General features: G+C 46.4%; 1 protein-coding gene across 2 annotated transcripts; it reads left to right on the top strand.

Annotated features, from left to right (window-relative positions):
• The first annotated feature begins 56,909 nt into the window (after positions 1–56,909).
• On the top strand, positions 56,910–287,480 carry RETREG2 (reticulophagy regulator family member 2). 2 transcript variants are annotated; one of them, XM_085650099.1, is made up of 9 exons: positions 56,910–57,242; positions 100,976–101,082; positions 103,416–103,446; positions 163,731–163,872; positions 166,367–166,451; positions 170,865–171,002; positions 227,269–227,363; positions 228,727–228,862; positions 284,410–287,480. In XM_085650099.1, exons 1-9 carry the CDS (start codon positions 57,055–57,057, stop codon positions 285,150–285,152), a joined length of 1,665 nt encoding a protein of 554 aa, XP_085506225.1. In that variant the 5' UTR covers positions 56,910–57,054; the 3' UTR covers positions 285,153–287,480. The 2 variants fall into 2 exon arrangements, with proteins under 2 accessions (XP_085506225.1, XP_085506226.1); XM_085650100.1 differs by lacking the exon at positions 56,910–57,242 and adding an exon at positions 64,135–64,326.
• Positions 287,481–288,358: the final 878 nt, after the last annotated feature.

Genomic DNA, 288,358 nt, shown 5'->3' with positions numbered 1-288,358 from the left:
GCAGTTATCCCATTTGTGGATGTCATCCCCACTCTGGTAGGGAGGGACAATCTTGTTCAGGTTCCTATGGTCATGAGTATGTTCTTTACCTCTAGGGACACTGTTGCTGCCACCATGGGGCTCTAGCCCCAACTTTTTAGAAGTTTTCTGAGGCTCCAGGGATTCCCTATCTAAGGCCAATTGCTCTCTCTTGATTCTGAGCTTAGCTCTCTCAAACTCAAGCAGTTGGCACTTCTTCTCAAAGGAGGACTTCCTTTTATGAGAAAAGGTCCTATGAGAAACAGAGCTCCCTACAAAAGTACTAGAATGATCAGACTCCTGAGAAGAAGATCTTGGTCTTCTTGGAAAAGTGTTAACCCTTCCAGGTGGGGCATAGAGAGGGCCACTGAGGCCTTCTCCCTCCCCTTCAGGAAGAATCGGATTGTCCAGGTTATAATCATCTTGATCCTCCTGGTCAGTATCAGAGTCTAGGTCCTGGATGTTTTCACTTCCTGGCCTTTCCTCTTCTGCTGCCCCACCCAACCTGCCTGCCTCATCAGTCCCTGGGGTCTTTCTGAGGTCATCTAAAAGCAGAGCCTCTATGAGGCGTTGAGTTCTAGGGTTTTTTCCTGTCTTCAATTTCCTAGCAGGACACATACTCCTCAATTCTTGGAATCGGATATGGTCATACTTAGTTGCCAGAGGTCCAGTGGCTTCTGCTCTTGAAGACATACTAGTGTTGTGTGGTGTTGCACCTATCTAACCTAGTGGGAACTACTAAACTCTCTTGAGTTGGAGAAAGGATGTGCTAGACCCTTGACTTACCCAACTCTAAGTTCAGTAGTACTTACTTTATTCTAGTCTTGATTATATGTACCTATAGTGGTTTTCAGTTAGTCAATCAATGAGATTATCTGGTAAAGAAAGAGCAAGCTTGAATCCCAACCGCTGCACACCAATGTGAGAAGTTGGCCTTTTATATGCTGTCCACTAGTTATAGTGGGCACCTTGCACCAGTCCAAACGACCCTTATTGATGATTAGGTTAAAGAAGACAACCTTTATTGAAAGCTATCCTAGTGGTAGCTATGGAGAGCAGACTTCAGGCTAAGTCTCGAAGGAATGTAAAGCAGCTGGGTTTACCAGATTATAACCTCTTGAATGACAAAATGAAAGGAGAACCACACAAGGAATATATAAAATATATGGGGCAGATTTATGACGACTGGCGCATCCCTGCATATCAGCAGGGATGCGCCAGTTATTATGCGCCACAGCTGCGCCACCATGGATGCGCCGCATTTATAATGCGGCGCACCATGGGGCAAAAACGGCACAGATGCGTGACGCATCTGTGCCGAAAAGTGGCGCATTGCTGGAGTTGCGTCGCAAGCGCGACGCAGCTCCAGCAATGATCTGGGGGGCCCTATCTTTACAATGCTGCGTCAATCCTTACGCCTGCTTCAAGCAGGCGCAGGGTTTTGACGCAGCATGGGCCTAAAAGTTACTGAGTGAAATCTTGTAGATTTCACTCAGCCACTTTTAGGAGGCGTTCCTGCGTCGGAACGCCCCCACCTGCCCTGGAACGCCTACATGTGGCGCAGGGCTTTACAACGTGACGCATCTCCCAGATGCGTCACGTTGTAAATACCCCGCACCATGGCGCAGGATTTGCGCCGCTGCTGCGTCACAAAAGTGACGCAACGGCGGCGCAAAAGTGGCGCAAGTGCAACATAAATCTGCCCCTATGTATTTAATACTAAACACTCTCTACTAACCTCTTTATGAGATTAGAGAACAAGGTACACAATATTAAAGCACTAAAAAGAAGGTAAATAGCACAATACACAGTGGGCCCCAGGGGGAGACCAAACCATATATTAAGAAAGTGGTATAACAACCACAACTTGACTAGACACAGTGCCTAGAGCAGGTAGAATTGCTGGGACCCCAAGGAACCACCCAAGGTAGTGACACAGGGGACCCGCGGGGGACACGGGCAGTGTGAGAACACAGCCCCGAGCTTTGTACAATCCTATGAGAAAGTCGCGGTTGGAATTTTAAAGCTTAAGGACACTTAGGAGAGGACTTGGAGTAAACACTTTCAAACTTAAAAGGTTCTAAGGCCTGCACCCACATGAGCACTGGAGTACTCGCGCTACCTCACCCAGGGAAGCAGGGTGCATAGGTGTCAAATGGTGTCGTCATTTTCAATGGCGTGATGCTGCAAAGTGCTGCTGCCTTGAAGAGGAAAAGTGTCCGGTGTGATCCAAGCCTGGATCGGAGCTCAGAAGAACCTAAAAGCAGAGGGGACAGAGTCTGGGTCACTTGCCAGTGACCAGGGGCTCGGTAGACGAATGCCCACCGATGTCAGGTGCTTCAGGTGAGATGAGGTGAAGCTTGACTCTGCAGCCACAGGGACCAGGAGATGATGATGATGACCAGAATCCGCAGGCGAGCTGTCCCACAAAGGATGTCGAGTGCTGGGGGATCAGTGTCAGGATTGGAGACCAACAAGCCTTGGCAACTGCAACCCATGTGGTCAGAGAAAAGATGCTTTGGTGTGGACCAGCAAGGTCTCCCCAAGCAATGGAGAGTCAGGACACATCTGGAGCAACCAGGAAAATACACTGAAAGTTAAGGTGGCCTTTCAGGGACCCACAGGTCGACGGACCATGGATCGCAAAGGGACCTCGAGAGGACTCACTAAATACCAGCCCACGGAACACTTGTGGAGTGTAGGCCAGTAATCTACAGTGGAATCATTGCTCGGGGTCTGGACTACAAGTAGCTCAAAGCACAGCCTCTGGGATCGCCACAAAGCGTATGCTGCTGCAAATGTGCACTGTGTCCAGGGGTTCGGTTGCACGGTCCCCACGAGGGCTGCGGGTCTCAGGTTTGCTGAGAGCACTGGTCGGCCTCGGGGAAGCTTAGGAACCCACCTCCTGTATTGAAAAATCTTCGGAGTCCTTCAGGAGCTGCGTAGCTACAAACCGGTCAGACGCGTCTTTGGTGCCTACCATGCAGGGGAGTAACTCGTTTACTCCAAGGGAGATTCTTCGGCCATCCAACAAAGTGTAGATAGTTGAAGTACTTGGTTTCTGCAGCAGAGTTTCGTCCAGGTAAATCCAAAGTCCTGTAGCCAGGGGTTCCTACTTTATACCCAAGGAAGGGGTGGGACAAACTCTGGGGACCCACTTATGGGAGGGCCAGGACAGTGGGGTGGCTACACCCATGTCCCTTGTCCACTTTCACGCCAGAGCAGGAGCTGATAGCCCCCTGCAACCGGTTTGAGCTGGACTATGCACAGGGACACCAAATGTGCCCCCTGTGCAGACATCAAAGCACTCTCAGAGTGCACCCACCCAGCCCCAATACACTAAAGCCTGTCTGGGAGGTGGTCACACCTCCCTGTAACAGGAAACCTATTGTCCAGCCGTCCCCTGCCAGAGTTTCGGCCAGCAGCAGGAGGGCAGACTCGTGTTTGTAGCTGGCAGCGTCCATTTTGTGATGCCAGGGTCTGTGAAACTGGTACAGGGTGTACTGGTGTTGTCATATTTCTCCCTCTAGTATGGTGGAATACTACCTCCCACACCAGTTACTGGTGTGGCGGTATGATTCCAAGGTGTTTGACACCAAACACGACATGTTTCCATGCAGCCGTTTTAAAGTTAGCATTTACCGCGTGGTTATAATGCACTTAAGACTATATGGTTGGCTGCATCACAAACAACCCCGGAATATAGGTTGTGAAAGCTGCACAGGGGCTCTGCTCAAGCATGGGCACCCTCTCACATAAAACCCAGCACCCTGCCTTCAGGATTGATAATGCCTGCCATAGGGCTGACTGATAGGTTTATATGTGCAGTGATATGGAGAGATATAGTGAACCTATATCTAAGTAAGGGGTGTATACACCACCTTACACAGGCTGCTTTAGCAGACCTGCTGTGTCATTTTGAATGGTCTCCCAGGGGTAGCATAATACAGGCTGCAGTCCCTGAGAGGCCTCTGGGGTACCTATGCCCTGGGTATATAACATACCATATACTAGGGACTTATAAGGGTACCCCAGAATCCAATCTGATGTGTACCTAAAGTACATGAACAACCAATTTAGGGAGAAAGCAGATAGACGGGGGTCCTGATTAGCAGGACCCCAGTCAAACTAAGTCGAAAACCAGCAAAACACCAGGCAAAAACTGTGGGTAACCATGCAGTCAGATTCCACCTTCCTACACCGTCGCTGAAGAGAGAACTGCAGGAGAGGAATATGTTGTTGCAGGAGTCAGCTGGGATCAGGTACGTGCCTGCCGGAGGAGAGAATGCCAGACGGGAGCCAGCTGGAGCCAGGAGACTACTTGCCAGGAGTCAAACGAAGCCAAGCACTGGGTCTCTGTACTGCGCAGCTTAAATAGTCATGGGGCCCAAGTAATTACACATGCAGAAGTTCAACAGTTAGCATGTTGGTGTAATCATCTAATGGCATTCTTGCATGATGTGGCCCAGGGGGCAACGCCAACCGATGGCAAGCCCCCGAGACCGGTGCGGGCAGGTTTGGACCGGTGCTGGGCAGCGCCAATGGTGGCGCTGCAGTTTTGAATTTTCGCGGGCATGATGCCCACGGTAGGTGGTTGGCCTGTGGGGGGGGAGCACCTGGGCGGTCACAGGAGCAGCCAGGTGAGGATAACGGAGGAGTGCATCTTCACACAGTTACCCGTTTTTTTCCTCGCCTGGCTGCCCCCTACGACCTCGTTGCTGGGCCCGCACCCTGGACCTTGCTGCTGCTGCCGGGGAACGCAGCGCTGAGGCTGCCTTTTTCCCCCCACCCTGCCATCCCCTTAGACAGTCTCTTTTTGTGGGGCGGGGAAGGAGTCATGTTTGGTCACAAAACAGGTGGACAACCTTGGCATCAGTAATTGAAGTGCAGGCAAATTCTGAATTAGGAAGCCTTTGGCTTAAAACCGGGGCTGGGGTTGCCGTGGAGGTGTAGGGAAAGGGTGGGACACCCGCTACAGCGATTGTCCCTAGCCTCTCACGGTACTCCATTACATGGCCCCGGAGAATGTCTTGGGATGGCGTCTGCGCCAGGGGACCACAGTATAGCCCGGTTGCCCAGGTCCATCCCAATGGGTGCCAGGGGGGATCCTTTCTTGGGTTGGCTCTGGCATGGTATGTTGGGGGTCCAGTTTTCATGACTGGCCCGCGTTCCCTCTATTTTGAGGGGGCAGGTGAGTTTGCCTTGTGATATGCAACTTGCGGTATGGGGACCACGGTCCCGAATCATTTGGAATAGTCAATGCCATGGTGCCTGGGGGTGGCCAGCCATGACTCCTTTTTGAGGATCTGTTGCTAGAAGATTACATTTATTAGTTCCTCTAATCAAAGGATTCTTGATGTAAATGTCATGTGAAAGTTTGGATAATTGAATAATTCTGTTGATATAAAATGTCGTGTTTATGTTGATTGTAGTAAATACGGCCTGAGAATAGTATATTCTCTAACGCAGTGATGGTGTCTGTGTGTCTCTGCCTCCCTTAAAGGAATCCCCATTGAGGAGGGACGATTTGGGTAGGTCTTGTGCCGGTCCCCCACCTGTGCACGTTTGACGGTTTGCACAAGGGCACGTAGTAGCGTTGTTTGACTCGTGGAAGACAGGTGGCACTCATGCTGTGCTTGAGAGATTTCATGCTAATCAGTAAGGAAACTGAGCAGGTTTCTATTAATAGTGCCTACCACCTCCATCAGGGATATGACAATCGTCCAATGAAATAAATATTGATTTTGCCACAAGAAGAAACAGCCAATAGATGCATCAAGACTACACTAGCTGTTCTTATGCAACTGCCTGCAATCACAGGGGATATACCCCCAAATCTCAGAGGTGCAGAATCTGATGCGGTCATCATATGGGAAATCCTCATAGAAACACTTCTGGAAGTACATGCAAAAGCTAACAAACTCCACTTTGCTAACAAATTGTAGAAGGAGGACACCTGTGCAATACTCAAGCCTAGATTCCAGGAGCACAAAATCAAAATAAATAAAGCTCTTCGCATTCTGCAGAAAAGACCAGGCGACTTGACCGCCCTTGCAGCTCTAAGACAACATAAAAAAAATAAAAAAAATTACAATGTTCAATAAAAAGAAAACAGGAAGGTGAACTCTGGGCTAATCTACACATCGACCTGAAACACAATAATAGAGCTAGATTTTGGGCAACTGTGGACGAACTTTTCAAACCAGGCCACAGAGGCATTGACTCTCACATCACTGAAGCTACATGGGCACAATTCCTAAAAACACACTTCAACCACGAAGCAACAGAGAGCCCCAGATCATGGATTCTTGGGAAACCTCAATGGCAGCACAAGCCAAAGGGCAGCCCAAGGTGGATGTAGAGAGCTTCAAAAATCAAAGGGCAAAAAGAAGGCGCCCCGGATCCTGGCTGTCTACCTCCGGTCGTGTTCAACACAATCCAGTCTTATGGGCAGAACTTTTAGCACCGGTGTCCATGCGGATCACAAGCACAAGTAACCTGCCTGCATCATGGAAAGGCTCGATCAAATCTCCAATTTTTAAGGGTGGAGACAGGTCCCTCCAGCAAATTATCGCCTAATAACTCTGATCAACCAAATACTTGGCTGGAACCGTGCTTCATGGGTTGACAGCATGGACCTCTAGCGATGCTTTTATGCCATACAGTCAGACCGGGGTTTTGGAATCTTCCAGCGCGGTCACAAGCCTCCTGCAATCTCTCTACTAATGGATGCTCCCCGGTGCTCTTCCTCAGTTACATCGACTTTAAGGCAGCCTTTGACTGCGTGGACCGGATGAGGCGGAAGCCAGCAAACTGGATGTTACCACAAACCTGCTGAATATGCTGATAACGCTGCACAGCGACACATGGGTGCAAGTCAAGACAGGCGCAGAAACACACCTCTCCCAAAAAATCGCAACCACACGCGGTCTAAAGAAAGGATGCGTCTTGGCACCGACCTTTTTTAACCTCTTCTTAGCTGACCTGATCGAACAACTACAAACCTGTAACTCCGGCGCTCCAAAATTACTATATTAATAGTGAAAACAAGCTTTCTTTATGCCGACGACGTGGTGCCGGTCAGTTGCTCTCAGGTGAGGCTTTAACAGCCTCTAGACAACACGAAGGCCAACTCGTGTGCCAACGGCCCGATGATCAATCTTGGCAAAACAAACACCATGGGTTACAATAACAAGAAAACTCAAATACAGGCGAGTTTGGGGGTGACACTCGGCTGGAAAGCACGGAGGAGTACAAATAACTCAGGGTTACCATGAACAAGGAAGGCACCTTCACTGCCCAGAAGGAGGCGATGCAAAGGAAAGGTCTGGCTCTGGCTACAGCACTCGAAAACCTGAAGAAAAAACGTACTGGCCCCTCCCTGAAGCCCCTGCTTGAAATTGAAAGAGCGAAACTTCTGCCAAAAATCTTATACGGAAGTGAATCACACTCTAGACACCACAATCACCCGTGCTCATAGAATATTTTTTTCTCTGCCAAGTTACACCTCACCTGCACAGATAAGATTAGCATTTGGTTTGATAAAACAGTCGCCAGCCAGGCGCAGAGCATGCAGAATATGTTGGAATAAGATTCGGAAAGCTGAACCAAACACCTTGACACACATGCTATGGAGAGACCTACAGCGCCGCAACACGTCACTGGCAAGAGTCTACTTACAAGAATCCCTCGCCCATATAGGCCTCACACAACTCTGGGATACACCTACTAGTCTTCAGGCCTTTAAGCGTCTGGCTATGAAGTCGCTTAAAATTAATCTGTCATCGCTATTAAAAAGAGCACATAATAAAGCCATTGCTCTCCAAAAATATTTTGCACCTTGCTACCCAGCCTTCATCAAACTGCAGTTCTTGAGATCTCGGCTGTGGCTACTACCAGTAAAAGATCACCAAGCACCCTGGCTGCGATGAATCTCCCCGATGCCTGCTACCGCTGTGGGACTGGGAAGAAATAGCTGCTATATTTAGTTTGCTCCTGCAATCTAGACATGAAGAAAGGAGTCAGCTGTTAATGGGTTTTAATCAAAGGGTAATATATTTCAGAAGGCAGGTGGTTCTGCCCTGATTTGACCCAGGGGACCCCCAGCTGAATTGCTGTTTTGTTAAATTTTTGCTGCAGTTTGAGCAAAGACTGCGTAAGAATGTGATCTCTCCTGCCCAGCAGACCAAATCCGCTACTTAAGGAAAATGGACTCATTATCCTTTCAGGAACACTACCACCTTCTAACAGGCGATACTGTGGCAGATTGTGGTCACTATACCTGTGAACCCCACTCTTTTAACAAATTAATACTTTTAAATATTAATTTTAAGACTCCATTTTAACCTGTTCATTTTTATGCGAGACATCAACTATATCTTGTCAAACTTTTATTGCAATATAACTTAGCAATTATGTAATAAACTTAAATTCAATAGTGCCCACTGCTGCCACCAGGGATACGCCCATTGCGCAATATGAGACTGCACAATGATTTTCTGGCACTAATATGATAAGTGCGCACTGGTGACTTTATACAACAATATACCACCAGTGCTAGTTTAAGGGGTATGCAGCTGTGCGGTGGCATGCAAAGAGTGACAAGGTGTGACACTCATCACAACTTTACAAACATTTAACAAAGTTTGTTATAAGAACAATAACAACATTTGGTTGTGTTAGCCTTCAGGATCTTGTTTTTTCCCCTGTTGAGGCCAAGTTCTGCTGACGTAGCTGGTACATTGTCAGTCTTCTCTTGCATCTGCAGATGAGTTTGGGGGAGTAAGGGCAGGTCGTTTGCAAAGTCCAGGTCAATAAGCTTTTTCCTCTAGATCACCTCTCTTCTCCTTGCTTTGGAAGGCTTCATGATGCAGTCTTTGGCCAGCAGGAAGCCTCCGGTCCTCACTTGGAAGGCTTATGTGAGTTGTACTCCATGAACTATCTTGCAGGTCATCCCCTCGTAAGAGTTCCTGATGATTCTTACGAGCTTATCTGGCACACCATGGTGTTGGAGGAGTTTCCAAAGGGTGTCTCTGTCCATGATGTTGAATGCCTTCTCATAGTCGATGTAGTAGACATAGAGGGAGGAGTTCCATGCCATCGACTGCTCAAAGACAATGTACAGTGTTTTAATCTGGTCTGTGCAGGATCAATCTTGGAGGAAGCCAGCTTGCTAGTCTCGCAACTGAGCGTTGACTTGTTCCTTAAGTCCGTTCAGGATGACTCTGTTGGGCACTTTGCCTGGGGTTGATAGAAGAGTTATCCCTCCACAGTTTGCTCAGTTACTCAGGCCACCTTTCTTGGGGATCTTGTTGAGATATCCCTCCTTCCAGTCTTATGGCATCTTTTCTTCTCTGCAGATCCTTCCAAACATGGGGTAGAGCATGCCTACTGATGTTTCAATGTCTGCCTTCAGTGCCTCTGCAGGAATGTTCAGGGCTGGTTCAGTGGTTCTTCAAAGTGGTACACCCATCTTCGTTGTTGGCCTTCGTTACCCCTGCTGTAAAAGCCGTGGCACAAACATGCTCAGCCTCATCACCAAATTCTCACTAGAATTTTCATGTTCAAGTTGAGAAGGGAGATGGGTCTATAATTAGCACAGTACAGAGCATCCCTTCTAGGTTTCAGAAACACCGAGATAAAAGCTCTCTTAAATTCTGGTCTTAATTTCTTTACCTGCATCTTATGTCGAGAGAACTTCTCAGGAAGAGGTGCCCTCAGTGTAATCTCTGCTTTATAAAACTAACGAGAAGCTGTCTTCCCTCAGCGCCTTTCCTGAGGACATTGTTTTGACGGCCTCTGGAGCTTCTATATCAGATCTTTTGATGAAGCTCTCACCGTAGGTCTTGCGGGAGTTTCAGTAAGAGCCACAAGGCCACAAAGAAGTGTTTTACAGAGGTATCAGCAGGTGCTTTGGAGGTTCACCAATCTGCAGAATTACAAGTAAAGTTCACTCCACGGGATGAGTTAACAGTCTTGTTTCCATATTGTGAAGATGCTGGGCTGGTCAATGTGCCTGTGTCTCTTTGTCGCACGGCCTACAATCCGCCTGTTTTCTGTCTGTGTTCATACAACGCATCCTTAATGTGGGTCAGCGCTGTTTCCGCCACAGTTGAGTCCAAAAGTTTGGTTCATATTTCTTGTTTAGCAAGATTCTCAGGTGGCTTCTGTGTGATGCGGCCTATGTCGGCTTTGTAAGGCACTTACTTTCTGATTCAAGAGTGGTTTTCGGTTCCCTGTCTCTTTTCTGTATTTCAGATGAATCTTTCATCAAGTGACCCTAATACCTGCCTTTCCATTTGCACACAGTGATTGTGGGGAAGCAGTGTTATGACAGAAGTCACTAGGTTAAAAAAAGATGTTTATTTCCAGGTAACATCTTAAGGCCCACACACAGGTGGATGCAGGTCGCGCCGTGGCAAGGACGAAGGGAATAAGCAAGAATGCCTCTAACATTCCAAAACGTCATATAAATACGAGTACAACATTCCAATAATACATCACAATGTAGGTACAACCAATAAAGGGAGGAATAGGCCAAACATAAGATAAACGACGTATAACTATAAACAAGCATAGAAAATGTAGTATAATACCTGTACAACAAGTAGTATAGAGAGAATCATAGCGTTGGCCACCGCAATGTCGTATTTAGATGGTCTAGGGATGTTTGCAGCCGTGTGCCTCCAGGGAGCGCGGCCACCCTGTGCAATCCTCACAGCAATGAGGGCCCACATGTGTTGGGATACATTTGCCTATAAATCCCCTGTACATTTGGCAAGTTCTCACATTATAAGTCTGCAAAAATCAGGCGCACAGTGCACAAGCAGGAAGCTGACCCTTACTCCATGGCTTGGCTCCGCCCCTTGGCCATAAATCATCCAGGAACACACGTTCCTCAAAGCTGTTTGCAACATGATAGTGCCAGTAAACAGACATAGAAAGTATACATGTTGTGTGTGATGTGGCAACTCCTAAAGTGTACAATCTACCTCTACTTAGGTAGACACACTTGCCGTGACACACTCCTGAGGCGGAAAGCCGGGAGACTGGTTGTTTTTTAAAATTGCTGCTGTTAATTTGATTGTTTTAAAAAATTCACTCACCCTCACTCTGCACGCTCGAAAAGCGGATTCAGCGCTCCCTGTATTTAGTTGTGGGACGCTTTCCAGCGCCTCATTCAGCCCGCAGGCCACGCCCCCTGCAGAGGCCACGCCCACCGATCGTCACTACAAGGGGACGCTGATCACAAGCGCTCCCATTTGCCGTGACACACTCCTGAGGCGGAAAGCCGGGAGACTGGTTGTTTTTTAAAATTGCTGCTGTTAATTTGATTGTTTTAAAAAATTCACTCACCCTCACTCTGCACGCTCGAAAAGCGGATTCAGCGCTCCCTGTATTTAGTTGTGGGACGCTTTCCAGCGCCTCATTCAGCCCGCAGGCCACGCCCCCTGCAGAGGCCACGCCCACCGATCGTCAGTCCAATCCTCTATAAATCATGTGTTTTCCCCGGAAGCGCAGCGGACGAGCGCAGCGGGCGCGACGAATGCGCGCCAAAGGTAAGCCAAAGGTAAGCCCGTCTGCGCCCGTCCGCGACCAACCGGGACTAGGGGCATCTCGTAATATCCAAACACTCCAGTATTCCAGGGCTGATTTATTGGAGTGTAATAAAAATAGTGATCATTTACTGCTACCGAAGGACACACTTTTCCAGCTCTGTAAGCATGGTATATTGAGACAAGGCTGTCACCTTTCCACTCGTGCAGCACGTTTGGCTCTTCCCAGCTCACCCTTCAATTCGCTCGTTATCCTCTACCTCAACACTCGATCCCTTGTCAAGCATCAGATGGACATCTTTCTACTACTTGACACAGAGAAACCTGACATCCTTTTGCTGGCAGAAACGTGGCTATCTCCCACCTCAGCACCCGATATTATAGCAGCTCTACCACCTGACTACTATATTATCCAGGCAGACCGCGCTAGCGGGAAAGGAGGAGGTGGAGTTGCGGCGATCATTCTCTCTAATCTGGATGTCACTACGCTTACTTGTCTGACACTAGTCAACACAGATAATCTTGTATTAAAAATTGCCACTCCTCACATGACTTTAGCATGTGTTCTTTTGTACAGACCGCCCATCTCAATGGCACGGTTTCCCTTGGCCTTTAGTGAGCAAGTTGCTAATTTAGCTCTGGATCACGCCAGGGTCTTGTTAGTCGGTGATTTCAATTACTGGTACAAAGACCCATCAGAGGGCTCTCAATCGGCGGAACTGACCGACCTCCTGTCTAACCTCAATTTTAAGCAACTGGTGCTTTCCCCCACTCACGATAAAGGACACATACTGGATCAGGTGTGGTCTAATACCACTTGCGTGACCTCTCCGCTAACGTTGCCTTGCCTATGGTCAGATCATTTTATCCTTAAATTTAAAATCTGTGTCACTCACACCAGGACCACTGTGCCAATTGCTGGCAGATTAGCCAGGAATTGGAATGCTATGGATAAGACTGCTTTTTTACAATCACTAGCTAATGATGTCACCTCCCTGGACAATGACATAAACCTGTCAGTTTCCTCCTTAACTGACTGGCTACAAGCGGCCAGCAATCTCCATGCCCCGTACAAAAGAATCAAACTTGCACGGCGCACGGATGCTAATAGATGGTTTTCCGCAGACCTGAAAAGTAGGAAACTGGCTTTAGGTCAGCTTGAGCGCTTGTGGCGCCGTGATTACGACACTGAGGGAAAAATTAAATATACTAGGGCGAGGAAGGAATATATGAATGCTATCTCTGCAGCTACGGTGGAGTATTTCTCTTTCCGCATTCTTGATTCCTCAAACAAATCTAAAGACATTTTCTCTGTCTTTAATGAACTGACCAACCTGGAGAACGTTCGTCCTAAAGTAATTCCCACCCAGTGTCTGTGCGACTCACTGAATTGTTATTTTAGTGACAAAATCACAGACATAAAAACGAGTATTCCCCAATCTAAGACTTTAATAACAACTGGCATGGCAATAAAGACTGGCTCTGCCACCCTTAGTAATTTTCAACCCATAACCCATGACCAGCTTTTGGAACTAATGATGAGAGTCAAATCGGGCTCCCCACTGGATATCTGTCCCCCGCGTATCCTGAAAGAATGCTTCTCCACCTATCCAACCCCTGTCCTTGCCCTTTTAAATGATTCCATCTTGTCGGGCATAGTCCCGTCCGCTTTCAAAGAAGCCACGGTCATACCACTATTAAAAAAACCCGGGGCGGATCCTGGTTGTAAGGCAAATTACAGGCCCATCTCCCTATTACCTTACCTGGCAAAAATCCTGGAAGCACACGTGGCGAAAACTCTTTCTAATTTTTTGGAGGAGTCCTCCTGCTTTGACCCTCATCAGGCTGGATTCCGGCCTGCACACTCTACGGAGGCAGTGGTCACTGCAGTTTTGGACACACTTCGAGACTGCGCAGACAGACACTCTCCCCAGGCCCTGGTGCTTTTGGACTTGTCGGCCGCCTTTGACACGGTCGACCATAACATTTTGGTCGAGCGTGTCAGACAGGCCGGCATACAGGGCGTGGCGGCCTGCTGGGTGAGGTCTTTTCTGGAGGATCGCTCCCAAGCCGTGCGTCTGGGGGACTTGACTGGTGTTAAACAGTCCATCTCATGTGGAGTGCCACAGGGTTCTTCCCTGTCACCCCATCTCTTTAACATATACATACTCCCCCTCATACAAACCTTGAGGGACAAACAGGTGAGGGTCTTTAATTATGCAGACGACCTGCAACTACTCTTTACCATTGACAACTCTGAAGAATCCGTAAGTCATTTCCAGTCAACCATGAGGTTTATTAAATCCTGGATGGATCAAAATCAATTGAAACTAAATCCAGGTAAAACCGAATTGGTATTGACTGGGGACAGTGCTAAGTACTGGGGCCCTCACTATTGGCCTTTAGACCTGGGTCAAGCTCCGCAACCCTCACCATCGGCCAAAACGCTTGGAGTCATTGTGGACAGCGACCTTTCACTAAAAGCACAAGTAGGACAAGTGGTCTCCAAGTGCTTTTATCAACTAAAAAAAATTAGGAAGGTCAGGCGATTTTTAACGCCAGAAGCTATTACCCAGGTTGTGATCGCCACTGTTCTGTCCCATCTGGATTACGCGAATGCCATCTACTTGGGTCTCCCAAACTATTTACTCAAGCGTCTCCAGATGGTGCAGAACCATGCTGCTAGGCTGATCCTGAAGCAGCCTAGGTGGCAGGCGGCTACTCCTCTTCTTATTAAGCTGCACTGGCTCCCGGTCATGCAACGCTGTTTCTTCAAAGCAGGCTGTATGATCTTTAAGTCACTACATGGTAAAAGCCCTAAATTTATTAATCAACTAATCTCCAGATATGTTCCCTCTCGTAATCTTCGCTCACTCCACTTAGGCCTTCTTCAAACCCCTCCCTTTAAACTCAAACGCTCTGGTGGACGTAGATTTGCCACACTGGCCTCCTGCCTATGGAACACCTTTCCCCTGGAAATCCGGTTCTGCCAAAATCTCTTACTCTTCCGGAAAACGCTGAAGACATGGCTCTTTAGACAAGCTTTTTAATCCTTTTCTTCCGCCTTTGATTGTGTTACTGTCAAGTTAGCGCCAAGAAACTAATCAGTGTTAACGTGCTTAACAAATGATTTAATAACATAACATAACTTAGGTCCTGACTGCAACAGACCTGCATGTGTGACAGTGATTCGCACCAGGCAACTTCCATCCAGTACCAAGTTTTACTCCTTGGAATGAGGGATTGTGTAAAAATAGCACAGCACTCACCTGCTGTGGAGCGGGAAACACCCAGTAGTTCTTGTTAACTTCTCTATTTGAGGCTGCTTTCCCTGCCACAAACCAGGAGGGAAATCACGGGCCAGACGCAATTTGTGCTCTACTTGTAACACAAGAGTGTGCACGGTCTGCTTTAGGGCTGTGCGACCGGTGCAGCCGCACAGGGCGCTGACCTTTGGAGGGGGTGCTGTGACCTCAAGGGGGAGCACTCTGTTTAGCAATATCTTATGATTGGAGAGATGAGGGGCACTATTGCAGGTGGTAGTGAGAGAATTGGAGGAGGTGGTAACCTTAATTTCTCCAAGTCCAAGTTTTTCGCACCACAGTAATCACCCGTGAGCAATAGCTCATTATCCAGAACCTTACAAGCAAAATCAATATTCTAGTGTTTCCAGTGCTTAATTTGGGGAAAAAAAATAAGTGCCAGAGGAGCCCACTGCTGCTTACACCACACAGTGCCCCTGCCATGCTGCGAATGATAATAACAACACAACTACTAACCATCACACTCCTACAAGTGTGACAATTCAGACTATTCCAGGCCCCAAAGCCATAAGAATGGCTTGTGCAACAGGTAAAATTCATTTGTAATGTAGATTCAATTAATAATTAACTGTTGCTGTGGTCATCTCTAAATTAGCCAGACACCGCCACCTAGTGGCAGAATATCACAAATAAGAGCCGGTGCCGGGCACTGGAAACTACTGGCTCAAAAAAAGCACTGACTGTTTTCAATCCCTCCTCTAAGATAGCCAACTTCCTCTTCCCCATACACATACAAAAGGAAGGATCACCCCCAATTCATCCTGTCACTTCCAACGCCTCAAAAAACATGAAGTCAAACATCAAGGGAAGGGAGGGATGGGAAGCTTGACTGTGGTGAGGAAAACTTGGACTCAGAGTAATGAAGATTACTGGTAAGTAACTGGGGCATTACCCCCTCGCCAGTCTTCCTAACCACAGTAATTACCCGTGAGCAGCTGATACCAAAGTCAGAAGCGACTTCATGTAAATTATACCAACAACACTGCACTCACAAAAACATTTATCTGCAAAAAATATAACCTTTATTAGCTAGAACTTGCATTCAAAACAGAGGACGCAATGTGACTGAAGAGTTACCTACAAACACTAGTCCATAGTGATACATGAAAGTGTGGGGTGACGACCATGTGGCCACACTACAAATGTCCTCAATGGACTTCCCCTTAAAGGATGCCCACCTGGTCGACATGCTCCTTGTAGATCTACCCTGGACCGGATGATGTAAGGCATAACCTTGAACTGCGTACGTCACGATAATAGTGTTTATGCCTCTACTCCATGTAGAATTCAATGGCTCTAAGCCACTTCGAACTGGCCGAAAGTCACGAAAAGGTGGTCCACTCTTCTGAAATCCTCCGTCCTCTCCAGATAGAGGAACAGAGCTCTCCACACAAAGTGCTGAGGCACAAATGATAAATATTCACTGAAACCCGATTTCCACACATTATCATTTGTGTGTAACATAGTTTTATCAGTAGAGCTGTATGTTTGTGCAAATGTAGTGGTCATTTCAATGAAAAGTGTGCAGTCTGTAAATGACAGTGCACTACCTCATGATGCTTTAGTTACATTAAAAATCACCACTTCATGTCCATTAAAGCGAGGTGGGTCGTGAAAGTTTGTCATTCTAAAAAGTGGGTCGTGGTTCTGAAAAGCTTTGGACGCGGCGGTCTAGTTAATAAGAGGAGCTGGAGCCAGGAGTTTGGGGTTCCTACAGGATCCACAGAAAACCTTGTAGACGTTAAAATAGTAACTGAGCACTGAAGAGGCGCTTGAAGGGTTTCTCCTCTGTCTTCACTTGATGCTTGCCCAAAGACACTGTCAAATGTCAGGCAGCTTCTGACAAACTGCTGGTAATTATTTTCACACAGGGATGTGCATTCAGGGTTCCTTCCTCTAGCTTCAAAGTAGAGTCATTTTATATACTGAACCAAGTGACACTCTTACTGAGCTAGAGAAGTGTGTGAAAAGAGACTACAATAATATTGGAAAGACTTTCTAACAAACAAATGTATACAAAGGTTTCCCCTTAATCCTGAAATGTGAAGAAACAAAGAATTTAACAGGTTCAAAGCAAACCAAGACACAATCATTTTACTTCACATAAAGTTAAAAGTGTTCTATTCTGTTCTCTTCTGTTCTCTTCTGTTCCACTTGATTTGTAAAGCGTGCGGCTACCCAAAAGCTTCCCGCTGCTGAGATCCAGCCGTCAGTGATCCAACAATGATTCCAAGTGCTAAATTCGGAGGTCAACTAATCCACCAACAGCCATTCTCTCAGTAATTTTCTGAAAGTAAGTTCTTGCTTCATTTGGCGCAGCCTGATCGGCAAGGGGTTCCATAACTTAGGAGCCAAGTAAGAAAAGGAGCGCCCTCCACATCCCACTCTGCAGATACCTGGAACTGCCATGGGTCGCACGTTCACTGACCTGAGGGCCCTACAGGGGGTATAGGGCTGCACTAAGGATTGTAATAACGGAGGGCCTTTATTGTGATAGGCCCTATGAGCAATACAAAGGGCTTTAAACTGCACCCGTTGTTCATGGAACCAGTGGAGCTTAGCCTGCGCGCTCTGTGCTGATTGATGTCTAGGAATATTAAAAAAGAGGCAAGTTGGCACATTTTGTACGAACTGTAGCCTCTTGATTACACAGCGCGGGGAGCTAAACGTCAGGGAATCCCCATAGCGCGGGTGAAACATCGCCAGTGCCTGTATGATAAGATTCCTGGAGGGGAGAGGGAGATGGTCTGATACTTTCCTGACCATTGTGAGTAAGCCATAGCAACTGGATGAGAGTTTCCATAGTGAGTGTTTTGTCCAGCCAGACACCCAAGTTGTTTACGGGGGTTTTGGGACAGGCAACCAGCGGCTGATTGTTGAGCTTGTTGCCCAACATCATGATCTCGGTTTTATCTCCGTTGAGTTTAAGGCAACAACTGGCCGCCCAATTGGGCGCTTCCTTTCGGCAGGGTGCAAGCTGCGGTGATTTTAAACAGTGTTCTGTAGAGATGGAGAATACTATTTGGGTGTCGTCTGCATACGAGACTATTAACAACACAAATGCTTGTATGATCTCAGCATGGTGACACGTATAGAGATTGAAAAGGGTAGGCCTCAGTGCAGAGCCATGAGGTACTCTACCTTTCAAGACAAATATAAGAAAATAGCTTGTTTTATCTAGCGCTTGAAAGGTCCTACCCTCAAAAAATGACGTAAGCCATTTTAATGCACCGTCTCTTACACCAACATTTGCGATTCTCTGACTAAGAACTACATGGTCTACAGCACGGCTACTCCTAGTACGGCCCGTGGGCCGCCAGCGGCCCTGAAAGCCTTCCTTGGCGGCCCGCGGACCTTGCAGACATCCTACCTGTGTATTAAAAAAACATTTTTTAATAGTGTTACAAACACTGCCGGTTGCAGCAGCCCGGACTCTGAGACTCTGCTCTGTGGGGGCCGGGGGATTCCAGTGATTGTGAAAGTGGAGATGCAGGGGCGCTAAGAGGTGAAATACAACAAAGCTTTATTAACATGTAAATGGTCTTTTAAAGACCTGTGAAGTACTCAGGTGCGGCTGTGTGTGCGCGCTGGAAAGCTGTCTCAGCCCGGGCTGAGGGCTGACACACAAGGGGTGAGATGACAGAGGGTGACAAAGGGAGGGAGGGAGACAGAGGGAGAGAGGCAGAGAGGGAGGCAAAGAGGGAGGGAGGCAGAGAGGGAGGGAGACAGAGGGAGGGAGGGAGACAGAGGGAGGGAGAGACAGGGAGAGGGAGGGAGACGGAGGGTGACGGAGGGAGGGAGACAGAGGGAGGGAGAGGAAGGGAGACAGAGAGGGTGGCAGAGAGAGGGAGACAGAGGGAGACAGAGAGAGGGAGACAGAGGGCGACAGAGAGAGGGAGACAGAGGGAGACAGACAGAGGGAGAGGGCGACAGAGGGAGACAGACAGAGGGAGGAGGGTGACAGAGGGAGGAGGGTGACAGAGGGAGGAGGGTGACAGAGGGGGAGAGACAGAGGGACGGAGACAGACGGAGACAGAGGAAGGGAGACAGAGAGGGAGACTGAGAGAGAGAGGGAGACAGAGGGAGGAGGGCGGCAGGGAGGGCGACGGAGGGAGACAGACGGATGGAGGGAGACGGAGGGAGGGAGACTGAGGGAGAGAGACAGAGGGGGAGAGACAGAGGGGGAGGGAGGGAGACAGAGGGAGGGAGAGACAGGGAGAAGGATGGAGACAGAGGGCGGGAGGGAGACAGATGGTGACAGAGGGAGGGAGGGAGACAGAGGGCGGGAGAGGTAGGGAGACAGAGAGGGAGGGAGGGAGGCAGAGAGGGAGGGAGACAGAGGGAGTGAGGGAGACAGAGGGAAGGAGGGAGACAGCGGGAGGGAGAGATACAGAGGGAGGGAGATGGAGGGAGGGAGACAGAGGGAGACAGAGGGAGGGAGAGACAGGGAGAGAGAGGGAGACAGAGGGTGACAGAGGGAGGGAGGGAGAGGAAGGGAGACAGAGAGGGAGGCTGAGAGAGGGAGACAGAGGGCGACAGAGAGGGAGACAGAGGGAGACAGACAGAGGGAGGAGGGCGACAGAGGGAGACAGACAGAGGGAGGAGGGCAACAGAGGGAGGAGGGCGACAGAGGGAGAGAGACAGAGGGGGAGAGACAGAGGGAGAGGGAGGGAGACAGAGGGAGGGAGGGAGAGGTCATGGAGACAGAGGGTGACAGAAGGCGGGAGGGAGACAGAGGGTGACAGAGGGAGGGAGGGAGACAGAGGGTGACAGAGGGAGGGAGGGAGACAGAGGGCGGGAGAGGTAGGGAGACAGAGAGGGAGGGAGGGAGGCAGAGAGGGAGGGAGACAGAGGGAGTGAGGCAGACAGAGGGAAGGAGGGAGACAGAGGGAGGGAGAGATACAGAGGGAGGGAGAGACAGGGAGAGGGAGGGAGACAGAGGGTGACAGAGGGAGGGAGGGAGACAGGGAGGGAGAGGAAGGGAAACAGAGGGAGGCAGAGAGAGGGAGACAGAGGGAGACAGAGAGAGGGAGACAGAGGGCGACAGAGAGGGAGACAGAGGGAGACAGACAGAGGGAGGAGGGCGACAGAGGGAGACAGACAGAGGGAGGAGGGCAACAGAGGGAGGAGGGCGACAGAGGAGGGAGGGAGACGGAGGGAGGGAGACGGAGGGAGGCAGAGGAACGGAGACAGAGGGAGACAGAGAGAGAGAGGGAGACAGAGGGAGACAGAGGGAGGAGGGAGACAGACGGAGGGAGGGAGACGGAGGGAGGGAGACGGAGGGAGAGAGAGAGAGGGAGGGAGGGAGGGAGAGAGAGGGGGGGAGAGAGAGAGTTGTGTGTATGCCGGGTCTGGTGGCTCAGTGGACGAAGGCGTCTGCTGCAGGGACCTGTGGTCAACCTCATGGTCACAATTTTTTTTGCATTAGCCCCGCCCCTCCCCCTCTGAACCTGCCCCCACCAGTGCGGCCCTCGGCCACAAACCACACTGTAAATTTGGTCCCCGAGAGAAAGTTTGTGAGTACCCATGGTCTACGGTATCAAATGCAGCACTAGATCTATAAGTATAACTGCTGCAGGGCCTCCCTGGTCCAGGAGCGTCTTCAGTTCTTCTACTAAAACCAGTAGTGCCACTTCGGTACTGTGCTGTGGCCTGAAACCAGTTTTAGTGGGAGGGAGGATTTTGTTGGATTCTAGGAACAACAATAGGTGTTGGTTCACATGCTTTTCCAAAAGCTTACCCACTCCTGGAAGTAGTCTGTAGTTCCCAAGAAGTAGTCTGTAGTTCCCAAGACATAGCAGGTCCAGGCTGGGCCTTTTCAGCAAAGGCTTCACTACTGCATGTTTATACGAAGAGGGAACCTACCTGGTTGTTAGTGACAGATTAAGTAGTTCCTGCAGAACTGGAAAAATATATTCTGCCCCTTGTTCTAGAATGCGAAGGGGAGGCCGGGTCGAGGGGTGAATCTGACTTGACCATGCTAAGTAGTGCTGAAAGATGATTTACAGTAAAGCAGAAAAGGCTGGCAGGCATACTCCAGAGCTCCCAGAATCATCCCTACTAGAGATGAGTTCTGGTTCAGTAGTTCTATTGATAGCTAGATCATTACAGCATAATACCGTGGGTTCAGATAGAGAGCTGTCTGGTCTGGGCACGATTCGAAAACTTTCTCGGAGCGGGTTGGAAACCTTTTCTATCTTGGAAGCAAAATAGGAGGCTTGAGTGGTACTAATCTCTGTGTAATTATGCTTAATTGCCTTACAATACTCCTGCTTACTTTTTCCCCAGTCTTTTCATTCATTATTTTTCCTGTTATAACTACACCCTATTCCTATTGTCATTACAATTCACCATCAGGACTATGACTTAGGTATAGATCTGATATCAGGGGACTCCTTCCCATATGGAAGAAAATATATTTTGGTGGTGAAAGAAGACGTACTACTGAAAGAAAATCTGAGAATGGTTTCTTTAGGCATTTAAACTCACCAGCAAGTTTCTAAACCTAATAGAGAATACCAACCATGTATTAATTATTGGGTGTTCAGTGCTATAATCATTGAAAATCACAATGTGATTAAGAATAGGAGATGTGCCAGGATTGCAGGCCGTAACTTTCGCTGATTTGGGGCGAATGGTCTTGGGACTCCCGGGGGGGGGGTTCTGGTGGTGGGGGGCGATTTTAACTCTGTCGTATCTGGCGGGGCGGATCGTCACCCTCCCAGGGATCTCCCGGGGGCACAGGCCTGGCTGAGTGAGTTTATAGATACCCTCGGACTGATAGACTGCTGGAGACTAATGCACCCGGGGCAGGCGCAATACACTTTCCAATCAGGGGCTCATGGGAGTTTGTCGAGACTTGATTATGTCCTTATGCCGGCAGCCCAAGCTGTGATGATTAGGGAAGTAAGACATCTGGCCCGGGGTATTTCCGATCACTCCCCACTACTGTTGCACATTGAGGTCACCCCCGGGGCTGAGGGGAGGGTGGCACCGATTAACCCCTGGTACCTGCGTAATCCTAAAATCCGGGCGGACCTGGTCAAGTCTATTGAGCGCTATTTCACTGAAAACGTGGGGTCAGTGTCCTCTGCTGTCTCGTTATGGGAAGCCTTCAAAACAGTGCTCCGTGGGCAGGCTCTTTCTCTAATTTCCCACTCCAAGAAAAGCAAGACTGAAGAGGTGGTTCGCCTTGAAAACGACATAGCCAAGTTGGAGGGGGACCTGGAGCTGGGTGTTACGAATGATAAGTTGCATGTTCTCAGTCTTAAGCAGCTTGACTATTGAGCGTTGGTTACTGACGCTGCCAAAGTGATGAGTAGAGAGCAACAAGGGCGCTTATACGATGTGGGGGACAAGGCTGGAAAATTGATTGCATGGTTGGACAAGAAGGAGAGAGCGAGTCGAGTGGTGCCGGTTATTGAGAGAGCGGATGGCGTGCGTGTGACTGACCCTGTGGAACTTGTTGAATGTTTCGCGACTTATTTCCACGACGTATATTCTCCAGTCTCGAATGGCCTTGAGGATGACTCTCATCTGTTGCTTAGAGATATAGTGTTGCCGTCTTTGTCAGAGGCGGATAGGGTACTGATGGATGCGACGTTGTCGCCTGATGAGATTGCTTTGGCTATTCGCTCGGTCGCTTCTGGCAAGGCCATGGGTCCCAATGGCCTTCCCATTGAACCGTATAAACTGCGCCCGGACAAGATGGCGGCTCATCTCTGCGACATGTTTCTTGAGGCACGTGACGTGGGCTCCCTCCCCTATGATCAGCGTCTCGCTACCATAGTTGTGATTCACAAAGAGGGGAAGCCGCGGGATCGGTGTATTTCTTACAGGCCCATCTCATTATTAAATGCTGAGCCTAAAATTCTTGCTAAGGTTTTAGCTAATCGTCTGGTTAGGGTCGTTGGCGACTTGATCCATCCGGACCAGTCCGGTTTCATACCTCACCGTAATACGGCTCTGAACCTGAGGTGTCTTCATGGAGTGCTCGCCAGAGCGGAGTACATACGTGAACCGGCCGTTTTGGCGTCCTTGGATGCCACTATGGCGTTCGATACCCTATAATGGCCGTATCTTTGGGCGGCGCTTGCGAAGTTTGGTTTTGGCCCCGGGTTTATCGGTTGGGTGAAGTTGCTGTATAAGGAACCGTTGGCTCAGGTAGTTGTGAATGGCAGAGTGTCGGCACCCTTCGGGTTGGGAAGAGGCACGCGGCAGGGTTGTCCGCTGTCGCCCCTCCTCTTTGCACTTGCCTTGGAACCTCTGGCCGCCTGGTTACGATGGGAGCCCTCATTGCGCGGCATTAGGTGGACGCCTGAATTTGAGGACCGCATCTCTCTTTATGCGGACGACATTCTCCTGTACCTCACATCTCCCCGGCAGTCTTTGAAAGTACTGGTCGAAGTTCTGAACTCATTTGGTCGCAACTCCGGCTTGGTCATTAACTGGGCCAAGTCATGCGTCTATGTTCTCTCTGGGGATGCTCCTCTCCTTCCGCGTGGCTGCCCTATCCAGATTTCGCAGTCAGGGTTTAAATATTTGGGAGTGTTCATAACTTTGGACCCTGTGGCCCGTTATGAGCGGAACCTACTCCCCCCACTCCAACGACTGAGGGCCGACGTCTTGAGGTGGCGACGGCTTCCGCTTTCGCCGCTCGGACGCGCGGCGTTGTTTAAAATGATGTCGCTGCCACGATTCCTGTATGCACTGCAAAATACACTCGACGTCATACCGGCCCGCTATTTCCATGAGGTTGAGAGCTTGCAGAGGCGGTTGTTTTGGGACGGGCGATCCCGAATCGCTCTCACAAAATTGACACTCCCTTGGTATGATGGAGGTATTGCACTCCCCGATATCAAGCGATATTATTGGGCGTCCCAATTGGCGGCGGTGAACCACGGGATGTACGGGCCGGCCCTGAACCCGGCGTTCGAGATGGATAAAATGCTATTGCCTGGGGGGGATTATAATAGAGCACTCTATTCGAAGTCTCCTGGTGTGCAGTTGACAGGCCCAACAAAGATAGCGGTACGTGTGTGGCATGCTGCTAATGCTGCGATGGGTTGGAAGGACCGCCTGACTCGAGCGACTCCACTGTATGCTTCGGAAAGGCTGGGCTGTTTGTGGAAAACTAAAGGGTTTGAGAAATGGGATATGATTGGCATATGTAAGGTGAGTGACCTCTGGGTGAAAGGGGAGTTTAAAACGTTTGAAATGCTGAAAGCGGAATATAAGCTAAACGATAGGGAGTATTTCCGGTATGCTCAGGTCCGTCATGCGTTGCGCTCGGTTTTCCCTGATGCTACTGCTATCCCGGAAAATTCCCCGCTGGAGGATAGGGTGCTCGATGGCTATGTGCCTGACAGCACAATCTCCTTGATCTATAAAAAGCTTATCAACGATCGGGCGGATCTGTTGACCCGCTTGAGGGAGATCTGGGTGGCTGACGGTTTGGAATTAGATGATGAGGACTGGGTTTCGGCAATAGCCTCCCCGCGGGAGGTGGCAATTCCGGCCCGCCTTCGGTTCGTACAACTAAAGATACTCCATAGAGTGTATGTCACTGGTCCCCGCCTGATGCGCATGGGTTTCTCCGTGGATGGGATGTGTAAGCGTGGCTGTGGTTCGCTGGGTACTTTCCTTCACGTTATATGGGAATGCCCTGAGGTGGCGCTCTTTTGGCGTCGGGTGCATGCGGTAATGGAAGAGGTCACTCACGTTGCTCTGCTTCCAGAAGCTAGGAGATGCTTGCTGAACGTGTGGGAGCCAAACGATTATAATGTGGCACAGACGCGGTGGGCGACTTTGGGGAATATGGTGGCTAAACGTAATATTGCCCAGTTATGGGGTTCCCAGAGGCCGCCCACGGTCTCGGTGTGGAAGGAGAATATGGATTGGTGCATGTTTAGAGAAAAGACGGTGTATGTAGCGAGAGGCAAGCCGAGGAAATGGACTGGGGTGTGGGGTCCGTGGAACGCTTATCGCGGAGACATCTGTGCCCCTCCTCTGGCTGTTGTATTGGATGCCTCTTTGTCCCCCTAGCCGAGCATTCCTCGTCTGTTAGGTTACGAGTGAGTTACAGTTTGATTTTTCCTCTGTTCCCGTGCCCCCCTCCCTTCTTTGCCGCTGATCATTGATTCCCTACCCCGGGGAGCGCGTCCTGACATTTACAATGCCTATTGCCTTGCTTGTGTGTATTGTTTTTTAGTTTTAACTTGAAAACTGAAACCGTATTTAATATTGTCACTCAACTATTGCTTCTGCCTTCACTGGGGGCATGATGGACTGACGGGCTCCTCGGATTGACCAATCTGTATAACGGTGAATGATACGTCTCATGCAAATTAGCGGCCGGCCCAAGGGTTGTAGGCCCATGTCTGTAACTCCTTGAAGTCAAATAAAGGTTTCTTTAAAAAAAAAAAAAAAAAAAAAATAGGAGATGTGAACAGATGGGAAATGAGTATCACTATACGTATGGTCGCTTCCATCTAGGGATGCCCTTCGGCCTTTGTAATGCTCGGCCCCTTTCCAACAATGTGTTAGCAGGTTCTTCAATGATTTATTGGGTATATACTGTTATATGGATATAAGGTGATCTATTTAGATGATATATTTATGTATTCTGACACCTTAGAGCAGCATCATGCTCGTGTTCACAACTTCTTGCCTGACTGAACATGCACTCATTGTACACTAAAGATGAATAATGTCTGTTTGCAGTCTCCAGCATCACCTTATTGGTTTCAAAATCTCTGAGCAAGGAATCAGGACTCTGCCAACGTGAAGGCAGTTTTAGAATGGACAATTCTTTGAAAGAAGTACACGGGATCATTGTGTTTTCTCATTTTTGTCACCAGTTCATACAAAATATTTCCACCCCCATCCAACCCTTTATTCACTTGACAAAGAAAGGAAATTATTTTACTTGGGGGGAGGAAGAATAAAAATACTTTCTAACACTAAAAACAGCATCTGTATCAGCACCGTTAATGAGCCATCAGGATGAACTTCTACTTTTTGAAGTGAAAACTGAGGCATCCTCATTTGTAAAAGGAGCAATGTTATTGTAACAATATTCCAAGAGTCAGTGATCCAGCAGTGTACCAACAACAGATACTCCACTACCATATACTCACCTGGGCCCATAAACACACACAATTGAGTAAACCGCTGGAGTCAAAGTTTATATAGATTTATTGTTAGAACTGGGGGTCTCTAGTTGGCAATGGTGTACACCTTTATCCAACTAGGGACCCTTGCTTCTAGTCAGGGAAAGGGGGGTACACTCCTGAATAACCCCTGCTCACCCCCTTGGTAGCTTGGCACGAGCAGACAGGCTTATCTCAGAGGCAGTGTGTAAAGCATTTGTGAACACATACAGTAATACAATGAAAATACTACAAATGGACACCACACCAGTTTAGAAAAATAAGTAATCTTTACTAGATTTAACACAAGACCAAACGACAAAAATCCACAATACTGTAATAAAAATATGATTTTAAATTGGTAGAAATACCTTAGTTCAATGTAGATGGTAAAAGCGACACTTTACTCTCAAAGTACCTTGGATGCGTCACGCAAAACAAACAAAGGGGCGCAGGGAAGGTGATGCGTCGGTTCCTTGCTTCGGGAGAGGTGATGCGTCGGTTCCTCACTGTAGCGCAGGGGAGGTGATGCGTCGGTTCCTTACCGGAGAGGAGGTGATGCGTCGGTTTCTTACTGTGATCCGGTGCGAGGCAACAAGATGGCGCCTTTATGTGATGCGACGAACCGGAGCAATGCGACAAAATGGCATCTTTGATGCGATGCAACAACGTGGATGCGATGCAGCCACGCCCGATGGCCGTACGACAAAATCGATGATCATTGGAGCCGCAACAGGCCCCGCGATACGCTTCTCCGGTGATGTGACGCCGACCTCTGCGGCAGCGACACACTTCTCCAGTGATGCAACACGCTTCGTCGGCGATGCAACATCGAACAGCTGCGGCGGCGTCACGCTTCTTCAGCGATGTGACGGCAGCTGCTGCAGCGGCGACACGCTTCTCCTCGCTGCTTCCCGCTTCCAGCTCCCAGCGACAAACAGTCTCTAGAGGTCCTAAACAGCTGCAGGCATCTTTCTGTAGGTTAGAATTCCCAGCAAGGAAATTCAGGGGGAGCTGGTGGGGAAGTCTTTGTGTCCCGGAGACTTCAGACAGGAGGCAAGCTCAGTTTAAGCCCATGGAGATCTTCCTCAAGATGACAAAGCAAACAGCAAAGTCCTTTTCTCCTTTCCTTGGCAACAAGTAACCACTGCAGGCCAACCCCAGACAGCAAACAGCACAGGGGCAGTAATCCTCCTTCAGCTTCTCCGGTTTCTTCTCCTTGGCAAAGGTTCCTCTTGATTTTCCAGAAGTGATCTAAAGTTCTGGGGTCTGGATCCCCCTTGTTATACACACAATCCTTCCTCTCTGAAGGCAGAGAGTGTCTGTACCTAGTCCAAACCAGTTCTCGGTGCATTCTGCCAGTGCACAACTTCTTCCTTTGTCAATGTGGGCCAGGGTCGTCAGACGCACTTGTAAATAAAGGGACATATGAGGTTTAGGAGAAAGAGGGGAAGGGAAAACAATCTAATATGCAATAACTCCTCTCAGACCTATATTTCTTTTACCTCAGATTCAATCTACGCATGGGTTGACCATTGCTAATAATACATAGATACTTCTCACTTTAATACATTAGTACATAGACTTTTTATTTTTTTGTAAAAGTATTCATTTTATTTTGTTTGTTCATTTCAAAGAATCATGCTTTTGTAACCGTTGTACATCAGATTACATTATTTTCTAATACAAGACAAATCATTTCCTATTTGAATACTCGTGCATTTTTTTGAAAAAAAAGAAGATTATTATATAAAATCAAACCCTACTCAGCCAAGGCTCAATCAACACTCACAAAACACACTCGTGACTCAATTACACTTTTATTCATACATAACACTTATACTTTATGGGTATAGGGAGTATCAGAGTAAAAAGACATCTCCGACAGTTGGAAATGATGGCAATAACCTAAATAGGTCTGGGCGCACGTGGTCTACGCGCGTTTCGGTGGGGTAGCATGTAATTGGACCACCATCATCAGGACCTCGCCCAACTAGGGTATAGTGTCATCGGACTTGTACAGAGTAGGGATACTGTTAGAAATCAGATATGATATGCGTTATCAAGGTTTCAACTGGAACAAATTGGCACGCTGTGTCAAAAGTGACAAGGTCAGATGCGAATTGTAATCGGTACACCAGGCTTGATTTCACTAATCTGGTACTATTTCAAGGAGGACGGAAGTTTGATCTGCATCAGTGCATTAATGATTAGGATATATAATGAGTCTTCCGGTATTTAGTACGGTACGGTGCCCCTGGTTCAAGATGGACGGGCGATAAATAGTAAAATCTCTTAGATGCTCACAAGTCAGGGCCTCCACTAATCAGGGCCAAGTTGTCTCTCGTGGATCGGGAAAAACGTCTCTCACAGCGTCTTGAAGTGTCATCAGACGCACCACAGGGCCTATTCAGGCCCTGGTGCTACTCCTCCCACTACTCCCAATGCAGATAGGTCTATTCAGCCTAGTGCTGACTCACCGTCTCCTGGAGCCACCCTAGCCCCTGTCACTCACAAACCAGACATGCAATACACAACCTAACAGAGGCAGGCTGGATGGTTAGGTCAGAAACGACCTACTTTCTAAAAGTGGTCTTTTCAAACACAGAATGTTAAAACCAACTTCACTAAAAGATTTATTTTATCATTCTGAGTTCAGGCATACTAAATTCGTTTTTCTACCATGTTCCCTGGGTCAGTTAGGATTATAAGATGTTATAATCAAACTGCCCATTCTGGCCTATGGGGACAGGTAGCCTTGCAATAGTGAAAAACAAAATTGGCTGTAATTCACTATCAGGACATGCCACACACATCAGGGCATGTCCTACCTTTCACATACAATGCACCATGCCCATAGGGGTACCTTGGGCCTACCTTAGGGGTGACTAACATGTAGAAAAGGGAAGGTTTAAGGACTGGCAAGTCGACATGGCAGTCCCAGACTCCACACAGGCTCTGCAATGGCAGGCCTGAGACACATTTTACAAGCTGCTTCTGTGGGTGGCACACCCAGTGCTGCAAGCCCACCAGCAGCATTTGATTTACAGGCCCTGGCCACACATGGTGCACTGTACTAGGGTCCTTACAAGTAAATCAAATAAGCCAATCATGGAGTCACTAATTCATTACAACAATTTACAATAGAGAGCATATCCACTTTAGCACTGATCAGCAGTGGTAAAGTGCTCAGTCATAAAACCACCAACAACAGGTCAGAAAAAATACAGGAGGAAGGCAAAAGGTTCAGGGATGACCCTGCAAAAAGGGCCAAGTCCAACATTTATTTTCTATAATTTCCACAATAATCAGGATTAGGTATTTGGTACCTCTGTTCATCTCAAACTAACCCTTTCACTGATCAAGTAGTTCTTTCCTGTGGTCGATGGACCATTAGTTGAACTAGTTGATGGTGATAATTAACATAATTCTAACTTTCTATACCTTAAAGTAAATAACCACAGACTCAGAAAAGTTTTAAATCTTTATCTAAATGAAATGCATGTGAACCACTTCAAAAATACAGCACAGTCACCATCATTCATAGGAGAGAAAATTCAATTGATTAATCATCAAACACATACTATGGACTCATACAATGATCAATGCTCAGAAAGGGAGAGGACAGAGAGAATAGAACATCTGCAAATAACATGAAATTATAGTTACCAAGAATGGTGTGAAGACCAATCCCCTGGCCAAAGGGCTGGTAAGGGTCCCCCGGAATAGGTCAGGAGACAAAGACTTCAGGACAGGATTCAGGACAGGATAATTGACCTCTCTAGAATACCGACGGTTGTGCCGCACCCCTCTCTGACACTCTCTTCCTCTTCGATATTCTTCTGCGATCTTCTGATCTAACCCAATTAAATTAGGATGGATGGTTCTGCATTCGGCTCGTCATTTGCATCTCACAGCATCTCTCCCAGCATCAGCATCTCCCGCTCCAAGCTCACAGCATCTGGACTAACTAACTAACTAAGGCTATCTCAATTATACCTTTCGTTCTTCATGTTTCACCCACTAAAGTTTTAATATCGTAAAAATACGAGATCTAATTGGTCAGGCAAGGGGGGAAGATCATCACACCATGCTTACATGTCACTTTATTCAGTTAAACCATTGTTCACAAACCCATCCCCTTAATGTTTATTCATAATTTTAGTTCACACACACATTCACGTTTTATTTGCAACATTTTTATTAACAGTCTGAATTTGAGTCCACAGACTGAATGTGAGTCCACATCGTTGACCTTTTCACCATCCGCTCCTAGGGTATAACACTTTGCGACCTTGGCTAGCGTTCAACATCCAAGTCATCGTTCCGGGTTAACTTTCAGTGGCCATGGGCAGTCTTCCCTTTTACTCAGCTTACTTTAGTTATGCAAGAGAGGCCCAAATGTGCACTAGTGATAACGTCAGAAAGACAAATCTTAATTTCACAAAAAATGGTTTCACTGTATACCACCCATCTCTACGCCATTCCCCTTTATTTATTAATACTTTCCCCGCATTAGCATTAGTAAAATAGTTCGTTTTTGTTTCAGCTAAGCAGATGTCATGCACGTGAGACTTCAAACCTCCATGTTAGTGTCTTCTGCTCAGGTGCAAGAATATCCCTCCAAGCGATAGCTCGTTATACTGCGTAGATGCAGTTGACACATGCGCGGTAAAGATTCCCCGTTTAAAGCGGTTTTAGTCCTTTGTTCATGTTATCCATGTTAGTAAACACATAAGCAAGCTTCACTAACCCGCGTATTCATATGGTGCGCATTAGTTTAACACAAAGCAATTTTAATAACTCGTTATTGAGTTAAAGGAGCAGATTGCTTCCGAGCAAGTCTCTTTTCTACGGGTCCTTGCTCCATCATCAGGACTTGCATCTTGAAGAGTGTTATATCCGAACTCTCTCAGAAACTAAAAGGTACTATACAATCTATGTAAGGGGATTACATGCGACTAAAGAAACCTTCTCTCACTGGAGACATTCTCTGAGGGGCCCATCATGAGATCAAAGCGTAGACTGACCATACAAACTTATTGTATCTTACTTCGAATAAATGTTCCAAAGCCTTTCATGCTCATAAGACTCTATCTGTTTCCAGATTCAACTATGTATTCATTTACAGGCAAGCGGATCCTCTGTCTCAACAAACGGATGAATCTGAAATGGCCACCACCTCGCCTTTTGTCTTTGCTTTATCAACCAAAGGTTCTCCTAGGTTCTTTGAAATATCAAAGAGAATGAAACAAGACACTGAGACTCAGAAATGGACCCAGAGGAACCCAACAAAAGGTTGCTACTGAGAGGATTGTTTTATTGAGTAGAAACGTTTTCCCACCCTGCAAGCCTACTCAACAAACCATCATGAAATGCTCATTCACAACAGAACACTGTCCAGCGCGAGTTTATTACCCTTGTTCCTTGGAATAATGGGTGCCCCGTATTTTTGATCATGAAATGCTATCATGATTCTCCCACAGCTGGCCACCCGGCACAGAGTTGATCAGCCAATATGTTTTTGTGGCCTTGTCTCAAACCATCAATAAAAGAATATGTTCAGAAGTGCACAGTATGCACTTAAACAAAAGCCATTGCACACGCCTCCAACAGGATAACCTCAGCCTCCATCGACTCCGACTCTGCTTTGGAACATAAATTACAAGGATTTTATTGTGGAGGTACCCTATCTAGTGGGTATACACCCGCAATTGTGGACTTCTGCACTAACATGGGACACTGCATCCCACTTAACCCCCCTCTCCTCTATAGCATAACTGCCCGGTATGTTTATAGTATGCATCTTTCATCTACGTGGGCTTTTAGAAACCCGATTCCTGTCTCTCTGCAATGGGAATAACTTTTGAGAAGATTGGGTACCACATACTTTAAATCTATCGGCTATCAACCGCAAACTGATCGACTGGATCAATCCATAGAGAAGTACCTGAAATGTTTTTGATGGACCATCAGAAAGAATGCCTGGCAACGGTGGATTGCATTTGTAGAGTTTGCATGGATACCTTTCTACACTTGTTCCTAGGTACATTTCCTTTCTTCGTCTCTTAGGGATTCCATCTGGAGACGTGGCCCCTCAAGGTAACTACCTGCACAATTCTCTCAGACATTCCCTCTACAACAAATTAATATCACCCAAAGGGCTGAACATTAACATCTCCTGCAACACCTCCTGCAATCCAAACCTTTGGCACATCACCACCGAGTCAAGCACCTCCCTACAGAAGGGGGGGCAGGCTGTGGGGATCCACTAAACACCGAACAATTCCTGGGTCACACCCCAAGTTTCCTGGGTCGTATCCCCTCATTTTCAAGAGCCTTTGTCCATATGATTGAGGTGGGCACTTTAGCACTTTCACTGACCTAAAACCTGGTTCAGACAGTTGTCCCAGGGGGAGGGAAGAGTTACGGTTAGGATCCAAGCTCAATTCGGACACAGGTGATCAAGGTTAGAGCTAGCCAGGGCTGGAGATTGTGGAGGACACACAGTGGAAAACTGAAGGGACTGTGAACACTAGACTGCTTACTGACCGATACACTTATAGACTCACTTCCTGGATATTGATACACTTCCAGGGAATAAGAAGCAGATCCATTATTTAAGGTCATTCTGACTTGGACTCCTTGTCTGGCTATGAGTTTTTGTGGCTCTCATTTTCAGACCAGTTCACACGTTCGTCACATTGTTTTTCAATTCAGTTTCCTCGTTTTAGGCTTTTCCTCCATTAACTGTCACCTATTCTGTATTCTACTGTGCTCAGTACCCTTAGTTATCCTTTGCCTTCTTATCTTCTCAGCACCTGAATGGTCTGGTTTATTGTTGCCTCCTGGGGTTCTTGTCTGAGATCCTGATCTGCTGGTGCGGTCATAGCAACAATCGGTCTGTACTTTGTATATTTACCTGTGGTCTCATGCTTACCCTACAGCCAGTTCACTGGCATACCATTCCTCCACTCCCGGGGTTGCTTTATGCCATCCCCAGGCTGATGAATCCATCCCAAAAGTGGGATTCAGTGCAGTGTTTCCTTCTTACTCCATTTCCCTGTTTTCTCCCAGTTCCTAATGCAGGTGTGATTTTCACAGTTCTCTCCCACGTAAGTGTCTTGAGACAGTAGGGGCATTCTGTGGTTCTGTTTACTTGAAATCTGACAGAGCCTGTGCATAGACACAGACATAATATTATAAAAACCTTTAATAGAACCAGAGTCCTCTTTGTTAGAAAAAAGACTACAGCAATTTCACCAATAAGCATTGATCGGATAAATCAACTTTTCAAAACCAAGTAAATAAAGCACTACCTTTGTTATGCAGATCTTCATGGGATGAAATAAATAATAAAATCAACACTAGTTCATTGTCGTTCATAGAATTCCAATTTTCCATCTCGTTCGCTAGAAACCTTTCAATTCTATGTCAGGACTGAAGACGAGGATTATGCATGCTCAAAACGTATTAATCAAAGTCACCAATCAATGGATTTATTTATTTATTTATAAAGTTTTATATAGCGCGAACTTGACCAAAGAAGGTATCAGAGCGCTTTACATTTAGGATCGTTGCGTTACAAGTTACATCAGATACAAGAGCATAGTAAGGTGCAGTACACATAAACAATGTTTCAATAATTCGCAGGAGGGAGGGGTGGAAGGAGTAATAGCGGGGAGACGAGGAGGAACAATGCCCAATGTTTGGCTGGGTAGGTGACAGTCAAGGGGTAAAACAGGGCCAATCTCCTCATTAGCTGTCAAGCAGCTCCACCGGTCATCAGCCATGTTGCTCAGGTCTCAGTGTTCAGGAAAACCAGTTTTTAGTTTATTTGATTTGAGAAGGTTATATAGCGCTAACTATACCCGGAGGTATCAGAGCGCAAAACCAGGGGAACGTTGCATTAGAAGGTACATCAAAAGGATTATAAAGTGCTGGCTAGACCCGTAGGTATCAGAGCGCTATAACAGAGGAACATTGCAATACAAATGACATCAGTTACAATAGCGTAGTAAGGCACAGTAAACAAACAACGAGATTGAGAGAATTTATAGGAAAGGAGGAGAGGAAGGAGCCATAGCAGGGAGACGAGGAAGAACTGTGTCCAATGTCAGACTGGGTAGGTGACGGTCGAGGGGAAAAACAGGGCCAATCTCCTCATTAGTTGTCTAGCAACTCCATTGGTCATCAGCAAAGTTGCTCAGGTCTCAACGTTCGGGAAAAACAGTTTAGAACGGATACATAGGCTATGAGGATAGAGGTAAAAGAAGAAGGTGGGGGGGAGGGCGTAGAAACAAGCCAGAGAGGGAACTGGGGCTAACCATATAGGCCGATGCAAAATGAAGGAAAACCAGCTTTCCTGCAGTTGTGTTCATTCTTCCCTCGGATGTCGGCGGGTGGGTTTGACTTAGTCTACCACTTGCAGCGGGCCTCTCACATTTCCTGATCATTTGCACACCCCTTTGGCCCCCCGGGGCACTTCTGTGAATCACAGCACCGCCAACAGCCCCCCAGGCCTTGGAAGGCGTGGAGAAGCTCAGGGACCGGCCATTCAATTCCTGCAATAGAGCAAGAGGGGGAGCCATGGACCGAAAGAATTGTAGAGATCCTCTTGACATCAGGCATAGTCCTGGAGGGGTTGAGAAAGCAAAAGTCATCAAGCAAGGAGGTAGAAGTCATCATTGTCAGCCATGTTGGGGTCAGGCAGCCTGGGACCCCTTTCCTGACCGAGAGCGTACCGAATACAATAGAGCTTAGTGGGGAGGGAAAGGTCAGACTCTCATTGGATCCAAACAGGGCCACAAGATCTCCCCCGGAGACCCTAGGCGCTCCAGTCATAGCGTAAACCTAGAAAGCGAGCAGGGACACATCGCCCATTAAGGTGGGCAGTGCAGTGGGAGCCGCCATCCTGACTCGTGCAGGGGGGGGGAGGGAGATGGGGGGGCCTGCTCACCTCAATCTTCAGCAGTAGGAGCCACTCCGGGCAAAATATTCGGCGCGTCCACTGCGGCCGAGAGATGATGATCACACGCAGTGGATCCGCCCCGCCTCACTCTCGAAGCGGGTCCACTCCTTCCCAGGCGGCATCTTGAAGCCAAAATGCCGGGCAAGACCGCAGCCGATATCCTGGCGTTGCAGCGTCCGGTTGGAACGGCGGCAACAGCGGCAGACGCTCCAGAACATCCGATGTCGGGAGATGGTCCAAAAAGTTGTCAAAGTGGGGATCAAGTGCCTCGCTTAGCTGTCAAAAGCGGGGCTTCAATGGAGCAGAAGCTCCGAGCAGACATGTTGGATCCTGGCTCCTCCTCCTTTTTGATGGATGGTGAAGAGAGTGCCTTTAAGGGCTCATGAAGCGAGGCCAGGAGTATGCAGACACCAGCCGGCCTTTGTTTTAAAAGATACTTAATTTTGATTGGTTTTATACATGCACACCAGCACACATGAAGGCAGTGCAAGTTCAGTAAAGATACATAAGTGATGCACAAAACATTAGACAGCTGCGATGGACACAGGTTCTGTAAGCAGTAATCCCCCCGCCTCGATTCCTAATACAATGGAGATCAACACTAATGGGTGCCCCATATCTTTTGAATTCCTCCAGTCAGCCCTGTAGGTTATAAATGGATTCTTCAGTGACGGCGATTAGTCCACGTCTCTAAGTCATTCAGTTATCACACGGCCATTGATAGCTCTCCAGTGCCAGGATATGTCACTCTTTGCGACAGGTAGCCTACGATAATAAGGTATTACCGCCCCCCCCCCCCCCCTCACCAGCTTCCAACCCAGTCAACATGAATCCCCAAAATAACGCTTTAGGCTTCGTTTTATGTGGATGCCAAACTCTCTCCCCAACGGGTGATGTATTCTATTCCAGTATATTTGAATCAAGGGGCATTTCCATATCATGTGCCGCTCCCGCCGCTCTTACTTCTGTAATCATATCCTCACACACCATGATGAACCTCATCACACACACCATGGGTGAGTCAGGAAAGGCCAGGTACGTGATCGAGTCGGTGTGGTATTTTATTCTTCTGCCAACCACAAACGTTACTCCCTCCAATGCAACCATTCTGCCAGCTATCTCCAGCAACTGAAAATGGAAACCCGCTTGCAAGAAATCAAGCACAGCAAGATGTCCAATTTCACTTAAAGCTCTTCCTGGGCTGAAGTACATCACCCTTCGGGGCCAAAAAGAGCCTCAATGCCAAATGACATCTCAGAGATGTCTAAGGCATGGTTCTGGAGGCTTTGACAATCTCGCCCCCCTCAAAGATGCTCTCTCACAGGGACCTCATTGAAGGGAAGTGTCCGTTGAAGTATCCTCCGGAAATGTCTTCATTACCTTGTAGGCTCAGCTTGCCTTCACCAGTTCCGACAACAAATGAGAATATGAACACGCCATCCAGGTCCCGTGCCAGGCACCAACATGCCCATCATCCCCAAGCAGGTCAGTATCTCTTGATAGTGACCACTGTCCATGCACATCAGGCGAGACAGGAAGCAAGGACTGCACGTTTCTGGCCCGCCCAGACTCCCATGTGATCCTCTATGTCATCCATCACTAGAGGATGAGGCTTCCCACTACTCACAATAAAGTAGACCCAGAAAAAGGCTCTCAGGAAGACCCACAATAGTCCCAGCAGGACAGGGACACCCACCTGCGACCTTCAAATTGGAGTCATCAGAACTTTGTCGGACACTTGACTTGCCACTTGAGAATAGGCACTAGCAATCATCGCAATGGATGGAAAGGCGTAATTCCAGCCAGTGCTTCATTGGTAAAACAAAATAAGTGCCAGGGCCCTCGTCAGGAGGCCACTGCAGTTTGCAGAAGCCATTGCCCCTGCCAATGGTAGTACCAACACAATTACTAATCATCACACTCCTACAAGTGTGACAATTCAGACTATTCCAGGCCCCCAAAGCTATAAGAATGGCTCGGGAAGTCAGCCAACAGTCATTTTAAATGTATATTGAATTAAGAAACAACGGTCGTTTTGCTCCTCTTTAACCCCTACCCTGCGGGCGTAATTCCGCCGCGGTGCGGGGGATGGGGAGAGGGGGCCGCGGCGCTGCTGTGCTCGTGCTGAGTGGCGCTGTGCTCATGACAAGCTGAGCTCGTCACGACCCTACCCACTGATTAATTCTCCCGCACAGGCGGGGAATTAATCGCGCGTGAGCGGGCCGCGGCAGTTATGACGAGTTCAGCTCGTCATGAGCACAGCTCCACTTTGACTCATGACGAGCTGAACTCGTCATGAGCACTCAACGGGTTAAATTCAACAGACAGTGTCAGAGTGTGGCAGATTGTTACAAGGCCGGTGTTGAAAAGTTAGGGCCGGGCATCGGGGACCACCAACTCAAATTAAGCACTGATTCCAGCCCATGTTAAGTCATGTGTGAAAGCATCCACTGTCTTGGCCCTCAGTTCTGGGTACCAGCTAAAGTACTCCAGCAGTGGATGATTCAACATGGAAGCAAAGAGGTCCATCGCACAAGATACGCACCACTTAATTCGAGCCTTGAACACCTTGCTATCCACTTCCAAACCCTGTAGTACTGTTGGAAACTGCTAGTGCATTCAGGCATGTGGGAAGTACTCGGCCATCCCTGGGATTTGGTGCTACAAACAAAAGTGCTATATATTCTTTGTCAGGTCATGGGTTGACCACCATGCCATACAGATGCTTCCTTCGGCATCTCCCAGGTCAAATACCCTAAAGTAATTGGCCAACCTACTAAGCATCATGTAATGGTGGGCACGCCAACAAATGAACAGGGAGAGCTGAGCCAGAGCCGAGTCAAGGGTCTGGTTCGGATATTAGAGCCCGTACACAAGCCAAGTCCTGAAAATAAGAGTTATGTATTTCATGCAAAAAACTATGTAAAATATGTTAAAGTGACTTCAAAGTTGAAAAAAAGCATTTCTTTAACAAGTGGAAGCTTTAACATTAATAGGGCACAACATGGTACTGCACTGAAAAGTACTTATTAAAAAGAATAGTTTTGTACAACTAGTAGTCTGAACTCACATATTCGAAAGTGCTGTTGTACGCGATAATTGGTATCTATTTGTCTTTCTCATTAAAGCTTTGTTTTTACCTCTTAGTGCATTTTCTGCAGATTCTTAAAATACAGCGCAAACTTGACCCGAAAGCAATGGAGCACTTTATAGGAGAACCAATTATATTACACAAGGTCAAACTCATTGTTTATAGGCACTGTGGAGATTAAGTAATTTGTCCAGAATCATAGGATCAAACCCAGTTTCCGAATGCCTCATTCGGCAGCTCTGGGCGTTACGCCACATCCTTGGTAAATGGAGGGAGGCAGACAGAAGTCACTTTAAAGCTTGGCTCATTATGGGCTCGATGTTCCAACAGGACCTCAAGCTGAGCTAGAGCTGGGCTTGAGGCTCTATTCTGGGTCGAGCTTTCAGTGGCTCACCCACCTCTAGCAACATGTATATTCACTGCTAGAATCAACACTAAACTGAGATCTTGTATACAAAAACGCCGAAATACCCTCTGATGCTATCTCTGAGACTGACTATGTTGGGCTGCTGTGACCTACAGTGCTGAGGAGCAACAAAGCGAGCAATTGGTAGTAGGTAAAATATTCTTTATTCGCACCTCTAGTCGGTATGGTTAAAAAATGGGGAAAAGAACGAGACTCGAGGGAATAATGTTCCTGAGTTTGTAAGGGTCTACATGTTTCAAGCCCGACCCAAAGGATTTTCATCAGGACCAAGAATATCTACTCCCTGATACCACTACTGTTAAACCATACAGCTGTAATCAATTCGAAGGCTAAGGAAAGTAAAATACACACATACAGCACCGTATTGGTGTTATGCCTGGATGATCTGTAAATACATAATGTGAAAGTTAGTCTGCCCGAAGTCCCTGACTGTATCACGATATATTTTATATGATACCTTTTGTATGGATATTCTAAGCTATGTTGTGCCTACTCCTCAAGAATTTGCACCTCTGTGTATAACTTGTGATAAAGCAATAGACGTACACAGAGGTGGGCACTCCTAGGTTATGATACAAGGGAGTAGCCTTTGAATCGTAAGAACGGCATTGCCGCTTTTAACATAAACGATACATAAACTTGAGCATTGATTACTTTACCATGCTGCGCAACAACATCACACTTTATCTACTCTTCCGCAGTGTGTGACTAAAGGTGTCCCTTCCCCCGGAGGACTCATGATGCCAGATTTAGGCATTATACATGTGTAGGAAAGTACTCCTTTTCACATGGTTGCCCCCTACTTTTTGCCTGATGTTTGAGGCTTCTTGACTAAGTGTGCCCTGGGTTCCTGCTAATCAGGTACCCAGGGCCTGTGTTCTTTCCCTAAAACTGTACCTTTTCTCCCACATGGGCTCTCCTCTGGCCTACATATATGTAAAATGTAAATGTTTCCAGGAGCACCAAGGGCCTTGTAGCCAGAGAAAGTCCCTGAGGGCTGAAGAATATATTTTGCCACCCTCAGAGACTCCTCCCCTGACCCATACACTCTGCCAGTGCAGTGTGTGTGCCAGGGGGAGACCCTAAAACTACAAGTCGACATGGCACACTGTGTGCCATACCCACCAAAACATTGCCAGTGGCATAGGTCAGTTATCCCTCTAGCAGGCCTTACAGCCCTAAGGCAGGCTGCACTATACCACAGGTGAGGGTAGAGTGGCATGAGCCCTGGGCCCTTACAGTACCTGTGCCATTCACAGGTATTGTAAGTGCAGTAAAGCCATTTTAGACCATGAGCTGGGAGTTTGGCACCCCGAACTCCACAGCTCCATGATGGCTTTACTGAAGTCTGAGAAGTTTGGTATCACACTTCTCAGCCCATTGTTGGATTTAACATGAAATGCACTCAGAGGGCATCTTAGAAATGCCCCTGAAAAACAACCTAACTCTAGTGTCCTGGCTGAGTGGCTGTTCGCCAGCTGCTACCCCCAGACATGTTTCTGGACCCCTGGGTTGGGAGCCACCCGCTCTTGGGGTCCTGAAACAAAGCACATCCTGGGCAGAGGTGCCAAGCTTTCTCCCACATGATGGGCAGGGTCCACGAAGGGAAAGCTTCAAAGGCCACCTCTATTTGCTGACCCTGCCATTTGCTGCTCCCAGCAACTGGCCCCCACCAGTTGTAACCCCTACTTTGGGAGGGAGAATCGGCAGGAAAACCAAGATAGGAGGAGAGCTGTACCCACCTTTTCAAACTCCATCCCTCAGGTGAAGGAGGCGAGGAGAAGCACATCTCTCAGTCCCCGCCATCTTGAAGAAGGGGGGACCCAGCCAACCAGAGAGAGGCTTATGCCCCCTTCCCACTGGAGGTTGGCATAATAGGGGGTGTACCCACCCCAAGGAAGGGACCCATTGGTCCCGACCTGTACCAACCTGAAATTTAGTATTCAGGGGTGACCCCAAAGCTTACTCCTCAGACAAGCAAGAAGGACTGAAGAGCGGTGCTGAAGGAAGAAGAGGAAGATATCAACTGCCTTCAATCAATCAATCAATCAATCAGGGGATTGTAAGTGTACTACTCACCCGTGAGGGTCTCAAGGCGCTAGAGGGTGGAGGGGGTCAGCAGTTCTGTATCAGTCGAAGAGCCAGGTCTTCAGAGTCTTCCTGAAGGTGTTCAGGGTGGGGCCATGTCTGATGTCGATGGGGAGCTCGTTCCAGGTCTTGGCCGCGATGTAGGAGAAGGATCTTTCCCCTGTTCTGGCTCTGCGGATGCACGGGGTTTCGGCGAGGAGGAGGTTGGTGGAACAGGCGTTTCGTTTGGGTACGCGGAGGGTGATTCTGTCATTGAGGTATTGGGGTCCGGTGTTGTGTAGGCATTTGTAGGCGTAGGTGAGTATCATGAAGGTGACTCTTTTCTTGACGGGGAGCCAGTGGAGTTTGTGCAGGTGTTGGCCGATGTGTTCATGTCAGGGGATACCAAGTGTAGGAGAGTCGGAGCTGCTTCACATGGGTTCCCCCACTTTTTGCTGGTGTTTCATTGTTTTTCGAGCTTAGTCTGGCTGTGGCCCTGCTGATCAGGACCCCGGCCTAGCAGCTTCCTCTCTAAAATGGTTTCCATGTACATTAGGTACATATCTAATTGGATTCTGGAGTGCCTTATAAGCCCCTAGTATATGGTATACTATGTACCCAGGGCATAGGTACCTCAGATGTCTACCAGGGGCTGAAGCATGAATTATGCAACCCCTGGGAAGCACTCCAAAATGGCACCACAGGTCTGCTACTGCAGCCTGGGTAAGGGTGTGCTTGCACCCCTTACAGTGGTATAGGCTGCCTATATCGCTACAATTGCACACACATATAAAACCTATAAGTCACTCCTATGGCAGGCCTTACCAATACTGAAGGCAGAGTGCTTGGTTTTTATGTGAGAGGGTGCCCCTGCATGAGCCCCTCTGCAGCGTTCGGAGTACCTCCTCTGATGCTGTTTGTGGTGCACCCTGACCATATACTCTTAAGTGCATAATAACCTCGCGGTAAATGCTAACTTTGGGATGGCTGCACAGAAACATGTTGTGTTTGGTGTCAAACGCTTTGGAATACTACCCCCCCACCCCCGCCAGTTCGGGAGGGAGAGACATGTTCACACTGGTCTAACCCGGTAGGACTTTCTAAAGCCCTGGCATCACAAAGTGGATGCCTCTGCCACAGACACGGGTCTGGCCTCCTGCTGCTGATCGAAACTCCAGCAGGGGAGGCCTGGACAATAGGTTTCCTGTCGCTGGGCGGTGTAACCACCTCCCCAGACAGGCAGATGTGTATTGGGGCTGGGCGGGAGCACTCTCTAGTGCTTTGAAGTCCTGCACTGGGGGCACACTTGGTGTCCCTGTGCATAGTCCAGTTCAAACCGGTTGCAGGGGCTACCTGCCCCTGCTCTGGCATGAAACTGGACAAAGGAAATGGGTGTAACTACCCCTCATTCCAAACCCTCCCATAAGTGGGTCCCTAGAGTATGTCCAACCCGCAAACTTTGTATAAGTATGGGAACCTAGTCCTTGCGACTTTAGATTACCCTGGACGAAACTCTGCAATATATATCCTGGACCTTCGACTTTCTATCTCGACTAGAAGACGGAAGAAATCTCACTTGTGGTCAAGGAGTGACTCCCCTGCTTGTCAGGCACCAAAGAAGCAACTGTCCGGTCTGCAATTCCGAAGCTCCCGTTGGATACTGAAGTCTCTGCATCACCAGAGGTGGCTTTCCTGACTTCCACGAGGCTACCCTGAGTCCACAGCAAAGCTGGGGCCCGTGGCTATCGTGGATGACGAGGAACCATAACCCCTGGGTACCGCGTACTATTGCTGGTACATCGACTTCATGTTTATCCTTGAAGTTCTGCTTTAGGCTCCAAGTAGCCCCAGCCTTGAGCACTGTCTGCACAGAAGATGTCCGGCCTCCACTCCACGAGTGACCCGTGGGCAGGGTTCCAGTGCAACCGCTCGAGGCTCCTTCGCGATCGCTAGCCCATTGGCTAGTGGGTTCCCACGAAGGCAACTCCTCTTCTGCTTGGGCTTCCCTGGTTGCTCCAAACGTGCCCTGACTTACCTTCACTGGGTGAGTCCCTCAGACCTTGGTGGTCTGCACCGACGTCCTTCTTCTCTTTCCACGAGACTTGCCGTTGCCAAGGCTTGTTGGGTCCAATCTGGTCGCCGATACCGCAGCACTCGACAGACTTTGTGGGACAGTTAGAATCCGGCTCGTGGACTTCATCGATGCCTCCTGGACCTCGTGGCTGATGAGCCAAGACACCTGTCAACTCACCTGAAGCACCCGACATCTGTGGGCATTGGTACATCCTGCCCTCGGTCACTGGCAAGTGACCCAGACTCTGTCCCCTCTGCTTTCAGGTACCTTCCATCCTAGATCCAGGCTTGGATCTCATCAGACACTTCTCCTCTTCACGGCAGCAGCAGTTCTTTGCCAGCTTCCATTGTAATCGACGACGTGACCCGACACCAAAAGACACCTATGCACCCGGCTTCCCTGGGTGAGGTAACAAGAGTACTCCGGTGCTCCCCTGGGTGCTAGCCCTAGAACTTCTTAAGTCCAAAAGGGTTTGATCCTGACTCGATTCTAAGTGTCCCTAATCTTTAAATTTCCAACCACAACATTGCCCATAGAAGTTAACAGGAGCCCGCAGTTGTGTTTTCACACTGCACCCAGCCCCCGTGGGTCCCCTGTGTCACTACCTTGGGTGGTTCCTTGGGGTCCCAGCGATTCTACAGGCTCTAGGCCTTGTGTCTAGTTCAGTCGTGGTTCTTATACCACTTTATTGGTATATGGTTTGGTATGCCCCTAGGGCCCAAACGTGTATTTGTGCTATTACTGTTGATTGCTAACTTGTAAACTAAGTACTGCGAACTCCAGTCTCATAAAAAAACTAGAGGGGTGTGTTTTATCTTAAATACATATATTTTAAATATATACCTGGTGTGGTTGTCCTTTCATTTGGTCATTTAAGAGATTATAGACTGGTAAAACAAGCTGCTTTACATTCCTTCAAGACTTAGCCTGAAGGCTGCTCTCCATAGCTACCACTAGGATAGCTTTCAATAAAGGTTGTCTTTAACCAATTCACCATAAGGGGTTGTTTGGGCTGATACAAGGTGCCCACTAGAACTAGTGGACAGCATATATCAGGCCACCTTCTCACACCAAGGACGAGTCTGGCGGCGGTGTTCTGTATCGTCTGGAGCTTGCGGAGTAGAGACTTGTTGATGCCCGCGTAGAGGGCGTTTCAGTAGTCCAGCCTGATGGTGATAAGTGTGTGGGTGTTTTCCTTGCCTCAGGGGAGATCCATTTGAAAGTCTTGCGGAGGATGCGGAGGGTGTTGAAACAAATGGAGGTGACGGCGTTGACCTGTCGATTGATGGAGAGGGAGGAGTCAAGTACGATGCCGAGGTTGTTGACATGGTCCGTGGGGGTCAGGGGTGCCGAGGGCGGTAGACCACCAGGTGTTGTCCCATGCGGAAGGGGTGCTTCCGAGGACTTTTGTTTTCTGAGTTGAGTTTTAGGCAGCTGTTGCTCAACCAGGCTGCGACGTTCTGCATTCCTTCCTGGAAGTTAAGTCTGGTGGTGGTGGGCTCCTTGCTGAGGGAGAGGATGATCTGGGTGTCGTCGGCATAGGAGACTATGCTGTGGCCGTGCTGTCGGACGATGGCGGTGATGGAGCAAGGACTCGTAGGAAAGAGACTTGCTTGGACGCAATCTGCTCCTTTAACTTACTAGCAAGTTATTAAAATAGTTTTGTGTTAAACTAATGTGCACCACATGAACACGCGGGTTAGTGAAGCTTGCTTACGTGTTTACTAAAGTTAACAGCACGAACGAAGGACTAAAACTGCTTTAAATGGGGAATCTTTACTTCGCATGCGTCAACTGCACCTACGCAGTATGAAGAGTTAACGCTTGGAGGGAAATTCTTGCGCATGAGCAGAAGGCACTAACATGGCAGCTTAAAAGCTCGCGTGCATGGCATCTGCTTAGCTTAAGCGAAAACAAGCTATTTTACTAATGCTAATGCGGGAAAAGTATTAATAAATAAAGGGGAATAGAGTAGAGATGGGTGGTATACAGTGAAACCATTTATTTTTTAAAGTAACATTTGTCTTTCTGACTTTATCATTGGTGCGCCTTTGGGCCTCTCGTGTATAACAGAAGTAAGCTGAGCCAAGTGATATCTGCGCATGTCAACTGAAAATGAACTCAGAATGATGACTCAGAGGTTGAACAAAAGTCAAGGACGCAAAGTGTACCAGCCTGAGAACGGATGGTGAAAAGTTCAGCGGAGTGGACTTGCATATCAAAGTTTTAACAAATGTTGCAAATGAAATGTGAATGCGGGTGGGAAAATAAAGTTTTGAATAAAAATTAAGGGGATGGGTTTGTGAAAAATGGTTTAACTGAATAAAGTGACATGTAAGCATGGTGTGATGATCATCCCCCCTTGCCTGACCAATTCGATTTCGTATTTTTACGATATTGAAACTTTAGTGGTGGAACATGCAGAACGAAAGGTATAATTAAGGTAACTTTAGTTAGTTAGTTAGCACAAGAGCACGAGAGATGATGTGAGAAAGGATGCTGTTGGTGTATCGGGTGATGCTGATGCTGGGAAAGATGCTGATGAAGAATCGAATGCAGGGCCTGAAGCAGAACTTTCTATCCTAATTTAATTGGGTTAGATGAGAAGAGTGCGGAAGAATCTCGAGGAGGAAGAGAGTGTCAGAGAGGGGTGCAGCCCAACCGTCGGTATTCTAGAGAGGTCATCTATCCTGTCCTGAATCCTGTCCTGAAGTCTTTGTCGCCTGAACTATCCCGGGGGACCCTTACCAGCCCTTTGGCCAGGGGGTTGGTCTTCACACCATTCTTGGTAATTATATTTTATGATATTTGCAGATGTTCTTTTCTCTCTGTCCTCTCCTTTTCAGCGCATAAGTCATTGCACTGAGTCCGAAGTATCTGTTTTGATAATTGAATTTTCTCTCCTACGAATGAGGGTGTCTGTATTGTGTTTTTGAAGTGGTTCACATGCATTTAATTTAGATAAAGACTTAAAACTTTTCGCGAGTCTGTGGTTATTTACTTCGAAATATAGAAAGGTTAGAATTTATGTTCATTATCACCATCAATTACTTCAACTAATGGTCCATCGACCAGAGGAAAGAAACTTTTGATCTGTGAGGAGTTAGTGAAGGTATTTTAGACTAATCCTAAGCATTGTGAAGAAACTTTAAAAAACAGCCCAGCAGTTTACTTGGCATTGTGTGTGTTTATGGGCCCAGGTGAGTATATGGTAGTAGAGTATCTGTTGTTGGTACGCCGCTGGATCAGCAGCGAGGGGCGTCATGTAGATGTTGAAAAGGGTTGGGATGAGTGATGATCCCTGTGGGACTCTGCAGTTGGTTTCCATGGGTTTGTAAAGGAAGGGTGGCAGTCTGATCCTTTGGCTCCTGCGGGTGAGGAACGATCTGATCCAGTCGAGAGCGATGCCTTGTATGCCAGCGTCGTGTACTCTGGCTGTGAGTGTGCGGTGTGAGAGGGTGTAGAAAGCTGCTGATAGGTCGAGTAGAATCAGGGCCGTGGTGTTGCTCTGTTCGAGGAGGGCACAGATGTTGTCGGTGGCAGCAAGTAGGGCGGCCTCAGTGCTGTGGTTGCTTCGGAATCCGGATTGGGAGGGGTCGAGGATGGCGTTGTCTTCGATCAACCATGTCAGTTCTACGTTGACTATCTTCTCAGCGACTTTGGCTACACAAGAGAGAAGCGAGATGGGCCGGTAGTTCTTGAGGTCAGTTGGGTCTGTTGAGGGTTTTTTGAGTCGGGGCCTGAATTCTGCACGTTTCCAGACGTCGGGGAAGGAGCCGGTCTTGAAGGTTGATGGTGCATTGCAACATGGGTGTGGTGGTGGTGGCGGTTCTGTGGTATATGTGGGGTGGGCAGCGGCCTGTAGGGGCCCCGGAGTGGATGCCTTTCATGGTCGCCGCGGTGTCCTCTGTCATGATCGGTGTCCAGGTGGAGATGGCGAGAATTCTATTACGGAAGAATGCCCTTTTGCTGGTTCTGATGCGTTGATGGTATTCCGTCATAGCGTCTTTGAAGGTGGTATAATTACCAGGGGTCTTGCAGTTTCTCCAGTTCTTCTCTAGGCGTCTGGTTTCTTGGAGGTCGGTGGTGAACCAGGCGGCTTTCCTGGGGCGGTGCTTGTCGTGGTTACGCTGCTGGGCAAGTTTGTCTGCACTGTTGGTGATCCAAGTGTGGAATTCCATGTCCGTGAGGTTAGCATTGGTGGCCACGGAGGGGGTGTTGCCCTTGAGGGTGGAGGTGAGTTGTTCCTCGGCCTTGGCCCCAGCCCTACCGGCCTGTCCTGAGCTCGACCTGCTTCAGCGGAATCCCGGCGTGTCCAGCCGCCAGCCGCCAGCAGCCCTCCAGAACCCATAGGAACTGCCCCGTCTTCCCTGCAAAGACTATGTCTTACGTGAGCAACCGACTTGCTCAAGAACCAGACTCTCCGGCCGAATCCATGATTCTACACCACTCTTCACCGACACCCATGGCCCGAGTTAGAGTGGCCCAACACCATGAGGAGGTCCCCCCAGTGAGCCTGACCTGGAATCTGGTGATCCCTGACCTACCTCAAGCCACCTCACGATGCCTGCAGCCTCTATCTGGAGGGTTCCCCTGACGCGACCGGAGCTGGTAAAGAAATACAACACCTAAAGACATCCCTGCTCCCGATGCCCCATGGCCTTGGGTGGCCCAACCGACGGTGTTCAGGCATCCCTTCTGCATCCCAACTCACCTCTCCAACTGGAGGTCGCGTCCAGAAGCCTCCCTACCCGAGCTTGCAGTCTTTGTTCTGACAGGAGATCTCCCAATGAAAACATCAGGGCACCCAACGCCAAATCAGCACTCTGCACCCGGCCGCCCCTATGCTGCTATAGATGCACCCTGTGGGCTAACTCTGATCACCCTGTGCCATGATCTTAACCCTAGGAGCTTTGCTCCTTCTACCCTGTGGCTTGCCCGAGAGCAGCCACCAACCAATATCCCCCTAACCCTATAGGCTAACATTGGACCTCTGCACTCTGCATCCAGCTGGCCTATTGCCGCTGAGGGTGCCCTTTGAGTGCATCCTTGACCCTGGGGGAACCCTTGTTCCAACCCCAGAAGCTCAACTCAAAAAAACGATTGCTTACCTGCAAACCGATAACCACAATTTCTTCCATAGGATTGCATTGACTGTTTTTCATCTGAAAAAGTTCAAACTGTTGAGTTTGGTTTGTACGAAAACCCAAGCAACTGTATTCTAATGCAAAAATGTTTTACTTACCCTTGTATAGGAAATGTCCCAGTATGATATCTAGGCATACCACACTAAGTAGAAAAAGTAATCTCAAAAGTACTCTAAAAGATAACCTAAAAATTAATCACAAAGAAATTGCAAATATCAACTGTTTTTGAATATTTTACAAACCTGTAATAAAGTCAATTTCATCCAGCTTGCATATTTTGATCAACCTGTTTTGAAAAGTACAATTTTACTTCAACATGCATGTGGTGTATTCATGTATTATATTTTGATTGTATGTCCTGGATATTTATTGTTAATTTCAGTCTCTTTTGCTCGATAACAACGTTTGGCGTGCTCAGTAGTGTTTGTGTGTCACAAGGTTTTGGTTTCTCTAGAAGTGCCCACCTCTGTGAACGTCTATTACTTTATCATGAGTTATACACAGAGGTGCAAATTCTTGAGGAGTAGAAACAAAGTGCCTTAGAATAGCCATACAAAAGTATGCACATAAAATATATCATGATACAGCCATTGATTCCTGGCAGACTAGCTTTCACATTATGTATTAACAGATCATCCAGGCATAACACCAATACGGTGCTGTATGTATGAATTTTACATTCCTTACTCTTCCGATTGATTACAGCTGTATGGTTTAACGGGAGTGGTATTAGTGAGCAGATATACTTGGTCCTGATGAAAAGCCTTGGGGTAGGGCTTGAAACATGTAGACCCTTACAAACTCAGGAACATTATTCCCTCGAGTCTTGTTCTTTTACCTGCCTTTTAACCATACCGACTAGAGGTGCGAGTAAAGAATATTTTACCTACTAGGTAGGTATTTTAAAATTCTCCTAACCCCCCCCCCACTTCTATTGTTTACATCGAATATTCTAATATTCATCTATTATATTACACCTATAAGTGCTGCCACGCATCTAATAAATCACAGCACGCCCCGTTCAGCAGCGGAACGGGAAGGACCCAATGATGTAGCATGCCACCAAGGGGAAACCCTGGTGTGTGAGGGTTATCTAAAGCCAACATATTGTTTTCTAAATAGATGTGGAGGTCTAGTCCATGATAGATGGAAGGGCTCTTTCTGATAATAAATTAAACATCAGAAAACCACAGGTGTTAGAATGAGATCGTGGTATATCATTTGTCTAGTTTTCTTTCTGAAGTTTCCACACTATTCATTACTGTGCATGGTATAAAATTGCAAAATGTCTTTTATGTGTCATGCATTGAAATAATCCGTACACATGGAAAATCTGAAAAATAATATTAAATTTAGACTTTTCTACATATAAAGACAAAAAGAATACTTCAGATAGCAGAAACGTCTCTTCAAAATCTAGACCAATTTAATTGTTCAACCTCAGTGTTGCCAGATTTTGAGACCCATCTGAAGCCCAAAGCGGTCCAAGTAAAAGCCCAAATTCAGCCCAACACAGAGCAGTATCAGACCAAAAACCAGCCCAAAAATGCCTCTCTCAAGCTATGCACAAATAGCGTTCAGAAAACACTTTAAGGATAAGCATAAAGTCTAATCAGTATACAAATAGTTGAAGGAGGTTCCATGGACCCCCAATGGACTTCTTCAATCATGCACAACTTCTATTAAAAACACTAATTTTGAAAAATAGTCCTCACTGTGCCATCTAATTGGCACTTCAGTAACCACAAATCCACACTCAGCCTTGCATTAATGAATCTGCAAGAGCAGATTATAATCAATCTCAATAAAATCTAAGAACTGGAACATTAAAGCTATTTCAGCAATGTGGCTCCAAAAATGAAACACAGAATTGATCTTGCAGAAGTAACACCACAGAATGCATAAATGCGCATGACCCGATTCAGGCGAGGCAGCCTGATTTTTTAAAGCTAAAATGGGGTTTCTTTTGGCTGTCTTCCACCAGAAATTGCCTTTCGATCATTTTTTTTTTAAATCTCCCACTTTACTCTTTAAAATGTTGGCATGTATCACAATGATATAGGTTTATGAAACTAACCTTGTGTTAAAGTGATTCCAGTAGGACTTGTCTTGCAAGGTGTCCATTATATTGATTTGCCTAAAGATATTTGTAGAAAAAGCCTCTTTTACAAGGCTTTTATGACAGTATGAGACAAAAATAAAAATAAACATTGTGACAGACTATTAACAATTGTGACGGGGTAAAAACTTTAAAAAGGCTAGAAGGAGAAAAGTCCTGTTTGACAGGTGTGAGGGTCACCACAGTAAGATGACAGGTTCACACTCATCAGTTAAAATGTCACAAAGAAGCCTGAAAAGAGACAGTCACTTAATTTGACCAATTCCCTTCTTTGCTACCAACTCCAAAGTGCTTCACCGTGACAACACAATCGGGCACTGAAAGTAATACAGTGCCAGTGTTGTTGGCTTCGTGTTGCAGCAACAATTAGACTACAGCTTCCAGTATTGGCATGAAGCAAATGTGTTTGCTTGGGGTCTCAAATACCCTATTTCTCAGACCTTTCGGTAACATCCTCCCCTCGACATATGAACACTCTCTCAAATCTGCTTACTCCACCTCAATCGATTCCACTTCATCATTCGGGCTGTCCCGCTATCATACCACTGCTGACCTGGGCAAGCTCATGAGCCTTTGCAGATGATTTATACCCATGACCCACATTGGACTTTACATGAGGCGGGCACTGTAAGAATGCCCAATGCACGTCTGTATGAGTAATTACACCAAGGATGTAAATACAACGTACAAATTGTTTTTTAATTCAATTTCTGTTTAGGGCTACTAATCCTAATGTAGGGTGTCAAATTACTTTACTACAGACAAACATTTTATACATAGACAATTAATTGTACAAGTGTGCTAATCAATGTACATTAGGTTTCAACATAAAGTAATCAGTGTTACAAGGTGTAGAAGTCACATTTCATCCATACTGTTAGGCATTATGGGCCAGATGTACAACCCTAGTTTGCGACTGTTTGCGCATGCAAAATGGCCCAGAGCCATCTACAATTCCTAAATTGCGAGTCACCATTTATTTGTGACTCGGTATTTAGGAATTGCAAGTAGCAATTAGGAAAGGGCATCCCTTCCTAATTGCATCCGCAAATCAATGTACGAATGTTTTGTGACCGCAATTGCGGTCACAAAACACTCGCAGATTACCACCCTCTTCAAGAGGGTGGTAATGCAGTCGCAATTTGGAAGGGGTCCCCAGGAGACCCCTTCCACTTTGTGACTGTCTCTAAAAAAACCTTTTAAGGGCAGGCAGTGATCCCAGGGACCACTACCTGCCCTTAAAAGATGAAACGTTTCATTAAAAAAAAAAAAAAATGCATCTAGTGAACCCAGGAGAAGAGAGCCGAAGCGGCATCATAAGTTAGGTACAACAGCTAACAAACATGTAATGCTACGAAGTACAGACCTGTGTGTGGAGAGGACGGATGTCTGACACTACAGAAAAGCTTGGCAGTAAGGGAAATAAGTGCAACTTAAATTCATCCTGTCATCGTGTTCAGCTAAAGTGCTGTTTGATTCACTCTATTACTGAAACACAAAGAACTACAAAGACAACACACTCACATTACAAGGGTGGCAGTGAAGTTCAGCAATGGAGGGAAAAAGTGCACTCCTTCAGGACGCATGAGTGCCAGAAGGATGGGTGTGCTCAAAGAGCTCCCAACACAGCCATTGGCTGACTAACAAGGGACACTTTCGGCAAAGACCGTTTGAGTTGCTAACACTAAGCATCCTGGGGTTTGTAGTTTCCCTGCATAATTCATAGTGGATATTGACTAAAATAGACCTGGCTGAAATGTGGCATTACATTGGGTCGATTGACCGCTATATTGAAGAAAGTGAGTGCTGCAGACCCAGAGAGGGAGGGTTCTGTACCACAACTGGTGGAGGGAATACTAGAGGAAGCCAGCCTGGTGTGTTGCTGCATCCTGAGAAAAGGGAAGTGCGCCGTAGACTGATAAAAGAGTGGGTGCACTGTAGAAGCACGGAGAAACATGGGGGCAGTGGGTTCAGGCTGCAGGTGCCTTAAAGGAGGTACTGCTACAAAAACATGGAGGGAGTAGAGAACACTTTTGGTGGGAACGCCCCTGCAGGGTTCTATTGGGACAAGAGAGAGTTCTTCTGCTGGAGCCGAAAGGCAGGGAGATCTGCAGTACGACGAGTGAATGTTACATGAACCTGAATTAAAGCAGAAGCCTAGAGGGATGTTGGGCTTCGGGAGCTTGGGAGAGGGTGCTGCTGAGATAAGGAGGATGGGCGAGACACTGCTGCATCGGCTGTTCAAATGGAGCGTTGTCATCAGGTCTGTCATGATGGCACCGAATCAGGCTGCACTGTACTCAGTTACTGCAGGAGAGAGTTCTAAAGTGTTCTGATTTCATGTGAGTACCAAGACCAGTCCAGGCTTTCTCTTTTTACTTTGGTGCAGGTAGTGTTTTTTAATTTTATTATAAAAGCGCATTGCTGCCAAGGTTTCAGATAGCTATGTGTGACATTTTCATAATTTTTGAGTAATTATGAGTGACATTTCAATGACCATGAGTGACACTTTCTCACGAGCGAAATAAATCAATAAAGAAGAGGGAAACATAAAAATATCAGAATTTAACCCACTTGAACAAGTAGAAAAAGATGATGTTAAAGCTGCTGCAAAGCACCAGATATTGAAGGTCACTAATCTAGTGCCCTTGCAATCTGGTCGTACTCTGGGCTGGACGCCCCCGTGCTGGAGAGATCGATGTTTTATTCGGCGCACGGCGATGCCTACGGCGCTATATAATCAGGCAAATTGCATGTAGCGCTAGCACTGCACACTCACCCACATTTTAGTAATGTGCATTAACGCACTGCTCAAGCAGAGACACGCTGCTTTACTGCAGGGATCCTCGAGAACAGGGTACGGACGCCGCTCTGGATGAAGCCAACTTTATAGCCAATGTAATAGCGGTCAAGTGGAACTAGATACCGCTGGGCAGGCACGGGATGTGAGAAAGCCAGTCCGTGCTAAAATAAGTAAAGATAAAAGCGTGCAGCGGGTAAACAGCAAGTGATTTAAAAGGCTTTTAAATGCTGTACCTTTTGTTTGTTCCGGAGGCGCTTAGTGGGAAAGTTAACCAGTGGCATGACGGCAATTAGTAAAACTAAATTCCCCGGTGGCAATGTGTGTATTTCTAAATTCGGTGTTCCAGGCACGGGACGTAGGGAGGAGATAGTTTGTTCTGAAGTGCGCAAAAGGCAGAGGGCGAGTCACTGAAACCCATAGGAAAACGTTGACTGCCCATCCACGGCAAGGATTGTTGCGTGAAGGCAACTTGGAGGGTAATTGTTATAACAACGTCTTGCAGCGATTGACACTTCAAACTTCTAGAAACCCTTTCCCCCCTGTCCCACCGTGTAAACCCCGACGGTCCCCCCAATAGTACACACTTACTGCGGCCCCGGCAATGAGTGTAAAGATGACAACGCGGGTCTTCTCAGTCAAGCCTGACTACACGGCCGCGGCAGTGAGCCGCACGGGGTCACCATGTAAAAGGGTCACGGCCCCACTGGCACACGTCATGCCCCCCCCCCCCCCGTGTTTAATTGGCAGAGTCAGTGAGTGTAGGCTGGAAAACAGCCTGACGCGCAGCACTACGCGCGGCCCGGGAATTCATTAATCAATGCAGCCAGGCTAGCAGGCGGCTGAGGCTGCAAATGTAACATTGTACAACTGCCGCTAGCACTCTCAGGGCCTCACTCAGCCAAAGCTGAGGAGCACAAGAACTTAACTGTTTATAAGCCACACTGCCAGAGCTGCTGGCGGCAAGTCTGGAGCAGCAGAGCCAGCGCGCTAGCACCAGCGCAGTTAGGAGCCAGTTTCAGTGGCATTAAAAATGCGTGACACAGCATTTCAGTGCGGTGATGCGGAACATCACACTGAAATGCGTTAGTGTCACACGTGATGCGTGATCCTTGGCAGGACTCCAGGTACGAGAGTGCAAAGGAAAGTTCTTTGCTTGAAGAGATTCTCACAGATGGAGACAGTAAAGAACAGTTTTGGAGCAATCAGCCATCACCATGTCAGTATTTAATCATGGGCATGTTACTGGTACTGCTTGGAGTAATTGAATATGGAGGACACTATGTTGCACTGCTTTGGCATTTTACCTGGTTCAAGTTAATAATACAACTTTCAGTGAAGCGCACTCCAGGTGTCACACATAAGACATACAATGTCACACATAGGCATTCTGCAAACATGTACATTTCACACATAAGGAGGATGAAAACATGGCAGCCCTGGTACCAGTGGGTAGGAAAATTGGCAAAATTGTCAAAAGCCGCCAGTAATTTTTCCCTTGCTAAAAACAGGGGCGTAGCTCGGTCAATAAGACAGGAGGTGTTTGAGCTTCATATTTTCCAACAATAAAATGTTAAAATGCATTATATGGCCCGGTTCTAGCGGGTGGGCCGGGTGGGCCGGGTGGGCCAGGCCCACCCAAACAGGAGCCTGGCCCACCCAAACAGAAGCCTTGGCCCTCGCAGTGAGGGCTTGAAGGCAGGCGCGCAAAGCACACGTCGTGAGTGTCAGCCCGGGCCGAGACAGCTTCCGGCACGCACACACACAGACAGTTTTAGAGATTATCGCAGCCGCACCTGAGTACTTCACAGGTCTTTAAAAGACCATTTACATGTTAACGAGGCTTTGTTTACTTTTTCACCCCTTCATCTCCACATGGCAAAGGCCACAATGTTCTGCTGCGTGGATATTTCTTTTTCTATGCAGCGCAGGAGAAAATAAGTTTGTTTATTCCTATTCACCTTTCCTGACCCCTGCAGCTTCTTATCACATCAGGCTGTGACACACAGTTTGACTAATGGAGTAGGTAAGAGAATGTGTTACTATGTGTATTTCTTTTTACAATATGCACAGGCCCAGCAGGACACATACTTCCTGAGTGCTTCATTTAAATAGTTTTTATCATCATCATGGCCGATGCAGGACAACAATAAGAGAATAAAAGATGCCCAGATAACGCTGGTGATTAATGATCCTGCTGGAGAGCAATCATTTGTCTGCTGGTAGTTTTTAAATGCAGATGAACTGCATTTTATGTGGAAGCTCAGTGGGTTACTGCCTTTGTCACAGAGATCCTTGTGCTACTTGCAGTTCAGAAGTTACAATCTTAGCAGTGACCAATGAACTGTCATCAAAGAGCTGCATACAAACATGAATGGTATAGTTAGAACTTCGCTTTCTTTTTTTGTGATATAGTTAGAACTTCCCCAGTCTTTCATTATTCTAATGTTGCTAAAATGAGTATGTTTAGGCAGATATACATTTTTATCAGTAAAACTGACCCCCATGGAATACTCTTTGAATCCTAAGGTTGTGATTCCCCAGGCCAAAACCTTTTAAAATATCCTGCCCACCAGTATAGATGACGCGATACATACACCTGGTAATCCTCATTGGTTTATGTGACATTCCCTGTAGACTGATTTGCATACTTGTATGATTCATTGTCTCTGTATAATGTGTGCATGGTGTAAAGTACTGACACACACTACACTGATATGAGTAGCGCTATGCAGCAAATGAAATGCATATGAGAGAGGGGCTACGTAAAGATGAGGGGCACTGTTGGAGGGTGTCAGTGAGGGAATCCGAGGAAAAGGTCATGGGGTGCTAGGGAGAGATGAGGGGCACTGCTGGAGGGTGGCAGTGAGGGAGTCTGAGGAGGAGGTCATGAGGGGGATTGGCTAAAGAGAGATGAGGGGCACCAGTGGAGGGTGGTAGTGAGGGAATCTGAGGAGGAGGTAAATAGGGGGGGCCATGGAGGAATGAGGGCACTGTTGGAAGGTGGTAGTAAAGGTTATTTACAGAGAAAGAGGTTATTGGTGCGGCGCCAAAAAAGACTTTCGCATCAGCGCTAAACCCGGCCCTGTCATGGCCTTTCTGTTTATGTTTATTTAATTAGCAGTCGGGTCATAAGGGCTACTGTGGAACATACTTTAAAGTGCGTGCTAATTATATTTACTGCTATATTCAATGTTTTAAGTTTAAAGGTGATTTTACTAATGTTTTTACCGTGAAAAATTAAAGTGAAGCCCGATGGTGCCTGATATGGGGCTGGGGCCCAAGGTCACATGTGAGATAAGGTGAACTGGAGAGGAGTAGTGGATAATCAAGCCTGTAAGGGAGTGCGTTGCAGAGTCCGGGGTCAGGTGGAGGTTGTAATGAAGAGGGATTCTCCCTGAAGACTCACACAGAGCGAGCCTGAGTAGTGTCACTTGCCGGATACTCCCACCTCAGAAACCTCCTCTTCCCATCAAAGGAACATTACATGGAAAAAACACTTTTTGAGAGTGATAATATTTAGAAAGAGATTTGGAAAAGAGTGCGTTTTACTGGGCCTTGTAAGACTAAGAAGAGATAAAGGAGGGCCCTGAAGCAGGCCTGCCTAGACATATATGCGACCAATCGAGCCCGCAGTGGCCCACCCAAATGCACCCGTGGCCCACCCAAATAAACATTCCTGTAGCCGGGCCTGATTATACTACAAACAGGGTGCATGAGAGAGACCTAAGGGGCAGTGAAAAGGGAGAGGAATGCAGATTAGTAGGGGTACAAAGTGAGAGATCACAATATTTTGTAACAATAATCAACATTTAAGGACTTTCAAAACTGAGATGGCATTTTAGCCCCGCCAGTAGCTCCGCGCAACTCCACCCCTGTCTACAGCTTAATTTAGTGAGTGCCTATTTATTTATTCCCATGTAAAGCACTGATGAGAACTTTTGTACGCTGCTTGAGTGGAATAAAAGGATTCGAATCCCCGCCCCCAGTCCCCACACAGAATTGAAAGTTTCCTTCATGATAGCCTGACAAACGTTTCACTGTCTGTATGTATTATTGTCTCCCTGTTGGTGTTATTGCTGCTGGACTCTGTCCTTCCTCTGTTTTCACAGCTCTCCCTCGTCACGTGCTCCCAGCGCGCTCCCCTGTCATTCTCGGTTGGCATCAGCTGATCACTTCCGCCCAGTGACGTGACAAACGGGATTGAACTGCGGGGGATTACGATCAAAACAACGAGCGCTCCCGGGTCAAACCATCCCCGCGCAGCAGGGGGTTCCGGCGCGTACCATCTGCGGTTCGTTCAGCGCTCAGCATGGCAGATCCTGGCGGTGGGCTGTCGCCCGCGCCCCCCTCGGAGCGGGAGATCCGACAGCTGGCGGCGGAGCTGCGAGCGGCCCTGCGAGGCTGGGAAGGGCCCCTGGAGGCGGCGCAGAGGCTGTTGGTGTGGGAACGGCCGGTGCAGAGTGCGGGGAGCGCGGCGGCCCTCACCGGGGGGCTCTGGTGAGAGGGGTGGGTGAGATGGGGTGTTCTATGGCATTGCTGCCCCCCCCCGGGAAGGGGAGATCCTGTGTGGCACTGCAGCCGGTGCTCGCTTTTTAAAACCCAGCCGCAGGTGCAGTCTGGGACCTGTAGTTCAGACAGCTGACAGGTGAGGTCCTGCTGGTGGAGTGCCAGCACTGGCAGAAGGGGTGGACGTGACCGCTGTGCCCCGGGAGGGAGGGTGGGCTGCTGGTGGCTAAGTCTGTGTGTGCTTCCTGTGGAGGGAAGGGGAGGGGTGGTATTCATGGGGATGCATAGGGTAGCACTTTGGTAGGACCTGCTGTTATTAAATGCTAGTACCGAGCAGGCGTCTGTTTGTGGGACAGGTGAGGTGGTATTCACATGGATGCGTGGGTGTTGGGAGAAAGAGACGAGTTAGGAAACTGGGATATATTTAGAAAAGGGGTAGATGTGTGGGTGGTTGCACTGACTAGTCGAAGTGTTAAAGTGGGGGGGGGTTATCATTTTGGAGGTAAGGGCGGATCCAGGCACGGCCTAGAAAAATGCGACTTAGCTGTTAGATGCATTAGCTCACTGAGCTTTCTCTTTGGTTTCCGAATCTTTGGCCTACAGGCTACACACAGACCATCGCATTAGATGTATTTACCCAGTGAATTGTTGATTAAGATTGCTATCTGTGACCTGAAGGCTAAAAACGGATCACTGCATTTAGTCTGTTAGCCTAAGCCCACTGAGCTATCTTGAATGTAACCTTGTAGGTAAGCACATTGATTACACGTGGCATATCTCAGCGAATATCCTACACATACAATTCTGTTCCTTTCAAACTTGCGGCTTGCCCTCCTATTGCTTCAGAATCACCCTTATCAGAAACACCCTTGGCATTCTCCTTTCTGCTCGTGTTTGCTCTTCCACAGCTCCGCGCTCGCCCTTCCCATCTCTTCTTCTGGTCTCCACTACGCCTGCTAAAACTTTACACCCATGCACATGTATATTAAGCCCTACAGTGCCTTATCAACCCTCTTATGGTTTAGAAATCATCTAGCAAATGCTCTTTTCTTCGGTATATTTGCCTACCATTTCATCGCCCACCAACCATGCTCTCCTTTTCTGGATCTATTCAATATTCTTTTAATTTCACTTTCAAGCACCTGGATACCCTCTCGGGTGATTAGTGCCCTAAACGATTCAATTTAACATAACTGTGCCCTAGTTGTTAAGCTAAGACCGTGTGGCTCCAATTCCTTTCCTCTCTCAGGTGATTCAGGACCTGGTGCTCAAAACATTGGTTCTTTACCTCAATTCTCCTCTTAATTGATCCCACATAATCTAATTTCTTCCAGCCTGACTCTGTTGTACCAAGAATGGCTTCCAACAAGTTTCCAGTTTTCTCACCCTTGGCCACGATTCCTGGCTACTGTTCTACCCTCGTTTTCCATGACTTTTCAGCAGCACATGATCTCTCCACCTTGACAGACACTCTCTCTGGATATCTCTAACTCCCTGCTGAACAGCTTCTACTTATACCTTTTGTAATTGTTCATTTTCTGTAACTTGGGGCTCTTCAGGATCCTCCCTGCCCACATGCCAATCAGTAGTTATCCCTCATGCGCCTTTTCTCGTTTTTGTCATTTTCTCTCTTTCAAATCGTGCAGTAGCATCATTTTTTCCTGTGCCTTCTCCTTGAATCTTTATCCTCACAACACGAGTATTTATCATACCCATCCTTTGCCCAACCCAACCTCGGAATAGAATCTGACTACCTTGCAGCCAATCATCAGTGGAAGGTCGCCACCCACCCCTGCTCAGATTCTTTTGAATTAAAATATTTACTCCCCGCCACTCTTCTCTGAGTCATCTGCCAAAATTGATCCTCTGCCCTAAATACTACCCGTCGCTCCTCTAGGAACAATTACATGTTCGCGTGCTTTACAGATACACATACCTATCACCCGCTCGGGTATCCTGGTGCAGTTCACACTGGTCTTCACAGCAGTGCATGGAATATCTCCTACTCCCCCCGCCCCCCACACTTGCTTTCAGGTGCAGTGATGTCCTGGAATTTCAGTTTTAACCACCCATTTCCCCATCCAGGTAGAGGGCATCTGAACCATTTGCAGCTCATTCCCAGTTCATGAGATTTCAGGAGGTTTAAAAATAAATCTGAACTGGTGCAGTGTATTGTTATTGTTATTGTTATTTGGATATTTATAAAGCGCAACATTCGCTCCGGAAGGAGCATCTTGGCGCTGAGCATGCGTATAGGGGATAAGCGGTGAAAAGATCTAGATGGCTGCTAGCACATAGGTATCTGATTGCTGATAGACCCAGGTCTTCAGTTGTTTCCTAAAGAGGCATTCGGACTCAATCAGTCTAAGATTTACAGGTAAATTATTCCAAGCTCTTGCTGCTAGGACTGTGAACGTTTTTCCGCCCCTAGTTTTGTATTTTGCTTGTATCACACAAGCAAAAAGAACGTTACTGGATACAAAAATAAATCAACTGGTGTGGGGTTCTGAATTTGTCCCCCATATGGAGATGTTTAGTTTGGGGAACTCACAGTTTTGAAGATTGTCAGTGATTTATAATGCACTTTATGGAGACATGGCTGAAGAAAGCGTCCTTATTCCTTAAGGTCGCACCGCATCTGAGAAGTAACTGAGGAAGTGATTACACATTGTATACGGGTCTACTCTCCGTTCTGTAGTTTAAATGAACACTGCCAAGTTTTTGCTTACCTTCAATGAAAGCACATAATGAGGTGAAAAAATAATATTTGAGACTTTGAATTCAGTTTGTTGGAAAGTCCTAGTAGCTGTGTAGCACAAAATAACTGAGTGCCTCAGCAGCCCTGTCTCTTAGTATGTGTATATCTGTAATGTCTTTAGAGTCATTCGTACTGTCAGGGTTGTCTCATTCCTCTTCGGTCCTGTGTCTTTGTGTTCTGCCATGAATCCATGTTAATCATGTTGTATGGTATTTAGTGTAGATGGTGAGGTGGTCTTTGGAGAATTTGTGTGATTGTGGTTCCAGGCGTATTGTAATTGAAATGCATACGTAAGTGGATCCCTTTAATGGGGTAAGCTCCATTTTGGGGGGCTGATGTGTGTGCACATGCTCAAACGGTGAGAAATTTGGGGTGAGTGATGCTCTGGCAGCTGCTCGCTAGAGTATATGTGATAGTTTGGACCAGGGGAATTTAGCTGTGGATGTGATGGATGCATGGGATATGTTTGGGGCAAATGTTGTGATGCTGGAGAATCCAGCTGGTACTGGTGGCTAGGTGTGATGATGCTAGTACATGTGTATGGATATTGGGTAATTGTGGCTGTCCTGGAGTGTATCTCACTAACGGTGTAATGTAGAAAACAGTCAATGATGGACATGTTTGCCCTCGGTCGTATGATTTGTTTGAAGCAATATCATTGTTTTGTAATTTTTGTTAACCCCTTGTGTAACATAACTTCAATGTTTTTTGTTTTTTTTGGAGCCATAATGTGTTGTCTGGATCTAGTTTTTCAAGGAAAATCTACTCATTTCTTTATTTAATTTGTATTATGGGGCCTAGACCAAAGTGGTTGGGGCTTATTGTTTGACAAATGGAAGTTCTCCAATCCCACACCCATTTGAGCTTTATTGGAAGGGTGGAATGCATGTCTGAGTCCGTCCTATTGTATTTGCATTTTTATAGCACTTACTACCCCTGATGAGGCATTGTAGCTTTTTCGTCGAGTAGCACGCTACTCCGGAACTGAAAAATGATTAGTGGTGAATTAGTATAGGGTAATATGAAACTAATTTGAGCTGTGGACATGAGTCTATTAGTTGGATTGTAAAGGATAGTGGAGGGATGGAAGAGGGAAGGGTCTAGAAAGTGCTAGGCGATCACAACAGTAGGAGGATTTTTGGGATGAGTAAAGGAGACATGGAGGGGAAAGTCTCGAAGTGGATTAGGGAGAAAGAAAAGATATCGGATGAGTCTAGGAGAGATATGAGGCAAGGGTTTAGAGAGGCTTGTTTGGGAGATCTGAATAGTAAACGAGGTTCGAGATGATGCAAGGAGGGGTAGAAGAGTGAAGAGTCTAGAAAGGATTATCATAGTAGTAGGGATTAGTGAGCGTGGAGGTAGAGGATATATTGAGAGAGGTATAGGGTGAGTTAGGGCAGTGCATTTGAGATGCTAGGCACTTGCGTGCTATTTCATATAATAAGTTGCAGAGGTATTTAATTTTAATTATGTGGGAAAATCACTTGTGAACCTGTATGTAGCAGGTACCTTTGTCTTTCTCAGGCCATTGTGGTTGGGTAAATACTACATTTTAGTAGTGTATGTCTTTGGGCAGTAAACACTCCCTCAAATTGCATCCCACCCTCACATATTTGTTTACGAAATGGAAAGTATTTACTTGTCCGCGTGCAGGGGAGGTGCTTGGCCAGCAATGTTCCCAGCTGCTTGTTTATTTACCAACTGCAGATATTAATAGTTGAGATTGCTTGTGGGAATTCCTGCCTTAACTCTCGGTTTAGATAACTCTTTACCCCAGGTGAGAGACCAATGAATATGAGCAGGACTAAAAGCTGATCTTCTACAGAACTGCTGCTCAATTAAAAAAAAAAAAAATGTGACCACGGACCAAGAAGGTCACACCTGTCAAGTTTGCTTGCTTCCCTTTGTATGGTGGCACCACTATACCCTTAGACTCCGACTTCACTACACCAGTGTTACTCTTCTTTTCAAGTTGTCGGCTGTTTGGATGTATGCTTCCTTGCCACCCTCTATTTTAGAAGAATCCAAATGAAATTAAACATTTTAATTTTGCTCTGTCCCCTGCCAGGGTAATGCTCCGAGTAGTGGAGTTGCAAGTTGCCTTGCTTCGAAGAAAGAAGAAGCTTCTGCGGTGCCTCTTGGTTTACCTCAGGAGATCAGTATGTTCATGAATGCAGAGAGTTTTGTGTCCCCATTCTCGCAGCACACTTGGGCTAAGGAGGTTGACAAATAATTTTTATTTTGGAAATTATGCATTTTGGCCCCTTTTGCAATCTCATAGAGCAGCCTTCACCCAAATGTCACAAAAACTCCCCAAGTCCTGACTTCCAAACTGATTCTGATCAGGAAGAGGCACTGAATCAGCCCTAATCTATCTCCATCTGAGACAACCTTAAAATGCAATTTGCCAAATGGGGTTGCTGCCTGATTTATCTTGGGCCTTTCAGCTGCCTTTGACACAGTGGATCTTGACAATAATCCTCAGACTCGAGGAAGTGGGCATAGAGGGTACTGCCTCGCTTGGATCTCATCTTACCTATACATTAAAACCAATATGATGCATACTCCTCCTCCTTTGACATCCAGACTTCACAGCATAAAAGCAGGAGCCCCTCAAGGCACTCTCCACTCACTTCTCCTTTTTAACATCTATATGAAATCATTACCAAAGCCCGTCAATGTGCTTGACTTCACCTACTTAAATTACTCGGATGACATGCAGATATTTCTTAAATTGGAAAGCCCTAATGACGCTGGAAACTTCGAAATCTTTTGTTGCCTCCATGCCGTTGACTATTGAATGCCATGAAGCCACCGCAAATTAAACTCCTTAAAAATTGAGTCTCTCACCTGTGGCGACTGTAAAACGTATGGCCCTCTCTGTGCCTGCCCTGATGAAGACCACCAACAGAAAATATCCACAGGGGTAAGAAACCTTAGAATTGCCATGCACCCCCAAGTTGTCGATGATGTCCAAGTGGATAAGATATAGAGGGCAAGCTTTCTCGCCATGAAAAGGCTGTGACCCATTCTTACGGCAATATTTTGTGTCCTATCAAAACTATATTAAGGTAATGGTCTATATCGCGGCTTACCTTATTCAACCATGAGCAAATTTAATAGGATTCAGAACTTTACTGCCAGACTACTACTACTACATGTAACAACAGAAGTCCATATCTCCCCTGCTTTAAGAGCCCTCCACTACTACCAGTTGCCAGAAGATCCTTCTCCAAGCTCCTTTATATCACCCAATAGGCAATATATGGTAACGGAGCACTTTATGATCAGACAGAAAGTCACAAAATGCTTCAAGCAACGAAATCTACACTCTAGACTGGCACCCTAACTCAACATAGAAGGAAAACACATGAGTGGAACATTTTCTCTGTGCAGTCAACTAAGCTATGGAATTCCCTACTTCCCCACCTAAAGTACGATCCCATGAGAACCGTCTCCGCTCCAGAAGACTAGTCAAGAGCTGGCTCTTCACTACATGATTGCAATACTCGCAACACAACAGAGTACACAGATAGTAAGAACAAGACATCAAAACAATGAATTGTATATTAAAAAAAAAAGAAATACCTGAGCTTTATTTATAACAATAAATGTGTATTTATATCTTACACACACATTGTATGAGTGTATAGAGAATGTAACTGGTATGCGCATATGGGTCTGTACTGTATTTGACAATAAATGTATGTTTTTATTTATTTGACAATGTGTATATTTATATACATATATGTACACGAGTCTCTAAATATGAGTGTCTATGCTTTGTATGATAATACATATGTCAGATTATGTAAATATGATTATAGGGTGGACACTTGCACCTATGTGTACAAGTACCTACCCTCACCAGCTTATCATCATGTTCCATTTAATGGGTATCCTCCTTACTCTTTAAGATGACTCGTCCCTACAATGCCCAAATGCGAAACCTGAGATCCATCTATGGCTTAACCTTGATCATGAAGAGACAGGAAACGGCGGTTGACAGTCCTCTCACTTGCAAACCAGCAACCTACTTCGTGACAAGTTACCGACTGTCACAGGGAGACAGCCCCACCCTAATAAACATCAGGAAGTAACTACTCTTTATCTGAGACCAAGGCCAAACCTACACGCTCTACATTTGGATACCCGTTGCATAGAGGAACCTGTACTGGGCTCTTTTATTTCTGAAACTACCCCTGCTGCATGTGAAGTTCTGCAAGGATCTGCCCGCTCTCTGGCCCACTGACCTACAACCTAGATGCCTACCACATTCTCATCTGTGAATGACATCCAAATCATCTCCAGCAAAAGGTATTTAACTGCCTGTGAAAATATACCATTGGTTGCAAGTAATCTGTTCATCACGGTCATGTTTTGCAGAATCAGAAGGTTGAGCGAAGCAATCCATGGGTTCAGTGCACAATCTCATGTATCTGGCCTAACTCACTAGGCCTCTCTGATTCTAGTCCAGAAACAATAGAACCTAATACATTGTTTGACTGTGACCTCTTATAATTTCTTAGATTAAGTAAATCATCACAAACCAATTAATTCACCTACACCATTTGTGGAGTGCTCTACGTAGATCCACCTCAGTAACAAATTCCCCTAATTCTGACTTTTTTTAGCATCCGGGTATGACCGCACACACAGACTCGTAACAAGAATCATGCTCTGCTCCAAAGAGTGCGGGTCTACGACTACCAACTCATCTTTGAACTGAGAAGCTGTAATCACATCACTGCCTCTTGGAATAACTCTGTACTGGCTACCAATCCAAAGAAGTTTGCACTTTGAGATACTGTGCTCTGCTCATAAGGCAGTCCCTAGCCCTACTCTGGGATATCTCACTAAGACTCCCAGCCTTCGATAACCCAAACATAAACTTTATATGTAGAAAGTGATCAGAGGAAACATGCCTATAAAGGATATATTCACTTCAAGCAATTCATCTCTTTTTTCCACAGGGTGAAATACTGCACCCAACGTTTTTTTTTGTGTGTTTTTTTTGTTTGTTATCGATTTTATCTATTGTATATTATTTGTGGGTGTAATTCTATCTATTCCTGGTGTCCACTAAATATAATAAATCATAGATTCACTATGCCATCATATTTCAAATGGAATTTTTCATTGTACATAATACAAATATTATAACTGCTAGTCACATGCATAATACAAACATTGATGCAGTCTATATTTGTTTTAAAGTGTTGGTTAAGGATTAACCAGCAAGAAACCACTTCCTCCTCCCAGAGATGAGCTAGGCCTGCAAACAATCAGAACATCTCCGTACGGACCCAGTCCTCTGACATTCCTCGATTGGTAGCTCTATCCCAGATATTGCCACAGATTCCCGTCATGTTTTATGAGTCCGAGATGCCTTTCTCATGCATGTTAGATAATCACAAGACTTCTTACATTTTTGCCAGAACAATAGAGTGCTGAAACCTTTTGCGACCTTACGTGGTCACAGAAGGTACACACCATAGACCTGGTCACCTGAAAACTGGTTAGAAACTTGTCTTCTCCACAGGTTTTGTTGTTGTTGCGCTCTTGTCGAATATATGGGAAGGATATCTCCCATCTCAGTCTGGACCTACAAAACTGCCAGATGCCCACATAGATGATGGTTATGGTCATCCTTGACTCTATTTCCATCGGCTCATTGCACCTTCCAAAATCCATACGTATCGCTCTTCTACAAAATGACCACCTGCAGTGCTTCACGAAACAAAAAATAAATAACTGCAAGGAAATACCTTTTTATAGTTTGTGATCTTTACATGTATGGTTCTTATGTGTCTGTGCCATGTTTACTTTGTTTACCCTTCCCGTAATGACTCAGTAGGGAGCTCCTGGATTCCAACAATCCTGTGGGAATCCATAGCAGTTGAAATGTTAAGAACCACTGTCTTAGTGTACAAGGCTCTTATGTAAGTTTGCATTCTGCAATTACCTACACATGCGATAAGTGATCTACGTTGTACTTCAACACTACTGAAATATAGTGTTTAGACTTGCTGTGGCCCTGAAATGCTCCTATTTTAGTTTATTGTTTTAATTACCAACAGGTAAAGATCTGGATTAAGTTTAGTTTCTCTTTACTTTCACGTCTTTATTTTAATTGGTGTCTATTTTCCTGTACCTGAAAAGCTCACAGTCCACGAGGGCGGGTGTTGCTGGGTGCCAGTCTGTTCTCTTGGTTTGCTCTCGTAGTATCCTCCCCTTTTGTTTTCTTCTCCCCTTCCAGTGACCTGCACGTCAGGAGTAAGCCCTGCCGCTTATCATCTAAAGTCTTATTTACATGGGCTCGCTGTGTGGTTGATGCGTCAAATTGAAGTACATCTGTGCCTGTCTGTCCATCAACCAGACACGGGACTTTGCCCTTTCTGCAGTAAGTAAAAAAAAAAAAACTCAATTTCTTATCAGATTTCCTCCTTGCCCAAAGATTCTCAAACCCCCTTCGCCAGGGATATCCCTCGCGCGCCTCTGCATGATCGTCAGATCATTGATCTCTTACTGTATGTACTCAGTAATTCTCAAGATCATTTTAGACCTTCTTTTCCAGCGAGTAGCTCGTAAGCTACTGGTAGCATTTCGGCTACCTGTAAGTAGCTCTCCTGAGTGCAGCCTCGCCTACTAAATTAAACGCTTTTATCGGTTCAATTAACATCCGTATACCAAAACTGAAAAGCATGTATTAGAGATGGATGTGTGTATTTTCAGAACATTTTTCACAAGCTGTTGTTTGAAGAAAAATGGCTGAATTTGCAAAATGTAATTTAATCTGAGGTCCGTGATCACTCATGTGGCGTCGGGTAAACTTATTACTCTTATTATTATTGTCCTGGTACCAGGGACATTGCAGCTATGGCTGTGATGTATTACCCATGGAGAACATTCCAAATTGATACAGCCTTTATTACATTACCTCTAGCAGCCCTGCCTAATGCACTGAGGTGAACACTACTGACAATCTTGCATGAGGTGGTCACTATTACAACACTATGAGATTAGTAAGCCGGGATGATTTTCGTTGAACATGAACAGCTCTCAGTATAGAAAAGGTTGGAGAACCATGGTCTAAACCTAACTAATACCTAATTCTAATTGTGTTTTAATCCCTACACAAACTAGAGGTTCTTGATTACCTTGTGCATAACTGTAAGACCTGGGGTCACCGAGCCCTAAGGGGGTAACGTGACTCGAGCGGGTGGGCACCCGAAGGCTCAAGTGTAAAGCGACCATACAACACACACATCCCCTGAAGCAGGAAACTCACACAATAATGGACGCCACACAGTAGGTTCAAAGAAAATCAAACAAGTTTATCTAAGCAGTTGGATGCAAATGCAGTTCATGAGATGGTAATGGGCATTACTTGAATACATTAACAGTAGATTCACCAGCATTTCATTATGGTGCCCAAGACAGTACCTGAATACATTAGCGGCAGATTCACCAGCAATTCATCATAGTTCCATTGGAAATACCTGGCGAACATGGGGGAACGGTGAACACAGCGGTTAACCAGTGCGCTGCGCCCCTCCCACCACTAGCGTTTCAATCTGCCGTGGGTACCTTGCGCGGTGTCTAGCGATTCTCAGCGCTTTGAAATATGGCTGGAAAATGTAGCGCCACACATGAAGACTACTAGCGCTTAAGCGCAGAACTTGAGGATCCAGCGCTAATCGTAATAATCAGACACTAAGCCCTTCAGGGCAGGACTCAAGAACACAGCGCTACTCGTAATGATCCAGCATTGGGCACTTCAGAGCAGAGCTTAGGAACACAGCGCTACTCGTAATAATTAAACATTACACACTTCAGAGCAGAACTTAAGTATACAGCGCTACTCGTGATAATCAAGCATGAGGCACTTCAGAGCAGAGCTTAGGAACACAGCGCTACTCGTAATTAGGCCTTAAGCACTTGGGTGCAGAACTTAAGACTACAGCGCTACTCGTAATTAGGCCTTAAGCACTTGGGTGCAGAACTTAAGACTACAGTGCTACTCGTGAGGATCAAGCCTGAGGAGCTTCCGAGCAGAACTTCAGAACACAGCGCTATTCCTACTTGACAAGCCTCAAGTAGGCGGTCCACTGATAAGCAGCAGTCTCTAAGGAAGGGGCACTCCCTCGGAGGGGAACCAGTGTCGTAGGGTGCGGTGCCGCTCCCGATCTGTAGGGGGCGCACCGGGCCCGTCCCACGCCTCCCGGGGAGCAGGGGGGGTTGAGTTCTCCGGCCTCCACTCGGCCACGCTACCTCCCAGCCCCCGGGGGTTACCTTGATCTCGGCGTCCTGGGGCTTCCGACACCGCTCCTGACTCCGCAGTCGATGCCTCGGCGACGGGGGCCGGCCACGGCCTCTCACACCTCCGCCAGCAGCTGCGACGGCAGCGATGGGGCCCCGGGCTTCTCCGCGGGCCTCGACGTGATGATGGTGCAAGCTTCCGGCCTCTGGGCCGCGGCGGTGAGCGCGCTCTGGTCCCCGCGTCAGGGGGGTGGGTCAAATTAAGCGGGAGTGCCCAGCGCACAACGTGGCTTGTTGCAGGGGATCTCAGGCCAGGTCAGGGAGCGCAGGGGTCACAGCGCTAGTACCTAGTTGATCCATAGCAGTCCAGCATTCAATCGCAACGTGAAGTTTCAGCATTCAGTTTTGTCATGCCGTCTTAGCAATCGGTTTCAGCATTCAGTTCTGTCATGAAGTTTCAGCATTCAGTTCTTGCGGCGCAGATGTCACTGGCGCCCTTGGAGGGGGGGGGGTTCTGTTCCTGGGGGTTAGGGATTGAGTTGGTGACTAGTTCCTTCCTAGTCAAGCTTAGCAGATGGCCCCTGGGTTCTCCTATCACTGGGCTAGATCAGTGGGCTGTACAGGATCCCTCACTCACTTAAAAGGCAGTACCTAAGTCCTGTCACTTTCAGAGGCATAAGTCCCTGGCTAGGCCCTACCGCCTAAACTCCTGCGTGGATTTTCCCCAGGTCTGCTTGGCTCCCACTGGCCAACTGACTAGAAAATGTTCCCTCCCTCTGTTAAGTATCCCTAGGTCAGGTGACCTCTATCCAAGGCGGCAAAAGTAAAAACCCCACCTCCCTTCTAGAAGGTTCCAGCACATTCCAGGAGCTTCCCCATTCTACCTATGGGACAAAAAAGGCGGGCTGGTGTCGCAACATTGTTGTGGGGTTCCAGCCAACTCCTGGCAGCTAGGGTGCTACTAATAAAGACCACTCTGCAGTAGCAGGGGCCTGTGGCAGCCATCTTGGGAGAAGGGAGCACCTGCACCTTAACACTGATTGGCAATGAAAAGGCGCCCGGAGACCTAGGTCCAACATAAAAATGAGGGTGGAAAAAATGAGGCACGATCAAAAATAGAGGGGGAGACCACCCTAGGGCTGACAGGTCCAACACGCGTCCCCCCCCCCCCAGCCGAAAGAGGGGAGAGCTACCCAACCTCTAGGGAGTTCTCCTCGCTAAGGCGGAAAAACCTGGAGAGACCGTCAGCATTGGCGTGGTCAACTCCGGGCCGATGTTCCACCCGAAAGTCCATCCCCTGTAGGGAAATGGACCACCTCAACAACTTGGGGTTTTCGCCTCTCATCTGCATGAGCCAGCGAAGGGGCCGGTGGTCGGTCTGAATGAGGAAGTGAGTTCCAAAGAGATATGGCCTCAACTTCTTCAGAGCGCAGACCACCGCGAAGGCTTCTCTCTCAATGGTGCTCCATCGCCGTTCCCGAGGGAGGAGTCTTCTGGAGATGAAGGCCACTGGTTGATCTTGGCCCTCGGTGTTGAGTTGCGAGAGCACCGCACCTATGCCGTGCTCTGAGGCGTCTGTCTGTACAATGAATTCCTTACTGAAATCTGGGGTTGCGAGTACTGGAGCGGTACACATCGCATGTTTCAGCGTGTCAAATGCCTTCTGGCAAGCAGCTGTCCATATAACCTTGCGAGGTTGCTTCTTCGAGGTCAACTCTGTCAAGGGGGTTACGATGGTACCATATCCCTTGACAAACCGGCGGTAATACCCAGTGAGGCCGAGGAAAGCTCGGACCTCGGTTTGGGTCTTGGGGGGCTCCCAAGCCAAGATTGTCTCTATTTTGGCCTGGAGGGGTTGCACCTTACCTCCGCGCACCAGGTGTCCCAGGTACACGACAGATCCCTGTCCAATCTGGCACTTGCTGGCTTTAATGGTTAGGCCAGCGCGTTGCAGCGCCTGCAATACCTCCTGGAGGTGCTGGAGGTGCTGCAGATGGTCCTCCCAGGTGCTGCTGAAGACAGCTATGTCATCCAGGTATGCCGCTGAGAAGGACTCCAGACCAGATAGTACCTAATTCACTAACCGCTGGAATGTGGCCGGAGCATTTTTGAGCCCAAAGGGCATCACTCGGAACTGAAAGTGTCCCTCGGGGGTGGAGAAGGCTGTCTTCTCCCTTGCTCCATCGGCCATGGCAATCTGCCAATATCCGGATGTTAGATCAATGGTGCTGAGGTACCGGGCTGCTCCCAGCCGGTCCACCAGCTCGTCTGCTCGTGGGATGGGGTGAGCATCTGTCTTCGTGACAGAGTTCAACCCCCTGTAGTCCACACAGAACCGAAGTTCCGGTGTGGTACCCGGTGGGGCCGCTTTCGGCACCAACACCACCGGACTAGCCCACGGGCTGCTGGAAGGTTCTATCACCCCCAGCTCCAACATCTTGGCTACCTCACGCTGGATGCTATCCTTCACTCGGTCAGAGAGCCGGTAAGACTTGTTCTTCACCGGGGGGCTGTCCCCTGTGTCCACATCATGGGTACACAGATGAGTGATTCCAGGCGTGAGGGAGAACAACGAGGCGAACTGTCCCAGGACATGGCGGCAGTCCCTCTGTTGCTCTGGGGTCAAGGATGGGGAAAGGACTACACCTTCTACCGAGCCATCCTTCTCCTGTACCACTAGAAGATCAGGAGAGCTTCACTCTCTTCCTCTTCGCTCCCATCCGTCACCATAAGGAGAGCAAGCTCTGATCGCTCATGGTGCGGCTTCAGGCGGTTGACGTGGAATACCATCAGGGGCTGTCGGGGGGGGTCTTTAGATCCACTACGTATGTGGTCTGGCCTGGTCGCTCCGCGATGTCCTACGGACCAGTCCACCGGTCCTGGAGGGCACAAAGCTCCCCAGGTTCCATGACCCACACCTTCTGTCCAACGTCCAACTCGACCGTCCGAGTGTTGGGGTCGTACCACTCCTTCATAACGGTCTGGCTAGCCTCTAGGTTCTCTGAGGCTGCCATTCCACAGCTTGGCCATCTGGCTGCGGAACGCCAGCATGTAGCTGACAATGTCATGGGGAAGCTTCTGCGAAGTCTTCTCCCACCCCTCCTTCACTAAACTGAGGGGACCCCTAACGGGATGGCCATAGAGCAACTCAAACGGGCTGAACCCGACTCCCTTCTGCGGTACCTCCCGGTAGGAGAACAACAAGCCGTGGAGGAGGACGTCCCATTTATGCCTCAAGCCCTCTGGCAGGCTCCGGATCCTTCCCTTCAAGGTTTTGTTGAAGCGCTCTACGAGCCCGTTAGTCTGGGGGTGGTAAGGAGTGGAGAACCGGGAGGTCACTCCACACTCCTTCCACATGGCCTGCATATAGGCCGACATGAAATTTGTGCCCCTGTCCGACACCACGACCTTGGGGAATCCCACTCGGGTAAAAATCCCCAACAGTGCCCGCGCCACCACCGGTGCAGTGATGGTCCTCAGAGGAATAGCCTCTGGTTACCGAGTGGCGTGGTCCACCAAGACCAGAATGAACCGGTGTCCCGCTGCGGTCGGAGGGTCCAACGGCCCAACAATGTCTATCCCGACCCTCTCAAAAGGGGTCCCGACCACCGGGAGCGGTTCCAACGGGACCTTCAATTTAGTCCCAGTCTTGCCACTTGCCTGACAAGACTTACAGGTCTTACAAAAGGTGTCTGAGGCGATCTTCATCCTGGGCCGATAAAAATGTGGGACCAACCGCGCAAAGGTTTTGTCCTGGCCTAGATGTCCGGCTAAGGGTATCTCGTGCGCTAACTCCAGCAGGAAGGCCCGGTAACATTGGGGGACCACTATGGCCCTCGAAGATCCATGTACCGGCACCTTAGGCTCACTGTACAGGAGACCATCCTCCCAATACACATGATATCCGCCCGTCTCCTGACTGGCCACTTGGGCTTCGGCCTGTCGCCGCATGCCTTCAAGCGTGGGGCACGCCCTTTGTGCCTAACAAAATTCCTCCCGGGTAGGCCCTCCTTCCACATGCCAGTCGGCAAGGGTCGGCAAGTCCCCCACGGGAACGACATCTACCTCCGCGGACTCCGGGGGCACCTCTGCGGCCTCCCCATCCACCTCACGGGGCGTGTCCTCTACCACCTTCTTCTTTCCACACTTGGCGTTGGGTTGGGCCATGATTCCAGGCTCCAACCCGGGGTGAGTTCCATGCCGGGCAGCCATGGACCGCGTGACTACGCATGTCCACCCTGGTAGTCCCAGCATCTCGGTATGCGCTCGAAACTCTACATCTCTCCATTTGGTGTGCTCCAGGTCGTTCCCTAGCAAGCACTCCACAGGCAAGGCAGGGCTCACCGCAACTCTCAGTAGGCCTTTGACTCCTCCCCACTCAAAAGGAACACGAGCCACTGGATAGTGACTCACACTGCCGTCAGCCAATACGGCCGGATGGAACTCCTCGGGGACTACTTGGTCTGGGGACACCAGCCGCCTCACTACAGTGGTCATGCTGGCTCCTGTGTCCCTCAGAGCCTCCACCTCCTCCCCGTTAACTTTCACCCTCTGCTGATATTTAGCAGTGTTCGGGGGCAGGGAAACTACGGGGACCACCTCTCTATCCCCGAGTGAAACCAGGGTCAGGCCTGTCCACTCCCCTTCCCTATCTTAGGGCAGCTCCACCCCAAGCGCTACACTACTTACCCCGGGGCTCTTCCCGCCCGGTGGGGCTGGGGGTCGCTTGCGACACTTGGGATCTCCTTTGTAGTGTCCAATCTCCCCACATTCGTAGTACCTCACAATCCTTGGCTGCTGACTCCTGTCAGGGTAAGTGGGTTTTGCGGAATTGGACGGGGGTGGGGTTCCTACTCCTTTCCCAAACTTATTTTGGGGGCCTTTTGAGAACTCCACCTTTTTATCTCCCCCCTCTTTCTTCTGGGGGAAACCCTGTCCGCCTTTCGAGCCATCTCCCCCGGGGCCCTTGAGACACCCGGGTGCTCACCCAAATGTCTGCCTCCTCCGCAAGCTCACGGGGATCCGTTAACTTGCGGTCCACCAGATGTTGGCGCAGCTCCGGAAAGCACTTATCCAAGAGGTGCTCCCGTAAAAAAAGATTTTACACCCCTTGGTAGTCCTGAACCTCGCTGCCACGCACCCAACCATCTAGTGCCTTACGGGCATAGTCAAAAAAAATCCACCCACGTCTGTGTGGACAGCTTATGGCTGCCACGGAACTTCTGCCTGTACCTCTCGGGGTTGAGACCAAATTTCTTGAGTAAGGCCTCCTCCATGGGGGCATACCTGACCTGATCCGCCTTGGCTAAGTATAACAGGGTGTCCCTGACATTAGGAGGTATATAGCGATACAAGCCCCCTTCCCAATTGCTCTCGGGAACCCCATAGGCGGTCAAGGCCACCTCGTATGCTTCCAACCACTTGGCAATATCGTCCCTCACTGTGTAGCTGGCAATGACTTCTTTGGGTAAATAAAATTTTGACTCATGGGACTCTCTTGGTACGCTGCCACCATTGTCCTTATTGGACGCATTTAACTGGAGGGCGCGTAGCTCCAACTCCTTCAGCTGAAGCTCGTGCGCCAGCTTCTTTTCCACCATTGCCCATCTCTTGTTTTCTCTCTCTTGTTCCAATTTGGCCAATTCCCTTTCTCTCTCTTGTTCCAACTTGGCCAGCTCCCACTTTAACTGCCTCTCCTCCCTCCTGTCCTCATACTCCTCTGGAGACACGCTCCTCCTAGACCCTGTCCTACTACTGGCCCCAGAACGTCTCCCTGGGGGCACATTTTCAGACACATCTACGTTTAGTATGTCTAGGACTTCCTGGGCGCTCTCCTCCTGAGGTGCATCTGGCGCCTCCTGTCCCTCATCCTCTCTCCCTTCTGGGTGGGCCTCTACCCATGCCCTTAAGGCGGTACGGAGTTCCGGTCCTTTGGCCCTCCGCACCCCCATCCCCTGCCCGAATTCCCTCAGTTGCCTTACAGTGTACCCCTCGAGGTCAGCTAACCGGAACGCCATCGTGACAGGTGGGGACCTAGATACTAAGGAAGAAAAACTCTAGGATATGGGTGACAGTCACCAGCTAACCAGGATTTTACACCCTCAGTCTGGACAGTGGAATGTAATCAGTGCAGTAATAACAGTTGCAGAGCTTCAATACAATAGGCGTTTAATTGTGGCGCCCTCCGCTTCACGGAAGGGTGCTGTATGGTCACAGGTCCTAATCCCACCGCTCGCCAACAATGTAAGACCTGGGGTCACCGGGCCCTAAGGGGGTAACGTGACTCGAGCGGGTGGGCACCCGAAGGCTCAAGTGTAAAGCGACCATACAACACACACATCCCCTGAAGCAGGAAACTCACACAATAATGGACGCCACACAGTAGGTTCAAAGAAAATCAAACCAGTTTATCTAAGCAGTTGGATGCAAATGCAGTTCATGAGATGGTAATGGGCATTACTTGAATACATTAACAGTAGATTCACCAGCATTTCATTATGGTGCCCTAGACAGTACCTGAATACATTAGCGGCAGATTCACCAGCAATTCATTATGATGCGATATGCAGTACCTGAATACCTTAGCGTCAGATTCATCAGCAACTCATCATAGTTCCATTGGCAATACCTGGCGAACCTGGGGGAACGGTGAACACAGCGGTTAACCAGTGCGCTGTGCCCTTCCCACCACTAGCGTTTCAATCTGCAGTGGGTACCTTGCGTGGTGTCTAGCGATTCTCAGCGCTTTGAAATATGGCTGGAAAACGTAGCGCCACACATGGAAGACTACTAGCGCTTAAGCGCAGAACTTGAGGATCCAGCGCTAATCGTAATAATCAGACACTAAGCCCTTCAGGGCAGGACTCAAGAACACAGCGCTACTCGTAATGATCCAGCATTGGGCACTTCAGAACAGAGCTTAGGAACACAGCGCTACTCGTAATAATTAAACATTACACACTTCAGAGTAGAACTTAAGTATACAGCGCTACTCGTGATAATCAAAGCGGTATAAAAGGGGTTGGTGATGGACGGAGCATCAGAACCAATCAAACACTCACACCCAGTCAACCGATCTGGGTTTGATCCATCACCGTTCTTTAGCCCACTCTGCCACCCCAGTTCAGACATGGCCATATGCAAATCAGTCTGAACCTGTGCCTCATGGGAACAGTCCAGCCCGAACTGCCAAGCCATGCCTTCCCTGGACCGGAAACAAGCTTCCTAGGACCGGTTTCTGGCATTTCAGCCGTCTTCAGCCTGGCTTGCTTGAATCCAGTGGCAAAGTGAGCAAGGGACTCACGTCTGAGCATACCCTGCCAACTTATGGCGAACAAAGCGGTACAAAAGGGGTTGGTGATGGACGGAGCATCAGAACCAATCAAACACTCACACCCAGTCAACCGATCTGGGTTTGATCCATCACCGTTCTTTAGCCCACTCTGCCACCCCAGTTCAGACATGGCCATATGCAAATCAGTCTGACCCTGTGCCTCATGGGAACAGTCCAGCCCGAACTGCCAAGCCATGCCTTCCCTGGACCGGAAACAAGCTTCCTAGGACCGGTTTCTGGCATTTCAGCCGTCTTCAGCCTGGCTTGCTTGAATCCAGTGGCAAAGTGAGCAAGGGACTCACGTCTGAGCATACCCTGCCAACTTATGGCGAACAAAGCGGTACAAAAGGGGTTGGTGATGGACGGAGCATCAGAACCAATCAAACACTCACACCCAGTCAACCGATCTGGGTTTGATCCATCACCGTTCTTTAGCCCACTCTGCCACCCCAGTTCAGACATGGCCATATGCAAATCAGTCTGACCCTGTGCCTCATGGGAACAGTCCAGCCCGAACTGCCAAGCCATGCCTTCCCTGGACCGGAAACAAGCTTCCTAGGACCGGTTTCTGGCATTTCAGCCGTCTTCAGCCTGGCTTGCTTGAATCCAGTGGCAAAGTGAGCAAGGGACTCACGTCTGAGCATACCCTGCCAACTTATGGCAAACAAAGTGGTACAAAAGGGGTTGGTGATGGACGGAGCATCAGAACCAATCAAACACTCACACCCAGTCAACAGATCTGGGTTTGATCCATCACCGTTCTTTAGCCCACTCTGTTGTTCACCCTATGTGGGAAGGGTAGGCCCAGACGTGGGTCCCGTGCTCACTACGCCACTGGAGTCAAGCTATCCTGGCTGATGACGGCTGATAGCCAGAAACCGGTCCTAGGATGCTTGATTCCGGTCCAGGGAAGACATGGCTTGGCAGTTCGGGCTGGACTGTTCCCATGAGGCACAGGGTCAAGACTGATTTGCATATGGCCATGTCTGAACTGGGGTGGTGTGGTGAGCAAAATAACGATGGATTAAACCCAGATCTGTGACTGGGGGTGAGTGTTTTGCCATTGTGCAACATTCCGTCCATCATCTTGTGTGTTTTGCTGTTCACCCTATGTGGGAAGGGTATGCCCAGACGTGGGTCCCGTGCTCTCTACGCCACTGGAGTCAAGCTATCCTGGCTGATGACGGCTGATAGCCAGAAACCGGTCCTAGGATGCTTGATTCCGGTCCAGGGAAGACATGGCTTGGCAGTTCGGGCTGGACTGTTCCCATGAGGCACAGGGTCAAGACTGATTTGCATATGGCCATGTCTGAACTGGGGTGGTGTGGTGAGCAAAATAACGATGGATTAAACCCAGATGTGTGACTGGGGGTGAGTGTTTTGCCATTGTGCAACATTCCGTCCATCATCTTGTGTGTTTTACTCGTGATAATCAAGCATGAGGCACTTCAGAGCAGAGCTTAGGAACACAGCGCTACTCGTAATAATTAGGCCTTAAGCACTTGGGTGCAGAACTTAAGAATACAGCGCTACTCGTGAGGATCAAGCCTGAGCCGCTTCCGAGCAGAACTTCAGAACACAGCGCTATTCGTACTTGACAAGCCTCAAGTAGGCGGTCCACTGATCAGCAGCAGTCTCTAAGGAAGGGGCACTCCCTCGGAGGGGTGTCAGAGTCTCCGGTGAACGGGGGGGGGAACTCCCACGGAGGGGAACCAGTGTCGTAGGGTGCGGTGCCGCTCCCGATCTGTAGGGGTCGCACCGGGCCCGTCCCACGCCTCCCGGGGAGCAGGGGGCTTGAGTTCTCCGGCCTCCACTCGGCCACGCTACCTCCCAGCCCCCGGGGGTTACCTTGATCTCGGCGTCCTGGGGCTTCTGACACCGCTCCTGACTCCGCAGTCGATGCCTCAGCGACGGGGGCCGGCCACGGCCTCTCACACCTCCGCCAGCAGCTGCGACGGCAGCGATGGGGCCCCGGGCTCCTCCGCGGGCCTCGACGTGATGATGGTGCAAGCTTCCGGCCTCCGGGCCGCGGCGGTGAGTGCGCTCTGGTCCCCGCGTCAGGGGGGTGGGTCAAATTAGGCGGGAGTGCTCGGCGCACAACGTGGCTTGTTGCAGGGGATCTCAGGCCAGGTCAGGGAGTGCAGGGGTCACAGCGCTAGTGCCTAGTTGATCCCTAGCAGTCCAGCATTCAATCGTAACGTGAAGTTTCAGCATTCAGTTTTGTCATGCCGTCTTAGCAATCGGTTTCAGCATTCAGTTCTGGCATGAGGTTTCAGCATTCAGTTCTGGCATAAAGTTACAGCAATCAGTTCTTGCGGCGCAGATGTCACTGGCGCCCTTGGGGGGGGTTCTGTTCCTGGGGGTTAGGGATTGAGTTGGTGACTAGTTCCTTCTTAGTCAAGCTTAGCAGATGGCCCCTGGGTTCTCCTATCACTGGGCTAGATCAGTGGGCTGTACAGGATCCCTCACTCAAAAGGCAGTACCTAAGTCCTGTCACTTTCAGAGGCATAAGTCCCTGGCAAGGCCCTACCGCCTAAACTCCTGCGTGGATTTTCCCCAGGTCTGCTTGACTCCCACTGGCCAACTGACTAGAAAATGTTCCCTCCCTCTATTAAGTATCCCTAGGTCAGGTGACCTCTATCCAAGGCGGCAAATGTAAAAACCCCACCTCCCTTCTAGAAGGTTCCAGCACATTCCAGGAGCTTCCCCATTCTACCTATGGTACAAAAAAGGCAGGCTGGTGTCGCAACATTGTTGTGGGGTTCCAGCCAGCTCCTGGCAGCTAGTGTGCTACTAATAAAGACCACTCTGCAGTAGCAGGGGCCTGTGGCAGCCATCTTGGGAGAAGGGAGCACCTGCACCTTAACACTGATTGGCAATGAAAAGGCGCCCGGAGACCTAGGTCCAACATAAAAATGAGGGTGGAAAAAATGAGGCACGATCAAAAATAGAGGGGGAGACCACCCTAGGGCTGACAGGTCCAACAATAACTATTTGGACATAGCATTTTTAAAAGAAAAGTGGCTCTGTGACTGCATCCTCATTTCATTGGCTGTGCCATCTGCATATTAAGGGCCCGATTATGATGTCGGTGAGACATGCCACGGACAGGTCGTCGGTGGCCCACCGACATCCAGCATAGGGGTACAACTGCCGCATTTCGATGCGATCAGAGAGACCGACCAACGCCTCCGACAGGCTCAAGTAGCCCATCGGAACGTCGGTCCGACCCTAATCCCTACTATGGGGGCGGTACCTGCGGAGGCACCATCGTAGGGGTTACAATGGGCCCCTCCGGCTGCCTTTTCATTGAGATCCGACTGCCATGAAAAGGCAGCGGGAAAGGGACTTTGGTGGGGCATTAGCAGGGCCCTCGTCCCCCGTGGGCCTCTATCGGCCCGTGGGGGGTGGGGAAGAAGTATGTGCCCCCCAAACATCCATGTGCCAGGCACCACGTGGTGCCTGGCACACTGTGAATAAATGTTTTCAAAATGCCTTTTACCATTGCGGCTTGTGCTGGGGCCCTTTTTCTAAGGCTGAGCACATGCTGCAATGGTAAAAGGCATTTTGACGACCGCCTACATAGCGGTCGCATTGTAGGGCAGGTGGAACCGCCGAAGTATAGTCGGTCGGACATTAGTCCGACTGCCATCGTAATCCGGCCCTATGTTTTGAGATGTTACCATACATGCTGCAAAGTTGGCAGTCGTGTGATTATTTCTTAAGACTCTTTGGTAGCAAAAACAATTGCTACTCCTCATTTTAGGGAGGCTGAACGTCTGTTTACAGAGGTCTGCACTTCTTCTGATGGCATAATTATAACTCCTAATAAATCAACCCTTTCCATACCCGTATTCCATTCTTAACTTTCTCATAGCGTCTCTTGGTGGACACCAAGAACCTGCTAACTGTTGGTGACTTAACTTCCATGCTGGCTCACAGATTGAGGAACCCGCTCTGTTTGGGGGCTACACCAAATTCCGTCTCACACAGCTTGTACATGGCCTCAAGCATACAAAGGCCATATTCTTTTTACTCTGCCTAATCTGGTGGCTGAATGCTCCCTATTCCCCTCTGCCCAGACTGATCATTCTGCAGTTACCTTCTCGCCTCAAGGGGTTTGATCAGTCTCCCACCTGCCCTTGCTGTGTAACACAATAAAATAGACCTTGGTCCAGAATGTCAACCCCTAAAGAGACTGCAGCCCTTACAGATGCTCCTCACTTTTCTGACTTAATAACACAGCTGCTTTCAATAATTGGCTTGCAGCTGCTCTGGACATGTCTATCCCTAGTAAGTCCTTCAAGAACCATCGTTCCTGTCCTTCTGTCCCCTAGTTCTCCACTGCTCTTACAGATCTGAAACAATAGTGTAAACTATTAGAACGTAAATGAAGATCCTGCATTCTTTCTCACCATAAGGATATTTATCTAAAGGGCTCTGAGGTATAATAAAGGACTCCTTTGTATTACAAATATGAATTACTATGGAAATTGCGCCCAAGAGCTTTTTTAACTATATCAAAACCTTAATTGTATTCAGTGTTTACTCACCAGAAGGCTATAAATCACTCTCTGCGACCTCCTAAACTCCCTGCGATGGCTTGTCTAACTTTTCTCTAACAAAATCATGGATGTGTTAGACAGAAAGGTAGTAGTGTACCCAAATTGGGAATGGACCGCACATCAGTTAAATATCCAAGAACCAGACGAGTACATATATAGATTCAAGATGTCAAGGGGTGCTAAAGCCAGAAGCACTTACTACCTGAAAGTGCTGTAGGCAAAGTGAAACACAGATGCCAGAAAATTGTCCAAAAGGTTTGGCTTAGGCAACAATCCCGTGTATGGCTTGCAGGATATTCACAACAATTTTAGTGATGGTGAAAAGATGATGCAGCTCGGTTCCAATGTAATTGATAGTATTCAAGAATCCCCAAAGAATGAAAAGAGAAATGAATTGACGTTCGGCATTCATGGGGCGGTCATAGTGTAGAAGGCAAAATCGAAACTCCAAGGAAATATCCAGGAAATGGATGCCAGCGCCTGATAACGCTGACAGAGACTCTGTTTCGGGGATTCTTGAATACTTTGTTGCGTATGTATACGGATGTACCCTACTACTTAGCCTTTATTATCAAGCTATACAATTAGCGTTACGGACTATCCACACTTGCACGCCTTGAAAAAGTCGTTGCACTCACTGTGTACAGACGAAACACGTGTTGGCTATTCTGTTGTTTACCACATGCATTGAAGAACATTAAATATCATCAATTACATTGGAACCGAGCTGCATCATCTTTTCACCATCACTAAAATTGTTGTGAATATCCTGCAAGCCATACAGCAACTTTGGACATTTTCTGCATTTTGAAATCAGCTACAATATTGCTACTGGTCTGTTATGCCTATGGAGGACAAATGACCTAGCCTGTGACACACGGGAGTGCTGCCTAAGCCAAACCTTTTGGACAAAATCATGGATGTATACAGACTTGTAAGCTAGCCACTGTCTCAGAAGCTACACCCAGACATCCACTACCACACACTCATTCGTCTCACCCAAAGGAGAGAGGTTTGTTCTTACTAAAATCAAGTTTTTAACTACTGGGTTGCCTCTCCATCCTTGCCCAGCTAAATATCTCCAGTTACGGGCCTCTATTGTAGCTTTTTAATTTGGTACTGAACCAGAAGTAAACAATTCCTGAAGACAAGCATTTAGTCTTCTTCTTTTTTTTTTTTAACAAGCATTGTCATAGCCAGTAGGTCTGGCGTTTGCTGCCAGCATTTGTTTTGGCTTTGTCCATGCTTGTTTTGTAGTAGTCATGGGTGTTGTAAAGAATTATTGTTGGGAGTTGCCAGGCCCTCTTCAACAGGCACACATTGGCGTGATATTCATGAGCACTGAATGGAGCTACTTTGTGAATGTGCTGCTCGGGAAATGGTTTGTCGAGTGCAGTGAAGTTAGCCAGTGGCCAAAGTGGGCTGTCACATTGCGGCATGTTGTATGCTGTAGTGGACAAAAGAAAAATGTGAATGCCACAACAAAAGGGGAAAGATGTATGAAAACTGTCTATTAATTGAGTAGATGGGAACCCTTCACAAGTAATATAGCTGCAACCTTCTGTTTACTGGGAATCAAGTACCCTGTTGTAGCACTTAACACTTTTAAGGAGGGAAGCACAGCAGTCCAAGGCCAACTCAAGGAAGGTGATGTGTGCTAGTGGCCCAGTGTGCGGTATGCAACAAACACCTAATAAATCCTTGTCCAGTCTGTTCTATTTCTTATAAATAGGATAAGTAGTTTATTAATCGCACACTACTAAATAGTAGGCTTTAATTTATAAATATCTACAAGTAGGCAGATAGAAATACCTATGGTGACACCGTCCTAATAGTCCACTCTCCTAATGAGCCTTCACCCTAAAATAAGTGACCCCCTCCCCCCCCCCCAAATCTATACACACAGTATAAGGGAGGCTGTCCTCCAGAAGCAGGCCTACTGGCTTTGTCAGTGTGTCATCAGAACTATGTCATAAACAACGAATGCAACGACATTAAAAATCACCATGGATGGTACCATCTTTCAATAATCTTCAATCAACCATATTATATTTCCTTTTCCCATTCATCATTGTCAATAAAGCATTATAATTCCAACTTGAAGTGTGAAAGAAGCTTTCTTTAAATTGCAATATGCTGCCACTGGAGCTTTAGTGCCAACCAGCAGGTGTCCTCACGCGCCAGAGCATTTGAGCAAAAGCACATGGTCTATGAGTGCTTGAAAAGAACTAAAACTTCTCCCAGCTACATCACTATAACCCCTGTGAGACTTCGGGCAACCTTGTGGAGAACCTCTTCTGGGGGGCTGCTGCATGACCGATAACCCCCTAAACGCTAGCCTCTCAATGTTGTGGGTGCCCCTGCCCTTACCTTGGCTCCAGAAGTACCATTATGCAAATTTATAGGCCTGCTCCGTGGCCTTGTGGGGCAAGCCTGCTCCCTCTATCTGGCATACAGTGCATTTCTTAATGCAGCTGCAGACTTTTCTTTCATTTATTATTAATTTATTTGAAATCTCAAGCAGCCTTGTGCTGACTTATATAATATCAATGGGGCAACTGTACTGGGTTGGAGGCTAAGCAGGGAGCCCACGCCTGTGCAGCTCTGCTGGATCCCCACCGAGCAGACACTGCTCTGTGCAGGAGCGGTCATCTCCTCCTTTCCCAACCGTGGCAGCGAGGTCAGGCGGTGTTGGTGGAGTGCTTCCTGTTCCTCCATCCTACCTCACCCCCTCCCTCTTCTCCGTTCCTCCTTTACCCAGACCTGGGAACAGAGAAGGCACACCACATGACTGCATTCCCTCCTCATTCTGTCCTGAAGAGATGGGGGCCCACACAACAGTTTTACTTGTGTCATCCATGGGAGATGGGGTTCCCCGGGGACGGAGATCCTCTTCGGCGCGAGGGCCCATGCACAGCTCCTCCCAGTTTCTCATTGTTGTGCCGACACCCCCGGAGCCCAGACCCTTTCTGGAGTGATCTGTAGAAAATAAAGCAGAGCATTAAGTGCTTCGTTTCCTGCCCGGTCCTTGCGGGCATCAGACTTCTTGGGCTGGCTTTTACAGCCTTGTTGGTCCGATTTTAAACAATTCCCTCTCTGGTCAGCCCTAGCCACCAGGAGTATTTTTTTCAGACTTCCTGGCTTCTAAGCTTTACTTTGGGAAGCATGATTTTCACTGCTTCTGATGCTAGACCTGTCCTCTATCTAGGCTCGTGGCACCTGCGTTCTCCTGGTGGCTTCTTCAGCAGTCTTTCAGCAGACTACCCTCCTTGCCACATTCTCTCGTCTCCATGACCCTCCTGATGGAGGTCTGCCAACTTCAGGACCAGTCCACAGAAGATCCAGGGGAACCCTTCGAGGTTCACCCAAGCAGGTGGATCCCACTCCTGTCCTTCAGAGGAACCAGCACCCCTAGCCCTGGAGAAACACTTATTCCTGGGGTGTCAGCTGGAGTCCAACCGTCCTTAAGTCCATCCTTGCAGTGCAATTAGTTTTGCGTCTCCTTCCAGCTGAGCCTTCCTCCAGCATTAATGCTCTCATGTCCAGAAGATTCTCAACAGTCTGATAGTAAATAACTTTATTCGGTTATTTCTAACCATAAAGCGAAAAACTTCAATGAATACAAATATTAAGACACCCAATAACACATAGAATCACACTTTCCATAGCCAACTATGGTCTTTTATAATGTGGGGTGTAATGCTAGAATATAGACCTCTCTTTTGAATCCCAGGGACAACCATCACTACCCTGACCCTCACAGCTGCCTAATCCCTTCCCTCTAAAACTTCAACGGCCAGCCCCTCATGTGATTGGCACCAGAGGTCTGTCTGTCCTCCTTTGATTCTGTGGGAATGAGCCTTCTCAGGCCAGGTGCAGTATGAAATGTAATTTACCACACAGATTTTGTCCTTATTCTTTCCGTTTCTAGGAACAAGCTCAAGCACTGTCAAATGCCTTGATTTTGTTGGGAGGATTTTGATCCTTGTGCTGGCCAGCTGAGTAATTAACTTGGCCCAGTGGGGGTGAGACAAAGGCCCAGAATCTAATTATGAGCTGAGAATTGCGTCCGGCCTCCAAGTGCTATAAGGAGGACAGATATCACAAAAGTGATACCCGGCTTTGCTAGCCCGAAGTCTCCCACACATCCACTTGTGTGTACTCATGTGTAACCAGCCCAGAGCGTCTTATACAAGCTACGCAGCAGCAGACCTGTTTCTAAATGGCAGACCCTGGCAGCTACACTCACATTCCATTCTAGCTGCATCTTTAGCCAAAGCTGGTGTAGGAGGACGTGTTTGCTTTTACACCGTCTCACGCTCCATCCTGGCTGTGTCTTTAGCCAAAGCCGGTGTAGGAGGACATGCCCTCGACTTTACCTCATTCCTATTGAGCTGTTCCCAAGCGATACACCTTGCGCCTTTTCAATCAGAATTTAATAGTATTGAATGTGAGGTACCTCAAGCGTTTTCTCTTAGCCCCACTCTTCTCAGTCATTATGTAACCCATGTACTTCCTTTGTTCGCACCTTTGGTTCCACCTACTTTGCGTATGCAGATGATACCCAACTTATGTTAAGGTTGGATGGAGACCTTCCTTTCTGCCAATTGGATCGACAGCAGTTCACTTGGACAATACTCCAAAAAATGAAATTCTGGTGTTTGTCAGTACATCCATATGGAATTCCAACTGATGGAAAACTGCGATTGTCCCTACTCCTCATTCTGCTTTGTCAGCTAAAAACTTAAGTGATCATATTGGAAGCAAACCTATTGTTTCAAGAGCACGTTTCAAAAACTCAAAGTTCTTCTTTTTGTTCGTAAGAACTCTCTTTAGGACCTCAATCATGTCAACCGACCATCGGAAAACTATTGTTCGAGCCACTGTTGTGGGGAGGTTAGATTATTGTAATTCCATTTCCCTAAGACTTCCAAACAAGCATTTACAATGCAATGGTCTCTGCATTGTTAAAGTTAGAGCTATTGGCATTGCTCATGACATTATTTATGTTTTTAAAACATTTAAAGAAACGGCATTGATATTTACAATGTCAATAGCTTAATCGCTCTCAAATGCGAGACATATTGCATTTGCACCCACACACAGAGCCACACACACAAAGCCACCCACACACACAGAGCCATTCACATAGACACACACACACACACACACACACACACAGTTACCCACACACAGACAGAGCCACCACGCATAGAGCCACCTACAAAAAAAGCCACCCACACAGAGCCCCACACACACAGAGCCACCCACACACAGAGCCACCCCCACACACACAGAGCCACCCCCACACACACAGAGCCTCCCACACACACACACAGAGCCTCCCACACACACACACACAGAGCCTCCCACACACACACACACAGAGCCTCCCACACACACACACACACAGAGCCTCCCACACACACACAGCCTCCCACACCCCCACAGCCACCCCCACACACACACACACACACAGAGCCACCCCCACACACACACACAGAGCCACCCCCACACACACACACAGCCACCCCCACACACACACACTGAGCCACCCCCACACACACACAGAGCCACCCACACACACACAGAGCTTGCAGCAAGGCTGTGTCCCAGCATGCTGGGAAAAGTTATAAGTTGCCAGTAGTTGTATAAAATATTGGTGAATCTCTGCTTGTGTGAAGGTTATAACCAGTGCTACTGCTGCTTTCATCTCTACCATCCTTGCAACTTTGAATCCTTTTAGGTCCTATTATTTAGAACATTGTATAGGTCACCTGCAGCTTGGAATACTGTGCATGCTCTGTTCTACAGTTTAGATATGAATTAGCGTCCGTTGATGCCAGAATGCCTTTGATGTTATTTGGTGATCTACAGTTTCTGAATACAATAAATACATACATTTTACTTTGAGCGCTCCTGTGTACCGAATAACTGAAAACTGGTGAAAAGCCACTAAAGAGGAGGACAGGCGAAATTTCAGAGAATCAACAACGCTAAAGTCATATTTGTTTAAATAAACTACATAACGCTTTTATCTTATTCTCTGCCTTGACGTTAACTTTTTTTTAAATGCGTGCTTTCTTCGCCCATCTTTTCCCGGCAGCTAACCTGCAGCAGGTGAAGCTTTAAATGTGGAACCAGGCTTGTTTAACTTTGCGAAAGAGCCGCAACTAATGTAAAAGTTTTTTAAGCCAGTCTCGGTGCGCTTTCAGGGGCTTACAGCAACACTACAGGGGGGACGGTGTGCATCTGTGTCCGCACCAGAGAAGCAGGCGCTGCTCAAACACCCATGAGTCCTTTTCCAAAGGACCGTGAGAGGGCTGCAGTGCCCAGCGACGGACTTTAAACCAGTGTCTGAATGTGCCTGTGTCCAGGGAGGACACCGCTGGCAACTGAAGGGGCCTCCGGCATAACACCGGATGGGCGGGGAGAAAGGCGCCTTTTTGTGCGAGCAGAGAAAGTGTTACAAAGTTAGTCAGGTGACTCTGCATCAGCTGTCCGAACTTACTGACAAGCGCATGCATTCCTGGCTGCGCCGGCTCACCTCTTCCCCCGTGGCTGGGTTTGTGTGCACACGGTCACGGCGGCCCTGGCTGCGGGCCCCGTCCACCCCCTGTCCCCGGTCTCGGGGCAGCTTTCATGCCTGGCGCCCTCTCCCCTGCCCTTCACCGGCCACAGAGATCACTATAGTCGGCCTTCCCCAAGCCCGTCTGCTTCCCTCTGCCCAGCCCTGCCAGGCCTTCTGATGGTACAATATATTAAGGAACGTTCTAAAGCTCTTTTTCCGTATTTAATGCAGTTCGTGTGTACTAATATTTTGCCCCCTTTGCTCCCAGTGCCCTTCAGGCGTGTTTCTAGGATTGTCCCCAGCAGACTGCCCATGAGTCTTTGAGTTCCAGAGAGGGCAATGCTTTGTGGGTGCACTTGCCAAGAATGTCAAGGCATGGTGGGACCTCGTGCACCTTTTACAACCCATGCCTTACTTTACCAGCCCACGACCTAAAGCAAGGACTGCCTTGAAAAATGCGGGTTGTGGGCGTGTATAGGGAGCCAGGGGCCACCAGCAGTATTCGCCCTCTCTAGAAAGTTAGTGTCTGATGTGTGATTGCCCTGGTGCGCGCACGTCCCCTCTGCGTGCAGCGCCATCAGTGGGAGAGGGGCTGTGCGTACAGCACGCGGCCAGTAGAAGTTCCTGGTGCCGTGGTGAAGCGCTCGCCGAGGAAATCAAGGCGACCAACAAGGCATGTGACATGTTACACACGTACACAGACTGTCAGTGACACCTATTGATCCGGAGAGTCAGATGGGAAGAGATCAGAAGAAAGCACAAACACTCACAATGAGCATAGGGGCGCTTCCATTACAGATCCCACTCTTTCTTACAAATATATTGTTTTGCATAGGGAGGGAACCGAGGGTCCTGGGCTCGAGGCGTGTGCTCATTCACCCAGCTTGTCAACAGTGTGTTTCCAGTTCTTGGAAGGAAAGGAGGAAGTCCCACAAAGGACATCGATTTCAGAAAATCGATTGTCAATATTTAATAAAAACAAGAGAAGAGCAGGAGAGACGCGGCTGAGCCCGGGGTGAGATGTGTGTCCTAAAGAAGACAGCAGCAGGGTGGGGGAGGTGGTGCCCGGCGAAGGCACCACATCACAAACTGACCGGCGGAAAGTGGGCACATGCTGCCTGGCAGACCCCGTGGACAACATCCATAGACCCCTGAGCACACCCATGAGAGAGCCACTGTTCTCCCAAGACAAGAAAACAACTGTGCAAGACACCACAAAGGGGCAACGCCTGACACGGGACGAGCAGTTTGGTGCTAACTTGCCCCAACACTCCCCCATACGGCCGGGCACCTCCAGGACACCCCGTCTGCACGCACAGTACTCCCAGTACCTCCCGCCCAGCCCCGCTGCCCCCCACAAAGTGCCCCCGGGGCCGCCGCAGCTTTTCTCACGCCCGCCGGGTGCAGAGAGTCTATGTCAGGCAGGGTCCGCTTACCGTTTTTCCTCCGTGGATTGGCTTGTTTCCGTCTCTTACACCTGGGGCCATCCGCCATGATCTGCTGCTTCATTGATAAGAGGGGATCTGATGGCAGTTCGCATGGACTCGGCTCCCTGACTTCAGCAGCAGCCGCCTCAGCACGCAGACTCTGTCTACCAACCAAACACAGCAACAACATGGGCATGGCAGGTTCCCATTCAAATACAGGGCGCCAAGCGGCACCCACAAGAGCTTTATTTTACAGCCACAGTCACAAAAGTCAGCTCCCTGCGCTGCTGCTCTTGGTCCCTGCGACCGTGTTTAGACCGAGGAGCACCGAGGGAGCCGAGAGCAGGGGGAGGGGACGAGCACCAGCCGGGCCGTGTACGGGGTACCATGGTGGACGGGGATGACGCCATGAACACCACCATCTTTCTCCGAGGTCAAGCAGAAATGCCTCGGAGAAATGCAGCGTCATTTTCGGATTCGGGGGCGTGTTTTTCTTTCTCTCCTCTTCCCATTGGCTGGAATGTTTACATTCCAGAGGAGAGAAAGAAACTAAAAAACACGCCCCCGAATCCGAAAAAGACGGGGCTTAAATGGACAGACGCCCCCCTCATCCAATGGCTGGCCTCCGTTTAGGAAGCCAGCCAATGGAGAAGAGGGGCGGGTTCAAGCCCCACTACTAGAAAACATTAAATCTCAAGAGCGAGACTGCGCAAGCGCAGCCTTCGCTAGCCGAGACCTAAAAACAGATTCACTGCCTTTAGATCATTCAAAAAGCTACTGCTCATTAACTTCTAAGGACCAGGAAGTATGATCCCATATCTCCCCATCTTATTAATCTCCATTAGCTCCCCTTTGAGAAGAGACACATCTTTGAGACCCTTTGTCTCTGCCACTGTTTAGTTCATTCACTAGGCCCATCTGTCTTCAGGACATGTTTAAGTGGTACATTTTCCTGCGTACACTACGATTTGCTCCTATCTGTTGGGTGTTCCGCAGATGATAAAATGATAAAGTTCTAACACAAACCCTGTTTGTCAGTGATTGTTAAATATTAAACCGTTCCACTTCATTTGTTCTGTCGTAAATAAAGTATTACGCACTCATAATTTCTATAATATCAATATGATCATGCATAAAGCAAGAGGCTGAGTCTGTGGTATCCGGTTCAAAAGGGCTTTATTCCAATAACTCGAGTTATAGGGAGAATAGTTCCATCACCACAAGGGATCAGGAAGGGTCTTCTGCTAATTCTCAAAATATTCTCCAACTTTATTCACAGAGTACAGTATATATACATTCAATATTATACGTAAGCAGGAGTGCTTCAGGCAGAGCAAGAGAGAATGAGATAAGAGCATGTGGGCGTGTAAGTAGGCGTGAAGGTGGGCGTCCATGTGGGCGTCCACGTGATGATCATTGGTGAATGTCATAGGTGGGTGGATACCTGGAGGGGGTTGCGTGATCAGCTGGAACTTTACTGGAACTTTGCCTTACTTGTGCTCAACTCGAGTATGACGTGTAATTGACGTGTGACTGGGGGAAGGCTGCTTGTGCAGTCGGGGAGTCTGGAAGAGAGGCCTTCAGTGTCAGGACGACCAGTACATCTTGTATTATCTGATATCTAAAGTCCGGAGCAGGGACTGATCTGTGACATAGGTTGCCCATCACCAAGAGCCGATGTGGCATCTATTTCTTCATTCACTGCGTAGGCCTTACATGGGGGCTATGGGCTTTTCACTGACGTGAACTTTGCAATTACACAAAAAGAGACAGAAAGGCTAGGCTCTCTCCTTTGCAGACGGGTTATGTTTATTCCTCCTTCTCCAGGCAGGAATGTGGTTCAGTAGGAGTAAGCAGATAACCGTGCTCAGTACTGTCTCGGCACCTCGGACAGGGCCCCTTTGGCTGAGGCCCAAGTGTGCAAGGCCAAGGATACGCAGCTGCAGCTCTCAGAGCGTCTGAGCCCTGAAACCTCTTTTCGGCTCTGGCTGAGCCACAATAATGGGCTTTCATGAAAATGACACGAGTGCAAGAAAACATGATGCAAAACGTGTAGGCCTCAATGCAGATTTGTCGTTTCTCTCATGGGAGACTGGATGATGGCAGGCCACGTTATAGCATAAGCATCATGATAGACAGGCCATGGAGGGGAAATGCATGGGATACATGCATGTGTACATAAAGCGTTGGGGGTCACATAGGGGACACATAGGTCTCATAATTTTTATTTCCTCATTCCCTCCTTGTCCCCTAGTGGACCCTTCATGTCACATCTATTCTCATGAGACAGTCGATCTGTTCTTGCAGCATTATTTTTCCATTTCCAATGCTCTGTAAATGGGGATGTGGAACACATGCAGTAGCACACAGGCCGCAAACGGCCGGGCCACACTGCAGACATAGACAACAACTGAATATCATTAGTAGTATTAACCCACAGACGGTCAACACTTTCCATCCCCATGCCGATATTATTCCCCAGAGCCAACTGGACCAAGTCCACGTGCCTGGGTCTTGATGTATGCTTTGGGCAATCTTGTGGAGCCTTGTTATTGCTTTGTATACAGATGGTGCGTTATTAGGGATGAAAGAAATGATATGTAGCACGTCCCACCCCAGTCTAAGGGTAGCTGTACATAGGCTGTCTGGCCACAAATAAAGTAGGTGTGTCGTGATGCTCTGAAATAGGACTTTCCTTTGTCTTTAAACTCTATTATAGTATTACACTCGCTGTGCCCCAAATGTACTGAGCCTTCTTTTCTGACACACAAGTCCCCTCTCACTGGCAGGACTGTGATTGAGGATGGACCTACATTGTGTATGGGCTTGACATTCAACATTATAAAGTCGAGGGTCGCATTTCCTTGCTGATACTTCTTCATTTTCTAGATCTGTACCTTTTCTTTGGGGAAGACCTTCTTCATCTGGGAAACATGCTTCATTCATGACTTTATTCAAGTTACCCCATACCCAGTCACCCCTACACTCCTTGTCTTGACATTTTTTGGCATCACCGTTGATGGATGTCATTAAGGCAAACCATGCTCTGCAAGAACCATTATGGGAGAACGGAAAAGGGAAAAGAGGCAACACCCCCTTCACCTTCTGATACGGGGGAAGTCGGCCACAGACCCAGCAGTCTGTAGCATTGCTAGTCTGATGTGAATGGTGCAGCATCTGAATAAAGGTATTGTTGCGTAAGGCAAGTCGATATGATAGCTCATGGGATGGCAGATCACTAAATGTGTGCTTTATGGTATCATTAGTGGAGGAGTGTAAGAGTGAGGAAATAGGAGGAAAAATAGCATGTAGTATTAAGCTGATACATATCATCGTGATGCACAGAAGAGATAGAAAAATCAAAGTCACTATACATCTACCACGTAATATTTTACAGTATTTGCTTTTCATCTTGCTCTTTTTATCATTATTATTGTCCGAGATCTTATGCAAGCCAGAATACATGTTCAACCGCTTCACCACCTAGTGGACTTAATTGATCAAACGGGGTCTGACTTTTTAGATCTAAGTTTAGCTTTGTACTCCTGCTGAGGAGTCTCCTCTAGTAAAGGGGGCTCAAAGTCTGAATAGTTCGTTTCCTTTTTAAAAGAGTCGTTATTCCCGAAGTAGCGTTTACAATGATGAAGATGAACCCATCCTTTCCGTCCTTCGACTTTAACAGCTGTCCTCGTTGTTAATAACACTAACTTCGGCGCCTTCCACCTCGGCTCAAGAGGACTCGTTCTATCAAAGGTCCTTATTAAAACATAATCCCCCAGGAGCGATGGAGTGTTCCTTGACCTGGGTGTTGTCAGGGAAGGTGGCAGCAACCTGCGAACGACAAGAGAGTAGTGCAGACATCAAGGAAGCCAGGTAATCTGTCAGCATGTTACTATCAACATCAGTAATCTTTTTAGGCATTGGAGTGCCCCACATATTCGGTGGTCTACCAAAGACCACTTCATAGGGAGATAAGCCTGTTCTAGAATGGGCTACCATTCGCATGTAAATGAGGGCAACCGGCAGGGCTACCATCCAATCTACACCTTTGTCTGCGCAAATCTTTGCTAGTTTTATCTTTAAGGTCTGATTGTGTCTTTCTACAAGGCCTGCTGCCTCAGGATGTCGTACGCAGTGGAACTTCCAGGTATACCCTAACAGGAGGGACACCTGTTTCATGAGTTCAGAGGAGAAAGGCTGACCGTTGTCGGAATATACGACACGCGGTAATCCATAACGTGGGAAAAACTCTCGCACCAATTGTCTGGCGGTAGTTACAGCAGTATAATCAGGGACTGGAAAAGCTTCTGTCCACCTTGTCAGCGAACATACTACTACCAGGACATATTTGTAACCTCTACATCCGTCCATTTGGATATAATCCATCTGGAGGACTTCAAAAGGGTGGTCAGGTGGATGGAATCCACCTTGTTCCATCGGAATGCCTTTACCTGGATTGAATTGGCAACCGATCATACATGTTCTGACCTTTTGTTTCGCTGCTGCACGCAGATGCTTGTTGAACCATATATTCTGTAAGCTGTCTAGCATTGCTTTCTCTCCTAAGTGTGCAGGACTATGTGCGGTATTTATGATCACTTGTACCATCGAATCAGGAAGAAACCATGTTGCTTTGCCCTTAGTCATCCAACCCTGATCAGTCAGTACCCCTCCTTGTTCCGACCATTTCTTTAATTCGTCTAGAGTAGCATGTGTCTGTATGTCTTGTACATCCCTGGAAGGATCCCTGACTGTCATGGCTTTGGTCATTGATGGTATCTGTGAGTTTGTCATGTCTAGTGGGGTCTGAGCTGTCTGTTTAGCAGTCCGGTCTGCCAGATCATTGCCTTGAGAAATGGTATCTGTGGCTTTAGTATGTGCTTTGCATTTCAGGATAGCTATGGCTGTCGGTAAATGTATTGCTTCCAGAAGGGCTTGAATAAGGGGGCCATGCTGTATCTTGGCCCCGTGGGAGGTAAAGAAACCTCTTTCTCTCCACAGTACTCCGAAATCATGAACTACCCCGAATGCGTATTGTGAATCGGTGTAAATGTTTACTCTCAAGTGCTTAGCTCTTATGCACGCTTGTGTCAGGGCGATGAGCTCTGCTGCTTGTGCTGACAGTATGTCTATTCTTTTAGTCTCTATGATTTCAGTAGCAGTAGTCACTGCATACGCTGCCACTAATTCTCCCGCCCCCGTCCTCATGCATGAGCCGTCAACATAGAGTGTTAGGTCAGGGTCTGGGAGTGCAACATCTGTCAAGTCTTGTCATGGTTTAGTTACGGTATGTATCACTTCAACACAGTCATGTGGTGGAACGTTTTCTGTACTGGAGGGCAAAAGAGTAGCAGGATTCAGTATGTTGCATCGTCTGATCTCTATGTGTGGTTGAAATAACGTCAGCTCATAACCTGTCAGTCTCGCTACAGTCAGGTGTTGGGTTTGTGTCCGGTTCAAGAGAACCTCCACTGCGTGTGGTACTTGTACTGTCAGGGGGTGGCCCAGCACTATTGAGTCACTTTGTCTTATGGCTAAGGCTGTTGCTGCAACAGATTTTAGGCACGCAGGCAAAGCCTGTGCTACTGGGTCCAATGTACTAGAAAAATAAGCACAGGGCTTGTGTTTTCCTGCATGATCTTGTGTTAGGACAGATAGTGCTGTTCCATCCCGCTCTGTCACAAAAAGCATAAAAGATTTGTTGTAATCTGGGATCGCTAAAACTGGTGCTTGACATAAAGCTCTTTTTAATTCTTCAAATGCCACAGTGTGTTCTTGTGTCCAAGGGAGGACATTAGTAGAAGCTGCCTCCTGTGTCGTCAACTGTATTAGGGGCTTGGCTATGTAAGCATACTGGGGGATCCACTGCCTGCAATATGAAGTGAGGCCAATGAATGCATGTACCTCCTTTTGTGTCTTGGGCTGTGAAAGGCCAGAAATCAATTGAATACGTTCTGGTGTCAGTCGCCTACCCTCCTTGGATAGCAAGTGCCCAAGGTATGCCACTTGCTGTTCACAGAATTGTAACTTCGAAGGGGACACTTTGTGTCCCTTGTCAGCCAGGAAGTGTAAAACCGTGAGTGATGCATCTTCACAGTCAGATTCCGATCTTGCAGTGATGAGAATGTCATCTACATACTGTATCAGTGCTGTAGTGGTAGACATATGAATACTGTCTAGTTGTCGTTTGAGTGCCTGACTGTAGATGCTAGGACTTTCTGTGAAGCCCTGTGGTGCTCTTGTGAATCTGAAGCTGCGGCCTTTTAAACAGAAACCAAAAAGATATTGGCTGTCTGGATGTATTGGGATACTGAAAAATGCGTTCTTCAGATCGATAACTGTAAAGAACGTAGCCTCTGCATCAATAGCAGTCAATAATGAAGAAATGTCCGGGACCACAGGGTACTGTGGCACTACACATTTGTTTAATTCTCGCAGGTCCACAACTAATCTATAGACAGGCGATGCATTGGGATCAGTTCGCTTAAGAATAGGAAGAACAGGTGAGTTGCATATGTTTGAATCTGTCTCCACCACCACCCCTTGTGCAATGAGTTTATCGATTATTTTCAGTAACCCCACTTCAGCCTTAGGTGGGATTTTGTATTGTCTAATCCGTGGCAACACTACTCCTTCTTTGAGGGTGACCTGGTGTGGTGTAATGTTCATGAAACCTACGTCAGTCGGGCCTTGTGCCCATAGGTGCTGTGGTACATTTTGGAGCCTGATGTCCAAATCTTTTATTACAAAATGTCCCTTGAAATCACGTAAATACAGTCGCACTCCTTCTGGCGAGCAACAGATAATTGCTCCCAGTTCCTTTAATGTCTTTATACCAAGTACGTTTTCTGGACATGATTTAGTAAGCAGTAAGTCTGTTGTATGTATTAGTGGACCAACTCCTAAAGAGACTGGTTCTGAAACCTCATTAATAATAGGCTTTCCTGAAAAACCCAGGGATATGTTCTTTGAGCCCGAGAGGGTGCCCCTGGAACCTCGGAATGACTGATGGTAGTTCTACTCGCCCCAGTGTCAATCAAAAACTTTTTATTTTGTCCTAGTAAACATGCATGTACATAGGGACCCTCTTGGTCCACAGGAACTGGAATAAGGGGCAAGTCGAATTCCCTCTCTGGGCTGCTTCATGAATATGTTTGGTATTCTGGATAGATAGTTTGAGCGTGCTCATACATTTGTGTTGTGGCGTGGGCTGGTGCAGGTGCATGGACAGGCGGTGGCGGCGGTGGAAACGTATCTGATGTCTGATGTGTGTTATTTCCCTTGGGAGGATAAGGACGTGGCTTTGTTTTTCCTATAGCTATATTGTGTTTCAGGACTGCACATTCATTTACGAAGTGGCCTGGCTTCTTGCAATAATTACAGGTCCCACTGGTTTGTTTCTTGCTATTCTTGTTCGTGTTTGTGTTAGTGGTTGCCGGTGTCGATTGGGCCACCAGCATCTTCATTTTTGTATCCTTCATGCGTCTCTTTTCCTGGTCGTGTTCCTCTCTAATTCTGTTCTGGTGGTATTGTAACATTTGTAACATCTGTGAAGGGCTGTTTGCTTGCCAAGTACTCTCAACCTTAAGTACCCTATACTTTACCTCTGGTAGGGAATTTTCTACTACTTTGCTCACGAAAAGATGGGGATATGAATCGCTACCGGGCTTAAGGCCACTATTGATAGTAAAACATTTCTCAAACCTAGAGTAAAAATCGCTTGTGTCCTCGTCTGGTTTCTGTTTACAGGCTGAAATAGCATCCCAGTCTTCTTTTTTAGTAACTAATAATCTAGGCAAAACTTGTACAAGCAGTTCAGGTAAATCTTTAGCTCGGGGACCCAAACCAACCCCTGGGCCTCTTTCTTCTTCCTCTGTTTCCAACAGATCCCAGCTAATCTTTTTCTCTCCCACCTCCCAGTCCTTTTCTTTCAGCTTCTCGTAAATACCAGCAGGCAATAGTACTTTCAATAACTTTAGAATGTCAGCATATGTATATTCTCCTAAGCGGAGAATGTCTTTTAGTTCTCGGTGAAAACCCCCCGGGTCTTTATCATGGGAGGGCAACATCTTTTTCATTTCCAGTATCTCTAATTTCGACAAGGGGGTGTAGACATACACCCGTTGCAGCACATTGTTTGCATCTTTTACAGGATGAACCTCTCGTAGGGGGTTCAGCTTGTCGTATAACTGTCCCTTATCCTGTGGTGGAGCGGGAAGCAGGGACCTAGTCACGTATACTATATATTTGTGTCGCTGATCCAGGATGACATTAATCAATTCAGTACCCATGTTCATCCACCTGTCTAGTATTATGTCGTCCAGCAACTTATACAATAGACCAGGACCAGAATATTGACTCTCATACAACGTAATCAAATGTTGGACCATGTAAACACCAGCTATGCGCTGTTCGTTTGGTAGGAGGCTCAAGAACGTCTGTGCTACGATATCATTATTATATATATCATATTGGGATACCCACAGGGTGGCTGACCTTGCTAATTCATTTTCGGTCGGGGTGAGGGGCTGATCGTTACCTAACCATTTATTTACCGCTTTTTCGGTGATTTGGAACAAACTTTCAAGGGAATATCTTTCTTTTATAGCCGTTCCCTGTTTACGGTGGTTGAGGCCCTCGGGCCTTTCGAATCGCCGGGCATGGCCCACATATTGTATTCTGTCTTTGTCCCCTGCTTCATCATCAGATGATAACTCAGCCTTTTCGTTCGGTCCTGCTTTGTGTGAGGCTATTATTGCCTTTCGGATTTTGGTCAACATGTGGTCTGTCTGTCCTGATTTATCATGCTGACCGGCATCTATGCGATCACTCCAACCAATATAACAACGGTCTACGTCCCCGCCACCTTCGTCTTTTTCCCTGATCAGACAGTTAATTAGGAAGCGAAGGATATAGTTCTTAATAATTACTTTTCTGTTTTGTATGGCTTCTGCTATGCACTCAGGACCTTCCCCTGTTCTTATGAATGTGTACATTTTCTTTAGGTGTTTATCCATATCTGGTAATTTTTCCAAATCTGCGACTGCTCGTCTAAGCCTTAGTGAAAACACGAGCATTCTGCCCTTTCCTGGATCTGGATCATATATACATTCGGAAATGTCTACTTTTACTGTCGGCCCCCCTCCTGATGTTGTCCCGGGTCCCTCCCCGCCGTCCTCGAGCTCCTGGAGCTGGGCTGGTGTTGGGGGTGCAGGGAAAGATCCGTCCACGTATGCTGGTGGGGATTCCTCTAGGTAGGTGTTAATAAACGTTTCGGATGCTGCTGGTTTTATTTTTCGGGGTACTTGTGGTGGCAGTCTAACTGGTCTTTCTACTGGGGCCACTCTTGCTAGTTCCTCTGAAAGGACGGGATAAATACCAGCAACGACAGTATTTCTTTCTCTTTCAGTCTGCTCTCTTTTTACCCGTTCCCCTTCCTCCTGTAATTTCTTTTCTTTGGCTTTTTCAGACTCCTGGTTACTTCTCTCTGCTTTGTGGAACTCTTTCTCTGTTCTTCTATGTGACTCCTTGCGCCATAACTCAATGGCATCCTTCTGAGCAGGTCTACATTTTCTCTTCCATAGCTCTTCCTCTACCTTCATAATGCATTCCGCGTCCCACGTTCCCGTGATAGGCCATCTATATTTTGTCTCTAAATCCTTCGTGTAATCCACCCATAGTTCTAAAAACAACACGGCATCTAAACCATGCTTACAGTACATGAAATGTCCAGGTGTGTCTCTAGGCGGAATGTTAACTGGTTCCTCTAGTACACCTTTTCTGGTACATATCTTACGCAGTTTCGAAAACAACGGCATTTTGGAATGTAACCGAAAACAAAAATCACAATGACCCAAAAAACAAAAATCACAATGAAACAAACTTACATAAAAACCTGACACATTCAAACCTAACTGAACCTGACTAAGACAATAACATTCATACTGTTAAATCGGTGCACCTGAATACTTGACTCGAATACTTGATGCATGCTCTTGAATACTTGAAAACATACCGGTCTCACAAGTGAGACACGTCTTTACCGTGTTCATTAAATGAACCCGTCTTTATGCAACCCCCATGAAAAACTCACCGGGAAGCAGAACTTGAAGGCCTCGGACACTTGACGCTGCGCAGGGAATGGCGTATCTTTGGTGGATCTCTAGAAACCTCGGACACAGCTCTCTCGCAGGGTGGGCTCTGGGTCGGGACGATCCGCAATCCTCACCGCCTCGTATGGATGCCTGGTCGCAGTCCATCTCCTTCGTTGGCCTGAGGGAGTTGGCGGGAAAACCCGCGACGTGTACACTTGAAGTCCGTCACGGCCGTAGAAGGGGGCAAAACTGGACCTTCATCTCCGGCGCGTGGGGAAGGAGATTTGTCCCTGTTCGGGCGCCATTACTGTCGTAAATAAAGTATTACGCACTCATAATTTCTATAATATCAATATGATCATGCATAAAGCAAGAGGCTGAGTCTGTGGTATCAGGTTCAAAAGGGCTTTATTCCAATAACTCGAGTTATAGGGAGAATAGTTCCATCACCACAAGGGATCAGGAAGGGTCTTCTGCTAATTCTCAAAATATTCTCCAACTTTATTCACAGAGTACAGTATATATACATTCAATATTATACGTAAGCAGGAGTGCTTCAGGCAGAGCAAGAGAGAATGAGATAAGAGCATGTGGGCGTCCATGTGGGCGTCCACGTGATGATCATTGGTGAATGTCATAGGTGGGTGGATACCTGGAGGGGGTTGCGTGATCAGCTGGAACTTTACTGGAACTTTGCCTTACTTGTGCTCAACTCGAGTATGACGTGTAATTGACGTGTGACTGGGGGAAGGCTGCTTGTGCAGTCGGGGAGTCTGGAAGAGAGGCCTTCAGTGTCAGGACGACCAGTACATCTTGTATTATCTGATATCTAAAGTCCGGAGCAGGGACTGATCTGTGACATAGGTTGCCCATCACCAAGAGCCGATGTGGCATCTATTTCTTCATTCACTGCGTAGGCCTTACATGGGGGCTATGGGCTTTTCACTGACGTGAGCTTTGCAATCACACAAAAAGAGACAGAAAGGCTAGGCTCTCTCCTTTGCAGACGGGTTATGTTTATTCCTCCTTCTCCAGGCAGGAATGTGGTTCAGTAGGAGTAAGCAGATAACCGTGCTCAGTACTGTCTCGGCACCTCGGACAGGGCCCCTTTGGCTGAGGCCCAAGTGTGCAAGGCCAAGGATACGCAGCTGCAGCTCTCAGAGCGTCTGAGGCCTGAAACCTCTTTTCGGCTCTGGCTGAGCCACAATAATGGGCTTTCATGAAAATGACACGAGTGCAAGAAAACATGATGCAAAACGTGTAGGCCTCAATGCAGATTTGTCGTTTCTCTCATGGGAGACTGGATGATGGCAGGCCACGTTATAGCATAAGCATCATGATAGACAGGCCATGGAGGGGAAATGCATGGGATACATGCATGTGTACATAAAGCGTTGGGGGTCACATAGGGGACACATAGGTCTCATAATTTTTATTTCCTCAGTTCATTTAATATATGTTTACTCTGGTAAACCTGTCTCCTGAAACATACAATATTGTAAAATGTATCACATCCCCTCTTTGCTATCTTGTATGCATAAAATATGCATTACTATTAAAGGCTATTTAAAATCTAAACATATGTAATACATTGCATCACGTCTATTGGTTATAACATCAATTAAATCAGTGATTTAATTTGAAACCAGCCATACACTCAATTGATGAGGTGCCCCTGACGTTGCCCGGTTAAAATACATGTGCATGGTGTGTTTTACTTTATTTATCCTTCACATGCAGTGTCTTCGCTTTAAGATAGTCTTTGGAAGAACTTTGTTTTTTTTTTTAAAGTGAGTTTGTTTTGATATCACAAAATTGCTTTGACAGTGTTTATTTAGTGGACATTACACCATGCATAATTTGATTAATTACAAATAGTTTTACGAGGTCACCAGTTAAAGTGCTCGCATAGTAGTGTTTTAATTTATACATTTAGAAGTTGGGAGCACAGTTATTTCTTAGCAAGTACTGTAAACGTTTCTAATGGAAATGTTCTAAGCAATTAAATAAATGTAAACCTGCATACATTTGAACAGTGGGTATTTGTTGTATTAAGCTCTTTTTATTTTTTTGTTGATGGAAATTCATTTAAATATTTACCTTTACTTTTCACTGTAAAGCCTCTTTAGATCAGGCAGCAAATAAAAGCAGCTTGCCTCCTTTTGGTACATGATTGTTGTTGTCCCTGATTGAGATATAATACTAGGGCAGTGATCCTGTATAGGGTTCAGTGTGTCATTGATGCCATATTATTGACTGACTAGGACTCTGCATTACTAGAGACTGAAATAAGTCAAAGGCGCCACTTCTCTGGTACAACAATGGTGAGACTTTGGTATTAATGTGAGAAATTGTTTGTTTAAACTGTCAACATCAGTCTAATATTTCAATCAACCCTGTGTAGTTAACACCAGCAGTTCCCTAATCCACCTTATCCTTTCAGTTGCCTCGCCAATTTTTTTTTCCCAAAGGATGGAGAGCACAAGTTGATTGTGGGTTTCTGAGTGACTATTAGAACATGAATTATAGTGATGATGTGGTTGTGCACTCATTAGCTAGGAGTTGGTTTATTGTGACCAAACGAGCTTTCAACAGCGTTATGATTATGTAAATGCCTCCACTCTTTTTCTTCATGCACAGTTCCTCCTCTTGGACAGATTGTAATTTAGTTTTAACATCTTTTTAATGTAATATATATTTTTTTTCTGATGCAGGCTTTTCTCCTCTACATCCCTGCGACCTCTTTTCCTGCTTAGCGTGTCTCTTCTAGGGGTGCTGGTCTTGGCAAGATGGAAGCCACGTTTCTTGACCGATTTTACAGGTAAGCGACCACTACTCATGGTTCGCATTTGATTTTGAGTAAAATAAGAATTCTTTGAGAAGGTCCTGCCGCAAGGAGTATGCAGCTTAGCTCCGTTTGTTCATTTTTAAGAAAAAGCCCTGAAAACCTGTAGAACTAGTTTCCAGGATGTGAAGGATTACCCAGAAGGGGGGTGTCTGATTTCTTCTTTTTTTTAAAATTATTATTATTTTTATTTATTTATTATTATTTTGTTACATAATCAAGAATAAGTGCCTTTGAAGGTATCCTCCATTGCTTTGCCTACTGGAAAAATTGAAATGAGGAGCATCTATTTAGGAAACAGACAAAATAAGCTCTAAAATAATTCCCACCAATTCTGTTTTTGAGTGTATTTGGAGGAGGACTCACTTTGTGGATTCGTCGAATGGTCCAGAGAGCCAACCGGCGGAGTATCAACTCTGCTTCATACTTCACTACCTTATGCGTCTCGCTGTTTCTTTAAAGCATTGACGTTCCTCTGCTCCCTGGGAATAGTAGAGAATATGCTTGTTCTCTTCAAAGGTAACCGAAAACTTTGCTGATTTGAGTAAGCCCACTCCTTAACGTAGTGGATTGTTTCCGGATTGAGTAGACCTCCTGCGTACCATAGATGCCGCCAGACTTCCTTCTTTGGGCTAGACATACAACTTTTTACATTCAATGATCGAGAGCTGCGCAGGCTGGTTGGAGTAGGCTTGAAGTCCCTGGGCTGTGAATTTCTTGTTGACCGCATTTAGCTTCCTTCTTTCTCTTTCTCCTAGTTTATTGTCCTAAATCTGGGCATAACAATTCCTTTTTTTTCTGCAGCATCTCCTTATCCCTGAAGGTGTCAAACCAATAAGACACTTATTGCTAATTATTGTACTAAACGTATGTGTGTGTAGCGGGCTACATCATATGTTTTTTTTGCAAAGTGAATTGCATCTAAATTAATATGAAAGATATTGAGGACATTATCAATTCATATTTTGTAATCTTGTTGGAAAAACATTGATAAGTTAGTAACCAACTTCCTGTAGGGTGTACAAAGTAATACTTTGTGAAAAAATAATATTTTCCTTCCATCAAATCAATGTGACTTTAATTACCCTGATGTAGGGTTACATCCTAGAGTTAGTGTGGCATGTTAGGCGAGTAGGGTAACTATGTGAAGACCCTGTTGGGGGCAGAATTAAGGAGACTCGATGAAAGGTAGAATTGCCGTATAATAAGAGTACAAGTCCTTCCCAACTGTTCTACACACTAAGAAGAATGGTAGGTCAACTTTAAAAGTACATCAATGTCTTTATAGAGAAGCTCCTCTTGTAGGTAAATCAAATATTACATTATCTGGTAATATTAAGCCCTAGCTTCAACATAAGCTCGCAAATGTTCTTATTTTGGGTAATTTCTTTTCTCAAAGGATTAGGACGCTTTAAAAAGTCAGTGAATTGATTGTGCTTAATTATGGTGCATAGTAGTGCATCAGACGAGACACCATTGAATATCCTGCCACTTGAGCAGATCATACACTTTGGTATCACACATAAAAAAACAACTAACCAGGCTTTTGGAAAAGTCAGTAGCATGGCGTGAACTGAATCTGAGATTCATATGGATAGAAGCACGAGGCTTGAACATTACTTTGGATGGGTGGTTGAATATTACCAGTAATCGCCATAATTATACTAAGAATCTGAAGTTCTCTTGGATGGATAAACGTCCATTTTAGATATTCAGGTAATTGAAATAATGCATAGGGTAGGACTGCAAGACTCCGGTCCCTGCTGGAGTTGCAGAATATTCACGGGTACTGTTTCATATTGTTTAGAGATGTAGTGCTTTCTGATGTGAGTCAGATCCGTTGTAAAATGTAGGTGATTCAGGACAGTTCTGAGGTTTGCAGCTATGTTATTCCACCTTCAGAGCCTGAGAAGCTTTTCGTTTTTTTTTAATTAAATGTTCCCGGTGATATCATGACCTCTAATAAATACAGTTCTTTACAGAATTACCTTTTGGTCCTGGAGACTGATCTCGGATGTTTTCTTGGGCCTAACACACCAAGAGTTAAAGGATGCACCTCTGTACTTTTCTCCCATTCCTTACATCTAGGAGTTGCTGTTGCGTCCTTAAAGCTGTGTGCTTCTTCAAAAAGACTATGCAGTCGAAGGCTAGCCGGTTACTAACACAGGTGGGAAAGGAAGATTTATGATGCATCTGTGTTAGATACAAAATTGAAGTAGTAGGTGTAAGAGAAACTTCTAATTTATTGCACTACTGTATGCTGCTTGCAGATAACTTCTGATTATCTCCATTTTTGTTTGTCTCCACAGTACAGCCTGTCGAGGAGTCAGGAGCTGACAGGTAAGTGTGGGTGACCAATTTTGTTTGTAGTTCTTGTGTGAATTTAATGTTCATGAAAAATCCCGAACAGTAAGGGCTGATGTTTGGGTGTAAAATATTAAACCTTAATTACTGTATTATGATTTTTTTTTTACATTTAATGTACTGCTGTGAATAATCAAGACTGGTAAATTATTTTGTGACCTTTAAGTTCAGAGCTTGTATTTTAAAATACTTCAGCCGTAACAGCAAAAACGTTGTGTTATGAGGACTGATATTGTTAAGTTGCCCATCATTGAGTGATTCTAATTTTGCCACATGTAAGACTGGACCTCAGGTACTAGTTGGGTTTCACCTAGATAGTCTTTGTGGAGTTGAAGGTATAAATGTTACTGAATCTGAACGATTACCGCTTTTTTGCATTGCTATATTAGAGTGTGGGGTACTCTGCAGCAGTGCTACCATCTGGCACTCTCCAGTACCATTCTCAGACATGGTATTCGAGGGAGAGAAGGCATCGGCCTTTGATCAATTCTCCATGCTAGGTGTACAGATCTCGTATTCCACGTCCCAGTAATGGTCATTGAACACATTTTCTACTTCCTTTTTTATTGGCTGCATTATATCCTAAATCTAGGAGACTGATGGTACCTACGGGATGTTTTGTTGTATGCATTGTAGACACTTGATGTTGGCGCGAAGCTGGCTGACTTTGTACACTAAATGTCTGAATGATGCTTACGTTGGCTCTTTTTGTTTCGGTGTTTTGTGGTGTTTATGCTGACTGCAGAATGATAGTGGCTGCATAGTGCTTGTGTGCTCCTTCAGACTACTGCTGACCCTCAGTGCCATTGTGCTATGATTGTCGTCTGCTGTGGGATGATTATACCTGGTGTGTGCCTGTTGCTGCTGACTGTTGAGCCTGTGCAGTATGCTCTGTTGATGACTGTAGGCAGTCATTTCTTTTAGTGAGTGCTGATGGCTGGTGCGTTCATGTCTTTAGAAGCCTCCTGACAGAATGCCATTGCCAATATGATGCTTTTGAGACCGAATGATTCATCAAACTCCATGCCAGTGCATGTTGCTGTCCCCTAACGCGGTTAGCCCCCTAACCGCCTCACTTGGCTGCTGGGTATGTGGTCTGCGTCATAGGCTCTTTTCTGCCCCGCGCCAACGTGTTCCAGATTATCTTTAATCTCCATCTGTTTGCGACAAGCCAAATATTACTCTCTGACTTGTGCCCCGCTGGCAGGCATAATCTGGCTCGACAGATGGTTGTTCTGTGAATTAGGATCTCAGGGTCTGTGTAACACTGTGTTTAGTCTAGTTAAGGCCACCCTATTGTTGCTCGACTATATCCATTTGACTGAACCTTATATCGGGTGGGGGGGGGAATAGGGGGAATTAATGATCACCTTTTCCCAGTTTAATGAACTCTGACTGTGGTTGCACAGCTTTGACTTGTTGGCACTGGTTTTGAGATGCTTAGCATTGTCTCCTAGTGGGAAGTCTGTGGAAATGCCCAGGTGGCCTTGTCATTCAATCTTCTGATTATTTTTGTCCTGTTATTTCTGCCATCTCACTTGTTGAAGTGATCCCTTTGAGACAGATAGCAGGCTGCCCTTGGATGTCAGCCAGTGTCTTTGTTTGTTTGTTTGTTTTTTGTTTTGTTTTTGCAGCCTTTCCCCAAATTCGCTGCCAGAAAATAATTTCCATAAGTCAAGATCTATTCTAGCGCTATCCCTCCCCCCCCCCAAAAAAAACACACCATGTAGTGACATTTTCCTTGTGGTTCCACTTATTTGTTCATCTTTCGGATCTCAGCCAATGCCACACTTTGTTCTGCAGACTCGACTGCACCTGTGTCCATACTATCTGCAAAACATCTGCAAATACCATGTTGTCTGTAGACAATGACTGTCATGGTTTCACGGAGACCACTTTCCTACATACAGGTCCTCCCTCCATGCCATACTCTGGCTTAACGTCACTGTACAGTGTCGTGCCAAACGATAAGCCATAAGCACCCTTCAGTAGGCTTAGCACCCCTCCATGAAAACAATTTTAAATGCTAAATACTCGAGACACATTTTTAGACTTCATAATAAAATAATAATAAAACCACTTATAGAGCGCCTGGTTACTCTCAAAACGGTGTGTCCCCGCGCTAAGAAATGCTATTGTCCCCCTGGAAGGCCGAAATCCGAAGCTAAATTAGATCTTAGGATAAAGAGAGACAATTATGGACTTGGGAAAAGGTACATTTTCAGCTTAAGTCTAAATCTAGTTTCCGAGGGTTCCATGCGCAAGTCAAGAGGGAGATTGTTCCAGTGCCTACTCACTAGAAGGCGAAAGGAGCTACCTCCCATCCTGGTCCTGCGTACGCGAGGAAGCTGGAACAGCATCGCTCCAGCAGATGTCAGGTTACGAATAGGGCGATGGATAGTAAGAAGATTACTCAGGTAACCTGGACCTTTACCCTGGGCGATGCGATGGGCAAAACAAAGTGCTTTAAACTTGATGCGCTCCTCAATAGGGAGCCAGTGAAGTTTCCGTAATGCCGTTTTTCCAGAAGCCCTGCGAGGAAGATTGAGTACCAGGCGGGCGGCTGCATTTTGGACGCACTGCAATTGATGTATGCCTTTTCTGCTTAGGCCTAGGAGAAGAGCATTGCCGTAGTCCAAGTGTGGAGTGACTAGGGCATGAATCAATGTTTTCCTGGCACTAATGGGGAGCAAGGTGAGAACTTTCCGAAGAGTTTTTAATATTCCAAAACATTTTCCCGTAGTTTTATTAATCTGTTGTTTGAAAGAAAGCTCCGTATCCAGCAAAACTCCAAGATTTCTAACGGAGTCTGATGGAACAGGAATCGCACCTAATTCTGGTGGCCACCAAGCCTGGGACCAGGCCGAGGGGGATTTTCCAACCACCAACAGTTCTGTTTTATCGCCATTAAGGCGTAGGCAGTTGTTATTCATCCACTCTGACACGGATCTCATGCAGTTGGAGAAGTTTTTGGCATCCTCTGCCTGATTGTTGGTAAGTTTAATTATTAGTTGGGTATCGTCAGCATATGTGACGATATCCACACCAAAAGCATCCACGATATGTGCTAGGGGCTCCATGTATAGGTTGAACAACGTGGGGCTCAGACTTGAGCCTGTGGCACCCCATGTCTCAGCTTGCGAAGAGTCGATTTGTAAGGAGGACAGTGAACCTGAAAGCTCCTGTTATTTAGAAAAGATTCTACCCATTTCAGGGCTGGTCCTTCAACTCCCAAATCTGAGAGGCGAGACAGCAGCGTCGAGTGCAGCACGGTGTCAAATGCTGCACTAAGATCTAATAGAACCAACGCTGCCGTCTGCCCCTCATCCGCAGCTTGTCTCAAACATTCAGTGGAGAAGAGCACCGCCGACTCTGTAGAGTAACCCGTTCTGAACCCTGACTGTGTGGGGTGGAGAAGAGTTTTCCTCAATGAACTTCATGAGCTGACTATTTACTACCTTCTCCACGACTTTCCCACAAAAGGGGATGAGAGAGATGGGGCGTAGATTTTGTAACTGGGAAATGTGGATATTAGGTTTCTTTTTCAGGGGTATAACCTGTGCTGTTTTCCATGCGTTAGGCACATAGCACTCCTGGAAAGATAAGGAAATCAAGTGTTCAATCTGCTCAATCATATAATCAAATATTCCCTTACAACGATTAGGGGAGATCACATCCAGGGGAGAGCCGGTCTGAATGCTATTAACAATGGTGAGCAAGGAGGAGGAGCTTAGCGCGTGATCAAGATGGCCGCGTGAGCCTAGAGCTCCCGAGACCCTCGCTCCCTCCGGCAGCTATCCTGTATATTATCCTGCTTTTGATGCCCGGAATATTGGAGGGGAACTGTTGCTGAGGCGAGAGTCGCTGTCCGGATCAAAATCGTCCACCGGAGACCGAAGTTGTACTGACTTGAAGTTTGTGGCCTACTCCCCGCACGGTGCCCGGGCCTTGCGTTGGCACAGTGCCCGTGCACTAATTGAACAACAGCGGCCGGGCTGGGGACGGGTCGGTGGAGGGAAGGTGTTTCCACTTTCACTTTCACTTTCGCCTTCCAGTCTCCACAGCGCCCGGGACGGGGAGTGCGTAGTGCCAGCCACTGGTCGCATGGTTGATTACTCTGTATGGGCAAGGAGAGTGTCTACAAGGCAGATTGCGATGTCGACCAAATCGGACGCCGACAAACAGAAGCCCAAGAGTACCAGGCGGGGCAGTTACACCCAGACTAACAACATGGACCGGTATGCCCACCAGAAGGGGTCTCCGGGCGGATCGGGCCCGATACTGGACGCCTCGAAGGACGCGACACCTCCCCCCACAGAACTGACCCTGCAAGATATTATGGGGGCCATCGAAGGGATGAAGTCCTCGATTGGGCAACAATTTGAGACCCTGGCACAAAAAGTGGATGCCATATCGATTGACGTCAATCTGGTTCGGGCAGACCTGGGGAAAACTAATGAGCGGGTTCAGTCCCTGGACCTCAAGACTGCCGGCCTCCTGGGCGACGTCTCCGGCCTTCAGCAGGAAGTCCGTACCCTGCGGACGGCAAATGATCACTTCGCCCGACGGTTGGAAGAGTTCGAAGGCCGTGCAAGGCGCAATAACGTGCGCTTCATTGGGGTCCCGGAAAATTCGGAGGAGCAGTCGGTGGACCTGTTCGTGGAGGACCTGGTGGTGAACCATCTGGCGCCCAAAGGCCTCAGTAAGTTCTTTGCTGTCGAACGGGCCCACAGAGTCCCTGGCGGGAGGCCCAAGGTGGGGGCCCCTCCGAGGCCGATTGTCGCCAGGATTTTTAACTTCAGGGACCGAGACGCCATTCTGCAAGCATTGCGGGTGGCCGGCCCGCTGCCATTCCAGAACACTACTGTCAGTTTCTATCCGGACTTTACCCAGATGGTGCAGAAGCAACGGCAAGGCTTCCTGGCGGCAAAGAGAAGACTACGTGAGATGGGACTGAAATATGCCATGCTCTTCCCGGCCAGGTTGCGGGTGGTGTTCGAAGAGCGGACTTTCTTTTTTGAGTCTCCTGACATGGTCGGAGACTGGCTGGACACATTGCCCCAAGGACGGACTGGCGTGGAACGCTCCAGTGGCGCAGATGGTGGTGGAGATGAACACTGAGCCAGGACTTAAGTACTAGGACTCCGGTTCCTCCGGGAGGTTGATAATCCGGGGGGTAGCGGGGGCAGTAGGGAAGCCTCTTCCTCCTCTGGGGTTCTTTTCGTAGATTAGTAGTTTTAAGGGGCGACAGGCACACTGCAAGTTGGGGGCACTTTAGAGCTTACGCAGGGGTGCAGGGTGGGGGGTGGATGTGGGTTGTTGTTGGGGTTGTTGTTGTTTTTTGTTATGCAAGGCGTAAAGATGCAAGCTTCTGTGACTCGGGTCTGGTTCCACGCGGGGGGTGGTGGTCTCCTTACATGTTGGGATGGGGGGTAGGGGCCTAAAAATACTCAGTTGGAATGTAAATGGCTTGGGGGATTGTATAAAGCGCGGGATTGTCCTGCAATTTCTGAAGCGATGTACCCCTGATATTGTCTTATTGCAAGAGACGCACTTGATTGGTAACACGTGCTATGCACTCAATCGTAAAGGCTATAAATTTGTTGCACATTCCGGGTTTTCCTCGGGTTCTAGAGGGGCGGGAATACTAGTCAGGTCCTCTCTGCCATTCGAGGTTGACTCCACTACCGTTGACGATAGGGGACGCTTTGCGGCAGTAGCGGGGCGGTGGGAGGGCAGGACCCTGGTCCTGGTGTCGGTTTATGTCCCCCCTGCATTGCAGCCCTCTACACTAGCGGACTTAGAGAGGACATTGTTGGATCTCCCAGAAGGAATGTTGGTGGTGGGTGGCGACTTCAATGCGGTTGGCTCTAGCCTGCTCGACAGACACCCGCAGAGGAGTTCGGGGGGGGCTCAGAAGTGGCTTCCTGATTTTATAGATACCCTTGGGCTGGTTGATTGTTGGCGACTGTTGCATCCCACACAACGACAATATACTTTCCACTCAGGGGCGCATGGCAGTCTCTCTAGAATTGATTATGTCCTTACCCTAGCTGCACAGGCCTCCTTCGTCTCTGAGGCCAGGCACATGGCACGAGGTATTTCTGACCATTCCCCGGTGTGGATCTGTATGGATGTTGGCAGAGGAGTGGGTGGTAGGGTGGCCCCAATTAACCCGTGGTACTTCAGGGACCCTGCGACTCGTAGTGCGGTACTGAAGGCGGTCGACCGTTACTTTCAAGAAAACCTTGGTTCGGTCACGTCGGCGGTGTCCTTGTGGGAAGCGTTCAAAACAGTGATTAGGGGTGAGGCCCTCTCCTTGATAACAGCGGCCAAGCGTCGTAGAGACGCGGAGGTCGCCCAGCTTGAGGCGGAGATCGCGGATCTAGAGTTGGCTCTGGAAGGGGAGGTCACGTCGGAGGCGCTGCACAAGTTGAGCCTTAAACAATCGGAGTACAGGGCCCTCGCGACGGATGCGGCCAAAGCCCTGAGTAGAGAACAGCGGGGCCGTCTGTACGACGTCGGGGACAAGGCCGGGAAATTGATCGCGTGGCTAGATAAAAAGGAGCGGGCCAATCGTGTTGTGCCGAACCTTGTGACGGAGGATGGCGTCATGGTCACGGAGCCGGACGGCATAGTCCAGTGCTTTGCGGATTACTTCCACACGGTCTATACCTCCGTGTCTGACAGGCCAGTGGAGGATTCATGTGAGCTCCTGCGCGATCTTGCCCTGCCTTGCCTCTCCGACATAGACAGAGATGATCTTGATGGCGACATCACAGTCGACGAGATTGCGGGGGCTATCCGCTCTTTGCGCCCGGGCAAGGCCTCGAGTCCGAATGGCCTGCCAATTGAGCTTTACAAACTCCGACCGGACAAGATCGCTCCGCATTTGCGGGATATGTTTGTGGAGGCGCGGGAGATGGGCTGCCTCCCACTTGACCAGCGCCTGGCAACGATCGTGGTCATCCATAAAGATGGCAAGCCCAGGAACCGGTGCAGCTCATACAGGCCGATCTCGCTCCTTAATGCTGAGCCGAAGATCCTTGCCAAAATCCTCGCAAACCGGCTGGTCAGGGTGGTCGGGGATCTGATCCACCCTGACCAATCTGGCTTCATCCCGCATCGTAATACCGCGTTGAATCTTAGGCGCATCCATGGAGTGATCGCAAGGGTGGGGACGATGCGGGAGCCGGCCATGGTGGCTGCGCTCGACGCAACGATGGCATTTGACACGGTGGAGTGGGCATACCTGTGGGCTGCGCTTGCGAAATTCGGCTTCGGGCCCGGATTTGTGGGCTGGGTAAGGCTATTATACGAAGGACCTCTCGCCAAAGTCGCAGTTAACGGTAGGGCGTCCCGTCCCTTCGATCTGGGGATGGGTACCAGGCAGGGTTGTCCTCTATCGCCGCTGTTGTTCGCTCTCGCCCTTGAGCCGCTGGCGGCCTGGATACGATGGCACCCAGACGTGAGGGGGATTCGATGGTCCCCTGATCACGAAGACCGCATTTCCCTCTATGCCGACGATATTCTGCTCTCTTACTTCTCCTCGGAAGTCCCTTATAGTTGTTTGCGACATATTGACTTCCTTCGGGAGGAACTCGGGGCTAACCATTAATTGGGGTAAGTCATATCTGTATGCCCTGTGTGGGGACGTCCCGGTTCCCCCGCGGAATTGCCCGATCCAGATTGCCCGGGAGGGTTTCCTGTATCTTGGGATCTATATCTCTGCCGACCCAACGGTGCGGTATGAGAGGAACCTGCTCCCTCCGTTGGCGCGCCTGCGGCGGGACGTGGCGGGCTGGCGGCGGCTGCCGCTTTCCCTCCTTGGCCGTGCGGTGCTATTCAAAATGATGTCTCTTCCCCGTTTTCTCTATGTCCTGCAGAACACCCAGGAGCTGGTTCCGGCCAGCTACTTTCGGGAGGTTGAGAGTCTGCAGCGTTCGCTGCTGTGGGACGGCCGCCCGCGTATAGCGATAGCAAAATTAACTCTCCCTTGGTACGACGGGGGTATCGCGCTTCCCGACATCCGGAGATACTATTGGGCCTCCCAACTGAGCGCGATCAATCATGGAGTCTACGGTCCGGCGCTTGGCCCTGGCTTTGCTATGGACCGGTGGTTGCTGCGGGGTGGTGGCTATTATAGAGCACTTTATTCGAAGCCACCGGCTGGATCCCTCACAGGGCCGACCGGGGTGGCGGTGCACGTGTGGAAGACAGTCACGAACTCCCTGGGATGGAAGGATAGGCTCACCCTCGCCACTCCGTTGTATGACTCGGACATGTTGGGGAACCTCTGGCACTCTAAGGGATTCGACAAATGGGATCTGATTGGCATCTCCAGGGTGGGGGACATGCTGACCAAGGGGCGGATTAAGTCGTTCGATGAGCTGCGGTCGGAATATGCGCTTGAAGGTACGGAATACTTCCGGTATGCGCAGGTGCGCCATGCGCTGCAGTCGGTCCTCGTTCAGGGGGAAAAGGTGCCTGACTCCTCTCCATTGGAGGACCGGATCCTGGACGGCCATATGCCGGAGAGCACAATCTCCCTAATTTACAAAAAGCTTGTGAACGTTCGGACCGATCTCCTCCTGGGGGTGCGGGACCAGTGGACTAGAGACGGCCTTGAGCTGGACGATGAGGATTGGCAGTACGCGGTCTCCTCCCCTAAGGAGGTCGCAATCCCCGCCAGGTTGCGGCTTGTCCAGCTTAAGATACTCCACAGAGTCTATGTCACTGGGCCCCGATTGGTCCATATGGGTTTTTCCGAGGACGGGCTGTGTAAGAGGGGCTGCGGGATGGTGGGCACCATTCTGCACATTATATGGGAGTGTGATGTGATTGCGGAACTATGGAAGCGGATTCACGTTGTTATGCAGGAGGTCACGGGCATTGTATTGCACCCAGAGGCGCGGCGCTGTCTCTTGAATGTGTGGGGTCCTACAGACTACGACGCGGCGCAGACTCAATGGGGGACCCTAGGTAATATGGTGGCTAAGCGAGATATTGCAAGATTGTGGGGATCCCCTAGCCCTCCCACCCTGGATTTTTGGAAGGACAACATGGACTGGTGCATGTTCCGGGAGAAAACGGTGTATAGTGCGCGGGGGAGGCCCAAGAAATGGCATAAGGTATGGGGAGGTTGGAATCAGTATAGGGGGTACATATGTTTGCCTCCTGCCACTGAACCACTAGAGGAGCAACTTTCCCCCTAGCCTCGCGTCCGACTTGGGTATTTCTGATGCACCTCTGCTAGAATGTTAGCGCCTCTGCTTCTCCCTCCTCCTTTCAATCGGTGGCTTGAACTGATGTTGGAAATGGGGCCGCCCCCTCGCTGGGAGCTGACGCGAACTTATGATGTATATTGCCTTGCTTGTTGTGTTCATTTTTAAAAATTGGAACCTTTGTTTTTATCCTGTATGAGAGCTGTAGATGACTGCACGTGTCGATTGAGGAGCTGCCGAACCTCCGGGTTGTCGGCTGAACAGCAGTGTATCTGAATTATATGAATAAAGGTTTTTTTAAAAAAAAAAAAAAAAAAAAAAAACCAATGGTGAGCAAATCTAGCCTCTCAGGAACTCTAAAGCATGTCAGATGAGGCATGGTAACAGCATCATTTCTCACTACCGAATGTTTAGTCGGCATGTTACCTGTAAAGGTAGCGTGAATTAAATCCACTTTATTTACAAAAAAATCTGCGATATCATCACATTTCATTGGAGAAGATATCTTGGGCTTCTAATCTAGTAGGAACCGTAAGCTCTTTATAGATTGAAAAAAGTTCCTTAGTAGGATTTTTTGCTGATTCAATGCGTTCTTTGAAATGAGCGCCTTTGGCTGCTCTTACAAGTTTGTGATAGGCTTTAAGTTCTCTTTTGTAATTCAGTTTATCCCCAGAATTGTAGTTTTTCCTCCAACTACGTTCAGTATTTTTAGGTCGAGGACTACCGGTCTGCCGAAGGCAGAACCGGAAGTCGGAAGATTTAATGTTTTCTAGAGTGGCTATTTAGCCCGCCTCTCTTTTTGCTTCTCCTCCATTGGCTGGCTTCCTAAACGGAGGCCAGCCATTGGAGGAGAGAGCCGTCCCTCCAAATAGGCTCCGTCTTTTTCAGATTCGGGGGCGTGTTCCTTGCGGTTCTTTCCACTTTTTAGCCACGCCCTTTTAGAACAGCAGGAACACGCCCCCGAATCCGAAAAAGTTTCGAAGCTTCGATCCGCCATTTTTTTACTGTCGTCTGGCCGTGAGGATCCATCCGTCCGGCGCCGTCAGGGCTTAGGCTGGAGGGGGTGGGGGCCCTCTCTCTCCTCCTCATAGACTCCTGTCTCCCTCGTATCGCAACTTGTCCCCACCCCCGGATTACTCTCCACCTGGGCAGTATGGTGTTTCCCGCAGGTCTCCCTCACCGGCTCTCAGATGCCTAAGACCTCCAGGCATTACGGCTCATTTCGCAGGTCTCCCTCCCCGCGCTCCCGAAGGTACCCTTCGCCCCCTTCAGCAAGATACCACTGAGAGCCGGAGAGCAGTAGACGGGTGAGTGCACTCTTGTGCCCGAGGGGGGGAGGTCACGAATCCGCAGATGAGAGGCGGTAGCAAACGGCGAATCGGGTGTATATGTCGCCAGCTAGGCGCAACGACAACAGAGATCATTAAAGGCGAACGATCCCCTTTCTCCTGGGGGTCGCAGACTTTCGTCTCCTCCCCGGCGACCTTTCTCCCCAGGATCCCGCAGGCCCCTCTCTCCCCCTGGATCCCGCAGGCCCCTCTCTCCTCCTGTGGGCCAGACACGAATCATAGGAGGAAAACGTGGCAGTGATCAGTATTATACTAGAAGTAGGTTGAAGAAACTGAAAACGGTGCCTGTGAGCCCGCTTACCTGATTTAACCTGCACGCTCCTTAGCAGTCTTGAATGAGACTGCAGGGACCGCAGTGAAATACTTCACCTGAGCCGCTTATGCCAAAACGTGCACGCATGTAGCATACACGGCCGGTAGCAGCAGCTAGATGCTGCTCGCTGTGACACCGTAGGTTGCGAAATCACGGAGGTGATTGGATATGTCAGGAAAGTTGATGCTGACGTGTTTTGGCATTAAAAAATGGGGCCTCCAAAAACAAAGGTCCACCAGAAAATACACAGCGTTACTATGTATAAATAAAAAGTTATGAAAAACATGCAGATCAAAGTAAATTATGTTGAATTGGTCATACGTGTGTCTGATTGGCCATTGAGGGGTGCTACTACCATGGTTCAAAAAGTCAAGAATGAAAGTCTGCTCGGGTGATGTTACAATCACGGGCGAGTATGCGCGTCAGGAAAGCTGGCACTGACGCGTGCCGACATTATTCTAAGAGGACCTCCAAAACATGGTGTATTCAACAGTCTGATAAATCAAGTGAAGCAGTAATAAAACACTATGTATGAACTCGGGTTCAACACAGTAAGCAAAGTAAAATTAGAAATGCTTGTACACTCAAGTTTGATGTTCAAGTAGGCGTACATAAGTGTGATTGGTCATAAAACAACGTGGCAACAGTTACAGGTGTCCTAAAAGAACGTCTACTCCAGTGGAACATGTAGTGTATAAAATTACACATAGATAAGGTAATCATTTTGAACAAACGTATATATGTAATAACTGAATCCAAGTAGGCGGCCAATCATGTAAACCAGTTAAGATGTTTAAGAGAGAACAGTACATGTAGACAGGGTCGTTTCTACCATTAGGCAAGCCTAGGCGACCGCCTAGGGTGACAAAAGGGCTAGGGCGGCAAAAGGGGGGAAAAATTGTAGCGCCTTCTATCATTCAACATCACCTGACGTCACGTTCGGTGCCACGGGCGGGGCCGTGCGCGCCGTGTCTGTGCGGCCGCAGCGCCAGCGCCAGCATGGCTGCTCCTGCCATCAATCATGCGTGGTCAAAAGCCAGCGCTTGTTTCTCCGTGTCCTACCAAGCCTTTGTGCGTGAGACGGTCCATCTGGAAGTGTGGATGTGAAAGGTAACAGGCCAGAACCCCCTCGGCACCGGTGCTTGCTGCGCTCCATGAGATGCGTGGCTGTTTTATCCGTGTTCGTGAGGTGCGTGTAATGCCTCACGTGCTTCAGCTACGTCAAGTAGAAACAAAACTTTTGTACTAGTGAATTGGAATTTACGCAGGTTGTAAATCTGTGTGCGCAGCAAACCTTCATCTTGTGTGGCAGGAGCTTCCGACTTTACGAGTCTTCTGTATGTATATTTTATGCTCCTATCTGGACATTGTGTGATGTGAAGGGGGGTGGGGGGACCAAGGGGGTGGGGGGGGGAGGCATTTGTGTTTGCACCCCCTTATGCTGTTGAGAGTGAGACCTCCTTTCTCACCACTGGTTTGGCAAAGTTGTCATGGGCTCTAATGCAAGCAAAGATAACCGTCCTCATTCCATGGTTTGGTAGTTTAAAAAACACACAGCTATGTTTGGGGTGTATTGGGCTCCTCTCGACCCTGACCTCCACCTGCCATATTACAGATTGCTACATCCCTGGCTCTCACAGGCGTAGGCAGTCTAGACCATTTACGAACCTTGCTTTTAATGCCGCTGACGGGCCCAGGATCTTATTTTGCCTACCTAAGCACTGAAACTTCTCATCTGTGTGTACATCACACAAGGGACGGGAGGGGCATACTGACACGGACCCCTAGCTCTCAGCCAAGCATTTTTACCCAACTCTTCGTCCCCCCTGCCCGCCCTCTGCCCCCCGTGGAGCGGAGTCCAATATGCGCAGATAACGCGCACCTTGCAGATGGCAAAGATCGTTCACTTGCGGACTCTCCTGGGCAGTTTCACTTCTCTGTCACTTGTTTTTCAAAGCTCTTGTGCTCCGGGTGGTGGGTGCCTGGGATGCTGTTGTTGGAGGAAGCCCTTCCTAAAACTTCAGAAATCGCCCCTCCTCAAGAAAAGGGCCTGAGTTTGTATAATGTGTGTGTCCATGCCCCCTCAAGATAAGTCACAGCCCCTAGTGTTAATATATTTACATGCATGCCGCGTGTCGACTCTGAACGGGGAAAGGCCAGGGTCCTCCTGGGATGCACAGCTGTGATTCGCAAGCTAAGCCTCTCAGCATCTATCTGGGGCTATCTGGGGCTGAACACGGTACCCTGTCTTGCAGGGTAACCAAGATCTTGCTGTAGGTGGGGGATACTTGACCTGCAGATTACATCTCAGGAATTTACAATAGCCTTAAAATGATTTTTCTTGGAGTTGAATATGTCACCAGTCTCTGCAGCACGTGCATGCTCCCTTGTACCGGTCTCACTGGCACATATCTCTGCAGCAGGTACATTTACTCGACACGCTATACAATTCCAGATTATACGTGTCTGCAGCTGGTGCATTAGCCAGACAAGCAATATAACTGATCTTGAAACATATGAAGGGCTGATTAAGATTTCCCCAGCGGGGGCCCAGCCCGATGAGGTATCCTCGTGAGACCTTTAAGTGGGTTTGAAACTTATAACCTTCATTGTATCGCCTTTAAACTACTTTTTAACCTTCATTTCTTAAACTTATAGGCAAAATGAGTTGAGACTCCATGTGTACAGCCCATTGAAAGCAGATTACATTGGTGCAGTTATTAGCATTTTGTTTAGCCTATTACTCTGTTGAGAAATGCTAATTTTGTCGATCGGAAGGATACAAATCCTAGTTGATGCCCCGAAAATTGGAAACTGAGTGTGCAGGTTAAGCTCTCCGATGTGTTAACTGGACTAACTGTGCGACCACAAAGAGGGACTCCCCTGTGCAATCTGTTATACCATTTGCATTTACGTGCACGGTGAACATATCAGAACAGACACCTGTCACTGTGTAAGATCTTCAGTACGGAAGGGTATTGCGCGAATCGAGGTTAAGTGGCTCTGTGGATGGGTCAGTTGCGTTGTAGAGACTCATCCTTGAGCTGGAGTTGGGGTGCTTTCCAAGTGCGCCGGGTGTTTTGGTTCTTGGAGAGTTGGATGAAATAATTAGCATCGGTGGTGGATCCCGGTCCCAGGCACATGTGACTCGCCCAGTCTCTGTGGTCAATGGTAACTTGATGACTATATCAATGTAATAGATTAGCTTTATACCTGTAGGACAGTACCAAATAACTAGTGCATACACAGCTAAGAAAATACCTGAAAAACAATACATATGAATCTGTATAACAATACTAATTAGCTATATGTCACATAATTGTATATCATCACCTACGGAACTGTATGAGTAGATGTAGCTACGGTAACTATGGATCTTTACTGTGTAACTATACTGTCTATGTACATTATAATTAACTGTATATTGATACTAACTATGCCACTATACTCCAACTCATTATACTCTGTGTAACTGTCGAACAACACAAACAATGTAACTATATTAGTTATGTGACAACAGTAAAAAAAAAGAAAAAATCAACATTGCTAGAGTAACTGTGTAAGGTAAATTACACAGGCCAAGCTGGCTTCAGTTATGGCAGTTGATGACCACTATCATGATGAAGTGTGCTGGAATATAGTTTGCAACTGCTGATGTGGCTTTTTGGATTTTTCTTTTATTCTCGGATATAGAGTGAGCCTGGTTAGGTCTGACCAAGATCAAATGATGTTAGTGAGGCAGCGACAAACAATTGTTTTTGCATTAGTCCGCTAAGGCACCTTGTTTGTCTCATTTCTTTCTCATTGTAGTGCTCTGCAGGCCACAATTCTTCTAGCCTGGATGACAGGGGGGAGAGAGTGATGGTAGTAAAAGGGAGGGGGTGGCATTGTTCAATTCTCGCCTAGGGCAGCAAAACACCTAGAAACGGCCCTGCATGTAGACAATGTTGTGGGCTTTATCTCTGTGGCTGTGTGTGTGCATCTGTGTCTCCATGTGTGTCTTTGTATTTTCTTCATTTTGCTGATGCTGGTCTCAAGTATTTAATTTTGTGGAAAGCCCTTTGAAAAGGTTGACTGGTCATCTTTCAGTCACTTATTACTGTATTTGGTTGTTAAACTGGTATTAATGAAGTGTGAACTTTGCCCAGACAGTGTTAGCTTGCATAAAAAAGTGACACATTATGCAGTAATACTTTAGGATCACATAATTGACCTTTTCTTGGTACATAATTTAGTCAACCCTCCAGCATAATTTATTTGATCTGCCCCGCCACAGAATTCCTGGTTACAGCGTGCTTGGCTTTTGAATCAGTTGTCCTTCGTGTTCCCGGTAAATGCAGTGACAGCAGGGCATGAGTCGTGCCCGAGGGGGGGAGGTCACGAATCCGCAGATGAGAGGCGGTAGCAAACGGCGAATCGGGTGTATATGTCGCCAGCTTGGCGCAACAACAACAGAGATCATTAAAGGCGAACGATCCCCTTTCTCCTGGGGGTCGCAGACCTTCGTCTCCTCCCCGGCGACCTTTCTCCCCAGGATCCCGCAGGCCCCTCTCTCCCCCTGGATCCCGCAGGCCCCTCTCTCCTCCTCATAGACTCCTGTCTCCCTCGTATCGCAACTTGTCCCCACCCCCGGATTACTCTCCACCTGGGCAGTATGGTGTTTCTCGCAGGTCTCCCTCACCGGGCTCTCAGATGCCTAAGACACTTTGGCTGACATAGCATTCTCCTGTTCAAATTAACAGACGCATTTAGCCCAGTTTAAAAAAATGTGTTCAGGGTTAGGAAATGAACATTGCATATCTGCAACCGCTGACAGAACATGGAAACAAATTGATAATAATCTGCCCACGTTTGCACTGTACTTGATTTATCGAACAATCAAATTATACACCCACTAGTGAAGGAATTGAATAGTAATTTGATATTTTTTTCCACACCAAATTTTTCTTCCTCAGATCATTTGCATAGTACTAGTCATATTAAATGTTTTAGATCACCAAACACACATTAATTGATTGAGACCTAGACATATCACATCCCACAAGGGAACACACTGCACTGTAAAGCCACACATGCTCTAGCAGAATACCTTACTGGATTACGTAAAAACGCAAAGAGGAACGTGCAGGATGCGGCACCTCATGCCAGTGGCACAGACAAACAAGATGGTAAAGACAACCCGTGGCCAGTGCAGATGTAATACGAGGGTAAAATCCGGACACGGAGGCTACACAGACATTCACGAGGGTAAAGCCACGTTTGGAACAGTGCAGATGCAATACAAGGGTAACATCGGGACACCGGCTGTACATAGACAAGAAGATAGTGAAAACCAAAACACAGCCTGCACAGGTGGGTAAAACCATACCAGGACCAGAGCAGATGCAATACAGAGTAACATCAGGACACCGTCTGTAGAGAAACGGGATGATAGTGAAAACCAATGCACAGGCGAAATAAATAGTAAAATGATACCAGAGCCAGTGCACATGCAACAAGGGAGTACAACTAGGGTACCGACTGCACAGAGACAGTGGTAGTGAAACCAAGAAACGGACTGCACAAAACAATAGGACAGTAAAACCAGGACACAGGAAACATATAAAGGCAAACGCATCAAGGCAAGTGCAGAGAGTCTTCAAGTGGCTAAAAGTATGGCATAGGCTGCACAAATACAAGATGATACTAAAACCAGAACACAGGATGCAGAGACCAAATATGTGGGTAACGCCTTAAAACAAGCAACAGAGATGTACTGGAAGGGTAAACTGAGGGTGCTTGCTTTATTAAAATAAGGTCATAGCAAATCGATGGCAAAGACTACACAGATAACAGTATGAATGAACGTGGAAGTGATATTGATGCACATGGTATACACCACTGTCTCTTTCACTACCTCTCTCTATCTCACTACATCACAACACCACTCTGCTTACATCTCACTACCTCACAACATGCCTCTCCCTCACTACATCACTGTTTCACTACCTCACTCTCTCTCACTACATAACTCTCTCTACCTCACTACTCCACTCTATCTCACTACCTCACTATCTCACAACTTCTCTCTCTCAAAACATCACTACCTCACTCTCTAGCTCACAACCTCACCACTTCACTCTCTCTCACTCACTACCTCAATCACTCTATCTCACTACCTCACTCTTTCTATCTCACTAACTCACTTTCACTCTCTTTCACTACCTCTCTCTATCTCACTACATCACAACATCACTCTATGCTTATATATCACTACCTCACAACATCCCTCTCCCTCACTCTTTCACTACCTCACTCTCTCTATCTCACTACCTCACTCTCTATCTACCTCACTCTCTCACTACCTCACTCTCTATTTCAATACCTCACTCTCTCTCTCTATCTCACTACCTCACTCTCTCTCTGCTAATGCAATAGGTATCACATATGCAAAAAAAAAGCTAATGCCAATAGAAATTACAATGCCATTTATTTAGGGATACAATAATGATAAAAAAATAATGAGCAATACCAATAGCTCTACCTATAATATTGCCGAGACCATTGCATTGTAAATGCTTGTTACATTTAGCTTTTGCTTCTTTAAGTTCTTTAGAAAACCAGGGGGCGGTCTTAGTTTTCCTGGCGGGGGGCTTGAGTGTCCATGGTGCTACTATGTCCAAAGCACTAGACATCCATTTTTCATAATCTGCCCAAGCTTTAAACAAAGTATCACTGGGAGATGGAATTCTTTAAGTAGAGCGGATTTATAGTTTTCCTTCGTAAACTTCTTCCAGTCTCTGCGCTTCTGTGGTTTAGGTTTGATCAGACTATAATCCTGTGGGCCTATTTCAACCTCAAATGGAATAACGAAATGGTCTGACCATATAATTTGCAATGATGTGGCAACTTTAACCCCTTCCCAGTTAGCAAAAATGGGGTCTAGAAGGTGGCCCAATTGATGTGACGGGAATGTAGATAGCAGTTTGAGCGACTGTGATTTCAAAGCATCTATCACAGCCTGTGCCTCCTTACAATTAGGGTCCTCAAAGTGAAAATTGAGGTCTCCCAAAATAAGAAATTTCTTGTATCGGAGTGCATGCTGAGATATCAGCCCTGTCAAATTATTGCAGAACTGTGAAGTCTTACCTGGGGGCCGGTATAAAAAGAGTCCATTAATAACATTTTTTGGGTTGGCTTTAATCGTAAAAAAACCACCCTCACTATTGGGTAAAGTAACCTTCTCTAAGGTACAGTGTAGGTCGTTTTTATAAATCATTGCCAATCCCCCACCTTTCTGCCTTTCTCTATCAATTCTAAGCAGGTTGTATCCTACGGGGACGGCTTCCAGGGTATCGGGCGTTGAGGCTTCATCTAACCAGGTCTCCGTTAAGAAGAGAACATCGAGATTACCTTCAAGCACCAAATCATATATTTCTAGTTTGTGTTTTTTGAGGGATCTGCAGTTTAATAGTGTCTGCTTCATGGGACTTGGGTCCATACCATATGCCATCTAATGAGCCACACTTTTGACATTAATACATACTTTATTTTAAACCCTGAGATATCTACAAATTTACCTTGTATACAACAAGGGTACCAATTAGAAGCTAATGTAACTGTGAGAAACAGAATTGTCATAGGTCTTTATTTGTGATCGCTCTGCTTGCAAGTTCATAAGGGTCAACAACACACTTAAAGGCGCAGAGGGGACTTCAAGGTTAATCAACAATTTGGTTGCAGACTTTGAAGTTTGACCTGGTGGAGATGGGTGAGTAGGGTTGGTAGGCCCCTTTAGTAAGGCTTACCGGAAAAAGAGCTCTTCAAGGCCTTTTGAAAGTATTGAGGCTGAGCATGGATCTGAGATGGAGGTGAAGGCGGCTGTTGAGGGAAACTGTGTCCTCGGATGAGGATTCCCTTCCTTTTCAAGAGGGGGTTAAATACATATTTGAACTACCAGATTTGAGGTTCAAGTTAGAACGTCAGTGAGCCATTCCTTCAATCAACTGGGCCTAGTGTAGATCTTCGTTCAGCAAGAAAGTTCCTCTGCTCACAAGGCAGTTCGGCTCCTTCTTCCCCAGGCCACAGCACAAACGGTCTATACATATCCAGGCTCCGCCATACCTGTGTGAGAGCAGTCTACCAGCAAAGGTACTGCTTCTGGTGGTACTGTTGCCCTTCACTGGTGTGAAAGGTCTTCTTAATGTTGAGTGACTGAGCTGAAAAGGCTAGTATTTTTTTACCTTTGGTTGCTAAAGCAGAATTCCTGAAACAATTAAAGTTCTACCTTTTTCATACTGAATGTTTTTCTCCGTATCCGAGAAGAGTAGGTTTTCCTTGGGTGGTGATAAAACCAGGGAATGGGACGTCTCCTTTGTATAATAAGCAAGATGGGTTTTGAGCAAGTGGTCCTGAACACTCACATGTGCAGGCTGTCTTGGCCACTGTGACAAAGACAGCCGACATGGGTCTTGTGTGCCTCTACACACATTGTCCCCACTATTCTCTCTTTGTGCACTAGTGTGCCAGTGAGATGCCTAAACAGTGCATACACATCACAGGCATGAGGATAGGGAGGAAGGCCCTAGTTATGCAGGACTGTAAAGACCTTTAACAGCAGAGACTGGTTATAAACATCCCTTTGGAATATCAGCAGATGCCTTTGCCCTCGGACTACAGTCACACAGTTCCCGCTGCCTGTGAGCTGTTGGCTTTCAATGAAGAAGCAGTAGTCCGCTTCACTCTGGCAGATTGTCAAGTTCACTGTCAGAGAGCCTAGATTCAGCCTAAAATAGCAATCTGATTGGGACAGCATATCTTTTCTATATATGAAGAGGGCTTGTGTCCCATCAGGAGAAGGCATTTACTAGTCTACACAATCTGTTAAAGAAATAACATATTGTTGGATGCCTACTGAACAGGGACTTTTTGAACCCAGTTAACCTTGAGCAATAATCTGTATGCACCACAGCACTGTTGAAGAAAAGGGGGCTGGAATGTTAGGTTCCCCACAAAAAAGAATTAAACATAAATGAGAAGCCTCCCAGAAAAGCCGGTGGGAGTATTCCCAGCTTGATTTGGACGGATATAATAAATGCTTCCCTCCATGAAAAGTCAGTGGGAGTGCTCGCCCGCTGTGGACCATGGGTATATTGAAGTGCCCTCTTACTTTGGACAGATAAAGTAAATGACATCCTGTCTGAAAAGTCAGTGGGAGCACTCCTGTGCTATAGATCGAGCGTATTTTGAAGTGCTTTGGACCGGTACATTGAATTCTAATCTACAGATAATGGAAATATGTGAGATGGAGAAATCCACCTAGTCCCCATAATTTGTGAGATGATGGAACTGAAAAGAAAATAATCTGTTATTCACAGCAAACTGTGATTTGCTGCACAAAAGATCATTTCACAAACGTTACTGCCCCGGGACCCTTGAGAGAAATGCAGATTTGACCCCGCTAGAATTGATAAAGTATCACTTGTACTCGCAGATGAAGGTTTCATATAAAGCGGAGAGCGTTCCCTTTAAAAAGAAAAAAGTTTTGTATATCTTGCGATCTGGATTTTTAAATTTTTTTTGGGTTGGCGGCTGGTTAGTTTTTTGTGTACTCGCCTATATGTACACCGCTTTGACTACGATTAATTTATTAATCTCTGCCTTGTCAGTTTTATTTGGTATACATTTATATATAGAAAATATAAACAAACTGAAGCAAATGTTATTGTCCTGAGTGCGAATGCTGGCAGCTGGTAATCGCCAGCATTATTTGCTAAACGTCTCCGGTGATGAAGTGGCTTTGGAGCTGACTCCAGGGTATTTGTCTTTTACGGCACAGCTCCTTCTACTTAATGCGAGATCCTGGATTATTAACTGGTGGAAGAACACGCACGTAAATAAAGTTTCAGTGAGGAAACCTGGGCTTGCACAAAAGTGGCAGACTTGTCTTCATCAAAAAGAAATATTGATTCAGCACCAAAACATCTGTATGGTTACTAACCAGTTATCTCAAGTCCCAAAACTGTTTTGTAAAAAAAAAGACCTTTAATAAGTAAAATGACCAAAACAACAACTGCTAACTTATGCCAAATCTCAGTCCCGCCCATGTGTATTAATGACTGGCTTTGCTAGTTATGTCAGTAAGTATAAGACATATTGGTACAGCATAAGTGGTAGGTAGGGGACCACTTGTCTGCCTTCACCCTCGACTGCTCACTCAGCCATTCCTCCAAGGTGTGGTAAAACAATCCCAATTAGCACAGTTTTTTTTGTTTATTGTTTTCCAAATCTTTTTATTAAACTGTTGTTCAGCATTACATAATCGGTTATATAGCATTCTTGGATGACTCTGAACACAGATAAGACCATATCGACAGTTGCGCACAAAAATGTATAGAAAGAAGACTATAAATAGCAGCGGTCCTTCTGGCCTCAAAGACCTCATCCAATATCACTAATCCCCTAGCCCTGAACCCACCTACACGTACCTCTTTGTATAAGAACCCTCAGAGTCCCACTGTACTCGACCCACAAACCCCAAATCTTCCTCCACTTTCGAGGCCAACCCCGACTTTGGAATACCACTTTTTCAGCTGCACAGCACCAATCAAGGTTTAGCTCTCAATCGGTCACCTTTGGGGGTTGTTCTGCTCCCAGGCCCTGGCTATGTTCCTCTTTGCTATCACTGTTGCCACCATTAACGATTTCTGAATGTATATTGGCCATTTTCCCTCCCCAGTCACACACAATATGTGCCATCTAGCCTCCAGTAGGATTATTTGGCCTGCTACATCAGACATCACCCTTGTTCTCGCCACTCCGTACTGCTGAGTTTTGGGGCAGGTCCATAAAATGTTGAAAAAGGAACCCACTTCTTGACAGCCCCTTACACACTTGTCTGTGTCGCAGTGACCCATTCAGTGCACAAAGGCCCTAGAAGAGTATTACCTATGGAATATACAAAGTTCTATAAGACAGAAACATGCTTCCGGCCAATCATCGTCCTCTAGCATCCCTGCGTCTGTCTCCCGGTCCTCCTGTAAAGCACCCAGCGGGTCAGGCGCGTTATTTATGATCTTTCAATATATCGGGGAGGTGGCTTTGTCTGGTATAGAGTCTAACAACAATGTGTACTTTAGAGGTGTGTATTATGGGAGTTGATCACTCTCAAGGCTGTGGGTCTTCAGTGCCTGTCCAAGCTGGAGATATCAAACTTCTTGAACGTGGACATTCCACTTGTAGGTCCTCAAAAGAGATTATAGTCTGCCTCCTCCAGATGTCCCCAAGGTGGTTATCTCTAGTAGGCTCCATTTATTAAAGTCATTCAATATTCTGACCTCCTGTAGGAGATCACTGTCAATTTGTCATCCCGTCCGTGAAATTTTGTGGTCTCAATTGAAATGCGGACAACTGTTTATTTGTGTGTGTGGCGGCAGATGCCGTTCTAGCCGTTTGCGGTACAGCACCACTGGATATCCCCATTGTCCCATCGCGTGGCGATTCACCCTATATGCTGGTTCTTCCTGTCCTGTAAACACCCATTCGTTAATCGTGACCATCTGGGTGGCCCAATCATACTTTCTAATATCCGGGATCGACCGGCCCCCATCAAACACCCCTCTCTGTAGCTTATGGAGGGCTGTCCTGGAGCTACACCAATCCCATAAGAGCTTTCGCAGCTCACTGTCTGCTTTTATGAAAGAAGTCTATCGGTATTTTGTAGGGTGCATTCTACAAGACATACAATAACCTTGTCAGTGTAATCATTTTAAACCACACCGCCTGTCCCATCGGAGACACCGGCAATCCTCTCCAGTGTGTCACATCTCCACGCAGCCGATCTAGCTGCAGGAGTAGATTGTCTGTCACAAACTCGCTCTTAGCACTGTAAATCAATATACCAAAGTATGTAAACCTTTCCTTCACTAGAAGGAGTTGGCCACTACCTGGGCGGGTTGGACAAGGGGAACAACAGGGACTTGTCCCAATTAATCTTATATCCTGAATAGCTTCCGAACAGATGAAATCTATCAAAAAGTGAGTTGGGGTTATGTGGCGTATAGCAGTATGTCATCAGATTATAGTGAGATTTTTTTCCTCCCCGCGTCCCCCTCCCATATTGCCCACTTCCAGTGGATCGTGCCAAATCAAGGCGGCCAGATGCTACAGTACGAAGGCGAAGAGCATGGGCAAGAGTGGGTATCCCTGTCTCGTGTAGGGGAAAGGGGCGTGACACTGTCCCATAGTAAGCACTGTTTCAAGGGTTTGTCGAGATGGCAGGAGACTGCTTCCACTTCAGGACTCTGTCAGTCCACCAACAAGAGGAGAGTTCATAAAAACGAGGTACCTCTTGTGTAATACTGGGGAACCTTCCTAAACCTCTGTGCGCTGTGTCTGTCCTTGAGGGGAGGCTGGGCTCAGCCAGAGTGCAGCTCACTCAGGGGGTCGGATTCAAAATCAAACTCTGTTTTAATATGAGAGAATCTTCCAAGGTGCAGCGGATTAACGATATGGGATGGTTTTATCACTCACCACCTTTTTTCTTCCTACCAGTAATACTTTGGCAGGTCAGCCACCACTTGCCATAATGATGGTTGCTTACACTGTCTCCATGCCAGCTGTTAGTAGTGGGGACCTTTGGGTGGCAGGATCCTGATCGAATGCACTTGGAGAGAAGAAGGTGGGTTGCAGGGCAGCAGGAATTTACTACTTCTATAAAAATACTTTGTGCAGCCTTTATAGAAAAAAATCGAAGTTGTTACTGAACCCGGAGAACAGAGGAAAATGCTGCCCCAGTGGATTTCTGAGTGGGCAGCTTGCCCCAGTTGTGCCTTGAGAGACCTTGTACATAATCAGACTTTTGCAAATGGTAAAGCTGTATCATCCTGTGCAGTTAGTGTCACATTAGAATGTTTTTGCAGAGGCAGTGCAAGGTAAAAACGTAGTGGGGACTCTCCAGAAGTTTCTTCCACTTCAAAGCGGGCACCAAATATAAAACTAGGATCTTCAGACCCATTCATAAATTCACTTCTGACTCTTGAGTACTACCCTACTGTCTGTAACCTGCTGCGATGACCAAGAGGCTGCCTGAATCTTACCTTGTGCCCTCTGGGAACTGCTCAGCTGCTTGAAACATGCTTCTCTGCTTGAACCCAAGACTTCCAAAGTGACTCCAAGGAATAATTGGCTGGCCTCCTGATCAGAGCCTTCGGGCCAGATAATGCTCCAATCATCTTGAACCAGCACCTGGACCCAGCCTTTGTGAGTCCTGACCCTCTTAGTGGTGCCCCCCAGTACTGGACCCTTGAAAGGGATACTAAAGATGCCCAGATAGCCCAAATCTTGGGAATTGAACATGTTCTGCCAACAAGTGTTCTGAGACTCGAGGAGACCAGAACCTACCTGGTAGCCGATCCACCCAAGGTGCATTGCCATTCGGCCTGACATTGAGGTAGCTCCTGCTTCATTCTTCTCTGCAGCAGCAAATCCTGTTCAGCAACTCCTCAAAGAAGGGGTATCCGGCCTCGTGGTGCCCTCATTGGCTACAGCCTGCAGCTTTGCCCTGCTGGAGATTTTTGAGTTCCTAAAAAGGGACTAAGTCTGAACATAGAAATCTTCACTGCGACTTCGTCCATTAGCTCCCCAGCAACAAAACCTCCTCCTCGAACACTTCTGGCTGCCTTGCCCCTTGCCCCACTGAACCTTACATTCTCAGACATTTTTCTTCAAAATGTACAAGGTAAGCGGAGACCAGACCCAATCCAATTTGTGTATCCGCACTGCACTCCATCACAGTCAGCCATAACTTGACTGTTTCCCCGGTATGGTACTAGATGTCTGCAGTTGGAACGTTGACCTTTTAGGTGCTGTTTTCCACTTTAAACTTTAAAACATGTACACTATTTTTCTAAATTGTTATAGGAGTTTCCCTGTGTTTTCACATTATTACTGTTTAATTGCTGCATAAATACTTTACATTTTGCCTTTTGTGCTAGGATACCAGAGGGTAAAGCACAGGTTAATTAAAAAACTTTGTGATTCACCCTGACCAGGATTGTCGCTGTTGCTTGAGGGAGTTTTCACTCCCCCCTCAACCAACAACCCAATTTCCCACACCTATTATAGCTCCGTTCTGTGCATTACGATGGTTATCAAAGGCTCCTTAACATGTCAAATGCGATTTACTTTGACGTGCTGGAGGCAGTTTCTTGCTTCAGTAGTTCAGCGATGCAGTGGCAACCGTGAACCCATGCTTTTAGATTCACACACGTGATGTGTAAGCTCTTTTTCCATCATTACGTAAGCAAACCAACTGTGCCTTTAAAAACATTGGTACAAGACATCATCTGCTTTGTGTTCCACCTTCATAAGACAAGGTTTTCATGCACATCTATTCGGTTACGTTTAGCAGCAGTAGTTGCCTACATGCAAAACAGGCAACTTGCGTCTCTTTTTTTAAATTCCAGTGACCACAACTTTTATGGATGGAGTAAAGTTTACCTCCTTCAAGAACGCCATCTGGGACCTCGGCGTTGGACTCATTGCGTTTATGGAGCCTCCTTTTTGACCTACTTCACTTGTGCGGTGTGCAATACCTTTCTTAGGAGGTGGCTTTCCTTGTGACGATCGCATCCTTATGAGTCTGTCCGTTACAGGCACTAATAGTAGAATAGCCTTTAATTGAGGTGCACTGGGATGTCTTGAAATGAAATCCCCATCTTATTTGCAAGTTGGTTTCCCCATTTCAGATAAACCAAACTACTAATTTGCTGATTTTCCTTCTATATCCAGAGACCGTAGTGGAAAGAGCGTTCACGCATTCGATGTTAAAGTTTTATATGAACAGAACAAAGTCTGTCCGTATGACAAAGTAACTAACTCTTTGTTGCATTTGCAAAGCCTCACTTGGGAAATCCCATTTCAAAGTCCGGTTTGGCAAGGTGGATAGATGCAAGTCTGTTGCACAAAAAAACCTTTGCTTTATGTGTCAAAAGTTAATTCTACGGGAAAGAAGCTACAATTACTCTTTAGATAACATATTGATAGAAAACATAAGCAAGGCAGTTACTTGTTCAAAACCACATCATTTCACTAAACACTATTCTGTGGACAATCAAGCCCTATAGGAGGTCAAGTTAACCAAACCGTACTCTGAACTTTGTTTCAGACATCTTTTTCTTCAGCTTGCTAGCTATTAGTAGTAATAATCCCCAGCATGCAATCTACACCAGCACATGCTACATACGGAGAATGTCTCCTGCCTCTAACTCCAGGTTTGTAGCTTGTAGTGCTGTCGACTCTCATGCACCCTCCCACGCTCTGGGGGTGAGCTGATGCTTTAGATTGGTGGTCTTCAAACTTTTTAATTCCGCGCCCCCCCCCCCCCCCCCCCCAGTGTAGAAAAAAAAATCACCGGACCCCCCCTCCCACCCCTAAACATTGCAGCTAAGTTCTATCACTGTTTTAGAAATGCAAACAAATACAGGATTTCCAAACATACTATTCTGGTGAGGCAGGCCTTACTAATGTGTAATAGTATCCACAGTGTGATTATTCGAAATGATAGTGGGGTTTCGGAGAAAATTTGGAGTCCCTTTCCTCTTGATGCCTTCTCCCAGCCAGGATTTAAATGACAAAGAATGTTAATAATGGCCCATTACAGACGAGCTTACTGCAGCTCATTTTTTGGACTGAAAATAAAGCATAATGTTTCTTCTGGCCAGAGACTGGCGCCCCCCCTGGGATCACTTGAGTCCCCCCTAGGGGGGCTCGCCCCCCAGTTTGAAGACCTCTGCTTTAGATGGTACTCTTCATTCTCTCACCACATCTGTACATTTTGACATTTCTGCTTCACTTACCTGTAAGTTTGAAAAACACAGTCTGAGGTAAGTCTTTGTCCTGGTGCATTGTGAGATTCAGGAAGGAGTCTGGAGATAACTCAACATCACTTGCAAACAGTCACAGATGGCAGGAGTGTGCAGAGCATGTGAAACTACAGCACTACGAGCTACAGACTGATGGCTACAGGATAAACATTTCCCCTAGGATAGACTGCATACATGTATTGAGGTGCCTTGTCACAACTCTGTGATTTCGAGTCTTAGCATAGCAAGGGGTTCTCTGGGTCTAGATTGAGGTGCATTGGCAGACTTATTTGAATCCATGTGCTGACATTGCAGAGGTGTTGCAAATTGGAATGGTGATTCCCTGACACAGTTGTTTGTGAATTCAGTACTGAAATGTGGTGTGTTGCAAAGCTGTGGTTGAGTTTCTGTGCTGGGATAGAGGACACTGCACGTAAAAAGTGATTTCTACTATTTATGTGTACACTATACAAGAACATCAAGGAAAGCAGCAGATCACGATTAAAGCTTACTGGTAAACCTTCGTGTGTGAGACCCATGGTTGAACTAGCAAGGGGTGCTGCTAGTTAATACTCCATTATGACGGCAGAGATGTTTGTCAGTAATAAAATGAAAGTTGATTTTGAACGTAAATGAGGTATTTTGGTGGCGGTGCGTATAATCTCTGATCTGTAGTAGGAATGGTCAAATGATAAGGATTGAGGTGCTTTGGCACTCATCTCTGAGAGCATTGTTGATGCATGTTGGTGGAATGGAGTACGGTACTGCAGAAGCGGGGGCCAGCTATAGGTTCAGTGTGAGGTGCAGCAACAGACTTGACTGCGTATCTCTGTACTGGATTATCCGATGATACTACATGTCAGGATTTAAGTGTTAGCAGATTAGGGTGCGAGTACCGTAGCTAGAGTTTCTCAAACAGCCTGCATCTGTGGTAAAATGGTGTTTGGCATCCAGTTAGCATCTTTTTCAACTTGTCTTTTAAAAGAAATTCGGTTCTCTGCCAAATTGAAGCCTTCGTCTGGATCAATCAAAAAGCATAGCTGGGACATGGCAGCTGTCTGTAGTGCTTGCTTGAGGTATCTGATTTTCAGGAACTCTATCGCAGCAGTTCTGAGACTAAACGTGAGCTCTGCAGTCATACTCTTTGGGCTGATGTGATCCCACCTGACCTCTACCAGGCACTCCCTTGATGTGCTCTTCCACTCTGTCCCTTACACACCTCTGCCACCAGTGGTCTTCTGCCAATCACAAGCCACTTGACACCCATCTAGGGTCAGATCTTTCGAATTCAGTGGATCCTCCGCTGGAAATTGCAACCCAGCAAGCCACAAACTCATCTCTCCTTCCACATTGATCTTCACTGAAGCTTACCTTCTCTCCTTTGAAGACTGTTTTAAATACTTATGTGTAAAGCCTTTCTGTTAAAAACACTTAGCTTTTAAATAATGCAGATTCTCCTAGCCACAATAAATATTTAGTCAGTACTATCCAAACATTTTTATGTACCAAGTATTTTTTGTAAAGCAATACATGGCTTCTAGAGCAGAGAAGTAGACCTTAACATAGGAAAGCACCACATCTGCACTCTTTCCAGAGTCAAAATACTGTCTTAAAAATAAACTAATATTAGGAAAAAGATTTAGACGTCTTCCAGCCTGGCCACAGGGTAGGCAGGCACTACTGGGCCACAGTGTTTTGGCAAGGGTTGTTTGCCTCTACTTTTCTCCACCCAACTTTATCTCTGTAAACCCCTTCAGCACTTGCGTTTCAGGGAAGGCATGCAGTCACTGTCTTCTCAGGCAGGCTCATGTTGGAGGACGAGGTACAGCTGGCTTAGAGATCAATCAGTCAATCAATCAATGGCATTTGTATAGCGCACTACTCACCCGGAGGGTCTCAAGGCGCTGGGGGGGGGGGGGTGTGAGTTACTGCTCGAACAGCCAGGTCTTGAGTTGCTTCCTGAAGGCGAGATGGTCCTGGGTTGTCCGGAGGTGGATGGGGAGGGAGTTCCATGTCTTGGCCGCCAGGTAGGAGCAGGATCTTCCTCCGGCGGTGGCTCTGTGGATGCGTGGGACGGCGGCGAGGGCGAGGCTGGCGGATCGGAGCTGGCGGGTGGGCTGGTGGAAGGTCAGGCGGTTGTTGAGGAGCTTGGGGCCCAGGTCGTGGAGGGCCTTGTGTGCGTGGGTGAGGAGTCTGAACGTGATCCTTTTGTTGACAGGGAGCCAGTGAAGGTCTCTCAGATGTCCGGAGATGTGGCTGTGACGGGGGATGTCCAGGACGAGTCGAGCTGAGGCGTTCTGGATCCGTTGGAGTTTCTTCTGGAGTTTGGCTGTGGTGCCGGCGTAGAGGGCGTTCCCGTAGTCCAGCCGGCTGGTGACGAGGGCTTGGGTGACAGTCTTCCTGGTCTCGGTGGGGATCCATCGGAAGATCTTTCGAAGCATGCGCAGGGTGTTGAAGCACGAAGACGAGATGGCGTTGACTTGTCCGGACATTGAGAGGGAGGAGTCCAGGATGAAGCCCAGGTTGCGTGCGTGGTCCGTTGGCTTGGGGGTGGCGCCCAGGGCAGGGGGCCACCAGGAGTCGTCCCAGGTGGAGGGTGATGACCCCAGGATGAGAACCTCCGTCTTGTCTGAGTTCAGTTTCAGGCGGCTGTTCTTCATCCATTCGGCGACGTCTTTCATCCCTTCGTGTAGGCTGGCTCTGGCGGTGTCCGGGTCGTTGGTGAGGGAGAGGATGAGCTGGGTGTCGTCGGCGTAGGTGATGATCTTGAGGTCGTGTTGGCGTGCGATGGCTGCGAGGGGGCTCATGTAGACGTTGAAGAGCGTGGGGCTGAGCGATGACCCCTGTGGAACGCCGCAGATGACTTCAGTGGCCACTGACCGGAATGGGAGGGAGGCGGACTCTCTGGCTTCTTCCGGCGAGGAATGAGGTGATCCACTCAAGGGCCTTCTCCTGGATTCCGGCGTTGTTCAGGTGTTGTACCAGGGTGCGGTGGCAGACAGTGTCGAATGCTGCGGAGAGGTCCAGGAGGATGAGGGCCGCTGTTTCCCCGTTGTCCAGTAGGGATCTGATGTCGTCTGTGGCTGCGATGAGGTCGGTCTCCGTGCTGTGGTTGGCTCGGAAGCCGGACTGCGAGTGGTCGAGGGAGCCGTTGGTCTCAAGGAAGGCGGCTAGCTGTCTGTTGACGGTCTTCTCGATGACTTTGGCAGGAAACGAGAGATCAACTAACACCCAACAGTGCAATAATGTGATGTCCAGCCCAATCGTTCTTTTAACAATAATACCAGTACTTTTTGACACAAGACACAACCCTGCACATGAACACAAGTATGTGGGTGCAAGACCAATCTAGTTAGGAAGGCTGGCCTGCTTCCTCCCTTCCGGCCCTCCTTTTATATTATGGTTTTCTAGGAGCAGAAAACAGTAAAAGTGCAGCTCTTTCCCCTCTTTAGGGATTAGTCTCATTAGGGCTGTATTCGTGTTGCGTCTCTCACCTATTCCCTGGGCTGTGGTAGCTCTCAGGTCGATCTCCCACTCCGTGTTCACTAGAACCTTGCCAGTTGAGGTCAGGTTAAGCAGCTGCCGTGCACAAGGAGGCCAGGCAGATGATGCACAGCAATGTTCTGGTGGCAGCACTGATAATGCACAGCAATGTTTTAGTGGCCCACTTCTAAGTTTGACAGTGTCTGCAGCAGGTGGCTCTGCTTTTGCAGCAAGCCTGCTTCCTCTGAATCCATGCGTCTTGATGATAGTACCTGGGCTTCCCTGGCGAGAGGCAGTTTTGCATTGCTCCTTCCAGGCACAGGTCCTAGAGTGGTGACTTGGCAGCTCGAGGTGCTTTTGACAGCATCGGCTGAACCCGTCAGGCATGCGGAGAGTTGGAGCCAGAGGCAGCCAACAAATTCTTGGGCACACAGGGACACAGTGTCTCGTGGCAGCAGAATCTTTGTCTGGGTTGTGTAGTCCAGGAGGCACACACTTGGCAAGTTGCTACAACTTCATTGTATTGAAGCCCAACATTAAGGGTGTAAGTAAACCTTATTTTATTAATCATCTATTGATACGTCTGTTGTCTGAAGAGACCCGGGCTAACTGCCAACCTCTAGAATCTTCGAGTCCGACCTAGTCATAAGGTTGTACACCAATATTCTAGAAGGAGGCCATACATTTCCTTCCGCAGAGCAATTCACAATAGAACAAAAATGTTTTACATAACAATACAGTAAGGTACAGTGAGGTTTAACTGAATAGGAAAGGGGGGGAAAAAACAACTCATAGCCTAATATAACTAATAATATACAAACAATGGGTACACTTTAGGAGCAGGAAAACAATGTATGTCTTTTGAAGGATGCTACATGACTTATACCAAATATTGTTAATTAAACCAACTAATAATCATTGAACCTTAAAGAAGATTGCATTTCCGTTTGATCCCATTATGATTTCTATTCTTAATTCCAGATTTGGTTTTCTTTATTTTCATGGAAGATTTTTCACGATAACCATGTTTTGGCATTACTGTGACATTCCTCAAATTCCCAAAATTTCTATCAATTCAACCACTTGTTTCCCAACTCTCACCACTCTCAGTGGCTTCAAAAACTTGGACAATCCGGCTTTGATAAACTTCCCTTGCTTCACACGAACCCAGTCACTTACATCAACTGCAGATGACTTATTCAAATACATCATCTGTCGCATCTCCGACTCGCAACCCATTTCTTAACGTCACAACTAGCTTTCTCAAAAGCATCCAACATCCACTTTTGTTTCAAATTACACAATGCAGTGCTGATCCTCATCTTTTCAAAAAGATATTTTTCTACTGCCAATCTAGGCATAGTAGGATACCACCAAACTATTTCCTTGAGAGTTTGTCTACAATCCTTCCCTTTAGCTAAGGGCCCTGTAATCCCTCCTTTTAACATTTCTATCCACCTTTCCACAATGCCATTACTTTAGGGATAATACACTAACATGCAAATGTGTTCAATACCATGATCAGACTAAAATTCTACTTCTCCAACTATACAAATTGTACATCATTCTCACTGACAGTGTTTTTGAGAAAGCCCTCTCTCACAAAAACCTCTTTCATAAAGTTAATAAAAATGTTGAACGTGACTTGACTCACCACTTTAACCTCAGGCCATTGTGACATTTGATCAATCTTGACAATACCAAAGACTTGACTTTTGAATAAACAAATAGGACTTGCAATTTCAAAAGGAACTGTCTATTAAACTTTTTCCAGATCTAGACATTGGCAATTCAACATAATTCAATGTTGTCTGCAATTTATCACTTGTAGCACAGTCTATGCATTACCATACTTTGTCAACCTGCCTTTCTAGACCCGGCTGCCAAAAAATCACTCCAGATCCTTCTTTTCATGCTTCTCATACCAGGATGACCTGCATTAGCCATGTCCAATATATTCTGCCTCAGAACATCTGGAACCACAAGTTGACCACTCCGCATCAAAACACCATCCTGATCTGACAGCTTCTCAGCAACATGGAAATACAACAACCCTTCCTCCAGCTTTTTCGTCTCCGGGCATTTTGACTTGATGTGATATGATGTGATATAAAACTTTCAGGACAATTTTATCCCTCTCACATGCCACCTTAAATTCAGCCTCTGTGAATACACCCACTTGACACTTCACAGACAGAAATTACTTTTTCTAAATATTATCTTCAACACATACATCAACCATTCCGTAGAGCAGCAGTCGTGACAATCTGCCATAATATTTCTATCACCAGGCACATATTAAATATGAAAATAAAAAATCTTGCCATATCGCCACCCATTGGGGTTGCCCTACCACTACCCTTAGTAGTTAACAACTCCACAAGTGGCCTATGATCAATTCTAACAACAAAACCAATTCCAGAAATATTATATGGCCCAACCAGTAATGGCAAACATCTCTCCAATATTTGGTAAAGGATGTCGACCCACCCACATGCTATCAATTAAATCCCTCAAATGTACACAGTCCTATCTTATCATTCAGTTTGTGAACCACAAACACAGGTGACAACCATTTAAAAAAAAAATCTCAATTTCTTCAGTGATATCCTACTGGCACAACTTGTCTGATTCTTCTCCCAATACTCCCCTCAATGATTCAGATACATTCCTAAACTTGTGAACTTTTGCAACAGCACCTTTCTTTAAAATGATCTTGTGCACAAAATGTTTTATAATTCCCAGTTTAGCAAAAAACAACCTTTTACAACATGTTCTCCCAGTCCAAACTTTTCTATCACTTACCACCATAATTGAATCGTTGCACCCCAACACTTGGTCTGGATCATTAAGGTCAAGAGTAATCTTCAAATCTCTGTTGTGGCCACCCCCTAATAAACCAGACCAATCTCTGGCCACATAATGGATACACATATTTACTTTGCCTTTTATATTCTAATTTGGACTGAAAATATCTGAATACATCTATTGGTGTGTCACCCTATCCCAGCAATCTTATATCGGGCAGCGACAACTGTAAAATGTGAAGCAAAGGTAAAAGATCGGCTCCTATTAACGCATGTTTTGCGCCTGCATTTGCCATGACTCTAATCTTCTGCCCACCAATTTTTACCTCACAATAAGGTGCATCTTCTTTTTTTTTTTTCTTCTTCTTTTCATTAACTTCATAAATCTACTGTTAGCAGATTACCACTAACCTTCAAGCCGGATACAGCAGGAGCGATGAAAGATGATAGGGAACCCTGCCCCCACTGCGGAGCCGCCCGGGAGTATATAAATAGTACCCTCGCCGGACCACTCCCCATCAGGGGAAGGGAAAAAAGGGACAAAAGAAACAAAGGTAAACCAGCAATTCACTGCAGTGGACAGGTAACAGACTTCAGTCAGGCTCTGGGACTTCCACTGTATACACCCCGTGGTCCAAGTGCCGGATACAGGTTTCTCTTAGTCCAGGGCTAATCTAACCACCTCAAGAAGCGTGTCCCTCTTCACATCTCATGACATGCGAACTAGACTCCTTGTGTCGAAGTAGACAGAAACCCAGAAGAGAGAGAGACAGCCGTCTCACCCAATAGCGAGTCCCAATGGAGAAGTTCCTGTTACTGTGGCGAGTGAAAGCAAAGTAAATAACAAAAACGGGATCCGAGCCTTTCAAGCGGCTCGCCGGGGAACACCCTGTCGAACCAGGGTGCAACGATACAATGTTGCGCGTTTGCCTTTCAAGCGGCACGCCGGGGAACACCCTGTCGGAGCAGGATGAAACGATACAAAGTTGCGCGCCTCAGCGCGTGCGGAAATTACTCTAGTACGGGGCTCAGCGGGGCTGCTCCGGGAATAGGACGGGTTTTGCAGGATGTCAGCGGGACACGAGGAGCGTGACTCGAGGACGGCAGGTCAACGCGGTAGCTCGAAGGAACGGGATTGACAAGCCCCGAGCTGTCCCAGGGCGGAGCTTAAGAAGGAAGTCCGAGGGACGGTAGGAGACGCCCCTCACTTGACTTCTGGGAAATGTAGTCCATCCCACCAATGTCCCGGCATTACTCGCTCCCGCTCACCTCCTGTGTGGTCCCCGCCCCAAATTGCGCCGGGACGTGACAGGACCCCCTCTCAATGACCGGCGTCCCGACGGGCCACCAGGTTTAGACGGGAACCGCCTGTGAAAGCGTGTGAGCAGGTCTGGACAGTGAAGATTGGTCTTGGGTTCCCAGGACCGATCTTCAGGGCCGTATCCCTTCCAATCAATCAAATAATGAATCCTTCCCCGGATGATCTTAGAGTCAAGGATACGCTTCACTTCGTATTCCTCCTCCCCTTCTATGGTTAATGGTTGGGGTTTTTGTAGCAATCTGGTTTGAGGAAGGCAGGGTCGCAGCAAGGACACATGAAAGACTGGATGGATACGCCAGGAAGAAGGGAGTCGCAATTTAATGGCTACAGGATTTATCACTCTCTCTACCACATAGGGTCCTACGAACTTTGGTCGTAGTCTCGAATTCCCTTTCAGTCTCAAGTGCCTGGTGTTAAGCCATACCTTGTCTCCCACAGGAAGGTTCTGGGGTGCGTCTTTTGTCAGCATATTGCTTATCTCGGAGTTGGGCCTTACTAAGCTGTGTTTTTGCCTCCTGTAACACGCTACGGAGATGTGCATGGTGCTCGTGTATGGTGGGGTGTTTGGATTGTGCAGGTTTCTCAAAGGGCAACATATTAGGGTGGTACCCATGTAGGCAAAAGAAAGGGGAACATCCTAGGGAAGAGTGTTCGGCATTATTGTAAGCTAACTCGGCCATCCACAGAAGCCTAGTCCACTCTTCTTCATGTTGCAATGTGAAACATCTAAGGTATTGCTCGAGTGTTTGGTTCAGCCTCTCTGTTTTTCCGTCTGTCTGCGGGTGGTAGCTAGACGAGAGGCGAGCGTCCACTTTCATGATGTCACATAATGCTTTCCAGAATCTTGAAGTGAACTGGGTCCCTCTGTCCGTTATGAGCACCGCCGGGATGCCATGAGCTCGTACGATGTGTTGCAAAAACACCTGGGCCAGTTCGGCGGAGGAGGGTAATTTAGATAGATCACTTGACAAAAATGGGACATTTCATTGCACTATCACGACCAGTATAGTGTTATGTCCCATACTGGTAGGCATGTCCACTATGAAGTCCATGGACAGCGTATGCCAGGGTGTTGGGGGTACGGGAATGATTTGTAGCAACCCACTTGGTTTTTGATGTTGTGCTTTCCCTTGTGTACAAATAGCGCACTCAGAGACATAGGTGGTTGTATCTGCGGGCAAGGTTTCCCACCAGAAATATCTTTTCATGGCTTTGATAGTCTTTTGTATGCCTTGATGTCCTCCCAATGTGGAATCATGAATCCAGTGGAGGGCTTGCATTTGCAAAGGGCTATTTGGTATGTACAACTGATCATCATGATACAGAAGGTCGTTACTGCTGTTACGGTGATCGGGGTCTTCTTTGATCCATGCTTTGATATCCATATCTTCTAATTGCTCCTTCACCTTGTCCAAAAACTCGAGGGTGGTGACGGAGGCCAACAGAGAATCAGGGAAAGGGGCTCCTTGCAGGATCGCAGGCGGGTCTCGATCTGGAAGATTGGTTTCAGGTATAGAGACAGGTCTCGATAAGGCATCAGCCTTACCGTTTTGAGGTCCTGGACGGTATTTGATGACGAAGTCAAAATCTGAAAAGAACAGCGACCATCGGAGTTGTCTAGGTGTTAGTGCCCTTGCCGTTTTCAGAAATAGTAAATTACGATGGTCTTTAAATATTTCAACGGTATGCTTGGCTCCCAGGAGGTAGTGCCTCCACTCTTCACATGCTCTTTTTATAGCCAACAGTTCTTTGTCCATGATACTGTAGTTGACCTCGCATGCAGTTAGCTTTTTTGAATAATACGCCACAGGATGCAATTGTCCCGTGCTAGGATGGCGTTGAGAGAGAATACCCCCGATGGCATAATGGGAGGCGTCCGTCTCCAGAACGAAAGGTAGCGATGTGTCGGGATGCCTTAGCACAGGAGCCTGAGTAAAGCTTTTCTTGAGGGTCTGGAATGCTTGTTCTGTTGCTTCGGTCCACAAAAATTTAACTCCTTTCTTCAGTAAGTGAGTTAACGGCTGGATGACACGGGAAAACTCCTTAATGAACCTCCGGTAAAAGTTAGCAAACCCCTCTGGAGGGCTTTTACGTTGGGCGGAGATTCCCACTGGACTATAGCTTGGATCTTTTTGCTGTCCATACACAACCCGTTGGGGCCTATAATGTATCCTAGAAATTCCACTTCAGTGGCATGAAAGAGGCATTTCTCCAACTTGGCGTATAGGGCAAAGCGTTGTAGACGATTCAACACCTCCGACACGTGGCGTATGTGTTCTTCCATAGATGAGGAGTAAATGAGAATATCATCTATGTAGACGATACAGGAGATGTCCAATAGTCCTCGTAGTACCTCGTCCATGAAGTACTGGAAGGCGGCGGGTGCGTTGCAGAGACCGAAGGGCATGACCTGGTACTCATAAAGCCCAAACTTTGTCCGGAAGGCCGTCTTCCATTCATCCCCGCTACGCACCCGCACAAGATGGTATGCCCCCCCTTAGGTCTAGTTTCGTGTAGAATTTGGCTCCTTTCAGTTGATCCAAAAGGACAGGTATCAGGGGTAAGGGGTACCTGTTTTTGATGGTGACTCTGTTGAGGGCTCTATAGTCTATACAAGCCCTTAATCCTCCTTCCTTTTTAGGGATAAAAAAAAGCGGTGATGAAGCTGGGGAGGTAGAAGGGCGAATGAAACCAGAGGCCAACAAGTCGTCAAGATATTGTCGCAAGTACTGGGTTTCTGCTTCTGTCAAGGCATACACTCGACTGCATGGTATAAGGGCTCCTGGTTCGAGGTCTATCACGCAGTCGTAACTTCTGTGCGGGGGAAGCTTCCCTGCCTCTTTCTGGCTGAAGACAGACTGGAATTGTCGGTACTCTTCCGGCAATGTAGAGGCACAGCATACAGTTTTACTGCTCACTCCCTTAATGAGTAACCCCGCAGGAGTTTGGTCTCCCGTTGGTTTAATCAGGTCCTTGGTACAATGCTGTTCGCAGAAAACTGAATTCATGGATACTGTACGAGCCGCCCACCGTACCAAGGGATCATGATAAGTTAGCCATGGCATCCCTAGAATGAGATTGAAGTGGGGGGCGTCAATCAGATCAAATTGGATGAACTCATAGTGATGACTCCCTACTTGCATCAGGACCTTCTGCGTATGGAACCGTATCAACCCAGACGTTAGAGCAGAACCATCCACAGCCTTCACATGTTCCGGATTCTGTTTCTTTTCACACGGGATCCCGATGCTGTGGGCGAACTGCTGGTCAATGAAATTGCCGGTAGCCCCACAATCCAACAAGGCATGTACCATAACCGCGTCTCCAGAGGGCAACTCCAGTGATACGCACAGGTTTATGTGAGCTACCACGGTGAGAGTGGTATTAGCCACAGGCGAAGAGACCGCTTCCTCCCAGGGTCTCAAACAAGGGGTCTCAGTCTTGTTTGAGAGGTTTAGTTTCCCGCATCCCCTGCCGCGTAGTCGACAACCGGTAGGGCTTGGCTCCCTGGAGTGCCTTTGGTCGTGAATCGAGCCCGGGTCTTGCATTCCTTTATGAAATGTCCGGGTTTACCGCAGTACAGGCACAACCGCTGTTTTCTTCGTTTGTCTCGCTCTTCTAGGCTAAGAGGTCCTCTTATTCCCCCCACTTGCATGGGTTCTGGTCCCTCTGGGGCAGACGAGCGGTCTTCTACCAGAGGCCTAGGTCGAGGTAAGTAAGCCCGTGTCTCCGGTCGGTACCGGTCTCCTTTGCGTTCTTGGAGTCGATAGTCTAATTGAACGGTAAGGTCGATTAATTCTTCACAGTTGTCTGGCATGTGCACCACTTGTGCTAGGACGTCTTTAAGTTCTCCCTTGAGTCCTTGGTAAAACATGGAGGTCCTTTTTTCCACTGGCCAATTGGTCTCAACGAGGAGTCTGTTGAAGCTAGTGATATAGGTGAGGAGATCCTGGGATCCTTGCTTAAGAGTGATGAACTCTCGATCCAGAGATAAGTGATGCGCTTTTCTGTCGAACAACTTACTCAGCTCCGCGCAAAATTCATCGTAATTGGACAGGACCGGGTCATCTCTCTCTATCAAGGGCAGAGACCAGCTGGCAGCGTTGCCTCCCAGGTAGGACATTATAAATGCAGTTTTGGCCTGGTCGGAGGGGAACACTGCAGGTTTGCACATAAAGTGCAGCTTACATTGGCCCAGGAAGATGCCGAATTTCTTAGGGTCTCCTGTGAATCGCTCTGGCAGAGCAAGGGGTAGATGGCTTGGTTGAAGAACATGTACGGTAGGGGTATCTGCCCCCAGGACTCCCCTATTCTGGGCTGGGGGGTCAACCCTGGTAGAAGTGTGAGAAGTAGTAGGTGGGGGCAGGGTCCAATCCCTAATATAGGAACCTCCCCCTCTTCCCCCCCGTAGGTGGAGCTCTTGAAAGCCCTGTTACCTCCTGTCTTAGGGAACCCAACTCGTTCCGTAACAGAAGGTTCTCGCCCCTGAATGCGTCTACCTCTATACGTAAGGCGGTCATAGTTTCTAAAACTGACGAAAGGATGGTAGAGGTCTCCATCGCTCAGGCTGTAAGTAACCGTGGGCTTGTCAATCTGTCAGACTGTTAGCAGATTACCACTAACCTTCAAGCCGGATACAGCAGGAGCGATGAAAGATGATAGGGAACCCTGCCCCCACTGCGGAGCCGCCCGGGAGTATATAAATAGTACCCTCGCCGGACCACTCCCCATCAGGGGAAGGGAAAAAAGGGACAAAAGAAACAAGAAAGGTAAACCAGCAATTCACTGCAGTGGACAGGTAACAGACTTCAGTCAGGCTCTGGGACTTCCACTGTATACACCCCGTGGTCCAAGTGCCGGATACAGGTTTCTCTTAGTCCAGGGCTAATCTAACCACCTCAAGAAGCGTGTTGTGGTAAATATTTCATTACCGGTACTATTTTTTATGCGGTAAAGTCTAGTAAGAATAACTCAGTAAATATAAGAGGCAGAATCCGTGGTATTAGAGGTTCTAAAAGGCTTTATTCCTCTACAAAGGAAATACAATTCGAATTGCAGGCTTCACACTCCATCACCATGAGGGTTCAGGAAGGAAGGCAATACATTATTGACAGGTAAGTATTTTTATAAGAAATGCATTATAGTGTAACAGATGCAGGAGGCGTAACAGTTGATAAGAGAGATAAAATATGCATACGTAACCAAAAAGGCGGACATATAGGCGTAACTTAGAAAACGTCATTATACATGATGTCACAAGTGGGTGGATCCATAAGAGAATCCTGCAAGATCAGCAGAAATATTTGGCAGAGATGCGTGCGCAGCCGCATGACGTGTGATTGACGTGCAACTAGAGGGTGAAGGGGACTTGACATTTAGCTCTACGTGTGGAGACAGAAGTCTGAGGGGTCATGTCAACCTAATCCCAAATCATATCTAATATCTTATGTTTAAAGAACTGTATTATCCAAAAGGAAAGGTCTCTCGGACGGAATCTATTCTATACTGACTGTTAGTGCGTGTACGAGAGTCTAAGTGTCTACATGAGATGCGAGGGGGCAGGAATCTTCCATGGTAACAGGGCTATGAATTACTTGCACGAGGACAGTGAGGCCTGGCCCCTTGCACGGTAGCTGGAGGAATGTTTACCTAAACTACTAGACAGGAATGCATCGGATGAGGAGCGAAGCAGATAATCTTGAAGGTGAAATACAGTTTTTGGCAGGCAACAGGCTGGATCAGGCACCGTTAGCCGCGCAGGGAGTAGGACAAAGTTCATGGATACAGATGCAGGCTCGGGCTGGAGCTTTCAGAGGCAGAAAGCAGGAAAGGCTTGATGGCAGAATTCAGGGCCTACTCGCCTGAATCTGTAAAATGTGGAAAGTGAACCACATAAAGTCGGTGGCCTTTCATACTTAGGAATGGAATATCTGACCCATTCATGGTGGATCTGAAAGAGGACATGTTGACGGTGGACGCACATGTATTTGCGTCTTCAAAACTGGAACTGGAGAGAACATACATGTACTTATAGCATGCACATGGAGCCGTTGGGGTCTACGATAGGGGACATAACTGATCACAAAATTCATATTTCCTCATTCCCTCCTTGTCCCCTACGGACCCTCAGGAGATATCGATCTTCATCAATCCATCGATCTGTTCATATAGCATCATTTGTTCTTCTTTCTTCTTCCGAGATTTTGAACGAAAACTTGGAGGTGGGATACACGATGTGACACACAGGCCACAAATCGCTGGCCCACATTGTAGACATAAGCAGCAACTGAATAGTATGAGAAAGCCAATACCTAGGAAGGATAGGATCCGCCATCCCCAGGCTGACAACATGCTCCAGAACCAACCGGACCAAGTCCAGGTGCCTGGACTCTGGTGTATCTGGCTTATAATCTTATGAAGGCGGGTTATGGCTTTATATACTGACGGCGAATTTTCTGGTATGAAAATGCAGCAACTTGATCCGATGACCCTACAAGCTCCGCCCCTATCGGCCAGGATGACGTCAAGGACAAGACGATTTTGAAACACAACAATCCGTATAGCAGACTGCTCTTCTGTTAAATTGCCTAAGGCGGAAGTAGTCTCGTTTACTACTGCTTCAAGAGTTCTAGTTAATCTACGTATCAGTTTACTATTAGTGACTGTTCCTATATAAGGAAAGAAACCTTTATTGAAATCTGTGTATTGCTCCCATGCTGTTTCAGTGTAATCGACAATCGGGAGATCTCTCTGCTGTCTATTGTGTACTAAATGGGTATTTCTGTGATAATCAGGAGGAGCTAGGAAAACAGGTGGCAGAAGGAATGCTATGTAACAGGTACCATCCCAGTCTAGAGGTAGACGTATATATGCGGTTTGGCCACATATGAAGTAGGAATGACGGGAAGCTCTAAATGTAGATTTGCCTTGATCACTGAATTTTATTACAGTGGTGCATTTACTATGGCCCATGTGCATGGAACCATTCTTTCTTACACATAATTCCCCTTTTACTGGGAATACTGACATAGCGGGCAAGATTGGTGTGGCTTCGGATTCAACATTCAGGATCATGAGGTTAAGTGTAAAATTACCTAATCCATATACTTCATTTTCTAGATCAGTTCCTGTTCTTTTGGGAAGTCCCTCCTTGTTAGGGTAGCAGACTTTAAGCAAAAGGTTCAGGTTTCCCCATACCCAGTTGTCTTGATAAACTGCGGAATTTGAATCTAGGGAATTAATCAAACTAAACCATGCTCCAAAGGAGCCATTGTGTGTGAACGGATATGGAAAGAGGGGCAAAACTCCCTTATAGTTCTGATAGGGAGGGAGTCGGCCACATATCCAACAATTTGTGGCATTGCTGGTCTGGTGGGAATGATGTAACATACTAATGAATGTGTTGTTGCGCAGCGCAAATCTATAGGACAACTCATGCGGAGGTAATTCGCTAAAAGAATGTTCAGCAGTAACATTGTAAGCACGTTTAGAAATAGGGTAATACATATGCAGCAATATACTAAAAATGATGATCAGAAGACTTAGAAAAAACAAAATTAATAATGTTACTGTGCAGTGACTACGAAGTGATTTACAATACGCATGCCTTTTAAACTGCATCTGTTGATTTCTTTCTCTATTCCGGTCTAGAGGATACATGTCCGGGACAAATTCAACCGATTCACCTTGGAGAGGACTTAAACAATCAAATTGTCTGACTTGCTAGACCTTAACTTCAGTTTATAAAGTTCCGTTTTTGTGGGTTCAACCAAGGGGAGCTTTGAGTCTGTCTGTGATGAAATGCAGGGCTCAGTGTCCACACTGGACGGTAGTCCATAAAATTTCTTGATATGACTCGAGTGCAACCACCCTTTACGTCCCTCGATCTTCACTGCTGTCCTTGTTGCCAGTAGAACAAGTTTTGGCGATCTCCACCTAGGCTCCAGTTGGGTCTTCCGGTCGAAATTCCGTACTAGGACCAGATCACCGGGTACCACGTCATGGGGCGTCACCTCAGTGTTATCGGGAAAAGCTGCAGCTACCTGTGAACGACAAGATTGTAGTGCAGACATCAAGGAAGCCAGGTAATCTGTCAGCATATTAGTCAACAGCAGTGATTTTGCGAGGTATAGGCGTCCCCCACATATTTGGTGGTCTACCGAAGATCACCTCGTACGGGGATAGCCCTGTTCGAGAATGTGCTACCATTCTCATGTAAAAGAGTGCAACTGGTAAGGCTACTATCCAATCGACACCTTTTTCTCTACATATTTTGGACAATCTAATTTTCAGAGTTTGATTATGACGTTCCACGAGACCTGCTGCCTCAGGATGTCGGACACAGTGGAATTTCCATTGGTAGCCTAATAAGAGTGAAACGTGTTTCATTAGTTCCGATGAGAATGGCTGGCCGTTATCTGAGTAGACAACACGTGGCAAACCATACCGTGGGAAGAATTCTCGAACTAACTGTTTGGCAGTAGTCGGGGCAGTGTAATCTGAAACCGGGTAGGCTTCTGTCCAACGGGAAAGAGCACAGACAACTACGAGAACATATTTGAATCCTCGACATCGTTCCATCTGGATATAATCCATCTGGAGGACTTCAAAAGCATGATCGGGAGGTTGAAATCCACCCTGCTCTACGGGAATGCTTTTACCAGGATTAAACTGACAACATATCATACAGGTACGAACTTTTTGTTTAGCTGCGGCTCGTAAATGTTTGTTGAACCAAATGTGTTGAATGCTGTCTAGCATAGCTTTTTCTCCTAGGTGCGCTGGACTATGTATTGTGTTAATGATGACTTGAACCATGGAATCGGGAAGAAACCATATAGATTTTTCCTTCGTCATACATCCTTGATCCGTTTGGATCCCTCCTAATTCAGTCCATTTCTTTATTTCTTCTGGTGTAGCATGTGTCTGTATGTCAATTATATCAAGGGCGGGATCCTTAACTGTCATGCAATGTGTTGGTGTCGGAACTATTGTCTTTGTCGCGTCAGTTGTATGAGTCCGGTTCTGAGCAGTCTGTTTAGCTGTTCTGTCAGCTAGGTCGTTACCCTGAGAAATGATATCGGTAACTTTTGTATGAGCTTTGCATTTCATAATCGATATTGCAGTAGGTAAATGAATCGCATCTAATAGGGCTTGAATGAGGGGTCCGTGTTGGATGTGGGCACCATGAGAAGTTAGATAACCTCTCTCTCGCCACAGCACGCCGAAGTCATGGACGACTCCGAATGCATAACGTGAATCTGTGTATATGTTGACTTTCTTATCTTTTGCTTGAGTACAGGCTTGTGTCAGAGCGATGAGCTCTGCTGCTTGAGCTGACAAAGTGTTAATACAATTTGTTTCAATGACTTCAGTGTCTGTTGTGACTGCGTAAGCGGCCACTAACTCTCCTGTACTTGTTCTCATACATGAACCATCTACATACAATGTCAAGTCTGGATCTGATAAAGGGATATCTGTCAAGTCTTGTCTGGGTTTTGTCGTGATAGTAATGACTTCAATACAATCATGTGCTAATGGATCTGTTCCGTTTACTGGCAACAGTGTGGCAGGATTTAACGTATTACAACGTCTGATTTCTATGTGTGGTTGAAACAATGTCAATTCGTAACCGGTGAGTCTCGCTATAGTCAAGTGTTGTGTTTGTGTGCGGTTCAAAAGAACCTCTACTGCGTGTGGTACTTGTACTGTCAATTGATGTCCTAACACTATGGCATCGCTTTGTCTGATTGCTAAAGCTGTTGCTGCCACTGATTTCAGGCACGCAGGAAGAGCCTGAGCTACTGGATCTAATGTTCTAGAGAAATAAGCACATGGTTTGTGTGATCCTGCTTGTTCCTGAGTGAGTACTGACAAGGCAGTACCTTCGCGTTCTGTAACAAATAGTGTAAACAGTTTATTGTAACATGGTGTTGCTAAAACAGGTGCTTGGCATAAAGCTTTCTTTAAGCTTTCAAAGGCATGTGTGTGTTCTTGAGTCCAAGGGAGGACAGTCGATGTGGCGACTTCCTGTGTTGTTAACTGGATGAGTGGTTTTGCTAGATATGCATATTGAGGGATCCACTGCCTACAGTACGAGGTGAGGCCTATAAAAGCCCGCACCTCCTTTTGTGTCTTGGGTGGTGGCATGTTAGCAATTAACTGGATGCGATCAGGTGTAAGCTGTCTTCCCTCCTTGGACAGCGAGTGCCCAAGGTAAACAACTCGCTGGACACAGAATTGCAGCTTAGAAGGGGACACCTTGTGCCCCTTGTCGGCCAGAAATTTTAAAACGGTCAGTGACGCTGTTTCACATTCAGGTTCGCTTCGGGCGGTGATCAGTAGATCATCGACATATTGAAGCAAGGCAGTGTTAACTGGCATGTGGATACTGTCAAGTTCTCGTTTCAGTGCTTGGCTATAGATGCTGGGGCTTTCTGTAAATCCTTGAGGTGCGCGTGTGAATTTAAAACTTCGTCAATTTAAACTGAATCCGAACAGATATTGACTTTCCGGATCTATTGGGACGCTAAAGAAAGCATTCTTGAGATCAATTACAGTGAAGAACGTTGCTTCTGAATCAATAGCAGTTAGTAGTGAAGAGATATCTGGGACCACAGGGTATTGTGGTACAATACATTTATTTAATTCGCGCAGATCAATAACTAATCGATATACTGGTGGTGCTTTTGGATCCGTTCTTTTAAGAATCGGAATTATCGGGGAATTGCATATATTGGAGTCGGTTTCTACAACCACTCCTTGTGCAATGAGTTCGTCAATGATTTGCAGCAAAGCCGCAACAGCATCTGGTGGTAACCTATATTGTCGCATTCGTGGTAGTACTACTCCTGTTTTTAGTGTGACTCGATATGGTGTAATGTTCATGCAACCAACATCAGTGGGGCCTTGTGCCCATAAATGCGTAGGTAAACTCTGCAGCCGGTGATCCATGTCTCTGGACACGTAGTGACCTTTAAAATCACGTAAAAATAATCGTACTCCTTCCGGAGAACAACATATTATAGCTCCTAGAGCTTTCAATGTTTTTATACCTAACAAGTTTTCTGGACATGATTTAGTAAGCAATAAATCTGTAGTACGTGTCAATGGACCAACCGTAAGTGGAAGAGGCTGTGTTACTTCATTAATGATAGGCTTTCCTGAGAATCCAAGGGAAATATTCTGTGAGCCTGAGAGGGGTGCCCCTGGAACTTCACTGCGTCGTATAGTTGTTCTGCTTGCCCCTGTATCAAGTAAAAACTTTCTGTCTTCCCCTAATAGTTCACTATGTACATAAGGTCCCTCTTGATCTACAGGAACCTCAATAAGGGGTAAGCCAACTTCCCTCTCTAGGCTATTTCATGTGTATCGCTGATAATCGGGATAATCTGCTTGTGCATACTGGTACATCTGTTGCGTTGTTGCTTGTGTGGCAGCAATAGGCTGCGCTGGTGGTGGTGCTACGTTCTGTTGTGGAGCTGCCTGTTGCGGAGCTAATTGTTGCGGAGCTGACCTATGTTGTGCATGCTGAGGAATTTGTTGTTGATTCTGATCCTGTCTAGGTGGACGTGGTCTTTCTTGGGTTCTACCTGTGGCAATATTATGTTTCAGGACTGGACAATCGTGTATATAATGACCTTGTTGTTTACAATAGTTGCATGTCCCTTTCGTTGGACCTGCGGAATCACCCTTTTGATGACCATCAGCTGGAACTGACTGAGCAACAAGCATTTTCATTTTTGTATCTTTCATACGTCTTTGTTCATGTTCTTGTTCTTCTCTAATTCTATTGTGGTGATATTGTAACATCTGTAACATCTGTGACGGGGTGTTACCCTGCCAGGTACTCTCAAATTTCAATACTCTATTCTTAACTTGCGGTAGGGAATTTTCAACTAATTTTGTCACAAACCGATGTGGATATGACTCGCTACTTGCTTTTATGCCACTATTTATACCAAAACATTTTTCAAATCGGGAATAGAAATCACTAGTGTCTTCATCTTGTTTTTGTTTACAGGCTGAGATTGCACCCCAGTCCTCCTTTTTCGTAGTTAATAAACGTGGCAGTACCTGCACTAGTAATCCGGGTAGTGCTGTAGTCTTTTCCCCAAGTCCTGCTCCTGCAGCTTGGGCCTTTTCTTCGTTTTCTAATGCTGTCCAATCTATCTTTTGGTCTCCCACCTCCCATTCCTTTTCTTTGAGTTTCTCGTAAACACCGGCAGGCATTAACACTTTTAATATTTTCATAATGTCGGGGTAGGTATACTCTCCCATGAGTAGCATGTCTTTTATCTCACGGTGAAAACCTGCTGGATCCTTGTCATGGCTGGGTACTACTTTCTTCATCTCTAATAATTCGATTTTAGTTATAGGCGTGTACACAAACACGCGTGTAAAGTTATTACCTTCACCTCTGATTGGGTGTACTTCGCGTAACGGATTCAGTCTATCTATGTGATACATTTTTCTTCCCATAATGGGAACTGGAACGTGTTCTGGGCACACGAAAGTTATATACTGGTTTCGAAATTCTAGAATTTCTTTAATCAAATCAGTACCTGACCCTCTCCATTTATTCGTGAGTAGTTCTATCAATATGTCAGGTAAGGGTCCTGGATCGGAGTGTTGGCTTTTATATAATATAAGGAGGTGTTGAATCATGTATATACTAGCTAAGCGTTGTTCGTATGGGGTAAGATTCAGAAACGTGTGTGCTAGTGCATCATCACTGAATTTGTCGGGACAGTCGGCCCATTGTACTGCTGACCTGGCTAATTCTTGTTCATCCATGGAATCGAGCATATGGTACCCCCTTCGATCTCGGAGTAATTTATCAGCGGCTTGGAATAGGTGTTCAGGGGACCTTGTATTTAACATAAGGGTTTGAAAATGTCTATTACATTCTGGACGTATCGAACATATCGGATCATTGAAGCCTCTAGTAATATTATGGGGTCTTCCTCTACCTACGTAAGCTATCGTTTCTATTTGTTCTGATTCTTGCTCCTCCTCTCCCTCTGATTCAATTCTGTCTGCTTCTCGTCTTTCTTTATGTATTCGTTCTACTTCCTTGCGGATTTTTCGATACATGGCGATTATACACGCCTGTTTATCATGTTTCTCTTCTGATATGTTCTGACCCCATTTGGCAAGTTTTTGCATGGTATCATGGTCTGCCCCAGGCCTGTCTTGGTTCCTGATCACGCAGTTTATGAAAAAACGTAGTAGTTGTCTTTGTACATCCACTTTCTGGTATTCCATAGCTTCGTTAATACTTTCTGGACCTCGCCCTGTTTGGACAAAGTGATATATATTGTCTAGGTGTTCAACCATTCCTGGTATTGTCATTAGATATAATGTAGCTCGTCGTATACGTAGTGATGATATTAGCAATCTGTCCTGTTTACCTGGCACTGGATCGTATCTACAATCCACAAGATGTTCTTTAAACATGTCGGATGTCACTAGTTGGGGTGTACGTTGGAGTGCTAAATCTCTAAGGGTCTGTTTATTTCGTGGCGGTGTGGCAAACATGTCTGTCGTACCTCCTGTAGCACCGTCTGAGGTGCTGGGCACGAAAGGATTCGTTGGGCGTAAGATAGAAATTGTAGATGCGGGAAAAACAGTAGAAACGGACGGACCTGTTGGAACTAGTGCCGGAGTTTGTTGCTGCGGAGATACAGACGGATGCTCTTGGTGTTGAACACCATCGGCAAGCGGTGTGTGTGGTATGGTATTAGCATACTCGGGAGCTACGTCATCTAAATAGGAGGAAAGGAAAACGTCCTTTGCTGTTTTGGGATGTGCTTTTATCGGGAGCAATGGAGGAGTCAAGTCTTTTGGTATCTCCGGGGTAGCCTTAGGTAATCCTTCGGCCAGAAGAGGATACATACCATTCATAAGAGTATTTCTTTGTCTATCTACTTGTTCTGTTTTTACTCGGGTACCTTCCTCTATTAATAAATTTTCTCGGGTTTTATTTGAATTCTCCCTACCTTTCTCTTCCTGTCTGAGCGCTTTTTCTGTACGTCTATATAATTCTTTACGCCATAATTCAATGGCATCTTTCTGTGACTGTCTGGCTTTCTTTTTCCATAATTCTTCTTCTACTCTCATGATGCAATCTGCATCCCAGGTCCCTGTTGCGGGCCATCTTTGACTCTCTGGTAAATCTTTGGTGTAGTCCACCCATAAATCAAGAAATAACACGGCATCTAAGCCATGCTTATGATACATAAAGTATCCTGGAGTATCCCTAGGTGGAATGGGAACAGCTTCTTCGAGTACCCCTTTTCTAGTTTTGATCTGTCTTAGTTTTGAAAAGAACGGCATTTTTGATCTGGTTACTTAATTTTAAACACACTTAATACAATAAACATAATAATGAACAATCATTCACACCACAATGTATAGAACGTATTAAAACATTTAACATTTAACATTTAACGAACAATGATAACTAATAGGAAACTAGTTACTGACATAATACTGACACTAGGTAATACTTATTTATATGCAAGACATACTAGATATACTGCTAAACAGTACAGATACACTGCTAAAACAGTGCAGACCGGATTTGTGTACCCAAACCCGTCTTGACCGGCACAGATTATGTGCACGTTTAAATGCCTCCCCGGCAATGGTACTCACCGGGTAGCTCGGAACGGAAGGCCTCGGAACTGAACTGAAACTGGACCGGACTGGACTCGACTCGACTGGACTCGGAACTTCGGAACCTGGTGGGCCTCTGTATACCTCGGATCTTGCTCTCTCAGCTAGGCTCTGGTCGGGATACTTCGCACTTCTCACCGCCTCGTCTGGGTGTTGATCGCAGCCTCAGTCACCCCCGCTTGGCCGGAGGGAGATACAGGAAATCCTGCAGGTACGCGTTTTTGTCCGTTCAGCTGTGGCAGGAGACCGGGCCTGCAACGCACCTCCGGCGCGTGAGATGAGAAAGTGTCCCTGTTCGGGCGCCAATTTCTGTGGTAAATATTTCATTACCGGTACTATTTTTTATGCGGTAAAGTCTAGTAAGAATAACTCAGTAAATATAAGAGGCAGAATCCGTGGTATTAGAGGTTCTAAAAGGCTTTATTCCTCTACAAAGGAAATACAATTCGAATTGCAGGCTTCACACTCCATCACCATGAGGGTTCAGGAAGGAAGGCAATACATTATTGACAGGTAAGTATTTTTATAAGAAATGCATTATAGTGTAACAGATGCAGGAGGCGTAACAGTTGATAAGAGAGATAAAATATGCATACGTAACCAAAAAGGCGGACATATAGGCGTAACTTAGAAAACGTCATTATACATGATGTCACAAGTGGGTGGATGCGTAAGAGAATCCTGCAAGATCAGCAGAAATATTTGGCAGAGATGCGTGCGCAGCCGCATGACGTGTGATTGACGTGCAACTAGAGGGTGAAGGGGACTTGACATTTAGCTCTACGTGTGGAGACAGAAGTCTGAGGGGTCATGTCAACCTAATCCCAAATCATATCTAATATCTTATGTTTAAAGAACTGTATTATCCAAAAGGAAAGGTCTCTCGGACGGAATCTATTCTATACTGACTGTTAGTGCGTGTACGAGAGTCTAAGTGTCTACATGAGATGCGAGGGGGCAGGAATCTTCCATGGTAACAGGGCTATGAATTACTTGCACGAGGACAGTGAGGCCTGGCCCCTTGCACGGTAGCTGGAGGAATGTTTACCTAAACTACTAGACAGGAATGCATCGGATGAGGAGCGAAGCAGATAATCTTGAAGGTGAAATACAGTTTTTGGCAGGCAACAGGGTGGATCAGGCACCGTTAGCCGCGCAGGGAGTAGGACAAAGTTCATGGATACAGATGCAGGCTCGGGCTGGAGCTTTCAGAGGCAGAAAGCAGGAAAGGCTTGATGGCAGAATTCAGGGCCTACTCGCCTGAATCTGTAAAATGTGGAAAGTGAACCACATAATGTCGGTGGCCTTCCATACTTAGGAATGGAATATCTGACCCATTCATGGTGGATCTGAAAGAGGACATGTTGACGGTGGACGCACATGTATTTGCGTCTTCAAAACTGGAACTGGAGAGAACATGCATGTACTTGTAGCATGCACATGGAGCCGTTGGGGTCTACGATAGGGGACATAACTGATCACAAAATTCATATTTCCTCAGTGTCCCTCTTCACATCTCATGACATGCGAACTAGACTCCTTGTGTCGAAGTAGACAGAAACCCAGAAGAGAGAGAGACAGCCGTCTCACCCAATAGCGAGTCCCAATGGAGAAGTTCCTGTTACTGTGGCGAGTGAAAGCAAAGTAAATAACAAAAACGGGATCCGAGCCTTTCAAGCGGCTCGCCGGGGAACACCCTGTCGAACCAGGGTGCAACGATACAATGTTGCGCGTTTGCCTTTCAAGCGGCACGCCGGTGAACACCCTGTCGGAGCAGGATGAAACGATACAAAGTTGCGCGCCTCAGCGCGTGCGGAAATTACTCTGGTACGGGGCTCAGCGGGGCTGCTCCGGGAATAGGACGGGTTTTGCAGGATGTCAGCGGGACACGAGGAGCGTGACTCGAGGACGGCAGGTCAACGCGGTAGCTCGAAGGAACGGGATTGACAAGCCCCGAGCTGTCCCAGGGCGGAGCTTAAGAAGGAAGTCCGAGGGACGGTAGGAGACGCCCCTCACTTGACTTCTGGGAAATGTAGTCCAGCCCACCAATGTCCCGGCATTACTCGCTCCCGCTCACCTCCTGTGTGGTCCCCGCCCCAAATTGCGCCGGGACGTGACATCTACTATATAAACTCCTGAGGTATGTCATTATTTTCTTGATCAACCTCACCAATCTGATTTGAGTAACTTCCCTTCACTCCGTCCGTCAATTTGAATTTGTTTTTACTTTTACACATTCTGGCATAATGACCTATAACTCTACATTGCCTACATATTTGTCCAATGGCAGGGCAAACGTATCCACCAAAGTGTGGCATCTCAATCCACACTTAAAAATGCAATTCTTTTAAACTTAGCTTTACCCCGACCAAGCCTTGTATGGTCTGTTCCATTCACTTCCCGCTTTCCTTTTCACTGTGTTTTCCTATTTGACCTCCTAGACTATCTCCGCACCCTTCTGAGCTAATTAGCTCATCCCACTTTGATTTCCTCAAACTGATGAGTAATATCTGTGGTTTTCTCCAGCTTTAAATGATAAACTAAAAGTAACCTCTCCTGTAACTTAGAATCACATGGTTTGTGAGCTAATTGATCCAGCAACATCTGATCATGGAAACTGCCATTGTATCATGTAGATGCCAACACCCTCTAATCAATAACAAAAGCATCAATTGACTTATTAGGCAGTGTCCTCTCCCAAGAAACATATGCCTTGCCGCTACTTCATATATCCTTTTTAGGTCTCGCCTAGCATTGCAACGCATGTGCTGCTTACTCGGCGAGACCTAAAGTGAGAGAGTAGATTTGAGAAGGGGACTTGAAACACCGTCCCTCATTTCCATTGGCTGGCGTTACCGTTTATGCTAAACGGTGGGCTGCCATTGGAAATTAGGTCTTTTTGTTGCCGCCCTTTCGCATTTTCTTCCGGCCCATCCAGACTGGCTCGTCTGCTTTGCGGCTATGGAAATGCAACAACCCTTCCTCCAGCTTTTTTTGTCTCCGGGCATTTTGACTCGACGTGATCTGATATGATATAAAACTTTCAGGACAATTTTATCCCTCTCACATGCCGCCTTATCTTTATTGGGGCCATCTGTTTAGAATCAGCAGTATCCGGTAACTTCAGCCGCGTGTTTATTTTTGCATCGCGCTTTCACTGAAAGTGAAAGCACGGTGCAAAGATAAACAAGTGGCTGCAAGCGCTTGTTTATTTGGTAGAGGCTTTCTTTTTAATGTTGTCCACTCCACAGACAACGTGATAATCATTTTGTGTACTCAAATATGTGTTTTCTTGAATCTGAGCATATTTATACAAAGCCCTTTTGTTGTATGGAAATTAAGAGGCGAAACGTGTTTTACCACCTCCAAACCTTATTTGCGTTATGTTTTTATTTTTTTTATTTTACTCTTGCCTCGTACTACGCATTTTGTACCTCCAATAAAAGAACTATTGCATATGGCTACACTCGATGGGAGGGGAACATAATTTCGAGAGTTTTGCCCTATTAAATCGCATTACTTTGTCGTTTACCATGAAGTCGGTACAACTCCCACGGTCTGACTCGCGGTTACAGACCTCGGGGGTTATTTCCTCCTAAAGAGCTCCGTACTGTAGGTGATATTTGCAGTTCTCGTGTCAAGCAGGCATTTGGCATCTGTGCACGACACCGGCCTCTTTACCCAGCAAAGAGGGTGGACTGGTCAGCTTGGGTCTCGTGTCTGTGAGCGTCGCAAGCACCATGCTTTTCTACACATTTCACGCATCGATCTCCACCACTTGTTTGTGTACATCTCACGCACCATGGTTATCGTGCATGCATGGTGGTTGCCTGTGTTCATCTCACACACTTTGTTTCTGAAAGTCGCACACAACACTCTTAGGTTTCCGAGTACCTCACACTAGGATTCTGGCGTGTGGACATCTCCCACCTTATGCTAGCGGAGTGCGGTCCATTGCGATTGGTCTACATCTCCCACCTTATGCTTCCCTGGATCATCTCGAGAGCGTTCACGCCCATTACGAGTGTTGCTGAGTCTCACACTTGTGTTTATGAGCCTATGGCACACGGTTGTATAGTCACACCAGGGTACCCCTGTGTCATAAAACACACAGTACCTCACACAGCGCTTGTTTGTTAGCACCTCACACTCGTTTCCCATGTCAATGAGGTTTTTCAACCTGTGTTTCTATTCCTTCCCCATGCGAGGCTTCCCGTGCTTGTGAGCAGCACACACCTTACCAACCATTACATACAAATTGGTACATGTGTTTATAAGTCTCACGCATACTTAAAGTGTGTTGTGTTCGTGCACTGCTCTTTTGTGACCTCGTGCAGTGTACTCATTTGCAAGCTTTTCTCACACAGTTTGCAAGTATCTCCCTCGGCCTTTCGTGTTGTGTTTATCGCAAACACCACACACATCCATCTCGTACTCTATATCTAACTACGCTCATCATCCGTATGCATTTCCCGCTCCACATCGGGCTTCTCTTGCGTGTACCTGTATATCTCACACACACACACACACACACACACACACCACACACACACACACACACACACACACACACACACACACACACACACACACACACACACACACACACACACACACACACACACACACACACACACACACACACACACACACACACACACACACACACACACACACACACACACACACACACACACACACACACACACCACCCCCCCACCCCCCCCCACCCCCCACCCCCCCCTAGCATCTGGCACGCTCCACGCTTTTCACTTTGAAAGGTATACGCACCTCACATACACGGCTTCTTTCACACTCGCATTATGACTTCGCTTCTCATGCTTGTATGCATCTTAAAGTGCTGTTTGCATATGTGATAAAATGGCCTCATGGCGTGTCACTGCGAAGTTGAGGCAATACCTAAACAACATTTTGTGGACAACAAACAATTCAGAATGTCCTTGTGCACGACTAGTCGAGTTGGTGTGCCACAGTAAAGGCAGTGGCGCAAGAAACACTTATCTCTTTCCCATTTGAACGTTCCGTAAGATTTGTTAAAGCACTCTAGCACCTCGTCGGGGAACGTAAGTGCTATATAAAGGCACTTTTGATACGATGAGTACTTTTGTCTTAGTTTATGACTTCACATCCGCTCTAGAGCATAATGGGGTCTTAATGGGCTGCTACCTGTTACGCTGTATCTACTTTATGGACACCTATTGCTTGCAAACGATTCCTGCTGCAGTTAATCTTCTAGTAATTTATCAGAAGTGTGAGAATCTGGTCTGTGCTTCTTGCTCTCATTAGAAAGACAGAGAACTGGTCTGGAGGCCATCGGCACTGCATTTCAACAAGCTTTCAACTCTGAGGCCCCCTTACAGATGTGTACTGCTTCAGTGCACCTAGCATCTGCGCATAATCTGAAGATCAAAGATCCAGCCATCTTTCCACATAACAAGCAGGCTCGGGGTTGAACAATAAACACAAAACCCAGAGATATTTGGACTGCGGTCAAATAACAGCATTTAATGCCCTCATTTCAAGGTCATAAGTTAGCTGAACCAATCCTCACGTTTAGAACTGCGGACTGGATCATTTGCTTCATGGCTGTGTTGTAAAGGAATATGGAGTTTCGAGAGAGAATGTACTATAGTACAAATGCAATGCAGTAGATTTCACAGTTACAACAAAGTGAGCTATTGCCATATTCAATTACACCATTTGATTAATGCTTCACGAAGGTAAAAAAAAACATCAATGCCAGTAGCTCAAAAAATTTCATTATGAGACCTATTGCATTGTAAATGCTTGGTTTCATTGCCGTCTTGTAATAATCCATGTCCTCTTCATCATCATCTTCCTCATGCAGTGTTGATAAATGCTTACGCATTCACCTCCCTTCTGCTCTTTAGCAATGCTTTAATATTACAAGTTTCCTTTTTTTTGTCAGTGTCCCCATCTATCGCTTCTAAATAGGCTACAAAACCTACCGTCCACTGTGCCCATTCTAATATTGGTTCACAACCATTAGCTAAAAACAGAATGGGAGCAGTAATTCCATCCATGCTGCTCTCTGTGGAAAAAGTTTATATTTAATGAGTTAGATGGAATTGTAGATTACATGTGCAAAGCATTTTTGCTGTATGAAGTGACCGATTGGGCAATTTCCCACTGCAAAAATACTTTTACATATGTACAAAACATCAATTGCAATTCGGTAACAAGTTGCCGAATCAGTTTTTGTTTGCAATTCGGTATTTGGAAAGGGCATGTTTAGGGCATCCCTTCCAAATACCAAATCAGAATGGGATGTATGAATGCTTTGTAACCGAATCACGGTCGCAAGACATTCATATTTTACCGACTCCTAGAAGTATGCGTTGTGATGCGCTCTAAACTCATGCACCAACTTTCAGTATGGCCACCAATTGCTACACATATGCGTTGGACCACACACACTAGACTTGCTTGGGGGTGCTGTTCAGAAGCCACTCACACAATTATACATTTTGCTGTTGCTCTGCATCACCATGCTGCTTTCTTTAAGGTGCTGGCCCGATGCACTTCAAATTGCTGATGCCGTTAGATGAGACACGGCACTTGCATTCAGTAATCTGCCTTTCCAGATAGGCTCTGGGCCTCTTAGCTGACAAACCCACTCATCACCACTATTGCAATGTCAACTTATTGAAGCCTGATATACGAGGTGTAATTAAACCTTATTTTATTAATCATCCATCAATACGTCTGTTCTCTGAAGAGAGCCGGGCCAACTGCCATCCTCTGGAGTCACCATGTCGTACCTCATCATAACGTTCTACATCAAGAGTCCAGAAGAGTGCCACACAAGTGCTGGGGCTAATCACACGTTCAGTCAGTTCAGGGCCCACTTGGGCAGATGCCACATGTTCATAGTGTTCTTCAGTGATGTGGACCGTTCGGGCACCACTCAAGTTTGTTTACAATCCTTCCCATTAGCTAAGGGCACTGTAATCCCTCCTTTAGCACTTCTATCCACCTTTCCACAGTGCCATTACTTTAGGGATAATACACTAACGTGCAAATGTGTTCAAAACCATGATCAGACCACAATTCTACTTTTCCAGCTATACAATTTGTACATCATTATCAGTGACAGTGCTTTTGGGAAAGCGCTCTCCCACAGAAACCTCTTTCATAAAGTCAATAAAAGTTCTGGGCGTGACTTGACTCGCCACTTTAACCTCTGGCCATTGTGACATCTGTTCAGTCATGAAAATACAAAAGACTTGGCTTTGGAATAGACAAATGTGACCCACAATTTCCAAGAAAACTGTGTATCCTACTTTTTCAGATTTAGACATCGGCAATTCATCATAATTCAATGTTTTCTGCGATTTATCACCTGTGGCACAGTCTATGTATGACCACACTTTATGTCCACCTGCCTTTCTAGAGCCGTCTGCCAAATATTCACTCCGGATCTTTCTTTTCATACTTATCATACCAGGGTGATGAGCCATGTCCAATATAGTCTGCCCCAGAACACCTTTCAAACTAGTTGACAGTGTTTGATTGTTCGCAGTTTAGAACTTGGCTATTCAGTTTTTAATCCCAACTTCAACCTAGGTTAGGTAAATCTCAATAGATGGTATTCACTGTGGGGTAGCTGTTCCTGCAGTCAAGGCAACCTTTTCTGGTTGATGAGAAAGTTTTAAAGTGGAATATATCTCTAGTAGAGTTGGGTTATCTGGGATAATGGGGATTTCCTCCTTTTGAATATAGTTCCCCCCCCCCCCACACCCTTGCGGGTGTCATACTTCATCATCGGGCGTTGCTCCTCATGGGGGTGGCGCTGCTGTCCTCCATGGGCTCCCCAAAAAGGCTCTTTATCGGAGATCTTTTAAGGAGACGCCGCAGTTGTGCATGTTGGTGTGTGAGCCTAGGACAGTGAGTGAGAGAGTGGTTTAAAATGACTGTACCCAGAACCTAGTTTTATACAGGGGTCCAGATGATAAGGTTAAAAACAAGATGGATGTGGCGCTCCTCTTGGAAACAAATATGGAGGGGGGTAAATGTCTTCCCGCTGCTCTCAAATCCGCGTGGGTGTGTGATAAAAGAAAATCAGGCCAACTTGTTTCGTGCTTCATGTTGGTCCGTAAGGGATCCAGGGGCGCTTCGTCAGGACCGTAAAGTGAAAAGATTAGAGAGAGTGCGCAGGGATCAGGGGAGAAACGCCCTGTATACCTGCTGTACCTATAATCAGGAGTTGATGCGTCTCCGCGCTAGAAGGAACGTGTACTTCAAGTTCCTTTACCCAACCCCCAAATTCAGAGTGGTGAGCCTCGTTGGCGCTCACTTAGGTAATGGGGGAGAGTATATTCGCTCTTCCCCCATCAGCGTTCGGCACCTACCCGACCGTCTGTGAGTTGCCATTGCATGTTGACCCGATTTTCCTTTATCACACACCCACACTGATTTTGAGATCAGCGGGAAGACATTTACCCTCCCACCCCCACCCCCTCCATATTTGTTTTAAAGAGGAGCTCCACATCCGTCTTGTTTTTAACCTAGGTTCTGGGTACCGTCTGGTAATTTTAAATCACACTCTCACTCCCTGTCCTAGGCCCACACACACACATGCACAACTGTGGCGTCTCCTTAAAAGATCTCCGAAAAAGATGCCCTTTCGCGGGGTCTGTGGAGGACAGCAGCGCCACCCCCACGAGGAGCAATGCCTGATGATGAAGCATGACACCCGCAAGGGTGTGTGAGGGCACTATATTCAAAAGGAGGAATTACCCATTATCCCAGATATCCCAACTCTAGCAGAGATACATTACACTTTAAAACTTTCTCGTCAACCAGAATAGGCTGTTACTCTCCTTGACATCAGGAACAGCTACCCCACAGTGAATACCACGTTAGCCCTTGGGAGCAATGGTACTGGACATGCTCTCTTTCTAATAGCTCCCCGTCCCCCTTTCTACAGTGTGTTGTGAAATCTCAATAGATGTCTATGAATGCATTTAGATTACAGAGGGGCAGCTATTAGGAGCGCTTTGATTCCAGATAGAACTCTATCTTTGAACTTCTTCCCCAGACTGTTCTCCTTAGATTCAGGGCAAACTTAACAGTCTTGTGAGGAGGGTGAAAACACAGCTTTCACCCATATTTCACATAGCAGAAGTCTGTTACCCTGGCATTGCTGGTTGTTTCTGGAGTCTTTACTTTTAATCCTCTGATTTACTGCCCAGTTAGTTCTTGGTTTCCCCCTTAAATAGTAGGCCATTCAGTTGTGAAGAGAGGGTGTTCCTTAGCGCATGGGGCCATCTTCTCTCCAAGATCTCTGCTGTTTCTTTAGATCTAACTTTGGCAGGTGTTCATTGCTTTAGGTAAGTGCCAGATCCTTGTAGAGATGCACAGTGCTTGTCAAAAGTCTGCACGCTCTTAAACGTTTATTTGCTGTGTCATTGGCTCAGACTAACCTACATTTAATCGAGAATTGCTTGTCCTTAAATCACTCCATATCTCAAATGAATAGGTCTTCACCCAGTTTAATAATTTTTTAAAGCACTCTTGTAAGCAGTTCCTGCTTTGAGTCTTGAGATAGGTCCCTAACAACCATTATCATCTAGATTTGTAAGTATTTGGTCATTCTCCTTCGCAAAATGCTTCTGGCATTGGGGACTTACTTGAGGAGCATTGATGTATTCAAATCCTATAATATGCTTTTGATTGAATTTTGGGCAGGTCTGTGACTGGGCCACTCAAGGACATTCACCTTATTTTTTTCCATTACAACTCTAGTGTAGCATTTTGCTATTTGCCTCCTGTTGTCGTCTCCCTGAAGTGTTAACTGATATCCTCTTTTTAGCCTTCATGCAGAAGGCAGCAGGTTTTTCCTCAAACTCTCATCTATAGTTAGTTCCATTCTTAGAGTTTTTTATGCCGACCAGTGTTTAGGTCTCAGATCATAAAACACCGCCTGATAACATGATCTTACCCTACTATGTTCTTTGATGGGCCCCAAGCATATTGCTTTTCATAATAGGCCAAAAAGTTCTATTTTTAGTTCAGTCGTCTCAAAGGGTTTTACTGGATGGCAACAGGATCTTATAAGCTTTTATTGACCTACCTCCAACACGATTAAATGCGTGCTTTCTTGATTGAGGTCTTCCCTCCTGTGGCCATTCAGTTAGGAGTCAATTTATGGCGTGCTTGTAATCTTTTTGCAGATTCACTTTGACCCTTCTTTGTCATTGAAGCGTGTTGTTGGGTTGTAAGACATTGCTTTCATTTAGGAAGGTAAGTTGACCTGACTTTGTACATTTTCTAGACAGCTATGTGTTTTTCTTACTGTGAGCATAACAGTCCTACAAGCCCACAGGGCAGGGTGAGCTGCATATTAGTTTGTAATATTTGTGACAAGGTACGAAAACGCTCCACTGCAAACTGTAAAAGCAGTTGTCACACTTCCAGTTCAACTTTCCCATCACAAATAATGCAAACCCATCACTTCCTTTAATGATGTATGGAAGTCTTCCCGAAGGAAGACCTATAGAGCCTCAAGGCAGGCAGCTGTATATTAGGAATTGGGACATGTATGTTTAAATATGTCCTTCAGCAAAACCCTGCAGATTTTCATTTTGTTGTGGAAAGGTTAGTAGTCCCATTAGCTAATACAGGTTTACAGGCTGGCCCCCCAGCCTGGCTAACTTCTGAATGGGACTTCCTAACTGGGTACTGTAAGGTATCAAATTAATTGTGGCATTAAACCCGACCTGATGCCCTGGTCGAATTTAATGTTCCTAATAAAGCAAAGCAACTTTCAGATAAGTTGCAAATCTGCGTCCAGGCTGGTCCAGTGACTTCACACGGGCACTGGTCTAGAGACCACTTTCTGCCCGCTTGGGGAGTAGTGTGAACGACTTCCAGGCTTTGCAACAATAGAAGCCTGCTGCATGAAGTGGTGTCACCTCCCCCTTGCAGGAAGCCATGCAGGATGTTAGCCCAACAGCTTCAAAGGGGAAGCCGACTTTGATGGGCAAATGGTGATCACATTCCTGCCCTTTGTTCATGTAGCCTAGCTGGAGACCAGGCCAGAGAGGGAAATCCCATCCCCAAACCGGTTTTCCCTTGGGCTTGTAGCATGTACCTTTTCCATGTTTGCTTTGAAGGTCATTGAATAGTTTGCCATTTCTTTGGAACTTGCTTCAGCATCACTGTTTTAAATATGCGCGTACTCCTATGTTTTCCGTAGTGATGGCTTGGCGGCAGGTGGAACAGGGCATCCGCGACTGCTCAGTGTTCCCGAGCTGTGTCTCTGCTTGGCAGAAAGCTGGGTCACCTTCAGACTGTACCTTCAGGAGCTGATGCAATACAAGAGGCAGAATCCCGGCAAGGTAAGCTAGTTTCTTCTACTAATGGCATGTAGCCCACCCGCAAATCTCTATCTGCCAGCAAAGTCAAGCCATTTCACAGACTGCAAGTAGTGAAGGAGCGACTTCTGTGTCTCTGCTGTACGGTAGATGGGGGGCCCCCTCCTCCTTTACTAAGAAGGCAAAATCTGCAATAGAAGAAAAACTTCTAACAAACTTCTAACATAAATTTCCACTAATGGATAAATGAAGTGATGCGCACACACACTTGATAATAAAGAAGTTGCACTGTTATGTTGTATGTAAATAACTGTTGGATTAAAAGGTGTTTTTTTTAAAGACCTGTTTCTGCATTAGTGACTCAAAAAGTACTCTCTTTTGTAAATGTACAAGTGACAGCATTGTTCATATATTGCTTCTGCGTGGAATTGTGAGTGTCTGTGCTAGCTGGTAGGGGATTGTGCCTTTCCGGCAGCTATTTCTGGGCCTGATCTGTGATCCAGCCAACCAAGGCAATATGCTGAATTTTCCTGCTATCGTTTTCCAACACCTGGACACAAGTCAGCAGTTCCCAAACTTTGTCTGAATTCTATTCAGTGCAGCAATCTTCAAAGAGGCTTTCCTATTTTCACTTCCTGTCAAGCACAAACAAAGGCCTGATTTAAGGGGCCAATCAGCCCTTCTTATGGAAAAGTATCATCCTGGCTGGGACCTTTCTGAGCCTAATACCTAGATTGCAATAGAAGGAAGCAAAGGCACAAAGCTTATCACTTCATAATAACTTAGAGAAACTTTGTGTTGGGGGAAGGTTATTGACTAAGTTCAATCTCTGTATGTAAGGGATGTGAATACACTGTAAGAATGCAAGATTTATTTGTATGCGTGAAAAATTATATTAATGATTTGATTTGGTCCCAACTAATTTATTTTCTATTTACTTCTTTTATAGCGCTACTCATTCCATTGTAGGGTATCGCATTTACATCACACACAAACACAATAAATCATACGAGTTTGTAAATCACTGTAGAGGAAATATTACTTTAGACAATTAGGGTTGTTAGGTGTAGATATCTCATATCGTCCATACTTTCATACATTATATGTTAAGAGTGAATATTTGGGAGAAACATAAGGTTGGGATTTAAAATGTAGTTCAGTGATTGGGGTGGTCTGTAATTAGAAGTCTTTATTTATTCCCAGAGGAGTCCTTCTTTGCAATATGGGAATAACAGATTGAGAAAAAAAAAAAAAACAATAAGGATCTATATCTGTGACTTAGTTTGCATGCAGCTTCTTGATGCCCTGTGCTATATTAGAAGGACTTCAACTCATGAACTTGGAAGTAACGAAGTGATGCAGTGCCAAAAGCAGGTGCCCACTTACCTATCTACATAAAATACAAAATTGTGATCTGCAGGTTAGTGTGCTTTGCAGCTGGCACATTAACTGTCTAAGCTTCGTTGTGATTCAAAACTCTTATTGGACAAAACCTAGAACCTTCCCAAAACTGCATTAACCACTAGAGTTATCTTTCAGCTACTACAATTTCCTATCAATTGCCGGGAGCACTAAGATAAGATACCTGCTGCAGAGACTTTAAAATGCAGTCTTTGTGACCAGTTAAGTAATGTAGAACATATTTACTGTCACCTTTGTCCTTGGTGCCAATTTCTGTATAAGGTAACGGTTTGTCAGACTTGACCCCCCAATTTATGGGTTCCCGGAGTACATTATTTCAAATTCCAGCACTGGTGGGTTTCCCTCTTTTCATACTGTGAGGACTTTCTTTGTGTCTGTCTATATATTCCCCCTTCTCAGACTTCTGTGCCCAGCTGCAGTGGCTCTCTTAGAGTGCACATGTGGATTTTCTGCTCTTTGTGTTCTGTGCTAAATGAATGACTTCATCCTCTGTCTGGCTGTAGATTATCTGTTCCAGGTTTCTGTGCTAGTTGCATGGTATTTTCCTCAGTATGGCTTCAGACGTTGTCTGTTTGTCTTCTTCAGTTTGGCTATAGATTATCTGCTCTTTGGGTTCTGCGCTAGATATGTGTGTTATTCGTCAGTCTGGCTGTAGATTGTGCGTGGTCCTTGGGTTCTATTGTAAATGTGAGGGCTCTTCCTGAATGCGGCTATAGATTAACTGCTCTTTGTGTTCTGTGCTCGATATGTGGGTTAATCGTCAGTCTGGCTGTAGATTGTGTTTGGTCTTTGGGTACTATTCTAAATGTGGGGTGACTGAATCGTCTTGAATAGATTAGCTCTTTGTGTTCTGTGCTAAATGAATGGGAGCATCCTCTGTCTGGCTGTGAATTCTGTTCTCTGGTTTCTGTGCTAGATGCATGGACTGTTTCTGTCTGTAGGTTCTTTTCTTTGGGCTCGGTACTAGATGTATGCGCTGCTCCTCAGTCTGACTATAGGGTATCACTCTGTTCCTTTCTGTACTACTTTTTCTGGCTGTAGAGTCCGTCGGTTCCACACTTAATGGCTCACGCTGTTCAATTTATTTCTTCCTCAGTTTTGTGCCTCGGTCTGTGCAGGCTGCCTGAGCCTTTCTGTGGTTGGACACTACGTACCTGGCATCATGATATCCTACATAATCTGTGAGTATACCTGGGTTATGTTTCTGTGACATCTTGATGACTGTGCTTGGATATTATTTGGACGGGTTGTTGGGCAACCTCACAGCTGTGTTTAGACCATGCCAGTGTTTTTCTTTTTTCTGATGGATACTGCTGACCCCAGGTTTCTCTTCTTTAGACATTTGGGCTACGATCTAGATGTTTCAGGATTGGTCCTGGGTCTCAGTGGGGATAACTCTGAGGCTTCTTTTTCTCCTGCCTCTTGTACCCTCCTTGTAAGCAGCATCACGTGGCACATGTGGGACCTTAAAATGCCAGTGGGCCCTGTATCAATGCTGCCTCCTGACTTCATTCAGTTCTTGAGGATCTACAATAGTAGCTGACCAGTTCCAATCTCTCCTGAGGCAGTCTGCTGTCCCTTTTCAAGCAGAGCTCACATTTATGATGGATGCATTAGTACTGGTTTGTGGGTAATCACTTACAGGAGGTGGAGATCAGGGGCCTCTGACTCCAGCAGAGAGCCAGCTCCTCAACAATCTGTTGAAGCTTCAGCCCATTCTTTTGTCCTAAAAGGCTTTCCAGCCTTCTGTTAGGAGGAGCCTGTTGCAGTTTCTCACGGACAATATTACCGCCATGTAGTATTGCAACAGGCAAGGCGAAGTAGGGTACTGGGTTCTGTGCCATGAGTCCTTGCGTCTCTGGATGTGTGCTGAAGAAGCAGAACATCTTTATAGTAGCCAACCACCTGGCAAAGTACCTGAATGCCAGAGCACACATCTTGAGAAGATCGTAAGTGGTATTGCACCCCAAGGTGGAGCAGGGCATATTCGATCAGGGGACATTTCTTATGTGTACACCCTTCAAACCTATGCATAGTTTTTTGCGCCCCTGAAAACCGTCTTCCTCATTGCAATTACGTCCGCCTATTGCGTGAGTAAATAGTAGGAACTGTCAGTGCAACTTTGATGCTCCACCTTCTTGCCAAACAAAGTGGTGCTGAGGACTCTGATAGCCACCTTCATAAAGGGTTTGGCTCCTTTCCAGACTAGGCAATAAGTCACTCTGCCAGCATTCTTCAATCCCACCAAACTCCTCGAAAGCGAAGGAGAGGCTCCACCAGTTGTACCCCAAAGTGCTTGGAGTTTTCACATTGATCATACCAAGCCAATTGCGTGGATGATCCGTTCCTTGCGCGTTTTTTTTGTAGTAAAGAAAGGGAGTACTGTGAAGAAGATCCTGCAATGTGGGCAGTCGTATGTATCAAGATCTGCGTTGCACTGGCACCTCGGGGTTTGAGAACCCCTCCCTCAAGGCTCCTGTAAAGGTGTTGACACGAGGGATGCCTGTTCTTGACATCTGACTAGCTATGACCGGCGGAGTCACTGAAAATGTTCACAAACCACCGCTGCCTTGACAGCCAGGCCTGGCTGGAAGGATACCATCTCTGGTGCAGTTCTGCAGGACTCTTTGAACTAAGTCCACTCCACAGATCCTCCATGTTCAAGAGGCATAGCTTCGTTATCTATTCTAAAGTTAAGGATTCCAATGTTAAAAGTATCTATGAGCAGAACAGATTACTTGTCTTTGGCAACACACTTTCTTGTAGAAACTCTAACTGCCGAGTCCTTACTGCTCTCATGACATTTTGGAATGGCATCTTCAACATTTAAAATGATCAGCAGTGTGCACGTTGTCATCAACAGTTGTTTTGCACACTGAGTTTGAGGGAGCAGAAGGAGGATGGCGTTCGCATGCATGATCCATATATACATCTGATTTCCAGGGCGGCAAAGAACCAGCGTGTAGTCGCACAGCACTGCTTCTGTGCCGCATGATGCCACCTGTTGAGGCACAGGAGCACTGTTAAAAATTCTCCAGATCCAGTTTGATGCGTAGGGGATATTCTAACGCGGAGTAATCTGCTATTTAGATAGAGTATCTACCAGAAAGAATATTACCTAAGGTAAGTAACTTGTTCTTTTTTTCTTCTTCTAAATGCAACTTCGGAGTAGACTTTAATTCTTCTTAATTATCCTTCTATATACCGAAAATGTTATATAAAATCCTTGTAAATATGCCAGACTTCTTAATCATTGTAAGTGACAATGAAATATTAGTACACAGGATACCTAGCTGAGGAATTATTCTCTTACAATGTGTATCATCATTTGCTTTGAGCATCATACCTCTAGTAGTGTTAATGGACCTCTTAGCAGGTCCCACCTCCTTCGGCCCGGTTCTCTCTTCATTTCAGAATGCAGACTTCAAGCTCATAGCAGAGCACATGACAAAAAGAAACCACACACTTAAGAGCATCATTTAGCCATTGGTTTCGTGGGGAGGGAGAGGAGCAGTGAGACTTTCACTGGGACAATTTTATTTGTTAATCACCGTTATTTTTTATTTGCCATATAAATGTCATCAAACTGCGCACTAATACAAGTTCAAATGCTCTTTCCATCTGCACAGTATTCAGATTTAGTTTGAAATGTCCCTGAAAGATGCAGACCTTTTGTGCTTAGTATTTAAGCACCTTTATGAAAGATTCTTCTGCTAGACTTTGCTCATGTCCGCCTTATCCATCCACTCCTAAATTGGTTGGTTTTAGTGGGAAAATAAAGGTTTGAATGTTAAAACTGTCCGGAAAGACTAGTTTTTTGGGGCAGCCCACATGTGTCCAGTGAATGAAATGGATGCCTTTATCATAAGAACAGCAGCAAGCAATCTTCTTATATTTATTTATTTATTTATTTATTGTATCGCTCTACTTTTCTTTTTGGTTGTACCATTGTAGCTGTCATTGGATCACTATTGCAAGACCGAGACCAGAAGGTCCCGTAGGTTCGTAATTTCGAAACAATTAGATTAACTACTCTACCTGGCATTTTGTTTGCTAATACATTGCTGGTCGTCTTCTTGCCTGGCTCTTTTCATTCGTTCTCTTGCATTGCAGCAGAGGAAAAGTTAGGCAGTGCATCAAGCCCTGAACTCCAGAGTACCTAAGATTATATTAGGAATCTCTGGCTTAGCAAGCCACACATGCACACCTCCTGAGGGCAAATATGTGAGTATAGGTAATTTGTCAAGTTGACAATACTGGGGGTGAATTCCCTGCAAAGGTTAATAAATGGCTGTCAGGGTAGCAATGTCTAATGTCCCCTGATATATGATCCACTGCCTACCAACATATGATATACATACTTTGGCAAAATGATTTTACATCTCTCTTAAAATATTAAGTTATTCATTATAGAGATTGCACCAAGCAACACAGATTTGATAAGTCAAATTCACTGTGTTTCACGTTTTTAGTTCAGCTATATTGCCAATAAATTGTCTGTACGGAGGCTGTTCTGCATTTATGTAAAGGCCCCCCATTTGGAGGTTACTGCATGCCCCACACAGTGGTCTTAAATTGAACACGAGCGAGGCACGCTGCTTCCTCTGGGTGGTGGAACTGGCCACCATGCTGATCCACACCTTGGTACTAGGGTCCCCCTCGTGGTGCTTGTTCTCTGAAACAAAGTACCCACAACTAAGTCAGGGGGCGTATTCCCTTCCGCCTTCAGAAGCTATGCAGTAGTGATCCCAGAGGTGGCTCATTAAGCACCGTCCAGCTCCTGCACACTTACAGTAGGGTCCATGTGTGCTCGTTTTGTAAACCACAAATATGGTTGGTATCTCTTCTCATACACTGCCTATTAAATATCATATAATCGGCTTGGTTGAAAGACCAGATAATTCAACATTTACATTTTGGAATTACTTTTTTTTTAAGGCACTTCAAATGTTTTTTTCTTCATTAGTTCCCAGCAGTCAGTATGCCCCCAACCTTGTCATCCTGCTGCTGTGTCACGTCCTGTAGTTAACTTGTTTTGTTTTCTTTTAGCTTAAGAATCTCAGACCGGCTTGCTGTGGATGTATTGTTTCCGGTCTTAATGCAAGCAGACATTCAGAAAGACTGCTATTGCGAGACAATCCCTGATTTGTTGTGTTTATACGGGTGGATGACATTGCAGTACAAGAAATCCTCCAGTTCAGCTTCAAATGCTTCTCCATCTTGTGTGTGTAGCTTTAAGTGATAGAAGCTTGGCTCTCTGTACAACAGCAGTATTTGGAATTTCCGACAGTAGGTGTACATTCGACTGGTCATGTGGAGAATTCTAGTTAACGCCCATTTAACGTCATGGACATGGGTGTGAAGGGCAAAGGTAGCGGAGGAAAGACACTGAACTGACCATAACATTAGAGATTAACATGTCCGATGGTGGGACTGTCTTACTATATTCTGGAAGCACGTTTGAGAGTGGAGAATGGCCTCCAACTGACCTATAAAATAGATCGCTTCCTTTTTTGTGGCTTTCTGAATTAAGCGTGGCACTTGCTTCTTGCCATGTGTTGTTTTTCCATTGACTGTTTCTCACTCTCTTCCAGTGCTCAGTGTCCTCCTCTGGCCATTGGTCGTTTATCGGGAATTGATCCAGAAGATGTACACAGGGTTGGAGCCCATTCTGATGAAACTGGATTACACCATGAAGGGTGAAACGCAGCATCACAAGCATGAAAAAAGAAGTAAGTACCTCTGAGCATTTAGGGGCTAGATAGATAGTTATTTCAGGGCCTTGTGGACTGGAGGGAGGTTTTGCAGCCTAGGTAGAAAAAGTGACTCTACTCTGGAATCAGTCTGAGGGTCACAAGAATGATTCATCATTGAATATTAGGGGATGAATGTCAGCCATCCGCCTTAAGACCTGTTGACTAAATACCAAAGTAATCACTTCTCGCAGGTTAGCAGTCTGGAAAGAGACTGTTCTATACCCACTAGAGACTCTATAGTAATGGGAATTTAAGAAATGTAATCAGTTGATAAGTGAGTTTTTAGGTGGCAGAGCGGGAAATGCTAATTGGGCCAGGATAGAAAGTTGGTCTTGCTCTAGTGACCACTTTAGATAGATGAAGGATATACAATAAACTATTGTCGTGAATGTGTAAATAATGTGCCTGTGTATCATAGTGACTTATTTGGAAATGCTAATGATGGGTGACGAGCATGGTTTAAAGAGGCTATCGTCGACTTGCTCTCATTTCCCTTCCAGAATAATATTATGTCTGATTGGACAGTACACTTGACAATACTTGGTATTGAAAATGTTACTGGGCCATGAAGAAGATGGAAGCCTTCTTGGAAGTCTGCCAAAAAGTTGTCTTTTTTAAATAATCTTGTGTTTGCTGCTGGACTTTCCCTTTTAATTATATTGGTCAGATATGGTAGAAGTGGTAATTGGCTGACATTGAGAGATCTGAGTTATTTATTTATTTGTTTCTAAACAAAGGATTGCTTCTCTTATCTTCTGGATTCATTTATTTTTGTAGTGAGGCATTCATTGTGCAAGTGATATCCTTAGCCCTTTCAGTCATGCATTCTTTTAGCAGTTTTGGTGATGAAGCATCATTACTGATCCTGATGGTTTAAAGCTAAAGATCAATCGATCACACCCTGAGCTGATACAAATTCAAGAGAGGTCAGTTTGTGAACAGATGAAATTAGTTTCTGGTGTGGCACCCGCATACTTAAATTAATTTGATTCAATATGGCTTTGAATTTCTTTTATTTTTGCTGGAATGTGTCTAGCCAGCCTGTTTGCAGAATGATCATAAATGGCTTACTCTATTTTCATGTTCACTATTTAGTGTCAATTCTTTGTAAATGTTAAATACATTGTTTGATGAATTAATTGAAGGCAGAAGAGATACACCTACTACAAAACTGGTCCTTGTTTTACGAGCTTCTTGTTTATAGTGGGTGTAGTGTTGTTTGCATGCTAACATATGTTTGGAATATAGAAGTTCGAAGCATATGAGCTGCAGAATTCATACTTTTGCATAGATCGCCATCCGGTGTTGGGCTCGGATGCTTGCACTTTGTTGTTGTCTTGGAAGAAGTCTTTTGTAGTCGCGAGACAGGTGACTTCTCCCTTGGACGATAGTGCGCATGGGCCTCAACTCCATCCTCAGATTGTGTTTTTTCCGCCATCGGGTTCGGGTGTAACTTCAGCGGTTCGGTACAGTGTTTTCCAAACCATTTCGACGCGCAAACCATCGCAAACTCGACAGTTGTGTTCTCGTTCGCATGCCTTTCGACGCGCAAACTCAAATCCTCGATTCCGGCCGTCTACGCGGGCCGCTAGCTTAATGACGCCATTCAGACCTATGGCTAATGGAAAGGACTCCATTCAAAAAATGCCCCCCGTGTGGAGCTAAATTTCCACACAGCGACTAACACAAGGTCTGCAACCTTTGTCTCTCGCCCGAACACGAAGAGAAAAATTGCCAAGCCCGCGCCACCTTCCGGTCCAAGAAGACTATCCGTGATTGCCGGGCTCGACGACACGTTATGGCGCAACAGGCTGCACCGGTGCCAGAAGGCATCTTCGATGAAGGCCCTGACGTTCCAGAGGCAGAGGATTCGGAGTATCTTGACATCATATCCAAGGCAGATGACTCCAACTCCGATGACCACATCACTTCAGGTCAACGAGTGAGTACAACTGCTCCAACCCCACCCAAAAAATAAATAAATAAATAAAATAAAGTAGGCTCCGGTAGACTTCGCCTGAAGGCCTTAGTCGCGACCAAAACAAAACTTTAGAAGCCCCATCCCCGGGCCCGACTCCGAAGACAAAGGAGAAGCCTTCTGGCGGCTCGGGACCGAGCAAGCCGCACATTGGTACCCCAAAAACACCGTCGGTGCTGAAATTGGGAACACATCCTACTCCCGCTGTCTCCAAAAAGGCCTCGGCACCAAGCACTTCGGCACCGAAAGAACAAAAGGCCTCGAATCCGAAGACTCCTCGAAACCTTCGGAGCCGAAAAAGATTTCGGACTCGACACCGAAGCCAAAGGACCCAAAAACCCCTTCTAAGGCTCCAAGGCAGAAATCTAAACCCCGTTCGGAGCCGAGAAAATTGACGCCGAAAGCACATGCCAGCGAGGAAGAACTGTTTCTACCAGATTACAACGATCCGAAACAGAAAACACTGCATGGGGACCCTAAAACAGGCTATATTGTCAGCATCTCCAGGACAAAATTGGACACCCCACACATTCCCGAGGTGCCTCTGAAGAAAAAGGACTGTGCAACTTCACCATTAAGACCCTCTTCTCCTGTTCTTCCTACTAAGCCTTTCTCTCCTCCAAAGTCTCCTATACTTCCTCCATACTCACCACCACCACAGGATGAGGATGATGATGATGACCTACGGAGTGGGGGTGGAAATAATGACCCTTTCAATGATCCTGATGATGACACTGACATACCACAGGACACATGGGACAACTACAATGACCCTGTAGATCCTCCAGACCTACCTGATCCAGATGCAAACCCAACAAGGCCATCTCCACCAGATGACAACATTGATTTTAGCCAGCTCATTGAAACGGCTGCCCAATATCATGGTGTTCAAATGCTTTCAGACCCCACAGAGGAAGACTTCCTCGTAGACACTTTTATAACTTTCTATATCCAGCCCATAGACACTTTTGCACAGTCAGCATGGGTAATGTTTGTGCTGCCTTTTGTGAAAGGTGTCATCAAACATGCTCCATACGTCTCCAAAGACCCTGTCAGGACCAGGATCTCAATCCTCGGATCGATAAAAATATATGAACCAGCCCCTAATGATCCCACCTACATTAAAGGCCGACTCCCCTTAGATTCCCTGGTAGTGACCAAAGCGTGACTAGACTAGAAAGCGTGCCAACTAACAGACCTCCGACGATGCTCCACCTCCAGACAGAGTCTAAATTGCTAGACGCTTCAGGCAAACGAGTTGCCTACCAGGCAGCTACTCACTGGAGGATAGCTAATGCACAAGTGTTACTTGCAAGATACAATAGGTCTCACTATGACGAGCTTGAAGGCCTAATGCAGCATTTGCCTGACCAATACTAGGCCAAAGCCAATGATTTGATTCAGGAGGGCAAGTTAATAACAAACGCATCCATTAAATGTGCCCTCGATGCAGCAGACACTGCATCTAGATCAATCAACACCAGTGTGTTATTACGACGGCAAGCATGGTTGTGCATTTCTGGGTTCAAACAAGAAGTGCAGACTACTATCCTGAATCAGCCGTTCAATCAGGAACAACTTTTTGGCCCAGCTGTAGACACTTCCCTAGAGAAAATTAATAAAGACACTGAGACTGCAAAATCTATGGGAGCATTACAGTCTCCATCTACACAAGGCTCCTTTTGTCGCTCCTTTTACAGGAGCACATCTAAGAACCTCAGCACAGACACTGCTTCCTCCCCTTAAACTCCCACACAAACATCCCCCACAAGGGATATTTCAGAGGTGGGTATAGGGGAAATAAAAACCAAAAGGGAGAGGCCGAGGTAACAACACTTGCACCTCCCCCATCAACTAACAGTGACTTCCCTCCACTCCATCCAGACCATTCCTCTCCGGTCAGAGGGAGACTCTCACATTTCCTACCTGTCTGGAATTCCATCACTACGGACAGTGGGTAAGACAAATTATACAGTATGGTTACTGCCTGGAACTTACTGCAACTCCCCCCAACATACCGCCCAAACAGTGTCCCATGTCCACAGAACATCTAACGCTCTTCAAACAGGAAGTTCTCTCACTGCTTCAAAAGCATGCAATAGAGCCAGTTCCCCTAGAGCATCAAGGGACAGGGGTTTACTCCCTGTATTTTCTAATCCCCAAAAAGGACGGTACTCTCAGACCAATACTGGATCTCAGACCTCTCAATTTCTACATACAGTCAGATCACTTTCACATGATCACTCTTTAACAAGTCCTTCCACTGCTTGAGCAAGGCAAGGCAACTTCCTTGCCACATTTGATCTCAAGGATGCCTACTTCCATATTCCCTTACACCATGCTCACGGGAAATATCTAAGATTCACAATGGGCGGCCAACACTATCAGTTAAAAATTCTCCCATTCGGGGTAACCAAAGCACCCAGGGTCTTCACAAAGTGTCTCGCGGTAGTAGCCGCACACTTGCGAAGACAGCAGATCCATGTGTTTCCATACTTGGATGACTGGCTGATAAAAGCCAAGTCACACAGTCAGTGTCTTCACCACACTCGCCAAACAATTCTACTGCTACACCACTTGGGGTTCACAATAAACCACGCCAAGTCACATCTACAGCCCTCCTACCTACATCAGTATCTAGGTGCCACGATAGAGACTTCCAAAGATCAAGCATACCCCAATTCAGCCAAGATAGCCAGTATGCAAACCCTTATCACAAAATATCAACCCCAACACTCCCTTCCTGCGCGAGTGTTTATGCAGCGCATAGGAATGATGGCCTCTTGCATTGTCATAGTACCTCACGCAAGACTACAGGAATTCTTAGCACGTCAGTGGAATCGGGCTCAAGGTCAACTTACAGATCTGATGTTGGTGGACAGCCGCACACATCACTCTCTGCAGTGGTGGAACACACAAAACCTTTCCAGAGGGCGGCCGTTCCTAGAGCCAGTTCCACGGATAGTGCTAACAGCGGACGCATCACTCACCGGCTGGGGAGGCCATCTCCTAAACCACACAATTCACGGCAGGTGGACTACTCAACAAAAAGTGCTCCACATCAATCAACTAGAATTACTAGCAATATTTCTAGCGTTAAAGTCATTCCAAGCACATCTCCTCAACAAGACTGTCCTGGTCCGCACGGACAATATGACAGCAATGTATTGCATACAGAAACAAGGAGGAACACATTCTTTGCAGCTGTCTCATCTAGCGCAAAGCATATGGAGATGGGCCATTCCGCAAAACATGTATCTTCTGGCAGAACATCTTCCAGGAGTGCACAATCCGATTGCGGATCTGCTAAGTCGTCAGACACTGCAGATACACGAATGGGAACTTCATCCGCCAGTTCTTCAGCCCTTTTTTCCAGATGTGGGGCACCCTACTACTAGAGCTTGCTATGCAGCCAAATGGAAACGATTCGTCATTTACTGCAATCGCAACAAAATTGACCCGCTAGATGCTTAAATTCAGAACATCATTTGTTATTTACTGCATCTACAAAGTTGTAATCTAGCATACTCATCCATAAGATTGCATCTTGCTGCCCTTGCCGCCTACCTGCAAAACAGACAACATTTGTCATTGTTAAGAGGAACCGCAATCAAAGCATTTATGGAAGGCCTTAAAAAGATAATTCCTCCCACACTGCCACCCTCTCCGGTATGGGATCTAAACATTGTCCTTATTAGGCTCATGGGTCCTCCATTTGAACCTCTAAACAAATGCGAACTGCAGTTCCTTACATGGAAAGTAGCTTTCCTTGTCGCAATCACCTCTCTCAGGAGAGTAAGTGAGATCCAGGCTTTATCCATACAAGAACCATTCTTACAAATACATGGTAACAAGGTGGTTCTTTGAACAAATCCAAAATTCCTTCCCAAAGTCATCTCTGCTTTTCATCTTGATCAATCTGTAGAGTGACCAGTGTTTTTCCAAAACCCAGGTTCTGTAGCAGAGAGAGCTCTTCACGCACCAGACATCAAAAGAGCTATACTTTATTACATTGACAGGACTAAACATTTTATAAAGACAAACCAACTGTTTGTAGCTTTTGCTCCACCGCATAAAGGAAACCCAATCTCCAAACCTGGAATTGCCAGGTGGATAGTCAAATGCATTCAAGTATGCTACCAGAAGGCAAAACGCACATTAACAATTCCCCCTAGAGCGCACTCAACACGCAAACTAGGGGCTTCCATGGCATTCTTGGGGAACATTCCCCTAGAAGACATTTGTAAGGCAGCAACATGGTCTACAACACACACCTTCCCCAAACACTATTGTGTTGACGTGCAGGCAAAGCAACAGGCTTCTGTAGGCTAGGCTGTTCTTAAGACACTTTTCCAAACCACTGCAACAGATACAGGTGTCCACCGCTAAGGGAGACACTGCTGTACAGTCTATGCAAAAGTATGAATTCTGCAGCTCATATGGCCCGAACGGAAAATGCTACTTGCCAGTATGCATCTGTTCTTGGCATGTAGAGCTGCAGAATATCATATGCCAACCCGCCTCCCCGGAACCTGTAACTGTTCCAGTGTTTTCTTACTTAGATACATTCACATGGACATCTTTCTGTTTCTTACAAACTCCATCATTTCCCATCATGGGGAAAAACAATCTGATGGTGGAGTCTATGCCCATGCGCACTATCGTCCAAGGGAGGAATCTCCTATCTCGTAATTACAAAAGACTTCTTCCAAGACAACAAGGTGCAAGCATCCAAACCCAACACCAGATGGCGATCTATGCAAAAGTATGATGTTCTGCAGCTCTACATGCCAAGAACAGATGCATACTGGTAAGTAGCCTTCTTCTTTTTCACCATGGGCTTTCCACCGGTCTGCTTTTGTGTTCCAAAATGGGCAGCCATGTGTTAATCCTTTCCTGTGAAGTTTTCTTTAGTACCAGTTGATTTACTGCTAGGGAGCATTTGGAAGTAAATAGTCTTATCCAGTCTTCGATGTCATTCCTGACGTAATGGTAATCGAGGAGCTGACATGAGCTATATGGTCAGGTCAGGGGACGGTATTTAACATTTCTTGATTAATGGTAGAGCCAGGGTGCTGGTGCTTTCAGATGCTGAGAGGGGTGATAATGGAGAATTCAAATCATGGTCTGACCATAGACCAGAGTAAAGGCCCGATTGAGTATGTTTAAATAAGTCGCATACGTGTTTTAAATAGATGACCATTGTTGAGTGGGCCATTTGGTATGTTGGTGGAATCCCGAGAGTCAAGTAGGTTTCAGAAGTCTCTGATTGGAGTACCATCTGAATCCATGTCGAAGGTACTCTCCTAATATCAGAATTTTGATGCCCATATTTTGAAGTTCCTCACAGAGATCCTGGAATTCAGTGCGAGATTGCTTATTGTATTTTTGGGGATTGAAAATTATGATCAGATGAGTGATGAAGTCTACCACCACTGTGCGTTCACTATAAGGTATTCCATCAGACTGGAATTTGGTGTTGTGCTGACTGAGCGGGGTGGAGCAGCAGGCCTATTTGGTGCTGCTCTCACATCAGCAGGGCAGACTGAATTCACGGTTGCCTTGTGAAGTGGTTTGTCCTGCTCCACTCTTTGGTTTTAATCTTCTTCCTGCAGGCAGTGCCCTACTAGTTTGTCCACAGAACTCAGGCAGATGTTTTCATCTTTCCCTGGCTTAGTATGCCCCAGCCTCTTTGAGACCTTTCCTTTTGCTTGGGCATGCTGGAAGAAGGAATGACAGCAGCACGATAGAGCTAGACCGGTTCTGTGTACCTGTAAATATTTTCTCTCCAGTGCAGGCTAGAGCCTTCTGTAAAATTATGTTTCCAAGATTATTGCTTCTTTCAATTTTTCTTTGATTAGTCCAATCCAACATGGATTTAGTGCTTCCTGCTTGAAGATTCCTGTTCCTCTCATGTTTGGCAGCTCATATAGCAAGATTGTGAGCTCCTGTCCACTGTATCGCAGCACAATTAAAGCCTGGTTTTTCGACAGGTTCAGGATCCCCTATGTTCCTTTTGTCTCTGGAAATTTTTGTGTCTTTGAGGCATTCTACTTCGATCCTGAGATTCGTTCTTGCATTGACCTTCTGTAACACATGTACATATTGTTTGGAGCAAAGTGGCTTCTCGAGGGAGTTGCTCCGACCTCTGCCAGACCAGGTCAAGATCTAAGCAACCAACTTTGTATCCAACAATTGATGTTTGGGCATAATGATTTCAGAACGGTTAAAGCGCTCTGTAAACATTAGAGTAACTTGCCAAACTTTCCCTTTGCCCAGTTTTAAGAAATAGCTTTGATTCTGGTTCCAAGATAGGATTCAGGGTTATCACCTGATTATTCTTAAACCAGGACCACATGAACACACACTAAAATGTGCAACACACATACCTATTACTCAGTGGTTTCGCAGACCCATGAAAGATGGCTATGGGACTGATTTCCCCTTTTTTTTTTTTTTTTTTTTTTTCTTCTTTTTATAAACATGTAATTTTTTACCCCGCAACTGGTCTACTGAGAACACTCATCATAGAATAATTTGACACTGATTTCACCTCCACCCTGAAACCCATTCCCGACCTCCAGACTTTTTGTTTCCTTTCATAGCTGGTCTGGAAGTGCCAGGTCTCCATGGCTGCCTATTGGGGTCATCTTCCCTTTTCAGGATTTGAGGCTCCCAAAGATGAATTATGTTCACCCTGGTTAATATCAGGCAATGTTACACCACAAGAGCATCTATTTAGATGCTGTTTGTTCCTCGCAGATACCCAGGGTCACCAGTGCTGGTGTGAGATGTATTTCTTTTCCATTCCACGCCCCCCCCCTCACCCCCCGGCCACTTCCACTTTACATTGTACTCCTGTCCAGAGAGGTTGAATGTGTGGGCACTCCCATAATGTGTATATGAGAGTCCCCAGCTGACCTCAGCCTCTCAGAGAGGATGCTGGGTTTATTTTGCCCATGTGTAGCAGTCTTGTCCAATGATAGTATGTGTGATGAAGAATTTGTGGTTGCACTAGTCTGTATCCCACCCGTATTGCCATCAGGGTGTCTATATGCCTCCCCTCCCCCAACACCCCCGCAATCTGTGTCATCCAAAGCTCCTAGGTCCCGTTCCCAGCAGTCTTGGAGGGCTGTGATGGGGCTGCCCCATGTGTCAAAAGCTTAATACAATTTATTGAAATAGCATGATTCAGTAGTGGGGATGTGGGAACCCTAAAGTCTAGTGGGGTCTCCGTCTTCACCTTCTCCAGTTTGTCTTTAAATTTGCCCGAATGCATGCCTCGCCGACACATTATCTGACCTTTTGATTGTGTGCCAGGTTATAGTCCACCTGTAGCGTAGCAAAGGAGGTGAACCAACGCACAAAACTCTGGGCCAAATCTAATCTTTTCTAGTATAGCATGAAGGTAGGGCCACCCGAGGGATTCCAACGCTTTTTCATCATGAATAAACAGTATGACGGTGGGCTCGGCCATGTGGTCTCACCGGGACAGAAAACCGAACAGTCTCCTGAGGTTACGACTTCAATGACTCTACCCAGACGGGATGCTAAAGCTTTAGCTAACACTTGCATTTCGCAATTTAGCAAGGATATTGGTCTGTATGACCCACCATTGTCTGCTGGCTTCCCCTTTTTTATGTATCAGGACAATTGTTGCTGTCCGAAAGTCTATAGAAGGATGCCCGACTGATCGCGCCCTGTTAAACATGGCGCGCACATTTTTGCCTATTTTGGCATGTACCTTAAAGAAAATTCAGTAGAAGGCCATTGGGTCTGTGGGCTTTCCTGCTGTCCATCTGGCCTTTCGCATCCATTATCTCTTATCTAAATTGTTGGGTTTAGTGTGGTTCTGTGCCTTCTCTGTAGCCGCAGAGTAGGGTTATCTGTGACAGATTTCCATAGTTCCTGCGTGTAGACTCGGCGATGAGAGCTAGCTAGGTCCCCCCGGGAAATCTCTGAATGCCTCCGCTGTGTCCTTTGCAGTTTCCACCATGTCTCTGGCTGCAGTACTAACCATGTGAACCCACCATTGTCCCTCTTCTCGTCATGCTTGCTATGCCAGCATCTTCTTGGTTTTATTCCCCAGTTTATACAATCTGTGTTTTTTACCCCATTCTGTGCTGTAGCTTTCTGATTTGTCAATGATGTGTGTTTCTCTGTGGTGATCGCCAGCCTGTGATAGTCTTTCTCCATCTGTAGGAGCAGAGCTTTCATCTTTTTCACCTCTTTTCCTCTTTTTTTTTTTTCGCCCCAAGGTTTGTGAGATTAGGCTCCTTCTAATGGTGGTTTTAAATGTCTCCAATCAATCAGGGAACTGTGAAGCGTGCTACTCTCCTGTGAGGGTCTCAAGGCGCTGGGGTGGGAGTTGGGGAGCAGCTCCGGTCATCTGAAGAGCCAGGTCTTGACAGTCTTCATGAAAATGTGCAGAGTGGGGGCGTGTCTGATGTTGATCGGGAGCTCGTTCCAGGTCTTAGCCGCAATGTAGGAGAAGTCTCTTCCACCCGTTCTTACTCTGCAGATGTACGGGACCTCGTGAGGGTGAGGTCGGTGGATCGGAGGTTTCTCTTGGGTACGTGGAAGGAGATTCTTTCGTTGAGATATTGGGGTCCTGTGTTGTGGAGGCATTGGTAGGCGTGGGTGAGTATCTCGAAAGTCACTCTCTTCTCGACAGGGAGCCAGTGGAGGCATTGCAGGTGTTGGGTGATGTGTTCGTGTCAAGGGATGCCGAGGACGAGTCTGGCTGCGGTGTTCTGTATGGTCTGGAGTTTGTGGAGCAGAGATTTGTTGATCCCGGCGTAGAGTGTTTCCGTAGTCCAGTCTGCTGGTTGTGGGTGATGGTCTTTCTTGATTCGGGGAGGGGGGGGAATCCATTTGAAGGTCTTGCAGAGGGTGTTGAAGCAGGTGGAGGCGACGGCGTTGATCTGTCAGGTCATGGAGAGGGAGGAGTCTAGTATGATGTTGAGGTTCCGTTTGTGGTCCGTGGGAGTGAGGGGGGGCTGCTCAGGGCGGTGGGCCACCAGGTGTTGTCCCATGCAAAGGGGGAGGGTCCGAGGATGAAGACTTCTGTCTTCTCCGAGTTGAGCTTGAGGCAGCTGCAGCTTATCCAGGATGCGACTTCCTTCATTCCGATACTATGCTGAGTCTGTGCTGTCTGAAGATGGCGGCAAGGGGGGGCCATGGAGATTAAGAGCGATGATCCTTGAGGTACTCCGCAGTTGATCTCTGTGGGTTCGGAGAGGAAGGGTGGAAGTTTGATTCTTTGGGTTCTGCCCAAACCATGCCTGGGGATTCCACTGAAGTTGAATTCTCCTGGAAGTATCTTTCTGTGGAGTCTATAATCAGTCATTTTGTCTCCCAGCTTGTGAGATCCCAGGGATCTAGTTTCCAGCCCCACGGTACCCGGTGTTTCAGTAGCTTCAGTCTTGTCATTGGGGGGTGGTCTGATACTCCCCATGCCAAATAATGCGTGCTTTTGTAATGGCCCCCTTGTGTGATCGGGACTAAGAGGTAATCCAGTCTGGACGTTGACTTCCTGTCTGTGGCTGCATTTGAATATTGCCTGGTCAGAGCATGTTCCCTGCTGCATAGATCTAGCAATTCCCCATGTCGGTAATCATCATGGCCTGGAGGCCCAGTGGGAAATACCACAGTCATTTGGTGTCTATTCCAGTCCCCCCATTATTGCTGCACCGCATCCCTGTTGGCTGTCTAGGTCTTGGTAACTGTAGGGGGAAGTGTTTTCTAGGGTCCCCACCACTTTAGATCCTGATGTGAAGCTGTAGTGGACTACGACCTTGTTTTTACCCTTACCCAGAAAATTTAATTTGGATGCTCACCAAATGTCTCCTATAGCTGTATTATGTATGGGTTCTGCTGTGTCAGGAATTTGCTCACCACTCCCCCCTTGATTTTGTACCCCAGGATGGTGACCTTTCAAGAAAGAAATGTGATGCCCTGCATCTCTGGGTCACCCTCTCCCATCATCTTGTGTAATCAATACCTTCATGATGGTCCTTGTGCGCCTTCCTGGTCCCTGTTCTGGTTGTAGAGACTGACTTGGTTGGTGTCGTAGAATTGTTTCCCTAACCTCACAACCCCACCCCCATGCCCTTCATCATCAACCGGCAAATAAAAACAGCTTGCTTTCCCAACTTCTGAAGTGTCTGTCCCCGTCCCCATTCCAAAACTGCAGCTGCCATTGTGTCACTACATATGTGTTAGATGCATGCAGTTGTCGGGTGCTATTCGATGGTGCAGTCTAGAACAGCTTGTGAGTCCTTCTCATGGTTCAGACGCCAGCCAGGTCCCTGGGGTGAAGGTGCCCCTCCTCTCTTCCAGTCTCCCTCGTTGTTTTGCCCTCTGTCACATTCGGCTCCTCCACGGATGGTAGTTCTCCTAGACAGCTGTTCTGATGTTGATTCCGGGGTTCATTCCTTCGTCTTGTGTCCTGGTTTCGCCAGCCATTAATCAGTCCCACACCTCCCCTGTGACTGGTGAAGAACCACGATCTCCCCTCCATTAGGATCTGTAGCTTGGCAAACAGCATGGTGTATTGCAATTCCTGTTTGCACAGTCCCTTCTGAAAGAGTGGCACCATGCCTGTACCTCCTGGGTCAAGTCTGGGAAGACCATAATAGTATGACTTTCATATTGCAGGGGGACTTGTTGTTGTGCTGCTCTGAGGATTGCATCTTTGTACCTAAGATTGAGAAGCAATGGTATTATTGGGTGGGGCCGTCCCCCTTACCTCAGGGGTTGTGGGGCCCCTTGTATATGGTGCGCCCACTTTATAGCAAATTGTGGGAAAAGTTCACTTGGTTTCATTGTGTGCAAGATAAAGTTCTAAGAGAATCTCTCAACATTGGTTGCTTAGGTCCTCTCGGGGAACCCCATCAGACTAATATAGTTTCAGTGTGATCTCCCACCTGCGTTATCCGCTCAGAGGTGTAGCCAATTGGTCATGTCTGAGTTAGCGCTCTTCGACTTGCAGGCATTGATGGTTTTGTTGTGTTTACCCAATGTGTCTTACGCTGCCTGCACTAGCATCAATATGTTTTGCATATCAGCCCTTAGGAGATTAATGTCTACGGCCACCTTTAAGAAAGTGGCTCTGTATATACTGCACCAAAGTAAGGTTCAGTGTGCACAGAGTCCACAGTCCCCAGAGGTTTGGCAGAGGCTAAAGTTAGATATAACCTCACCCTCTAAAGTGGTAGCTTGGTCGAGCAGTAAGGCAGTATCCGAGGACAGTGTAAAGCATTTGTTGTACACACTCAATCAGCAAATGGTCTAACACACTCTAGAACTGAACTCTGGGCCAATTGTTTTGTATATAAAAATATATAGTAGTTTTATTTTAGAACCGACAATAGGTATCAAAATAATCAGACACTTATAAGAATTTCCAAGTGAAACCAGTCAATGTTGCCCCATGGAGGAAAAATTAGTTAGCGGCTTTTGGGTAAGTACTATACTGGCAGAGTAAAGGTTCTGTGCATAGACTCGGGGGTCTCCCAGGGTCGGGTAGGTACAGTTGTTACACCCTCAGCGGCACAGGGGCAGCCGGGTGCTGAGAGAGTTAGGCCCAATGTCAGCCTATGGCGGGCAGGGGGCCTTTGGTTGGTGGCTGCTAGCAGGCAGGCCATGCGGCTGTGGGAGCTGGGCTCCTGGTCACTTGCTCTGGGCAAGTGGGGAAGAAAAATAGGACCGAGGTTGCACTCCCAGGGGCACTCTGGCGGCTGGGTGCAGGGTGCTTTTGAGCCATCGGGTTCTCAATGGATTTCTATGGAGAAGCTACAAGACGAACAAAGGCTGCAAGCTCAGGGACGAAGATTCTTCAGGTGCGACCACCACTTTGGGAGGTAAGTTGGGAAGCTGTAGGTTAGGTAGGCACCCAGGAGCTGGGCACAGGGGGTCGCAGGGCGCCGGGAGCAGGGGTGTCTTTTCACGTCGGTTAATCTTACCCTCAGCTGGTCGTGGCTGGAGGGGTCCCTGGTTCTGAGGCTGCAGGTGTCAGGAGCGTCAAGGTGGGTCCTTGGGTGCTGGATTTGGGGTCACAGTCACTGGGGGGACGTCCTCGTGGTTTTTGTCCACTCCGGCACAGGGCAGGCTTGGCGGGTGCAGAGTGTGCAGGACTCGCGGTTCCTGGCTGGCACCAGGGGCTTGTTACTTGCTTTGAGCAGAACCACTGCTCGTGGGAGTCCCAGTGTTTTAGAGTCACAAGGCAGTCAGGTCCTCCGGGGTTTTTGAGGTTGTTGACCACTGGAGACGGCGGGGTTTAGCAGGAGCAGGTTCGAGGGTCGACAGGACAGTAGGGCTGGGGCCAAGTCAGTTGGTGTCTTCCTCTTGTAAGCAGCTGCACGGCAGGTCTTCTTTCTTCTTGCTTGTTTCGGAATCGGGATCTGAGGAAGGAAGGTTCAGGGTGCCCCTAAATACTAAATTTAGGGGCATTACAGGTAGGTAAAGGGCAGGGACCAATGGGTCCCTTCCCTGGGGTGGGTACACCCCCTATCCTGCCACTCTCCTGTGGGAGGGGGGCAGTAGCCTAGTCCTGATTGGGCAGGGCTCCCCATCTTCAAGATGACGAGAGCCCAGAGATGTGCTTCACCTTGCCTCCCCCACCTGAGGGGTGGGGTTGGCAGAGGCTGGGCTCGAAAGGGGAACCCATAAGATAAGTTAATACAAGGTTTAAGTCCCATTGAGGCATAATAAAAGGAGTCGGAGGAAACTTGTCTGTAAGGCCCTTTATAAAACGAAGAACAATAGGTGACTTGAATAATGACGGCTGATCCGGCAAACAAAGGAAAGCCGACAAAGCCGATAAGTATCCTTTCACAGTAGCCACAGCAAAGCCTTGCTAAGCAAGTGAAAGGGCAAACTGTAGAATGTTAGACAAACGAGCCTTCAAGGGATCAATGGACCTCTCTCTGCACCAAAGCACAAATTTAGACCACCTATATGAGTATATAGATTTGGTGGAGTGTCGCCTGGCCGATAAAATAACATCCACCACATCTGGTGGGAGAGAGAAAGAATTCAGGTTGCCCCGTTCAATCTCCAGGCATGAAGGTGTAAGCTCTGGAGGTGGGGGTGTAGAACCTGCCCCTCCGACTGCGAGAGGAGGTCTGCCCTCAGAGGGAGACGGAGCGGAGGGCACGAGGAGTGGTGGAGAAGATCTGTGTACCACACCCTTCTTGGCCAATCCGGGGCGACCAAAATAACTTGGGCCCGGTCTTGGCGAATCTTCCTCAGACCCCGAGGAATCAAGGGTATGGGAGGAAACGCGTAAAGGAGTCGTGAACCCCAACTCAACTGAAACTCGTCCCCTAACGCTCCCTGCATCGGATACTGCAGAATGACGGGCAGTGAGCATTCTCGAGAGTGGCGAACAGGTCCACCCGAGGAGTGCCCCACATCCGGAAGACATGACGAACCACCTCCGGATGAAGCCTCCACTCGTGGTCGGCGGAGAACTGCCGACTGAGACTGTCCGCACGTATGTTCAGAACCCCGGCCTGATGATTTCCCATCAGACAAATCTGATGGTCCTGAGCCCAGGACCATAGACGCAGGGCCTCTCTGCAGAGACAAAGAGACCCCACTCCTCCCTGTTTGTTTATATACCACATCGCGGTCGTGTTGTCCGTCAGGACTTGAACAGACTGACCGGGAAGGGAGGAAGGCCTTGAGCGCCAAACGTATCGCCCGTAACTCCAGAAGGTTGATCTGAAGCACCCCACCCTAAAGTGGATGCATCCATTATCACCGTGGCCACCGATGGAGGTAGATGGAAGGGCTTCCCTTGGGACAGATTGCCCTCCACGCTCCACCAAGATAGTTCCGCTGCAGCTTCTCTGGAGATCCTCACAGACTCCCTGAGATCTCCTTTGTGCTGATACCACTGCTTGCGGAGGCACCACTGGAGCGCCCTCATGTGCCAGCGTGCATGGTTGACCAACAGGATGCAGGAGGCGAACAGACCGAGCAGGCGAAGGACCTTCAGAACTGGAACGACCGCTCCGTTGTAAAATAAAGGAATCATTTGCTGTATGTCGAGAATCCTTTGAGGAGGAGGGAATGCTCGACAAACAATAGTGTCCAGTACCGCACCTATGAACAGGTTGCGCTGAGAGGGCACCAGGTGAGATTTGGGCACGTTGATCGAAAAACCCAATTTGTACAACAGCCGAGTTGTATCCTGCAGATGACGCAGCACCTTCTCCGACGACTCCGCCTTGATCAGCCAGTCGTCTAAATGAGGGAAAACCGAGACCCCCGACCTTCTGAGATGGGCTGCCACCACCGCCATCACCTTCGTGAAGACTCGAGGTGCCGAAGTAAGACCAAACGGGAAGACCGCAAACTGATAATGTTGCGACCCTACCGTAAACCGGAGATACTTCCTGTGCGACTTCAGGATGGGGATGTGAAAATACGCATCCTGCAAGTCGAGCGACACCATCCAGTCCTCCTGATTCAGCGCCTGAAGAACCTGCGCAAAGGCGATCATCTTGAACTTCTCCTGTTTCAGGTCAAAGTTCAGGATTCTGAGGTCCAATATCGGAAGTAACCTGCCGTCCTTTTTCGGAATCGGGAAATACCGGGAGTAGCATCCCTGACCCCTCTCCTTCTCTGGAACCACCTCTGTCGCGCGGAAAAAAGGGAACTGACATCATCACGCCAACGAGGTCTTCTTATGGAGCCGGTGACGTCAGCGGAGTCGCGAGCGGAGCCGTGTCTCTGTGACGTCGTCTTCGACCCCATCGGCGTGGACTGCTACAAAAGTTTCCGAATGTTGCTGGCGCAGGGGATATTCACAAGGTGAGGAATCCACTGGCAGATGTATCCATCAGAACAGAAATGTCACAACCGATCATTATGGCAAGATGGGTTGGGTAAATTGGGATGGACTTTGAGTCTTAGAGGTGATTGTGTTTTTGTCAATTTTTCCCATTTAGGTTTGGCTATTCGACTGAGCCAGTTAACTAATGATCCTTCGACCACTGCATTCAGGTCTTACTTCTAGGTTTTTAATTTTTTTAATTTGTATTAACCCCCTTGCTATTCTCTTGCCTGGCGTACAATATGCCATTAGAGGGCCGTACCCTGGTGCAACCCACTAATCGTTCGTTTAAACCAATTCTGTGTACCTGCAAGAGTGTAATCAAGGCAGCCTTTAACACGGAAACCAGCAATATATAAACGTCGCAGAGTATGCTGGACTGCAATGGTTGACAACCCAGTTATAAGGATGTTTCAAGGCCCCCTATTCCTCACATTAATGGCATTATGGATAAGTCTCAAATAGTAGACCCAGGCAACATACACATTTTCTGCTATAATATTGCGGGTTTGACAAGTAAGGCCTCAGATGAGATATGGTGATATCTATACATGCCCACTCGCGCCCCCTACCTACCAAGGATTGCCACTAATGCAAAAGGAATGGTGCGTATGGAGGGGATTCAAACAGGTAGAAATCCTGTGATGATAGTGCCATGGAGAAGCTGCTTTCCTAAGTCAAAGAGGTGATAAAAACATTTGACATGGATCAAATTCACCTGACTGTCTCAGAACGAAACTCCACTACAATATCAGTGCATGTGCTACAATATAGTACCCAGGGGTGTGGAATTTATTAAAATATCTACTTGTCCATGGGGCATGTTGCTTCATAAAACTACTTGTCCTGTAACAAAATCCACTTGTCCCTTTGGTGCCAAGTAGTACGGCGACAAATTATGGCAGCTATCTCATTATATAAGAGCTCTGATATAGCCTTTCTGATTATGCCAGGGCTCATACCATAGTAGTGTTTGAATACCTGCAATCCCCTTATGTTGTCACGTTTCCACAGATCTACATACTGGGGCTGAAGGTAGTGGTAAGCAATAGTTCCAGGTTTAGAATGCCCTTTTGAGTCTGTGCAAACCTACTAACTTGCATGTTTTAAGGGTTTTCAACAACTCTTCTCTAATCTTTTCCCATGCTGAGAAATGTTGGAAATTTACTCCTGACAATGGCAGATGTAAACCTTCTTCCACAGTTGGGGAAAAAAGTAGTTGGAGGGAAAGTGAACTTGCGAACACTCAGATTTTCGCATGAGCAAATCAAACACATTCCTATTTGCTCATGCTAAAATGCTGTTCACAAATATTTTCTAGGAGTACTATTTCTTGTCCTACTTCTGTAAATTCTTGGGAAATCATGAAAGCCGTATAGCTGCATCTAATGCAAGGAAATATACAATGGGTGCACTTTTGAGACTTTCTTTAATAATTAGGCCCCTAATTGGGTACGTCGTTGACATGACCGTTTGCATTTATTAAAATCCTGCCTTTCTCTCTCGGCTGGCTTCACTGTGAGTGACAGCATTCTGCTGGTTCACAAGGAGCATATCGCACACAAAGTAGTTTTGTTTAGTGCCAGTAACTACTGTGGCAGTGTGTGCTTTATGAAACCAAAAACAATTTTTGCTTTTGCCACAATATGTCACACATATACAAAACTAAAAAGCTGACCACCAATTTCAGGCCTACTGGCTTTGCCAATGCTTGTTTATTTTTGTTTCCCATAATCTTATTGAAACTGGTTACATTGATTATGAATATTTTTGGAAAATACTAGCATGCATCAACACATGTTATTAAATGATGCTGCAAAGAAATGGTACCTGAAATTTTACAGTAGTTTAGCGAAATGTTTTTTTCCCTGCTTTCATTCTTTTATGAACATTTTATTTTGAAAGCATATAATCCTCAATCTTGCTTTCAAGTGTCTGCAAATATTTGCATCAAATCAGAGAGCATTCTGGGAGCATTATACTTAGCCTCATATTGCTAAACTTTGAAAACATGTGTACACATTTTTATACTGGAACCCCTGTCAGTAGTGCAGTCAGAGCTTACAACATTTACTTAAAGTTCTCACCCTAATAATAAAGGCTTTTGATTAATGAACCATAAATACAAGTTTGAACAGCATTAACATATGGGCAAAAATATTATGTTCTGTGCAGACAGTGCCCTTCCCTGATCCATAATGGGGTACTGCAAACTGGCAGCCAAAGGGTTTGTGCTGCAGGGGGTTGGGCCTACTTGTCCCAAGTACAAAATGCACATAAAAACTTGTTGCTCTTGACCCCTAACAATATGTCCTGGGTGTCGGGCTATAGGAATTCCACATCCCAGATTTGGACTTCCAGAGTACATTTGAAATACCGGCACTATGAACTGTGGGAGAAGCAGGATTGGGATTTTCAGTCACGTGATGCACCACTTGCAATAAACGCCTGAGCACACCTGGGCGCTTGTGTTTCATGTCCGTGATCAAGGCATATTAAGCCGAAAAGTTGGACAAGGAGAAATCTGGCGCTTGTGACTCTGGAAATAAATGCTCTTTCCACAGTATTGGGCCTCACATTGTTTGTTTGCTCGAGTGAGGTTAATGGGTTGCTCTGTGCCCTTGTGTGTATGTATATGTGTGTACATGTATATATGTATATAATTTTCTATCTCTGGCGGTCGCCAGTTGGTAGTTATAGTTAGAACCATGTTCCCATAGGAAAAGCATTTTTTGATTTGCTTATAGCTTTGGCGTCATTTGACGAATCTTTACAAAATTTTCCAAAAAGTTCCTCTTTTTAGGTCAGCTCCTATCCTGACAGTTTTGGGGTGATTGGTCAAGGAGGGGCTGAGAAAAAAAGGGGGGGGGGTCCCAAAACGTGTTTTCTCCATGCAATTTCCATAGGAAACTTTAGACAAGGCTACAGGTCAAACTGCTGAACGGATTTATACCAAATTTGGCAGGGAGAAAGGTCTTGGTCCAGAAAGCACGCTTTTGTTTAAACGGGGTAAGTCCGTTCAGTAGTTTTAGAGCAATATGAAAATTTACAGATATCGCTATTTGAGAATTCTGACATCTGATTGGCTGAGGCGTTACGAGCACGAGCGTGCGGCTCATTGGCTGCAAACTGTTGAAACTAGGAAGTGTTGGCAGCCATTTTGTGACTGAGTTGAAAGGTGTAGGGCGGAAAAAATAGAATAATTGTATAAGAGGGTATAGTAGGAACACTGAGGTCTTCGTTTAATCAGTCTGTACAGTACAGAGGCAGGAAGTTTGAATGTTGCGTAGGCTGTGGAAATTACGTCCGCAGAACAACGGTGCGCGGTATTGCAGCAAGGTTGCATAGGGTCTGGAAATCTCGTCAGGAAAACAATGCACCGTATTGCGGCAAGCAGTGTGTAGGGTGCACACACAGGTAGTGTAAATGTGCGGTATTGCGGCAATTTTCAGTAGGCTGTGTAAATCCTATCTCGGAAAATAACAATGCGCCCTATTGCAGCTTTCCTTTAATATAATGCGCAGTAATGTTTACTTATAATGCGGTGTTCACTTTTATCATGGACCGTGTCACTTTCTGGGACGAAATTTAATAATATGTGGGAGGGCGTGTTCTGTTCCTGTGCCCGGAACAAAATTAACATTTAATTGGCTGAAGTGTTCCAACAACGAGCTCAATGTTCATTGGCTGCGAACCATTGAAAGTAGAAGTGTTGCCAGCCATTTCCTCCCCTTCTGCGGAGTAGCAGGGACATCTGATTGGCTGACGTGTTCCAAGCAGGACCTTCCCAAGCTTAATGTTCATTGGCTGTAAACCATCGAAAGTAGAAGTGTTGGCAGCGATTCCCTCCCCCTCTGCGGAACACCATGGACATTTTATTGGCTACAATGTTCCGAGTACAAGTTTGCTCATTATTGGCTGGGAACGGTTCACTGTTGTGAACCATTTTGTGACGCACTTCAAAGGAGTACGGGAAAACAAAGTAGTAGCGGGGAGGGTAGGAACACTATTAACTCGATATATTTTAAGGGCCATATATATAATTGGCGTGGGGTGTACAAATCACGGCGGCAAAATAACAGAGTGTGTTGCGGTCTTCATTTTATTGAGTTTGCAGGTGGGATACTTCCCAGGAGTACTATTTACAATGTGGTGTTTACTTTTCTGACGGGGAGCTGTGGTTGCGCAGCAAATATTTCAGTGTAGGTTTGAAACCGTTTTTATTAATCAATTACAAATATACTTTCTTCGGAAACTGCAGCTGTATATATCAAAGGGGTGACAAATAAAAACGCAATTCATAAAATATCCCTTAAGCGTGGCCACACCCTCCCTTTTTTTCTGCTATAGTTTGTAAAAGTGTTGCCCTATATTCTTGATAATATAAGAGGGCATGAGTTACTTTTAGATAAAGTAGATAAGAAGTACTACAAGAAACACTCCCGCACTATATCATTTCAGGTCGAACAATAACAAATAAAAACACAAATGACTTTTTATTACATACAAATGTACGCTTTATCATTTTTAAAATCTATTCTGTAGAATTTGGGAAAGTTCTGTTGTAGTGCTTAGAGGTCGCTCACTGCTCTGCTAACAAATCACATACTCCTTTAAGAACATGTAGGATAGTAGTATAATAGTATACACTACTGGTCTTGTATATATTCTAGAAGGAGAATAGGAACCGCAACAGAGAAAAATAGAAATACCAAAAATAATCCAGAAATGTAGGGTTTATGAAAGGTATTCACTAAGAAAGTATGCAAACTATCTTTTTTAAACTGCAATTTCGAAAAATTCTCTTGCTGTAAAAATATCGGATCAAGTAAGTTATAAAGGTCAGTGTGGGAGGGCGGGTTTGATAAACAGGCGTGGAGGCTGTATATTTGCCAAAAGGACGATTTTTATTATCAATAGTAGAGGTGGTATATTGTTCAGGATGTTTTTCTTCTGGTTCCTCTCCCGATGTGACCTTGGCTGAGCTCGATGGGGATTCAGAGGTCGATGTTCCCGGCTCCTCCTCTTCGTTGTCAAGGTTGTCTCCCCGGAGGCTCATGGGAGAGGAATAAGAGTGAGCCGTCCGATACGGATTTGAAGAGCTATTTGTATTATATACCCGTCACCCCACCTTGAAGTGCTTACAGGGTTTCTTCTTATGGGCTGGATGGGATGTGGGGGGGGCGGTGAAAAAGGTCTTTATAAAGTGCCTATGGGACCTATTAGTGCTCGGTCAAACGTAGTGCCAGGAAAAGAAACTGTCCCATGCAAAATTAGGCGTTTAGCTGTTACGCTGGGTAATTGGAGTGCCACCTATTCAGGAAGCCAAAATACGTGTGCGTACAACATACGGGTACTTCCAAGACGAAACTCCCAGTTCCCTACCTGTATTCCTCCCAGTGTTCACCACCCGCTTCCCTTGCACCCACCCCCTGGTCCCTCGAGACGCTCTCACTCACCTGCTCTGCCGCAACTCTCCTGAGTTGCGCCCACTTCCCAGCATCCTCTGGCGGATGCCACCACTCCTCGCACCACCACTCGTCCGGTTCCGCGTCTTCTCCTTCCAGGGTGTCCTCGTTCCTTGACTCTCCTTCGGTAGTCCGCTTACAGGGTCCGTCTTCTTCCTTCCGTTCTCCCGACACTGTTACTGCTTCCTTCGTGCCACCGGTCTGAGACGCCTCTTTTTCGATTCCTCCTGCTTTCATTGGGCTTCGGACAGAGCTTCCGGGGCTATCCCCGCCCACTTCGGGTCCCCCTCGATGTCTCGCTGTGGAGAGACAGGATAGGGGCATGGTTTTTGTAGTCCTCCGTAGTCCTGCACCTCCCGAGCGTTGAAAGGAGTTCGTGCTCTATGGGGAAAGTCCTCCCACAGCGACACACCGGTGAACCCCTTCTGCAATCTCTCACAGTCAGTAAGCTGTATTTCAGATGGTTTAATCCTGGCGGCGACAATTCTCCACTTCCTGTTGTGTGGAAATATGACACTCTATTACAATATACAGAGTGTCACTGATGTCACACAAAAAGGAAAAGGAGCATAAACTCATGGATACAAAAGAAGATCAATAATGAAATACTTTTCAGCGATGAATATATTCAGAGCTTCTTTTCTCCTGAACTTTGAAATCTTTCATCTTCGCGCTGACGGGTCATAAACTCCTCTGAGATCACAATGACTGTTAATATTATAATATACATATTCACAGTATATGATCCCAAGGGGGAAACCGAGTTTGAACCAGAAGGTACTGACGTTACATATAAATCTTTAGTAATCGCGCAGATGGGTCATAAACTCCTCTGAGATCATAATGTGTGGTTATTATCATATACATACTCACACTATATGATCCCAAGGGGGAAACCGACAGACCATGAGGCTGCTGACGTTACATATAAATCTTTATTCTTCGTGTCGATGGGTCATAAACTCCTCTGAGATCATAATGACTGTGAATATTATAATATACAATCAATCAAGTATCTTTATTCGGTTACTTAAAAAAAATAACCATAAAAGCACAATACAATTCATAATAAAAAAATAATTTCAATGCTGCATGAATGTATAATTCCAATTCACATAATAATTGATTTCCGAAAGTTAAAAACATTTTTTTAAAAAGCAATAACAGATGCAATAATAAATTCATTTTCTAAGAATTGTAAAGCTATAAATGCAGGTTGACACTGTTTAAGACCATAATTCTTTAGAACAGGGATGATCCATCTCCTTCTTGGTATAACATAGAATTTACAGAAAAACATAATATGAATGGTTGATTGAGCGGAAGAATCGTCACATGGGCATTTACACAGGACTCTAGTCCAATCATTAACTTCGGGAAAACTTAGAGATCTATATAAAATGTTCATTCTAAAACGTACTAGCAGAAAACGGTCATAGTCATTATCTAATAAAGATATATACGACTGAATGGTTGGATTCAATAGAGTTAGATGGTGAGTTTGAACCGTAGATTTACTCAATTCAGTAGTGGCTCTAATTTCGCCCAAAAAACTCATACAAATTGCTTTAAGAGCTTTTCTTGATACAGTACACATTAATGCGGGCTCAGTTAAAATATTCTGGATGCCCTAATTTTAAAAGCAACATTTTTACGTATTTCAACCATCTTATTTGTCTAACGCCATCAATCCTTAGTGCATCTGCCAATATTAAAACCAGTTTCTTCTGACGTCCAGATTCTGTGCCAAAGGAGGACAGGTTGGATCTTAATAGTGTTCTCCAGAAATGGCATACCCAATTCCTGATGACAGATGTAATTTGAGGTACTTTCTGGTAAAGCCAGGAGAAACTTGATGAATCTATTTTCAGCGATCTGCAGTATATTAACATCAGTGTAGCCCCATATACCTGCACCATAGATAGCTATGGCTACACATTTAGCCCTATAGATATATAGGAGTTCTGTGGGTGGTGTCTTCCTAATTTATTACTAAAATTAGCTAATGCCATTAGAGACTTAATAAACAACAGGCGTCTAGATTTAATTGCCTCCAACCATAATCCTGTCCTGCTGAAAAGTATTCCCAAATATGAATATGTTTTGCACTCTATTGGCCTCGAGTCTAAATAGAGAGATTTTATCCTTTTATTTGATCCACATCCACTATTAATTGTAAAAGTTTTAGAGCAATGATTCGGAAGCCCTAAATTCGACATAAAATTACTAAAAGAGTTAGCAATCCTTTGGAGACCAAGTGATGTGCGGGCCATTAAAACCGCATCATCTGGATAAAGGAGTGCAGGGATAGGATGCTGCGCTGCCTTTGGTAAGTCCCTACACTCCTTAATTAAAACAGATTCCAATTTATTTATATGAAGGGTGAAGAGAAATGGGGCAAGGACACAGCCTTGTCTCACACCTCTCCTCACCCTAAAGTGACTTGTGAATTCTCCCCCTAGCCCATGACGGACCTTAGCCTTTGCCCCTGAATAGAGCTGTCTTAAAAATGCAATTATTAAAACATCCACTCCCAAAACTTCTAAAGTAGACCACAGCTTATCGTGAATAACGCAGTCAAAAGCTGCTGTTAGGTCAACAAAAATCATAAAAAGTTTTCTCAGTTTCTCCCTGGTATGTTTATCCATTAAAATGTGTAAGTTAAGGCCCTGTTCAACTGTACCGAGTCCCTTACGAAACCCGTACAGGAGATCACTTATAACATCCTCTTCCTCAGCCCATACCTGCAATCTATCTAGAAGAACCCGCCCGATGATCTTAACTGTTCAATCCAACAGTGAGTTCGGGCGGTAGCAGGCAGGATTCATTCCGTCACCCTTTTTAAAAATAGGGACGATTACGGATTCGCACCAAGTTGGTAAGAAACCGTGTGTGCTACATGCATTAAAAACCTGTGTTAAAAGAGGTACCCATAAAACCACATTTGATTAAAAAAGATCGACAGGAATACCATCGGGTCCAGGGGCCTTGCCACCCAAATTTGAAATAATTGCCGCAGTAACCTTACTAAGTGTAAAATCTTGTGAATTATCATCCATGTTATTCATAGTTCCCTGTGCACCCAATACCGAGTTATTATATAGCTTTGAGTAGTGTTGTATCCACTCTATTTCAATGATGGCAATTTCAATGGTTGCTATGTCATTATCCACTAGGAAGGGTGCATTAACAGCTTTCCAAAAGGCGGAAGAATCACGAATTTCAGAAGCGTTGTGCAGTGCACGCCATGCTTCCTCTTTTAAAACAGTCTTTCTTGCTTTAAGTGCAAGATTATAATTTCTTCCAACCTCTCTGATATGTTCCTTATTTTTCACTGTGGCATTAGTAGCAAGTTTGAGTTGGGAATATGCCTTTGTACAAGCAGTATCAAACCAACCTTGTTTAGTAATAGATTTCCTCTTTACTTCTACAAAGAGTGACTTTTTTATGTAGTTAGCAATGGCCAAGAAGTTTTCCATAATTTCTTGTCTGGGTGAACTTTCATCCAGACACAAAAGAAACATATTTTTACAATTCGACACATTTTTTTAATAAATTCCTCTGTATCCACGCTAGCCCATCTAAGTGCGTATCCATTTTGCCTACTCAACTCGACATTGTGTACAGTATTGACGTCGTTGGTACTGGCAATAAAACCCTGTCTATACAACATCACATCTACGCTTAGAGGGAAATGATCACTAAGCGCCATCTCGTGAGTCTTAAAAATTTTAATGTACGAAGAATATCTACTTGAAGAGATTATAAAATCTATTGTCGAAAATGTGCCTCGGCCATGAAAAGTAGAGGTAAAAGGAACCATAGGCATACACAAATGATTAGCAAACCCTAAATCAAACCTAAACATAATTTCATTAAGAAAATCGCCTTACGGTGTATGGGGAAAATGAGCAAAGCTGGGATTTTTCCCAAAAGTCAAGCCACAAACCTCTTTATCAGATTATTTACATATTGAAGAATTGAAATCCCCACCCCAGACCATGAGAACCTCCTTCTTTAAATACATATGTACATTGTGTAGATGGTGGCTTAGAGATTTCAAAATTTCTTTAATCACCTCATGCGTTGCATTATTATAACAATTCAATAGAACAGGCAAAAAGTACCATCTATATGTAAACTGAATATTTGGTAATGAGGTTCAGTTATGATTGCCTCAATTTTCCCGATGTTCAAATAGTTTGATATGTATGTACACAGCCCCCCTTTAGCTCTACCATGTGGAGATGCGATAGCTGGGGTGTGAAAAGTTTTATATCCGCTTATGTGGATAGGCTCTATCACCCAAGTTTCTTGTAAGCTAATGATATTAAAATTTCTCACAAACTCAATTCATATGTTGTTAGACACCTTAGATTTTAATCCTGCTACATTCCAGAACATTAGCTGGCACGTGTCACCCTGTTCTTTTCCACGGTCCTTACTCCTCCTGGTCACAAAGTCGTTTAAGTCAATTTGCTGTGGAGGGGAAACAATAGATTCCAGCGTGCTGTTATGTGCCATATGACTTTCAGACTCTGCACTTTCTATCTGTGAATATTATAATATACATATTCATAGTATATGATCCTAAAGGGGGAAACAGAGGAAGACGCAGAAGCTGCTGACGTTGCATATAAATCTATAATCTTCACGCCGACGGGTCACCAACATCTCTGACGTCAAGTTCAGTGTCAAAATTATAATATACAAAGTCACACTATATGAGCTCAAAGGAGCCAGAAAAGGAACAATGTTTGCTGTATTCTGTCTGTTTATGAAAACAAGCTGCTGACGTTGCATATAAATGGCAAAAACAATCAATAACACTATTTTCTAAATACAAGTGTTTAAATATTGACAAATAGCTACGTAGTATAAATATCTACTATGCCATAATCAAACAACTTACAACTCTGGATTATGTTTTTGGCTGCAAAAGAAGAATCCGACTCTAGAAAAGAGCACCAGCATCACTGAATGGACACGCGTAAATAACTAGCAAAAACGAAACTAATCAATCAACGGGTGTGGTTTCTATACTTTTTGATTATTGAGTAGACTATGGAAGGAAGATGCGGCTCTGCCCATTTAGATGTCACGTTTTACAGTTGACACATGCTCACGTTTTAACTGTTAAACTCGTGCACGTGTTGGTAAAAGTTACAAAATGTGAAGCGGTAAAGGTTTCGATTTCGATCCTAATACGTATAAGTTCCTTACTATGTATATACGTTGGAGAGCTTAAAAACTGATACCCGGCAAACCGTGTCATTTCCATTCTCATGACTAAATACATCTATTAATTGCTGTAATTCTAAATAGAAGACATTAAAAAAAATATCTTTCAAAATAGAAGAAAAAAACACGTGCTAATATTTCTCATCACTATGGTTTTAAATAAAAAAAATGCGAGCATTTGTAAAGCGTACAGCTACCCCTGGAAAGGTGTGCCGGCGCTCGGGGGACGTCGGAATGATTAAGCAAGGTGTTGCCCACAGTGACATAGTGGTGGGCTAATGTGACGCTGGAGCCGCGAATCAAACTGTGAACACTGTTGTCCGCAGTCAGGTATCATTGCTGCTGCGTCACACTTTTTCAACACTTATATGTCAATTACTGCTGATTACCTATCAAACATCAAATGCACCCACTGATTTCTAGGTCTACACACACACATCCACTCATACAATCACTTCTACATGGAGTCACTCGTCACTACAAAACTATCATATGCACTCATATACAGATTCAGACACTCGCACACTGCCACCCATCCATAGTTACTCACACACCTAGTCAGTCATACAAAGAATCAATCACACTCCCATTTACTCACCTATACAGTTATACACACACCACCTCACTAATTCAGACAGATACTGTTAGAACCGGGGTCTCTAGTTGGCAGGGTATGCACCCTAGTCCAAATAGGGACCACCGCTTCCGACAGGGTAGTTCTCAGAGTACCCTAGGCCACCCTCTGGTAGCTTGGCGCAGAGCAGGTAGGCTTAAGTCACGAGGCAATGTGTAAAGTATTTATGCAGCACACCCCCCAACAGTGACACAGTAACAACACTCACAAAAGGACACTACACCAGTGCGTATAAAAATCTTTATCTATATTTCAGGCCAGATCAACGATCGGGTAAATCTAGTTTTTAGATAGGATCAAATCACAGGAAGTTCATATATGCCAAGAGCTCTTATTGGTAATGTTTTTCTAACTGTGTTCTTCGTGTGGGAAATAATCCAGCACTCTCTGGCAGTTATTTTGTAGGCAAACGATTGTGAAAAAGCGGGTGTAGGGACTATCACAGTTAGCCCAAAGACAGGAGTCACTTAGCGCGTGGTTCCCCCAGCTGATCAGGGCACTGTGAGCAGCAATCTGAGGTGGTCCTTAACGTTTATGAGGCCAGATCGGTGTTCTACCATGGGAATTAGTGCGCATTTAAATCCTCCCCAGTCTGATCGGTGTGGTGCGGACAGGATGAGACTAAAGGTGTTTTAGGCCCAGGTACGGCAAAGCCCCCGGATTGCCTCGAGTCACAGATGCCCCCGCTGCGCGTAGCGAAACACCGCATGCGCGCCCAGTCTCTCGTAGCCCCTCCTCCGCCGGCTCTCACTCTGCTCCCGGCCTCGCTTCCGTCACCACGCGGCGGAGAGGGTTTACCTGGGGCTGCTCTGGCAGTGTAGACTTTCTGCCGGTGAACCTCCGACCGGAGCCCTTCTTTTCCTGCGGCCCGGCTTCGGTGGGAACGGGGCGGTGATCTTGGGGCAGCTTGGAGTCCGTTGGCCAACAGCGCTGGGGGGCTGCTTTCAGTGATGCGCTCTGCTTGGACAACGGTGGGGATTTCAGCCTTTCAGCGCTTCCAGCTCACAGCTCTTTACAGTGCCTCAGTGGGTCCCCGGCAGCGGCAGTGATTACTGGGTCCCAGCGCTTCTAGTTCCCAGTGCCTTACAGTCCAGTTAGGGTCCCCAGATAGCAGCGGTGATTCCAGGCATGCAACGCTGCAGGGGCAGTTCATAACCAGGTCGTTTTCGTTCCTTCTGGCAGCAAGGCAGTTCCACGACCCTGCAGGGACAGTCCTTGGTGTCTTTGCTGTCCTGGGGATCCCAGTGACCAGGGGATCAATCCTTCTGCTTATGGAGACACTCTGGGGATGTTCTATGGTTCCTCTCTTGGGCAAGATCAGCGGGCAGGAGGGCAGCGCAGCAAGCTGGGGCAGCAGTTTCTTGGAGCAGTCAGTCTCAGCAAAGGGGGCAATCCTCCTGGCGCAGCCGTCTTCACTCCAGCAGAGTTTCCTCGTAGTCCAGCAGTGTAACAAAGATGTGAGGCCAGGACCCTTCCTTATATACCCTGCAGTCTAGTTACTAGAAGGGATTAGAAGTCTCTGGAAAGGTCTAGGGGGCAGGGGTTTCTGGAAGAGTCCAGGGGGTTCTGGGATGTTCCCTGCCTTCCCTGACCTGGCTGTCATAGTGACAAAAGGCAGGGCCGTTAAGGCTACAGTGGGCAGCCAGTCACAGCCCATTCAAGGGGAGAAGGTGTGAATCCCCACTCGCACCTCACAGCCCAGGCATGCTATCAGTATGCAGATGGGAGGGGGGAATCTGCAGTGCCCAGACTAAGTGTAGGCAGAGAAATATCTACTCTCTAAAAGGGAGAATGCTAGAGTAGTAGTGTCCAAACCCCATATATCATTGGAAAGGGTTCCCCGCCCCGATTCTAACAAGACCAAAAATGACAGACTCATTAGGTCCCAGTCAGAAATTATCCCAGAAGGAGGGTTCCCAATGTTAGCCTATGGAGGGTTCAGCCTCACTGCAGTAGCAGGGGCTGGTGGCAGGTATGCCTGTGTCACAATGTTTTTGGGGAGAGCACCTGCACCTCAGCACTGTTTAGCAATGGTGAGGCGCCAAGAGGCCTAAGTCCAACAGAAAGGTATGGTAAAAATGGGAGGCAACAGGGCAAAAATGTAGGGGAGACCACCCTAAGGCTGATGGGTCCAACACTAACGCATACTTACTCTAATATATAATCACTGATACAAGTGCACACTCATCCATACAGCCACTCTCACAATCACTCACTCTCACGTATAGTTATTTATATACGCTATCACTCCCATATACTGCCTTTTACTTATGTAGTTACTCACACATGTACCACTGATACATCCATTCGCTCACCAACACACCCATACACACTCATACAGCTGTTTCCACATGCACTCTTGAACCCATACACCCAGTGAATGAACCACTAACACAGCTACACACACACACACACACACACACACACTCTCTCTGTCTCTGTGTCTCTCTCTGTGTCTCTCTCTCTACCTCCCATACAAATACTCTGGCAAACAATCAATAACCCATATACACACTCATGTAGCAGCTTACACAACAACAGACAGACTGATACAGATATTCACACAGTTTACTCACTAACTTATGCATTCACAAAGACACGTTTAATCACTCACTTATACAATCGGTCACACACCTGCTAAATCCCCTATCCAGACACTTCTACAACCACTCATTCCTCAATACAGTTTGGCATATATATTAAAAAAACCAAATTTAAACTTTACAGAAACACAGTCACTGGATGATGTCATCAGTGATGTAATTTGAGATGTCATCAGTGATGTCACTGACCATGCCATGAATGATGTAATATGTGACGTGAGCAGTGCATTGCGGGGGCGCGAGTTATAGTTAGCTGAGCTAACTAGAACTGTGGAATTTCTATGGTTTTGTACGTGTGAAATGTCCAGCTAACTAGAACGCCCCTGAAACCTATGTTTTTTTCAGTGAATTTCAAATGTTTTTTCTAAATGCAAATTTCTAACTATAACGTACCTGAAACCTATGGTTTTCAGTGAATATAAATATATGTATGTATATATGTATACGTATGTTTATACGTGTGTATGTGTGTGTGTGTGTGTGTGTGTGTGTGTATATATGTAAATGTTTATGGGACTTTATGGAAAGCTAGAGAGAACAATCATTTTTCTTCATTCAACATATTGGTATGACATTTTAACATCCACCTGTTTAGGTGGAAGGGAACATAATATACTGATTTATTGGCAAGTTGAACCTACACTACACACACAGCATACTGCTAAAGGTGCTTTATTAGATTGTTTACTCCATGATTTTAATCTCAGTTTATGTTTTAGAAGTTAGTTTCTTTCCCAGAACACTCCACCACTCCGAATTACATTGGCCATGGTTGTTCTTTGGTTCTAGATTTTCCATTTTTTGTTAGCTTCACTATTTAATCACAATGGTGTATGGGTTCCTGTGGTTGGATTCAGTGATCATAATAACCCAATCTGGCTTTCTTTAGGCTGGCTATTAAAGCTTGTTCTCAGAGTAAGCATGGTCGTTTTTCCACTACAGATAGTGGACAGCTTATTAAATGGTCTCTGGCATCAGTGAATACTGTTTACACCGTCCTTTTTGCCGCTTGGTTATCAGAGTTCAGCACCTGTTTAACATCAGACATTGGGTCCCAGGATATTCTTAATGCTGTTACCATGATTGCTAAGGAAAAAGTTGATCTTTTGATGGTCAAGAGCAACACTACTTTTCCTGTGTTTAGATGATTTGACAAAGTGTTCTAGGGCCCATCCAGACCTACAGAAAGCTCTCAAGATTACACCTAGAAATAGAGAAAAACAGTGCTGCAGAAGATGGCGTCCGTTTGGGTTTTTTTCCCTGCAAATGGTATCCACGAAGGGTTTGTGGTGCTAAAATCACAATTTTCCCAGCTTTCAGGAACCGGCAGCCTTTTGTCAGAAAACAAATGTTCTAGAGTTTTGGCATTTTACTGGGACAAAGTCTATTTTTCGTGCTTTCAACTGTCTTCCAGTTAGTGGTAGAGATCGCTGTGAAACCAATAATGGATCCCAAAAAGCTATAAATTTCTGAAAAGACAATTCCGAAATCAGTGAGGGGTCATTTGTGGAGATCCTTCAAGGCTTTCCTATGGAAAGTAACAGTTGAAATACAAGAATATTGAGATAGAGTTGGAAAAAAAACAGCCATTTGGGCCTACATTTTCACCTGTAACTTTTCCTAACTATGCTAGATTTTTTAAAGCAATATACTGTTAAGTCCGTGGGACCTTTCTGGTTGCTGGGATATAGTTGGCTTGTAGGTTCACAAAGAACCCGAGGTTCCCAGAGCCAATAACTGAGCCGCTCCTTGCAACGTTTTTTCATTGTGTACCAGGTATACAGCAATTCATTTGGTAAAATCTAAAGAGTGAAAAATGGGCATCAAGGAAACCTATCTATTTCCGAAATGGGAACAATATCTGGAGTTTAGAAGCAGTGGTTACTTGCACAGCTCTCAATATGTGGATAGCCATACTAGCAGGTGAATTAGGGGGCATTTTTGTAAATTTCTTCTTTTTTACACAGTCTTGCATTTGGATGGCAGAAATGCTTCGAAAGACAACTGGCAATAACACTTGTTCTACTATACTGTGTTCCCTTAAGTCTCCCGATAAAAATGGTACCTCACTTGTCTGGGTAGGCCTAGTGCCAGAGAGGGGAAATGGGCCAAAACGCAACGTTGACACATCAGATTTTTCCACATAAAACTGACCCTTTTTTTGCAATGTCCCTAGATGTGGATTCTGGGCCCTAGCTTAGCCGGCACCTAGGGAAACCTCACAAACCTGTACATTTTTGAAAAAAAGATTGTCCAATGCAGAGTCAACCTAAAAACATATATAAACAAAAATATAGCTCTTAGAACTCACTGTGCTATCCCCTCAGTCTCTACGCTTTTGACCTTTCCCAGTCGCAGGGTCTTGGCCCAAGCACACAAGTGAGGTATCGTTTTACTCAGGAGACCAAGGGGAACGCTGGGTGGTAAGAAAGTTGTAACGGTACAGCCGTTCCCCCACAGAAATATGAGAAAAACTTGTATATTTTTATTTGTTTTTTAGCAAAATCTGAAATTTACAGGGGATTCTGGGTAGGAAAACGTTTTGGGGGGGATCCAGGCAAGCCACACATTCTTGGACTCACCCGGGTGTCTAGTTTTCTGAAATGTCTGGGTGTGGTAGGTTTCAGTACATGGCTGCCAAGCCCGGGACCAAAAACGCAGGTGACCCCATTGCAAAACCATGTTTTGTGATTGATAATTTCTGATGCCTCCACAGTATGTTTTGGGCCCTTCCCGTTGGCAGACACTTGGCCCACCCCCACAAGTGAGGAACCATTTTTATCGGGAGACGTGGATTCTTTCTTATTCTGGAAGAATATGGCACAGTAATGCAAGGAAAATGTGTGACTGTAGTCACATGTAGAGGTTTGCAGGGCATTTTGGGTAAGATAACTTGCGATCCACGAGAGCGACACCACTCTGTACTCCCCTGGGTTTGTACTTTATGAAATTATCGCTAATTGGTAGATTTTCCCTAGAGACAATGTACACCAAGGCAGAGAAAGCCAGAAAATGTAAATATTACTTCACAACCAACTATTCCTCAAGTACACACACATACTGGTTGGATATGGCACGAGGGTGAGTGATGGTTCAGAGCATAACATTTTATTAACTAGCGATTTCACAAAAAGGAAATGCACTGTTAATATTTAAAAGCCTGAAACAGACTCAGCACGTGAGCTGTAAAGACTCCAGAAGGCACCGACCTCTTTACAGGCCATTCATACACTTTTCATTTGTGACCCATGATAGACCATTCACACTGCCAGCCATGGTCATGGTACATTACAACACTCATATCAACAGGCAGCACCATTCAAGGGCTCATCACTTTCATAAGCCCACATGCCTGACACAGCAACCACACCGACTAAGTGTGTGTGGACTGGCGTTTGGCTAGCAGTGTGTGTGTGTGTGTGTGTGTGTGTGTAGTGACCAACAGCAAGCCACTACTTGCACACCGCCAGGCAAGCGCCAGTCCATACACCTCACCAGGCAAGCGCTAGTCCACGCACACCACCAGCCAAGCGCCAGTCCATGTACAATGCCATCACATTTTTTATGCAAAAAAGAAAATGCAAACCAATTTGCAATCCACACAAAACAATAACCACAACAGCTCTAACTAAATACATCACACTTATGCCAACCATGAAATCTGGGGGGTGTGGGGGGTGGAGGGGTGTGGGGGGGGGGGGGGAGAAACAAACCAGTCTGTTTACTTTTACGCTCACGGTTGCAACCAAAAACTCAGTTGCGTGTGGTAAAATTTAAAACGTGGGCACACACAGCCCACGATTCGAAGGACAATAGGGGCAGTACATACACCTCTCCTTCCGCACACCTCTTTGGGCATAGACTCTACATTTCTAAGCAGGAAAGTCTTTTTGGGCCATGGGAGGAAGGTTATCAGAAAAGTGGCGAACTTTCAATCTATCCACATCCTCCACTACTGCTTCTGTAGGAACTCCTGCCTGTTGCACTAAAACAAGGCTGCCTATCAGAGATTTCTGCAACTGAACAAATGCAATCTTTGACTCTGGAGAGCAATCCTCAAACACAGTAACTGCATTGCAGCTTGCTAAATGGAATAAATGGATAGCTAACTTCTTATACCAAATGAACGCCTTACGAACAGCAGTGTAAGGTTCCAACCTCTGGTCTACTCGATCTACACCACCCAAGTGCTTATTGTAGTCTAAAATGCACACAGTTTTGCTCACTTGAGCAACGTGACCCCGAACAGTTACAGGTGTAGTACTTTCGTCATGGATGGTAGTCCGCATATAGACATCTCTCCTGTCAGAAAAATTCAGAGCTGGAAGCTCATCACTACGCAAGGCACTGCACTGTCCCTTCACAACCAGCTCTTCTGGGTAACCTTTACAGTTAGAGCGGATTGTGCCACAAGCAACAGTGTCCACTTTTAAGAATTCCCTCAACAATGGCACACCAGTGTAAAAGTTCTCTACATATAATCCCACCCAAGACTTCTGTGATGACATAGCACTCTACTTCCAGGAGGAAGTCCTGAAAATCTTTCACGTGCTCTCCCCTTCTGAGGAAGCTGACCTTGCTCCAGAGGCAGCCGATGGGGAAAATGCGACTCTTCCTAAGGAAAAGCCCAGCCAGACCCCTGGGATGCTTGCTCTGGCATCTTTTCCTCCAATTACAGTCCCTTGCATAAAGGAACTCTTACTTGGCCTTAAATCTGGAGCACCCACGGATCCTTGCATGTTGTCTACACTCAGTTGTTCCTGACCCTATAGCCGATTTCCTGTGCAAAGTCTTTAATAACATTCTTTTGTCTGGGCAATATCCGCTCATCTGAAAGGAAGCTATTGTCTCACCACTCCTTAAGAAGCCCAATGCCAATCCTTCAAAGCTGAAGAACTTTTGGCCTATCTCCCTCCACCCTACCCCAGCCAAGATACTGGAAAAATGTATCAACATCGAGCTTATGAAACATATTGAAGCTCAAGACGTCCTTGACCGCTCCCAGAACGGTTTTCGGGCTGGTCGCAGCACAGAATCCCCTTTGGTAGCAGCCTCGGATTGCATCCGCATGCAGGTCGACCAGGGTGGATCTGCAGTGCTGATTCTGCTCGACCTCGCAGCAGCGTTTGATACCCTCTCCCCAGTTTGCATGTTTCAGCGACTGCAGGAAGCAGGAGTTACCGGAAGGGCCCTGCAGCTTCTTCACTCATTCATCCACAGCAGAACCAATGTTGTCAGTTATGGCGGGTTCAAAGCCAAGGCCTTTGGCCTTCCGTGTGGGGTCCCCAGGGCTCTTCGCACAGCCCCACTCTTTTTAATCTTTGTGACCCCCCAGCTTCATTGGTAAGATCATTCGGCTTTCGGGTACTCTCGTATGCGGATGACACGCAAATCATAATTTCCATCTCCAATGATCTGCAGCTGGTTGCCCAAAACTTCAATCATTGTATGCCCGGCATATAAAATATGCTGGATGAAGGACAACTCTCTTAAAATCAATACAGACAAAACCAAGGTTTTGGTCTGCCGCCTGGTGGCCCACAAACTGCGGTCCCCTTCCTGTTCCGGTTAAAATGGCTAAAGATCTGGGAGTCCTCTTTGATGAGGGCCTGTCTTTTGATGCCCAGGTGAACCGCACAGTTAGTACCTGCTTCTACATTCTTACAATTTTTAAGAAATGTTGCCGCACATCCCTTAGGAGCTACATCGGTCCACCATCATTGCACTAGTTACCTCCCGGTTAGACTATTGCAATGCATTGTACCTTAATGCCAGCATAGGTTCTCTGAACAAGCTCCAGGTGGTGCAAAACGCTGCGGCAAGGCTTATTCTTAACATCCCGAAACACCAGTCCGCCAGGAAAGGAATCCGTGCCTTGGACTGGCTTCCTATCAGGAAGCGCATCTCCTTCAAGGCTCTGAACTGGTTGTACAAAGCTATGCATAGCAAAGGCTCAGCACACCTTAAAACCTTGTTCCAATGGTACACTCCGGGAAGAGCATTGAGATCCTCCATTCATACAAAACTTGTCTCTCCCAGATTCCGTAGGTCCAAATGGGGTGGCCGCTCATTCTCCGTGGTGGCCGCTAAACTCTGGAACTCTCTGCCCCCTTCTATCACCATGGTTGACTCACTCCAGGAAGCTTCTGAAGACCTGGCTCTTTGCCTCTTAGCTTGCTGTTCTCTCTTCCATTCGCCCAGCGCCTTGACACCTTTTGGTTTTAGTGCGCTCTATAAATGGTGACCTTTATTAAAAACTCCCCTACCTAATTCCCACCCAATTTTCTCTCTAACTCAGAAAGTGGACGGACAACTGGGGGGAGGTAGGGGGGGTCAATACTAGAATTCCTACCAGTGTAGAACCTGAAATGATGGAACATATCCACTGCTGCTCTGCAATGTTCCCTCTAATTTGTTTCCTCTGTGTGCAAGAGTCCCTTTTGCTTAAACTGAAAAGACGGTGCATTTCCACACGTACAGCGCCACGTTAAGGGTCTTAAGGCAGATTTGCAATTTGGATACACACGCCATGACCTGAATTGGTTACACAGGCAAGTACACTTCAGGTTTAGAAAAGCACAAGACTTGAATGGTGGTACCATCATAAGATTAACACAATAAGTTACAAAATTACATAACCTATTTACAATTTGATGTGCAAGCTACTGAGTAATGTCGTGCTTTCCCATCAGAGATAGTTTTTGAAATGTGTGACATCCAGGCAAACGTGGACTGTGGGAGAGGGCTGTTCACACAAGTCAGACAGTAGATGAGAACTAGGACTCCATATACAATAAGATCTTAGAGACACTAGATAAGGAAATACCCATCAAAAATAGAAAAACCCATCAAAGGTCTCCAGCACCTTTTGAACAAAGAACTGTAAAAAAGTTTTAAAAAACATGCAAATGTTAGAAAGGAAATGGTGCAAATTCTACCTAGAAGAGGATAAACAATTATTAAAGAACACCATAAATGAATACAAAAAAGAGGTACGCAAGGCAAAAGCGAATTACTACACTTCAGTAATTCTAGAAGCTGCAAAATGTTTAAAAAAAGACATTTGAAATCATGCAAGAACTGACAAATCCAGAGTGTATTAGGCAAATGTTTAAACCTTCTCAAGCACTTTGTAATGATCTAGCTGTGTTCTTTGAGGACAAGATTAGAAAGATACTAGGGGACATTAATAATACTCTCCCAATGATAGATCACGGGTTTAAAGAAGGCCTATTGAAAACTAGAAATAGTATTCCAAGTTCAGATCAGTCAGTGCTGAATGGTCTCAGTACGGGTGATATTTCAATTAGTCACCCCATCAAGCTAGTCTCTTTTGACTGAATGACAGAAGAAACTTTGGAGCAATAGCAATGTCTACGTCATTAAGCTCTCCAGTAGATCCATTACCACCTAGAATATGGAAGAACGTTTCTGAGGAGCTAATTTCACTGCTATTACAGATTTGTAATCAATCACTGGAATCAGACCAAGTTCCCCGTGCCTGGAAAAAAGCAATAGTAACCCCCTATTAAGAAAGCCTACAGAGGACCATGTGGTGCTTAGTAATTTTAGACCAATATCTCTACTACCTTTTCTTTGAAAATTCTGGGACGATCCGCAAGTAGAAGATGGTCAATGCAAGATCAACATTTCCTAGAAGAGGAGCAATTTGATTTTAGGCCAGCATATAGTACAGAGTCCGCATTGGTTCTAGCAATGGACGGACTCCAGATGACAGTGGATAGAGGGCAAAGGGCGGTCTGAAACGACTTGATCTGTCAGACGGTTGTGACACGATTATTCACAAGATACTACTGTCAAGATTAGTAAAGAGTTTAATTGATGGAACAGTTCTGAACTAGTTAAGTTCATATCTGCATTATAGATGTCTACCTACATATACTGCTCTGAATTTAAGCTATGGGACACTGCTAATAAGTGCCACACTGTGCCCGCTCTGTCATAAAAAAGGTATTGCAAAATTGGTGTCATCCATTTGGACTTTTTAACTGTCTAGTAAGACAATGGCAGAAAATGTGTCTTATGTCATGTAAGTTAAATGTCATGTTAGCTGCAGTGCGTATTTACACCACCCATATATAAGACAGAAATCGGTCTGTCAAGTGCTTTGGAAGGGCTGCAGTTTAAAGGCATTGTATTGGCACATGGTAGGCAAAAGTTCTTTCCATGTAAGAAAATCTTATTTTGATATATTCATAAGTCACACCTAAAGTGTGCCTGGTGGGCCCTTGGGACAGGGTGAACTACATTTTGAGGTTAATGTCAAAAGGTGGTATAAACAATTTGCTGCAGATACAAAAGTTTATTTTCATGAAAAAAATAAATTTCAGACCACAAGGAAAATGTGTAATCGGCTCTCTAATGTCCCAGCGCAACTGCTGAATTCTCACTCTAGCAACGCTCCATGATAACACCGTCCAGATTTTACAACATGCATAGTTAATCAGCTCACTACCACTATTGGTGTGCTCTCACAGTGAAGTAAAATCCAAAAGCTATTGTAGTGTTCAGGCATTGCTGAACAGGCATAGATCACATTAGAATCCAGTATTTTTTCCAGGTGAGATAGAAAATATAAAGATATTTCTTACTTGGAAAAGTAACTTTATAAATAATATTGTTGTGGTGTCTAAGCCAAAAGGACAAAAATCTGTTTTGCCCCTCTAGAGCTCAAATAAAGATCCTAGGCCTTGAAAGCTAAGAAATCTGGCTCAAAGGAAAATATCCTTTCTCTGAGCCCAATAAGCGCAGATGTGTGTGAGGTGTCCGCAGACTGTTTCCCGTAGTTTAGGTGCCACAGCTGGGGTGGGACTATGTACTTAGCCCAGGAGGAGGGGCAGCCAATGTGCTAAAGGCATCGTCCCGTTCCCCCCCCCCCCCCATGCATGTGTTCGTAGACTTGGTTTAACTCAGCATGGGAGCCACAGACTTGATTCCAGGCTGCAGCTGGGGTGAGATTGCGTCCCCCAGCAGTCCTCTGCCCGGTAGGTGTGGCAACCAATGTGCTTAAGGTGCAGTCCAGTTTCTGTAGTGCGGGTGTCTGCAGATTCTGTTTCTCACAGTGTGAGGGGCACATACTTGATCCTGACCACAGTTGTGGTGGGACTACGTCCTCCAGCAGTTGTCAGCCTGGGAGGAGTGGCAACCACTGTGCTAAAGGTGCCCTCCAATTACTGCTGTGTGAGACGCGCTCGGGCACTCGCCTGGCCCAAAGGTGGGTCCGTCTGGGACCATCAGCGGCAAGACTGGACCTCCTCTCTTGGCTCTTTGCTACTCCATCAGCACTCCTAATAGGCAAGCGTAAACTGCCACCTCTCAAAGTGCAAGGTAAGCTCATTTCATCAATTTTAAACTACTTGACTAGCATCATGGGTGCACTCGACAAAGAAATAACTTCAGTTGAACAAAGAATAGGATCTTGTAACCATGCTGTTGGTGATAATGTACGCTCCTCTTGTTTTGTCGCTTCTACCACTAAGGGCCCCACGGCCAGTTCTGGTGGAACAATTAACAGGTATATCCAGATGAATTCAGATGTAATTAACTCAATTTACCGATCTGATTCTTTCATGGAGCCTCCACTTAAACATATGAAAAATCTGGATCCTCTTCCGCTTACATCAACTAGCCCTACCCAAGAAGGACCCACTCAAACCACCAAAGCCGCTTTAAGCCATGCAGGCCTGATGCAAGAAAGGGCAAATTGACCAAAACCCTAGCAGCCAGCACTAAGGATTTTAACTGTTTATTTACTCCTGCACAAGCATTAGAAATTTCTGTCAAATCTTCCCTGGACGCTCTCTCTGAGAGATTAAACCTTGTTGAAAAAACTACCACCAGCTGCCTTGAAATTCTGCATGCAAACATTACCCATACCTTCCCAGGGCATTTGAGTTCATCTAGTGGGCTTTTTTCTGTTACTTCATCTTCTAGTTCAATTCCGTACAGTAATCATCTTTCCACCGGACATACTTCAGGACCGGATGCTGGAATTCCATCCACTAGCAATCCAGTGCAGCAGACTTTGTGTGCTAATATCCAACTTGTTAAACCAAACGTCACATTTTCAGACAGTGTAACCAGGGGACCAACAAGTGTCCTGGGTCTTCCCTCAGAAGCTATGCCTTTCGTGGTGATTCTTGGGAATATCTCCCAGGACTCAGAGCCAGGGTGGGTAAGTTGCAGCACCCGTGTGCGATGCAGTTCACAGGAATATTATTTCAAAGGGTCACAATCCGCCCCGCAGCCGTGCACAATTAAGAAAAGAAAAGCAGAGTCTTAAACACGGCGTTTACTAATGCACACGTTGTGTTTGAGAGACTCTGTTTTTCCTTTCTTAACAGTGCACAGCTGCGTGGCTGATTGTGACCCTTTAAGATAGTATTCATGTTAATTTCAGCGCACACGGGCCCTGCAATTAACATGAATACTATCTTAAAGGGTCACAATCAGCCCGCAACTGTGCACTGTTAAGAAAGGAATGCAGCAAGTGCAAGGCCACTTGCCAACAGGGAAATGACTGTTTTTTGCGCCGCTCGTGTTATAAAAGCGGCGGCGCGAATGGTCTCGGTGGATGTGCTGTGTGTGTGCGCGCTAAATACAGCACACTGCGCGCTTGGGGTGACTGCGGTGCGTGCACGTTATTGGGAACAGTGCTGCTCTGACAGCATATACATCTTTATTCTATAACTTGCCCTCTTGCTAGGAATGTACTGCCTAAACAACAATCGGCCCTTGAACAGTAGCAAAGACACATCCACAGCTATTTCTTCCCCTGGCACATAGATCTCTGAAAATTGATCTACAAAGGGATCAAGGACAGGCTTAACCTTAAAGACAGTCGCAATCAGGGTGAGCAAATACCGATTATGACTGATGGTTGCAGAAAATCTAGCTGTTGCCATCAAGGGATTAGTAGACCATTATAAAGACTGTGACGGCTTCCTTTTCGAGCCCGTCAAAAACGTTAAACCCAAGAACTTCTTCAGCTCATCCAGATTTGTGGGAGTCCACCAGGTAGCTCTAGAGTGGGTCTTAAGTATGTCAGTTTTGTCCCTCAAATACTGTTCAGCATACAAATTAGTCTGCTCCACAATCTCAGCCAAAAATACATCGTCCATAAGCAACTGAAAGAAATGTATCAGCAAACAAATTTCACAATTCACTCTACACCCTGCAACACCACTAAAGACCGGCAACACCGGCTGCACCATGTTTGGGTCAACCCAGAGTCTAGCACTTCCAATGGTAAGCTTTGTAGCCCCAGGCTGCAATCCAAATGATTTTTTCTGCACTATCAGCATATCAGTGTCCTCCTCTAAAACAGGCACTTCATCCGCACTGAGAGTAGCTTGATCATCAGTTGATTCCTCTCTGACAGAAATATCACTGCCAGAATCCTGGCCTTCCTCCTCTGCCTCAGATAGAGAGTCAGTCTCCTAATCATGGTCAGTAGAAGGCTCGAAAAGCATACCAATAACCTGCTGAGTGGTCATCCTGCGGCTAGCCATAACCCTTACCAAGAGAAGTAACTTGACAAAACAATACCCAACACTGTAAAATAAGTAATAAAGAGTGGATTTATAGAACAAAAAGTGAAAATACTGACATATAGTAACTGCAAGGTAAAGTAAATCAATACAAAGCATGCAAAGACCTATATGCTATAAAACAATGCCTCTCATTTGCTAAAGATCGCTAGATTCCCCAGCACCTACTCTGCACAGACACAGCAAGCACCAATGAAAACCCACTAGCAAAGAAAAACAAAAGAAAATTGCACACAAGGAAACAAATGCACACTGTGCACAAATACAAGGAAAATGTTACACACATTCAAACAGAAGCTAAATAGGCTGCTATTGTTGCAGCATTTCCAAAAAATACATTCATGCTGGTCATTGATACTAATTTGGAGTAAACAGTATAAAAATATTTTTCTTACCAAACACTTGCAACTACACAAACTGCAGATCCACCAGTGCCGAAACCCTAACCACGAGGTAAATACAAAAGATTTGCCGTTGAATAAAAAGGAGAAGAAAAAAACATTACAATCGCCAATGATGACAAATAAAAGTTAACATTATCAAACACTATGAAGTCTGCTCATCACCATCCAAATGCCAGCCACACACACCACCAGGTAAGTGCCAGTCCACACACAGTGGGGCCAAGCGTTAAAATGCTCTTCAGCCAAACTACACTTCACACACAAACTTTCTCTGGTGGTCTTGTGGCTTTGGCCACCCTTGGGGCAGATCTGCCCTGGGGGACAAAATATTCTCCCCAATAACGGGAACGATCCTTAGCCAAGGGGCCACTCCCCGATACATTACGCGCCATATTTAATAAAATCCCTGGTGGTCTATTGACCTAAAAATAGAAGGCCGATCTGCCCCCAAAGGGTCGCTCCCAAAACATTTTGCATTATATAAAAATAATCCCTGGTGGTCTACGGGCTTCTGGGGGCAAATAGCCCTAAAAAATAAGATAAGGGGGCAGAAACTGCCAAATTATCAATGTCCTTACCCAAAGCGTCGCTCCCCTAAACATAATGCCCAAAATCCCTGGCTTCTATTGGTTTTCCACCCCCTCCCCAAAAGGCATCCTTTCCCTCGACGTGCTGGAAGAAAATGGCTTCCAGCACATCCCTGGCTGCACTTGATGCCGTCGGCGTGCCTTGAGCGCGTTGTTGCCATCAGATCGCCTTCGAGGGTGGCAGCGGAAGTGCTTCCGCTGCCTTCCCCAGTGGAGTCATGCGGGTGAGTGCCCCATTGGGGGAGCGCCAGCTCTTACCCCGTGGGGCAGTGCCAGGACGAAATGGTTACATCCTTGGCACAGCAGAACCGCTGCCGAGGACGTAAACATTACGTCCTTGGCACTAATGGGTTAAATATTTAAAGTAGATGTTTACAGTATTCAGTTGTCCAAATATGATTGACACCCCAGAATCTCTATCGAAGAATGATATTGCCTGGACCAAAAATATCTTTCTTTTTGTTAAAGGTCAAGAAAGAGAGTTTAAACCTCAAACTTTCATACCTCACCATTCTGCTCCCTCCTGAGATGATTGCTCATTTCTCGGGCACTTTACAGTTGCTGCTGAATTGTATGGCTCATTTCCATTTTGACGAGGACTGCTCTAAAACAGTTAAAATTATGTGAACACGCAAAATTCTCCAAGAACTATAATTGGTATGAGCCCAGTCAAAAGGATCAAGCTATGTAGCCAGCATAAAAGAGGCGAGAGTAGAAAGGCTAGGCTCTGCAGCAGTGCTTAACTTGTAGAATAATAATAATTAGTGCCAGTACCCTCGTCTAGAGGCCTCTGCAGCTTGCACCACCCGTTGCCGCTGCCAGTGACAGTACCAACACAACTACTAACCATCACACTCCTGCAAGTGTGACAATCAGACTATTCCAGGCCCCCAAAGCTACAAGAATGGCTTGGGTGGCAGGTATTAGTCATTTTTAATGTTTATTGAATTAATAAACCACTGTTGTCCTCTCTAAATAAGGCACAGTGTCACCATGTGGCAGGTTATCATCCATGCTGGTGTTGACAATTAGGTGCTGGTGCCAAGCACCAGAAACCACCAGCTCAAATTTAGCTCTGCTCTTCAGCCTGTGTGACACAGAAGAAACCCATGGTGGCCAGGCTGTGCAGCCAGTGTGATACCGAAGAACCTGGGAGGCCATGCTCTTCTGGCTTTGAGAGGCCAGCCAGTGTTGATGTGCTGGTGAGAAGCATGTACCTAGTCTGACAGCAGAGAAACCCAGACAAGCCAGGCTCTGCAGGCTTGAGTGGCCCGGCTTCTGCAGCCAGCACAACAGGGGAGAAACCTGTAGAGGTCAGGCTCTGTAGCCAGCACAACATAGGAGAAACCAGGCTCCACAACCAGTGTGACCGCAAAGAGGCCTGGTTTTGCAGGCTTGGACAGGCCGTAACTTTGCAGCCATTGAGTAGGGAAGAGACTTTGATATTTCCTTCACACACGCTTCCTAATTTGAGAGGAAGCCAGCAAGGCCAGCCCTCTGCAGATACCATACCAGGCTTGCTCCATGTCAGCCCTAGCCTAAGCCTTTGCAGCCAGTGAGACGGAATATGTAGTTTGTGTGATCAGAATGCTAAAGAGGCCAGACTCCTCAGTGAATCGGCAAGTGAGAGGCTTTCCTTGAAGTGCCAGAGTGACAAGGACAACAGCAATGCCGGGCTGTACCACAGATCTGACGGAGAAGAGACCTAGATAAACCAAGCCAATTAGGCAAGGCATACATACTGTTCAGCCAGTAAGTGAAGGGCCCAAACTATCCAGACCTTTGAATTGTTGGAAAGTCCCATTGAGGGGCTTGTTAAAACCAGTGGGAAATGGAAAAACACAGGCCAGATTCTGTATGAGCAAGAGAAGCCAGTCCCTACCGCCAGTGTGATGGGGTGACACCCAGCGAGACAAGGCATGTGTGGATAAAGCCAATGTCAAATGCAGTCGGACTATGCTTGCTGTTGGTGTACCGGGGGCGATGAGGAGTGGCTCTTGGTGTACTGAATTCCCATTTGTAATGCAGTGGGTGAGTACATTTCTTACCTGGTCTGAAATCAGTTTACTTTTCAGTACTTTTGTAGCAGTTGTTCAGGTGTAGTCGGATTGTTGTGGCAGAAGACTTACAGGCTGCTAGGTTCAGTTACCTACTATACATGGGTAATGAGGTTAAGTTACCTGGTGCTAGAATGCCTGCTCAGACCTTTCAGTTGACCTGATAGAGACATCTAGTCGCAGATTGTTTACATTTGACCCTCCAGATGTTAGGCTGGATCTGGAAGATTTTTTTATATCAGCACCCCTGAGCGCCAGTAGGTGGCATCGCTCGACTCCGCGTGACGTCGTATGCATCTTGTTCGCCGTGACGTCGTCATTCTCAAAATAACCTCCACTTCGGCGCTCTGACGTCAGTTCTTTTCTTTCTGCGCCAGCCAGTGTCGATCTGTTGAAGAAAACTACCTACCCCCTGTCACTTTTTGACAGTTTTTATGACCTTTTGTCGACTCCTTTTGGATGTCCAGTAGGAAGACCTCTGGGTTCAAGCCGTGTGGTGCCTGTCACTGTGCCATGTCGGTAACGGACCCCACCTAGTGTGTCTCTGGTGCCTGGAGCGCGACCCCACACAGTCGTGCTTCAATTGCCTGGCCATGGCCCGAAAGGCTTTGAGGGAGCGGTCCCTGAAGCTGCTCCTGGCCCGGCACGCACCACAGAGGTCGCCTTGTCTATCTCGGTCGAGAGAAGGTCTGAGCATCGCTCGGGGGGGCTCTGATTCCTCTTCGTCGAAGTAGTTAGCTAAGAGGCACCACAAGAAGCAGAAGAAGTCAAAGCGTGCTTAGACTTCGCCCCGTCCGCCACGCAGTGAGACAGATGAGCCTCAGTGTTCTAGGCCCCGTTCCACGGAGCGGGCACCTGGGTCGACGCCGCGTCTCCCTCCGTTCCTCATGGACATGTCTTTTGATGGCTCGCGTCTCTTCGGAGACCAGGCTGACGCATCGCTTGAGCGCTTCAAGGATTCGCGGGCTACTGCCAAATCCTTGGGCCTCAGTACTACACTCAGCCTTTGACTGCTTTTTGCTCCTTTCGTGGCTACGGAAGGGGCTTCCAACCACGCCAACCCTATTCCAGCCAGCGGGTTCCGCAAGTTCAGCAACCTCTGGGGGGGCGTGGCTGCGGTTCATCCCGTCCTCGAGGGGCAGCAGGCCAGAAGTCGAGCCAGGCCACCATCCCCTCCTCTACCAAAAAACCTTCCTAGTCGGGTCCTTTGGGGTCACAAGATTCCAGTGGGTGTCCGGATACGCCGTCACCTCCACCACTGGTGCGACATCACCTCGGATAGGTGGGTGTTGCAGATAGTCCGTAGGGGATATTCCCTCCCCTTCGAAACTGCCACTCCCTCTATGCCTCCAAACCACGATCGGCTGACTGAGGATCAGCTCGCGCTACTCCGCAAGGAAGTCCAGGCTTTCCCATCGTCGCTACCTGCGGTTTACAGTGGGCCAGGAGCACTTTCAGTATGCTGTGCTCTCCTTTGGCCTCACCAGTGCCCCGCGGGTGTTCATCAATGTGATGTAGCTCATCTGCGGAGATCAGTGGTTCCAGTGATCAGGGGTTTCAGTCTTCACCTATCTCAACGACTGGTTGTTGAAGGCGGGCTCGTCCCAGCAGTTGTCTCCCATCTCCAGACTACGGCAAACCTCTTGCATTCGCTGGGGATCCCTATCAACATGCCGAAGTCTCACCTGACTCCTCTCAGACGCTCCCTTCCAGACCTCACTGTAGTGATGGATGCGTCCCTTCTGGGATGGGGCAGCCATCTGGGAGAGGTGGAGATCAGAGGACTCTGGTCTCCGGCAGAGGCCCGGCTTCATAAGAACCTGTTGGAGCTTCGGGCGATGCGGCTGACACTAAAAGCCTTCTTGCTGTCCATCAAGGGGAGGCTAGTTCAGGTGTTCACAGACAACACGACCGGCATGTGGTACTGCAATAAGAAAGGCTGGGTGGGACTGTGGACCCTGTGTCAGGAGGTTTTGCGTCTCTGGACTTGGCTGGAACAGCAGGGCATTACCCTGATGGTTCAGCATCTGGTTGGTTCTCTGAATAAATGTATAAGAAACATAAAGATCCACCCTCAAATTGATGTATAACTATGTCTTCACAGATTACGGTTTTCCTACAGTGGTGGAAAGCACACAGTTTTGTTTAAAAACCCCTCACACACCAAAAGGACCCTTGGTGTCATGCTTCATCATAGGGATCTTCCTGCCCCGCTGCGGGACGGGGCGTGCTAAGACTACGCGGGAGCACTGTTTTATGAAAAAAACAAGACTATTGTGTAGGAATGTGAGTGGAAGGGTCAGGAGTGAGTGATAAAGTGAATTTAAAAAATACCTGGCTCTATGGACTAAAAGACTTTAACAGTCCTTTGAGCTGGTATTGTTAAAAGTGGGGAATGGGTTGGAGGTGTATTTCCTCAATGAGCAGTCCCTCCTATGTCAGTCAACATGTATCAAAGCCCTCCCCTGGCTTCTTCTTCAGGACCAAAAGGATCCGTTCTACACTCACTGTTTAATGCAGAGCGATGTCAATTCGGTATCTAAACAAAGTGTATATACATGTAGTTACTACTACGTGGTAGGCATGCCATATAACCATGCACAGTATACAGTACCTAATCGGTATACTACTTTGTAGAGCCTTAAAACGGGTGGGAAGGGTTCCTATAGTCACACGTGTTCCAAGGACACTGCTTCTCCTTGAACTCGCCTCCCCACGGCACCGTGGAACCATTCTCTGAATGCCAGAGCGGACAAACTCCGTCGATGGTGCCTAGCGGATCACGAGTGGCGCCTCCATCCGGAGGTGGCGCAAGGACACTTTCAGTGGTGGGGAGAGCCTTGGTTAGATCTGTTCGCCTCCGTAGAGAATGTGCAATGTCAGCAGTTTTGCACATGTGAGTTTCCAAGGTGACTCACGCTTGGCGACGCTTTTCGTCATGAGTGGAGCTCCTGCCTCATGTACACCTTTCCGTCCATGTCAGCCCTACTCAGAGTGCTCAAGAAGATCAGGAGCAACCGGGCACAAGTCATTCTTGTGGCACCGGACTGGGCACGGTCAGTCTGGTATCCCGAGCTTCTGGCAATGAGGGTGCCCCTTTGGGGAGATCTCCTGTCGCAGCACCAGGGGATGGTCTTCTCCCTAACCTGTCTACTCTCTGCCTCCTTGCATGTAGATTGAGCGGCAAAAGCTGACCGCTTTCGACCTTCCCCCGAAGTCTTTGAGGTTATTCTGGCAGCCAGGTGTCCCTCCACGAAGTTGATATACACCTGCCAATGGTTCAAACTTTGTCATTATTGTTCAGAACGATCTATCGACTCTCTATCTGATATCCTCCTGTTCATACTTACCTTGGCTCAGCAGGGCTCTGCTCTGGGTACCTTTACGGGCTATCTTTCTGCCCTTTCCTCTTCAGCTGCCTGATCAGCCTTCTCTTTTCAAATCCCATCTGTTGCAGAGATTCTTAAGGGGGTTAACTCACTTGTTCCCTGCCCCCTTCACCATTTATTATGCCACAATAGGACCTTAATTTGATTCTCTCCTTTCTGATATGTGCACCGTTTGAACCGCTGCACAACTTCCCTCTATGGCTGCTCACCATCAAAACAGCCTTCTTAGTGGCATTAACCTCTGCCAGGAGGGTGAACAAACTGCAGGCACTTTTGTCACAACCTCCTTACCTGACGGTCTTTCCAGATAAAGTGGTGCTCCGCACAAGGGCATCTTTTCTACCTATGGTGGTAACACCCTTTCATATGGGACAGTCAGTTACCCTACCCACTTTCTATGTATCTATGCACCCTTCCAAGGAAGAAGAGCATCTCAGTCGTCTGGACCCAAAAAAAGCATTATCATCATACCTCGATCGAAGAGTTCTGGGTGGATGACCACCTCTTTATAGGGTACGTGGGTGCAAAGGAAGTGTGTGCTGTCCAAAAAAGGACTATATCCCAGGGGTTATCCTCTATCAAAATCTGTTACGCCTTAGCGAAGAAGGATCCTCCTGAAGGCCTTAGAGCCCAATCCACCTGTGCAAAAGCGGCCAAAATGGCTCTCCTGCGTGGTGTTCGGGTTTCAGATGTCTACTAAGCAGCATGTGGGCATCGCTGCACACGTTTGCCAGACACTACTGCCTCGATTCCCAGGTTCGCAGAGAAGGCCTATTCGGTCGCTCTGTCTTCAGGACTTCCTGGTCTAAACCTTTCCGCAGTCCCTCCTCCAGGGATGGCATTGCTTAGGTATCTGTTCAAAGGTAAGGAATCTGCTGCTAGATGTCTGTCAGTTGGACAAGTTACTTACCTTCGTAACACCTATCTGGTAGAGACATGATCTAGCCACAGATCCTTACCCACCCACCCATCCTCCCCGCACTGCGGATTGGTTCTAGTGTTGAAGGCTGTTCCCTTCAGGGCACTAGATGCCTTTTTTGACACACTACGGTCAGTCACTTCATGGCTCAGCGCTTCTGATGTAGAAAGTTGTGAAAAGTACTGACGTCAGCACGCCGGAGGGGCGGTTATATTGACGACGCGGTTGTCACAATGACCACGAACACGATGCCTAAGACATCACACGGAGTCGACTGATGCCATCAACCGACGTACAGGGGTACTGCTATCAAAAATCTTCCGTATCCAGCCTGACTCCTCAAAGTTCAAAAGTAAGGAATCTGCGGCTAGATCATGTCTATCAGATAAGGCATTACCGAAGGTAAGTAACTTGTCCTTCAGGTGTTGCTGGATTGCTGTGGCGGGAGACTTACAAGATGCTAGGTTCAGTTATTCATGGGTGTGGTATTTAAACAACACCAAACTCAGTTGTTTGAAGTAGAGTAGGTTTATAGATGGAACACTGACCAATCAATCCTCAACACCCTTCCAGATTCCTAAGCACTTGGAACCAGAAATGTGGATTGTAGATCAATGCCTACTTCACCACAACATCTCCCTTCTTCTGAGCATAACAAAATAAATAAACAAGATATCTATATACATTACACCGAAATAACAGGTTACAAATGTGAAAACTCGTCCAAAACTCTTCACCAGTCTGCAGCACTTGAGGCTGTAACCAAAATAGTAAAGTTTATATATTGGGATATCTTGCTGGTGTAATCACACGTTTGCTCCTACGCACTGCTGGGGTGCTGACCATCTCATCCCTTTGACAAGACGTATGAATGATCAGTTTAGAGCTTACATCAGTCTTGATTCATGGACCCATACTGCATCCACCCTTCCCAAGAACCCTGAATTTGGAGTACCCTGGGTTAGGCTCCTTGATACTTATTCAGTCACCTACCTTTAGTATCACTCATGACTTCCTTCACCTTGTGCCTAGGTTCATACTCCTTCATTTTTCTTTAAATGCTTCCACCTTGGGCCGCGTGATCTTGTCTACAGAATAAGCATGGTCAGATTTGGATTGGAACTTCCTCAACCACGCAGGACACTGGTGTTCGCCCCTTCATGATCTCAAAAGGACTCCAACCTGTAACAGCATTGGGGCAGGAACGGTGAAACAACAACATGCTTGCGATTGCACCAAACAGCTCAGTCTTGTTTTTCACTGCCCACCAGTGTACGATTCATTTTCTCCACAAGTCAGTTGGCCTGATGGTGATATAACGCTATGTGTTTATGCTTTATGGCAAATTATTCCAAAAAGCCTCTCTTCTTTCTAAACAAATTGCACCCCATTGTCAGATACAATGTCCTTTGGGCAGCTTTCCCTTAAGAATATCTTTTTTAAGGACTTATTAAAACGGACCGGTGTTGAGTTCCTCCATGAAATCAACTTTGCACCCCTTACTATAGTAGTCGACCACCTCAAACACAAACTTACACCTCCGTGACAAGGTATTAAATGGGCCAATAAAATCAATTGCAAGTTTAAACCATGGACCTTTTTGTAAAGGGAGGCATGGACTCCGTTTTCATTCCCTTGTCACTAGTGGCACAAAGAACACATGCTTTGACATTAGCGATAATGTCGGAGTCTATCCCTGACCACCAATAACTGTTCCTTATCTTTAGTGATAGTTTGTCCTAAATGTCGATGTCGTCAAAAAAATTATTTTCTCAGTTACTCTGTTGTGGGGAATGAACTTGTCACGCTGCATTAGCATCCGATTTCTTTTTAACGACAATTCATCTGCTATTTTGAAGTAAGACTACTCTCACAGGCAATGCTTTCTCCTTGTGCTATCCCTCTTTAACATGCTGCTTTACAATCTCTAACTCGTCATCCTCAGACATTTCGGTAGTCCATTCATCCTCGGTAAATCCATTTTAATGACTCGCATTAATCGTGGAATCAAACTGTTCATCGTCCTCCTCCAAGCTTATGCATTGCTTTTCACAAGTGACCGGGGAACGTGACCGATAATCAGCACTGGTGTTTCTATCACCTGGGATGTACACAATGTGGAATTTGTATTGCAGGAGTTTAGAACTCAACCTAGCTTACCTGGGCTTGTGGTCTTTCTTGACTGTCCCCACCAAGAATGTTCACCAGTGGCTTGTGTTCTGTTTTTAAAGTACATTTCCTTCCACTTATGAAACATTTGAAATGCTCACATGCCCAGCAACATGCTAATAGTTCGTGTTCTGTAACAAAGAATAATTTTTCATGGTCTTTGAAGGAGTGGGATGCAAATCCCACCACCCTCTCCTCACCAACCTCTTCTTCTTTATTTATTTGTTTTAAGCAAGAGTTGCACCCAAACCACCATTACTCACATCCAGAGTGTTAATGCATTCCTTGGTGGGATCAAATGGTGTCAATTCCACAGGCCACACAATGTTGTCCTTTAATGATACAAATTAATCTAGACAAATGTCATTCCAACCAAACATTTTTTTTCTTTTTGAGAAGCTCATTCAAATTTATAGTCTTGGCTGACATTTCTATCAATCAATTTTGCATAGAACTAACCTAATCCTAAGAAGGATGCAACCTGTTTTGTTCTTTCATACAGGAGCTTTTGTAATGGCTTCAACCAATCCTGGTCGAGGTTCAACCCCTTTTTCTGAAATGACATGACCGGAGTATTCTATACCGCTTTTTGCAAATTCACATATATTTAGATTAGCAACTATTCCAAATTTCTTTAACCTTTTCAACACACTATGCATGCTTTTGTCGTGTCCATCACCATCTTCCCCTGCAAACAGGATGTCTTCCTGGTACGTCACCACACCTTTTGACCCCTTGAGGCACATTTTCCAAAACACGCAGAAAAATTGATGCGGCAGACGCTAATCCAGAAGATATCCATCTGAATTGGAATGTGCCTTAAGGCGATACAAAGGCTGTTGAAAGGTTTTTGGGAGGATTATTTGAACTCGACTTGATAGGCAGATGCCAGATAAATCTTACTGAACTCTCTGGCGCCAGCAAACTTTGTGATAATTTCATCTATGCGGGAGGAATGGATGAGAATCTACCCATATCACCTTGTTTAAACACCTGAGGTCAACACAAACCCTCAATCGTCAATTTTTTCTCGCAATCACCAAAGGGGACAACCATAATTAAGAATCAATAGGTTCAATCACTTCATCTTCGAAACATTTTCTTGAACATCTGCCAGAGCATCCAGAAAACTAAAGGGCACATTTCTTAACTTGTATTTGATAGGAGTCATGCCACTTTCAACTTTGATTTTATATTTAAATCCCTTGATCCTCCCTAAACTGTTACTGAAAACGACTTCTACTTTTCCGTCTTGTTACTATCTAGCACCAGCAACATTGGTGCTTGCCATCCCTCTTTAACTAACGACACCTGAATCATCTTCCCTGGCCTTAAAGTAACACTAAACAATCCTTGATGGTACCACCCTAGTATGTTCAAACCTTTCTTTGATACAACTACTTTCTCAATCACTTTGGCTTTAAATTATGTGTCACTTGAAATAACCCTTCAACTTCATCTTTCTCCCATCATAATTCACTTGGTTTCTATCTGGTGGGAACAATTGTCAATCCCCGCACTTTTCATGAAACAACTCATCAGTGAACATTGTCATCCTTGCTCCTGAATCAACTGAAAGGTTCAACACCTTCCCATCAATCACAGAATTTTTGTACGAGTCTATGGATTTACCAACCTGAACAGCTAAAAACAACCTCCCTTTCACAGCTTTGTTAGTCTTCGAGCCTTCACTGGTCACTCTTTCAGGCACCAAATTCACTTTATCCTTTGTAGATTGACAAACCTTGTCAAAATGTCTCACCTTCCCACAAATTCCAAAAGTGACATTCTTGGCAGGACAAGGGCAACTATTGGGTAATAATTGGGGTAATCACACTTGAAACAAATGTACTTTTCGCTAAAGAATCCACCCTTGACTTCTTTCTTTTTAACATACTTCTTATTCTGCACCCTTTGTTTTGAGTTCCAATTATCCCAATCTGCTCTCTGTGTGTCAATTCTTTACATTAATTCTGGGATAATTCAATGCTCTTTACAATATCTGATTATTTCTAAAAAGGTTGAATTCTTCATAGTCTGCAGCTTCTCATGGACTTTCTCGTCCCAACAGCGCACCACTATCTGTACATGGATGTGTTGTGAAGTGAAATTCTCAATCTCTCATTCTACTGCAAGTACGCACAAAACACCTACAGAGCAATCAATTGATTCATCTTGATGATGTTCCCTAATAAAAAAACCTGTCTGTTCACTATCAAACTAGGTTGTACATCCACCTGCTTTTCTGATTTCTTCACCGCCGACATGTATATAAATCATGTATATCGTCTTCCTCTTTGACTAATTCATATGGTGGCAGATGTTTGTAAATTGACTGTCCCTCAAAACCTAGGTTGAGTTCTAATCAAAATCTCTTCCTTTCAGGACAGTATCTGTTCCCTCCAATAGCACCTAAATACATGGTAAATGCTCTATACCAATTTCTCCACGGGATGAGTGGGTCAAATGGTGTCTGGAGAAACGAGGGCGTAGCATTAACACTCTGCCTGATAGTAACAAAACTCATAAAAAGGTTTGACAATATGTTGTGTTCCAAGGTATTTAAAAATAAATTGAGACTACGCATCTACTAGCTTCATACTTGGACTACCTCTTTTAAACATACGTAAACACTTTGAATAAACTTACCAAGGCAACAATTACTTTGAATAAACCTAAGTAACTTGGTGTTTCTTTGAGACTTGACTTGTGTGACGTGTGCGTATTACAGGATGAGAGATGACACGCCCTCAATAGAAATGCCTCAGGGATCCAGTCATGAATATTGAGTGGTTCTGTAAAACTGTCTTATTTGACACAGAACTATTTCTAAATATTTACGCATCACAGATTACGCTGTACAGTAAGAATGCCTCAATATTTGAATGCGCAGAATGCTCTGTTGAATTCTATAGCTTGTGTGTGCATCAAAGATTGTAACATGCTGGCTGAAGGGCTCTGGGCTCACCACTCAATACGACGGCCATGGAACACTCTGGCCGAGCAGGAGAAATATATATTTTGTGTGCGGACTGTTTGTGCAGCTGTGCAACGGTGAGGCTGAGCTGTAGAAATATGTATTTTTGTGTGCGCGTCACAGCTTATAAAACAGACTGTGTGCTTGCCAAACCAATATGGCCAACGACGTAAGATACGCTTGTGACCCACATACTGTTTTGGCTCCCCAAGCAAATATGGCAGCTTACGTAGAATATGTCGACATGCTTTATTTACAAGTGACTTCATCCGCAACACAGATCAAGCAGAACACTGGCAGGGAACCTCCTGGCCGCGCTCCTGCCGATGTAGAAAGTACTAGCCAGTGCCACACGTGACTGAAAAATGTGCGTTGTCCTAGTGCGCGTGCAACCAACTCTAAACGGTGAAGACATCAGTTCCCGTGGGGGTATTTCTCATATAAAATACAAGACCTGCAAAGTGAAAGTCACTCCTGCTCGTTGATTCTGGCCTGAACTAGCAATATTCCTCTCTGCAACAGCAGAGCTCCGTTCCAAGCCTTCTTCAGAAAGGTACCGAATTCCAGTTCTCCGTCCTTGTCCACTCATAGGACCTGGACTGTGGCAAACTCGTCGCCAATATTGTGGTACTTAAAGGAACCAAAACACCAAACGCAGCTATTTGAGGTAGAGTAGGTTTATTGTCCACAGTCTCCAACAGCCTCTGGCATCAACTGCCAGAGAAAAAACCATGGTAAATCAATCCTCCATGCACATTCCAGATTCCTAAGCACTTGGAACATGGAATATAGAACAATGGGTTATGACGATGAGGTGCTGGGATCACTGCTGAGACCTTTCAGTCTGTTTGTAACAGTTGTTCAGGTGTAGTCTGATTACTGTGGCAAGAGATTGTTACAGGATGGAAGGGTCAGTTACCTGGTAAACATGGGTTATGATTGTGATGTGCTGAGATCACTGCTGGCACCTTAGTCTGTTTGGTACACTGCCTGACAAAGGATCACTCTTTCAAAGATGTCTTCAATTGTAGGGGACAGCAAATTGTAAGCTCTAGCTGCTACAGCTTTCTCAACTTGCGCAAAAAAAAGTGTAAAGCAGGCCATTGTTCTGTGCCACAACATGAAGATCCACAATAGTGTAACTGCAAGGTTTGGTTTAGTGAGCATGTGTAGGTCTGTAGCGCCTTATCTTTCACATTGCAGATTATGGTGGCAGTACAAGAATTATAGCGCAACCTGTGTTGTCAGTAATGTGTGTAAGTTGACTAAATATCAACCTCGACGGCGAGAATGTAAAGTAGCTATCTGCTTGGGTCCAGAATGACAAATACCACTGTACATACACTGCGGCAAAACAGTCTACCTTCGGATCTGATCTGTCTTCTGTTCTCCCCCCAACAGAGAAAGAGGCCAAGAAGGAGCCAGAGGATGGTGATGAGCCCATGGTCGAGACGGAGAGTGAGAGTGAAGCTGAGCTCGCCGGATTCTCGCCTTTGGTAAGGAATAACTAGATAGACAAGAGGAATGGTGGACAAGACTGACTGGTGTGTGCCCAGGGTGTGTAGTATAATAATGTGGGTGTATCAAGGTAAGTGACACTTTCCTTTCAAATGGAGTGCGGTCAGCTGAGGGTTCAACTCCCACCAGATACATCATAAGCCTCTTGACAACTGAAAACCAAGTAATAGCAGGAAGAGAAGGATTGTTGTTAGGCAGACTATCCTACTCATGTTGGGATGTTTCTTCCTCTCTGTCTACTTGTTGTTGGCCCGCAGTGTCGCAGAAATCTGTTGTACATCTTTAAAGGAGTATGTCTGCAGACTTAATACACTCCTGCCTTAGAGACAGACCTGCAATGAGTGCAGTATTTAGTGCCTACAGGGTTTGACAGACGCATGTGTGATCTGTGGGCTAAAACTTTACCAAAATGTCTCCTACACCTGAAGAATACTCCTTCCATTTCCAAATGCTTACTATTAAACATGTTCTTTCATTCTTTTTGATGAAATTCAGTTTCAAAGTAAACATTAAAAAAATTAAAGTATTACTCCCATACTGCCAGTGTCTCACAACTATATAGCATCCTATCCATATAGGTGCGCCAAGAAGGGTACAGGGAATACTCACAGGTCCTGTCCAACACCATGGAGCTGCTTCAGAGGACATCAGCTTGTTCATGTCGGGTTACAACCCATATTTTAACTCCCATAGAGCTTCTAAATACAAGGTGCGGGGGAACTCTATGGTGTTTACTTCACTTAACACACCATCTTGCGCTTGATTACAACCCTCCCTGCATGCTGCTCCCAAGCTATTCACAGATTTCACTGCCCATCTAGCTCTCCCAAGAGCAGACTGTGAAGCATCCTGCTCCATACAGCCTTTTCAATGGCCCCATTTCACATAGTACTGACACAGAGACAGCTGCTGCAAGGAGCACCCCAAGATGCATCCTGTAAATTTTACCAATTCCCAGGTAGCTTTCCACTCAATACAATGCTCCAAGCGGCCACAGCTACATAATATTCTATTGACTAGAGCGCCACCAGGAGACTACTCCCAGACAGTATTCCATTCATAAACCTCTTAGGGATCCTTACCATGAAGGATCTAACTTCACGAGTTGCTCTGTGGATGAAAGCTCCCCAAATACATTGGAAAATGGCAACTGTTTTGAAAACAGGAAGAAAAGGCACTAAAGGAGACTACTATTTGAGAAACCAGCATGTCGTTCAATAGAGAAGCCAGCTGAGGCCTTCTTAAGATGGCTCGCCTATGGGTAATCGGAACATGTGGGGTCCTCTGGTGTGAAGGCATTCTGACTGGATCTAGTCCCATGTCTCCTGTCTGTCCCAACAGATAGATGTGAAGACGACTGCTCTGGCATTGGCGATAACCGACTCTGAGCTTTCTGATGAAGAGGCTTCTATTCTGGAGAGTGGTGGATTCTCGGTCTCAAGGGCCACCACCCCGCAGCTAACAGATGTCTCTGAAGGTATGTGATTGCAGAGATGCTTTCAGGTGATACATGGGTCAGATTTCTGGGGAGAAGGGATGGGCTGCTCCAAGGCAGTGCTGTCTGAACAGAAGGCTGCCTGCAACCGTTTGCTGTGTTATAGCGAGTAGTGCTCCTGTTGTTGGTATGAAACCTCACCTCCATACTTCTACTGAACCTGTGATGGGGTTGTGCACTAATTCATAACATAAGTCAGTTTGCACATTAGCAGAATGCATGCTAAAGTCTTACCAGTAGGGCTTGTGTGTGTGTTTTTAAGGTATGGACTGTTGTGCACATATGCCTCTGACGTATGTTTGACGATCCCAAGACGTATGTTCTTTCCATGCACTGTATTTCTGAAACAACCAGGTTTGTAGCATCCTTTGTAGATTTTGCCCTGCTCGTCCTGCCATCTAGTATTAGGCTTAGAATACTGCAGCTTGTTTTACTATGAAATCTTTGTTTCGTTGTGGACGTCCATCGACAACTCGTTGTGCGATAAGTGGTATTATATGGTGAAGCAAATCTAATTGGCAATCCCGAATACTTTTTTGCTAGTTGTCGATTTGCTGGATTTTGACGTTTTCTCACCTATTAACTGCTGGTACAGTAAAATAGCTCTGGATCCTACTGCTAGGCACGCATGTGAGGACAGTGATTTATTATATGGTGTGGTTGTGTGAACTCACCGTATGGTAAAGTCATAATTCCGTATAAGGTCAAGTCATGTTCATTTGTTAAACCGTGGCTCAACCCTGGGTAGCAGTCAAGCTTTTTCAAAAGGGCAAGTGTAAAGTAATAAAAATTATCAAAAGTTAAATAAAAATCCAACTCCGGTGGTTTCACAGTGGCCAGTCTGACATGTTCAGTTCAGGCTTCTGCAATCAACAGCTGAAAGGTAGCTGAGAAGCAGAGGCACAGCCCGTAGGTCTCCAGTGGAGTCCTAGCTGGTCTTATCCTGTTTAGCACTGTAAGCAGCAAGAAATCAGTGCTTGGATTGGCTTGGATGCTATTATCATACAAGGAAGCAGCGCAAGGCAGGAAAAAACTTTGTGAGTATTTGAAGCTGAGACGAGCGAGTGCTGCAGAAAATCATCAAAGGTAAGTTTATTCTTAAACCGTTTTATTTAATGTTTGATGTGCCTCACCACTTTTAAAATGTAACAGCTGCCACTGAACTGAAGGGCTATGAGGACACTTTTGTGGGGTCCCAACTCCGATAGGGAACCAGTCACAGGGACCAGTCGGTCCATTCGAATAGTTACCTCCTGGTTTAAGCAGTCTCCAGTCCAGTTCCAGGTCCTTTGGGCGAATCACCAATAAAGTCAATAGAGTGGTCCTGATGCAAAGGGTGCAGGAGCTGAAGATGCTCAATGATGCTGAGCCGGTGTTGGGTATTCCTGTGGCCACCCCTACGTCCACGAACACAGAGGAGCAACTTTGGCCTCAGGGGTTGATGTCCTATGAAGTCCTGCACAAAACCAGTGGCCACTGGTCTCCTGGTACAGCAAAACCAGTGGTTCCCTTTAACTTGCAGTAACTTCAGTTCTGGGTGACCAAACTGCACTCACGGGTCCTACAGACTGGGGTGCAACTTTTGGGGTTCAGAATTTGGCCTCCATGGATGCACTTCAGCATCCGGCAGGGTTAGGTTTATTGGTGCTGGGCTTTCAACGGTGCACGCTTCTCAGCTTTTGTGGCTGGTTAGCTGTTACAGGGAGTTTTCCAACTGACTCTAAAGGTTAAAGAATTGCACAAAAGCTGCTACAAAAGAAACAGGCGAGCAAGGTAGAAACACAATGTCTAGTAATACAGAATTCACACCGGCCTGTCGCAGCCAGGTTTGTAGCCCAGTCTCAAGAAAGACTGTCAAATACTGTTCTCTAGGCACCATTGAGGAAGAACAGGAACTTTTGTATTTGAGGTAGCCATCTCAGAAGAGCTCAAAGTAGAGGAATTACTCGATCCTGGATAGAGACTCCGTATTTCCCACAGCAATGCCACCAGCGGTTTCTACACACACCGATTTAGATCAGGAAGTATAGGATCATCGTAGGAGAAGGCATGTCTGGAACAAATACAATGCAGATTCCTTGGATGAGTGTAGTTTAGATACTGAAGACATTCCCACCAGGTGAAATACTGATCCTTTCAATCTGTTCTCTCGAGAGTGCGGCCTCCATCATGATGTAATCGCTGTAATGTGAGAGAGGGATGATCATTTTTAATTTAGTCTATTGCTAATCTCCCTGTGTGAAGATTGAATATCAACAAAGGCATAGGTAATGATGAAAGATGGGAAAACTATTTCCAGTGTAGACATTTTCTGCACATTAGATTCACCCTCTTACTTTTTGTATACAGATAACGATACGGGCTGTTGCTGCTTACGCTGGCATGGCCCAGGATTGCTTTATTTCACCATGACGTACAGCATTACCTTTTAGCTTCTGATATGGGACCTCTGTTTGGCCCAAAGGTGGCAGAAATCTGGTGCGCAGGAGAAATTGATGCAAGTACAGCAGATTCCAAGGACTGATTATAACAGGGGCTACATTACAAGAATCACATACTTGTTTCCCAGCGACATTACAAAGTCATCCAGATGCACAAAACGTAACCTGCAAAACTTACCTACAACAGGAGCAGAGGCAACAATTTAGGAAGCCTCAGCACTTCAAGGAAATGTGAGTCCATAGATGGAGAACCTCAAGCAATGGGTGCTTGACTCCAATCAGCGTCTCTGTTCACCTCCCTCGTACATTTCAGTTAAAGGTTTGTTTTGTAATGGTCGTGTAGTCAGACTGCTGATTTGCACGGTGATCACGCCACGGCCTGAAGATCCAAGGGGTACTGCCTAATACTGCCGGATATTCGGACACAAGACTAAATAGTCTACCTCTCCAGGCGCAGAAATTATAGGAACCCCTTCTGGGTTGGAATTATCACTGGAACTAAGAGACTACTTGTGTTAGAAAAACCCCACTCCCACACGGAAAGGGTGGTGGTAACGGGGTCCTTCCAGACATACACAGTGGTAGCTTGGCTCGAGTGGTCAGGGGTCAGGCACCGTGTTAAGCATACGCAATACCCATACAATAACCATGCGTGCATCCGTTCCAAAAACGACACTACACCTTAAAAATTATGAAAATATCTCTGTGTTTATCTTCTTTTCTCTTAGTTGCTGATTGAATAAATAATAATACAATCACAGAACACAAGGCTTCTCCTTAAAAAGTGCAGGTCAAATAAATAGTAACACTTTACAGGTGCAATAAATAGGTTCAGGTCAAATAAATACTGTGAGGGAATAAATACTGTACAGAAATAAGTTAGCTCAGGACAATAAATACATTACAGGAATAATTTAGATAAATACAATAAATACAGTACCCTCAATAAATAATAAAAGCCAACAGTGACACTTGTAAATCAGATCACATTTTAAATACTATGGGCTGATTTGGCCCAGTCACAGCTTGTGGTTAGGTGGATGGCCTGAGGGTGTCTCACCTAGCTTGGGTAAGGCTGAGGCTAAAACTGAGGTGGATCAAGGGTAATCTAGGAATCTGGCTCTCCCAAACTACACCACCCCTCACACAGGTCACTGTATCAGTCTCAGTCCACCCCTGGCACTTCCAGGCTGGTTCTAACACCTCTTTATCCCTTAGGATGGTCTCTTAGAGCTCCACAGGGCCTTAGGCGCCCTCTATTCCACTTACTGCCCTTTTTATGAAGCTCCGACGCCGCTGGAGTCGTGTCGACGCCGTGAGGCGGTTCCGGTTCGATGTCGGCGGCCTCGGCACAATGTCAGTGGCCTCGGCACAATGTCAGATCTTGACGACGCCGGTAGGCGGTTCCGGTTCGATGTCGGCGGCCTCGGCTCGATGTCGATCTCCGATTCGATGACGTCGGGCTGTCTTGGCTCGATGTCGACTTCGGGCAGCTCCGGTTCGATGTCAGCGGCCTCGGCTCGATGTCGACCTCCGATTCGAGGACGTCGGGCTGTCTTGGCTCGATGTCGATTTCCGCCGGCTCCGGAGTGCGACCTCCACTCCCGACCTCCGGCACGATTCTCTTCAGGTTCCGGCGACTCCGGAGTGCGACCTCCACTCCCGACCTCCGGCACGATTCTCTTCAGGTTCCGGCGACTCCGGAGTGCGATCTCCACTCCCGACCTCCGGCACGCTTCACCTCGGTCTCCGGCGACTCCGGAGGGCGGACTTTACTCCCCCGTCGACGCCGCTCACTCGACCTCGGGTGACTTCCTCCTCGACCTCTGGTACTCCTCACGACCTCCGTCGGCGCCCTCTCTCGACCTCTGGCGGCTCCGGGTACGACGTCTGCTTTCCAGTCAGCGCCGCTTCTCCACCTCGGGCTCCAGGTCTCAGGCTTCTCGACGTCGGACTCCAGGGAAACCAATAAACAGGTCAGATTCTTGCTTTTCTTTACTTCTAAGGCCTGTTCCTGCTGTCCAGGTCCTTAAGATGGTTTTTCTTGCTTTGTCCCACACAGGGCTCCAGGCTGGGCTCAGTCAGTAGGGACTAGTATCAAGGGTGGGTTTATGGACCCCACTCCAGGCACAAGTTTCCACCCCTGCTGCCTCACTCCTTCCTCCTTCAGGTTTCTGCTCCTCTCTCTTCACCAGTCAGGTGCCAACTGCCAGCTCCAACTGTCAACTCTGGCTTTAGCTTCCCAACATTCTAAACCGCCTCCAACTGTCACAGGGTTCTGGAATGTTCTGGAAGGTGCTGGTAGGTTCCAGTGGGTTCTGATGAGGTCACAGGTGGGCCACCATTTTGTGCTCCAGGCCCTCAGACAGAAGTTCCAGGGGTAGATAAAATGGCTCCCTGAATCTGCATCAATACGAAAAAGTCTGGTGGTTCCCAAAAAGGAAAAATACTAACAGGGTTTGGGGCAAAAGTGGGACAAAATAAATAATGATGAGGAGGGACCACCCAAAGGGCTGACAGGTCTAACAACTTGAAACTGACCTCAGCCCTGAAGAAGTTGCGGGGTAATCCCCTGTAACAGCGACAACACACGTGTTGGCTAAGAAGGCTTAAGATCTTGATTTAAAGACATCGGAAAATACAAAGACAAGCATCATTGTGATATTTTATTAAACTTTATGTATTTACTTTTAAAGGTGTGCAGAGGATTTGTATATATAGTAGAGTGGTCTGCTGGCCACACACGTGGGGGTTTGGTGGTTTTTCCCTACCTTATGCACCGTGCCAGATTACCTGCCATAACTGATTTGTACTTGTGATAGACCTTTAGAGCACCATTTTGCCTATTTACTGACCACCGACTGTATACCTAATGGTCGTGTAATGTTTGTTGGATTGTTTGTGTGAGGGTTTTTTTTTTCTCTTTCTCATGCTAACCAATTCCATCAAGCGATTCTTACTCATGGCATTGCTTTGATATCTCCAGGAAGAAACCAGTTCAGGCATTTACACTTAAAGAGGCAACAAACAATGACTATCTCCCTATGCTGCTTCAAGAAGATATGTTCTTAGCTGCCAAATAAGTAATTGAGCAAGTACCACTCACATAACTGAACTGGGAAAAATAGTGTCTTCCAAGTGATATCTCATTGCAAAAAGGAGGACACACTGTGATCATTCCTATGACTGGCTTCAGCAGACATATATAAAGATACATGTTTAGATGGTAACTCATTAAGATGCCCTTTTACTGTTGCATGATGGGTAATGCATAGAAACGTTGAACTTAAAGGACGCATAGTTCTACATCCCCATGCATCCATCCCACCAACAATTACTATGTTTTTTATGAGTGGAAAATATTACTAATTCAAAGTACTCTCTTTTGGCCTAAATTCTTCCCCAAGGGTGTTCACCACAAGTCTATCAGCTGTTTGTGCAATTCTGCATTGTTACCCTAAACGATTGGTCAGTAATGGGGAAGACCTAGCATAAATCCTATACCCACACACAACAGAATCTCATTGAAAGCATGTCCAACAGGAGAGAGGACTTTGGTGTTTTAGAAGACGATTTCTCCTTACCAGATGTCCTGGTCTTCAACAGTGAGGAAAGTCATGAAAATGTGTAGAATTATGGCATCATGCACTGTATTGGTTCTGAATACAAATGAACCGATTTGTCCTCTGAGAGTGTTCAGCGAATCAATAGTTTCCAGAAACTGGGGCCTGAAAAGGTTTAGTGTTATCCTCTACTAAGGCATAGCAAAGATTTCCTTGCATTGAAGAACATCAGGTCATTGCTAGGTAGACAGACCATTTATAGAACAATCTTTAAGGTGTGGGGAGGGGGGCCTCCCAAGCCAGGAATAACCATTCAGGCCATGTACAAACCAGCAAGGCCTGCAAGTATATCCGTGTGTTGGAGCAGTGGTCTTGCATTCAGAGTGATTCAGGAAGTACTTTACAATCCATACAACGTGCTAGCCTTGCATTGCATTCAGAAACAGGAATGTATTTCCATTCCATGTGTCCAGAATGGCACAACCAATTTAGGGCACATTGTCATCAAGTACACCATCTCGTGAGGATGGGCAATATGTTTATAGGCCTCTTCAGCAGAAGTCATCAGGAGACTCACCAATGAACAAAACAAACATTCTCCATAATTTCTTTCAACAGTGGGGCCATCCCCTAGGCAAAGCTAGTCACAACAAATGTAAACAGAAAATGCCAAACTTACACTACTGTCAGAAAAATCCATAGATGATCCCCCAGAGATATTTGCTTAAGCTTCTTCCACGCCCCTTAGTCTAATACATGTACCTTATGTTCTAAAGAAGCTTCATCATTCATAATACTCACTTCTTTTGGACATATCCACACATCCATTCTCCAAGTGGTGGTGTTAGCACATTTAGTTTTCCCATTCAAGATGTAAATACATTCATTTTTCAAATTTCTGATTGTCAATACATCCTTTTCCTCAAGGTGATATTGTAAATACATCCATTCTCCTGAGTAAGTCAGGATTGTTTGTGCATCCTGAGACTAGAGTGGTTCCGTTCTCCCAAGTTGAGACGTGAATACAGCAAGTCTCCAAGTTGCCAACAAAGAGTAGATCTCTTTGCATTCAAATCTACAGTACATCAATCTGACTTTTTGTCACCCATTGTTAGTTTGGCTATTTCCAGGTCCCCGAAGGTTGAATTAGGAACCTTAAGTAGGCCATTTTCCCAGCTACTGATTGTTATGCAGTGAAATGGAAACACTTTGGTAACAATTGCATCAGCACTCCTATCAATACACTGCATGCATCTGTTGAAGATGCCATTAAATATTTATTCTCATTACAGGAATCTGACTTGGGGCCTGATTACGATCCTGGTGGGCAGGGTTATTCAGTCACAAACATGACGGATATCCCGTCCGCCAAATTACACTTCTGTTATATCCTATAGAACTTGTAATTTGGCAGATGGTTTTCTTTGCTAAAGTCACCATCTAAACAGCGTTCAGGAACATGCAGAGCTGTTTAAAAATAAAAGAAATTGTACTACAGTTTGGGCATTTTTCATTGAGGTAGCCCATTTTTCCTATTTTTGTGTGCTCTCAACCTACTTTCAGTTTGTGGTGGAATCCTGTGTGAAAGCCATGGGTGCTCCAGGAAAACTATAAATTCCTGAAAAGTAGACAAAAGTCTGAACTCAGCAAGGGGTCATATGTGTAGATCCCTCAGTTTTCCCACAATAATAATTGTTGAAATAAAGAAGTATTTAAAATCAGTAGGAAAAAACAGCCATTTATAATGACGTTAAATCAACTTTTTGTAACTATGGCTGATTTTCAAAAGCAATATACATTACATCCACAAGACCCTTATGTTTGCGGGAATATATAGGGTTTGTAGGTTCTCCAAGAACCTAAGGTACCTAGAACCAACAGCTGAGCTGCACCGTACAGTGTTTTTTCATTGAGTACTGAGTATAGACTAATTCATATGGTCAAAAGTGAAAAATGTGCATTAAGGAAACCTATGTATTTTTTAATTGCGCACCAGATGTGGAGTTTAGGAGCAGTGGTTATTTGTATTGAATTCGTGGGTACCCTTACTAGTGTATGGTTTAGAAGGTATTTTGAAAAATGTCTCTTTTCTTATACAATGGCTTACTTTTGAAAGGCACAAATACAGCAAAACACAATTGGTAATAACTGATGTTCTGCTATTCTATGCTTCCACAAGTCTTTCGATAAAAATGGTACCTCACTTGTGTGGGTAGGCCTAGGGCATGCAACAGGAAATGGGACAAAACGCAACATAGATGCATTACATTTTCCCACTGAAAACTGCCCTTTTTAGGTCTCGGCTGCGAAGGCTGCGCTTGCGCAGTCTCGCTCCGAGATTTAATGACTTGGAGAAGAGGGGCTTGAACCCGCCCCTCTTCTCCCCTGTTCTCCATTGGCTGGTCTCCTGAATGCTGGCCAGCCATTGGAGAAGAGGTCAGTCATTCCTATTAGGCCCCGTCCTTTTCGGATCGGGGGGCGTGTTTTTTGCGAGAAGTCTCAGGGAGGAGACAACAGCAAAACACGCCCCCCGAATCCGAAAAGGACGCTGCCTTTCTCCGAGGCATTTCTGCTCTGCCTCGGAGAAAGGCGGTGGTGTCTTCCGGTGCCCTCTTTACTTGTTTTTCACTCTACGAGTGCTGCCTTGTTTATACAGATTTGAATAGAACGGAGAACTGTAACAGTTAAATGTACCGGACTTTCTACATTACTGCCTTAATTAAACTGTTTATTGTTCTGGTGTTAATTCAATTTCTAATGAGCATCCAGTGCATAATGCACACGACATTGGGTGGCGATACGGAATTATTGACATTTACGAAAATATTGCCGACTTGATTAGAAGTTTGTGCTTTCCTAATCAAAAGATCGAAGTTTCAAAAAGCCACAGAAATGACGCGAAGGCAAACAATACTGGCAGCAACAGTGACACCTAGTGGCTTTATTGCGTGTTACACTGGAATAAAGACGCAGTAGCAGTGTGCCTATAGAGACGGCTTCTAGTACCGTACGAATCCACATGAATATTCATGAAGCGGAGGAGGCCGCGTGTGCGTGTCTCTGCGCGCGAGGACTGGTGGTGTTGGCACACAGGAGAAACAGCTGCACCAGCCTCTACAACACACACGCGGAGCGCGGGGGCCACAGCTGTCGCTGCACGGACCTGAGCTCTCGAGCCGGGGTAGGCAAACAGGCGGAGCGACAGACGACCGCCATACCGGCCAGCCGGTTGCTTGAACATGCGCACGGCGCCCCCGGAACTACTCTACGTTTTTATTAAAAAAAAGAAATACAGTTTACTCTTTTAGAAGAACTACGCTGACTCAGCCATTTTTTTGCGTTTGAGGTGTCTAAAGGTAATATACACATACAACTTTAAATGTAACCTAATGAATGCAGACAGGACAAGTCGTAAACAGCAATTACCTCTGTTTTCCGACTTGTGCCGTCAAAAGTTCTTTCATGAGCCTGCTGGACTACTCTGTGTAACCCTGTATTCTCCAGTGTTGAAATTTAAGGGTTACAGGCAGGGCTTTAAGTGGGATGAAAGATTGGGCGTGGGGGGGGGTGGGTCTCAAAGGGGCGTCGTCAATGTAATTAAGGGTGTGGCTTAAAACGCGTAAACTAAACAGCTGTGCTTAGAGTAGTGTGCCGCCCAACTTGCATTTTGATGATTTATTGCTAATCTCGTCACAGGTGCTGGAAGGTTTGTGGAAGCCACTGTGTGTGTGGCTCTGTGTGTGTGGCTCTGTGTGTGTGGCTCTGTGTGTGTGGCTCTATGCGTGGTGGCTCTGTCTGTGTGTGGGTAACTGTGTGTGTAGGTGGCTCTGTGGGTGGCTCTATTTGTGTGTGGGTTGCTTTATGTGAGTGGCTCTGTGTGTGTGGGTGGCTCTGTGTGTGGGTGGCTGTGTGTGTGTGGCTCTGTGTGTGAGTGCAAATGCAAAAGGTCTCGCATTTGAGAGTGATTAAGCTATTGACATTGTAAATAACAATGCCGTTCCTTTAAATGTTTTAAAAACAAAAACATAAACAAAAATAATGTCATGAGCAATGCCAATAGCTCTAACTTTACCAATGCCGAGACCATTGCATTGTAAATGCTTGTTTTTCCAATGTAGGTAGCTGTAGATTTTGAACCTTAGCTCAGCCGGCATCTAGGGAAACCTAGCAGCCCAGTAAATGTTTACAAATTAGACCCCTAGGATTTTCCAGAGTGGAGTGACTTGCATGGCTCTCACTTGTTGTTTTTTTTTGTTTTTTTTTTTTTTTACCCAAACTCCCTTGCAAACCTCAAATTTTGACTACAAAAAACACATGTTCGAGGCATGTGTGCAGTGGATACACATGCTTTGCATACTCCTGCCATCTAGGGTTGCGTTCGGATGTGCGCAGGTTGTTTTTCTTCGAAGAAGTCTTTCCAGTCAGGAGGTAAGGTGACTCCTTCTTTCAATGATAGTGCGCATGGGCATCGACTCCATGGTTAGATGTTTTTTTTTCCGCCATTGAGTTCGGAAGTATATGGCAGCACTCTGGTTCGAAACAGTTCTTCAGGTACCCCTCGGTGCGCAATCCACTGTACCCTCGACGGTATTGTTCTCATACATGTTTCCCTGTTCTCCGGGTATCAAATCTATAGGGAAACATTCTATCTATGGTCGGAAACATCGTGGGCGGCCCTCGAGCCAAGCCGTGTCGGTCCACCTGTCTGCCAATGGAACAGACTTAGTTCCAATTATTCTGTCCTCTGTGCCACTCCAAGTACCTATGCACCAACCTGCACAAACATTGTAACTTGTGCCTCTCACCGGAGTACAAGGAAGAAGACTGCAACGCCTGTAAGTCATTCCACTCCAAAAAGGCTCTTCCCTATGTCTGGCTCGACGAAGAGAAATGCAACACCAAAGTATTTAACATATTCCGGATAGCTTCAGGGACGAATCCGAACAGGAAGAGGTCGAAGCGTCGGCAGCAGAAGAGGAAGAAGCCTGCTCTGTTCGAGAATCCGATTCTGAACTGGAGATTGATTTGGAGTCTGAAGACGTGCCTCTGGGACAGGGTAATGGGAGTACTAAAGACCCTTTAAACCACAAAACCTCTTCCATCAAGCATAAGGATTCGGCACCGCCTTCGGGCCTTGGTTGGCACTGAGACAATGTTTCGGACGCCCTGCCCTCGGGCCCGGCACCAAAACAAACAGTCAAGCCTTCCAGCTCGGGATCGAGTCGTTCAAAGTCGTCCTTGGATCCAAATACCTCCGCTCCAAAAGAAAAGACTGGTTCGGAACCAAAGCCTTCTGCTCCGAAAGATAAACATGCTCCAGAACCGAAACCTTCCGCTCCTAAAGGGCAAGACTGGTTCGGCACCGGAATCTTTGACGCTAAAAACAGAAGAAAGCCTCACAAAGTGCCATATGTAGGTAGCATACAAGTTACCACTTCTTAAATACCGAACTTTACCGATTCGGTATTTAAGAAGTGGTAACTCGTATGTAGGTAATCATTCGGTAAATATTACCGAATCGGAGAAATTCGCGTATTTACCGATTCAGTAATGAGGCATACCTTCCCATTGATTGAATCAATGGGAAGATATGCCTCATTACCGAATCGGTAAATACCGATTCGGTAATGGGGGGAGCACATTCAAGGGTGGCAGGGTGTCACAGTGACACCCTGTTGCACCCCTGATTCCTGCATGTGTGCACATGTGGCGCACATACATGCCCTAAGGGCATGTATGTCTGCCACATGGCACTGTTAGTCCAGCAAAATATTGCTTTATGCAATGAATTCGGTATTTAGCACCAACATATATTTGGTGCTAAATACCGAATGATTTTCCCTACACATCACTCATTTGAGTGTCACCTACATCTCATTTCAGGATTCGGTATTTACCGAATCGGTAAAATTACCGATTCGGTAATTTTACCGATTCGGTAAATTACCGAATCCTGAAATGTTCCCCCTACATAGCAAAAGCCTAAATACCGGTCGGTAACTGTATATTTACCGAAAATCGGCCGTTACCGACCGGTATTAGGCTACCTACATATGGCCCAAAGTCTCCAGAACCTAACCTGGAACTTTTCAAAGAACAATTAGACCCTAAACAAAAGAAGATGTACCTCAATCCAGATACTGGACATATTTTAGCTAAGACACCATCTAAATGGAAACTTCCTTTAGAGGACCCTGCTTATAAGATTCCTCTTAAGAAAAAGAAGGGCATTGCTACAAGCCCTATCCATCCATCTCCACCATCTTCACTACATTTACCAAGTTCAGATCCTCTACTCATAACACCTCAGGGGTCTCATCATGCACTACTGATATAGATGAGGATGATGATAATACTCATTTGCCTGTAGATCCATGGAATGACTACACTATTTGACCCTCCCATGGATACTGACCACGATCTATACCCTGTAAAGCAATTGCCACCAGATAATGTAGATTACCAAGAGCTTATTTCTAGAGCAGCAGAATATCATATTGTTGCATTACATAAAGAGTCTTTGGAAGAAGATTTTTTATTTGACACTCTATAGTCTATGCATAGGACAAGTCAGAGTCTTCCAAGGCATGATGAGACATGCTGACGAAATATTTAAAGAGCCTGTGCATGCCCGTGTTTTAACTCCAGGGGTTGATAAAAAATATAAACCCCCGTCATCTGAACCTGTTTCTTAAGGGACAATTACCTCTAGACTCATTAGTGGTCTCGTAAGAGGGCAAACTCACAGACCTCTGCCGATGCACCTCCCCCAGACAAGGAGTCTAAATTAATCGAAGCATCTGGTAAGAGTGGCTGCTCAAGCCGCTAACCACTGGTGCATTGCTAACACACAGGCCTACTAGCTAGGTATGATGGGGCACACTGGTATGAGCTGGGACAACTACTTCAATATCTCCCAGATGTACACAAAATTAAAGCACAACCATTAGTTCACGAAGGCAAACTCATTTCTAACTCATCCATAAGATGTGCTTTAGATGCTGCTGATACTGCAGTGAGGGGAATTAGTTCCAGCATTCTCCTAAGAAGACATGCCTGGCTTAGGATGTCATGGTTTAAATCTGAAGTTCAACAGTCCATTTTAAACACTCTCTTTGACAAGCAACACCAGTTTGTACCTCAAGTCGATGAGGCTTTAGAGAAAAATGAAGAAAGATACAGGAGTGGCAAAGTCCATGGGAGAGCTCCAGTCCCCATCAAACAGAGGCTCCTTTCGCTGTTCATTTTACAGAGCAGGGTCCAAAAGCACATCCTCAAACACTAATGCTTCCTCTTACAAATCCAGCAACAACCCTCTCCCTCTAGAGGTTTGTATAGAGGAGGGTACAGAGGAAACAATTCCAACGGTAGGGGTAGAGGCTCCACAGCGCAACTCCCCTTCCCCTAACAAGCAATGACGTGCCCTCATTCTCCCCCGATCACTTGACACCTGTCGGGGAAATACTTCAACAATTTCTCCCCATTTGGCAGTCCATAACATGGCAAATGGGTGATCAGCATTATCCGTCATGGGTAATGCCTGGTGCTTACCACCATACCGTACCATCTACAGTTCCTTTACTGTTCCAAAAAGTTAGGGGTTTACTCTCTGCACTTCCTAATCCCCAAAAAGGATGGTTCTTTAAGACCGATTTTGGATCTAAGGGGCATATGTATCAAAGGATACATTTGCGATTCAAATAGCGATTTTTAGAGAATCGTTATTTTAGAATCGTAAAACGCTATGTATGTAGGATTTGCAAATAATTTTGCGAATTTTTCATAGTCCTTAATTGCGAATCGCAACTTGCGATTCGCAATTAAGGAATACCTCCCCATTCATTCCTATGGGCCAAGAGGCCCATAGGAATGAATAGGAAGACCTTCTCAATTTGCGATTCTCAATTAGAGAAACTCAAATTGAGAATGCAATTTCAAGGGTGCCAGGGTGTCAAAAGGACACCCTGTTGCACCCCTGAAATGTGCATGTGTGCACATGTGGCACACATGCATGCCACAAGGGCATGTATGTGCGCCACACGGCACTTTAAAAAATGCAAAAAAGTGTTTTTTTCAAAGAAATTGCAATTTACCACCAACTTGAAGTTGGTGGTAATTTGCGATTTCTAATGGAGAAATCGCACAACTTGGGTGCTTTTTACATCGCATTTAAGGAATTGCAATTTGCGATTCCTTAAATGCTTTCACAAAAGAAGGAATCGCAATTTTTGCGATTCCCTATTTTGCGAGGGCCTTTTGGGATGATACATCCCAAAAGGCTTTTTCCCGTTCGCAAACGGGCCGATTCTGCCCCTAAGAGAGTTAAACCGGTCCATACTGTCAGAACATTTCCATATGGTAACACTTCAACCAGTGCTTCCACTACTACAGCAAGGTAATTTTATGTCCACGCTAGACTTAAAAGACGCATGCTTTCAGATTCCAATTCACCCAGCTCATCGCAAATATCTCCGATTTGTGTTAGCAGGAAAACACTTTCAGTTCAAAGTACTCCCATTTTGAGTGTTCAAAAAATGCCTAGCAGCAGTAACCACTCATCTCAGAAGACAACAGATTCATGTCTTCCCATATCTAGACGATTGGCTCGTCAAAGCAAGCACACACCAAAAGTGCTTGCAACACACTCGGACTACGTTAGACCTACTCCACCAATTGGATTTTTAACAGTCCATACACAAAAGTCTCATCTTCAGCCTTCACAAATGCAGTCCTCCCTAGGAGCGACTCAACACTCACACAGCTCTAGCTTCTTCCAATACAGCCAGGATTTGAAATATTCAAACTCTGTTATTACAGTTTCAGGTCCACCAATATCTACCAGCCAAGACGTTAATGCATCTGCTAGGAATGATGGCATCCTGCATCGCAATAGACTACACATGCGTCCCCTACTAGAATGCTTAGCACATCAGTGGAATCCGTCACGTGGTCAATTAACAGGACTAGTGTTGGTGGACAGCCGCACCCATCGGTCTCTGCAGTGGTGGAACACACAAAACTTATCAAAAAGACGGCACTTCATCAACCCTATTCCACAGATTGTGCTAACAGCAGACTCATCCCTCACAGGTGGGGCTGCCCATTTCCACAACTACACAATTCAGGGGCTCTGGGACTACAAGCACAAACTCCTTCACATCAACTATCTAGAACTTCTAGCAGTATTTCTACCATTGAAAGCCTTACAGTCTCACCTCACAGCCAAAGACAACATGACAGCCATGTACTATGTACAAAAACAGGGGGGGGGGGGACACACTCTCTACAACTGTCATGCCTCTCTCAGACCATTTTGCGTTGGGCAATCCATCTCAAAATTAATCTTCTGCCAAAACAACTCCCAGAAGTGAACAATCAAATTGTCGACCTCCTCAGCAGGAGGAGGCAACAAATACACGAGTGGGAACTTCATCCCCCAAATTCTCCTTCCATTCTTTCAAAAATGTCGATTCCCAAATATAGATCTGTTTGCCACAATGGACAACGCAAAATGACCAAACTTCGCCTCCAGGTTCCCATACCCCCTATCCAAAGGCAATGCCCTATGGATGAATTGGTCAGGGATATTTGCCTACACTTTTCTGCCTCTCTCACTCCCTTATGTTTTTGGTTCGAAAGCTCAGGCAAATATCGCTCACACTAATTTTAGTAGCTCCCACACGGGCTAGTCAACCGTGGTTCACCACACTATTGGAGCCATCAGTGGTTCCACATCAAAAGTTACGCCTGAATTTTATCCTTCTCACTCAGAACCATGGAGAAGTCAGGCACCCAAACCCCAAGGAGCTCAACTTAGCAATTTGGCTACTAAGTTCATATAGTTTTGATACTTTAATTTACCACCAGATTGTATGACTTTTCTTCAAGAAAGCCTTCCACCAGAGCTTGTTATGCAGCTAAATGGAATAGATTTGTTGTCCTCTAGATGCTTCTGTAAAAAGCATTATATCTTATCTTTTGCATCTACAGCAAGCTGGTCTACCCAACACATCTATTTGATTGCACCTTGCAGCAGTGGCCGCATAATTGCAAAACAGACAGCATTTATCTTAGTTCAAAGTTCCTATAATTAAAGCCTTTATTGAAGGCTTAAAAAGAGTAATTCCACCTAGAACACCTACGGCGCTAGTTTGTAATCTCAACATTGTACTTGCAAAGAGGGACCATTTCTTGTCGAGTGGAGGAAAAGCATGGACATGTATATGCTAGGGGAGAAGACCACGTATAAAACACGGGGCTGCCCTAAAAAGTTCTGGAATATATGGAAACCTTGGCTTAGACACTACGGACTCATGCTCTCTGACTCGCAATGATAGCGTAAGGTTGGGTATAGGGCTGGATGGGAAAGATGGGGCCTGTCACATTACACCGACCCATTATAACATTGTTTGACCCTTCTTTGCTGCTGATTGGATATGCTGCCGCTATTTATTGGGAATTGCTTGTGTATCCCACTGGTGACCACTGTTTCTGTTTTATAATGAGAAAAATGTTAATAAAAATATTTATAATAAAAAAACATTGTACTTATAAGACTCATGGTTCCACCTTTTGAACCATTACACAATATCCTTTACAGTTCATTTCATGAAGGTTGCCTTCCTCATTGCTATCACTTTATTTAGGAAAGTTGGTGAGCTACAGGCATTAACCGTAGAAGAACCCTTCTTTCAACTCCATAAAGATAGGGTAGTTCTTTGCACCAATCCAAAGTTCCTTCCTAAAGTAGTTTCTGCTTTTCATCTTATACAATCAGTTGAGTTGCTTGTGTTCTTACCTCAACCTGATTCAGTAGCAGTTAGAGCTCTTCAAACACTTGATGTCAGAAGAGCACTCTTGTACTATATTGAAAGGACAGAGGATTTTCGTAAAACAAAGCAACTGTTTGTTGCATTTCGAGATGGATTATTAAATTCATTCAAACTTGCTATGCTAAAATAACTTTATACCTTCTAGAGCGCACTATACTCTCAAAATATGAGCAACTATTGCCTTTTAGGTAACATTCCTATAGCTGACATCTGTAAAGTAGCAACATGGTCCACACCACACACATTTACCAAACACTATTGTGTGGATGTGTTAGCATGTCAACAAGCCAATGTATGCCAAGCAGTGCCAAAGACACTTTTTCAGACAACTGCAAAATCTACTGGTTAGCCAAAGCTTTCGGAGAATACTGCGATAGTCTATGCAAAGCATGTGTATCTACAGCACACATGCCTCGAACGGATTATGCTACATACCCAGTAAGCATCTGTTCTCGGCATGTAGAGCTGTAGATTCTCATGTGTGCTCCCACCTTCCTGGGCACCTGTGGTTGTTGCAGTTCTCATTATCTACATTACATACACATGGACATCTCCGTAATACACTCACTTACTCCATTCTCACCCTCTTACGGGAGGACAATCTATTGAGTTGATGCCCATGCGCACTACCACCGAAAGGCGGAGTCACCCTACCTCGTGACTGGTAAGACGACTTTGAAGAAAAACAACATCCGAACCCAACACTGGATGGCAGGAGTATGCAAAACATGTGAATCTACAGCTCTACTTGCCAAGAATAGATTCTTACTGGGTAAGTAGCATAATCTTTTCCTCACATTTCTACGATGGAAAGTTGTGAAATCTGCGGAGAGCCACAAATTTCTTTCCACCCGGCATTGCCCAAGTCTCCCAATGAAAATTGTACCTCACTTTTGTGGGTAGGCCTAGTAGTGCCTGTGACTGGAAACATTACTAAACACAACATGGACGCACCACTTTTTTCCAGTGTAGGAAGCTGTAGAATTTTAAGCCCAGCCGGCATCTAGGGAAACCTAGTAAACCTGTAATTTCTTTTAAAAATTAGACATCTAGGGGAATCCAGGGTGGAGTGACATGTGTGGCTCTCACTTGTTCTCCAATCCCCCCCCCCCCCCCAAACCCCCCACCCCCCCAATTTCTTGCAAACGTCAACCTTTGACCAACAAAAAAAACTAATTTTCCTCACATTTCTGGAATGAAGAGTTCTGGAATCTACAGAGAGCCACAAACTTCCTTTCATCCCGCATTGCCCCAAGTCTCTGAATAAAAATGGTTCCTCACTTGTGCGGGTAGGCCTACTGCCCATGACTGGAAACGCCCCAAAATACAACATGCACACATCACATGTTTCCATTGAAACTTATCCCCTTTTTTTCCCATTTCAATGTGGGTAGCTGTAGATTTTTGACCGTAGCTCAGCCAGCACCTAGGCAAACCTGAACATTTTTTAAAAACAGATATGCAGGGAAATCCAGGGGTGTGTGACTTGTGTGGCTCTTACCAGCTCATTTTCCCCAGAAGCCCTTACAAACATCACACTTTAGTAAGAAACCTGGGTTCACACTGGAACGACATGGTGAGCAAAAGAACGATGGATTTAGGCCCAGATCTCTGTACTGGGGTGAATGTATGACATTGTTCTGCATTCTGTCCATCAACTGTTGTTTTTGCACTTGTCACCCCGAGTGGGAAGGGTATGCCCAGACGTGGGTCCCGTGCTCTCCATGCCACTGGAATCAGGCTATCCTGGCTGAAGAGGGGTGAAACCCCGATACCGGTCCTAGGATGCTTGTTTCCGGTCCAGGGAGGACATGGCTTGGCAGTTTGGGCTGGACTGTTCCCATGAGGCACAGGGTCAAGACTGATTTGCATATGGCTGGGTTCACACTGGAACGGCATGGTCAGCAAAAAAACAATGGATTTAGGCCCAGATCTCAGTACTGGGGTGAATGTATGACATTGTTCTGCATTCTGTCCATCAACTGTTGTTTTTGCATTAATAAGAAACCCAGCAAAACCCCGCAAGTGGGGCAGCCTTATTAGCACAAGTGGCGTAATGGTCGTAGGAATTTTGTAGATTCCTGCAGATTCTGCAAGTTTTCATCACAGAAATGGAAGAAAAATGTGGTGTTTCAGGCAACGTTTGAGGTTTGCAGAGCATTGTGGGTAAGAAAGAAACCTCGTGGGATCCATGCATGACACACCACTCTGCACGCCCTGGTTGTCTAGTTTTCAAAAATATCTGTGGTCCATAAGTGTGCATGGGTGGCGCCACAGTTCGGCTCCAACGTAGCGATTTAGGGCCTCCTGTATCATCCTCTCTTGGCCCACCCACACAAGTGGGGTACGATTCTTATCGGGAGACATGTGGGAACTCAGAGTGATGGGAAACAAGTGGCTCCCAGCAGATTCCAGGTCTTTCCATCACAGAAGTGTAAGGAAAATGTGTGTTTCTTTCCAAAGTTTGACATTTTGAACGCCTTTTGGGTAAAATTGCCTGGTGAGAGCATCGCAGGTCATGCATGCTTGGACTCCCCTGGTTGTCTAGTTTTCAAAAATGTGCAAGTTTATCTAGGTACCAGCTCAGCTAGGCCCCAAAATTCACATATATCCAAATTGCAAAGAAAAAAAAAAAAGAATCATTTGCAATGCAATCGGTCTTGCTTTTGTGTAGTTGGAGCTCTTGGCGTTGATGTGTTTTTACTTCTTTTTAAAGAATGTATTTGCAGTGGAGTGATCCTATTTGCATAGCGCTTTTGCAATTCATATGACCTTGCGGCTCTGGAGAAACAGAAAATGGGAAAGGGGATATGAGGGACGGAAGGCAAGAGTAAAATGCTGCCCGAAAGGAAAAGAAAACTAGCAATTTCCTGGAAAAAGCAAACTCTCCTAGGGAATGCGATATTAAGTAAAGCATGTGAAGCAGGAACAACATGGTCACCTTAATGCACTTGAACCTGGCCACATTACAATGAATGATGACATTATTGGCCTTCTACCATGTACAGTTTTGTAATGATAAGTTCCAGAGCCCCCCAGCTCCACTAAATCAAACACACTTACCACAACACTTTCATTGTGTTGTGCTTCAAACACCCACTCTGTCTACATCTTACCAAGATAATGGTAACCTCGACAAGCCATCAGCGCATCTAGGAATGTACTGTAACTTATTTTAAAAGTCTTATAAGTGAGCAGCCAACTGGGCTAACCTCGCAGACCGTTTCCCAGCGCCACCAGGCAAAAGAATTTTCGACAGGCTTGTGATCAGTGCGTAATACCATGAGAAAACCCCACAAATACATGCGGAAATATTCAGCAGCCCACACAGCAGCTAATGCCACCCTCTCTATAACTGAATAATTCCTCTCCGAATCAGTCAAAGAGCGGGACCCAAAAGCTTCAGTGTGTTCACCATCTTTATGTATTTGTGAAATGACTGCCCTGATACCCATGGCACTGGCATCAACCATAAGTATGGACATGAGCCTCGTGTCAAACTGAGTTAAAACTTTGGCTGCACAAATCTCATTCTTGATGTCGTAAAACGAACAGTGCTGATTATTACCCCATTCAAATTTGCACCCTTTCCTCAACAGTGTCTTATATTTTCTCTTTTTTAGCACAGTTCTTGATATATTTTGCATGATTTTCGACCAAGCCAAGGATGGACCTCAACTGGTCTTTTTATTTTGGTATTGGAGCTTCCTTTATGGCCTCCAACAAGTCTCTCTTTGGTCTAACTACAGAGGATGACAATGTGTACTCCAGATATTCTACCTCCTCAACACAAAACGTGCACATGTCCTTTCTGAGCGTTAACCCAGCCTCCGCAATCCAATCCAAAACCTTCTTCAGAACCATGTTCTGACTTTCCACTAGCCCCTCCCTCCTCCTTTGCCCCCCTCAAACACCAAGATGACGTCTTGAAAATATACCAGTCCTTCGATAACTTTCAAGACTTGCCCCATCTTCCTAAGAAAAACACTAGCTGCAGAGGAGAGACTAAATGGCCTTCTAATGAATTGAAACGTACCCTCGGTGGTGATTAAAGATGTGAGATGTTTGGACCCCCGGTGCAGCTTGATCTGGTGGTATGCACTCTTTAGGTCAAGTAAAAATTTTTTTTTAAAACTTAGCCCCTTTCAGAAACAACACCAATTCACTAATGTTGGGAAGTGGAAAGCTGTCCCCTACAATATTTTGGTTAAGGGTGTGCAAGTCCACACAAAACCGAAAACTCACATGAGGCTTGCCCGTTAGAACCACCAGAAAAATCCAGTTCAAACTCTCCATGGGCTCTCTTATCCCTTGACCCACCGTTTCCTCCAGCATACGATTCACCTCCTGCTTGGTGATTATAGGAACCTTCCGTCCCGTGTGCTAAATTGGTACTGCATTTGATCTCACCAATTATTTTATGCACATATTTAAGTTCACCTACGCTCTCAGAAAACACCCTGTCTGCACCCTCCACAATCTCCTCCACAGTTACCTCAACAACTACCATCACCTGGTTAGGTGCTCGAGGGTTCATGATTATTCCCAAATCATATTGTTGTAGCCAATCCAATATTGTGGGACCACTCAGCCGCATAAACTTTCCCCCTCACCGTCCATTTTTGAAAGTTATCTGTGCCCACCATGTCTATTTTCTCACCTTGGTACTCCCCAGGGTTGATGTCTTTGGGTAACAAAATATCTTTGGCCAATGAGTAACAAACACATTTTTAGGTACTATTTTGTAGAGAGAACCTGAATCCACCATGAGCTGGACAGTTTCTCCCTCTATCACAAAAGAAGCCTTGGGCCTGGGCCTTCTGCCCAAACTATCAAACCCGTTTGCACACAAAATTGTGTCAGCTCCCAGATCCACATTCCTATCCTCCCCACCTTCCTGCACTGCTGCTGCCTTGACCCTGTTGCCCATCTTGCACATGCATGCAAAATGTCCCTTTCTACCACATTGTCTACACTCTTTCTGAACAGCATAACAGTTCTTGAAATCAGCTATAATATGAAAATTACTCCCACACCTCGTACACATTTTCTCTTGTTGTTTACTTCCTTCTAACACCTGGGAAGAGACCCTTGCCGATATCTCCTTCTAGCAAATGCACCATTCTTTGTCCTTTCCATACATTTTGCCTGTGCTTAATACTCCTGTCTCCTCCACCACTGCACACGACACCCCCACAAAACCTTCTGTTTTCTCGATCTCTTTCATGCATTGAGCAGATTGGTCTCGATTTTTGCTGTCCTAATTGCATCATCTAACAATGGGTTTTTTGCCGCCCATAACCTTTCTTGCATCTTTTTATTTGTACACTGTACTGTATGGATCATCTCTTCCCTCATGGCCCCAAACTGACACTTAACAGAAAGTTTACACAACCTTGCCACAAATTGGTCCACCGACTCATCAGTTTTCTGTAATTGCGTCTAAAGTTTGTCTACACATAACTGTATTCACTTCCTTCGCAATCCTTCTCTCTAGTCTAACCTTAGCCTCCAATTACACATTGGCTATCAGCTGACCATTATTGCCCACTGCTATATGCAAATACTTAAAAACATACTGGCCCACCTCCCCAAGTGTGCTCAACAATAATGCTTTCTTTCTGCCATTGATAAACTCCCTCCCATCCAACACCTTAATATAATTTTCAAAAATCTCCAGCCATTCTTCCCATTCAATAGGTGGAATTCCAGCTTGTGTGAGGAACACTGGAGGAGAAATAATTGCAGCTTGCATGATAACAAAAATAAAATTTAGTGTATACACTCAAGCGAAAGCTCTCGGGTGAAAGCACCAATTCACAGGGTGTGCTTATCACCGCATTTTCAATGAAGGGTGTGCCTGTCACCGTACAGGCCAGGTTGTATGTACTTTACAAACACTGTGATGAACACACAAAGTGTGCCTATCACAGTAACTGTAGGATGTGCCTGTTCCTGTAGGTAACCAGCTAGTAATGTACCTTTATACACCTCACCACTCAAGATACCCTTCCACCTGTACTTCCGTCCTCACGCGATGCTCTGTGTAATTTCTGTTCTCCCAGGATGTCCTGTATGAACTCGGATGATGCACGTCGTCCCACTATCCACTTAGAATCCAGAAAGGGAAGGGAGCTGTGCTCTTAAAGCTGAAACATGAACTCCTCACTAGCTGTTACTGTCTTTGATAAGCATCCCACACAAGTAAGATGGCCGCTGATAATGTGATCCATCACGGTTGTGTCCATAGTCAGTTGCGCGTGTTGTCCTTCTGATTGCGTCACTCTTGCAATGCGTTGCTTTATGTAAGCCAGAGGCACTCGTTCCTCGGCTCGAGGGTCCGCGTGCGGGGGCCCGTTGCTGCTAGCGTAAGGAAGTGCTCGAGCCGCACCTAAGCTAGCCAAAAGTTTGTCACTCACCCGATCAAGTGAAGGAGTATCCTTCACTTTTTATAGAGCTTCAGCTTGACTGTAGATATTTCTATTCACTACCTTTTTCTGTCTTTCTATAGCTGGTGGCACTAGTCTGTCTTCTAGAAACTGGTAGGATAATGCTGCACTGTATGTTCTAGCACCTATCTTTTACGCAGTTACCGTACGATGCTTGAATGGTGGAAATCCAAATTTTGTAATGAGTCCACAGCCCACGCGGTATGTAAGGATATTTATTCAAGACGTACCAACTGAAGATGGTGCTCCCTCTCCAGCCAGCGAACAACTGACCTGAGAGAGAACCCCCACTGCATCACAATAGATGACAACACTAGAACATGAAATATACGTTTTCCTGGATTTGAAGCTGCAGATAGCATAAGCGCTATCATACAACAAACAGCCACAAACTGGATTACAGACAGCATTTACGTAATACCAAATTAAATGGCTTCAACGGTCCTGCCTGAGGAGGATGAAACCTAGTACAGTCCTCTGCCAGAATTGTGCAGCTGTGGACAGAGGTATGAAGCAGTAGTCTCAACCCAGTGATATTTTCCCCATTTTTGCTCTGACAGCACTACTGAAAACTGTTTCCTACATCACTGTATAAACATTTGTAGAATTTGGAAATATAGCTGTTATTCTCTGGCCCTCATGAGTAGAATGGCTGTCACCTCGATTTTGACTAAACGTTATTGCGCTGTTACTGTTCTATAATTTGCCTGCCATTCAGTGTTTATATAAGTGGGATTCATATAGGCACCTGATGTATTACACTGACTGAATGTTCCTTTAAAGATAGGTTAATAACAAACTAAAGAGATGAGGGCTACAAACGTCATAAGCACATTCGCCACTGTGCAGAAACTACTTTTACATTCCAATCAAGAAAGCTTAAAAGGTGCGTGCTGCCACAATCGAAATGCATAATACATTTTCCAAAAGAATGTAATTAAAAGGTGGGTCTGAGGGATGTTGTTAATCACTGGGAAAGCTTCTTCTTTACAGCACATTACTCAGGATGGCCCCATAGTGCTGTTTATATCATACTACGTATAACCGCGTGGACTTGTTTTATTTTACTCCTGGGTGAGTTGTGCCATTTTCTGACAAATATTTCTGCTGATTTCGCAACCTGGCGTTAATTTCTTGCTTCATCCTAATCACCCAGTGACCTCCCAATCGAGAGCCACCTGAAACTTAAACCACGCACGAATTCTTTTTTATTAAGTACCATTCAGATCACTGTAAAACCGGAATACAAGCTGGTCTTTTTCTCACCAACGAATTCCCGGGAACAGATTCCCCCAGTTCCGAATAAAAAAATCTTCATAACCTGGCGCGCCCCATGCTTTGGGGATAGAAAACATTCTTCAAAAGTTACCAAGAACAGCAATAAATAAAACAGTTGGTAAGCTAGGAGGTGGCAGCTGTTACTTTTGTGGCCCCAATGACCCCCCTCTTTCCTTTTAATTAAAGGAGAAATCTGGTTTACCAGAGGATACATTTGGAATGTGTTGAGAAGGGAAAATAATAACCGGCTAGAGATGTAAGAAACATTAGTTATGTTTAAAGAACTCCTGGAAAAGACTACGTAATTTGATTAATGAAGCATCCAAGAAAATTGGGTTTGTGAACAACGTTCGCAGGCTCAAATGATGCACTCCAGCTGCTGTGTCTGCAAGAAGACATGAACAGACGTGTATATGCTGTTCTTGCCAAAGGGTGACTTGAATTAACCCACAATACCGTGGGTCCGATTTCAAAGAGTGTAAAATAGCAAAGATTACAAATGTCAAGTGAAGTGGATACCCCCGACTGCAGAAAGACAGTCACCCACGCAGTCATAACCAGCAGACTGGACTACGTCAATGCCCTGTATGCCTAAATCAACAAAACCCTACACAGACTCCAGACCATCTAGAACGCTGCTGCCAGACTCTTCCTCGGAACGCCGCGTCATGAACACATGACCCGACACCTGCAAGACCTCCACTGGCTCCCCATCGAGAAAAGGGACACCTTCAAACTTCTCACCCACGCCTACAAATCCCTCTACAACATCGGACCCAAATACCTCAACGAGAGAGTATCCTTCCACGTACCCAAGAGGAACCTCCGCCCTGTCGACCTCGCACTGGCAGAGGTCCTCCGCAGAAACAGAACGGGCAGGAGAGCTTTCTCCTACATTGCAGCCAAGACCTGGAAGGAGCTCCCCGTGAACATCAGACACTCGCCAACCCTGCACAGGAAGGACCTCAAGACCTGACTCTTCGACTGATCTGGAGCTTCCTCCCCCCCCCCCCCCCCCCCCCCAGCCCCCTAGCGCCTTGAGACCCTCATGGGTGAGTAGTGCGCTATATAAACCGGATTGATTGAAGAATGCAGAAAGATCAATCATGTTAAATGACATGACCATATTTCACTAAGCTAAAAAGTAATGTTCGAAGTACTTCCTATTTCTCAAAATTGAGAGTTCGAGGCATATGAGCTGCAGATTATACACTGTGCATAGATCGCCATCTGGTTTTGGGCCCGCATGTTTGCAGTTTGTTTTTCCTCTTGGAAAGTCTTTGGAAGTCACGAGTTCGGTGACTCCTCCCTTGGTTCGTATTGCGCATGGGCTTCGGCTCCATCCTCAGATTGTTTTTTTTCCTCCATCGGCCTCGGAAGTAATACTTCGCGCTCCGGTTCCGAACTTTCCAGTTCAACGATCGACGCAAAATCCTCGCTCATCGAGATCCTTTAGATAATAAATCATCTTAATCACCTTCTCTTCGGCACTTCTTCGATTCCGGTCGTGGACGGCGGCCTTCGGGCCTATTCCGGCTCCGGTCTCGGCTGATGGAAAGAAGTGCCCTCGATGTGGGTCCAGGTTTCCCCACACCGATCTCCACGAGGTGTGCAACCTCTGCCTCTCCCCTGAACACGAGGCTCGAGACTGTCCCGCCTGCAAGTCTTTTCGCTCTAAAAAGACTATTCGAGATCGACGGGCTAGACGCAACATGGCGCACTCCTCGACCTCCGCTCCAGTCGACATCTTCGGGGACGATGTCGAAGCTCCGGGACAGCAGAACATCGAAGAAGAGGACGACGACCTCGTCAGTGCTTCAGAGGCCGATGACTCCGATGTGGAGGACATCACCCCGGCGCAGAGGGTCGTGAGTACAATACCCCCTCCCACGCCGATACCCAAAAAGGCTTCGGTCACACCTTCGCGCCTAGGTAAGACCAAGGATACTGCTTCTCACACCCCACCTTCGGGCCCGGTAAAGAAGCCTATTAAGCCTTCCGGCAGCTCGGGCTCGAGCCAGCCTACTATCGGTACCGAAAAACACCCTTCGGCACCGAAGAAAAGATCGGCCTCCATCTCCACACCGAACCCAGTACCAAAGCCTTCGGTGTCGAAACCTGCCCTGCCGGTGCCGACCAAACATCACAAGGCCCTCGGCACTGACCCTCCCGTGCCGAAGCCTTCTTCGGCGCCGACCAAAAGATCAGAGGTCCCAAAGAAGCACGGCTTGGACAAGCCTAAAAAGCCGTCGGCCCCGAAAACTTCGGCGCGGACCGAGCAACCAGTGTCGCAATAACTTTTTACACTGGATCCTCTCCAAAAGACTCTCACCAAGGATCCAAAAACTGGACATTTGACATTGTCTACAAAAAAGAGACACTTGGACAAACCAGCTCCACCTCCACCTCCAAAGAGGAAGGACACTGCTACCTCTCCTTTCAGAGTGCCTTCCCCTCCTCCTCCACCCTCCCCACCCTCTCCACCCCCGCCTCATCGTTCCCCAACCTTGTCTCCTGTCCCGGACGACTTAGGAGACCCATTTTATGATCCAGCAGATGTGCCACAGGATCCCACCCCTACTGGAGCTCCAGACCCATGGGACGACTATAATAATCCGGACATCCCAGATGTCCCACAGGATGACCTTTACCCATCTAGGCCATCCCCACCTGAAGATTCCTTGGGTTTTCACCACCTATTACAAAGGGCGGCCCTCTACCACGGGGTGGAGTTACACACTGACCCAGTAGAGGAGGATTTTCTCCTAGACATCTTTGACGACGCACATAGGTCTACTGCCATCCTACCTATGTTAAAAGGGGTGATTAAACATGCACCGGAGGTCTTTAAAGACCCAGTCAGGGCCAGGGTCCTAAACCCCCGTATAGAGAAGAAATACAAAGCCGCCTCCACAGACCCTTCATATATTAAAGGCCCTGCACCTTTGGATTCCCTAGTGGTATCTACAGCTAGGAAACGCTCCAATTCTCAGGCGTCAGGCGAAGCACCACCACCTGACAAAGAGTCCAAGCTCCTAGACGCGTCAGGGAAGCGCACTGCGTCACAAGCCGCCAACATATGGCGTATCGCCAACACGCAAGCGCTATGGGCCAGATACGACAGGGCACATTACGATGAGTTAGAGACCATCATGCACCATCTCCCTGAAAAATATAAGAACAGGGCCAATGAATTGATCCAAGAGGGAAAACTAATAACTAATACCTCTATTCGCTGTGCCCTAGATGCAGCAGATACAGCCTCCAGGGCCATAAACACCAGTATCCTTCTACGTCGCCATGCCTGGCTCAGAGTTTCAGGTTTTACACCTGAGGTACAAGCCTCTATATTAAATCACCTATTCGACCAAGATCATCTATTTGGCCCAAAAGTTGACGAAGCCCTCAAAGATGAAAAAAGATACTGACACGGCGAAATTCATGGGAGCCCTACAGTCGCACACTCCTAGGCGCTCCTTTCGCCGCTCTTCCTTTCGAGGCACGGGCAGAGGCTACTCCTCGGATACTGCATCCACGTCCTACAAATCCCCTCCTCAATCTACCTTCACAAAGGGTTATCAAAGAGGCGGATACAGAGGAAATAATAACAAGGGCAGAGGCAAGACAAATACCGCCCGCTCTGCCACACCTAATACCCAATGACTTTCCCCCACTCCCTCTAGACCATTCCACTCTGGTCGGGGGCAGAATACAATATTTCCTTCACGTCTGGGAGACAATCACCTCAGACAGATGGGTGACACAAATTATTCAGTCAGGGTATTGCTTAGAACTAACATCTGCCCCCCCAAACATTCCACCCAGGCACCGCCCTATGTCTCACGAACATACTGCACTACTAAAAGAGGAGGTGATCTCCCTCCTGCAAAAAGGAGCCATAGAGCAGGTCCCCATAAATCACCAAAATGTAGGGGTCTACTCCCTGTACTTTCTGATTCCAAAGACAGACGAGACTCTACGACCTATCCTAGATCTCAGACCTCTAAACACTTACATACATTCGGACCATTTTCACATGGTAGCCCTTCAACAAGTTCTCCCACTTCTTTCCCAGAACGATTTTCTCACCACTCTGGACTTGAAAGACGCATACTTTCATATCCCAGTACACCAGTCTCACAGAAAGTACCTCAGATTTGTGGTGGACGGGCAACATTACCAGTTCAAGGTGCTCCCGTTCGGGGTAACAACAGCACCAAGGGTTTTCACCAAGTGCCTAGCAGTAGTGGCCGCACACCTCAGAAGACAGCACATTCACGTCTTCCCGTATCTGGACGACTGGCTAATAAAAGCCACGTCCTACGATCAATGTGTGCAACACACCGCCGCTACAGTCCAACTACTCCATCAGCTAGGTTTCATGGTGAACCATCAATAATCCCACCTGGTACCATCACACACAAAACAATACCTCGGTGCCACCATAGACACCTCAAAAGCCATAGCCTATCCCAATCCTGCCAGGATAGCAAAGATACAGGCACTGCGTCAAAAATTCATATCTCAACACTCTCTCCCAGCAAGAGTGTTTATGCAACTGATAGGGATGCTGGCCTCTTGCATCTTCATAGTGCCCCATGCAAGACTCCAAATGTGTCCACTCCAGGAGTGCTTAGCGCGCCAGTGGAACCAGGCCCAGGGACAACTGGCAGATCTGGTGTTGGTAGACGGTCGCACCCATCGCTCTCTGCAGTGGTGGAACACCACAAACCTTTCCAGAGGTCGACCTTTCCTGGACCCGGTCCCACAAATAATCCTAACAGTAGACGCGTCGCTCTCCGGCTGGGGAGCTCATCTGTTACATCTCACAGCACAGGGCACATGGACGCCACAACAGAAGTTACTCCACATCAACCATCTGGAGTTACTTGCAATCTTCCTCGCCCTAAAATCCTTCCAGACGCAGATTTCAGGCAAGGCAGTCCTCATTCACACAGACAACATGACTGCCATGTACTACATTCAAAAGCAAGGGGGCACACACTCTCCACAGCTCTCGCAGTTAGCTCAGAGCATATGGAGATGGGCAATTCCACAAAAAATCTTTCTCCTGGCCCAACACGTCCCAGGAGTCCAAAACACCGTGGCAGATCTGCTCAGCAGACAAACGCAGCAGATCCACGAGTGGGAACTTCACCCACAAGTTCTTCACCCGTTCTTTCAGAAGTGGGGGCATCCACACACAGACCTATTCGCCACCCACGAAAACAAAAAATGCCCAAGCTTCGCCGCCAGATATCCACACCCATTGTCCAAAGGCAATGCGATATGGATGAACTGGTCAAACAAATTTGCATACGCTTTTCCACCTCTCCCACTAATTTCATTAGTAGTGCAAAAGCTACAACGGCATTCCCTAACACTGATCCTAGTAGCTCCAACATGGGCCAGACAACCGTGGTACACCACGCTGCTGGAACTCTCAGAAGTACCACACCAAAAGCTACACCTCTCACCTTGCCTCCTAATCCAGAACCATGGAGAGATCAGGCACCCGGACCCAGCTCAGCTCAACCTTGCGATCTGGCTCCTGAGGTCCTAGAATTCGGATACCTTAACCTTCCCCCTGATTGCATGAATATTATCAGGGAAGCTAGACGCCCTACTACTAGGGCATGCTATGCGGCAAAGTGGAAAAGATTTGTTGTTTACTGCCACAACAACACAATCAATCCTTTAAATGTATCCATACAGCACATCATATGTTATTTACTCCACTTACAAAGGTGTAACCTAGCATATACTTCCATTAGGTTACACCTCGCTGCCATTGCTGCTTACTTACAGAACAGGCAAAACCTATCACTTTTCAGAGTGCCTGCCATCAAAGCCTTCATGGAAGGCCTCAAAAGGGTAATTCCACCCAGAGTACCACCCTCACCTGTCTGGAATTTGAATATAGTTCTCACACGGTTAATGGGACCCCCTTTCGAACCATTACATAAATGTGAGCTGCAATTTATCACATGGAAAACAGCATTTCTAGTGGCCATCACTTCCCTTAGAAGGGTTAGTGAAATACAAGCACTCACTATACAGGAACCTTTTCTCCAAATGCATCAGAACAAGGTTGTACTCCGCACCAACCCAAAATTTCTACCCAAAGTCATTTCTCTATTCCATCTAAACCAGTCGGTAGGATTACCAGTTTTTTTCTCACATTCTCAAACCATTGCGGAAAGAGCGTTACACACACTGGATGTTAAAAGAGCTCTACTTTACTACATCCAACGTACACAACCTTTCAGGAAAACCAAACAGCTATTTGTCTCCTTCTCTCCACCACATAAAGGCAACCCTATTTTTAAATCAGGGATAGCTAGGTGGATTGTAAAATGCATACAGATTTGCTACCACAAAGCAAAGCGAACGCTATTGGTTCCCCCTAAAGCCCACTCTACAAGAAAGATAGGGGCTTCTATGGCTTTTCTAGGAAATATACCACTAGATGACATATGCAAAGCAGCCACATGGTCAACACCGCACACTTTCACAAAACATTACTGTGTAGAATGCAAACCAAGCAACAAGCTAGTGTGGGCCAGGCTGTACTAAAAACACTGTTCCAAACAACTGCAACGGATGCCGGTGGTCGCCGCTAGGGTTGGGTACTGCTATATAATCTATGCACAGTGTATAATCTGCAGCTCATATGCCTCGAACGGAATATGCTACTTACCAGTATGCATCTGTTCTTGGCATGTAGAGCTGCAGATCTATACACGCCCACCCGCCTCCTCGGCTACCTGTATCCGTTCCAGTCTTATCTTATTTAGATACAACACACATGGGTTTCTTTACTGTTTCCACTACGCTCCATCTTTCCCTGCTGGCAAAAAACAATCTGAGGATGGAGCCGAAGCCCATGCGCAATACAAACCAAGGGAGGAGTCACCGAACTCGTGACTTCCAAAGACTTTCCAAGAGGAAAAACAAACTGCAAACATTCGGGCCCAACACCAGATGGCGATCTATGCACAGTGTATAGATCTGCAGCTCTACATGCCAAGAACAGATGCATACTGGTAAATAGCATATTCCTTCCTATTCCCCTCCCTGTGATAGTAAAATGCATGAGTGTCCTAGCAAAACAATCTCCATTTCATTTGTCTTTGGCTGTGTACTTGATGGGGCACGTCAAATTACACTTTTAGTGTCTGATTGCAGCATTTCACTCTTAATGTTAAAGCTTCTAGTAACGTACTCTCTGGTAAAACACAATATTGTATTACTTAACAAGTGATTACCAGGAAAGGGCTCACTCTAAGGGAGCCTGTTTTCGGTAAAATGTTAACAGGCAGCAAAGGCACGCTGTTGCCGTACTTAAAGAAGCACGGCTGCAGTCGCACTGATTTTAATTTAAAAATGCAAGCGCGGGTCCATGAAACGGGCGCTTTACCAGGGAGCTGGGTGTGGCCTAATGTACCTGATAGAAACAGGAGACCCTTAGCAATGTGGCGTAACAAAGAGAGCTGCTGAATTTGGGCCTGGGTATCCGGGTTTGAGTCTCAGCGTAAACTGCACAAAAAGCATGCCGATGGTAAAAAAAAAATATATATTCAAAGAGATGCCCCTTCCTCAACCTCATTATTCAGGACACATAAAGGCGGGGTCTGAGGTGAATTCAGGTAACCGCGGCGTCTGAAGAAGGCTACAACGCCGAAATGCATCATGCCTATGCTGTTTTCCATTAAAGGTTTCCGTTGTTTCCCCAATGTGGCCTCTTACCTTTTCTTCATTGGAGGGGACTTATATATATTCAAAGAGATTCCCCTTCCTCAACCTCCAGACGGCGATGAAGAAGGCGCGAATTCCACTTTTCTTGGCGTAAGTTGCTTTTATTATTTGCTCACAAAGTTAGTCATAACGCGTTTCAGCCGGAGAAACTGGCCTTGAAAAAAAATATATATTATGGGCAAAGTGTTTATGGTGGACTGCCTGCCTGCCTGTCTCTTAAGTTTGAAATAAAGTGCTTGGAGTTGCCTTTTTCATCGGAGTCGTCGTATTTCCGTTTAGAAATATTGTGTGAATATGTGTGTGTATGTATATATATATATCCACCAAACTTTTACCAACAAAAGTGATCGACGCCGTGTCTGTGCGCAAAATTAAAGTTTTAATGCCAGCTGAAAATGCTAGACGCGTTTCGCCTGTCCTGCAGGCTTGTTCACTAGCAAAGCAATAAAGTTACAGTGGCTTTTTTATCCGTGAATGTGCTCGAGTCACATGAGAACTACACCAATAAAAAATGGACAACAGACTAGTAGTTTTTCATGGTGGGTCACAGGTTAATCAAGGTAAAATACCCAAGTACATTTTTAGCTAAGTGCTTTTCTTAATAAATTACATTTTAAATTTCATTATATCACAATGCAAAATTACATTGTAATTATTTACGTCAACATAAGATCATCATCGTAAAGCATTTTAAACTACATTGCCGACCAAAGTGGTCAATAATGGCCTAATCCGGTTGAAAAAACCGAAAGCAAATTAACCATTTTTGTTTAAGTAAACCCAATGCGTTCAGATAGGATTATGATGATCACAATTCATTGTTCAATAGAAATACAGCCCAAGTGGGCAAATGCATAAAATTGACATACTTTAAACCTGTGAAACACAAATTGTCTGTAATGTAACAGTGTCCAAATATCTACAAAACATAAAAAAACCCTTAAAAAAGGAGGGGATGGGGAGGAGCCTATAAGTGGGTATGCAGATCCTCTTCCATATTTAACCCGTCCGGGATCTTAGTATTGAGTCTTATAATATAACAAGATTCAAGTCTGTGAAGTTTTTTCTCCCTGTTACCTCCCCTGCTGCTAACGGGGACGGCATCGATAACAAAATACGAGAGACCTTCAGCGCTTCTGGTATGGTATTGATCGAAATGCCGAGCCACGGGGTAGGATTTATCCCCATTCTTAATGGCTCGCAAATGTTGCAACACTCTTTTGTGGACCGGAAGGATGGTGGAACCTACGTATTTCAACCCACAAGGGCATTGAAGCACGTATACTGCATAGTCTGTTTTGCAGGAAAATTTCCCTTTTATTAGTTGTACAGACTTATGATCAAAGCCTACTGGAAAATTGGTTGTATTTTTTCCAAAGCTGCATGCTTTACATTTCAGGCATTTGATAAAACCATCCTTTCTGGTTAACCATGCACTGTTCGGTTTCACCCTAGTCTCACTGGGTAACATATTGCTGACTAGAGATTGGTGAAGGGATCTGGCTTTTCTGAAAGTAAACTGTGGTCGTCTTTGTGTGGATTTACCCAACACAGGATCATTGCGAATGATATTCCAATGCTTGTAGATAATGTTTCTTAGTGCATTTTGTTGGTTGTTGTATGTAGTGATGAATCTACACGTATTAGGCTCTGACTGTGATGGTTTAGCTGACTTGCTATCTTTGTTGAACAATATCTGCTCCCTAGTTTTCTGCTTAACTTTGAAGGCCGCTTGGTTCAAACATGTTGTTGAGTACCCTCTGGCTTGAAAACGGGACTTCAAACAGGATAGTTCTTTTTCAAAATCCTGTTCTTTACTACAATTACGTAGAGCCCTGAGACATTCCCCATAGGGGATACTCCTGACTAATTTCACTGGATGAAAACTAGTAGCGTGTAGCAGTGTTTCCATCCGTGGCCTTACGGTAGAGTTTAGTCTGTAATTTACCATCACTGACATATACAGTAAGATCTAAAAAATTAATCTCACAAGCACTTATTTCACTGGTCAGTTTCAGATTTAAATCATTTGTTTGGAGTTTGTTCACAAACTCCTCTGCATCTTTTATGGTGCCTTTCCAAATGATAAAAAGGTCGTCAATGTAACGACTCCAATGAATTACATTATTTTGCCACTCATCCTGCCAAAGCGATTGGACCACCTGCTCCTCCCACCAGCCCATATGCAAATTCGCATAGCTGGGGGCAAAGCAGGTGCCCATCGCGGTTCCGCATATTTGGTGGTACAGTTCGCCATTGAAAAGAAAAAAATTATTCTCAAGACAGATGGAAATCATTTTGAGTATCATTTGGGTATGGTGCCAAAACCTAGCGGGACGGTTACCCAAAAAATGACGACAAGCATTTAAACCATCTTTATGGCGGATTCTAGTGTATAGCGTTGTGGCATCTATGGTAAGCAATAAAAAATCATCTTCCCATGGAATATCATAGATCTTACGTAAAAAATCACCTGTGTCAAGAATGAATGATGGTAGGAGTTTAACAAGAGGACATAGGAACGAATCGACAAATTTGGAAGTGTGCTCAAATGCACTCCCTATGGCCGAGATGATTGGACGACCAGGAGGGTTTGACATATCTTTGTGGACTTTTGGAATTAAATATAAAACTGAAGTGGTCGGACATGAAATTTTTAGGAAGGACATTTCATCCTTACTAATTAGGCCTTGTTGATTCCACTCCCCCAATAAGGAATTGTACATAGAGTAACATTCTTCCATGACATTTTCCTTTACCTTAACATAATTGGATCTATTTGTAAGCTGTTTGTATGCCTCTGTTAGGTACTGCTGCCTGCCCCAAAGAACCACATTACCCCCCTTGTCTGCATTACGCACGATGCAATCATTGTTATTGTTCAATTTGTTTACCAAGTTATAGTACTCCTTAGACTGTTGAGTAGGTGATTTTTTCTTTGCCTTTAATGATTTACATAAATTCTTGATGTCATTGGTGACCAGCTCATTGAACACATCCACTGAATCCCTTGCTGTAATGGGCGTGAATTTCGAGACCGGCTTAAAGTCTGTTAATGTCTCAATGTTCATGCCAATTCCTTCTCTGGAGGCCACTACTGACATTCGGTCACTGGTGCTGGGTACATCCAGAAAATCACTGGATTGAGTATTGGAAACTTCCAAATGTCCAAGATTCTGCAGTTCCAACATTAGATTCATGTCGTCAACATCCAAGTTCTCATGTTGTATTTGGACACAAGCAGCGGCAGGTGTTGTGAGTTTTTTTGGGGCAACTGCAAAATATTTTTTCAATTTTAACGCTCTGACAAATTTGAATAAATCTACCCTTGTTTTGACATAATCCATGTCAATTTGTGGACAGTACGAAAGGCCAAGTTTTAAGATGTTTTCTTCTTTTTCAGAAAGCACGATGTCCGTCAAGTTGACTATTGCTGTACTTTTGGTATCGCTCATTTGTTGCCCTTGGCTTTGGGCTTCTCTTTCTCGTTTGCAAAATTTGGAGCCTTTCCGCCTCTTCCTCCTCTGCCTCTTGCTCTTTGTGACCTGACATTTGTGGGAGGTCTTGGGCGCAGATTGAAACGCCGTTCCTCCCTTAAAAAATCAAATTCGTCAACCACAGATGGAATCGCTGTTCCCGCCATATTACTTGGTCCTTCTTCCACATCTGTGTCAACTTCAGAGCTTGGAATACTGCTTTGTTCAGAATGACGTACATGGCTAGATGACATACTGGTATTCATTCGTAAATTCCTCATGGTCTCAAACTTTTTTGCAAACGTGTAAATTTGACCTCGATCATAGTCATTTTTATCGCGCACAAACTTTTGTGCCTTCCTTTCTTTAATAGATGTTTCCAATTTAGTCAGGCGTTCCTTCATTTCCGACATGAATTTCACAATGCTCTCTTGTTCTGGCTCCTTGCTCAACATATCCATAATTTGATCAATTTCTTCCAGGATTTTGGCACGGTCTATTTCGGCGTATTTAATGAGGATCGCCAACATTCTGCTCGACGATTCTTGGCTGTTGTCAGACCACTCCCTCAGCATGTTGGGATTGGGATCCTCATATGTGGGCGCTACCAGGATTCGAAGCCCTCTCGGAATCCTTTTTACTTCCAAGTAACGGTGCAATGATTTGGCCTCCCACCATTTAGAAAGTTCAATACGTCTCAACTTTTCTAGTCGTTTCAGACGCGCCATTACATCCGTGGTTTTGCTTTCTGGAGTGACTGTTACAGTTCGCTTATTGCCAGATACATTGTCGCAGAAAATCGATAATGCGGCTTCCTCCCGCTCCTTAATTTCAGCAGCTGACATTCTTAAACAATTTGTTTGTGGGACAATCCACGCGCACAGAACCGCCAAAGTTCACGAACACTGAACTGTGTGTGACCGTTAAATAAATGCGACTCAGCTGAGAAACAACACGCCGTTCCGAGTCGGCTGACCCGAGACGTGTGGAAGACCGGCTGAGGTGAGCGTTTGGCTGTACGGCGCAGGGGAAAAGGGAAAGCCATTGAAACATTTATTTAACGGTCACACACAGTTCAGTGTTCGTGAACTTTGGCGGTTCTGTGCGCGAGGATTGTCCCACAAACAAATTGTTTAAGAATGTCAGCTGCTGAAATTAAGGAGCGGGAGGAAGCCGCATTATCGATTTTCTGCGACAATGTATCTGGCAATAAGCGAACTGTAACAGTCACTCCAGAAAGCAAAACCACGGATGTAATGGCGTGTCTGAAACGACTAGAAAAGTTGAGACGTATTGAACTTTCTAAATAGTGGGAGGCCAAATCATTGCACCGTTACTTGGAAGTAAAAAGGATTCCGAGAGGGCTTCGAATCCTGGTAGCGCCCACATATGAGGATCCCAATCCCAACATGCTGAGGGAGTGGTCTGACAACAGCCAAGAATCGTCGAGCAGAATGTTGGCGATCCTCATTAAATACGCCGAAATAGACCGTGCCAAAATCCTGGAAGAAATTGATCAAATTATGGATATGTTGAGCAAGGAGCCAGAACAAGAGAGCATTGTGAAATTCATGTCGGAAATGAAGGAACGCCTGACTAAATTGGAAACATCTATTAAAGAAAGGAAGGCACAAAAGTTTGTGCGCGATAAAAATGACTATGATCGAGGTCAAATTTACACGTTTGCAAAAAAGTTTGAGACCATGAGGAATTTACGAATGAATACCAGTATGTCATCTAGCCATGTACGTCATTCTGAACAAAGCAGTATTCCAAGCTCTGAAGTTGACACAGATGTGGAAGAAGGACCAAGTAATATGGCGGGAACAGCGATTCCATCTGTGGTTGACGAATTTGATTTTTTAAGGGAGGAACGGCGTTTCAATCTTGTTAGACCTGTCCGCCCTAGGGTGACCTTCCCTGTGTTTTTTCGCCCTTGCCTCATTTTTCCACCCTCTTTTTGGTTGGCTCTAGGTCTTCGGGCACCTTACCATTGCTGGTCAATGTTAAGGTGCAGGTGCTCTCTACCACTAAGATGGCTGCCACAGACCCCTGCTACTGCGGAGCGGTCTTTCAAGTAGCGCCCTAGTTGCCAGGAGCTGCCTAGAACCCTTAGGTATTGTGACATCACTAGCCTGGTTCCCCTGACCATCCCTAGAATGTAGAAGGCCCTGGAACCTTCCGGAATAGAGGGAGGTCACCTGACCTGGGAGTATAAATAGAAAGGGCGGGAAACTTTCTAGTGAGTTGATGAGGTACCACTGACCTGGGGGGGACCCTGTGCTGGAGTTTAGGCGGAAGGGGGAGGGGGCACCTATACCACTAGGGGTGACTAGGTCTAGGCCTTGCCCGCTAAGCTGCGTGAGGATACCTGACCAAACCCACTGACCTGGCCCAGTGTGAGGGAATCCCCTAGGGACCATCAGGAGAGGCCTAACTGGCAGCAGCCTCCTACTCAAACCCCCATCCCCCGAACTGACTAACTAACCCCTTGTCAGGAGAAAGGGCCGTGTACCATCAGCGCCATAAGGAATCATCAGCTATGAAGAACTGCTGAAGCGCTATGTCAGAAACCTCCTGAAGCGCTATGTCAGAAACCTCCTGAAGCGCTATGCCAGAAACCTCCTGAAGCGCTATACCTGAAGAGCGCCGTAACCCCCCTGAGGCGCTGACACCTGAGGCGCTAACTCTGAAGAGCGCCGTAACCTTCCTGAGGCGCTGAGCCCCGTCGAACTAACTCTTTGAAGCACCTACATCCCCCTAAGGCTGGGAAGCGCTAAGTGCCCCGATACACCGCCGCTGCCCGAGTCCTGCAGCACGAGAGCCAAGACGTAATCGGGTGCCCCAGACTCACCGCTGCTGCCCTAGGTGACTGCCACTGTCAGGAGGGCCGGCCGCCCCGCTCGAGGGCCCCGCGTCCGCTGAGGAGAAATAGGCGGTGTTATCCCCTGACGATCGCAGCCGTTCCCAGGAAACCCCCCTCTATCACGTGACGAGAGCGCCGGCCGCGTCTCAGGCCTCGCCCCCGCTCCCGCCCACGTCCAGCCTCCACAGAGCGCCGTAAGCACTCCCTGCGAGCGGCACTGCAACGGCGGGGGTGAAGCGACTCCGGGACTTCCCTGACATCGTAGAGGCCTGCGCAAGGGCCCCGGAGGGCCGAAGAGAACAGGTAACATCCCCGGGGAGGGGGGCGGAGATCCCAACAGCGCGGGAGGGCTGCCGAGAAGTCTCCAGTCTCACCGGAGGCAGCCCCCGCATCCGCCCCTCCCCGGGAAAGTCTAAGACTGGGCCGAGGGTGCTGAGGACACGCCGAGAGAAGTGGGACATCCCGGGCCTTAGCACATCGAGTGTATGAGGTGGGGAAAGAGCCACTAGGACAGCGCCAATGTGCCATCTGGAACCCCCCTTTTCCACTGAGGTGACTGTAAGCCATACCAGATCGTTCCTGTTACAAGGGGATAAGAACCCCAGTTATCGTGTCACTAGAAGAGCGGGTTGAAGAGCTAGTGGATTGATGAATTAATGTTGATTTACGGCATAAGTTGTTCACAGATATTAATGATTTCATGCTGATTTCCTCTATATGATATACCTAATGGATTAATGAATTCATGTTGTTTTACTGCATAAGTTGTTCACAGACAGTAATGAATCCATGCTAATCTATTGCTTATGCTATTCAAAGATAGTAATGAGTTTATGCTAATGAATTACATATGTTATCCGCAGATAGTAATGATTCCATGCTAATTTTCTGAATAGGAGTTATTTATAGATACAAATGAATTTATGCTAAATCACTTCCTGCTACGACCTACTACATAAAAGGTTTTGTTTTTAAACCCAAGTGGTGTGGTGTGTTATCATTGCGTGCGTAACTCTGCTTGGTTGGATGTGCGTGCTGTACGACTACGTTACACCAGAGGCCTTCGGGAGCCTTCCTGCCACGAGCCAGGCTACCTTTGTGAATTGGCAACCCCAGTTCCAACATAATTTGGTGGCAGCGGTGGGATGACAAACCTGTAGTTGTGCAGCACCCTTCAGTGAAGCAGAGTACGCCGCAATTGGACACCTATTGTTTTAGCAAGCATAGCCAGGTGGCCCCTACTGTCTAACGGTGTGCCCAGAGGATTGCCCTAGTTGTTACCTACGTCCTGATATTCACTCATATTGTCTGGGTCCCCACCTGTCAGAATGGAGTTCCAGCTAGCCAACATAGAGGAATACTCGGTGGTTCAGCTGAGGAGTTTCTGTCAGGGGATGGGGGTGGCAGTTGGGAAGAGAGCCAAAGGAGAAGAGCTCCGTAAAGCCTTACAAGCATGGGTATTAGCCCACCCAGAGAGGAAAGGGGACGAGGAGCCAGAGGAGCAAGGGGCCTTAGGGGAGGCGGGCACGTCAGGAGAACTAGACCTGCTGCATGTTGATGTCAGTGAAACCTTGTCGCCAGGGAGACGTTCTGGGGCAGGTAGTAGTGTGTCTAGAAGGAGTGCCTCGCCGGAGGAATATGAGGACAGGAGAGAGGAGAGGTTACTAAGGTGGGAGCTTGCAAAGTTGGAAAAAGAAAAGGAAGATAAGAGGCTAGCAATGGAAGAAAGGAAGCTTGCGCATGAGCTCCAACTCAAAGAACTGGAGTTGAGAGCATTACAGATCAGTGCGCAAAGGAATGTAAATGGTGGCAGCGTACCAAGCGTACCAGAGGTTCCACGGGAGCCTAAATTCTACCTCCCAAAAGATGTGATTGCTAGTTACGGGGTGGGGGATGACATCAACCGGTGGTTGGAGGCGTACGAAGTATCCCTGAAGGTCCATGGGGTGCCCACAAGCTACTGGGGGGGTGGCCTGTACAGATATATACCTCCTGTAGTGAGGGACACCCTCCTGTATTTAGAGAAGGTAGACCAAACCAACTACCCGGTGATGAAGGAGGCCCTGCTTAAAAAGTTTGGCCTCACCCCTGAGAGATACCGTCAGAGATTCCGTAGCAGTCACAAGCTAACCACGCAGAACTGGGTGGATTTCTATGATTATGCCCGGAAGGCCTTAGATGGATGGGTGCGTGGCAGCGAGGTGCAGGATTTTGAGGGTCTGTACAATTTATTTCTGAGAGAGCACCTCTTGGATAAGTGTTTTCCGGAGCTGCGCCAACACTTGGTGGACCGCAAGTTGACCGACCCCCGGACACTTGCGGAAGAGGCGGACACTTGGGTTAGTACCCGAGTGACCTTTAAGGGTTCCGGGGCAGATGGCCCGAAGGGTGGACAGAGCACCCCCCAGAGGAAAGAGGGGGGAGATAAAAAGAAGGAGCTCTCCCGAGGCCCACCAAACAGGCAGTTTGGGAAAGGTGTAGGGACCCCCTCTCAGTCCAGTTTCCCAAAGTCCACTCACCCTGACAAGGGTCAACCACCCAGAATAGTCAAGTGCTATGAATGTGGGGAGGTGGGACACTATAAGGGGGATGCCCAGTGTCGCAAAAGAACTCCCGCCCCCACAGGAGGTAAGCCCCCTGGGGTGGCTAGTATAGCGCTTGGGGTGGAGTTGCCCCTAGATAGGGAGGGGGAGTGGACAGGCCTGACCCTTGTCTCACTGGGGGATAGGGAAGAGGTTCCAGTGATTTCCTTACCATCGAATACTGCCAAATACCGGCAGAGGGTGCAGGTGAACGGACAGGAGGTGGAGGCTTTGAGGGACACAGGTGCTAGCATGACCACCGTAGTAAGGCGGCTGGTGTCCCCGGAGCAGTTGATCCCTGACATGTTCCATCCGGCCGTATTGGCCGATGGCAGCCTGAGTCATTACCCGGTGGCTCAGGTTTCCTTTGAGTGGGAAGGAGTCATAGGCCCCTTAAAAGTTGCCGTGAGCCCTGCCCTGCCGGTGGACTGTCTGCTCGGGAACGACTTGGAGACCAATATCTGGAAGGAAGTGGAGCTACGAGCCCACACAGAAATGCTGGGGTTACCAGGATGGGCCTGTGTGGTCACAAGGTCCATAGCTGCCCGGCAGAGAGCTCACACCGAGTTGGAGCCCGAAAGTACAGCCCAACCCGAAGTTGGACCAGTAGAGGAGGTGGATACCCCCCGTGGGGTGGAAGAGGAGCCGGCGGTTGTGGCTCCAGAATCCGCGGAGGTGGATGTTGTTCCTGTGGGGGACCTGCCTATCCCGGCCGGTTGGTGCGTGGAAGGAGGGCCTACCCGGGAGGAATTTCGCCGGGGCCAGAGAGAATGCCCCACGCTTGAAGGCATGCGGCGACAGGCCACAGCTCAAGCGACTAATAAGGAATCTGGTAATTACCACGTTTACTGGGAGGATGGCCTCCTGTATAGCGAGCCGAAGGTTCCGGTGCATGGATCTTCAAGGGCCTTAGTCGTGCCCCAATGCTACCGGACCTTTTTGCTGGAGTTAGCCCATGAGATACCTCTAGCTGGACACCTGGGCCAGGACAAGACTTTCGCGCGGTTAGTTCCGCATTTTTATTGGCCCAGGATGAGAGTTGCCTCTGACACCTACTGCAAGACCTGCAAGACATGCCAGGCAAGTGGCAAAACAGGAACCAAGGTGAAGGTCCCCTTGGAACCGCTTCCGGTAGTCGGGACCCCTTTTGAGCGGGTCGGGATCGACATTGTGGGACCATTGGACCCTCCGACTTCTTCGGGACACCGGTTCATCCTGGTGTTAGTGGACCACGCCACCCGGTACCCGGAGGCCATTCCTCTGAGGACCATCACTGCACCCGTGGTGGCGCGGGCCCTAATGGGGATTTTTACCCGAGTGGGATTCCCCAAGGTCGTGGTGTCGGATAGGGGCACAAATTTCATGTCAGCCTATATGAAGGCCATGTGGAAGGAGTGCGGGGTGACCTATCGGTTCTCCACTCCTTATCACCCCCAGACTAACGGACTCGTAGAGCGTTTTAACAAGACCTTAAAGGGGATGATCCGGAGCCTGCCAGAGGACTTGAGGCGGAAATGGGACATCCTCCTCCCTTGCTTGCTATTTTCGTACCGCGAGGTGCCGCAGAAGGGAGTCGGGTTCAGCCCCTTTGAGCTGCTCTACGGCCATCCCGTTAGGGGGCCCCTCAGCCTTGTCAAAGAGGGATGGGAGAAGACTTCGATGAAGCTTCCCCGGGATGTTGTCAGCTATATGCTGGCATTCCGCAGCCAGATGGCCAAGCTGTGGAAGGAGGCCTCAACCAATCTAGAGGCCAGTCAAGCCGTCATGAAGGAGTGGTATGACCGCAACGCTCGGACGGTGGAGTTGGATGCTGGACAGAAGGTGTGGGTCATGGAGCCTGGGGAGCTTAGCGCCCTCCAGGACCGATGGACTGGTCCGTTCGAGATTGTGGAGCGGCGAGGCCAGACCACCTATGTAGTAGACTTGAAGACCCCCCGGCAACCCCATCGGGTGTTCCACGCCAACCGCCTGAAGCCGCACCATGAGAGATCGGAGATGACCCTCCTCATGGTGACGGATGGAAGCGAGGAGGAAGAGAGCGAACCTCTTCCTGACCTTCTGGCGGCCCACGAAAAGGATGGCACGGTAGAGGGAGTGGTCCTCTCCCCATCCTTGACCCCGGAGCAACGGAGGGACTGCCGCCAGGTACTGGAGCAGTACGCCTCGTTGTTCTCCCTCACGCCTGGAATCACACATCTGTGTACCCATGACGTGGACACAGGGGACAGCCCACCGGTTAAAGCCAAGTCTTATCGGCTGTCCGACAAAGTGAAGAATAGTATCCAGGGGGAGGTGACCAAGATGCTGGAGCTAGGAGTTATCGAGCCCTCCAGCAGCCCTTGGGCAAGTCCGGTAGTGTTGGTGCCGAAAGCGGCCCCACCGGGCACCACACCAGAACTTCGGTTCTGTGTGGATTATCGGGGTTTGAATTCCGTCACCAAGACGGACGCTCATCCGATCCCTCGGGCGGATGAGCTGATTGACCGGCTGGGAGCAGCCCGGTACCTTAGTACCATTGACCTGACGTCAGGGTACTGGCAGATTGCCATGGCGGACGGAGCACGGGAGAAAACGGCGTTCTCCACCCCCGAGGGCCACTTTCAATTTAAAGTGATGCCCTTTGGGCTCAAGAATGCTCCGGCCACGTTCCAGCGGTTGGTGAACCAGGTGCTATCTGGCATGGAGTCCTTCTCAGCGGCCTACCTGGACGACATAGCTGTCTTCAGTAGCGGCTGGGAGGACCATCTGCAGCATCTCCAGGAGGTGCTGCGGGCTCTGCAACGAGCTGGTCTAACCATCAAGGCCAGCAAGTGCCAGATCGGACAGGGATCTGTCGTTTACCTGGGACACCTGGTGGGCGGGGGTAAGGTGCAGCCCCTCCAGGCCAAGATTGAGGCCATATTGGCCTGGGAGCCCCCCAAGACCCAGACTGAGGTCCGAGCCTTTCTCGGACTCACTGGATATTACCGCCGGTTTGTCAGGGGGTATGGAACCATCGTTGCCCCCCTGACTGAATTGACATCTAAAAAGCAACCACGGAAAGTCAACTGGACAGCTGCTTGCCAGGAGGCATTTGACACCTTGAAGCAGGCAATGTGCACCGCCCCGGTGCTTAGGACTCCTGACTATACCAAGGAATTCATCGTGCAGACAGACGCCTCTGAGCATGGTATAGGCGCTGTGCTCTCGCAACTGAACCAGGATGGCCAAGATCAACCGGTGGCTTTTATATCTAGAAGGCTCCTTCCCAGGGAACAACGGTGGAGCACCATTGAACGTGAAGCCTTTGCGGTGGTCTGGGCGTTGAAGAAGTTGAGACCATACCTTTTTGGTTCTCACTTCCTCATACAGACCGACCACCGCCCCCTTCGCTGGCTCATGCAAATGAGAGGCGAGAACCCAAAGTTGCTAAGGTGGTCCATTTCCCTACAGGGGATGGACTTTCGGGTGGAACATCGGCCCGGAGTTGACCACGCCAATGCGGACGGTCTCTCCCGGTTTTTCCGCCTTAGCGAGGAGAGCTCCCTAGAGGTTGGGTAGGTCTCCCCACTTTCGGCTGGGGGGGGCGCCTGTTAGACCTGTCCGCCCTAGGGTGACCTTCCCTGTGTTTTTTCGCCCTTGCCTCATTTTTCCACCCTCTTTTTGGTTGGCTCTAGGTCTTCGGGCACCTTACCATTGCTGGTCAATGTTAAGGTGCAGGTGCTCTCTACCACTAAGATGGCTGCCACAGACCCCTGCTACTGCGGAGCGGTCTTTCAAGTAGCGCCCTAGTTGCCAGGAGCTGCCTAGAACCCTTAGGTATTGTGACATCACTAGCCTGGTTCCCCTGACCATCCCTAGAATGTAGAAGGCCCTGGAACCTTCCGGAATAGAGGGAGGTCACCTGACCTGGGAGTATAAATAGAAAGGGCGGGAAACTTTCTAGTGAGTTGATGAGGTACCACTGACCTGGGGGGGACCCTGTGCTGGAGTTTAGGCGGAAGGGGGAGGGGGCACCTATACCACTAGGGGTGACTAGGTCTAGGCCTTGCCCGCTAAGCTGCGTGAGGATACCTGACCAAACCCACTGACCTGGCCCAGTGTGAGGGAATCCCCTAGGGACCATCAGGAGAGGCCTAACTGGCAGCAGCCTCCTACTCAAACCCCCATCCCCCGAACTGACTAACTAACCCCTTGTCAGGAGAAAGGGCCGTGTACCATCAGCGCCATAAGGAATCATCAGCTATGAAGAACTGCTGAAGCGCTATGTCAGAAACCTCCTGAAGCGCTATGTCAGAAACCTCCTGAAGCGCTATGCCAGAAACCTCCTGAAGCGCTATACCTGAAGAGCGCCGTAACCCCCCTGAGGCGCTGACACCTGAGGCGCTAACTCTGAAGAGCGCCGTAACCTTCCTGAGGCGCTGAGCCCCGTCGAACTAACTCTTTGAAGCACCTACATCCCCCTAAGGCTGGGAAGCGCTAAGTGCCCCGATACACCGCCGCTGCCCGAGTCCTGCAGCACGAGAGCCAAGACGTAATCGGGTGCCCCAGACTCACCGCTGCTGCCCTAGGTGACTGCCACTGTCAGGAGGGCCGGCCGCCCCGCTCGAGGGCCCCGCGTCCGCTGAGGAGAAATAGGCGGTGTTATCCCCTGACGATCGCAGCCGTTCCCAGGAAACCCCCCTCTATCACGTGACGAGAGCGCCGGCCGCGTCTCAGGCCTCGCCCCCGCTCCCGCCCACGTCCAGCCTCCACAGAGCGCCGTAAGCACTCCCTGCGAGCGGCACTGCAACGGCGGGGGTGAAGCGACTCCGGGACTTCCCTGACATCGTAGAGGCCTGCGCAAGGGCCCCGGAGGGCCGAAGAGAACAGGTAACATCCCCGGGGAGGGGGGCGGAGATCCCAACAGCGCGGGAGGGCTGCCGAGAAGTCTCCAGTCTCACCGGAGGCAGCCCCCGCATCCGCCCCTCCCCGGGAAAGTCTAAGACTGGGCCGAGGGTGCTGAGGACACGCCGAGAGAAGTGGGACATCCCGGGCCTTAGCACATCGAGTGTATGAGGTGGGGAAAGAGCCACTAGGACAGCGCCAATGTGCCATCTGGAACCCCCCTTTTCCACTGAGGTGACTGTAAGCCATACCAGATCGTTCCTGTTACAAGGGGATAAGAACCCCAGTTATCGTGTCACTAGAAGAGCGGGTTGAAGAGCTAGTGGATTGATGAATTAATGTTGATTTACGGCATAAGTTGTTCACAGATATTAATGATTTCATGCTGATTTCCTCTATATGATATACCTAATGGATTAATGAATTCATGTTGTTTTACTGCATAAGTTGTTCACAGACAGTAATGAATCCATGCTAATCTATTGCTTATGCTATTCGAAGATAGTAATGAGTTTATGCTAATGAATTACATATGTTATCCGCAGATAGTAATGATTCCATGCTAATTTTCTGAATAGGAGTTATTTATAGATACAAATGAATTTATGCTAAATCACTTCCTGCTACGACCTACTACATAAAAGGTTTTGTTTTTAAACCCAAGTGGTGTGGTGTGTTATCATTGCGTGCGTAACTCTGCTTGGTTGGATGTGCGTGCTGTACGACTACGTTACACCAGAGGCCTTCGGGAGCCTTCCTGCCACGAGCCAGGCTACCTTTGTGAATTGGCAACCCCAGTTCCAACAAATCTGCGCCCAAGACCTCCCACAAATGTCAGGTCACAAAGAGCAAGAGGCAGAGGAGGAAGAGGCGGAAAGGCTCCAAATTTTACAAACGAGAAAGAGAAGCCCAAAGCAAAGGGCAACAAATGAGCGATACCAAAAGTACAGCAATAGTCAACTTGACGGACATCGTGCTTTCTGAAAAAGAAGAAAACATCTTAAAACTTGGCCTTTCGTACTGTCCACAAATTGACATGGATTATGTCAAAACAAGGGTGGATTTATTCAAATTTGTCAGAGCGTTAAAATTGAAAAAATATTTTGCAGTTGCCCCAAAAAAACTCACAACACCTGCCGCTGCTTGTGTCCAAATACAACATGAGAACTTGGATGTTGACGACATGAATCTAATGTTGGAACTGCAGAATCTTGGACATTTGGAAGTTTCCAATACTCAATCCAGTGATTTTCTGGATGTACCCAGCACCAGTGACCGAATGTCAGTAGTGGCCTCCAGAGAAGGAATTGGCATGAACATTGAGACATTAACAGACTTTAAGCCGGTCTCGAAATTCACGCCCATTACAGCAAGGGATTCAGTGGATGTGTTCAATGAGCTGGTCACCAATGACATCAAGAATTTATGTAAATCATTAAAGGCAAAGAAAAAATCACCTACTCAACAGTCTAAGGAGTACTATAACTTGGTAAACAAATTGAACAATAACAATGATTGCATCGTGCGTAATGCAGACAAGGGGGGTAATGTGGTTCTTTGGGGCAGGCAGCAGTACCTAACAGAGGCATACAAACAGCTTACAAATAGATCCAATTATGTTAAGGTAAAGGAAAATGTCATGGAAGAATGTTACTCTATGTACAATTCCTTATTGGGGGAGTGGAATCAACAAGGCCTAATTAGTAAGGATGAAATGTCCTTCCTAAAAATTTCATGTCCGACCACTCCAGTTTTATATTTAATTCCAAAAGTCCACAAAGATATGTCAAACCCTCCTGGTCGTCCAATCATCTCGGCCATAGGGAGTGCATTTGAGCACATTTCCAAATTTGTCGATTCGTTCCTATGTCCTCTTGTTAAACTCCTACCATCATTCATTCTTGACACAGGTGATTTTTTACGTAAGATCTATGATATTCCATGGGAAGATGATTTTTTATTGCTTACCATAGATGCCACAACGCTATACACTAGTATCCGCCATAAAGATGGTTTAAATGCTTGTCGTCATTTTTTGGGTAACCGTCCCGCTAGGTTTTGGCACCATACCCAAATGATATTCAAAATTATTTCCATCTGTCTTGAGAATAATTTTTTTCTTTTCAATGGCGAACTGTACCACCAAATATGCGGAACCGCGATGGGCACCTGCTTTGCCCCCAGCTATGCGAATTTGCATATGGGCTGGTGGGAGGAGCAGGTGGTCCAATCGCTTTGGCAGGATGAGTGGCAAAATAATGTAATTCATTGGAGTCGTTACATTGACGACCTTTTTATCATTTGGGAAGGCACCATAAAAGATGCAGAGGAGTTTGTGAACAAACTCCAAACAAATGATTTAAATCTGAAACTGACCAGTGAAATAAGTGCTTGTGAGATTAATTTTTTAGATCTTACTGTATATGTCAGTGATGGTAAATTACAGACTAAACTCTACCGTAAGGCCACGGATGGAAACACACTGCTACACGCTACTAGTTTTCATCCAGTGAAATTAGTCAGGAGTATCCCCTATGGGGAATGTCTCAGGGCTCTACGTAATTGTAGTAAAGAACAGGATTTTGAAAAAGAACTATCCTGTTTGAAGTCCCGTTTTCAAGCCAGAGGGTACTCAACAACATGTTTGAACCAAGCGGCCTTCAAAGTTAAGCAGAAAACTAGGGAGCAGATATTGTTCAACAAAGATAGCAAGTCAGCTAAACCATCACAGTCAGAGCCTAATACGTGTAGATTCATCACTACATACAACAACCAACAAAATGCACTAAGAAACATTATCTACAAGCATTGGAATATCATTCGCAATGATCCTGTGTTGGGTAAATCCACACAAAGACGACCACAGTTTACTTTCAGAAAAGCCAGATCCCTTCACCAATCTCTAGTCAGCAATATGTTACCCAGTGAGACTAGGGTGAAACCGAACAGTGCATGGTTAACCAGAAAGGATGGTTTTATCAAATGCCTGAAATGTAAAGCATGCAGCTTTGGAAAAAATACAACCAATTTTCCAGTAGGCTTTGATCATAAGTCTGTACAACTAATAAAAGGGAAATTTTCCTGCAAAACAGACTATGCAGTATACGTGCTTCAATGCCCTTGTGGGTTGAAATACGTAGGTTCCACCATCCTTCCGGTCCACAAAAGAGTGTTGCAACATTTGCGAGCCATTAAGAATGGGGATAAATCCTACCCCGTGGCTCGGCATTTCGATCAATACCATACCAGAAGCGCTGAAGGTCTCTCGTATTTTGTTATCGATGCCGTCCCTGTTAGCAGCAGGGGAGGTAACAGGGAGAAAAAACTTCGCAGACTTGAATCTTGTTATATTATAAGACTCAATACTAAGATCCCGGACGGGTTAAATATGGAAGAGGATCTGCATACCCACTTATAGGCTCCTCCCCATCCCCTCCTTTTTTAAGGTTTTTTTTATGTTTTGTAGATATTTGGACACTGTTACATTACAGACAATTTGTGTTTCACAGGTTTAAAGTATGTCAATTTTATGCATTTGCCCACTTGGGCTGTATTTCTATTGAACAATGAATTGTGATCATCATAATCCTATCTGAACGCATTGGGTTTACTTAAACAAAAATGGTTAATTTGCTTTCGGTTTTTTCAACCGGATTAGGCCATTATTGACCACTTTGGTCGGCAATGTAGTTTAAAATGCTTTACGATGATGATCTTATGTTGACGTAAATAATTACAATGTAATTTTGCATTGTGATATAATGAAATTTAAAATGTAATTTATTAAGAAAAGCACTTAGCTAAAAATGTACTTGGGTATTTTACCTTGATTAACCTGTGACCCACCATGAAAAACTACTAGTCTGTTGTCCATTTTTTATTGGTGTAGTTCTCATGTGACTCGAGCACATTCACGGATAAAAAAGCCACTGTAACTTTATTGCTTTGCTAGTGAACAAGCCTGCAGGACAGGCGAAACGCGTCTAGCATTTTCAGCTGGCATTAAAACTTTAATTTTGCGCACAGACACGGCGTCGATCACTTTTGTTGGTAAAAGTTTGGTGGATGTTGATGACCGTGATTGGGAGGTCATTGCTTCGACGCGCCCTTTGGTTTGGAGGCAGCGGGTTTTCCCATTCGCCTGTGGAGTGTGTATATATATATATATATATATATATATATATATATATATATATCTCCAACAAAAGCTTGCCTGCTGTAGGAGACCCACACGAGGAGGAAAGATTTGCCTTTTATTCAAGTGAAGGATTACATGCGGGAGGGGGAGTGCACGTAGCAGGTGCCCTCGGAACGCATCTGATGACACAATTGCCATGGTTGGTTGTTTTCTCGAAAGCTAATGCAGGAGGGAAAAGTGCATGGAACGGGTGCCCTCAGAAGCATCTGTGACTCCGGGTCGGGCAAGTGAGTAGCTGTCGTGCCTGCAATGCCAGCTATGACAAAAAGTAATTAACTAGAGAGTGCTTTGAAACTGTAAATAAAACGTGCAAAGTAAGGTCACATGTAACAGGGGCAGTTCTCATGGGAGGTTACAACCATAGATAAGGAGGGACTACTAAAGAAATTAACCAAAGAAAACCAAGCATTTCCAAAAGACAGTCAAAGGAGTCAATTTAAAACCTGGGCGGAGCTTAAAGCCTATATTCTGAATGCAGCATGTCTCTGAGAGCCGACTCAAGCGCTGCCTAGGCGAGACATAAAAAGGTGCATTTTCACTGCATAAATGTGATGTCTGTTTTTAGCATTTCCCTCAAAATTTGTTCTTCATTTTCATGTGGAGACATGTGGGGATGTTGGTTGGTTGTTCATTTGAGGATCTCCACAGATTACAGTAATTTGCAACAAAAACTGTAAATAAATGAGTAATGTTAGCAGTGTAAGCACTTTCAAGTTTTGTATGGCTGTATAGGTAAGGGAACAGTGTCCATGCTAGTTACACTACACCGAACACCTCCTGGCGTTTAGATTGCAAATGAACAACAAGGAGTTCTTAGTCAGGGCCATATTTACATTTTGTCTGACTCAGTCACCCTGGCGAAGGACTTAACCTCTGCCATGCTAGGACTACTCCGCCCGCCAAATTTAGAAACAACAGAGAAGCTGATGGTCACTTAAAAATTGACAGGTGCCACCGTCACAGTGGTTTCTGTCAATGCCTTGTTACGTTTGACACACTACCCCATCAACCTGATGGACCCGTCCAACAATAGTTTTTTTTTTATTGGCTAAAACAAACTCCGAAAGCCGGATTTTCTTCTTTGGGGGAGTTCTCTCCCATGGCAAGGGGGTCTTTTGAGAGTTTGCACTGCCCCTTACTACAATGGTTTTCCAGGTGATGACGGCTAGTGAAAACTGGCCTGTATGTCTGCACATCTAATTAGGTAGGTGGGCATAGGTTAGCCGCAGATGGCCCCTCCTCTTTCGGGACATGGGAGGGGTGCAACCACGCCAGAGATGGTGTAGTCTTCCCCACGGTTAGACCAATCAATCAAACAACATTTGAATAGTGCAGCACTGTCACCCCTAGAGGTATTTGGTGCTGTGGATGCTACGTTATAATAAAGGTCAAAAACGAGAATAAAGGTCATAGCTGAAAGAGGCAAAATACAGGTCAAACTTGCAGAAAGAGGATAAATAAAGGGGAGGAACGGGCAGAGAAGAGGCAGAAAAACAAGCAGAGGCACAAAACCAAAGGCAGTAGAGGGTAGCAGACCACGGGAAAGCCGAACAGCAGGACCATCGCAGGGTGAGCTAAAACGAGGACCTGCTCAATGGGGTCACGCCGGTGCCTCTATTAAGTAGATCTTGGAGGTAGGGCGGGGCGATGGGACGAGGTAAATGTCAGGAAGTGGAGGAAAACAGTAGAAAGAGGCAAAATGAATGTCCGGAAAAGGCAGAATAAAGGTCAGATATGAGCAGAAGGAGATAAAATAAAGGTCCCAAATGAACAGAAATAGACCGAATAAGGGTGAGATAGGAGCAGTGAGACACGAGCTGAAAGTGGCAGAATAGAGGTCCGAATCGAGCAGAAAGAGGCAAAATAAAGGTCAGAAACTAGCAAGAAGAGACAAAATAGAGGGCAGGCATGAGCAGAATAACAAGCAGAATGAGCAGCAGGAGGCAAAATAAATAAAGGTCTAAAACTAGCAGAAGGAGGCAAAATAAGCAGAACGAGCAGCAAGAGGTAAAATAGAAGGCAGGAGCGAGCAGAGAAGAGGCAGAAAAACAAGCAGAAAGCGAGCAGAGCAGGATCAAAACCGAAGGCAGCAGAGGGTAGCGGTCTGCGCCCTAGCTGGACAGGGGGACCATCTCGGGAGGGAAGGGGGGGGGGGGGTGCTAACTGGTCCAAGGATCGTCATTCCTCAGGCCATCAATGGTCTGTCCGCATATATATATTGGGCGGCCAGACAATTATTCTCACAGTTAGGATAGTCTGTTGTCATTGTGAGGTTATCCTTACCGCCACAGATATGATCTGGTACTAATTTCTTTAAGTAAATCCACTGGTTCCGCTGGTTGGTTTTAGCACCTCCAGAAATGCTAGCTTCAAAGCACAAATACTTACCTAAATATCTGAATTTTGACTCCAAGACTACAGAAGGTCAGCCATAAAGCCACGTCAAGGCACCAACCGCTTCATGGTTCATTCACACGCGATTCACCTACCGCACACAAGACTTTCAAAATGCCGGTCAGTGGCCCAATCTAATAGATCAGTGCACTCACATCAAAATACCTTTGCCATTCAATGGCCCATCACATTCATACGCCACAGGACAGATTCCCCATTCAAAGCTACCTCTCAACCAGTCATCAACCAAATTGCACGCATAAACACCACAAACAAACCTCTATAGGCAGATGTCCAGACATGTTGGCAGTTGGTGCATCCACAGCCTTTGCAGATGAAGAAACAGGTTGCCGACATTTTTATCACCTGTCAAGTAACCGCCTCTATTTTGAACATTACAGAACGCATGCCTAGTGTACCTTTACTAATAGCTCCCATGACAGCCATATGAGGATCAAGAAGACATGGCTTATATGCATCTTTAGTGCACTCACTAGGGTAAATCAAACTCCTTCCATTTTGTGGATGCAAGTTGGGGGTCTCAGAGTATATCACTGAGGTGTCATTCCTCAAACTGAGTGAATATATTTATCTTTAGATAGGCAGACCTGCTGGGGAATACTGCAAAAGTTCCCTAAAAAGAGCATCATAAACTATGAAGAACGTTCGTTTTTGGCACTGAGGGAATGCAGCATATGTCACAACCATTGTTATGTGCACTGCTGTGACTCTTAATGAACTGAGCGTCTACCAATTTCTGACAGATGATGAACATCTGCAAACTGGACAAACATTTTACCCATAGGTGTAGCGTTGAGTGCAGAATTCGCTGTCATTTACATTTTTTTTATTATTTTTTTTTATATAGTGAAGTGCACTATCACCTGAGTGTGTATCTTGTCACAGACACAAGAGCAGTCAGGGCTGATCCATGGATTAACTGAGTTGAAGAGCCAAGAGTTCATTTCCTGTGGACTGAGCCAATTTTAGAGACTGTGCAATATGTGTAGAGGCCGGTTATTCTGCCCTTTTGGAGCAATTGGGAGAATTCACTTCTCCTTGTTCTGGTGCTGCTTATGCATTGAATGTGTACGAGTCTGGCGAAGCAAAGGTGTTTGGAAGGTTTCTGAAATCTAAGGTATGCTCGACCAGTGATGTGTAAGGCTTTGAATCTGAGTTTTAGGAATGTGAAAAGAGTTGTGAATGGGAAATCAGTGAAGCTGTTTGAGGTGCAGGGTGTGTGCCTGTTGGGATGTTGAGAGAGGAGGTTGCCTGCTGCATATGGTTTGGAGTCTTCTACTTAGTTGAGTGCAGGAGGAATTCAGATATGGGTTGAGTGTGGCGCCAATGGGTTTGAATCCGTAGGCGAAGATAAAGTGATAGCATGTGTATCTGTAGCTGTCCTACCTTTACAAACTGCTTTCTACCTTTACAATACCCTTGTGAAAGCACACGTAGCCTTAGCTTTTTCTACCCTTTCTTGTCTCTGTCATCATCAAAGTCCTGACGTATCCGTATACTGACCAAGTGAATCTTTACTAACGCCTTCCTTCGCTAGCTGCTTGATGCTCAAGACGTGTCTTTCATTCACCTTTAGCTCACCCACTGTGCTAAATCCAACTACTTCCAGTCTGTGGATGCAAGTTGGGGGTGTCCAAGAATACCTCCAAGGCCTACTTACCTCGAACTGAGTGAGCACATCTACCTTTGAAATAAAGGCAAACATGCCTGGAAATACTGCCTAAGTTCCCTAAAATAATAAGCCAAACAAATGTCCTGTCGAACTCATTCACTGACACTTCTACCTTTGCTTTGAAAGTGTGAAAATTCAATTAGTAACTTGTATCATAACCAATATTATTGAAAAAGGGAACAGGACAAAATATCTTGTATGATGATTGTGTTCACAATTTTATTAAAAGGAGAATGTGCATTTCATTATGTATTCAAACTAGTGCAGTCGACGCAGTGTTCTGACAATGAACAAATATATACACAACAACCTAGACGAAGAGAGTGAACAGATCCCAAGGTTGCATAGGATTTTATATCTAGCAACGTAAGCAGAGATCTGGTCTCTTCATATATGGTATCTCTTGATGAAGCATAACCCGTTTTGAAAGCAACTTAGGGAGGGCATGTTGATTTTTTTCGACCTGTAGTTAGTCTTCAGGTTTCATGCGAACAAAATTTGTCTGACTAAAGTTCCCTACAAACCGTGGAATCGTGAGACCTTCAATAAGGCATCCTGTAAGCAATCCGTGGAATAATCCTTCAAGAGGTAGTCTACAATCTATACCCGGTTGCTTGGTTAGCTGGACAGTTGCAGTGGGGTAAACCAATAATTTGGGAGAAGTATACCTATGTATTGTGTTGTGAAAGTGGTCACACCTACACATACAAGAGTATCCCTAGACAAAGCCAACAATGCAAAACAGGCTGCCTGGTTCCTTAGACGGTCCCGTAGAGGTCATTCTTCAGGGGCAAAAGCATGCCTTTCACATGGTCATGCCGTCGCATGACCTGCAAATAATGTTGTGCTCTTTGAGTTAATTCCCTTTGTGTGGTTATGCAGATGTTTTTATGAGTCCTCATGAGCGAGTTCCTGTTAATAGCATCCATGCTCCATTTTGTCCCTGTGTATTCACATCTCTGCTGGCAGTGATGTGAACACTGAACTGTGCTTGTGTATGATGCCCACTATTTTAGTCGAGCGATAGTGTCCCATAGTATAAGAGTACAGCTCTGCTTTTCTGATGTAGCAAAATCATTCTGTGGCTCTCTTTCTGACGGCACTTTTTAATTTTCATTTCTGACCTGTTTCAGACCTTGACCGTCAGAGCCTGCACAGCGACCCTGAAGAGTCTTTCTCCAGAGACCTGGCGGACTTCCCCTCAGTGGAGGAGTATCATTCCAGAGACCAAGGGCCATCTGGTGAAGAGGATGCTTTTGGCGGGCCCTCTGAATTGGAGCAGGCCAGGCATGAGCTGGACTCAATCCAGGCTGCTGATAATTCAGAACTAGCGGCACTTCGGCTTACCTCCCCACTCCACTTTGTGAACACGCATTTTAATGGAAATGGGGGTCAGACAGCTGCCCCTCTACCGTCTGGAGACGTGCCCAGCCTTGACTTGACTATTGAGGCTCTAAGTGAGGAAATTGTCACCACTGCCATTACCACGGTAGTTCAGAATACCCTGTCTGCCTTGCTGAGGTCATCGGAGGCCAGTGAAGCACCTTCCATCTCAGAGTTTCTGCCTACCAAATCTGGAGAAGAACTTGGCTTTCATACTGAATTGGCAGAGAGTGAGAAGGCTAAGGCGGTCACTACTGAAGTAGAAGAGGAGGATGTGGAAGATACAGATGACTTTGAGCTCCTAGACCAGACAGAGTTGGAGCAAATGCACCAAGAGTTGGGGCTTGGAGGACCAGAAAAGGAGCAAGAGATGCCCACAACTGAATCTCCGGACACCCCCATTTCTTTTTCATCCTCTTCTGCCACCTCTACACCATCCCCAACTGAGCTGCCAAAGCAGGAGGTGCCAGAGGGTGGGGAGACGGACTCCTAGTCTTCCCATCCATGAAACAAGATAAAGGGAGAGAGTGGTGGTCCCAAGAGAGCAATATGCAGAAATTGGTTTCCTAATGTAACCCAAGGGCAAAATTATCCCCTACAAAGTGTCCCCGAGACAATCCAAATTCTAATCCTTGTTAATCACCAATAGAGCTAAGATTTGCGATCAAGCTCTGAGTTGTAGCACTTGAACGGTGCCCTGAAGCAAGGAGAGGACAACACAAAGGTGGAGACGAGCTAGGGGAATTGGCATAGTGGTGCTATGATAGCTTACCCAGAAAGCCATGGCAGGCAGGGCAGGCAAGAGAAAGGGTTATGGGTAACGTGATTCAGCATTCTAGGCAGTTGGAGGAGATATTAGTGGAAGGTAGTTTTATTTAGCTCCATATTGAAGAGCAGGTCCAGGATAGATGTTCATGAAAATGAAGCTAAAAGCCAGGTGCCATGTACACACAGACACGCTAGAGTACCAATAGATTCCAGGATGGAAGTCCAGGGTAACAAGATGTTCAGAGTTTGATATTACACAACAAGTAAGTTTGGGTGGAGGCGCCTTCATACGTTGTAGGACAACTCTTCCATTGCATTACATGGGTTGTAAGTTGGACATGCTTGATTCTAGATATGATCTAGGCTGAGATGCCCTCACAGAGAGATTCTAAACTGGAATTGCCTGGGCAGAAAGATCTGAAGTTGGAGTGCCCTGCTCAGCACTGACTTTACAGGATGAAGCTCCCGGTCACAGAGGGTTAAGATGGCTGGGGTTAATGGAGCTTCCTAGATATGCTATGGCTGAGAGCTTCTGGGAGAAGAAGCCTTGGGAGAAGTGAGAGTCTAGGTTAGAGCTGCCCAGATGTTGTAGAGATCATAGGATGGGATACCCAAGGGCACAGAGAGGTTCTTGAAAGGATATTCCCTTCCACTAATTGTATATCGGCTCTAAATGCCATGGGACACAGGGGTCCTAGGTTGGCAAAGTGAAGTTCTTGAAAGTATAGGAAGAGAGGCTGTTGGATGGAAGTGTCATGGATAAGGCAGATTGAAGTATGAATATATTTTGATCAAGAGACAATGCAAGTTGGAGAAAACAAGGCAGAAAGATTCTAGGCCAGAGGTGGCATAGCAGGGTATGGTTTTAGGGGTGAGCTGTCCAGTCACAGGTTCTATGGTGACAGGTGTAGTGCCAGATTGTTGTGCCAGATTGTGGTTCTTTGGCAGCGAAGTAATGGCAGTGTGAGGATTGAGCTACCCAGGCATACAATTCTAGTACGGCAATGCACACATACAGAGCCTATGATGGAGAGGGTCTTGAATGGAGCTACCCAGGTAGAGAGGTTTTGGGGCAGACGTCCTTGGATACATTTTAAATGACAAAAAGATTCTTGGAGAGTCCCTTCCACCATTTTGGTGTGCATATGGAAGGTCCAGAAGAGATTTTCTGGAACGTTGAAACTATGGCAGAGTGATGTTCAAGGGTGGGCCTGCCTGGGAAGGGAGTTTCTAGGATAGATCTGTAATGGCAGAGTGAGATTTTAGGCATCATATACTTGATTACAAACAGAATTTAAGATCGAAGGGCCTGGGCACAGAGAGGTTCTTGGAGAAGACTTCTGTGGCAGAGTGAGGTTTTTCGGTGCACTGCCCAGAGTCTGTGATTCTGAAATGGGAAGGCAGTGCCAGAGTGAGGTATGGGGATGTAGATCCGCAGGTAGAGAGGTTCTAGGAAAAATACTTTTGGGTGTATTAAAGAGCGTATGTGGAACCGTTGATCTAGTAGGAGGAACTGTAATGTAAAGCCAGGTTACCGCTTAGCAGGGGCTCTGGTCTCGGACGGGAGTGAAGATTAGTGTCCACAACCCTGATCTCAGTGATTCTAAGAGTTCAAATTCTGGGTCTAAATGACTGGATTTGGTATTCTGAGGGTCTTGGTGACATTGTGGGGTTAATTTCTGGATATGTGGTTTAAGTTTGTATGTCTGTGTGATGCTGAAGTTATGATTCTCATAGCACTCTGTCCTGAATCTCTCTTTGTGACCACAAAGTTGTTCTCTGATCTGTGTGGCCATCCTGGTCTAGTTTATGGGTGTGTTTGACCCCAAGGGGTCCAGTGTGCAGACCTTAGTGACCGTAAGGGTTCAGCTTCTGGATCTATGCAACCTCAAAGTTTATTTCCAACGTCTATGTGGCCGTGAGAGTTTAGGTCCCTCGTTCACTACTCCCCTTACTACTTTTCCCATCCTGAGAAAAGTAGAACCTAATGTGATTGGCTAACACAAATTGCATTTTGAAAGGGTCTTATAAACTTTACATATAAATTTGCAAATGAGTTTGTCTTTTTAGAGGTGCTAATTTAATTTTTTTTTTAAAGTACATTCAGCATGGGAGAGGTGGAGGAGGTTGGCACTTGAGAGATCGTAAACATTGCATCTTATTGAAGATTAGAACATTGGAATGTTGAGAGTGTCATTGAAGATAATGGCACAGCAGCAGCTGCCAATATAAACTGGTACAGACCCCTGCTCTCGACTTTTCAAAGTCCTAATACCCATCCTATGCCATTCTCTTTCCTCTGCCTTTCCAAAATATATTGAGTGAGCAGGGGAAATCAAAAGGCTGAGGCTGCGTTACTGGGTACACCAGAGCCTTCCCTCTCCTCCTGCCATTTCTTACAGTCACTAGAGCCTTGGAGGGAAGGAGGAGGAATGCTGCTTAGCTCCTGGCTCTACCTGGCTCGGGTCTGTGAGAAAAAGCAGTTTCAGCTGAGCATAGGAAGAAGCATGGGCCATGTTCAGCCCCCTTTCACAGCTGTGAATGTTCAACATCCGTGGCTCTGTATACGGCTGTTACCTGTTGAACAATCACAGCAACAGCTGTAAAACAAAGGTTTCGGAGCCTCATAGATTTCGAGCCCCAAAAGGCCTTTGTTTTTCGAATTGGAACTTTCTGCCCTCAAGGGGCGCAATGTTCTAATAGCCTTGTAGCCCACCGTAGCAGTTTATACCGGCTATTAAAGGCCCACTCCCTGGTTAAAGGTCCGTCTTCAGCTCATGCCGTTGGCGATGGAGCTGCCTTTACCATAAGGCTATATTGTTGTCTGTTTTAACGATTTTAACATTTAATTTCGGGCACTGTGTGGGAAGGAAGGATCTGTTGTGTGAGTAAGTGAAAGATTGACATGAATGGCTTAAGAGGGTGCTTATG

The sequence above is a fragment of the Triturus cristatus genome, chromosome 3_2 (assembly GCF_964204655.1).
Source record: "Triturus cristatus chromosome 3_2, aTriCri1.1, whole genome shotgun sequence".
NCBI lineage: Eukaryota > Metazoa > Chordata > Amphibia > Caudata > Salamandridae > Triturus > Triturus cristatus.
This window is presented reverse-complemented; position numbering and strand designations above follow the sequence as displayed.

Excerpts from the sequence above, each read along its gene's own strand:
- RETREG2 (XM_085650099.1), top strand. The coding sequence starts at position 57,055 with ATGGCAGATCCTGGCGGTGGGCTGTCGCCCGCGCCCCCCTCGGAGCGG. Across the intron at positions 57,243-100,975 it reads GCCCTCACCGGGGGGCTCTG|GCTTTTCTCCTCTACATCCC; the intron begins GTGAGAGGGGTG and ends TTTCTGATGCAG. Across the intron at positions 171,003-227,268 it reads TCACAAGCATGAAAAAAGAA|AGAAAGAGGCCAAGAAGGAG; the intron begins GTAAGTACCTCT and ends TCCCCCCAACAG.